Genomic DNA, 288358 nt, shown 5'->3' on the forward strand with positions numbered 1-288358 from the left:
TGATCTGTTGAATGCGGACTACGAAGAACGAATTGTCCACATTGGTTTATGAACAACGACTTCAATAAAATGGAAGATCAACTTCTTGCACAACGGCTCTTATAGTAATTGAGAGTTGCGGCCATGTTGTAAGTCTTCAGTGCTCATGATCGGAAAATTGGAGCGGAGATTCTTTGTGAATAATTTGTCCGAAAAAGAATGTTTGTTTTCAGAATATTGGAGAAAGCGATGATGCAAGATACATATTTACTATGTAACTATATTATCAATTTATATTATTTACAATCAATGTGAGTTCACAGAGTAAATATTATGTAACATGCATCATCGCTTTCTCCAGTATTTTGAAAACATTCTTTTTTAGAAAAATGATTCACAAAGACTTACACAAAGAATCTCCGCTCCAATTTACCGATAATCTATTGCTTGTCAATTGACCTATTACTTTTCAAATTGATGTATTGATATGCCATCGATATTGAATTAGTTATTTGTGCAACTAGTGCGCAAAGTGACAGTTTGCTGCACCGAAAGAAACGTTCACGCACGAGCCATAGGCGAATGTGGAATGGTTTCTTGAGTGCAGCAGAGGAATTTTGCGCACGTATCTCACATTAAATTTTTCCTACAGTTACCATTGAATATGAAAAGTGGGTAATTATCGGTAAAATGATGGCTGAAATCCATCAAATGTTTGTCTGTGTGATGCTGTTATTAATAACAACCTTAATTTATTTTAAAATTAATAATCCAATTGAAGTTGAGAATTCTCAGCCAAAGTTTTCATTTTTATTCATTCAAGAATCAGAAAAAATACAGATAGAAAAAAAATTGCATTAAAAATACACACCAACAGCTGATTGGGATAGCTGCAAGATGGCTGAGCCGACAAGCGCGCGACCTAGCGGGAAGAATCGTACCTAAGTTTGTTTCATCCAGCTAAAAAGTACTAAAACAGGATTCAGAAATTTAGACTTTATTTTGCTCAAATTACCGAGAAAAATGATCAAAGTAAACTGAAGAATATTTATAAAAATAACATAGACAACAGAGAATATTTTTATTGTAGTAAGCTTATTCTTATGTTTTTTATTATTTTTATTTATATGGATATCGAACGGTAATTATTTAACCTCAAAATTCGAATTCTATAATGTATATTTGCTTTTCTCATTGCTTGCAGTTGAAATAATAATCATCAATAGAAAAGAACTATTATTTATTATTAAATGATGATGATGCTTTTTGAAACCTAACAGAATTCATAAGTACTCAAATTTGTCCATCATATAAAAGGGTGTGAGGGAACGAATTCTACTCTTGTTTACGTTAAAAAGTGATTTCAATTTACAGGTTTCTCAAGAGAAACTTTGGAAAATTGATTACTTGAATCAATCTTGATTTCTTTGCATCCAGATTACTCAGAATAACGAGAAATAACTTTGAATCGCAATACAAGTGATCACTTTGAGAAGATCTGTTCCTTGAAAACTCGATTTAAGTTTGTCAAAGTGGCTCTTCAAGAAATTCCATGAAAATGTATTTCTATCCGAGAGAGTCGCACGCTTCTTTGCTGATAGTTAGAAAATTGAATCACGACTCGAGATTTCTAGAGCGAAAAATTCAAGAGGGAAATTTCTGGAAGGAAATTGGCGCAGATAGAAAGGAAATGGAAAACTAGGATTTGGCTGATTTATTCCGCACTTGCAATTTCCGAACACAAATTCCCAATTCCGGAAACAATAATCTATTGCCTGACTGGTATGAATTGATCGATGAAAATCTGCAGTTGAAGTTGATCAACAGTTTCTCACAAAAATTACATTTAATTACACTCTTAATGGGATTTCGGCTTTTGATTTATATTAATTGCTCGGAGGGTTTTAACTCGGGGGTAGGGACTTCCAAAGTGGAATTCAATTATTCAACTGTCAGTATTGGTTAAATGGGAAGCGTTGATGATATTTATAAGGAATGCTGACAGTTTGAAGTAAATCCCACCATTAAGATAATCAATTCTTGAATCAATCTTCTGTTTCTAATGCCTTTATACATTTATGTCTTCATACATCCTATTATATACTATTAAACAAGCAATTTCTGTTTATATGTTTAGATGTTTACTAGCAGGAACCCGTGCTTCGCAAGGATCTATTTTCAAACTTGATAATCTGAAAACTTGACTTAATGAAATCTTGAAGAATTGAAAATAGGCCTATAACCATCCTTGGTTAATTAAGAATCTAGCCTATATGCAAAATTCCAAGTTAATTAGTCCAGTAGTTCAGACGTGATGATGCGTCAAACATAATTTTCCTATCCCGTACGTGTATAAGCCAACTCTTTATTTTATTATAGATATGGTTAACGACTGCAAGAGATAGGAGTGTGGAACAGAATAGTTGTGAAACTATGTTAGCGCCAGAAGTGTCTCAAACACAATAGTAGGTACTACAAGTACTTTTTGAAAGTGATTTGAAAAAAATGTTAAAACAACAGAACTGAAAGTTGTCAACCTTATCATTCTACCTCCATTTAGAGAGGCTTTTGTCTGAGCCGAATGAAAATTAAATTCGATCAGCTGATTGATAAAATTATTTTAAGCTTTCCAATGATTACAAATGTTTGAATATCATGTGTCAATATTATCTCAGTTCCATATGGCATTCACCTTGCCATTTTCATAACCTTAAAAAATAAGATCCTTTTTCATCCTTTGAAACCCTTAAAGGCAAAATATCTCAAAATCCGTTCTTAGTGCGCGTCTAGCATGTTTGAAGAATATTTGTGCAGAGTTTTAAGTCTGTAGGCCAATTAGTTTGAGCTGTAGTGTGATTTTACATGAAAATTTTTCAAAAAATGCCCTCTCCTGGACCCCTCTCTGCTCCTGGTCGGAATTTTTCTGCATAGATCTATTTTTTTTTCGTAGCTGAACAAAAAAGTTCCTTATGACTTTGCTGTGCAATGAGCGGTTGAAAAGTACAGAATTTTTGGGGGGTCCCAGCTCCCTCAGGGGGGCAAATTTCTGAAAATCCTTTCTTAGTGAATGTTTTGAGGCTATCATAAACAATTGTGCAAAATTTCAAGTTTGTAGGCTCAGTAGTTTGGGCTGTGGAGTGATTTCAGTCTGTCGGGGCTTAGCCTTTTATAGATATAGAAGAAGAAGAAGATATATCTGTATGTGACCGGATCTCGAAAACGGCTCTAACGATTCTCACGAAATTTGGAACAAAGTAGGTTTGTGATATGAAAATTCTATTGCACTAGGTCTCAACCCTGGGATAACTCGCTGAAGGACATTAGAAGGATAAATACGCCCTTGGAAAAACAGCTGGGAAATTTGTCGTCTGTCGATACCGTAATGGAAGTGAGTGAGCGAGTGCATGTGTGGGTTATTCCTTAGCTGATCTCACGAGAATAATAATCCAGCAAGAAAAATTTATTTTTGTTTATTTCTCTTTTTTAGAAAACATGTTTACTTCAGAAAGTTCAAAATAGTAGCTAGATGTAGTGTAGAATAGTACATGATATATTAACATATATTATAGCATACATAGTATATAATTCTAAATAGAATTCATAGTATATCTATTTGTAATTGATGATGTGTTTGTTTTTTGAAGTATGAATAAATTGTTACTTTGATGAGTGATAGTAGTTCAATCTAGATTTTGATTTGGACTGTAGTATAAAATTGAAAAGGGACAGTTTTGGGAATAAGCCTGTTGCGCCTCCTCATATAACTGTAAAAATAATTGTACGACTGAAAAAATGAATAAATAAATATAAACTATAAATTCAATCTTTCGTTACAAATTTTCTATGCTGTTACACTTCAGAGCAAAGCTCGGTCCCCCGATATTTTCTTCTAAACCCTCACTCCGGATGAAAAATCTATTAAGTAAGAATGAGTCTTTACAAAGTCTCATTCTCACTATATAGTTTTCAGTCTTTGATAAGAATGAGTCTTTGTAAAAACTCATTCTCATTTTCATGAGTTGCAAGTCTGAGTTTCCCAGACGTGTGCATCGATGATGAGATTGATAACTAACGGAGGCACAGTTTCTTCTGATACACTGTGATGAGTGAGGAAATGACTTTTTAATGAGCATTTCTCGTCAAAAAGCGAGCAGCTGTCACTCATTCAAATGCTGTCACAAATTTCCGTTACTTACCTAGCCTATCACCACGTAGCCAACCACTCTACTCAAACACTTGCTATAACATTGAAATGCTTTCAAATTTCTCAATAACCATGAAAAAATGTTTGTAACCGTCGATCACGAGGTTGAATTCGAAAATGCAAAATATGTAGGGCAACACTCCTGGTTGAATGGAAATAGATGGATCAAATAAAAATGTTATTCCCAATTCTAAAACTACCGGTACATAATAAGATAAAAATTATAATATTATTGAACACAACGAACTGAAATTTTAAATTGAAGAACAAACTTACAGGACAAATAAACATGAAAATCCTAAAACATTTTAGAAACTTCATCTACAGTTTATCAAATGTAAATACATAGTCAAGAACATAGTTAATATTGTGATGAATGAATAATTATATGAATGAAATATACCATCATAATATCTTATTTACAATTCTACAACTATTAAAACTTTATCAACTATCTACTTCCTACTATGCATGAACTTATACTTCCAACAACATACTACTGCATGATACTACAAACTACATACTACAAACCCTCAACTAAATATAAAAAAACTATATGGGAATTAAAACTCAACTACTTACTACTACAAACTTAACTGAAAACTACCAGAAACCCTCAACTGAATATGATAAAAACTACATGGAAATTAAAACATCAACTTAACTACTAACTACTACAAACTTAACTAAAAACTACTACAAACCCTCTACTGAATATAATAGAAGCTACATGGAAATTAGAACATCAACTTAACTACTAACTACAACAAACTTAAGTAAAAAGAACTACAAACCCTCTAATGAATATAATAGAAGCTATATGGAAATTATACCATCTACAAATGAATGTTCACTGTGAACTCAGAAATTTCATCATTGGAATGGAAATATCAATCAATCAATCAATAACTAATGAGTGAAGATAAAAATAATCAAGAATTTGAATTATATAAATTTCTGTCTACTATTACTATTACAAAATTTCTATTAAGAAACACTGATGTAATTTACCTGATGTAATTACTGATTACTGATGTAATATAACTGTAGATGGAATACTTTTCTACTTTCATGATTCCATAGCTGGTCATCTGGACATCGATGAGTTTGCAATTCAGGATTCTTGCTGCATCCACCTATCAAGAGAAAATCATAATTATCAACTCGTTTCATCAAAGAAAGCATTCAAATTCAGTTAAAGGGAGATTCCCACATCTATCAGTATCAGTATCTGCGTCCGGTTCAGAGCAAATATTATTCCCATGAGTTCTAATGGGACTTTTCCCACTCAGCCGTACTGAAAGAGAATGAATAGTCCAATTAGAAATCGTGGGAAGAATATTTTCACTGAACCGGACACGGACTATGATACTGATATCTAGGAACCTGCCTTTTATTCAAGAAAATTTTCAATACGAATAGTGTTTTTTTAGGAGTTTTAATCCTAATGGACTTGGAAAAACGAGAAGTCATAGTAAAAGCAAAACTTTTAGAACAAATGCAAACTCAATCCAATAATTAGTATGAACAAAAATGAGAAATCGAGACTACTTAAAACTGGAGACTATAAATTGGGAGATCGGAGATTGATTGATTGAGTACTTTATTTATGTAGATTACAATATATACTGGCTTATACACTTATATACGATAGCTTACAATACAGCAAAATTGTAGATGAATTTACAAAATATAAACTTAGAAAATAATTATTGAGCTGTATATATGATATGAAAAAAATCAATTTGTAATAACTGAAGATAATATTGTAACATATATAATATATAACATAAATTGGCGGAGCTTTGGAAATATCAATGTCCATTCTTCCGAACGAATATTCGAAGTATCCTTCCCAGAGAGAGAGGGAGAGAGAGAGAGAGGAGAGAGAGAGAGAGAGAGAGAGAGGAGAGAGAGAGAGAGAATAACAGTAGAAAACGATTGATAAACTGAATTATACTAAAGAAGGTCCTTAGAAATAATCGGAGCATGACGCAAGAAAATGGAAACATGATACCCATGGAGAGGAATAAGAGTACTGAATAATTGATAACATTAACTAAAAAATACTAATTCATTCTATTGATAGTATAATCTTCAAATTTTTGTTCATTACTTGTTATTATATTCTTTATTTTTATAAGTTTTGGAATTTTGAATTCTCCATAGGTTTTATTTTTACTTTTTCCATAAGTATTTGAAATCTTTGTATTTTTCATTTTTGAATTAAGTGGTATTTTTTTGTTGTTTGTATTATGCATTATTGCATAAGTTGATTTCATTTTCATTTCTATCAGTACAATTTTTATTGTTAGGGAGACATATTTGGGGAAACCCATTTTCTCCATTTGTGAATAATCATTCTTAAGATAATGTAGACTTGAGTGCGGACTATACAGTGTACAGGAATCAAGGGATTGAAGGAGGTGATTTTGAAAGATGATATACACAGTCGGATTATACAGTTCACTTGTTCTATTGAAAATATAATTTTCAAAAGTGGACGAATCTACAAAGAATAAGTTGGGTACCGATACACAAGGCATTGATTCCAAAATCATAAATATAACAGGTTCGTCGGACTTACACATAGTTGCACGTTACACATTTTATTACGAATCACACGTTTCCTCAATCTAATGACGATAGAATCACCTCTTGTTTTCACGAGTTTTGACTTGTTCATCTGCTGCCTATCATAAATTTAAAACGTTCCCTCACTCTGATGACGATGGAAGCACCTCTTGTTTTTATGAGTTTTGACTTGTTCATCTGCTGCCCACCATAAATTTCTACAGTCCTGGATCCTCAATTAAAGCAGTAAAGATGGATGGCACTATCGACTAAGCAATGAAATAGTTAGCAGGCCGATAACGGACTACCACTCGAATCGGTTATAGGTTATAGTGGAAGTTGAGACAATAAAATGTCGATAACGGTTGAAGAAACGACACCGATAATCATCCATCATTTGGAGCCACTCCATCTGGACGGACGACAGGCCTTCGAATCGATGTGGTTGAGGCAAGGCAAGGCAAGGCATGGCAAGGCAAGGCAAGGCAAGGCAAGGCAAGGCTAGGCAAGGCAAGGCAAGGCAAGGCAAGGCAAGGCAAGACAAGGCAAGGCAAGGCGAGGCAACCGTGGGTTGTGACGAAGACATTTGATGCGATTATTTGCTGAACGAGCAGAGGAAAAGAGGACAGCAAGGAGGAGAATCGGAAGAAAAAGGAAGACGCAAAGAAGGAAGAAAACGAGAAAAGGGAGAAGTAGAAGGGAATGGTGAAGCAGAAGAAGGTGGAAGAAGAAGAAAAAAAGAATAAGGAGGAGGAGGATGAGGATGAGGATGAGGAGAAGGAGGTGGATTAGGAGGAGGAGGAGGAGTAGAAGGAGGAGAAGAAGTAGAAGGAGAAAAAGAAGAAGATGACGAAGAAGAAGAAGAAGAAGAAAAAGAAGAAGAAGAAGTAGACAAATAAAAAGAAGAGGTGGAAAAATAAAAAAATGAGAAGGGGAAACTAGATAGAAAAGACAAGAGGCATGAGAAGGAGGGAAAAGAAAAGTGATACCATGAAGGAAGAACTCAGGGGAAGAAGAAAAAAGTGGAAGGCAGAATAAATGTTAGAAGGTGGAGAAGTGAAGGAGGAAAGAGAAAAATGAACAGGAAGCTACTTATTATGGAGGAGAGAGCAAATTTGGTAGAAAATCAAAGTATAAACAAAGTTGGAAAAGAGAAAATGGTAAAACAAGAGAAGCATGAAGAAGAAGAAAAAGGAGGGAAATAATCATGGTAGAAAATCAAAGTATAAACAAAGTTGAGAAAGAGAAAATGAAAAACAAAAGAAGCGAGAAGAAGAAGAATTATGAATAGTATCAAGAGGGAGCAGAAGCAAAGTAACTGAAATGAATTGAGGAAAACTATTTTAAGACAGAGACAGGAGGTGAGAAGAAAACAGGAAGAGAAAAGAGATGAGTTGAACATGGGAAATACGAATCTATCAAACTTTTGTATGTGAACGGCATGGGAAACTACACTTCCTCCGGATTTTTCTAATACAGAAGTTTTATGAATCCCAGTATGATAATAGTGAAGGATGAAAAAGGGGTGGAAAGAAGAGAAGAAAGAACGAAAACGGGATGGATAGAAAGGAAGAGAGAAACAGGAACTGGAAAAGAGAAAAAAAAGAATAATTTGAGAAGAGAGAGAGAAAATTTAGATCGAATATATAAGAGAAAAAATTATAAACTTGAAAGAAGAAAAAGAGATGAAGAGGAGTAAGCAAATCGAGGATGTAAAGGGGAAGGAAAACTGAAGGGAGAATAGAATAAAATAGAATGACTTTTTTATTTGTTTACGTGGACGATAATGTCCAGTTTACCAATCATCCACTAGGAAGAAGAGAAGAAAATGAATAAAAAGAGAAAAGAAAGAAAGAATTTGGGAGTAGAATAGAGAGATGGGAGAGATTGATGTTTAATTTGAGAGAGACTAATGGCAGAGAACAGAGAGGAAGAGAGACAGGAGAAAGAAGAAAAATGACGGGAGAAAAATAAGATGAAGAAACAAGTGGAGGAAATGGGGAAGAATGAGGAGAAATAGAAGAGGTTAGGGGAAAAGTGAGAGTGAGTGAGATGAAGAAAGCTGTAGAGAAGATAAGAAAGTATACAAAAAATGGAGGAGTTTAAAAGAAAGAATCCCTAAGAGAGCCAAGGAGTTCAGGAGAAAGAAAAAGTAAGGGCTGCGGGTGATGCTAGGAAATTATTCAAGAGAAGAAAGCTGAGAACGAGTAGAATGTCGTAAAAGGGAGCATAGCAGCCCTGTGCTTTGTGCCCTGTCTACCTGGATCGGCTGTTTTTTTGCAGAAAACGATCAGACGTCGTCAGCCGTAAAACAAGGCAACGAATCAGTGAACGAAATAAAGCCTGAGACATCCATTATCACAGTCTGTTCACGAATAAAAAGCCTGGCAACATCTACTTAAATAAAGCACCGCTCGAACAGATCCAAATCAAACTTCATCTATCAAAAATGAACAGTAGATATAATGTGGTGATGAGAGAATGATAATATAGATGTGATCAGGATGAAAAGCTTTAATCCTATACTATAAAACGAGCAACTTCTGTCTATATGTTTAGATGTTTGGATGTCTAGATGTTTATATGTTTGTATTTCACCGGATCTCGAAAACAGCTCTAACGATTCTCACTAAATTCAGAACATAGTAGGTTTATAATATAAAGATTCGATTGCACTTGGTCTCATCCCTGATAAAACTCGCTGAAGGACATTGAGAGGATAATTATTATCCATCCTTGGAAAAACAAATGATAATAATAATTATTTCGTCGTCTGTTGGTGATGGAAGTGAGAGAGCGAGTTCATAATTATGTGTAGGACTGTGTCAAAATTATGACTCAGCTGTTGAACTTTTGTAATCATTCGATCAGGTAGTAAGTGCCGGTTGCAAAAAAACCGGATTATTTTCAATCCTGATTAATTCCAGAAGATCCATCTTTTTGAATGGTCTTTTCTGATTTGGTTCACGTGAAGTTAATCAGGATTAAAATTTGACCGGCTTTTGTGCAACTGGGCCTTTGTGAGGGAAGTTTTTGCATTCTTCTGGGAATTAATTTCAATTTACTGTGATTAGATAGATGGAACATATCTGTATGAATGTTATGAATGTTATTATAATTTCTTCTTTCGTAATAAATTGTTTATGCTTTTGTAGTCCAGAGCGAAGCTCGGTCCCCAATATTATCTTTGATATTATGAGGCACCGCTCAAACCTATTCAAATCAGACTTCACCTATCACAAAATGGACAGTATATAGACTAATGTGCTAATGTAAGAGAAATATAGGTTAGATAAAGTTATTGGTCTATTCAGTTTGAAAAAGCGAACCAACCAAAGAAAAGTTGAACAAACACTGTCGATAAATGGAAATATAAATCTGAGTATCTATTTAAATTATTTGGCCACGACATGTTACAGATACTAATGCCATTTTCAAGTCAGATTTTCATTAAAAAGGGTACTCAGATTTATATTTTTTTTCGCCCCACTTGGATGTAATGAGCTGGTTTTCGTGCGTCATATGGAGGCCGAAAATGATTGTTTTCTGACCAGGCCGGTAAAAGTTTTACGGCCCTAGGGCTGTAAAATAACCTTGAAGTCAGCTGATTCTGATTTGATGTGAACGTGTTTACAAAATGGTTTATGAAACGGAATCAGTTTATGCTTCTAGAATTGAATAAGTATTCTGCAAAAAGATACTATAATTTTATTTGGATGAATAAAATACAGATATTATATATATATTATAAACTATTCAAATTAGATTTTCAGAATAGGATAGAACTTCTAACCTAAACTTCCGAAGTCAACGACAACAAGCATTGTTGACGTTGACATTCAGATTGGCTAAATTTCAAGTGTGCTAAAACAGCTGATCAAAAAACTTTTCATTATTTGTGTTTATAATAAAGTTTATATTCAAGAATCGAAACATTTATAATAATATCATCTTATTGTCATTTGGAAGAATAAAAAGTATAAACTCAACCTCTTACATAATTGAACATAATCTTTTAGGTTATTTAGACAAATCAGAATAAAATATAAAAATACTTGGACAATTTCCTGATATTCGGATTACCTTAGATTTGCTAGAGCTATGACCTTCCCTGTTTTGCTTTCGGAAGTGCCTAATAAACAATTATTCTCATATATATTATATATATTGTTTATTTTTGTGTGTGGCGAAAAATAATGTTCTCACCATGGGCAAAAATGTTTTTCCGGCTCTAGTCCTCGGCCTACGGCCTCGGACTTGAAAACCGATTTCGAGCCGGAAAAGTCTCATTTTCGGCCCTAGGTGCGAAATATACTATTACATTCAATACTAGCCCTAAGGAAAAAATACTTTTTGAACGATTACGTTCAACTGGGTTAAATTCAACGGCAGAAATCAAATTACCATATTAGATTGGGAGTGGAGAATGATATGAATCAAATGCCATTTTTATCACAAGAGTAGATTATTTGGCTCACGTAGGACTCTAACTTCATTTAAATTTCATTACATTGGAGCTTGAGATTCAATTTAAGTTTGGCACATTACTTTTAATTTTGTCACATTACTACTCAATTCTCAACTCCAAAACTGAATAACATCTCAGTTTTCCAATTGGGCTATGAATTCAAGATGTGTAAAAACACTCATTGTATTTAATAGATCTCATTGTAAATGAATTCAAACTTTTTCTCATCTTTTGCAACATTGTAACTTCATGCAGTCAACAAAGTAAGCAGCAGTCAACAGATTAAGAATTGCCATGATGGCATCCAACCTCCGTAATGGAGAAGGTACCTGAAGAAGAACTTTACACTGGATTCTGAACAGTTTTTCTCTATTTCTTCTATACAATCCAATGTTCAATTAGGTTTTGATTATGTATCTACTGTAGTGAACATGAAGAAAATGAATTAGAAAAATATCGTGGACGACTGATTTGCAAACGTTTTGCCAAAGTCAGTAGATTGCCGAATTGTTTAGAACACGATATGAGTTGCACAAATATCGATTCCGCCATAGATATTTGGATATAAACGAGTTGTGGGCGTGTAGCTTATTGATGTTGATGATGAAGTATGTCATTAATTCAGTCTATGTTGATTTTAAAAAAATAAAATACTCAAAAACTATCTAGGTTGGGATATAAAATCAAGTTAGAATCAGAAGCAGAATGGGGAAATAATACAAGTGCATAAATAAATCTGACAGAATAACATAATAATGGTTGAGTACGCGTATATCTATGTATATTCATATTCCTCATCACACCTTTTTTTTTAAGTACATCATTTATTAGTAGTATTTATTGTACATCATTATTGTACTGGTAAAGCATATCAGTATTTATTTAATTAGTTTTTATTCATTATTTCTCATCTTACTGAGCTGGATGTTTTTGTTTTCTTATTTCTTCTGATTGTAAATATTGTGAGTTTGGATGGATAACATTATTTGTTATTCATTATTTCTTATGTTACTGAGCTGGATGTTTTTATTTTCTTATTTCTTCTGATTGTAAATATTGTGAGTTTGAATGGATAACATTATTTGAATTTGTGAGAATAAGTGTAACTTACTGTCTAGAGAATGGACTGAATGATTGAAGGAGGACTGTGAACAAAGTTGATTTGTAAAATGAGATTCTGTCTCACATTGAAATAGTGCCAAATGCCATAAATTCAATAGATTCACTTCTGACTCTGACATAAGTTGAACTAGAAGCTGTTCTCATGCCAAATTTCGCTTTAATCGGCGAGAAAATCGCGAATAACTGACAACTCAAAAACATTAAAATCTTAACTAAAACCAAGTCAAGTGACAAATCATAAGACAATATGTTGCAGCAGTTCTGAAATATGTTTTAGACTGTTTGTATTATGTTAAACTAGCAGGTACCCCGTGCTTCGCAAAGGTCCAATAAAAAACTTGATAAACTGAAAACTTGTGTATGTGTTGACGTACTGAAATCTTGAAGAATTTTAAACAGGCCTATAACCATCCTCGGTAGATTAAGAATCTATATTTATGCAAAATTTCAAGTTAGTGCAATAGTTCAGAAGTGATGATTCCTCATTCGTGAATTTCCTATCCCAAACCAACTCTTTCCTTTATTCTATTATAGAATGATATAGATGAATGGAACAGTGGAAAAACAAATAGTATCACTATAAATTAGCATATTAAAGCTAGTTTTACTCTCTACTTGAACAATGTGTCAATAGCCGACATTGACTGATTAAAATGAGTGGGGAAAGATTGAAAACATTATTATACATCCGAAAAGAAGTACAGTATACATACAATAGTTGCAACTTGTTAGTTCAACTTTAAATGAGATATTATAATTTAAAACATCTTCTATCGTGGATGAATGAGGTTTTCTGTCCAACTGTACTGTAAAATGTACAGTCTACACAAATGCAGGGGTATAGGTAGGCAACCTGCAGAACACGATCTGCTGGTCTTTTAAGCCTGGTTTACATTAGTAGAGTTCCCTGGGCAAGTACTAACTATGTTGTGAATTCTCTCAGTGAATTCTCAACCACTTTCATGGTAGAGTAGAGTCATGGTAGAGTACCAGTTTTTAGTAGAGTAAAGTGGATAGCACCATGATATAGTACTCTACCACTTCACCGCAACGCGCCTTCCCACACCACCGCTTCTCACTCTATTCCACCACTACTATGCTAATGAAAGTCTTGATCTAGTGGAGTAGAATCGTGCAGTAGGCTATCAAGTTTAAGAAGTATTGTTATTTATTAAAAATTGAAATTTATTTGCCAAATAATTTTACAGACATATCTACAGTTACAAAATAATAACAGTAGCCTAATAAAGTTAGCAAAAGTACAAAATCCTAGAAGTATATAGTACAATAAAATTAACAAGATTATGTGATAATATTAAACAAAGTAACAATAAAAATGTTTTATAGTAAAAAAGTATCAATTTATTAAAAAGTGTTAATAAGTTTTTACGTGTTAATTTATTAAAAAGTATTGACATTTTAAGGTTAGTTCTGTTAACTATTTTATAGACAACACACTTTACCTACTATTCTCAAATTTTAGTAAAAACAGTTACTCGACCAAGTAAGGAGAGTAGAGTTAGCTCGGTAGAGTAACTAGTACGGTATGCCAGTTACTTGACCACTAACTCTACTAGTGAAAACCAGGCTATACAGTCAGATTGTGCTCTGCAGGTTGCCTACCTATACCCCTGAATTTGTGTAGGCTGTACACTTTACTGTACAGTTAGTACAGTTGGGCAGAAAACTTCATTCTTCCACCATCAAAGATGTTTTATATCATAATATCTTATTTCAAGTTGAACTAACAAATTGCAACTATTTTATGTATACTGTACTTCTTTCCGGATGTCTAATAATGTTCTCAAACATTCCCCTCATTTTAATCGGTCAATTTCGGCTATTTACTGATTGTTCTACTAGAGAGCAACACTAGCTTCAATATGCTGGTCTTCAGTTATCCTATTTATTCTTCCATCTTTTCCACACATTTTACATAAAACAAACAGTCAAAGACATATTTCAGAAATGTTGAAACTCTTGTCTTCTGATTTGTCACTTGACTTGCTTTCAGTTGAAATTTTTATGTTTGTCAGTTATCTGCAATTCTCTCGCCGATTAAAGCGAAATTTGGCATGAAAGCAAAAGCAACCTCTATGTCGGATTCAGAAATGAATCAATTGAATTAATGGCACCGTCTAATTTAATTAATTAGACCGTAGTTACATTCAGCTATTATCATATTAATAATAATCATCTTCATGTACATATTTTGTACCTCATCTTACTAGATGCACACAACTTAATCTACGACTCATCGAACTTCTTATTCATTAAAAAAAATGATACAAAACTGAGACTAGTTCGATGTCTTTAATGAATGAAAACATTGGTAAAACAACAGTTCTTAACTTTATTCAACTAACAACATTATTATTATTGTTGTTTAATTCATTGCTAGAAAATATTCAATTTTCGACCAGTTCAATTCAAACATTAGTGAATAGCAACTGGGAGATGGCAGCTTTCCAACTGCATTCAACAAATGGTTTTATCTCCTGCCATCTAGTTCCCTGATCACGAGTAAATTGACTGTAAAATTTTTCAACATCCGGCTACAAGCCTGCACTTGCTTCAACACGTAGACTATTCTTGTTTGAATAGATCAAAAGATTTCACGTTCAAATTGCTTTCGACAACTTAAGAATATCAGTTCACCAGTTCGATCATCAAAGTCATTTGAGGTTAACGACAGAGCTGAGTAGAATAATGAGATGCAGTCTGTAATGTCAATAACAATTCGAGTCTACATTTTATCAGTGAATTACGCTATTATTCAAGATTAACAACACATCAGAATAGTGTTGATCAAAAATGCATTCGAAAAAAATACTCTTAAAGGATCTTACTAGGAAGAATCAGAGTATCCAGTCATCGTCATGGACCTAAATTTTAGAAATTCTCTACATTCCTAAATCAATAACTTCCAATCCTTAAAAGATTTCAAGTTTATCAGACTAGAAAAAACATCAGATTGAAAATATGTATTTGTTAATGGCTGTGACAGTGATCAAAAAATGGTGCCATGTAAAAATCAGATTGATGACAGTTTTTAATTTTGTCATGATGACAGTTTTCATTGGATTAGTCATTATGAACTATTAGTCATCAAGAACTATGAGATCATTCAGTCATTAAAGCCTAGTTTACAAATCGCCAATTGGCGAGTCAATTCTCTTTGGACAATTCTATTGTATGTGGACAATTATTGGCGAAACAGTTGTCTTCGGACAATAATTGTCCACATACAATAGAATTGTCCAAAGAGAACTGTCTCGCCATTTGGCGATGTGTAAACTAGGCTTAAGATCTTTATTAATATACGAAGCAAACATGAATCTGGATTATAAAAATGATTTAAGAGTTTGCTGTAATTAAGATATGTATAAGTGTAAGTTTTGGCTCCAAATAAACTCAATTTTTCTCAAGTCTTCAGTTGTTATCAAGTTCAATATTGAAATCGAATTAAGTGTTTCATCCTTCTAAATAACTAGTTTCTTTGCTTTTGGAAAAAAAATTCGCCTTAAATTCTTGTGGGAGAAATGTAACCTATCTTTTGAAAATGTTACGGTTTTTAACAATTTGGAAGAAGAACAGTTTTGGGCTGAGCCTGTTGCTTTCTACTAGTTATTTTTATATTATTTTCAATTGCAATTGTATTATTCTGTAGAGAAGACATGGTAATCTACCAATTTCGGACAATCTAATAGTATAATAATTTCTCTGATTGCCAATGAATTGCAACCAGAGGGTTTATTGACAAACGTATACATAATTATTATATTATACAAATAAAAGTTGCTAATACTAAACTTAGTCCTGATTATGATACCCCACTATAATAATATGTGTCGGAGTATTCAATTGATGACATCACCAGTGCGTTACAATTGCAACCAGAGGGTTTATTGACAAAACATAATATACATAATAATTATATTATACATATAAAAGCTGCTAATACTAATCTTAGTCCTGATTATGATACCCCACTATAATAATGTGTGTCGGAGTATCAAGAGAGTATTCAATTAATGACATCACCAGTGCGTTACAAACAGTGGATCTATTTTTTTTAGACATTTATTAAGAGCAACTCGTGCCCCAAACTTCCCCTGCTTGCGCAGCTTACAAAAGATGACTTGTGCTATTGATGGCGGCTCGGGGGCCCAGAAAAGAGTGCTCTTTTGTAGTGGCTGGGATCAGTGTTGTTCTCACTAACAATGGAAAGCGGCTGCATAGTAAAATAGGCTCACAGCGAGCTGCACTCCTTTGTCTACCTTCGAAACTGAGAAAGCCACTTCTTTGAGTGACTTGCACCAGGAAATATCAATCCACCCTTTCCAATTATGCCAGCATTGCTCCGTCGAATAGGAAATGAAAACCTGAATAAAGATGAGAAAAGCTGGAGTCGATCATGTTTTCAGCTTGCAGTTCACCCACAGAGGAAACCGCAATTCTTTACCAACTTCTTATTAGTTTTTTGTAAAAGAGAATATAGTTTCAACTCCAAATTACGTAATCCATAACGAATTCAGAAAAAATTGGGAAGAGAAAATATGAGTAATATTATCACATTACATACGATAAAAACCATATGTAATGAGAATTTTATGACGATTTGACGGATGTAATGGATACTTCAACGGTGATACAATCACAACAGTCCGTGATCGCATCATACATCGTAATTAACTGTGGATTCAATAAAATGCAAACGCAGCAGTTCATAATGCAAAAATAATATGAATTGGCTCGTTTTCGAAATTGAACGTGAAAATTATTAAAGCTCGTATTCTATGATAAATGCGATAAACTTCACAAAGTTTTGCTTGATTTCTGGATACTGTAATGTCCATCACAGATAGCACATTTAATAGCGTTGATAAACTTGAAATAGAGCTTAATTACTTGATTGAATATTTGGTTCAATTAGAAATCACTGAATCTGAATCCCGTTCATTCGCACTACCAATGATGCTTACTAGACTAGGTTGGCAAAAGCTATTTAGGGACGCAACTATTAAACATGGGCTAAGCTGATTAAACAAGTTCCAGCTCTGAAACGATTGCCAATCCCATTTCGTACCCAACCAGAACTAATCGAATTCGATTCAATTCCACAAACCTTGAATTGAGAAATTTCATGATGATTTTGGAATTTGGCGATTGGATTATTCGCTCACAACTATCCGAAAGTATTCTGGTTTCAGGATGATTGAAATCAATAGGTAGAAAATGTGGGATTGAATCTACCCTTTTTGAGTGCATTATAATAGTTGTACTTTCAAAATTTTTTGTACTTTTGTTAACCTTATTACTGTTTATACTGTAAACTATTATTTTGTGATTGTAGTAATGTCTGTAAAATTATTTGGCAAATAAATTCCAATTTCAGTGCATATATAGTAAGGTGTTTTTGTGATTTCTATCAAGTGTAGAACAGATAGAATAGATGAGAATGAACTCTTTCCTCTGTCGGTCTTTGTTTAGAGTGGGTTTCGAACTCCCTCACTCTATACGGTATTTTGCCCGGCGCCAATCAATTACTATGAATTGATAAAATAATTACTTTACTATAATTTCACTCACTGAACTAATAATAGTAAAGAAGAAAAAGATAAAGAGAGATAGATCAGGGTCGTGTGTAAGGGAATGTACGAAGTGAAAGGCAGAACAAAGGTTAATGATGAATTTATTGTTGAACTTTAAATTTATATGAATTTATAAAAAATTGATCAAAAATATAGTAATGATTATAAATACAAGATGATTAAGTTTTCGAAAATATTACAGTTCAAGTTTAATTTTATACAACAAAATTTAACAAACAGTTCCTATTTTAACAGGTTACTTGAAAAGTAAGTTATTAAATCAATATTGAAGAACTCTAGTTAAAAATATGATTATAGTCGAAAATAAGAGAATTGATAAATTTTAAAGAATGAATATGATTAGGGGAGCCTTGCTTTAAAAAACTATTATTTGTGCTTAGAAGTGAATTTCAACTGTACTACATAAATATGATATCTAGCTTTTCGAGGAAGATTGCCAAGCCATCGAAATATCTCTCATCTATAATGTAAGTTTTTCGAGTGTCTTTCTTCTATCGATATTAGGTACAGTGTTATTCATTTCTAATAAGTTGAAAGTTACCTTATTATTTGTGCTGTACATAAATATATGATGAGTCTGAGAATCAGTACCAGAGTATTAATAGCATTATAGCGGTATTGTATCTTAGTAGCACAGAATGAATACCATAGTATTAAACCATTAACGGCATCATTAATAACAACATTTAAAGTAAAAATCTATCGGTTTTGAATAAATAATATTGGTTAATCAAACTAAACCAAGGACTCATTCTCTGCAAGAACATGAAATCCAATTTTATCAGTATGATTCATTTGCATGACTAGAATTGTTCCAGTGATTATTACAGTTATAGGTGACGGTAAGAGCCTCGTTACCACGGTTAAAATCTCTTAATAACTCGTCAATGAAAGGGGAAAGCTGGCTGATATCATTCGCGCTTTTTCCATGTCATTCTGACACATTCAATCGTTCTCATCCACATTGAAGGTGATTATTGGATTATTGAGAGCGGTATTGCATACAGGATCGTGTTTTACGGCCACAAGCACATTAAAAAAGTGAAGAGGATTTATTGAATGATATTTTGAAAACCTTTACTCATGTATGATGTTGGGATCCTCTGAGAAGCGAACAACCTGCACATGTGATGCTTTCATTTTGAAAACCTGCAAATTTCACGCATGTCGGTTTCTGCAGTGATAATTGAAATTTGAAGACCCAATTTATCACTAACCTGAATTGATTATTTAATCAACTTATATCATCAATGAGCTTGTTACAAACGAGCATTAGGCTACATGTTCTGCTTCCTCCTCACTATTAACAAGAATAACACAATCATAGGCATACTTGTCAGTGTGCAAATAATGGATTTCCCTATTGGAATAGAAGAATCAAGATCAAGTTTTCATGTTTTACCATACACACATTGTGCATGGCCAATCAGAATTTGATGCCAGATAAATTACGATGAGAAAATGATTTGTCAATGAAGAGTGTCACGTTACTTTTGGTGGAGTACGCTTAGCCTCTTGCTTGGCGTCAATCTATTTACTATTATTTATATTTATATAAATAATATTTATAATAATAACATTAAATTATTTTTGTCTGGGTTTTTTGATACGTTTTTTACATGCAAAGTAATTTTTTAAAGGTTATAGATTGATTCTCATATTACAACAATTAGCCACGTGGAACCTTTGGTTCCTCAAGTTGAATACTATTTCGTTACAATAAGTTTCTGCCAAGGTGTTTGGTCAGATTCTACGTTATGCGACTCGGTCGATCATTAGGTCGCCGATCAATAGATGTTTTACGCCTAACCTCAAATTTTCAATATTTTATATAATATTATATAGGTAGCAAAATTATTTTCATTTCTATTCGGCCGTTGTAAATTTAGCGATGATGCCTGATATTAACTAATCTTTAAACATTATCATCTTTGGCAATATTAGCCTATTATTCCACTTAGACCTATAAATTTCTTCAAATAGGAATTTTTATTTATCCTCCGAAAGTCAAACGTTACAAGATATATGAAATATCTTATCCAAGAAAGATTTTATGCTTGAAGTTAGTATGGGGATATTATGCCCTATAGTGAGTGATAAACTCAATGATAAGATAAGTTGGAATATCAATGATAGCTGAGACAAGCTTGATCAGATTAAATGTGGGTTCTTAACAAAAATCTGGTGTGGCGCACTCACACAACTTTCCTTGCCGTTATGAAAATTGATCACCTGACGCTAGTGTTCACGCGCATCTCAAGTCTACTATTCAAAGATCTGAGCCAGCTGGTGATAGCAAAATAGCGCTGGAGACACATGAGCTCTGCTATCTCTTCATAGTCAATCATTCAATAGAATCAACAGTTGCCAACAGTTTGCAATTGAATAATCACATTTTCTCGAATTTCAAGCTTATTTTCAATTTTAGGTGAACATTTTACTGGACATTGATTATAGAGATTTTCATGCTCAATCCAAATTTCCACTTGAAATTTTTTGTTTAAATTGTATCTGAAGCCAGATAGTTTGGAATCTTTTTTGGATTCCACTTTTTTCACTTTGTCCACTTTTTTGGACTCAGGGGACCTTGAAACGTATAGAAATTTGGAAATTGGGGTACGTTAATTTTTTCGGAAAGCAATACTTTCGAAAAAAATTCTAGGAAAACGTTAAAAATTCTAGGACTACGTTATTTTCCCTATATATTAATGTATACATAATATAATGTTATAACATAATGTAATATATTATACTAACAATCATGGGAGGAGCAGTTCCGAGTCAAATCATTGTGGAAATCAGGTTATAATGATTGTAATAAATAGCATAAATTATCAAACGCCCTTTTTTGAACATTTTTAAAACCGTTTTGAAAAACAGTTTCGGGTTGAGTCAAATCATTTCAAATCACTAACGGTTAGTGCTTGTAATAAACAAATAAAAAAATTCTCAAAAACCCTTCTGTTAACAGTTTTTAAAAACCTTTTTAAATATTAATCCTACATTAATCCACCTGATCTGATACAGGTTGGTGGTGAACATGAAGTCATGATGCTAGGAAGCCTCCCAGGGGAGAATAAGTAGCAGTGGATAAGCTTAGCAGGAAGCTAAGACAAATTCCCAGAAGTGAATAATTTATGATGGATTGCTTTGCACTATTCATAGTGAACTGTTATGGAGTAGGAAATCGATAGCGCATGCCTGTCACATTCAAAGGGTGTGAGACTGGAAGAGAGAACTCTGAATGAGAGAGTCAGAGAGAGATAAGGATATGGAGAGAGAGTGGAGCGCGTTCTTTGCTGGGTAGAAATGTTAACGAAGGGCCAGACGTACTTCACGGAATGCGAATAATCCACGGATCTGCAATCCCTCCACTCCACACTCCGCCTGTCTGAAAGCAACTTAACTCACTTATTCCGGTCGCGGTTTTCCTGAAAGCGGAAGTCCCGATGCGCGTACAGCGCACTTCGTCGAAAATTGAAAAAGCTCCAAGTCACGTCTCTGAAAAAAAAGCACTAAGAATGCCGGCTCAAAAGCGAGCTGGGAAAAAATTCTTCGCAAGACGATTTTGAGAGGTTTTTGCTGCCGTAGAAGAGAGATGAAGGAACCAACTCATTCTCAACAATTTAGAATTTATACTTATTTTATCTGAGGAAAGATTGAAATGCATTTTCATCTGTTGTACTGAATTTGAATTTTGACAACTAATATCTGCTTACAGGTTTTGCATTACAGATATTCCATCAAACTTGGTCGAATGTGCTGTTTTATAGTAATAGTACTATCAATAATGGAAGAACAAATTGTGAATTAGAGGTAAAGGGATACATCTTCATTTGGTTTGAAAATCACAAATTGCCCATAATATACTCCTTAATTGTAAACATGAACGATCTTTTATGTGCATAACATGGTGTGTAATTATACATTATACAGAGTGGCACAGAATAACGGGAACTTTTAAAAACGCCATAAAACATTAGTGGGAAGGGCAAAAATGATTTAATTCAAACTAATGTAAAGTTCAAGACTTACCATTTGAGAATTATTAATAACATCTATCACTTTTTGACGATTACTTCTTCAAGATGGCTTCCTCCTGCACGAATACACTCTTGAAATCTGTGTTGAGATTCCTGAACGATTGCTGCAACTTGAACTTGAATTGCGTATAGAATTGAAGCTGAATCCATAGTGATAAAATCAGTAATTGACCGAAGCGAAGCTGAGGTCTTAGTTTCGACTCAATCGGCTTTCGTCTGTTTGTTTGTTGGTACCGCAGTTACAGTCGCAGTTATTGTCCGATTTGGATGAAATTTGGTATGCAAGTTCTTTGAAACAAGGCGCAGAAACGTATGTGTAACGATTTTTGATAAAACCTCTGTTTTTTGTAATATTTAAAAAAACCAAACTAGCCTCAATCCAGAAAGGATGTGTCTTTGAAGATACAGCGATTCATTACCATACTTTTTTCTATTGTTACGAGCACATGGTGGGCGAGTCGATTAGACCGTGGTCTGTTACTCTGTGCGACCCAGGTTAATTCTCGTTCCTGCCAGATAATACTAAATTGTTTTATCTTATTCTAATAATATATCATTATAAAATAAATTATTATGATGAGATAGAATAATTAAATTGAATCATATTATTATTATTATTAAATTGATTTAACAAATTATTTTAAAAAAATCTTTATTGTATTGGAGTCCAATACTGCAGTTGTAGAGAAAAATTTGTATGTAAAGGTATAAAGGTAATTTTTTTCCTATTTGTGTAGTTGAGGAGTTGATATTGTGGTAATTATTAACATTAAATTATAAAGACCAAGAAATTGTCAAAAAAACACAGATTCATTGATACTTAGAAATACCTGTTTCGGTAATTACACCATTGTCAATCTCTGATAAACTCTGATAATGACCGAAACCGGTCTTTCTGAGTATCAATAAATCTGTGGTTTTTTGACAATTTTTTAGTCTTTCTCATTCAAAAAGTTGAAATTTGTATGTATTTGATATAAAGGTACTCCTTGATAAGTCCGGTGTCCCTGGAAACAGTGTCTCTAGCACTTTCAATGGAGAAAATAATCGATGACAATCATGGCTAAATCTTCACAATATACTGTACTTTCTGTACTGGCCCTTCTCATTAGATTGAAAGTTGTATTCATGAGAACTACTAGTATAACTATAGTCTACAACAAGTTCATCCCTTACAACTGATTTACACGATTATAGAGTTATTCCACATTCATTATCCAGTCACTTCTTTTGTATTCACCAATTTATCACGATATCAGCATAAAAATAAACTGGCATTGTAGCGCTTCTGCGATTTGAATTGATCAAAATAAAGTTGTGCCCTGAACAGTGAAACTCTTAAAGCCACGAGAGCTCAATCAATGAATAATTCACAGTGGCGTTTACCCGCTTAATAGGTGCCCTAATTTATACGGATCGATCTATTGGGGTTAACCCAATCGCAGCTCCACGCCAAATCGGGCTACGGCAACAAATAATATCGACATCATTGCCTTGTGTGCTAATTTGATAGCATTGTCATGCAAATAAGCAGGCTTTTACGCAAAAACTTTGAACTGGAAATTACTCAGTGATAGAAAAATGTTTAGCCTACTGTTATAAAATGTTGGCACTAACAATCTCAATCTAATTCACGATTTAAAGAATCTTAGACGACATCCATATTGTACAAAGGGAATATTTCCTCCCCGTTCAAATCTTGTTATAGCAGTTGCTTCATTACACGAATGTGATGTGGGACTGACAAGTTGAACTTCAATCTGTTAAAATCTTTTGTCGATTTGAAATGTACAAAAGGAGTTTTTTTAGAAAAATTTTAGCCCACTATTAAAAACTGTTAGCACTTACTTGTTGAACTTTAACCTAAATCACCTTGACGATTTGAAATATTGAAATCTTATACAAATGGAATATTCCTACAAAAATATCCAGCCTACTGTTTAAAAATGTTAGCACAAATCACTTCAATCTAATTCACGATTTAAAGAATCATAGACGTTACCCATGATGTACAAAGGAAATATTTCCTCCCCGTTCAAATCTAGCATCATTACACGAATGTGATGTGTTATCAAAAAATTGTAACAAACTTGCGAATTACATTAGTAATAATGGGATCCAACACCATCGGGCAATTGAATAAAGAATAAATTATCATCCATAGGCTTGCAAGTTATGGCGCCGAATTCTCTCACATAATATCCGGCATTTGTTTCCCCGTAAATTTCGAACGGCGAGATATCCGGGATTTGTTGCCATTACTGGCGAGAGGAGACTAGAACATGTAAAGTTAGAAACACCCTCAATTTTCATCAAGTCTATGACTTTCCTAATGGTGTTACATGTCTAATGGTCAAGAGCGAACCATATGGGTTGGTCATGTATAATATTCGCTAATGCTAATTTATGATTTCAGTTTATTCAAAACTAGCCGTCAGGCTCGCTTCGCTCGCCATATCCGTCTAGCCAGGGGGCTCCGCCCCCCTGGACCCCCGACTGGATCGACCCAAGGATGAAATCAGCAGGCTCGCTTCGCTCGCCTGCATTTTTCATTTGAGCATTTTAATCATATGTTAGGACAATCCAGTCGGGGGCCAGACTAAACGTCTGGCTAAACGGATATGGCGAGCGAAGCGAGCCTGACGGCTAGTAATATTATAATACTCCCAGGATTGAAGTAGCAGTGCCCAATCAATTTTTCCGCGATAAATGCATTTAAATCTTCAACTTCGTGCCAACCTAACAAAGTCAACTCAACTTAATGCCAACCTGACGAAATTATTAATTTAGTTGCCAGTTAACAACTGTTTCGAAGAGGTACTCTATCTAGATTATAGTTCTATAGTAACATATGATATGGAAATTTCAATTATAATTAAGAGATTGGGAGAAGAATAATATACATGCTAAAAGACGAACTTTAAACCCTTAAAACAACCCTTAGAGTTAAAATATTGCCAAAAGATTTCTTAGTGCGCCTCTAAAGGGCCAACTGAACATACCTACCAAATTTGAACGTTTTTGTTCCGGTAGATTTTTAGTAATGCGAGTGAGTGAGTGAGTGAGTGAGTGAGTGAGTCAGTCAGTGAGTGAGTGCCATTTCGCTTATATATATATATATAGATTTCTGAGCAATATATTAGGCGGAAGTTTATCTTACAATGTTTTGAAGAACCATCTTGTCGTCTTGTTCTTTCAAACTCGAAAGTGGAAAATGTTATCTCCACATTTTTCTATATTTTATTATACTAAGATAAGTAAAACTCATATAATAATTAATTGTACTAGTAAGTATAATTAAATCCATTCGAGGAAGCATTTTTTGTGCTTGTTTCCCTGTTATTACCGAATTGGAACCGTTTTGGGCGTAAGCCTGTGGTACTCTTCCCAAACTAGTGAAATTCTGAAGGGAATAGTGAGAACTTGTCTCTGTGAAACATCCCCATTCTGAATGATTGAAAGAAAATTACCTCTTTATACTGTTGTTTTCTCTTCAATCCTATTTTCACATTCTTCAACTACTTCTCATAATCCAACTCGCGATCATTTTGCACCAGCACTTCTACTCCCTCCAAAATACCTACATCATATTTTTTCTTTATTTTCGCTCTCTTCTTCTCCTTTAACCACTTCCTCCTTTACTTCTACCTCCTCTTTACCTCTTTACCTCCTCTTACCTCTTTACCTCTACCACCTTTAGTGGGGAGGATATTTTTAATATTCTTTCCGAAGAATGGACATTGATATGTCCAAAGGTCCGCCAATTTATGTAGATGCATATCAATATAATTATTATCTATAGTTATTATATTACAAATTGCTTTTTCATATCATATACAGTTCAGTAATTATTTTCTTAGTCTATATTATGTAAATTGATCTATAATTTTGCTGTATTGTAAGCTATTGTAAATAAGTGTATAAGCCAGTATATATTGTAATCTACATAAATAAAGTACTCAATCAATCAATCCTCTTCACCTGTGCTCACTACCCATCGTCATAACGGTCAAGTGTTGATGGGAAGAGTATCCTAGATACCCTTTCCCAAGAATGAACAGCTCAAGGTTCAAACTTCACCGTTACATGTGCAAACAATGCCTCAATTTTCGCATATTACATCATCTTTGTTCCACATTATTGTAAATCTCTTCAGTCTATAGGTCAATATCATTCAACATGTTGTCTTAATTTTGATTATTTTCAACGCTAGAACTCAAGTCTAATTAATTTTTGTTATACACATGGATTAAGAAATCTGGAATCTGAAATCACCACCACCTCCTTCTCAGTCACTTTTTTCTTTCAACACCTCTCATCCCCAATACACCTATCGCATTATTTTAGTTGTTCACATCTAGTACATCCACGGCAACTTGTCTCCTCCACCTCCTTCACCTCATCTAATAATTGCTCCTCCTTTCCCCTTCCCCTATTGCTCATTCTCTCCTTCCTCCTATTGCTCCTTCCTTCCTTCCTTCTCCTTTCTCTCCTGCAATTATCAATCTTTCCTCTCCTCCTTCTGCACATTATCATCCCTTCTTCACCGTCTGAACAAACATAAAAAAGTTGTTTTTTCCTTGTAATTTGACTGCAATTCAACACTTTTGTTAATGAACAGTTCAAATCTAGCTTAAATTAATAGGTTTAAGTTTGACACTACAGGAGTATACGACTCCTTCACAATTGAGCAATGTCCATGCACTGTTACTTTCAGTATCACTCACTAACACTATGCTACATTTACACGAGATCTGTTGGCTTCTTCCTTTCCAGTATCCTGAATGTATAGAGTTGTCAATGAGCTTGAATGTTCTGATGATTATTTAGTTTCTTCATGGTTTCTGGCAGCCTTTGTGATCATGACATCGACTGCTTCCAACTGAAGGTCCCTGAAAAAAGTTTAAATGTCTCTCTCCGATAGCAAAGAAAAATCTCTGACAACACTCATCACATTGCAGTTCGCGAGCACTGTAACATTCCTCAGTAGCCATGAGCGAGAGGTGCTGTATTGTGGACACTCAAACAGCATGTGGTGCACCGATTCTGGACACTGCAGGATACATCATGGAATGCATATTAGTATTTGTATCTGATGATATATATCAAACACTTATAAGACCGGTAGTGACATACGGCTGTGAAACTTTGTGTTTCAACGCTCAAAATATGAACGCATTGAGGATTTTCGAAAGAAAAAAAAAAGAATTCATGGCCTTATATGCAAAAATGGAGAGTGTAGAACAGAAGTCATGCAGAGATAAGTAACATTCTGAGGGGAAAAGATATAGTACGAATCATAAAGTCTAGAAGAATCAGCTGGCTGGGACATGTGCAAAGAATGGAGGATAATAGGATGCAGAGGCAGATGCTTGTTGGAAGAATGGAAGGAAGGAGGAAAACAGGTCGCCCGAGAACACGTTGGCTGCAGGATGTAGAAAAATATCTAGCGTGCCTAGGAGTGAGGAAACGGAAGAGACTGACTAATCAGAGAGATGAATGGAGGCGAATTGTTGAGGAGGCCAAGGTCCACGCAGGGCTGTAGTACTTCTTAAATAAGTATCTGATGATATGAGATCGGAGGTTGAGAAAAATGATCCTTGTAGTTCAACTTTTTTGATCCGAGTTCTTTGACAACACGTAATGACGTACATTTCAATGTTTTGGTGTGTTTCAACCAATGATCTATGTATACTAACTCTATATACTTAATATAATATAAATCATTGATTTCAACAGACAAAATCCTATACTATTAAACGAGCAATTTCTGTTTATATGTTTGTATTTCACCGGATCTCGAAAACGGCTCTAACGATTCTCACGAAATTAAGAACATAATAGGTTTATAATATAAAAATTCGATTGCACTAGGTTTCATACCTGAGAAAATTCGCTGAAGGACATTAAAATAAAATTATTATTCATCCTTGGAAAAACAGCTGATAATAATTATTTTGTCGTCTGTTGATGATGGAAGTGAGTGACGGAGTTCATGTGTGTGGGACTGTGTCAAAATTATGACTCAGCTGTTGAACTTTTGTAATCATTCAATCAGGTACTTAGTTCCGGTTGCAAAAAAGCCGGGTTATTTTCAATCCTGATTAATTCCAGAAGAACCATCTTTTTGAAATGATCTTCTCTGATTTGGTTCACGTAAAATTAATCAGGATTAAAATTTTGAATATTATTATAATTTCTTCTTTCGTAATAAATTTTGTATGTTTTGTACTCCAGAGTTAAGCTCGGTTCCCGATATTACTATCTAATATGTAATCTTTTGTGTATGGTTTCAGGTAGTGCGTCAAACTGGCGCACCAGTTCTGGTTCTCGTATCCGCCGCCGGGCGCGGGCAGCTCGCGGTCGCAGACCGACGAGGAGAAGAAGGAGAAGAAGGAGGCCCAGGAGGCGCAGGAGAAGCACCTGCAGCGACGCGCCGAGCGGGAGTTGCGCGAGAGCCAACTGCTCGAGGCATCCGCTTCCCTCGTCGAGGCGGTCGCTGCCACGCAGGCGCGCGAATGTCGCCACTTCAACACACTGTACGTCTCATTCATTACATTCCACTAATTTCAACCATATCCGTATTGTGATTAACAAGATAATTTAATATCATGGTCATAATAAAAACTGCTTCCTTCATTACTGCAGTTGTCAAGTTACAGTTACGTTCTATGAACGACTTAAGTGAATAGTATTGATCATTGTAAGCCTATATTATAGTATTTTATATATTAATATTAATGTACAAGTGAATAAGATATATTAAGACTCCACGTCGGCGTACCAGTTTTCTTTTGCCGACGTGTAGCACAAAGTTGCTACGTTGCACAAAGTGTATTTTTTGTGCAATAAACGATTTGATTTGAAATAATGCGGAGTTAGTTAGTTGTCAAGAAAACATGGTATAATCTCACATAAATTCATCAACCAACAGAGTTACAGTAACTTCTTTCATTACTAAGTTCTAAAACGATTCGAGTGAAAGAATGTGGAGTCAGAACTCAGAACTCAGTGTCAGAAGTTATCAAGAAATCGTGGCATCATTCATATCATTGTCATATCATTTCATTAACCATCTGTTTCTTTCATCACAACAGTTACTAAGTTACAGTAAAATTGCAGTTACTTCTTTCAACACCTATAAACGAATTATGTACAGGAAATGTGGAGACAGAATGCTATCAAGAAATCATCGGTCACATCATTCCATCAACCGTTTCTTTCATTTCCATTTCTATAAGGCTTAAAGGCTGATTTACACGGTGCAAGTGGCTGGTATGCCAGTTTGGATATTGACTTGAAGGTCACTGGTAAGCGACGACTGGCATGCGGTACTCTGTTTACACGTTGCCAGCTACTGGAACATGTCATATGTTGGTGTAGTTCCACAGCAAGCGTGGTTCATGTGAAACTGAAAGTAGTGCAAATCTTGGTTTTTTAAACAAATTACAGAAACGCCACACAGAGTTGCCGTTTAAACGATTTGGTTATGGTTTTGTGTGAAGAACTTTTGTAAATATGTGCCCACGAGTTACAGCGGAAGGAACGAGAAACGTGGATGGACAACAAGACTTTGGTGGCCTCAGAGACAATAATAAGAGAGCTTCATGCTAATAACCCGCAAGAGTATAAAGCTGTGATGAGGCTGACATGAAGCTGGCGCGCCAGTAAAACAATAGTATATTTAGCACCTAGGGCCGAAAAACATTTTTGCCCATGATGAGAACGTTATTTTTCGCCACACAGGAAAATAAACAATACCGGTATAAATATGAGAATAATTGTTTATTAGGCACTTTCGAAAGCAAAACAGGAAGGTCATAGCTCTAGCAAATCTGAGGTAATCTGAATATTAGGAAATTGTCCAAGTATTTTTATTTTTTATTCTGATTTGTCTAAATAACCTAAAAGATTATGTTCAATTATGTAAGAGGTTGAGTTTATACTTTTTATTCTTCCAAATGACAATAAGATGATATTATTATAAATGTTTTGATTCTTGAATAATAAACACAAATAATGAAGTTTTTTGATCAGCTGTTTTAGCACACTTGAAATTTGGCCAATCTGAATGTCAACGTCAACAATGCTTGTTGTCATTGACCTCGGAAGTTTAGGTTAGAAGTTGTATCCTACTCTGAAAATCGAATTTGAATAGTTTATAATATATATCTTATCTGTATTTTATTCATCCAAATAAAATGATAGTATCTTATTGCAGAATACTTATTCAATTGTAGAAGCATAAACTGATTCCGTTTCATAAACCATTTTGTAAACACGTTCACATCAAATCAGAATCAGCTGACTTCAAGGTTATTTTACAGCCCTAGGGCCGTAAAACTTTTACCGGCCTGGTCAGAAAACAATCATTTTCGGCCTCCATATGACGCACGAAAACCAGCTCATTACATCCAAGTGGGGCGAAAAAATATTTATGTTCTGCTGGAACTGCCAGCTGCTGGCGCGTCCTTGATTGCTGGCTTCTCCAGTTACTGGCGTGAGCCATTTACACAGTGCCAATCGTTGGCATCCAGTGACTGGCAAGCCGACTGGCACCGTGTAAATCAGCCTTTATGCACTGTGAGTATGGAGAAATTTACTGGCGGTCAGTGCTTGTCATCAATTACGTTACTTTCTATCAATTTCCATTTGGGCAGATGTTTGAAGAATGAAAATTATTGGAAAATGGCGTGTAAAAGAGCACTGGCCGTTAGTAACTTGCCATCTCTAATCAACTCAGAACTCGTTCAACAAACACCCATTTTCATTAGGCGTATTACTACTCATTATTTCATTAAACTTGAATTAAACCCTCTGATACAACAGTCTCAAAATGAAGAAAATATTGAGAAAACCAACGTTCATCTAGAAACTGTGAGTCTCAGATTCTCCTCAAGCTCAAGTATTGAATTGTTGAATGAATTCTCTCACCAGTTCTGTAATTATCATGAAATTTATTGGACAAAAATGTCGGGCACATTAATTCAAAGCTGTCTGAAAAGCTATGTTGATTTTCATTATTCAATATTTTCATTTCTTTCAATATTATTAGTATAAAACATTGCATTTTCAATTGTTTTACTTGTATTATGTGTTAAGAGAGCAATTACGGGATATTATCCTTGTGCTCTCATATGTATCTCTCAAATAAATAATTAATAAATTATAAGGCTGAAACATAATTGAAGGACAGAGTAAAACATTTGTACTTTTCAGACAGATATGAATTATTTTATTTAGTTATTTAAGTTATTTGATACGTTGCAGAAACATATGAACCGCTTTCAACAAATCGGAACAACTTCCAATTTATTTGTAAATTGTCTAATAGCTAGAAAAATGATAAGTCTATCTTGTCTGGCGCATATAGAATATCACTGGTTTTGCACAGCTACACTCTATCAAAAACATGGAATTGAACACTTCGACCCCATCAAATTTCTATTTGCATTGTCCGATCAAGTACAAACTGCATCGTACCTCAAAGTCCACTCTCGATAATTTATTGGATTGCGATGCATCATTCATATTTAATAGATGGATGCAAACTCGACAACCCGTGTATTCAGGTCTTATTCCCTTGACATTTCATATGTGTCACTCCATCTAAATTTAGCCCAATGGTTGCTATTGTCTGCTATATTCAATTTCGACATCATATCATATTCATTGCAAACATCCACATTTTATTTGTGCACTTACTAACATCAAGCCTTGTTTATTTCATGATATAACAGAAAAATATGTGCATTTCAAATGCGTACAGACACGTTCTTTATCACTTCACATTTTTGACACTCAACTCAGGTTTGTGTCATCCCTATGACTAATTCATTAGAGATAAAAATGAAACATATTACGCTATAGCTTTTGAAAAGAAAGTTTTGCACCTCAAAAATATATCAATGAGAGTTTTTCATACCCAGATCCTTGCTTCCAGGTTTGTATCATCTATATGACTAATTCATTGAAGATTAAAATGAAAAATATTACGCTATAGCTTTTGAGAAGAAAGTTTTGCACACTCCAAAATATATTAATGAGAGAATTCATACCCAGATCCTTGCTTGATTTGGTTGAAGTTTATTCTATGCAGTTCTTTATCCATTAATTGTCATCTTAAAATAGTTTTTCTTGTGGTATTCGATGTAATTCATCTTGTCTCCTAGTTCATCAGGTCAAAGATCATCTAGTCTCTCTATTAATCAGATCAAAAATGTGAATAGAATGAATATTTAATGAGATAGAATGATGATGTCCTTTGAAAGAAATGACATCTACAAATTCTCACTTCATCAATTTTAAGAGGATACATCACTCCAATATGGTTCCCATTTATTATGTCCATGATTTAATATCCATTAAATTAAATGAAAAAGACTAAGAAATCGTCAAAAACCAACAGATTTATTGATACTTAGAAATACCGGTTTCGGTTATTACACCATTGTCAATCTCTGATAATCTCTGAAATATCTGAGTTTAGAAGAAATTGACAATAGTGTAATTACCGAAACCGGGTTTTCTAAGTATCAATAAATCTGTGTTTTTGACAATTTCTTAGTCTTTTTCATTTAATATGAATAATTACCACAATATCAACTTCTCAACTGCAAAAAAAAATCCATTAAATTATTTTAGTGAATAATAAATATGTCAACAATGCTCCATGTAAACAGGAATATGTTCCTTTTTGCAACTTTTGTTCCTTTTTTCCAACTCAGAAATGATTTTTAGAGGAGTCGATTCAGAATCTTCATCGTATTTTATTATCCAAGTAAAGAAAATGAATTTTTATTAAGTAGCATAATGCAAAATTCAGCTTAAAATATGTTTGCTCAGCATGAAAACAATGTGGCAGCACTTCTACTTTATGAGATGTCATTGAGCTTGGGATTCTTCTAAGTTTCTATCCTTCTCTACCATTCATCTTATTCATCACTATTGTGGCACATGTCATTCTCCTCTTCTTGGCTCTAAGGCTCTAGAATTGTATCAATTCCTACTTGTATCAGGTAAAAGAGGAATGTCATACAAAAGAAAACGTATCTATGAGAATTTCTCTCCAACACCCTCCATACAAGGTCGATGGGATTCCTCACGCAGAATTGAAACGCCTAGTTTACTGAAAGCCATCGTTCATCAACTCAGCTAAATTCGATTGAAAACTTTCCCTAAAAATGCGATGGAAACCTCCCTGGGCGTCCAATAAAAATCTCCCAAAAGCCACCAGCCACCGGAAAACTCTTGTCAAAAGGATTTTCCACATGGCTGACACAGAACACGCTTTCCTCCAATAATGTGTCAGATAACGGGCTGAAAAAGAAAAAGGGTCGAGCCAGAACTATGCTGCAGCAATTTGCTTCCTTTTTTCGACCACTGATCACTGTATTCCAATTTCCGGTCGGCTAAGTCAAACCCCCCCCTTCCACTTCCCATCATTCTTCCCTCACTTTCCAATAATTCTCCCATCTTCTCTCTCACTTTTCGACTTTTCTTCGGAAACTGGAATATCATTAACGCCCTTCTGCGCCCAGCGCGAAGAACGGAAAAAAGTTTTGAAAAATGATGAGACAGATTAATCCAAGTGTAACGGTTCAATGAGTTTGACACAATCGATAGAGACCGACAAGACATCCATTATTAATTTGCAGGCCTGTTCTGTCGGGCTGTATTGGAGCGAGAGCGAGCATGAATTTCGAGTGTCATTATTTTCACGGCGGGCGGTCCCTGTTGTTAATCCACAACGCTGTTTTTATCTATCAAGTTTGATTTACAACATGCTCTATGAAGTCCATGCCCTATAAAGCGATTTCCAACAAATTATCGTTTTTAAAATCAACGCTATTGAATATTCTATTATCATTATTCACTTGTTGGTTTTCGATTGAATGACATCTATTTATTTATGACTTTCATTTTCACACAAAAGAACTGAATGGGAGAGAAAAACTAAAGATACTTACTCCTTGTACTATTTATTATATAATATAATAAAGGAGAGAATCGGCATGAACATGTACGAGATAGGAAATACACGCATCATCACGTATGAACTACTAGACTAATCAACTTAGAACTTTGCATATAGATTCTTAATTTACCGAGGATGGTTATAAGCATACTTTTAAGCGTAGTTTTTCAAGATTTCAGTACGTCAAGTTATCAGTTTGCCTAGATTCAATCTATTTCTGCTTTAAACAGCATGGGTTACCAGCTAGTATAAAATAAATGGTTTGAATAAATTTTATTTCTCACAAAACACAATAAAACTCGAAAGGTAGCAAATTATAAAAATTTTGAACAATTCAAAAGAAAACAGTATAAAATGATGTTGAACAATCCAAATATCATATAATATCTGTGACAAATTAGTCACTTTCAAGTGCTATTTGATTCTATGATTCTCTGATGAAATTTCTAATCACTAAGTTAAGTTATCAGTAATAACTGATACTTATATCACGGAGTAAAAACACTAATGGTTTCCTTATTACGTGCTTATATGTACAAAGTCAAAAAATTAGTTTATCATTGATTACTCGTTTAACGTAACGATATTCGTTTTCAATAAATTGTCTAGTAATACTGTTCAATTTGATTATCAATTACACCGACAAAAACTCTTAGTTACATCTCTTTCCATCCCACCATTACACATATCACTTTAAATATTGTCTAAAGTTAGTAACATAAATCAAACTATTTATTTATGCTAAACTCTTTATAGGAAACTATAGTCTAATAATATATATATAATTATGCCGAACTCTTCAGACGAATCTGGATTTCCATGAATATATGGAGTAGTAATACTAGCCATTCAAGAAATACCACCTCAGATGCTTTTTGAGAGAAGGCAAAATCAACTCAGCACAATTCAATCGAAATAGATTTTGTGAACTTGAAGTATGACTCTCATTGTATCATCCCCTCAACATAAACTGATCCGTACTACACTGCGCAAGATTGTCTCTGTCGGCAAGCAATGACCCTTGCCATTTCAATGGCCATCCATTTGTTGCCTGCGTTCGACTCTCAATTTGCTGTTTCAATTTTCCGGGCCATTCCCTTCTGGAAAAGACGGTCTGCACTCTACTTGTATCGATGGCCATTGCGCGAACGGGTCAACTCAAGAGCACCCCAAATATTCGTCCCGCCTGTAAACTACATACTTTATTCCGACCTCATTCATTTCGCCCAATCTCAATGTTATCTGTAACAGCCTCCACTGAATGGATAAAAGTGGCTCAAGGAATATTTTATCATGGCGTCGAGCGAGCTTATCTCTCCCCCTAGTACTATTCATTCTTGTACGTGTTGTGTGGAGCGTGTAAATAAGATGAATAATATGACAGGGTCGTATTACGTTGCAAATTTTGTACGGTATCTCCATGGTTTGAATACTGTACGTAGTGTAGTAAGAAAGGTTTTTGTCTGTTAAACCTAAACAGAAGCTCGGATGATTTGAATAAATAAATTCATATTCTTTATAGAGCAGGAAGTGTACAGAGTGTGAGAAAGGTTTTTGTCTGTTGAACCTTAACAACAGCTCCGATGATTTTAATAAATTCATTTTCTTTATAAGGGAGATATTCAGGAAGATATTCCTCGCCTCACATTAACAACAAACAGTGAAACAGTAACGGTTAGATAATTATGATACTGATTTTGCCCATGAAAACGTTTCAATGATTCAATAAAAAAGTAAATTCGTATGGCTTTTGCTGGTGGGGAGTCCCTTTCGGGAAGGTCCCACCGCCTGAATATATAATTTGAATATACAATGGGCCTCACGACTGTCATAGTTCAGCCGGGACCGACAATTTAACGTGCCAGTAAAATGATTCAATGATTTTATTTAAGCCAAAGTACATCAGTATATAAGCCAGGTCACATACAACATTCATTATAAATAAAATACAATATACAATGTCACCTTTTTAAAAGTCCAGTGTCTAATTGTCTTTTTGTGATTACTATTTTCACTAAGTCCAACGTATATTAACAATTAATATAATAAGAAATATTACTCATTCTTGGTAATGAAGATTGCAAATTTAACTGAAGAACATTCAGAGGAATATATCTTCTATGTATAGTACTATTTCCAATACTCTAGCCTAAGCTAATAGACTTTGAATTTTCAACTTGAGGCTTTAATTCCCAGATTTTTCAACATCAACCTTTGTTATAGTTGTGTTTTACACCGAACAAATTGACTTCATTTATTCAATTTTTAAATAAAGCTTATCTATCACCAAACGAATAAACTCTATTTAGGAGCAGTAAATACAACCTATTAAGCTAGATGCTTGAAATACAATCATAATAATAGCCACTTATTACTTCCATGATCAAATAGAATAATGAAATCGCATCACATGAAGCTATCCTACAATATCAATACATCATTCAGCCATCAATCAATTTTTACTAAAAAGCTGCAATCATCAAAATCAACGAATCTCCGTTACCGAGAAACTTTCAAACTACAATGGACGGGAATCGAAATGGGAATGAAATATAAAACAACGGATACAAATACAGAATTTCCACAACTAGAAATTCCCTTCAAACCGTTATAATTATGAAAATAATAAAAAAACTTGTCGAATCAGTGTTAGTTGGAGAAATTAATATTCAGTCAAATTTCAATGTTGAAATTATAATTCAGACATAACTTTCTCAAACCTCGTATCAAGTCATTATTGTCTATGATAGTTTTACTCGTAGCAAGACTAAAATTGACTCAAGTATTAATGCATTCATTTTAGTTGAAATTATTCATTAATAATTTTTACTGAAAGCGGTTAGGGTATAGTGTTATCGTTATTTATTCTACTTATTGCTTTGACAAAATTATCAATCATGACAATACGTGGCGAGTCTAATCTCACTAAGCGTGAAATCAGCAACCCAGTATGAACCAATCTCAGAAACACTGATAGGACAAGTTATAATTATTATTGTACGAACTTCAAATAACTGGTTTCGAGAATCCATGATACAGTTGAATACTGATGAAGATGTCTATAGCCGATGTCCAGGACTCTTGTTTTCATTATTCTAGATGAGCAGCTCATGAAAGGGGAGGGGTGAGACGCCTTCTTAATATTCATTACGGTGCTCCAAACAAACTTTCTTTATCAATCATGGAACTTGGTGGGAATTTTGTCAGTCCTGTTTCTCATAACCCATTAATTTCCGATGGAATAATGCTGCCCCCCGTACAATCCCTCTTGTTTGTTCAGGCTGACAAGAGAGTGACAGAGAAAGTGAATGAGTGAGAGATTAAAGTAGAGAAAGAGAGAGTGAGAGAGAGAGAGAGAGCGCGCGCGAGCGAGAGAGAGAGGGGAGAGAGAGAATAGAATGACTGACTGCCTTTATTTATGACCTGGGAGGGCGAAGTTGGGGCGCAGTCGGCCCTCTCTTATACTTCACCCTCAGACAGAGAGAGAGAGAGAGAGAGAGAGAGAGAGAGAGAGAGTGAGAGAGAGGAGAGAGAGAGACGCTGAATGTGTGTTCAGTATCTTGGGATGTTTATGGTACATAAAAGAAAACTTCTCCCTCTACAAATCGTAAAATTTTCCAAAGTTTTCCCCTGAAACTGTAGGAGAACTATGAGTTGCAAAGCACCTATGTTGATGTTTAAGATGCATTTGCATTCATTTGAAATCGAACATTCTTCGAGTTAGGGAAGAGATATTTTCGAAAATTTAGAATTACCAATCTAAGCCACAAACACAACTTCAGCTAACAGATTATTGGACAGCTCTGCTCATATGCAGAAACCAAAGAATAAAGTTGGTAAGCCTCTCAAGTTTGGGCGAAATCTTCAGTGACACTACTTGTAACCATTAATTCGGCTCAAAAAATGAAGTTTTCCAATAATAATAGACGATATTCAAATGAATATATGAATTATATTCCCTCAAGAGTATTACACTAACACTATAGAGCAAAGCTTTCCCACAAACAGAATGACAGCAATATTAAAATTAAATCTGCCAATAAAATTAATAGATTTCACCAATGTAAGCAGTCTATATGAAAATTAAGTTCAACAAAGCTCTTTACTACAATAATAAAAGAATAACTCAATGATTTATTCGATATGGAGGGTTTTGGATGAAATGGTTATGGAATATACTAAAGTATATGCATGATATTTAACAAAGATTTGTATGTTTAATAGAGGAATAACTCAATGATTAGTCCTCTAAGCACTAACTTGTTCCATATTAGAGTGATTTTCAGGGAAATGTATTGTACAATGTACACTTTCTGAAGAATTTGATTTTATAAAATATTGTAGGTATGGTATTTTTTGAATTCCAATCGTACTCTATATAATTTTGTTGAATGCCAAATAGAGCCATGAAGATATCGAGCACCATAGTGCAGTAAAGCTATGGAGTCCCTATTCCAATTGTCGGAGTATTGTCACGAAGCCTTTATGCTATAATAGGTTTAAAGAGAGGAAATTACTCACGCTGCAACCAGTGCTGAGCTGAGTTGATCTGGCGTCATTCTCTGTCACTAATTCACTGGACAAATTCAAAGCGAGCAGGCTGCTCTGTTGTTTCAACAGGTACTCTGAAACAGAAGCAAGTAATATGAGTTTGAGTTCTACATGCCGCTGGACAAACATCATCAAGAGTAAATGAATAACCCTTTTGTTGCACAAATTTACAAATTATTATTCTACATTTTGCATACAAATGTTATTTTTTTCATTCTTGGCAATTCAGCAGCTGCTGAAGTATTCTATTTTTAGGATGAATTGAGTATCCTTCGATCATTCCCTGAAGAGTCATTAAGATTACTGTTCAGAAATACCTGAGTTGATATTATAGAACAATAGTCTACATTCAACATAGCTATGAAATTCTATAAGTCTGTTCTGGAGTCAAGAGTCAATGAAAAGAATACATGTACATATAAAGAGTAATTTATCCATGAGTACATCTCAATATTTTTCACTTAAACAAAGCTGATCAAATTCTCACGTTCAAAGTCTGTTATGGGAGACGAGAGACAATGATAACAATACATGGGCGTATGAAGAGTAAATTCTCCGAAGAGTAATTTATCTAAGAGTAAATTCTAGAGCAGCAAGACCAATTCACAGTGATAATTTCAACATTTGTGTCATAGACTGCTGATAATCACAGTACCTGATTCAATGTCGAAAGAATGAAAGAATGGTGAATACTGTGAAACGAATATTATATTATGTGGAAAAAACTGAAATAACTATGAGACTACATAATGAATTTATCTGATAATAGACTTAGTAAGAGGATTATTTTTAACATAAGAAAGTTATGGACTACTTTTTTCACATAAAAAATATGGACTACTTTTCTCACATAAAAAATTATGCACTATTTTTTCAATGAAAAATTGTGTTCTTATCGAGTTGATTGTAAAAGTATTTCCCGAATGAGTATTCCAACTATTTTTCAACTAGAATATCCATTTCAATACGTTATTGCATTGGGATGTTAGGATAATTTTTACATAAAAATCAACAATTTAACATGCATACGTATATATTTTTCTACATTCCAATGCAATAAAGAATTAATACAGCCTTAGATAATGCAACATCATATTCATGATGACCATATAACATAATTATAATGAAATTAACCCAATTGAAACTTTAAATAGTGATAAATAAACAGTAAATTGGAAAAAATCACACAGTAGGCCAAATAAATTTAGTGAATGGAGAAAAATAAGGTGGGCTAAATTAGAAAAATTTTGGGATCTGGAAAATAGAAATTGGAAAAATGAATCATACCAACATTAATTCAAGTTGAAATTCTTGATATTTTCGCACACCTATATTTTTATTTTGTTCTTATCTGTTATTATTGATTTTTTGGAAGACATCTGTCTAAGTAAGCCATTGTTATGTTATATTTTGTGATGGGAAAATACGGAATTAAGTACATGGGAGGGATGAATTGAAACCTTATAAGAGTGAAAGCATCACATAGGCTTTTTCTGAAGCTGAATAGGATCAATGCATCATTGAACGTTACTTCCTATTCCTACATCTATGAAGCATTCTGATCTACAAAGAATAGCCGATTTATTGAGTGAATAATTAATTATTATTTGTTGGCTTCACTGATAAACTATGAGGAAGATGTAATTAGCTAGAAAATTTAATTGAAAATATTATATGGAATACAAAACAACAATTTTCAAGCAGTCTTGTCATATTATTTATTGTTTATTCTTTATTAACTCATAATAAAAAACGATAGGGAGAGAAAAAATAAGGTTACCTTGTGCTATTCCTCTCCCAAAATTAGATAAGGTTACACATAGTCCGAAATAGGTTGTCTTGTAGTTGTTCTTAATTATTTTCATTAAGTAGATAAATTTCGATGCTTCAAAACCAAACATTGAAGAAAAATGCCATATAATTATCACTTAAATAGGAAATATTCAAATATCATCAAGAGGAAGTAATATCCAATCTTAATGGGATCATTCAACAGGAGTTTGATGAATCTATAATGTTTTTATTGAATTTTGGCTGAATACGGTAGTATTCAACCAAGTACCTCGAACTTGTAATTCATCTAATCTGAGCGATTAGATGCCTTGGCTGCAAACACTTCACTTCACACTGATTCATTCAACTCATTTAACTGCATAGTATTCATATTGTAATTCCATAAAAGTAAAATATTTATTTATTCATAATACACGCACAAAATAGTCCCAAACAGATAGTATACTTTTGGGCTTCATTGTTTCTGAAGGATAATATAATTATTTTTTTAATTTTTTCATGTTTGTAAACTCATGGGACAATGAAGAAGTTCCAAAATCAAAAATTTATAATCATATTGTAAAATATCAAATATCATATTTTCGCGGATTCAAGTTTGTAAAATACGCGCTGTTTGTGATTTTACTGTTGACTATAGACTACTGTATGACATTTCCTCTTAAAATTCCCACGATTAGGTATATGTTGCATGTTAGAATATATTCAAGAAGAATTTTTCAGCCGATTTGTCATTCAGAATGATAATAATTCTACTCTTCTACAACACACATGAATAGAGGGATTTTCAAAGAAAAAACAATTCATATAGCTTTTCGTTCGCGTCCAAGCCTGATACATATATTTATACCCTCAATGAACCTCAAAACTGTTTTATTTCAACCAGGACCTCCAGTTTATCGTGTCCATCCATAGAAAATCGATTGAGAGCTTTCAAAGTGATTGAACACAATAATCATTCCTACATCACCCTCCAGGTAGATAACAGTTTTCAGCTTATATTACAGTATTGGGGCAGTTGCGAACCGGCCACTTAACTAAAGTGCTAGCACCGATAATATGACGTGTAGCTGTCGATCAATTTATTCAATTATGGGTTCATGGTACGGTAAGTGAAGCTGCTTAAACTGGACCGGTCCTGTCCTATATCCTACCATCCGTCCATTTACAGAATCAAATTATCCTCAGCAGGATAGTAATGGCTTTCCATCAATTTGCAGTAACACGCTTCGCAGACAACTTAATCACGCTCCCTGGTCTTCTCTTTCTTTCTAACACAATATCCTTCTTTCTCTCCTTCTCACTTTCTAATGCATTTTTCTTGTAGCGTTGTCAGACATCGAGCTGCAGGTTCATTCAAGGGTGATGGAAAGAAGTGATGATGTGTTTAATTCAAGGTGAACATTATTTCATTAAATACATCATCATAAGTATGAGTTTCTTTTCAAGTTTAAAAATTTCCAATTATTAATACAGTATTTTTCAGTTATAAGTGATATTTAGTTGAGTATTCTTATTTAATTTGGTTTCCAACTTTTCTAAATTCCAAATTCCTAGTTTATAAATATTTTGGACTCAAAATTGGACAAAAATCATGAAGAGTTAACATAACCTATTTTCGGACAATTTCTATCTAAAATTTGGTAAAGGAACAGTTTTGGGCTTTGAGTCTGTTGTTCCTTTCCCAATGATTCATGATTGAGAATGATAGTGTATGTATAAATAAATAAATAGATAATTATATAAATTGATGAAGAGCTAGTAATTTTGAGTCAAGAACACATTTTGGAAAGGATATTAGTCCAAAACAATCACCCATTTTACACAGATTAAAGGCTACAGCATCACAAAAAAAAACACTCTCAGTAAATTGAACAGTCATTTAAAAATGTAGTGGAATTTTAAAAAATTGGACAGAAAACTCGAAAATGGCATTTTTAGTGGTTAATCAGTGTTCATTCACAGTGTTCATATAAATTTGCATATCATCCAAGTTGTAATTGTGGAGTTATCTGTTTGAAATATTTTCACAAATCGTGTCTAAGCTGTGTGAAGAATCAAGTGTTCAAAATACTGTCCTGAATTAAGTTATTACAGATTCCTAATTTTGTTTTTTGTGACGGAATTTTTCAAATTCCATTTTTCCAATAGACATTCAAGAGTATACGTTAAGTATCCTACAAATTAATCCTAACATAACTGATGATCAATAATTGATCAATTGATAAATTGATAAATTAATTATTAATTTAAAGCCTTCATCTAAAGTTCAGTTTTGTTCTGGTGAGTGATTATAGAGCAAATAACCAAAGTGTAGCAATACCTACCAATGTTATCACTTCTCCAAGGCAGGTCGCTTGCTGATAGATTGACACCTATTTTTAGCTCAATTGGAGCTACTTGCTACTTGTAAGATATTGATAGTTGTGGTATGTATGCATTCATTCAATTTTTCATTGACTCCAATATGCTATCGGGAATGACTGTTCCATCATTGTAACAGTTTAAACACATTGTGAAATTCAAGTTCTCCGTACAAAATTTCTGAAAATTTCTCGATTCCAAATAAAGAACTTGATGAATGCACATCTCAGCACTATCAGCATCATCTGATACCATCAGCAGCTACACGCTCAGTTTTTGTCACGACCAACAACAGTATGAGATTTCAGAACGGAATAATCAAATCGACCATGTAAAGTTGATGAAAAGATAGATAAGTGATGACGTTTCTGCGAAGTGGACATGTAGCCAGCAGACTATTCTAATCAACGCGACATACATTGACAAGATTGAGTTAGCTGTTGACGTGTTGAAGTACTGCTCTGTTCTGTAAGAATATATAGATTACCTGTGCATGATTCAACTCATATATAAATGTTACAAGAATATAAATAATTCAAATACATTCTCACACACTAAAACTATTGTCAGCATAATACATTAAGAAATGTATAGTTGAAAGTAATTACTAATTATATCCCTATCCATATCAAAAAATTCCGACAGTGAGTATAGAGGATTTTCTGTCAAGAGAGTTTTCAATCTACGTTTAAACAAAGAAGCAGACATGGTTCTCACTGAAGCAGGAAACTCCATGTCTACAGAGAGATACAAAAACTGCGATTTGTACGAAAAGAGCCGTCGTTATGAATGAGAAAATAATTCTAAACTCGAACTAAGATCCACCGCGAAGGGTAATTTGAGAAAAGGGTAGTAATAGGTCAGAAAAACATGCTAGGAGAGTTTATCAAATCAATCCATAAGGTAGACTGGAAAAGTTTATCATTTGAATATAAATGATCATAGAATTTTGTCCTTGCTCTTTGGAAGCTTCGAATTTTATGGATGATGAATGAACATTTATACGATGTCTCCTATTATAAGAACGCCCTGTTCAATCCAAAAACAATTGCTCTCATCATGGTTTTCACAACGTTTTAATAGATGAAAAAAATTAAAATCATTTTTGAAAAGATAATTTTTAGAAGAGCCTGGAAAACAACAATGTATCTAGAATCTATATTATATTAAAGCTGCAAAGGACAAAAATTCACAGCCAATGCGGTTTATTTTATAAAAATGAATTACACTAGTTTATTAGTAATGTTCTACTAGTCATGAATTATTCGTGAGTCTCCATTAATCCCGAAAATTCAGTCATTTTAACTTTACTAGAAGTTGTAAAATTCTGTATGATACCATAAAAATGAAAATGAATTACTTGTTTACTAGTAATGTCTTACTAGTCATTAATTAATCCTGAGTCTCCATTAATCCCGAAAATTCAGTCATTTTAACATTACTAGAAGTTGTAAAATTCTGTATGATACCATAAAAATGAAAATGAATTACTAGTTTACTAGTAATGTTTTACTAGTCATGAATTAATCCTGAGTCTCCATTAATCCCGAAAATTCAGTCATTTTAACTTTACTAGAAGTTGTGTAATTCTGAATTATACCAGAAAATGAAAATTATTTACTATACATTGTGCTTTATAGATTCCAATTCTATTATAACGTAGGAAACGCTATTCATGTGCCGGGGAAAACATCATCACTACAAGGAGACTTGACCAAAAAATATTTTTTGTAACAGCAAATAATATTAGATCTCACTCACATCCAGCTATGTAAACTAGCATCTTGTTCTGTGGATATGAGTGAGAAAAAAGCTCTTCAGCTTTACTCATAACTGAAAAATAAATCGACTCATTCTCATCTGATATAAACTTTTTCAAATATCTACTCGCATCAATCATTGTTCTTGATAAATGTTCTTGTCAAACAAATCCATCATTATTCAGTGTTTATTCTCAATGTGCAGGAAGAAAGAAGAGAGAAGGAGGAGCTGTTTCACGCCTGTTTCTCTTCCAGGGTAAGAAAATGATAAAAGAATATGCGGAAAACGGAATGTCAGCCCACGCCTTCAATGTTATTGATGTGTTATGCCCTGATGGTTGGTCATTGTGCAGTGCAGCTCCAATATGTCTTGTCATTTTGATTTATTTCAAGTTTCCTGCCTGGAGATGCTATTTCAGTTTATATGAGATCATCTTAGTTCTTATTGTAGAAGATGAATGATGAATGAGTTTGGTCAGATAATACAGCTATGCATTTAACCTCACTACCCCCAATAAGGTCACCAACTATATATGAACAATTACAATTAATTATTGTAGCAAGGATTTCAATTTATAAGAGATTATGTTAGTTCTAATTGCAGAAGATGATGAATTAATGAGTCCTCACTACCCCCAATAAGGTCACGAACTATACATGAACAATTACAATTATTGTAGCAAGGATACTCAAGGATTTCATTTTATAAGAGAATATTTTTGGTTGTTGTAAAAGATGAATTAAGAAAATCGACTAGTCAGAAGACTAAGCAATGCATTTTACTAGGACCAAGTTCACGAACTATACGAACAATACTGTAATTATTGTTGCAATGATGTTCACTGTCTGCTAATGTTGGAAAAAGATTTGAGTTTTGGGAGATAAAAGTAATCATGAATGATTTCCATTTCAATACTTTGGATATCTGCTAACATAATTTAGTGTATTGCTTTCCTGAAACATCTCTGACGAGAATAAAAATGTAAAAATTGCTTTCCCACTACTGTATTTGCAATATTTCATTTGTAATAGAAAAGGATTCAGAATAAAATTAAAATTATAAACAGACTGCAAGTGAATTGAAATATTACCAAAATATCGTAAATTATAATTAATTACGGCATTAATAGTTTATAATAAATGATAGTATAATTAATAATTTTACAAAGTAAAAGTATTATTTCTGTGTGATCAGTTATGTTCTAATAAAGTTCCAGTAGAGATCTGCTTATATGTGTATTTGCATGCTAACAAGCGATATTAGTGTGCTTCTATGGCACTACATAATGTGTACTGATTGTAGTTGATGTAGTCGCTTTAAGATATTGCGCTTTGAGGAATGTTCAATGCTATTATGTTCCAAGAACTTTCATATGTTTGCTACATTGAGAAAATAACGTTTATTAGAATGTAGTGATAATTGTATCAATAGAGTATGAGGATATTATTGTAATACAGTATAATCATAAATTTATACATGTTAAGATGTTATGCCTTATGTGTGTCAAGCTTCTAGTATTTGATGAAACTCCCTGATATGTTGAGGAAGCATTCTGTACTAGTACTGATGAAACTTTGCAAAATAGAAAATGAACAATTTATCAATAATAACACTTTCTACGTACTGTCAACGACATAAAGAGTAGAAAAATTTAGTCAAACTCAGGGGCGCCATTTAGGAGGGCAGGGGGGGCCTAGCCCCCCTCAATGATCAGATAAATAATGAAAATGCGGATCTATCTACACGAATCCTTAGAATCTCATAATGATTTAATACTTTTTTAACAGCAGTAGTATAATTCCTTCCACAGTATCAACAATTTAGCAAAACTGCCTTGAAAGCATGGATATGGGTACGGAGTAATAAAGAATATATTTTTCTCTGTGGTATAGTTTGAATATAGAATGGGTACACTTATTGATCAAGGCACAATAAGTGAGTTATCGCATGAATTTCAATGTGAGAATTAACAAGTTGCAAGATGTCACAGTGAAAGCAAAAGAAAGGGCACAATCAGACAATCAAAAATTTATGTAGAGTAGTTGAGAATTATGGGAACAGCTTGATGTATCTTTAGATTTCTAACTGAAAGTTATTTTCCAATTAGAATATGATCCCCAATGAAATTGTTGAAATTGTCATTGTAAAAGAAAAATTTATCTTTTTCCATGATTTTTAAGAAATCTGTTTCAGTGTATTCCTACTTTATGGTCTCTCTGTAGACCTATATTTCTAATAAATATTTCATGATTCAATAACTAATAATGTGAATGTTTGTATTGATACTTCAACCACATTTGTATAAAACTGGAAAAAATGAAGCATATGATAACATCTTTGAATGTAACATTTATGGAGAAAAACCCAGGTCCCTCTATCCTTTGGGGGTATTCCTCCCCCCACCAATACCTCTTGGTTTTTGCCCCCCCCCTCTAGCAGTTTGGTGAAATGGCGCCACTGCTCAAACTAAACGAATTTGATTTGAGTTATAAAATTATGAATGAAGTATTCAAAAATATCCCTAATATAACGCCTTCTCCAAGCGTTCAATGCATTGGAAAGCAATGAAGATCCGAAAATAGTAGAATATTGAAAATAGTATGTAATATGGAAATAAAGAAATAATATAGGTAGTCAGTATTAGATTTTAAAGTTCCTGTAAGTTCAATGTCATCAGTTCTCTTATGGAGTAGAAATCGAAATTCTTTCTGTAAGTGGATATTCTCATTTAAATTCATGCTGTTGAGACTTGTTGACATGTTGAATTTGACTCTACATGTTTACTCATGTTATGATTGTCCTTATTACCAAGTTGAAGCTCTTTCTGACTCGATTTTGAAATGGGAAAGTAAAGTTATAATTCACTAACAACATTATTAGCTTTCTCTAGATTAATTGAGGGGTGGATGATTCAAGATTCATTCAGAAGTGCTAAATCTAATATTTGCTCACAACATTTCAGCACTGAACTAAAAAACTTCTAAAATCAACAAACCCTGCTCGCTCACCGAATTAACATTCTCTTTGGCTTTTTCAAATGCAGAATTGAATAGGATAGGATTCCGGATTTTTTCGTGCAGAAAGGCAATTTCTGTTGGAGGGATGAATAATGTGTACACTGCAGCGCTCTGTTGGGGACGCCAAATACTAAATTCGTAGTTGCAGTAGCTGGCAAGAGATGTCAGCACAATTCGCTTCTATGGCTTTTCCTGTTCCAATATGAGAAAAGTTTTGAACAAACCGTACCGTACAACAAAGTTTTTATTAAAATAATGTATGTCGTCCGGTTTAGCTTCTGTTTTCTCTATACACTCGGAAAAACTTTGATAATTTAGAGTCCCCAACATTACTACGACAACTATGTGAGTTTACATAGGTACTCAACAACCTACTCATCCTACAAACTGAGTCAATATAAAATACATACACGATTCTGAGTGCCAACGTACTCAACCGACAAACTTAGTCAATAGAGTATCCACACTAATCTCTGAGGATTAATGTACACAGCATTGCTACCACATCTATACTGACAAGTCCAGGCAATGAATGCTCAAAAAAGATATAGAGGGAAAGTTTGGAAAACAATTTTCGACCGCGTAGCTCTGTTGATGATAGTGAGGAGACAGAAGTCCCCATCTCTACTCCCTGTACCAAAGGGGTGGGGTGGCTCAAGAGTATCATTTTTTGGTTTTCGCATGTCGAAATCCTCTTTCATACGAACATGACTATTCTATAAGAAATTGAATATTACAAACTTTCTAACAACATTTACCAAAAAATGTCTCATATCTCTTATAGTTTTCGAGATATCTGCTCTTTAAAGGTGTGACTTAATATTCATAAAAGAAGATGATGAATAAGTGAAAAAAGAGTGAAAGTATGAGAAGAGTAAGAATGAAAACAGAAAGAAAGAGAGATGGCAAACATACTACTGAAACAGAGATAAAAGTAACTCGAAAAGAATGTCCTCGATTCAAATGGATAATGGATAATTCTTACTCTGAAGAGTAAGAATGAAAACAGAAAGAAAGAGAGATGGCAAACATACTACTGAAACAGAGATAAAAGTCACTCAAAAATAATGTCCTCGATTTTACTGGTAATTATCCATTCAATAATTCATTTTTTTAAGCAATGTAACAGAGTTACGATTGATATGCTCGGTAAGGTAATCTGGAATTTTATTGATTATTAGCTACGTAAAAGTATTGTCTAGCAAAACTTTAAGATCCATTCTTATATTTTCAAACCTATTTCTGGAAGGTCGTTAATTGAGGTTTAATTCACGGAATAGAAACAAATCTTTATTATTGTTGAGTGTGAATCAACAATAAATTATTTATAAATGGGAAAAAGAATTTGGAGGGAATGTCTGGAACACAAGTTTTTACTTTGGAGCTTTGTTAGAACTAGTTAGGAGGTGAACTTATCAAATTATGTTGAAAATCACTGCTTCTGTGAAAATGGAAAAATTAAAACAATTATAAAGGACATAACTAATCATTGACTAGAAATTATGAACTTATGAAATCTTATAAACAAAATTTTGAAGGTTTCTCATGAGCATTCACCACTCCTCGTGAGCGGGGTTTCTCATATAAAGTTCACAAAAAAGTCTTATTCCTACAAATGTATTCCTCACTTATTGATGGTGACCCATTTTCTTAATCTGAAAATCTTTTCTGCATATTCATGTGGAGTTCAGTTCAACTTATTACCGAGATCACTAACTTACTTGTTAATTATGTTCTTGTGTATCTTATTGGTTTTGCTAAAAGTTGAGGATTTTTATCGAATTTTCATAGCTTATACCTTGATCCTTCAACTAAAACTCACGGAATGAACTGCGATCTACCGGCTAAAGATAGAACTACGGCAGACTACTGCTACTCTTCAACCAATCACAAGCGATTGCCTACATTGAAGTACACGTTCCTTTTATCTCATTCACCAATGACGAATATTTTCATTCAAAGATGCCATTTTGTGAGATGAAATCCCACAATAGTTTAACCGATGATACCAGTCTAGTATATGAATAGGAGTTATCTTATATAAGAGTAACAGAGCTGTTTTTGTTCTATTTGATATTATTGGGAAAACTTGGAAACAGTATAACAATATTTGAACACATTTATGTAAAATATTGATCGGAGCTCTTTCACATTGGATAATACACAAATCATATGAATGATTGAGAAAGGTTCAACAGGCTCAGCCCAAATCTAGGCTACATAATAATCTATCAATAGTCTAATTATTAGCAGAACTGGTAAACTGGAAAATCCATAATTTTGTTTCATCAATAACATAATGATTCGAGGGAATCATAGCAAGGGAGTTGTTACAAAACCAATAATTCATTTCTCAATTGATTTTTCAATTTAATAGACAGACTCAAATACTGTTCATGAATACTTTCACAATTTTAAAAAATCTCAATTTTAAATTATGAATCACTTTAATTTAGAATTATAAGGAAAATTGATGGCCTAAAAGATAAATTACTGCCATAATTTTTTGTCTCATAACTTTCTCTTACATTATCGTTTTTATGGAAATGTAATAGGTTTTTCAAGATCTAGAATGTCGATAAATAAATTAATCACATGAGAACAACTCCTTAATATCACTTTTCAACACCATTCTCACATTATAGTCCAGTCAACATATACATAAAAAAGGGGTGTGCTTGCAATTTATATTGTAGTTCTGATTTTTTAATACATTATTTGGATACATGAGAGAAGTCCAGAACCAATTTCTTCATGCGAAATTTCCTTGTGCTAGATACATGGTGGCCCAAAAACCTCGTATTTTCGGTTTATTTTCCAGTTTTCAGCTATTTCTGTCAAATCCAGTAATCGAACAGAAAAATTTGCTCTCACATCTTTTTTAGATTATAAAATTCTGAATAAAATGAGATCACTCAAAACTCTCTATCTCTGATGAGTACTGAGTTATGATTTTTCAGAAATGAGTAGAATTTAAAGAAAAAATCAATTCTGATGAATATTAGTTTTTGATCAACCATATCTTCCGATTGTTACCATTTAGATGTATAATTCAAAATCCCTCTGAGCGTATTTTTGTGCTCTACAATCTGAGATTAGGAAGAGCGCTCTATCTCATAGATTTCCAGGTACACCTGACAACAAATTTAAAACAACAAATACACCTGCTAAAATTTTCAAGTTTATTTCAATATTATTGAAACTTTCGGATTGTTTAGTGTTATTTCCGGCTCTTATCAACCCTTCGAAATTCAAAATTCATCAGTCATATCTCGAATACGTATTCTCTGAGTGTTAATCTTTGGTGAAAACAGAAATTTTAAACTTAACCTCACTTTGGACTATTTATGTGCCAAAATCAAGGTATTGAAGAAGTTTTGGGCAATTGCCTGTTTCTCTTTCCAAATATCGTGTTTGTGACTGTTCTAATAAATAAATAAACAATACTCCTTGTATTGCGAAAAACACCTAATTTTCAGCTTCAACCATCATCAACAACTACATTGCCGTCATATTGATAGTTCGCACAATGATATTATGTTCTTTGAGAATCATCATAGATGCAATGCACTTCATTTCAGTATTTACCAGTGGAGAGGCGCTCATAAGGACAGACACCTCAAGGATTAAAATTTCAAACACTTATAGCTTTTGACACAATGCTTTCATCGTACCACACTTCATTCTTCTCGGTTCGTCAATGCGGTCCAAAATCATGCATCATAATTCAAATTTATTGCTGAGTATACTGAAGCTCACACATTTCAATACCCAAAAAATGGCCGATTTCTATATTCAACTGACTGGACTATTACTCTTCATAATCATTACATTATTATTATTTACTTCTCAACACCAAAAGTGATTGAACTTGCAAAAGGAAGAAAAAATGAACGCAATAACAATGTCAAAGTAAAAAAATTGGAACAAAAGCCGGAACAAGAAACAATAAGACAATTGAAAGTACACCGGGGAAGTAGTGCATTCAAGTAGTTTAGTAGTTCATTTCAAGACGCGCTCCTAAGTAGGTTGACATTCATAAGTGGTGAAGAAAAGTAGGTTGTTGGGGGTTGGTTTATGGGTTGAGGAGGGTTTTAGCGGTAGGGGGGAGGGAGGGTTTTTGAGATGCGGCCAGCATCACCGAACTGACCTTGGTAAATAAACAGCGACCGCTGCTTCAGAGTCGAGTGTAACTGGAACAGGAGCTGCCTCAGCGCAGTGCGGTGCAGCCTCCTCCTCCTCCTCCTCCTACTCCTCCTCATTCACCTCCTACTCCTCCTCCTCCTCACAACTCACCACCTCCTCATCCTACTCATCCTCCTCTTCTTCTTCCTATTCCTCTTTCTCTTCCAGCTTCTCCTTCAACTCCTCTATCTCCTCCTACTCCTCCACCTCTCTCACTCACCCACCTACTCCTCAACCTCCTCCTCCTTCCAAAACCTCCTCCTCCACTTCTTCATATTCCTCTTTCTGTCAAATCCAGTAATCGAACAGAAAAATTTGCTCTCACATCTTTTTTAGATTATAAAATTCTGAATAAAATGAGATCACTCAAAACTCTCTATCTCTGATGAGTACTGAGTTATGATTTTTCAGAAATGAGTAGAATTTAAAGAAAAAATCAATTCTGATGAATATTAGTTTTTGATCAACCATATCTTCCGATTGTTACCATTTAGATGTATAATTCAAAATCCCTCTGAGCGTATTTTTGTGCTCTACAATCTGAGATTAGGAAGAGCGCTCTATCTCATAGATTTCCAGGTACACCTGACAACAAATTTAAAACAACAAATACACCTGCTAAAATTTTCAAGTTTATTTCAATATTATTGAAACTTTCGGATTGTTTAGTGTTATTTCCGGCTCTTATCAACCCTTCGAAATTCAAAATTCATCAGTCATATCTCGAATACGTATTCTCTGAGTGTTAATCTTTGGTGAAAACAGAAATTTTAAACTTAACCTCACTTTGGACTATTTATGTGCCAAAATCAAGGTATTGAAGAAGTTTTGGGCAATTGCCTGTTTCTCTTTCCAAATATCGTGTTTGTGACTGTTCTAATAAATAAATAAACAATACTCCTTGTATTGCGAAAAACACCTAATTTTCAGCTTCAACCATCATCAACAACTACATTGCCGTCATATTGATAGTTCGCACAATGATATTATGTTCTTTGAGAATCATCATAGATGCAATGCACTTCATTTCAGTATTTACCAGTGGAGAGGCGCTCATAAGGACAGACACCTCAAGGATTAAAATTTCAAACACTTATAGCTTTTGACACAATGCTTTCATCGTACCACACTTCATTCTTCTCGGTTCGTCAATGCGGTCCAAAATCATGCATCATAATTCAAATTTATTGCTGAGTATACTGAAGCTCACACATTTCAATACCCAAAAAATGGCCGATTTCTATATTCAACTGACTGGACTATTACTCTTCATAATCATTACATTATTATTATTTACTTCTCAACACCAAAAGTGATTGAACTTGCAAAAGGAAGAAAAAATGAACGCAATAACAATGTCAAAGTAAAAAAATTGGAACAAAAGCCGGAACAAGAAACAATAAGACAATTGAAAGTACACCGGGGAAGTAGTGCATTCAAGTAGTTTAGTAGTTCATTTCAAGACGCGCTCCTAAGTAGGTGACATTCATAAGTGGTGAAGAAAAGTAGGTTGTTGGGGGTTGGTTTATGGGTTGAGGAGGGTTTTAGCGGTAGGGGGGTGAGGGAGGGTTTTTGAGATGCGGCCAGCATCACCGAACTGACCTTGGTAAATAAACAGCGACCGCTGCTTCAGAGTCGAGTGTAACTGGAACAGGAGCTGCCTCAGCGCAGTGCGGTGCAGCCTCCTCCTCCTCCTCCTCCTACTCCTCCTCATTCACCTCCTACTCCTCCTCCTCCTCACAACTCACCACCTCCTCATCCTACTCATCCTCCTCTTCTTCTTCCTATTCCTCTTTCTCTTCCAGCTTCTCCTTCAACTCCTCTATCTCCTCCTACTCCTCCACCTCTCTCACTCACCCACCTACTCCTCAACCTCCTCCTCCTTCCAAAACCTCCTCCTCCACTTCTTCATATTCCTCTTTCTCTTCCAGCTTCTCCTTCTACTCCTCTATCTCCTCCTCCTCCACCTTCTCATACTCATCCTGCTTCACCACCTCACCCTCATCATCGTCCGTCTTCATCACCTCTTTCTCCTCACCCACCGCCCCAATCACCCGTCACCGGTGTATTGATCTCTATCCTGTGGGATGGAGCGGAATCCTTTTCTATTCTATTTCTCTATCACTCTTATTTCTAATTATCTTCCTCCAGCCCCTTCTTAATCCTCTTGTTTTTGTAATCTTCTTTACTTCTCAAGCTTCTTCATCTTCTCCTTTATTTGTATTTTCTCCTGCATACTTTCCTTCCATTAACATAGTGTTTTTCCAGTTTTCTTGTGTTGTTCTCTTCTGTTCTTCACTTTTCGATCTGCTTATATTATTCTTCTTTTCCTAATCTCCTTTATTTTCATATTTTTCTTCTTCTTCTCCTTCTTACACTTCCACTTTCCCCCACTTCTTTTTCAATTTTCTTCCTTATATTCTTATATTTCATTTTCGAAATTTTCCTCATTTATCCTCACAATACTTTTCGTTTCCTTCATCACACTTTTCCTGCCTCTATATCTCTTTCTGCGATGTTGTACTAATTCTTCTCTACTCCTGAACTTCATCCATTATTTCTTTTCACAGACCAATAGTCTATGTGGAGAAATATTCATTTCCTAAAAATATTAATTCAATTGTAATGTGAATGTTTTAATAATGTGTTTTTGTTTAATGAATTGAATTGGATTGATAATTGAACAATTCTAACTTCAACCATTTGCTTCTGGGTTTTCCTACTCGTGTTCTTCATAGTCTATCAGCTTCTTTCTCCTTTGCTTCTCCTTGTTTTGCTATTCTTGTCACCTTTGTTCTTCCTTGACCATCCCCCTTTCCTTCAATACAATAATATTGAGCTTTTCATTTTCCCCTCACTGATCCTTTGATGCTTATTCTCTCCCCCTACTATCTATTTCCCTCCTTGACCTTTTCACTTTTCATCCATCCATTCGTCATCAGCTAGTTACTTGTCCTTTTCCTTCCTCTTCCTTCCTTTTTTTCTCCCTCTCACTCTTAACCGTCATTATTATATTTCCTTTTTTGCTATCTTCTTCTTTTCCTTTTCTTTGTCCTTTACCTTCTTCGTCTCATTCATCTTTTTCATGTCTTCTTCTTTCTTCGTCTGCTTCTTCATCTTATTCTTCTTCTCTTTCTTCGTCTGCTTCTTCATCTTATTCTTCTTCTCCTTTATCTTCTTCTTCTTCTTTTTTTTCTTCTTCTTCATCTCTTCTTCTTCTTCTTTCCTCTTCTTTGTATGCTTCTTCATCTTCTTCTTCTCCTTCCTATTCCTTTTCTTCTTCTTCTCCATCCTATTCCTTTTCTTCTTTTTCTTCATCTCCTCTCCTTCTCTTCTCTTCTTCATCTCCTCTCCTCTTCTCTTCTTCATCTCCTCTCCTTCTCTTCTCTTCTTCTTCTTCTCCTTCCTATTCTTCTTCTTCTTCTTTTCTCTTTTCATCTCCTTGTTATGATTTATTTCTTCTTCTTCTTCTTCCTATTCTTCTTTTCTCTTTTCATCTCCTTGTTATGATTTATATATTTTTTCTTCTTCTTCTTCTCCTCTCATTCGTCTTCTCTCTTCTTCATCTCCTCTCCTCCTCTTCTTCTCCTTCTTCTTCTTATCTTCTTCTTCTTCTTCTCCTTCCTATTTTTCTTCATCTTTTCTCTTTTCATCTCCTTGTTATGATTTATATTTCTTCTTCTTCTTCTTCTCCTTCCTATTTTTCTTCATCTTTTCTCTTTTCATCTCCTTGTTATGATTTATATTTCTTCTTCTTCTTCTTCTTCTTCTTCTTCTTCTTCTTCTTCTTCTTCTTCTTCTCTCATTCTTCTTCATGTCATCTTCTTCTCCTTCCTATTCCTCTTCTTTTTCTTCTTCTTCATCTCCTTCCTATTCCTCTTCTTCTTCTTCTTCTTCTTCTTCTTCTTCTTCTTCTTGCTTGCTTGCTTGCTTGCTCACTCACTCTCTCTCACTCCCTCTCTCTCTTCTCTCTATCCTATCACCCACACTTCTGCAAAGCCTCGCTCGATTTCCTTTCAACTTCTATTTCAGACTTGATAGCCTTATTTGCTTATCTGCTCCACTCCCATGACATAACAGCAAACTTAGCTGCCTGCGGAAATGCGCCTTCTCTCTGACAAGCTCGAAAACACAGACTTTCCTCGGCATTTCAAGAAGTTTTCTTACGAGTAGCCTACTCCGTCATTTTTCCATACGAGAGCTATCAGAAATCATCATTGTTTGTATAAAATACGGTTTAAAGCTACATCAAAGAGAAACAATAGCATAAGTAGATATCCCATGGTATAGGGCGTTTATGTCGCAACTTTTACTGTTATCTCAAGCTTATAGTCCACTTAGTTCTTTCCTGTGAAGCTTTATGATGCTGGTAGTCTCTCACATTGTGCCGTTCATACACTCTTACCCCAACAAAACAGTAAAAATCGACAGTAATCGGCTTGAGATAACAGTAAAAGTTGCGACATAAACGCCCTATACCATGGGATATCTACTTACGCTATTGTTCCTCTATGGCTACATCTTCTTGGTAATTCATTCATATTGTTGCACATCCTCACTCTGATATGGGATTCTGTTGCATTTTGATCGTTCTCAATAACAAATCGTAGTTTTTCTGCGGCACTCTCGTATTGTGAATTTCTTTTGCAAAATTTGTTCACTTACATTATTCACAAAATTGAAAAACTCTGATTAAATAGAGGATGAGTTTACAACTCAGCTAATATTATCATCATCATGAAATTGGTGGTTCGGAGCCAACTAAAATTTTAGGTTCGCTAATCACTCATCATCATTCCGTTAATTGGGAGATGAGATATCGTGTACACAGACACACATACACTCATACACACACACACACACACACACACACACACACACACACACACCACACACACACACAACACACACACACACACACACACACACACACACAGACCAATACCCAAAAACCACTTTTTTGGACTCAGGGGACCTTGAAACATATAGAAATTTGGAAATTGGGGTACCTTAATTTTTTTTGGAAAGCAATACTTTCCTTACCTATGGTAATAGGGCAAGGAAAGTAAAGTCAGACTATAAAATTACACAGTGATTACACAGATGTGTGGAGAAGCCAGTCTATTGCTGTATTTCCATAAGGTCTATAGTTCCAATCAGGTACTTGTGGATGAGAATACTGTGTGAGGTCTACTGTTCACAGAACTACTAGTGGTATGTTGCTCACTGGTGGTTGTTGGACATCAGCCATCAGGGGGTTGTTGTTTTCCAAGTCAGGCTCATTCTCGGTCAGTTGCTGGAAAAAATGTCATCGATTAATAATTCCATGAATCATTTGATAATGAATCCATTCTCAATAAATTCCAAGCTACATCTGATACACTGCTGCCCGATTTAGCATAATGCCTTGTATGTACAGATTCGCGAGAACGCCTCTGCATTCACTGTACGTCTTTGTGTACGCGTTCCCATCAAGCTGGGTACAGATTTGAGCGCCAAGAACACGCGCATTACACTATTCATCAACTGATGCTACGCTTATTACGAGGGTGAATCGAATGAAAACCTTAAAAGTGTAAGTTCCGAGAAGTTGTAGGATTGATGCGGTAGTTGGCAGGGATGCTCGTTGGAGCTTACACAATGGCCCATATGAATAAAACCAGAGCAAATGCTCATGAGCAAGAGCATGGAGCATAAGGTTTTGCTCATGAGCAAAAGGTAGAAGCAAAAGCATTTGCTCATTTTTATATGAATAAGCTTTACCTCTTACTCTTACTTTATGCTCCTGAACTCTAGAGCAAATGCTCACGTATTTTAGAGATTTTTCATCAGCTGATTCGCTTTTGTAGCCTTAGTTTGTTTTTATAGCTCACGGAAGCGCTAAATATGCAAATAGGGTGCACCGCTTGTGTTTGCGTCGTCTGCTCTGTTTTCTATTTATGAATAGAGTTTTAGGTTAGTTGAGTTTAAAATTTTGAAATAATAGCGTGAAAAAATGCCATCTCTATAATAATCTTCAGCATATTCTTATAATATCAATAGCCTTCTTATAATCGTCTACACTTTCATCTTCTCAAATACATATTTCCTATTTTGTGATGGCTATCTTTATAACATGTAGCTATATTTTGTATTTATTCTTTTGTAGGGATAATGGTGATATGTATCATGGTTGAATCTAAAAAGAGTTTTATAGTTCTCAACTATTGGTTGTGATCGTATCTGGTATAGCTTCCTCTTCCTCATACGAATTCGTTGAGCCATTTTACTATGAGCAAAAGGTGATAAGCTGCTCTAGAGTAGACTTACCTTTTTTGAAGCATTTGCTTCAAAAGTTGAGCAAATGCTCTAGTTTATTCATACAATTTTGAGCAAAAGCTTTTACTTTTCAGCAAATGCTCAAACTATTTTTTTGATGAGCATGAGCAAAAGGTTTTGCTCATGTTTATTCATAGAGAATGAAGCAAATGCTCCATATTTTAGAAGTATAAGCAAATGCTCAACTTTATTCATATGGCCCAATGAATACCATGTGCGTTAGTGACCCCGCTACACACGATTAACTGTGACTTCAGTTACAATATGGCCGCCCCATTATCAATATGCACCGCGTTAGATCAGCGATCAGTCATTCGTTTTTTGAGCAGTGAAGGTGTCAAACCAATAGAAATTCATCGCAGGATGACAGTACAGTATGGTGATTCATGTTTTTTTTACAATTTATTTATGTATTCATTTGAGTATTACAATAGTGCGATAATATCCCTCTAGCTGTAAGCTATTTGAGGAATATATAAAAATAATCCTTTACATACAATAAAAACAATCAATAACAATAATTATATTTCTTAATTAACCTGATTATATTTCTTCATTTTTGTAACTGATTGTTCTCTTTTGTCTATTGCACCATAAATTAACTTAACTTAAACTGACTTAACTAAACGAAATAAGACTTATAGAAAAAGACTTTACTTGGTAAGCGACAATTAACAAGATAATCACTCTGGGATATTACCTAATGTTACTCACTCTGAACATAAATATTTATTAAATCATAATATATCTTCATTGAAAAACTAAAATTATTCTAAACTCAAAAAATATAATAGATAGTCAATAAAAAAAATCATAAACTCGAATAAACACAACAAACAAAACACAACTCGTTTCCTGAAACTAATCAAACTGATTTATCCTTATAAAGTGCACTTTGAGTTTTGTTTGAATTTCATTTTTACTCTGTAACATTGTCAACTCTAATGGCAATGAATTTAATTTGTCCAGAAACAAACATTACCATCAACCAGAATAAAAAAAAGAATGGCGCCATAGCTCATCGCCAAAATCAAAAAAATACCAAAATCGAAATCAGCGATCAGCAGGAAAACTCTTGCTGACTCTCTTCTGCGATGTGAACGGAGTAATTTTGGAGCCTTAGATTGAGAGGGGAATGACAGTTAACATTAATTCTTATTCAAATCTCTTGAGAATGAACTTCGGCCAACAATCAGGAGTAAACGGCGAGGACTTCTCACTTCAGGTGTGTTGTTACAGTGTGACAACGCCCGACCACATACAGCCCGTCTCTCGGTTCAAACTACAGGGTGAATTTTTAGTCCTGTTACCCAATTTTTGATGTAATTTATAAACGGAAATTTGGGTATTAATAAAAAAATAATATTTGTTATTTACAAAAGAAAATTGATATTTTATTACTCACATTTCTTAGTTACTTAAAATTATTATACCATATGCTCAAAATGTCCACCCATTGAGGTTATACACGATCGGACTCTTTTCACCATATTAGCAGAAACCTTTTTCAGAGTTATATTGGAAATATTCGTGATTAAGTCTGTAATATTGGCTTTCAGTTCATCAATATTGTGAGGATTGTTTTTGAAGGCCTCAGACTTAATGTAGCCCCACAAAAAGTAATCAGGGGATGTGAGGTCTGGAGACCTTGGAGGCCATAAACCCTTGCTTATTATTCGATCACCAAAGAACTCTTGCAGAAAATCCATGGTTTCATGAGATGTGTGACAGGTAGCGCCGTCTTGTTGAAACCAGCAATATCTTTCTTGAGGTTCCAGTAGAGCCACAAATTGACGCACAATATTCCTGTACACTTCACCATTTACAGTATGTTCAAAGAATATGGGTCCGACTATACGCTGACGAGATACAACAAATATGTTGGTGGAAATCCTAACGCTGTTCAGGTAAAATCTTTAAATCCTGCAAAAATTGGTGTGTGGTGTGCGATATCTCGTCAGCGTATAGTCGGACCCATATTCTTTGAACATACTGTAAATGGTGAAGTGTACAGGAACTAACAAATTTATATACACCAACAAATTTATTTTGAAATGCTTCTTTTACACTCGCGTACGATTTCGTAGCAAAATATTGTTCCACAATGAAAACCCGTTGTTCTATGGTAAAAGACATTCTGTTCATAACACGACCGGAATCATCACAAAATGTTACACAGCTTAAGGATAATAAACTCGCACTGCCTTGTGTATATTGAGTGAGTAGGGCTACCAACTTCGTGCAACAAAAAAAAATTTCCCTTTATTAGGGAAAAATTACCATGTATTAAAAATAGGGTACTGTAACAGGACTAAAAAATCACCTGGTATATCTAGAATATCAAATTTGAAAGCCTCATTCTTTCATGCATTTATTCTCCAGACCTCGCCCCTAGTGGCTTTCATGTGTTCGGAAAGCTTAAACATGCAATAGAAGGCAAGCATTTACAAAGTGATGAAGAAGTGGAAACAACGATGCTCGAGTGGCAACAGGCACAACCAAAAGAGTTCTTCAAACGAGGTATCCATGCGCATCCAAAGCGGTCGAATAATTGCATAACACCTCAAGGAGACTATGTCAAAAATGATAAATGTAAGTTTCACTTATTTGTCAAAATAAATAATATATAACACTTTTAAGGTTTTCATTTGATTCACCCTCGTATATCTGTAGCTTACTGTTCCTGTACAAATACATCAGCTGATAAGAAGTGAGATGCGCGTGTTCGTGGCGTTCAAGTCTGTGCCCAGCTATAGGATGCTTTCCCTATACTTGTCTTTATCCCCTTCTTGTTCATATTAATTTTATCTTCACCAACTACAAGTTTCTTCATGAAGGTGCGTACAGACTTGTGCGCAACGAACGCTGATTCTGTGCTAATTATTTATGTTTCTTACGCTGTACAAATAAATATGAAATCGGCTGATGAGGAGCGCGAGGCATGTGTTCGTGGCGCATAAGTCTATAAGCAACTTCATTAAGAAACATACTTGATGAAGATAAATATGAAATGAAATGAAAATACTCTTCATTAGGCGGAGTTAGGACTTAATTTTAATGAACAAGAAGAAAATGGAGATAAACATAGGGCGAGCAGCCTACTACAGCTTTATACTACTAAGTAGTAGCCTTATAACTACGCAATTACTTCATAAATTATCCATAACAATAAATAATAAAATATTATTCCTTCCTGTAAACCCAAACCCAACAAATATATTTTCATATTAACATAAATTTCCATGAATAAGAAAAATCATTCAAAGAGGCAACTCATATTTGTGAATACCCTTTTTATTTCTTTACTAGCTGGCCCGGCAAACTTCGTACCGCCAATTAGTTTAATGCATCTCATGACAAACTTTAGCTGGATGCATCCACAACCTGTGGAGGCGCGATGCGGCATTTTATTTAAATAGATCATTTTCAAACTACAAAATAAATAATTTTCTAAGAATCAATTAATTCTGAACACCGAAGACAGCACAGAACAGTCATTTTTTTCAGTCAGGGCGTTTAGAATTAAATACATGGGCGGTTATGGAGCAGCACACACTCTTGTCTACTATCTACCGACGGCTGTTGTGTGACGCAATGATTATAACAGCTGATTTTTATTTCTGTGTGTGGCCAGCTCACAAATCTTCTCCCATAAGGATTGCATGTAAACTCTGAAGGACCGGAAATAGTCCTGAAGTCGGATTATAAATTTGATAGGTCATAAACCTGGCCCTGAACATAACGAACAAAACTAAAAAAAAATATCAAATTCGGTGTACACATAAAAAAGTTATTGAATGTCAAAATTTGAGGCTTTTATTTATATTGATTTATTCAATATACAGAACACAATTCATTAAAATTATTGTGGAAGGATCAACAGGCACAGCCTACATTCCTTCCCCGTATTTCGATTCATACACTAGTCTTAAAAAGTAGGTTATGTTTCATTCACTTTTTGTAGTTAGTTTTAAAAAATATCAAGATAGAGAACGCGCTTATCAGAATACAGACCTCCATAAGTTCTATTATTGTTAGTGCCGGTTGCACAAAAGCCGGTTGAATTTTAACCGTGATTAATTCCAGGAGAACCAATCAGAAAAGCCGTCTTTTCAAAAAACTCTTCTCTGATTGGTTCTGGTGAAATCAATCACGGTTAAAATTTAACCGGCTTTTGTGTAACCGGGCCTTAGTTGATAGAAATCTTCTGTTGTTGAAGACAATGTACTCAACAAACGAATTGGCAAAGAACTACTACAACTTGAACAGAGTACGGTAGCAACTTTCAAAGCAACGAAATTTCGAAGAGAAGCGGCACAAAGAACAGACTATTTTTGATAAACAAAAATACAAGTCTGAATTCGGCATCGGTATCAAAGGAGAGACTGTTGTTTTGGGCAAAGCTGGTGAAGGCAGAGTGGTGGGGGGGAAACCTTGATGCGTGTGTGTGTTTTACCGCGCCACAGACTGTCAAAGAGATTGTAGAAGCGTTGTTCCTGTTTTAGACCAAAGCACAAACGAGAAGGAAGGCGAGGGGATGGAATAGAAAGAATGGAGATGAAAGAGAGAGAGAGAGTGAGTGAGAGAGAGGAATTTGGCATTGATAGTGAGTAGTGAACAAGCATTGAGCACGCGTTCACAAGTTAGTGCTCTCAGTTGGTGGGTGATTGTAGTCGCCTGATGAAAGGTGACCAGCGAGTTGAAAGCGAGTGAAAACATCGACAACCTGACTGATGACAACATCAAGCTGCACAGCAATCGCGGCGGCCGCTTCTTGATTGATAGAGGTAGGCTTTTAACTAGAATCACTATTGGGGCAATCAGTTCCAATCACTATTGGAGAGTTCATGTATGGCGGGAATTAGCTCCACATGATGGGAGAGTTCATCTAGGGCGGGAATTAGCTCCATGTGATGTTAGGGTTCGCGAAGCAGTAGAGCGTGCAATGTATTGAACCTGTGTAGCCTAATTATTGGAGGATAATGACTGTGAGATACATAGACTCATGAGAATGCAAGTTAGTATTCAATTGATGCTGGTAATTAATCACTGGGTTCGATTCACGCTCAGATAAATACTTTTGTTTAGTAGAATCAAAAAAATATCATTTTAAATATCTTCTATGAAGTCAGTATATGCAATTGCGAACAGTCTTCAGAATATTAAATACAGTAGTATATCTATATCGAATTTTGTTGAACGATCGTTAGCAAGTTCTTACTTTTTAATTACTGAAGGCCAAAATCGTTGTCCGTCTGAAATGAAAATGAAAAAATTCTTTATTAGGCGGAGTTAGGACTTTAGACTAACACCCAAAATGTAAGGCCTGCTTTTGAAAATTCACTTGGACTTCAATAATGTTTTTCGTAGTAACAGTAATCCAGGCAATGAATGCTCAAATAAAAATGTTTAGAGAGAAAAGTTTGTAAGTTACAAAACGTCTGTTTGTATGTTCTACAATAACTTTAGAGAGGAATGATCGATCCGCTTCAAATTTTGAACACGTATCCTTGGAACCTTTTTACAGGTCAAGTTCGTTGGACAACAAAATTGACTCACTCCTCCGTCCTTTTTTAGGATATAAAAATAACATTATTGGAAGTGCATGGGAAAATATTGTTTTGATTTATTAGTTAGTCAGCTGAATAGTTCATTAAAAATGTATAAATTCAGGGCTACTTTCTTGTGTTTATAAAAGTACCATTTAAAATTAATAAAATAATAAAACAAGAATACAAATTTCAGCTAATAGTTCATTGCATGCAATTACAACAATTTTTCCATTCATTCATTCTTAACATCAGCTGAGGCTATTTGGAAGCTATCACACAGACAGTCCTTCATGCGCTGACATATGATCTCAGCTGGTTAATATACAATATAATTTACAACTTTTACATCAACAACCTAATACTGGTTGAATATCAATGTGCAGTTTTCGCCATTCATTTTCTCTTGGAACTCTGTATCGAAATCATGATCATATGACCACCTTCTCATTTAAAAAAATGAATTTGGATTTATAAGAGGGGAGAATTGCTGAAGCGACAGAGTAATTGTTCATTTCAAATAGGATCCCCAATGGAACCTACTGTCAAATTATTCTTGTAAAAGAAAATGATATTTAGCTGTTTCCATAATATTTCCATCAACTCTGTACAATAAAAAGTTGCTGGTTCTAAAGATTACAATACAAAAGTTAATGAGTGAGTTCTCCAACCCAGGGGGTCACTAGTTTATCTATAATCAGCTGTGTACAGAGTTAGGCCCCACAAACGCAGGTCGTACGCTTGTCATCAGCGGATTCTCCAGCTTTAGAGCTGCACACAGCTTTGGAATATTACCATCTCATCTCCTCAGGAAAATTAAGGATGGTCCAGACTTTACTTTTTCATGTGGTCCTCCTAATCATATGTTCAGTTAAAAGCTACAGATTTAGAAAAAGAGACAGATTTACAGGAAAGGTTGAGGAATATAGAAGTCATAATTACCTTAAACTTGACAATGAATATGATATTTATAGAAATTATTAGTTTCACAGTCTACATGCTGAAAAATGCCTACTGATAGCATTTGAATGATGAAATAAGAGGTAAAGTAGGAAGTCACTTCTGAACTGGGCTCTATGTAAAAGTGGGTCTACCTGCTCCGTCACTGGACCTTCTATGTTTATGTTCTAGAACTGTCAAAGACGTTGTAATGTGAGACAAAAACCCACAAATTACAACATGAAACATAATTATGAGTTGTTGTTGATATTCAGTCAAGAACTACCTTGCATTTCTGAAAATTTCCAAAGGTTTTTTTGTTTTCATTTACAGAATAAAATCTTAACTTCAATTGATAAAAACGTGGTAACATATTTTTTTCATGATGACAAATATCTTTGAGATTTCCATCATGGATGAGATATTTTCTTTCTACACATGATTAAGCAGAGATTGTTACCATTTCCAAGTCTATATATTCAAGGAGTCATAAGCTGCGTTTACACCGGAGTTAATAACACAAGTTTTTAACATTTTTGTTATCAACTGATGTTAATTACAAAAGTTAATAACATCATGTTGAGCTGCGTTTACACCGGAGTTTATAAGATGAGTCATTAATAAAAAGTTGTCAACTTGACTGAATCGACAAAAAATTCTCTTGAAAAAAGTTGATAACTCGTGTTTGCAACAGAAAAATCCTTGTTATTATCAAGATTTATGTTATCAATCGAGAGTCGGTAACTTTTGTTCATAACAGGTTACTATCTTCCCCGCAACCCCCTCGCCCAGCATTCCTACCCTACAACTACAGTTGCAGACAAAACACGTGACAAAGTTATTAACTTTTGTTGATAACAAAACTATCAGCGAAAAGAAAATGTTATTAACTTATATGTTGAAATAGTTATTTGTGCAACTAGTGCGCAAAGTGACAGTTTGCTGCACCGAAAGAAACGTTTACGCCCGAGCCGTAGGCGAGGGCGGAATGGCTTCTTGAGTGCAGCAGACGAACTTTGCTCACGTATTTCACATTAAACTTTTCCTACAGTTACCATTGAATATGAGAAGTGGTTTATTAAATGATTATGGGTAAAATGATGGCTGAAATCCATCAAATGTTTGTGTGTGTGATGCTGTTATTAATAACAACCTCAATTCATTTAAAAATTAATAATCCAATTGAAGTTGAAAATTCCCAGCCAAAGTTCTCATTTTTATTCATTCAAGAATCAGAAAAAATACAGATAAAACAAAAAATTCACATTCAAAATACACGCCAACAGCTTGTTGGCTGAACCGAGCTGCAAAATGGCTGAACACAACAAGATGGCTGAACCGACAAGCGCGCGACCTAGCGGGAAGAATCGTACCTAAGTTTGTTTCATCCAATTGTTTGTTTGGTATAATGTATATTTGCTACTTTTCTCATTTCTTGCATTCGAAATAATAATTATCAATAGAAAAGAACTATTATTTATTATTAAATGATGAGAATTCGTAAATAATGATTATTTAATTATGATTTGGATGAACATTATTCTTGTTTTGGATTTCTAGATTAGGATTTTATCATAAATGTAGGGTAGCCATTGTAATGATTCTTATCTAAATCTAACCACAGTCATTGTTACCAACTCAATTTTTGTTTTTGTGCACTAATCCTCCATATAACCCACCAACTATTTTGTGTTGCCATGTTTCAAATCTGGAGTGCAGAAAAATTTTTTCCTACAGTTACGTTGAAAAGTGGCCATTGCTGCACTGATTACAGAACACAAAGAATCACTTTTCCGCTCTAGTGTGCAAAGTATTACTTTGCGTACTCCAGATTTGCAGCATGACAACGCAAAATATTTAGTAGGTTATATGGAGCACCAGTGCAGGAGAATAAAAATGAAGTTGGTAACAGTGACTGGGCTGCTATAGTGAGCAGAGGTGCAACGAAGCACAACGAGCACATTATTAATTATATTATTATAACCAAGGACAACAAGGACTTTAGGATTTTAGGATTGAGGTTTTTATCAATAATAAAATTACATCAATAAGAAAAACATTTGATGGATTTCAGGCAATTTTACCCATAATTACCCACTTTTCATATTCAATGGTAACTGTAGGAAAAATTTAATGTGAAATACGTGCGCAAAGGTCCTCTGCTGCACTCAACAAACCATTCCGCCCTCGCCTACGGCTCGGGCGTAAACGTTTCTTTCGATGCAGCAAACTGTTACTTTGCGCACTAGTTGCACAAATAACTATTCCCGCACTAGAGCGGAAAAGTGAATCTTTGCGTTCTGTAATCAGTGCAGGAAATGTCACTTTTCAAGGTAACTGTAGGAAAACTTTTTTTTTAAACTCTGGTGTAAACGCATTATAATATTTAATTACATTAGACATTTTATTCCGGATGTTATATCATATGAATAGTCTCGTTAAATGAAATCATATGGAAGTCAATTATATTGATAACAAGATCTTGTTAATAACAAGGAATTTTCTGTTAGAAACATGAGTTATTAACTTTTGTCAAGAGAAATTGTTGATTATTCAGTCAAGTTAATAACTTTTTATTAATATAATAATAATAATATCGAGTGACCTGGCTGGCTCAGGTCTGGTGTCAGAGTTTTCAGGTCGCAACTGATCAATTTCAGGGCCTCTGACATGACCTAACGACTGCTTTTTAGGCAGCCGGGACCGACGGCTTAACGTGTCCATCCGAAACACTTTTTATTAATGACTCATGTTATCAACTCCGGTGTAAACGCAGCTATAGGATACACGGTATTTTAATTGATAGGTTTAACATAGAAAGAGCGTGCTTTCCGCTGTAAATTGTAATTTTCTCTCATTTTTTCTGATGACGCTCCAGCCATGGAAAAAATACTTACAGCATTCAATTATATGCCATTTTGAAGCTTTGGAAATATTCTAAAACACTCAAAATAAGTAATATATGTCTACCACAAATGCATATTTACAGGGTGAAAAGTGGAATTTCATCCCCGAAAGATTTATTTTTCAAGCTTTTGAAGATATAAATTATATTAATCATATAAAGAGTACTTAATATAAGATGAATCTCTTAAATATCTTAGTATGGATGATGATAACAATCTGATGGCAGAGTATATTATATCTTCTACTGTCCGTCCCAGCTGAAGTATGACAGTCGTAAGGCCCATTGACAGTGTATATTATATATTCAGAAGAGGTGGGACCTTCCCGCAAGGGACTCCCCACCAACAAAAGCCATACGAATTTACTTTTTATCTTCCACCATGACTAAATAAAACCATTATTTAAAAATTCAGCCAATTAGGGCCCCCATCCTGAATGATGACGAATATTTTTGTTGATTCAATGATCAATATTCCTATCCGGCTTGTTGTAATGAAGAGATTGAAACAATTAGCAAGTCTTCTTCATGAAGTAGTCATGGAAAAATCGATCTTATAATTTTGTAGCTTGTTACCTCATGCGTGGAAAAACTCACCAGAAATCATGCAAGGTTCCTTCTGGAGAGCGCTGGAGAACACATTTATTGACGTACAGCGCGAGGAGGAATATCATTTTAAAGCTAAGAAAACTATCTAAATTTCATAGTTTCAAAATTTTCGTTTATTTCTTGCTCAAGAGTGATGGAAAATCATAACCTATTTTGGACTAATTTCCAATCGAAATTCTGGAATGGAATAAATAGTAAGGGCTATAAACCTGTTTTCCATTTCTAATCAATTTATGATTATTGAATAAATAAAAACATTTAAAAGAAAATGAGAAAAATTTTTAGCGTTTTTGAAAGGTATAATATGGGATCTAGAGGACCTCATATGACAAAAATTGTAGAGGACGGGTTTTCAAAAATATGTTCGAGCAAAAACGGTGGAATATCTTGAACAGTTACATATTGACGAAATACAAGCGATATAACAAAAACCTGTTTTGGTGGTTATTTTGATTTCAAAGTGTTTGCCTTTGATTTCGACTCAATTTTTGAGTTTTTCATTATACTAGTACTAACGAAGAAATTGAGACATCTTTCATGGCTGTTGGACGAAAATTACCACGGAAGTACATTTGCGCAAGGTCTATTATTGGTTGGGTACAGTGATTGGTTGGGTAGTGATTGGTTGGGTAGTGATTGGTTGGGTAGTGATTGGTTAGGTAGTGATTGGTTGGGTAGTGATTGGTTGGGTAGTGATTGGTTGCTGGGTAGTGATTGGTTGCTGGGTAGAGATTGGTTGGGAAGTGATTGGTTGGGTGAACAGGATTGTCAGTATATTTTCTGGAAAACGTATTCGAGAGAGCTATAATTTCCAAAAGGCTCCAAACGAATGAAGCCAGTTAAATGACGAATCTGAGACTGGAATGTCGGAGATATGGAGCAAAGTTATGTGAACTATGCCATGTCAAAACACTAGCGAGGAAAATGAAGAGACGAATCGTGAATCGTGCTTGGCTTTCCGGATTACTCATTTCACAGACAACATTCCTACTACATACAATAACATTACTTTTCATTAATTTCAAGATGTGAATTGATGTAATTGAAAGATGTGTTCCCATCCAGCTTTCTGTTCACTGACCGTTATGGGAAATGTAGAATGATAGTATAGCGATTTCGTTTCAAATCTTTCCCGCCAGTTAATTAATTGTTGTTTCATGTTCAAGTTGGACCTCTCCTTCAAGATATCTCCACATGGACATACACGTTTATGACATGAAATGTGGTAATGCTGTCAAGATATTCCCTGTGCGGCAGTTATCAGTATATCACAATTTTTATAAAATACTCTCACCGATATTGCAAGTTCCACACCATACCAATTAGCCATGATTACTAGATGGTAATGCGTTCACATCAATTGCAAATTTACAAATACCTAATCTACACTGCTGTCAACTGTTACATTCGAAAGTTTCTATTTTTTCAAAATTTCTTCTATCAAGTTTTGATAAATAATAGTGAACTCGCTATAACATAACATAACAGCATTATATAGAATTTTATTGAACTGTCATAGTTTTGGTGTTTTAATAATCCTTTCAACTTATCAACACAATATGATTTTTCTTATGATCACTCTTATAGAGCCAATAAGGGAAAATTGTTGAGAGAAATTTCCAGGATATCTGAATAAGATTCAATATTAATTTGAGAAATGTAGCAAATAGGTATGAAAATAACATCTCATCCAAGGAAAAGTTGTAGAAGAAGTTACGGTTCCATGACCGGAAGTTTGAAGATAGGCCAACATCGGCTCTTCACGTCGAGTCAATTTGTGAGGCAAGTGAGTTTAAGAAAGTGGCTTTTTTGACCTTGGAGGTAAGTCGCCGCGAGTGGTATGATGGGGGGGATGATGGGAAGGAGGTTAGGTCGATAGCCAGCTGACGGGGGGGCACCAGTCCCCCGTTCAGGGTGCGTAGGGTGCCTGGTCGATTTTGGGGCTGCAGTACTCGTGACGGCCGGCGCGGCTGAGGCGCTACTTGTCACGACCCGGCCCGGCTACGGCAGAGCGTCGAGTCCCGGGCTCATTCTCATAGTGCCTCCCTGCTGCGTCTCTCGTGTGTGCTGTGTGTTTAGTGTCTCACTCGTGTCACTTTAGGATAAGTCGATCGTGTTCTTTTCACTCGTCCGTGTGCGTGCGTGTGTGCGTGCGTTGGTGCTTAACACCTCATCAACCTCAAAAAATAACCTCCAACAGTCCCCCCCGTGGACTGTGCCCCCCTCTAACATGAAAACCTAGTACAACCCAATAAACCATCACAACCATCACCACATTTAAATTATACAAAATACACAGGAAACACTATCATCGTAACTATCCAATGCATGAGCATTCGTTTCTATGTTAGTATGCCATAGTTTAACTACTTAGAATTATTAATCTAGATGTCTTATTTGAAGTATGTATCGTAACGCCAACAGTACCCTATCTCTAGTCATTCAAACCCTTATAGTACCTTATCTTGTCAAGTATTAGGTGTCATAGTTATCTATCATTAGACTACCTACTTGAATCTATGTGTGTAGCTTACCTATAGTTTTGTGAGATATTAGAAACATGTTATTGTAGATAGAAACATTTGATTGAGTCAGAGGATTTGTAGGTGTAGGTCGAGTGGAGATTTCTTAATCATTAATTCAATATTCTAGAGAATGACATTTTCTCAAAATGATTCCCTGCAATTTATCACATCGAATAACTGACTTAATTTTTATTCTCTCGCATACTATAATCAAGATAGTCTATTCCAGTACTGAGAAAAAAAGCGCAAGTTCTGCTGCAATCCTGACAGATTTTTCCTTTTTAATTTGCAGAAAAATGTGGGATTGGAGTAAAGTTTATAGTCTTTATTAAAGAAAACAAAAAAGGGAAGATATTGTCGAAACATGTTTCACTTGTCATGTGGAAAATGGCATTGAATATTGACCGCAAAAATTATGTTGCGAATAACACTTCATCATTAAGGGGGAAGAAAATTGGAAAAATTTTCATAGATAAATGATTGTTTTCTATTGATTTGAATACCTTGTATTCCATTACATGCCTAATTAATAATTCATTATTAAATTCATTCATTTTTGTGGTACGCCATCCTGGGAGGTTTTAGATTGTATTGTTGATCTACAGTAGTTGCTTGATTTGAAGATCTTGGATTATCAAGTCTATATTTAACAGAAATAAGTTGATAAAATGTAATAATGGGGATAAATGATATCCATTATTCATTCACCTACAACTTTCATCTATCAACAATCAACTATTTATTTATTAGGTTAGCACAAACAATAAAATTATCGGAACAGAAAAAAACAGGCAATTGCCCAAAAATTCTTTAAAAAAACTTACTAATTTAGTTTCAAATTGTCGAAATATTATTATCAACTATTCACTTAATTTAGATTACATCAGTATAAGTAATAATTTCAACCGAACGCCTAATTTGGGTAATGTAATGTTCATTGAACACTGATCAGTTTGTAAGAAAACTTCACTTGTTAACAGAGGTTCAGCTCTAGAATCTGTATTCAGTCAATAGTTGGATTTCCAAAATAGCCCACACGTTCAAAGATTAATGATATGTGGTCTATTTCCAAATGTATCAGTGATCTGTTGAACACATCTGTGTGGGTTTTGAGAATTTGCCAAAATATCCGGAAGACAGCAGAAAATGAAATCTTTGCATTTGAAAGCTGCTTTTCAAAAAACAAGTACAAGGCACAATCAGTAGGTGTCAGGACTAATCAGTAGGTGATGCTGGAATTATTAAACTGGAAAGGTTCAACAAATTGGATTCCCAGATATAACGCGAGGGGGGGGGTTAAGAGTGATTCTTATATATGAGGAGGTGTCATAAGTCAAAGATTCACAGGAGGGGATGATGAACTAGCAAAACTTTCAATAGAACTGAGATTGAATTAGGAGTCAAGTCATGATTTTGATGAAATTCAATTGAATGTTCTTCAACTCAAGTCATCCTTTCAAGCTATAAAAAATGGTTTGTTGGTAAATTTGAAAGAACATAGACGAATACACGAAGAGTAATGCTTGAAAAAAGTGTAAAATGAAAAGTAAAAATGACATTTATTTCACCTGATCTAAGCTAATACGTTTTCCAAGATCTAGAAGATCTAGGAGTAAAATAAGAGTGATGGACAATTTAAATGTAATCTAGAACTTTAATGGCTGGAGGAGGGGTAACAATGCAAAGATCCACTGGAGGGGATAGTGAATTAGCAAAACTTTCGATAGAGATTTGATAAGAAATCAAGTAACAGGTCATGATATTAATTTGATTCAATTAAATTTCCTTTAACTCAAGTCATCCTTTCAAGCTATAAAATATGGATTGTTGGGAAATTTGAAAGAACATAGAAGAATACACGAAAATTATTACGAAGAGTAATGTTTGGAAAAAATGTAAAATGAAAAGTAAAAATGGCATTTCACCTGATCTGAACTAATAAGTTTTACAAAATCTAGGAGTTCTAGGAGTAAAATAAGAGTGATGGACAATTTAAATGTAATCTAGCACATTGATGGTGGATCTGATCTCACGTCAAATCGAAACTCACCAGTAGCAACAAAGTTATTTTTTAATTGGATCAAGAGATTAATAAATCTGTAGAGTAGAGAGAATAAGTATTAATGATGACATTTTTCAGAGTCCACCGTTTAAAAAAATATGGGCTAGATGTATGTTCATTTGTCAACATCAGAATGTGTGTAATTTCTCTTCTAATATCTAGAACAAATTTTATTTCGTGATCTTCAAGTGTCCAGTAGGCTCATCACAAAGCATCCATGCATAATTGAATGATTAAAGCAATATGAACAATAGGTAGGCCTTCTGATCATCAACTAATTATGATGTTCAGTGGTTCAAACGTGAGGTCTACAAGTCAATCAGGGTTTACCATTCATCATAGTTGGCCATACTAGTAACGTAAACTGAAAAAGAAGTGCCATGCTTCAATGTAATGTTCAAGATTTTTCTTTAGCATTCTTTTATTTGTAAAAGCTGAACTTTTCCACTCAATGAACTTTATTCCTCAATATAATCGAATCCCAGTTTTCTTTTGAATCCAAGTTTTAACCCAGTTTGAATAATTTATATTCCAATAGAGAACATTCTAGTACAAAAATATCACCGCTATCAATTAATGAATTAGCTCCAATATGTATTCAACGATATGCCTATCATAGGTATATTTCTCTTTTTTGCTTAAATTGATCTTTATGATGTGGAAACCCAGATTTTTTGCTGAGAGGGATGACCTTATCAATATTATATGATTAAGTTATCATGTAAAAACCGATCTTTATGATGTGGAAACCCAGACTTTTTTGAACAAAGATGAACAAAGATATTTATGTTGTGGAAACACAGACTTTTTGCTGAGCGGGATGCCCTCATCAAAATTGCATGATTAGGTTATCATGTAAAAACCTAATCTAATAGAATTATTGAGATATTATTTCAGATTGCTATGAATCCCAATGACAAGACTTTTGAGATAATAACTTTAAATTTGGTAACTCTGTTGTGGTTCTGACACTGTGTTACTTGTAACTATTTGAAAAACACTTACTTTTCTTGGAGTATTGAGGAATGCATTTCACTCCTGAGGAGGAGCTTCATCAGCCAACCTTGAGGCTGTTTCGTCATGGAGAGCAACATCAATTTAAATTTGGTCTATTGAATTAACTCTTGAAGCCATATTGAAAGAATGATCATAGAAATGGATTGAACAGTCGAAACTGTTTTGAATGTAAGATCTTAGGAAACTTGAGCTTTGAGTGCAAAAGGCTGAGACCGAATAGCACTCATTAAATACTGAAAAAATGTTACATTAAAAACCATGAAAACAGTGTAACAACACTCCAAGAGTCATGGAAAAAGTAATGATTAAATAAATTTGGATTAAGAATCAATAACTCGATGTACTTATAGTAACGAAATCTACTAAAATGATCAATGAGGTTGGTATCACACAAGTAAGTTGATTACCATTTTTACTTGAACCAAGATGACAGAGAACGATATCGATAAAATAAAGAAGCTGAAATCCATGCTGAACAAGGGTGGAGAGATTATATCTAATTTGTGGAGTGGAAAGTGCTTATACTGAGGATGCCTCTCAGACTAGTGGAGAGGGGCGAAATCTGTCAGCCCCACTAACATGATCAAAGGCGTTAAAAACGCTCAAGCTTCTCTTCGATGGTGATTTGTTTGTATGAGTAAGGGTGGAAGGATAGATAATGAAGGGGTAGGAATTGATGCTCATGAGCAGTTTTCATTAAATACTGCAGGGATGATGGTTTTTCAAGGACTAATTAAGAATCTTTCCGGTATCTTCATGTTTATGCATGATATTATTATCTGAATAGTTATACTTTTGTCGTGTTATTTAATCTTTGAACTGTTTTTGGTAACAAAATTGACCAACCAATTAAATAATGAAAATCACAGGATATTATATCATTTCTCCACAAGATGAATATTCCAATGTCAACCATGAACTGTGGGCCAATAAGGATGTACTATAGCAGTTAGATAATAAAAGTCTACTCAATATCATTTTATTCTATTCTATTTATTTATTGTATAAAATACTATAATCATAATACAATTATGACATTGGAGGAAAAACTAGGCTAAGCCTGTACTATTTCTCTCCAAAAATTTTGATAAAATGTTAATGTTGTCCAAAAGATAAGGTTATATAGTCACACACTGCTTCGTCACTTGATTTTCGGTCCAGAAATGATGATTTAAAATTTTGAATTTTGAAGGTTGATTTTATACTCTAAATGAATCACAATAAATTAAAAACTTTAGAAATATTGCACTTATTTAAAAAATTTGAATACAAAATCAAAAACCTACTCATTATTTGTTATTCACAGCTCTAAAATATATTTAGACTGACCACTAACGGTGTTTGAATATATTTAATATATATATATATATATAACAATAATGAACTGTATATTTGTATACAGATGTATAAAAAACAAAGGAGCTACCAAGTATATTACTGAATTTACTGTTACTTACTAAATGCTTTATTTTCAATGCTGTTCATTATATTATGCATCTTATTTTAGTTTATCGGGTCAGATTACATCGACTATCGAATAAAAATCCTATTCACTCATTATACATTGAAATGGAAGATAAACAACATAGTTTTGAACGTCTTTGAATAGTCAAGTTCAAGTTCAAAAATGGATTATATTTTAAATATATTTTTTGTGCTTGGATAAAATAATATTATGAATCAGAAAAGCCAAGACTATGAAGGTTTAACCAAAATAGATTACTAGACAATCATCACATCAGGGTATACATAATAATGTAGATTTCATTAACTTAATCAGAAATCTCATCGGAGAGATAATGAACAATACTATTGCAGCCTAGACTCGTGAAAATGTTGAATTTGTTTGGAAGCGATCAATACAAAGAAAGCATTATTTCGTAATACTCGGTCTTTTCTCATTTTTCACTGCTCCAAAATTGCACTTGCCTCTCGCCTGATTCCATTTGCAGTCATTTTCCGCGCTGAATAAACTTAATGAGACTCCTTCAATTCCCTCTTGTCCCAAAGCGGCGTTTTGTGCGCCTCTTTAATCCGCCCGGCTTCCTCATTATCATTGTCTTTGTTCTACACTATATTCATCTCAGCCTCACTCAGCTTTTTCTTCCCAACTTGAGTTCCACCTCCAAAAATATCTCATCAGCAAACGAGAGTGATTTTTTTGCAACGCTTCATTTTTATGTTGATGGTGATTTCGTTCATCAATTATTATTACAGCCTTTATTCGCGAAAATACATCATAAAATGGATGACACATCTGGCACAGATTGAATTTGAATCTTGAAATCATGTCTCATAAATTCAGCTTACAAGCAATTTGATATAGTCGTTTATGCGCTTGGATCCATTGGGAGCCGTTGAAATAACTTTGTAGAAGACAACCGTTGAAATAACATTGTAGAAGACAACCGTTGAAATAACATTGTAGAAGACAACCGTTGAAATAACATTGTAGAAGACAACCGTTGAAATAACATTGTAGAAGACAACCGTTGAAATAACATTGTAGAAGACAACCGTTGAAATAACATTGAGGAAGACAACCGTTGAAATAGTATTGTAGAAGACAACCGTTGAAATAACATTGAGGAAGACAACCGTTGAAATAGTATTGTAGAAGACAACAATTTTAGAGGCATTGAGGCAAAGTTAAAAAACTAACAAAATCAATGTCACTGAATAGCATTCTCAGAGCTCAATCACCAGTTTCCTTTGCAGTTTGAAGCCATTTATTTCCTTCATTTTACTATGATAATTTATATTGTATTTTCATAAAGAGCAAAAGCTATTAAATAAAAGTTATTTGTGTTGAGTTGCAGAGGAGTTTACTGTACATATTGATAGATATGCATTACAAGAATACTGTATAAAAAATACGACGAATATTTAGGAAAACTGTCAATAAGCTTCGATTCTCATAGAGTTGAGGCCATATCTTCTGATGGAATATCCTACAATCAGTTGAAAATTATTATAGGTGTTGATAAATGTGGACTATTTAAAGGAGTAGGAATGATGAGTAAATAGTATAAATAGAAATTGAATATTGAAAAAGTTTTGACATTTTGGAGGTGGTTAAATATTACTTATTGATAACCAATGTTTTTAGTCATTATATTTGACAAATTTGATCAATAATATTATATAGTACGGTAGAATAAATATAAACATGATAGAGAAGACTAGGATATCATGATATCCTGACATACTAAGACTAGGATATCATGAATACTCAAATTGTTATCTTCTCATTACAGGCTAATTTTATAGCTTAGCAAATAAATGCTTGGCAGAAATTCAGATTTATTGAAAAAAAATATTACCAAAATATTTAGTATTACCAAATTTTCAAACAAATACCAGTCAATTAAAAACTTGTAATTACTGGAATTTATATTAACAATATAATTCTCTTCTCACACAGGTCAAATTTAATTTCAAGTTTGGGTGTATTTATTTCAATCACATATTATTATACAGACTATTGAATAATTAAAATAGACTATAGACCACTGAGAGACAGCAATTGTTCCGGAAAAAGTCAATTAAAATTGTTAGATTAGATGAAAGACAATAGTGCGTGTCTGTGAGTGCAGAGCAGAGCAGAACTGTTAGAGTTTGTTAAGGTATCAAGGGACCAAAGTAACAGAGACCCGAACCAAAATGTCTCACAAATTGCGTGCCTCAGCTGACTCAAATTTAAATTCGAGTATCAGTGATTCAAATAACAACAGGAATACCGATGACGATGATAATATATTCCCGATACCGACTATATATCGGTAAGTAGTGTAGCAAGTGTGTAATAGATCCAATTATGTAATGCACAACATTCTGTAGAAGACAATGCACCATTATGACTGACTGTATATAAGAGGGACGACTCTAGAACCGTAACTCAAATTATCTGCACGAGAATTGATTATTGTAAAAGAGGTATCAACCCTTTCAAACTAGTGATCTAAACATGAAAATGAGGGAGAAACAAACGTCGAAACAAATCTCAAAATAAAATTTATTTTTAAATCCATCCCACGAATTGATTTTATTATACTCAACTTCATCTAACACCCCATGTTCAAGACCATATTAATATGTACTATTAAAGAGTGGATATGGTGACATATACTTTGCCGTTGTGTTACTGCCCAAGGTGTTGACACAAGCACGAAAAGTCTATGTCAAGAAATCTGCTATTTGATGGCACTCTATTTCCCCCAGTATCAAACCTCATTTATCAAATCAATACACATTTTCAATACTCCTAGAATCAAATATAATAAAACAATTCAAAATACAATTTTTCACAAACCAACCTCACCTTTTTAGTATATTTTTACTAGTCACATTTTATTCACCTAGTTTCATTTATATTACATAGAGTTCACCTATTTAAATTTTTATTATTACATTACCTAGTCACATACAGAATCCACCTATTTTAATTGTATCATATTATTAAAAAAATAATTGATTATCCTACTCTAAATGGAATGACCAATCACAGCATGTTTCACATAATATTTTAAATCAGATCACTTACTTTCGCATTATATTTTTCTCATAGAAAACATGCATGCCCAGAATGTAGTTTTAGGTTCGGATGTTTTCTCATTACTTTTATTCATTCATTGGTTGATTTTCCAATCACTTGAATTTTTTCCTTCAAATTGTAAATAATTATAATAATAAATAGTTCAATAAATTTTGGATAAATTGTTTAGATTAATAAATTTGGGTAACAGTTTTTCTTGAAATTACTGCTTTTCAAGATAAAAACCTCCGAATAAAGCATCTTAATGATGTACCTACGATCTAAAACATCCTTGACTATGACATACTACAGAATTATTAATATTATGACAGTGACATTTGAAAAGGGCAAGATAAGATCCATCAAATTTTGGAACACAACCATCAATATCCCAACAAACATAAAGCCCCCTTTTCAGTGTGATGTAGATATTAATCTGATTACAACTAAGATGATTGTTGTTGAGGTGATTTAACGCCATTAGGTGGTTCATAAAACCTCTGTACGACCACGCGCTTTCATTTGTCTCTCGCTCTCTGGCTTTATACAACCTACTATTCAATTACATGTCCGATATCAATTTTGAAGACAATTATAGTACAATTATATTTGAAATAACAATTAATTTCAACCAAATTTCACAAAATAAAACAAAGATGGAATAAATATTAAAAATCTCCTGACCAAGTTCAAATATATGTGGGAGATGAAAATATTATGTAGGATGTGGGGTCTACTTTAAAAAAATCCTTATTAACAGTAGTGGGACAAAGATAGTATTTATATCCTTCAAGAATAATACATATTGAAATCGAATAAGTTAAGAATCATGCGCCTGCTACGCCCATTGGAAGGGTGACCGCTAGAGCCAACTCCTCTGAATATGATTCATGAGTTGTAAAACCGCTTCCCGGTGGTTCGGAACCCATCTAAAACTGTAAAACCTTCATTACACATTATCATCCACCTCATTAGCCACGCACAAGCCTAGAGCTCATGTGAGCATTACCCTCGGCCCAAAAATTTTCTTGATTGAAAGTCACAATTTCAATTGAAAGTTTCCTGATTGAAAAGACTAAAATGAATAAACAAATAAGAAACAGAATCTCCAAACTGACAGTGTTAGGACAAACATCAACAAACCGATCAATCAGTAATAGAAACTAGGAAACGTTCGAACTACCGGTAGCGGAAATGCTGGGACAAAAATTAACAAACGGAAGTAATGGAGAATAGTAATCAAATGTGTCTAAACATATTCACATAATGTCATACAGCTAGCAAAATGCAATTTTATAGTTCATGGTCATGCCTGCATGTTCAACCTATATTTCTCTTTGAGATGAAACGCACGATAAAAATCACGAGAACCGTGATCAGCGCAATTAATGAATCTGACCAACTAGGTCACATTCTGTCACGAACGCTGAGTAGTAGATAAATAGCAGCGATGAGGAAGGGGAGGGGTGTGAGTGAGTAAGGGAAACCTTGTGAGGTAGAAAGAGAAATGTACCACTGAGAGTTCTTTGTAGCATACGGTGTAGTTGTGACATCAGAGAGAGGCGACTGAACTCATTCAGGAGGAACACACAAGTGATATTCCTAGCGGAGGGTGCAATCGATCTAACAGCTTCCCTTCTCTCTCTTTCTCACACTTGGTTACACATTTCATCCTCCTCTTTTAGTGCTGTGTTTGCCGCAACGCCCCCTATCTCAATTCTTCCAATTTCGTTTTGCTACCGGAATTTCCTCTTCCACGTCAGCGCTGTGCCATCAGTTGCTCCCTTATTACATTGTTACAATATCACATATATTGTTTGACCTCATTACTTTCGTTTTCGTTCATGAGTAGTGCTGCCAGATGAGAGAAAGGCGTGCAAGTGAGAGGAATTGGAGAGAACAAGAAACGATGGAACGGAGCACATCGAGAATGAGGGAACGAGGAAAAGCAATTTGTGAACATACGATTCAGGAGGTCGACCTGATCCCACAAATTACTTCGTCGGCTATGATGATGTAACTCAGCGCTAATTGGAAAGCTATCGTTGTCGTTTTTCATCGCTGCAAATAAACTCATTATTCGGTCTCGAGCTCTAGAAAATTACTTTGCTGCTAAGGTGGAAAATCTTCTCAAATTTGATTTCCAAGAGAAGCTGTAACGTATATTCATTAACGAAAACGGTTGAAACCATCTCACTACTGCAGTGGATGAATACACTAGAGACTATTTGGTAGGTGCGTTTCTATGGAGAGTTCCTGCTATGGAATTTCTAAGCAAAAGTTCCAGTTTCGCATAGCACTCAAGCTTCTAGGTGAAAATGTGGGCCTGAATAGTTTATAACTGAATAAACATACCCATTATGGAGCTACACTAGCTGAAACCGGCTCAAATTGGTGAATCCAGGGACCACTTCCCTTCCTAACGACATCGTATTGATTTTTTCAATGACGTATATTAACTGAAACAATACCTTACCTTATACGTGGGTTTTTACAGACTTATGCGCCACGAACACGTACATTTCACTTTCCGTCAGCTGATGCCATGCTTGCTATATCTGTATTTGTAAAGAAACAGTAATATAATAAGAAAAGAATCAGCTGATGAATAGTGAAATGGGCGTGTTCGTGATGCTCAAGTCGGTACGCAGCTTTAGATTACAACTTATTGAATGAATCTCATTCAAAAATGATGAAAGTAATTTCAAGTATTAAAAGCACAAGATCTAGTCAACCATCACAAATTTTCTTTCGCAAAGGCACTAACATGTTTCAACATACTGAGTCATACTGTGATTTCTGGAACACTGGATTTGACACCATAGGTGTCGGAAATATGTTTTTGTTATTATATCAAATAAAGTTTTTGATGATTGACTACATCTGAAATGAACTGATTACAATGAAACACTACTATTGTGTTTTCATTATGAATAAATCTTACTATGATAAATTCAATCAGTCACTTTTTCAGAAGTAATTTGGAGATAAATTGATTTAATAAAAATCTTGGGTTGGAAGCTTAGTTTTTCATGGGTTTCGTTACAGATACGAGGTAGTTCTACGATTGCTTACGAATAAAAAGTGACAAAAATATTTCTTTCCAAAAGTAAAGTTGGTTCTTCTTCTAGTTGTAAAATTGGTTTTCTTCAATCTCATGAAATTAATTCAACATTTGTTCTATTTCTGGCTACGCATACAGAATTCTCCTGAATAATTTTCAAATGCGATTTTTATTCAGCTATATTATTTCATATGAAGCTGAAATTACAATTATTTATGTAACAGAGTAAGCTGCTTAGTCTATGTAAGTACTAATATTGAATATACAGTACTTCATAGACCTCCTAATAAATTGTATAAGTGGGAATATCCAAATGTAAAAGAAGACTTCTTATGAAAATTTATCAAAATTTTCAATGAAAATCTATCTAAATTACAATAAGTAGTACTATTATGTTATTTTTTGAAATTAAAAAAAAAACATTGAAAAGTAAGCTACCAAGAACTAAAAATGAAACTAAATCAAAATCTACTCAAAAGATTAAATTTTATCTCAAAAGTTCAATTGTTCTGATTCATAAATTTTTCAAATTCACAAGTTGTGCAATACGGAAAAAGGCTCCATAAACTAGAGGTGGACAAAACGGTGAGCTATACGTGCCTGAATCTGAAAGGCTTTTTCCTGAATTGCAAGACTGAACTTCTTCGAAAAAAGAATCTGATATCAAGTATAACACTTATAACCAAATAAATTCTGACATAAAATCATGGAATTATAAATCTAAATCTAAAAGATTAATTCATAAAAAAATATATAATAATGCATGGGAAAGCTTATTCTATCAATAAATTCAATCTGTAGAGATACAAATGAAATGCTTTCATTTTCATAGAGTTCAAGAATGTGCATTTTTCAGGCTTGTAATATTATTCTAAAATTTTCATTACATTGTAAAATAGTTTTACTACTTTATAGCGCTATTCCTATCATTCAATAATCTTTATCTCATCATCTACTCTATACTATGTAGCTGAGTTTTCTCTTTTATTAGCAACCTAGAAAACTAGACAATACTTGAAACTAATTAGAAAACTAGACAATAATTTAAAACTATCTTGAAAACAAGACAATATTAACGGCCTAAAAGAGACAGTACCGAAATAAGCTGAACTGTTTAAAGGAATTAGATTTGGAATGATGTAAAATTGTAAGTGGCAGTGTCTACGAAAAGTTACTGCTAACCAAATAATAGAACAAATTTGGACTTTGAATTTTCCAAAACACAAACAATCATGATATTCAGCAGCGGAGTATCGACTTGTAAACAACAAATGTAAGTCCACACGAGTTTCCGAGTTGAGTAGCTAGATTTTTCAGCCTAGGCTTGGAGTTTTTTCTTTTCCAACTATTCTCAGTAGTCTAGTTTTTTGCTAACGGTAGCCTGAAATTACGATATTTTGCTAACTTAAAATTATTTCTAAAAATGTAGGCTAACTGCTATTTTTTGTTTGTAGGTAGTAAACTAATGTATTTTCAGAGAGTAGAGTAGTGAGTAAATAATATCGCTTATTTTTATCTTGATCAAAGATTATTTCAACAAATAGTTAGTTCAAATTTGTAATAAAGCAAAAGTTTAATCTCTCTAAACCGGGATGCACTAGCCTATTATTTAAGTTGTTTCTGAATTTGGTAGATACAATTTTTTTGTATTTCAATTCAATAAATAATATTGTACAATGGATACAGAAGTGTTCAAACTTTCAATTATTTAGATCACTAACACAATTTAGAATTTTAGAATAGTATCAAAATGAAAATATTATTTTCTTTCTGTAATAATTATTCTTGTTCTTAGATGATTCAGTTTTCTGCTGAATTTATTTTGGAGTTTCCTCTAGACCTGATTTTCTGATCCCATGTAGGTCTTCGATATATTAATCGTAAATTTATTAAAAATAATAATTTGAAGATACAGAGCCCTAAATAGTGTGATGTGAAAAATGATTTTCTATAATATGATTTTCATCTATATTCTAAACAGGCCAAATTAAGTTTGATATCAGAATCAGAAAACTGAAATTCTCAAACCCAGATTCTCCCAATCAATAATGTTTGCGTTGTTTTATTGGAAAGCGAGTGGCTCTGTCAACAAGCTATCTATAAAATTTTGATTTTTTTTTGAAACTTATTTACTGTCCCAATAAGTTCGTATAACATGAAAAATTAACAGAATAATTATATTATCCTTCAGAAACAATAAAGCCCAAATGTATATTATCTGTTTGGGAAAGATGAGTCAACATTCATGCGCCTACTATTCCAGTGGTAAGCGTAACCACTTAAAGAGCCGACTCCTCTGAATATAATTTATAAGTTTAAAAACTGCTTCCAAGTGGTTCGTAATTCACCTTAAGCTTTGGATCGACTCGCCTCTCATCATTATCTGTCTCATAAACCATGCACAAGCCTGGAGCTCATGTAGGCATCACCTTAAAAAATGTTACAGGTATCAGAAAGGTTCTCCAACAATAATTATTTAACAGATGATTAATACATCCAGAGGGCTTACAGCCCATTGAGAATCATCAAACTGGACTCATCTAGAAACCAAAATTACATATATTAAAGTAATCCCTTGTTTAACTATTATTAAAAAGTATAATTACGTTTTGCTTCTGATTTCATAATGCGAATTTCAGTGCCAAATGACAATTTTTTGTTGACCAACAACTCATTTACTGAGAAATCCTTTGATTAAAAACTTGATTAATTGAAGTGGAGAATGGAGACCCCATGTGTAGGTTCAATCAATCACGGAGCGTAAGAGATGTAACACTATAAGACTTTACGCGTAAGATGTAAGAGAAAATGTGAGGCCCATACAAGATATCTAGCATATAAGCAATGTTACAGCTTAGCTGAAGAGTTTGCGAGATATTACATAGTTCCTTCTCTCTTTCTAATAGAACACATCCATCACTGGACACACAGCCCATCAATCCTGACTGTTTTTTTTTCTCTTATCTACTGTCGCAGCACCAATCAATAACAAAAATTTATGGCACTAGACGGTTTTTTATACTGATGCGAATCTACCATCTAGAATGATCTATTCTTTGATGTTGAGGGTTTTCAATCAACGGGAAGATGTGAAGAGTTGAGGAATTGTGTAGAAAGCTTTCAGGTCATGAGTTATTACAATAGACAGGGAGAAACAACAGGCTTCCTGCAGAAAACAACAATATTTCTCTCCCGAATTAAAGAAAGTCAAAATTTATAATATGCCTTCTTTCGAGCTAAACTTATTGAATACGGGGAAACTAATTATTTGAAATATGATATTAAAATGTTTCTTTTTCACTTGGTAAATTTGTGAGTTTTAATAAAATGTAAAGTAATTGTATAGTTAAACTCCAGTTATCTATAGAGAAACTCACTATAAGGGCCGTTTGCACAGTGACTGTTTAAACTAAATTTCATTTTAAACTGGTTTATATCCAAATATAAAGAAAATAAAAATCTCAGTACCCTTTTTTCAAATATTTTATCACAACATCGGTCATTCGGTCAATCTTGAAAATGGCATAAATGACCGAAACATGTTGTGATAAAATATTTAAAAAGAAGGGTACTGAGATTTTTATTTTCTTTATATTTATATTACAAGTACCCCTATACAGGAAAGAGATAAATAAGATGGTTTATATCCGTATAAAGTCTAGTTTGTTATAATGTGTTTCATTTTCAGTTTAAGCCACCAGCTAATTGAATCGAGTTTAAGCTTTGACTGTGCAAACGGCCCTTAGAGGGAAATAAATTAATTTTGGCGGAAAGTTTATTCATTTCACTGTTGATTTCATTTCGTTTTATTTAATTAATTAGAGGCAACACGCTTCCAAGAAGTTGAGTATTGCTAACCAAGCCCATACAAACTCGTGCGATTTTATAAATAATTTCTGGGGATGACTAAAAAGTCCAAAAGAGTTCAATGAAAAAACATCCGACATTTCCTCAAGTCTATTACAATTTTACAAGTATTGCTAAAACGGGAATCGTAGTTGTAGTGGGGAACATGATGAAACATGTATTCAAATGTTTCCCCAATAACCAATTTCATTATTTTGCCTATCAGTTGGCACCGCACTCAGCCAACATTTTTGTCATGTTTGAACAAGCAATCTAGAGACTCCCAATACCACAACCAGCAATTCAAAACTGAATAATAAACGATGATTATTTTGCCAACGGCGTCAACACAGCCACTTCCAATGTACACACAATCGATTCGCTCTTTCATTTTTCATCGTTTCAGTCCAAAGCACAATGTTATTGGAGTCCATATTCAAATATTGGAGAGGAGTGGCTTCCATCGATGATGAGCTTTTGTTTGCATTTGTCACCATGGTAACCGCGTCTATCATGTTGGAGGGCGCGACTTTACTTTCACACTCCAGTGTGTGTTACACAACAGGTTATAACCGCTACATTACTTCCGTGCATGCTATTTTACTAGAAGGTAAGAAGACCATGGGTGGTAAAGATTAATAAAGTAATTGAGGAGATAATACCAGAGCTATGATACTCCATTATTTTGTAAGGGCGTTCATTGTAAAAAATTTAAATAAGAAACGTGTCATTGGTCCAGAAGCCTGGAATATAAGGTACTGGGCGATAGAGATTAGAATATTATACCCACTTACAAAATCTTTGAAAAAATAGATTTATTAACACAATAATAATTTGTGAAAGTACAGTAAAGGCATTTATTATAAAGATTTTAAATAAGAAACGGTTTTTAATCTTATTAATCAGCCCAGAAGCCTAGAATGTAAGACATTGGCTAATAGAGATTAGAATATTATATCCACTTGAAAATGTATTTAAAAAAATCAACATAACACAATCAATAATCATTCGTTATTCAAAAACAATTAATAGCACTTCATTTTTTGTCGAACTACTCAATATAAACATTTTAAATAATAATCGTACTATTGGTTAATAAGTCAAAATGGTGAGAATATAAATCAATGGAATTATGCATTATGCAGGCCTACTGTAAAAATTGTATAATAAGAGGGAAAATAATGATAAACTGATGGTTTGTCTAAACATTTCAATAATAAATATGCTATTGGCTCAGAAACCTAGAGGGTGAGACACTGAGACGTAGTGAATAGGATGATAATGAGTGCAGTTGACAATTTTCTGCCCTTGCATCTGCCTTCTTTACAGAATAGCTGATACCAGTATATCTGTTGTAATATTTATTTAATGGTTTGTCTAGACAAACCATTAAATAATGTTTGTTAGACAGAACAACTATTACAGACTATTTATTACTATTATATTAACTGTTCATTCGTGTTTAATATAATAAATTACATGTTATTCGTCAAGGAAATATATTTTTCAATGATTTAATAATACCATAGAGAAACGATAGCATAGATATCCCATGGTATAGGGCGTTTATGTCACAAGTTTTACTGTTATCCCAAGCCGATAGTTCACATAGTTCTTTTCTATGCAGCTGTGTGACGCTGGTAGTCTCTCAAATTGTGCCGTTCATACACTATCACCCCACCAAAACAGTAAAAATTGACAATAATCGATAGTAATCGGCTTGAGATAACAGTAAAAGTTGCGACATAAATTCCCTATACCATGGGATATCTACTTACGCTATTGTTTCTCTATGATAATAAATTCTCATTTGAGTGGGGAAATCTAGAGTTGGTTGTTTCAAGTATTTTGGGTGATTCGGAGAGCATTGAAACACTCGTATTCTACAATCTATTTAGAATTATTCAATGTTGTTTTCCACCACTCACTGCTTACTATTAGATCACTTTTTCAATTAGTATCACTTTTACTATTAGTATCTTCAATAAATGAATTTATTCACTCACTATGACAACGAGATCTTTCGACAGGTCATAATTGTGACAACCATGAACCTGTACGTAAGATATCGTTGTCACAGTAAGTGAATAAATTCATTTATTGAAGATACTTGACTGCTAGTCGTTATATTTAACAACAAAAAGTAATATTAGGTACCGCAGTTTCAGCAGAACTAGAGTCTACTCAACTCAATAATATTCCTCAACTGAGCTGGCATGAGGCTATTTATCTTACAATTTAATTTAATTCAATCGTTTCGTTTTATCTTCTGAACATTCCTCTAAAAATTATATGCCCTATTCTAGATGTAGACCTACAAGCTATGTATTTACATTTTATTCAAAATGACAAGTATTTTACGCTGTGAATAATGTGATTTTTTAATTCTTAGATATATAAACAGATAAAGGGAATTGTCACAGTAAGTGAATACATTTATTTATTGAACTTAACTGCTAGTCATTCTATTTAAAAACAAAAAAGTAATCTATTTAGGTAGGTACCAGTTTCAACAGAACTAGAATCTACTCAACTCAATAATATTTCTCAACTGAGCTAGCATAACGCTATTTATCTTATAATTCAATTTAATCAATTGTTACGTTTTATCTTCTGAGCAATCCTCTGAAAATTATATATACCCTATTCTAGAGGTAGACCTACAAGCTATGTATTTACCCCGAGGAGTACCAGGATGCGGTTAAGGAGATATTAGGTACAGGGCACGTGCCAAGATATTCCATAGAGAGCGTTTCCCATTTCTTCAAACTGTGAACAATTTTGAATATTCTCAAATTAACAAAATATGTAGAAGAGAGACATTCGATGTACATTATTAGAAGTATTTTACGATGTGAAATAATGTGATTTTTTATTCTTAGATATAATTATGAACAGATAAAGAGAATTGAAATCTTTTTAATCATCAGGTTCAACAGATAATACGATTTCTAATACTTTCAATAAAAAATTTAGTACCTAGTACAAAATAATCGGTGTTCTAATACCCTTAACTCTCCTCATTAGGGCTTCGCCATATACAAATCGATCCAATTATTTCAGTCACTGGTAAAAGGGCAATCCAATTTGCATAATATGCTACCAACAACTTGACTAATGCCGGATGCCGGATAACGTCTAGTCTCATTTGTAGTTCCAAAGTTGTAGGAAACTTCGTGCAACTAGCATTGTACGAATTGAATACAGTTGGTGGAGCAATTTGAATAATCAGCAAATCATGAGGTACGCAAAGCTATTCATTTTTCTTTTGAAAACACTCCTAATAATATTGTCTCAGAGTTCTAAATCTAATGAGATATTAGTGTCTCACACTGATACAATCTTCATGTTAATATAAACTGAACAAAATCATGATTTGATGTCTAATATTTGACATTTGACTTGATTTAAAAATAAGTAAGGAAATTCGTTGTAATGAACGTCTGATATATTCGCCTAAACAAAATAAACAACTATAGAATTACTTGTGAAACAAAATCTATTAGTGTTGTTATGTTTTTATTACAGTACTTCTTTTCAATCGTTGATTGCAAAATTGAACGGATCGTTATTATTTATTATTGGGTGGGATAATAATAACGGAATTGTTAGTACGCTTCAATTGACCATTAATTTATAGGACTATTACCTAATTGGATATTTTTAATAAGGTTCATCTCTCAAACTAGAAAGGCTTTGAACATTCACTTTAAATACTTTCGTCTTTCTATGAACTTTTGCAAGCATAATGTTGGGTTAGAATTAAAGTTTAAGTTACTTTGGAATCATAAAATATATAAATAAATCTTGAAACTATCTACATTTGTTTGTAATAATAATCCCAATTCGTTTGCAAGCGTAATTCCTGAAAGATTTATAGAGAACGCTATAATCATTTCACACTGTTGTAGCTGAGAGCTTACTTAAACGCGGAAAATAGTAGCTCTTTAGCAACATGAAAGATAGATGAAGATAAATTTGATCAAGCTTTTACTGGGTTCCGATTCTTCAACTTTACAACCAGCAGCTCAAGACACATCGTTAAAAAGACACACAATATAGAGAATGCTATTAAGATCACCCCTATATTTTTATTGGATCCATCACAGCTCATTGAATCAACTGCTGAAATGAGACTATTTTTATGAGCCATTCCCAAGTTTATTTTTATAGCAGCTTTAAAAGTTGAGAAAGGACTATTGCCTGAATAATATCGCTGTGGTAGGCATCTGGAGCTTATTGCACTGACTAAGTTACATTCACTAGCTACTATAATCTTAAAGCTGAATTCAATTTCATATTTTTTGCTCATTGGATTATTTTTATTCTGTTCAATACAACTGTTTCATAACAGATTTTCATGATGATGTTCAAAGTACAAATGACGGCTGGGGGGGGGGGATTCTTTATCGAACAGTCAACTTGAAAAACACTTTTAATTATTTGGGATTTTCAATGCTCCACTTAATTACCTACTTCAATGGAAGGACTTTGCGAGGCATCAGACAGATGATAAAAGAAAATATGGACAGACAGAAATAAACACCCTGCTTCCTGAAGAAAAATAAAGAAAAAGTTGAAGGAGTATAATGGAGAAAAGTTGAGGAAATAGGAGGAAAACTTCATTCAACTCTGAAAATTTACCATTAATTGCGTAGAATTTGCTCTGATGAGAACGAGAAAATCGAACCATATTTTTATGATGTTTGTGATAAGGTAGAATATTGGATAAGTAAGTCCCGATGTGGGGAGAACAATTTCTCAACAAATCATTGAATTATGGAAAACACGAATAGGCTATATAGTGAGGTCTATGTTATAATGGCAGTGGAGAAAGACGATAGGAGAAAAACGTTGCCAAACCTCTGTCTTGTCAATGCCTTCTATAGACGGTAGCAGATACAGGTTTATTGATGTAATATCAACTGTTTATTCTCGTTTAAAATAATCAATCATATTTTATTAACCAATAAATTATATATTTATCAATTTCATAATGAATTTACATAATTAAGATGTAATATTTTGTTAATTAATTATTAAATCTACATTGATGAAAGATGATCTAGCAAAAGAGCAAAGCGAGGAAGAGAAATTTTATTCAAATTCAGACTTTGAATAATTATTAAGTTACTGTTCTAGATTTTTTTAATTTTAGACTATAATAGTATCTATTTGATTCAAAATTTGCTCGTTTACCTGAGTATTGAAGAGCGTAAATTGTATTTTGAAAAGTGGAAGTGACATAACCAACATTTTGATTTGGACAGGATACAGTAGTATAAATTGGAAATGGGCATGAGCCTGTTGTGCCTTTCCTCATGTTTAGTAGCTGTACACAATTTATAAATAAATGAATGTATAAATAAATGATAGCAATACCATTGCTAATCAAACACTGCCATTATAACGTGGACCTAACTCAGCTGTACCTATTCAAGGATGGATGACACAAAATTCATAGAACATATTATTGAGCTTTTTCAAATATAAAATTATTTTGAAATAGAAACAAATATTCTCAAGTTTACTCTGTGGGAAGACGACAACGCCGAATTCAATAATTAATTAGCAATATCACAGTCCATAAATTGTTCAAAGTCTATGGAATTTTCTTAACAGTTGTTGATCTCTGAAATAGAAACAAATATTTTCAAGTTTACTCATTAGGAAGACGACGACGACGAATTCAATAATTCGAAGAGTAAGATTACCAATATCACAATCCATATAAATTGTTCAAAGTTTATGGATTTTTCTTAACCATTTTGTTGATCACTGATTGAAATCTGTTCACTGGTGATTTTTTCATTTGAAGAGGTTTGTGTGTTGGTGTTGTCCAGATTCCGAGCGCCGATCGCTTCGCTGGACTGCATGGAGGAGTTCCAGAGCACGAACGATCAGCTGTGCATGCAGCTGCAACAGCAGCCCTGCAGCAAGGAACAGCTGCTGCTGCAAGGCCTGAGCACACCGGCCTCCGTCACTCGGCAGTCGTCCACCGTCACGCCCGGTCTACGCTACCGCAACCTCGGCAAGAGTGGGCTGCGTGTCTCCAATGTCGGACTAGGTCAGTACACACTACCTTACTATGCTTATTACGTCTAATAATATGGAATGACCACTTACAACTCAAAGCGCTGCTATTTATTTAAATCGACCACATTGTTGTCGAATATAAAAGCTATACTCTAACTATACACTCAAAGGGCTACTTTATTTGCTGTGAAATGAAATGAAACTCATCAAGTACCCTTTTGGTTACTTAAATGGTTATTTTAAATGTTGAGGCAGAAAAGTAGGGAAACCAAGTCAAAATCGCTTACCAATTACATACAGGGAAATTTAGAACATTGCATTATGTGCATCAATGAAATATTATAAAAAGGGTAGGAACTTTATGTGTTTTATTATTTTCATATCAAGCTATACTCCAGTTTCTATGGTATAGCGTAGAGAAACAATAGGATAAATAGATATTCCATGCGTTTATGTCGCAGTTTTCAATGTTAACTCAAGCCAATAGTCCACGTAGTTCCTTCCTGTGAAGCTATGTGACGCTGGTAGTCTCTCATATTGTGCCGTTCATACACTCTCACCCCAACAAAACAGTAAAAATCGACAATAATCGGCTTAAGTTAACAGTAAAAGTTGCGACATAAACGCCCTATACCATGGGATATCTACTTACGCTATTGTTTCTCTATGGGTGTACTAATAAAGGACTCGCTAAGAAGCTGAAAAACAGCACTTGAAGGGCACCCAGCCACTGGCCATGTTACAAAGTACTGGTAGGTGGAAAAGAAGAGAAACCAGGTCTAAATCGCTTGCCAAACACTAAGACTACAGGGAAATACAGACTATATTATAAGTGGTAGGTTTAGTTCCGTAATTTTTGTAGTTATGTCAAATAGGAGAAATTATACCAAATATTTTTGAATTTTACTTTAGATTTTTGATCCAATAAATGGAGTGCGAACGCACACACCGGCAAACATACGTATGCAGATAGACGGAAAAAACAAACGTCTGCATGCAGACGTGAGCAGGTATATCAAGACAGACGGACATTAAAGCTCCTGGGGAATTTTCTTCAATCTGGCTGCATACGTCTGTCAACTACTGTGTGCGTTCACTTTCAAAAAAATTCGGACATAAATGAAGCTTTCACATACTATCGGTTGTTTCAAAAACTGTATGCAAACTTTCAACTCCCATGGAAAATGTACGGTATTTACCGTTTCTACAGAATTTCAAATATGTGTGAAAAGCCTGATGGAAACTACATTGGCGATTTCTAAGCAATTCCAGTCATTTCAACTTGAAAATGTTGATCCATTCATCAGTGACTTTATGGATGACTATAATGGAAAAAAGCAATAGTGATCAACGGAAATCAAGGGAAAATCGACACATTTCGTTGGGCTTCAGAACACTGTACCGACAATTCACCATATTGATTATCCATTGTGACTGTGGTGATATATCAAGACAGATGACATATTGAAGTGGCTAAAGGAGCCACAAAATTTGAGAATTCATGGTTACAAAATTTATATCATGGGCTATTCCTGTGAGGAATGACAATGTTTAACATGACTATGCTCAATTGTATAGTTGTTATTCATATGACTGTACTGTATTGAACAATAAAAAAATATTCTATTCTGTTTTGGACAAATAGCCTGGTCCACACGCTCAAAAGCTCGACTTTGGGACCCCCAAGGCGTCTTGAAGGCGCCTAGAGATCGAACTCTATGGTGTCGAGCCACCCTCACACCAATAAGCGCTTAACAGCCTCCAATCACATATCATAAGATGATAGGGGTAGTAAGGTGATGGTCACAGAGCTGAACAGCGTGTCCTCCCCACCCTGTAATCGGCGGGTCTATATAGTCAATTGTTTCCGATTTATAGACCCAGAAACATGGTAGTCTCAATTGAGCCTCCCGCCAAGTGCTATTTTATTAGTGCATATTTTATGAGTGCATAGCTTTATTAGTTTTTGGCAAGCAAAAGGAAATAGTTTAGCAGAAAGCTACCTGAGAATCAGTCAAGATTATGCAGGAAACTATATGATGTGCGTGGCTGACGTCGGGAATTTGAAGACGCCTGCTTCATTGACTTCCAGAGATGTTGTGATCCATGACAACGCCTGACCCCACAGTGGTGTTACAACAAAACAGCTGTAACGAAGATTTTCGATCTCCTGCCATTCAAACCTGACTTGGCCACTATAGTAGCTTTTACCTTTTCCATGAAATACATAGCTTGGAGGGCTACAGGTCTTCAAATCTGATGAGGAGCACCAAGAAAACGGCATCGCCCACTTCAACTCATTTGACAGCAACATTAGGCTAGGCACACGCCAGTTAGTCAAGACAAGACTAGTCACGTTTAGTCACAATACTTCACATTGTTGCTTATGACACAACTCACACTGGTTAGTCATTGCCATTAGACATGTCTCCATAAGCAACTATGTGAAGTATTGTGACTACCTAGCCTAAGGCTGGTCACACACCGATTAGTCAAGACAAGACTAGTCATGTTTAGTCACAATACTTCACATAGTTGCTTATGAAGACATGTCTAATTGCAATGACTTATCAGTGTGAGTTGCGTCATCAGCAACAATGTGAAGTATGACTAAACATGACTAGTCTTGTCTTGACTAATCGGTGTGTGACCAGCCTAACTCATTTAACAGGTCGGGATTTTTGTAGGCTGGTCCACTGGTATGACAAATGTCTCAATCTTTTCGGCAATTTATGTAGATGAATAACAACTATAAGTGGTGTTATTTTATATTTAATCGTATTTCCCATATGCATATACCTATGGGCTTCATTGTTCTGATTGATGATATAGCATTTTGTAAATTGTTCTGCTATGTAAACAATATATTATAGGACAAAATCGCAATCCTACAATTATAGGACAATAAAGAAGTTTCAAAATTAAAACAATCAAAATCATTTATATGATCCTATTGTCAATAGGGGGTTGAGAAAATTACCATCATCTATCTGTAATACAATAAAGGAAAGAATCGTATTATACATGCACAGGATAGGAAATACACGAATGACGAATCATCACTTAACTTGAAATTTTGCATATCGATTCTTAATTTACCGAGGATGGTTATGGGGATATTTTGATTTCTTCAAGTTCTCAGTAGGTCAAGTTTTTAGTTAGTAAATTTTCTAATTAGACCCTTACGGAGCACGGGTTACCTGCTAGTAAATAATAATATTGGAAGATATATTATTCTAATTATAAGCCAGACATTGTCCTATATTCCTCCCAAGTAAATGTAAGTGTAATATGTTTGCTAGAAATATTTTAAAACAATAAAACTATTCTACTAATTTTATATTCCTTCCGCTTTTTGGTACTTTTTTTTACTTTCCTTGCCCTATTACCATAGGTAAGGAAAGTATTGCTTTCCGAAAAAAATTAAGGTACCCCAATTTCTAAATTTCTATACGTTTGAAGGTCCCCTGAGTCCAAAAAAGTGGGTTTTGGGTATTGGTCTGTATGTGTGTGTTTGTGTGTGTGTGTGTGTGTGTGTGTGTGTGTGTGTGTGTGTATGTGCGTCTGTGTACACGATATCTCATCTCCCAATTAACGGAATGAATTGAAATTTGGAACATAAGGTCATTACAATATAAGGACCCGACACGAACAATTTCGATCTGATGCAATTCAAGATGGCGGATAAAATGGTGAAAGTGTTGTCAAAAACAGGGTTTTCGCGATTTTCTCGAAAACGGCTCCAACGATTTTGATCAAATTTACAGCTAAAATAGTCATTGATAAGCTCTATCAGCTGCCACAAGTCCCATATCTGTGAAAATTTCAGGATCTCCGCCCCATCTATGCAAAGTTTGATTTTAGAACCAATTATCAGGCTTTAGATACAATTTAAACAAAAAATTCCAATTGGAAAAGATTGAGCATGAAAATCTCTTCAATTAATGTTCAGTAAGATTTTCACCTGAAATTGAAAATAAGGTCGAAATTCGAGAAAATGTTATTATTTCAATTACAAACTGTTGGCAAATGTTGATTCTATTAGATCATTCACTATGGAGAGATAGCAAACTTCGTGTGTCTCCAGCCTCATTGTCCTGTCACCAGCTGGCTTGGATCTTTGAATAGTGGACTTGAGATGCGCGGGAACACTAGCGTCAGGTGATAAATTTTCATAGCGGCAAGGAAAGTTGTGTGAGTGCGCCACACCAGATTTTTTTAAATTAGTAAACAGCAAATTTCAACTATCCAAATTGTGATAATGAAGTGTAAATACCTGATGTTGGTGTTGCAGGTACATGGGTGACATTCGGCAACAACGTGAGTGAAGAGACGGCTGACTGCGTGGTGCACGCGGCCTACGAGTGCGGCATCAATGTGTTCGATCTTTCCGAGGCGCACTGCGGCGTCAGGGCGGAACTGCAGTTGGGCCACATCCTGCAGCGCAAGGCCTGGAAGCGATCCTCCTACATTGTTACAACCAAGATTTACTGGAATTCAAAGTGAGTCACATAAATAAAAAAAACATTCATTTGTCCAAAGTCAACATGAACTAAACATAACCAGTATAACAAATCACAATGAAGCTTAGAAAAGTGTACAACTTAGGGCCTTATGCTAACACCACGTTTAACGCTAAACCACGTTTACTAGTAGATATTGATCATAATGTGTTTCATACAGGGTTTAAACGAACAGCTGACATTTCTCCGTTTAAACTGATTTTCTGCATACAGGCCTAAGTGACGTTTACACAGTTTAAACCAAAAATCAATTTAAACTGGATTAAATCCGTATTGAGTCTTGTTTGTTATAATGTGCTTCATATTTCGTGTTAAAGCCACCAGCTGAATCGGATGAGTTCAATCTTTCACTGTGCAAATGGCCCTAATGCCCATTTCACACCAAAGCTGGGCCGGGCCGGGCCGAGCCGAGAGGAATCGGCCGAAGGCGGATCGCCGAGCGGAATCTGCCTTCGTTCGCACTGAAGCCGATTCACTCAGTAGGTTTTCTAGCCTTGTAGTGAGAACTCACTACGTGGGAAGATCGAATTAACTGAAAGAAGGCAGAATCCGCTTGGTCGAAAACGCTCGAGTTGAGCGTCAAGCCGACTGCACAAATCCGCTCGGCTCGGCCCGGCGTTGATTTAAATGCTCCCGACTAAATCCTGCATAGTTAGCGCGCACGCGGATTCCGCTCGGCTCGGCTCGGCGCAGCTTTGGTGTGAATCCCTACTAAGATTAGTTGGAAAAATAGGTCTGTCGAATTTGAAACTATTTACTTCTACCTTGAATAATGGCTCACGGTCCATTATCTCAATAGCAGTTAAACCCAAGTTTATCTTACTCCAATATTGAATCAATAAAGTTTATAGTCACAACTATTATAATAGCATTTTATAATATTTGTGACTATAGCTTGATTATAATATTTGTGACTATAGCTTGATTATAAAATTATAATAACATATTATGTTATAATCAAGCTATAGTCACAAATATTATAAAATGCTATTATAATGTGTTACATTACAATGTTAAACCTCCAGCTAAGTCAGTTCCGTTAAAACTTGGAAAAGCATTTTTTCTTTACGTCCTTGTAGAACATTTTGAGCGGTCCCCTGAAATGTACTATATCAAGGTTCCACTGTACTGGAAAATGAAAAAATATACTGTAAAACATTATAAATTGAACCATAGTACAGTATATATAGAAGTGGACGTTAGAAGCATAACATGTACGCGTAGTGGTCTAGTTACGTTCAATCCTTAGAGTCCATGGAGTGGGATGATTATTTCACTCCATAAGGAAAAACTTGGTAACTTTCTCAAATATTATGTTTCAGGAGTAAACTACGACTTTAAATCGAGAAAGGAATGTTCGTTTAGAAAATATAATGAAACTACAGGTGTTTTGTAACTCATTAAAAGTGAGAGATATTATGATTAGAAAAATCTATGTGTTTTATAATAGGTAGTTTTTGAGTGACAACAATCTTTTATCGAACTGTTTTTTGTGTATGAGATGTGTAATTTCTAAATCGATAACTAGATTGTTCAATATAATAGGGGTATCCATTCACTTCAGATTTGAAAGAAAATTAATTGGGTAATTGCTAAACTTGCAACAGTTAACACATGAATGATATAAGCACAAGCTATAATTATGGTGAATTAAAATGTGTGATTTTATTTCAACAGGTCAGATGAACGGGGACTTTCACGAAAGCACATTATAGAATCAGTAAAAGCTTCACTGACTAGATTGCAGCTTAGTTATATAGATATAGTGATTGTCCACCGTGCTGATCCAATGTGCCCTACTGAAGGTAAAATATTAATATCTTGATACAATTCATTTTACAAAACGGATTTTACAAAATCATGAAAGAGAAAATCCATAATATTATGAATAAACCTATTTTTATAACGGTATTAAATAATAGTAAAAAATTAGAAAATAATTAGGTATTCTTCAGCTCAATATGAAAATAATTGACTTTTTGCTTACCATTGATGCTAATAAATTAGTACTGTTGAAATATGTTGGCAATATATAGTATGTATGTTCAAAACATAGAATGCTCAGAGATGCTCAACTGATCAATATAGGCTGCGATTTAAAGATTGAACCAGAATTAGTTGTTGACTGTTGAATTGCATGCCACTAAATGGAAGAAGATTTTATCAATCTTTTGTAATCTGAAAACAAAATAAGATGAATTATGAGTTAGTCTTAGGCTCAACTCACACTTACGCGACTCAGGTCGAGAAGAGACTCGACTCTGGTCGAGAGCATGTGTTTCCAAATCGTGACACTGAGACCAGTCGATTCTAGTCTCCGCGACGTCACCATTTGAAAACACAATCATGCTCTCGACCAGAGTCGAGTTTCTTCTCGACCTGAGTCGCGTAAGTATGAGTTGAGCCTTAGAGAAAATTAAATACAATTATCTACAAGGAATGTCCCTTCTAAATAATGAGTTTTCGTTTTTCAGAGGTTGTACGAGCAATGAACCACGTGATCAGCCAAGGCTGGGTGATGTACTGGGGCACCGCCAAGTGGACGCCAGTCGAGGTGATGGAGGCCTACACCAACTGCCGCCAGTTCAACTGCATCACGCCCATCCTCGAGCAGACCGAGTACCACATGTTCTGTCGCGAGAAGACCGAGCTCTATATGCCAGAGTTGTACAACAAAATTGGTAATTACACATCTTATCCATAACAGTTATTGTAAAATTCACGATTCAGTTAAGGAATAATACATTATAAAACCGTTTATATCATTATGAAAACACAAATTGGAATAGTCAAGCACTTTTATCATTAATCTCTATATATAAAAATGAATGTCTGTTTGTGTGTTAGTTTGTTTGTTCCCTATAGACTCGAAAACTACTTGATAGAACGGCATGAAACTTTGGTTTCTGACCAGAAATTTTAATAGGGGGGGCTAATAATAATTTTATTTTAATCCATTTTAAAAACCTAAGTTTTCGAAATTGTCGGTCGAGCGCCTAACGTAGAACGGGAAGATCATCATGATTCAAAATCATGTTGTGATAATATGTAGCATATGAACTTACCAGCAGTAATAAACACGTCACTCTGTGATAAAATTGTTTATACTGGTATTAAAACGGTAGTTTTTAAGCACATAGAAAGTCCGTATTGAGATGTAAATAAAAATATCGATTGTCAGATAAATTTGATGATTCACCAAATAAAGTCAAGTGTCACATGAGATACATTGACTTTTTGGCGGTACGAAGTTCGCCGGGTAAGCTAGTACTATAATAAAAACAGAACCTGGTTTCGTGGCTATACCAACCACATCTTCAGCTATTTGTTTACAACAAAGTTGTAATAAGAATGAGAGTAAACACGACATAAGTATTCAATACCTTTAGAATGGTTTTTAATAACTTGAACTATACAGGTTTCGAATTGGAATGAGTTTGTTTGGAGACTTAGTAACAGTAATAACAAATTCAAAAACATATGTTGTTATACTACACAAACCACATCCTCAGCTATTTGTTTACAACAAAGTTGTAAACGAACTTTGTTGTACAACACTGTTGTTACAAAGTTGTAAACAAACTTTTTTGTACAATGCTGTTAACAACTTTGTAACAACAGTGTTACCAGCCACATCTTCATCTACAACACTGTTATTACAAAGTTGTAAACAAACTTTTTTGTACAACGCTGTTTACAACTTTGTAACAACAGTTTTGTAGATGAAGATGTGGCTGGTAAAGCCACGAAACCAGGTTCTGTTTATATTATAGTACTATATAATAATATAAGTGGTTGACAATTTCAATTTGTGTTTTCATTAAGGAAAAGTACCACAACATCACACATAACACAACTTTAAGGTTTATATCATTCATGATAGGAGTTATTTCAATGAAAGTAGAATCATTCAGAGTGATCATTCAGCAATGGTATAACTGAGGAGTAATGAAGACTGGAGTGTAGTGGTGTCTGGTGAAGCTCCCATATAGCCTCTCCCAGCACCCCTATATAAGGGTGGCCACTAACGATAGTAAACAAAGCGATCAGCGGCTCAGCGATCAGAAAGGTCTTATACGACGATATAGTTGTGGGCTACATATCCATATAAATATATCTATATCCAGCTGGAGCTCGGAACGTCTGACTGTTTTCTATTTGCACACACCTTTAAATTGAATAAATAAGATTATACTGATAATGATTATGTTTTTGCAGTATAAATTCAATCGTCCGATAGTAGTCCAAGAGATTATTGTAACTTTGAGAGTATTTCCAGAGAAAGCTATTAAATTAAGATTGTTTTATTCTATGGTATTTCACTGCTATCTGTTGACATCGCTCTGTTGTCGAGTTTTGAACATAATTATCTTTCTTGTAGTTTAGACACTGTGCTACATGTGTAAATATTTGAGCCTCAGGCTGATGAAGCTCTTCCTCAGGAGTGAAATGCATACTTCAATAAGCCAAGAAAAGTACTTACCGTAAGTGTTCAAATATAAACAAATATTTACATATATAACACAGTGTCTAAACTACAACAAAGTATTATAGTGTTTCATCAAGGAAATCAGCATCAACATTATTATCATATAAGCCCAATGTTGTTGGTTTAGGTACTATCTGACCTTTTTACTATCATAGAAAAAAAAACATTTAGGCTACCTATATCCACAGCTTTGAGTGTCGGTTGCACAAAAGCTAGTTAAATTTTAATCGTGATTAAATCCCACGAGAACCAGAGGAGTCGTCTCATTAAAAAGGACTTCTCTGATTGGTTCTCGTTGAATTAATCACGGTTAAATATTTACCGGCTTTTGTGCAACCGGGCCTCAAATTCCTTAGCGACGACTCGAGCCGCGCGGCTAGAACACATAACCTATAAATTCATAAGATGCAATTATTCATTCGATTTTTATAGTGTACTAACATTATGGGGACGGATGAATTAAAAATGCTTAAATTTGCATATTAATGGTTTTGTGGATACGGCCAGAGATCAAATTAATATTACTTTTTCTTTCCTCTATGTTATGATACGGTTGTTACCGGTTAACTCGTATAGGTTAGCGCGATAGGCCAAAAATGATAATTCAACTTTTAAAAGTTATTCTTATTCAAATGTAATTGAGTAAATGAGCAATAATAATGAATAATAGTACAAAATAAATGCGGATTTTAATACTTACGCCAACGTTTGAAGTCGTGAGTTGAAAGGCTAGAGACTATTTTAGAAAACCACATAATCCAAAGTTAATATTATAGAAATACATTAATTTATAGGTGTTGATAATTTGAGTGGTATTAGTTGCAATTCAGTTTCAAAGAGGAAATAAATACTGCAAAATTCTGATAAAATATAAAACTTGTGACAACTTGTTCAAACTTGTGCTTGTCAGTAAATAAAAATGAGCTTAGAAGAGGAAGATAGAATGATAGAGTAGCACAGTAAAGTTGATCAAGTACATGAAAGTGGCGCTAGTGTTGCCAGCCGGCAAATTTAAAATGACGCATTCAAAGTTCGCATAGGAATTATATTGATTACTCAGAAATGAGACAATCATTCAATATAATATTGTTCGTTATCAAATAATAATTTTATGAAAAACGTTCTGATATATGTATAGATCCGTTATCAAGTTGTAATTCTATAAGAAAATTATTTTCTACACAATCACAACCTCCTGGTATCAATTGAAAAACTCATTTCAGCTATCCTGAAAACTTGAACGTGAAAACCTAGTTGTACCAGGGCTTCCCATATACTATGTATATTATTTTTTAGGAGATCCTGTTTTTAAAATTCATCATTTCATAGGTTGAAAATCAATCATATAATTAATAATTGGATTCATTTTCCACAGGTGTCGGAATGATGGGATGGTCACCTCTAGCTATGGGCCTTGTATCAGGAAAAATGGAAGATGGAGGACTACCGATTATAGCAAGGTCTTCTTTGAATAAGGTAACATGAAGTTATTAACTGAAGTTATGTCAAGAAAGATTACTTGAATTAAAATAGTGATTCTTACTAATAACTTATCATTTATCTATTACAAGAGTACCATTCAAAAAAAAAAAAAACAATTGGTAACATCCCAGTAACTTGAAGCCAAAGTGGAGATTTTTTTATCTTTGTTTGGTAACTATGGGAAAACTCATATCTATATCAATCCAAGAGGAAGAGAGAGATATAAATCCATTAAGGTATGTGAAGTATTTGAGTTGGAACACATGTAAATAACTATGAATATATTGCTTTAAAAAGAGTTTTCATGCACATTTTCTTTATTGATAACGTTGAGTTTCACTTGTAATATTATTAATTGAGAGTTGTGTAAAAAATTCAAGTTCAATCATAAATTCTGACAATGGAACTTGATTATAGCCTATAGCTTAAGTTTGTTACATTACACACCGTTATGTCTCTTCGAATATAAATAAAAAATATATTATAAATTCTATATCGTAGTCTTGAAGTCATCTTCATAGGTAAGTCAAATGAGGCATTATGGTATGTAGGAGCATTGTATGGTCGAAAAAACTATCAGATTGACAGTAGTACCGTAAAGTAGAATTGAACTTAATGAGCTAACTTATTGGAAGAATAGAGCTTTCCATTACTTGAATGCACATTGTATGCTCTTGGCTTAAGTATCTTCAAGGATAATTTGAAGATTTTTAATTTTCTGCAATAATTGTTTAGTAGTTCCAATTTTGATATTATGACTCACAAGAGTTGAAATATTTATTGGTAAATGGACCAAAATTTTTAATATATAAAACTGCAATAGCCACTCCAATCCATTTTTATTAGAATTGGGTGAATTCTATTGTCAATCGAGCCTTAAAGCCTCTTATCCAATTTGTTATCTCTTAGTATAATATTTTTCAAGGGACTAGTAGTTATTTTATCAGTTCTTTTGAATATAAATATTAATATAAAAAATAATCAGTACACTATATTTTAATTCAAATTTTATCGTTTTTCAACTGAAAAATACTTTTAAAATAATTTACATGATTTCTTGAACTTCAGAATATTGTCTATATTGCTGCTGGTCATTCAATAGTTTATAAAAGCTAATAAATAATAATATTCCAGAAATGTGTGTTCTTTTTGTGTGGAACGTTGAAACAGTGGGAGTGAAATAATATATTGTGGTTGTATCTACTAAATTTCAATTTATCATGTATTCACCGTATTTTTCATCATATTTCAACCTTGATTCAAATTATTAACACTTCAACTAATTCTCTACTGCCTGCATATGAACAAATAATAGATAAATTTCCACTTCATGTCATAAATAGATTACGAAATTCAGTTGAGTCTCAATTCCATACATATTCAATCGAATCATCATATCATAACTGCATTTGTTTTTTGTACTGAAACTTAATACGGTACGTAAAAACCCAAATTTCTATTACGTTTCAACTTGAAGAAAATTGAGTTTCCAGAATCTTCTATCGAATTAATTTTTTCCTTCTTCTTTTTGTGTTAAATAAACAAGCCTTAGTTACTAATTAGGCTATTTTGCTTGGATCAGTACTTATTATCAGCATCATTCATGCCTTAACTTCAAGAGGAATCATTGCTTGGATCAGACAATGATCTTCAGAAAGTGTTTAATTTTGTGTGATAATGTTAAAATTTGTAGTTCCAAGGATATAAAGCTTCAATGTAGTTTATTATGAAGAAACAGAAATTCACAATATGCATATTTGGCTCAAAACATAGCTTCAAACTATCCGATTCGCTCATCATCACATATCTCACATCACCGCTTGAACTAAACAAATTGTGCTAGGCCTACTTGAATTTTGATTAATTTGTGCTAATAGATGTACATAGCTTGTTTTGAAACTCCGTAAATCTTAGTATTATATTACCGAAACTTCTGATTGCAGAATAAGTACAATCAATCGTTTAGTTGGACTGAAGATGAAACACAGTCATCAAATAAAGAAGTAAGTTTAGCTGAAATGATGAGTTTAATTGTACATTTGCATGGGCCTTCAATCGTTTAAAAATTCGGTATTCAAATGACCATGCATGTAAATAGCGAAGATAAAGATCCACATAAAAGAGGTTCTCTTTAGATGCATTTTGCATTCAGATCATGTTTTATTCATTGAATTTCATTCAGTGGAAATATTTCAGGCTCAAAGGTGCATGAAGAAAGATATGATGTGTCGCCAAAGGTTGTGAAATTGAATTGTTGTTTCAATCACTGTGAGATGTTTTCTAATTTTCAATGTTGAAATTTTTAACGAACTTGTTATCATTCAATTGAAAAATATTTTCCACCATCAATCGTAAAGAGCAATGTCACACTTATCCTGAAATTGAATTAGTACAGAAAAAAGTACGTACTCAATAAAGAAGATTGTAGCAATGTGATATTGTACTATTGGAAGATGAAATTAAAAATTGGTTTACCAAAAATAGAGCTTCTTGAGGATCGTAGCTTTATTATAACCTGAACTTCTATGATGGAGATTTTTTTAAAGGTCTTATTGATATGAACATGAGAGATTTAAGCATAAATATATGGCTAGGAAATTGTTAGGCTAGGCACGCACCAGTTAGTCAAGACAAGACTAGTCACGTTTAGTCACAATGCTTCACATTGTAACTTATGACGCAATCTCACACTGATTAAGCTTACCTAGTCATTGCAATTAGACAGGTCTTCATAAGCAACTATGTGACAAGCATTCAAGACAAGACTAGTCACGTTAAATCACAATACTTCACATAGTTGATTATAAATACATGTCTAATTGCAAAGTCTAATCAGCGTGAGTTGCGTCATAAGCAACAGTGTGAAGTATTGTGACTAAACGTGACTAGTCTTGTCTTGACTAGCTGGCGTGTGCCTAGCCTATTGCTCATATAGTATCTTATGCTAATATGCAAGCTGATAATGAAACAAAAGTGAATTATTGAGTTATAAACACAAATGAATTAAGTAGGATAGGCTACAACCCTCTTTATAATTGTAACGGAAGGCAGATCTCTACTTCCACAAACTTAAAAGTAAAGTAGTAAAGTTGTAATAAGTCAAACAGTTCAATATATCTGTCCTTATTAACGATTGTTTATAGAAATTGGTAGTTTCTGATATTTTACTCGACCAAGCAATATTTTTGGAGATGTTCCGACTTGTTTCAGAACTATCATCATTCCTCTAGAAAAACATCTTCAAATGGAAAATTTGTTTTATAGGAGTTTATTTATTTTCCAGATATGTAAGGAATGAATGCAGAGATTTATTTCATGTTCATCATAATGTTCAGACTGAATCAATTCTATGTTATCCCTTTTTCGAATGAGTACTCAGTATAAATAAAAATATAAATCTCAGTACTCTTTTAAATTATTTTGTCACAACATGTTTCGGACACTTCTAATGTCCGAGACTTTTTAAGTCTTGAAAATGAAATTAGTAGAAAATTTTCAAGACTTGAAAATGGCATTAGTGTCCGAAACATTTTGTGACTGAATAATTTAAAAGAGTACTGAAATTTATATTTTTATTTATATTAAAAGTAGCCCTAAAGAAAAAAATACAATAAAATGGAGTACTCAGTATTATATTTATATCTATCACGATGCTAAAGCTGCATCAATTGAAGAATAAAACATTTTTACAATACTAATTTTTCAAAGATAATTTTCTCAAAAAAGAATAAACAAATCTTGTCTAATCTTGAAATGAAATTAAAATAAATGCGACCATATCATAAAGTAGCTAATCGTGGTTCATTGATTAATGTAGATGGTGCATATATGGTCCTTAAATAGTGGTCTTGTATTGTTGGCACTTGATAAACCGCTAATAATAATATCGAGTGACCTGGCTGGCTCAGGTCTGGTGTCACAGTTTTCAGGTCGCAACTGATCAATTGATAAACCGCTGAGTTGAGTCACTACCTCCGTAAACAAAATCCATAGTGCATGACAGGTGGTTGATGGTAACGTCAGCACAGGTAGAGCTCCTTCACCAATAGAAAAAATAGCTGATATAGATCCGCTGAAATCAACAAAATTTTATTGGTGTAGGAGCCCTACCTGTGCTGACGTCACCAGAATGAACTATATGGCTTTGTTTACGGAGGTAGAGGTTGAGTTTGAACGGGGGCCAATCAGCTGATCCCTGATCGTTTAAACACGGAGTGTTCTACCATAGAGAAACAATAGCATAAGTAGATATCCAATGGTATAGGGCGTTTATGTTGCAACTTTTACTGTTATCTCAAGCCTATAGTCCACGTAGTTCTTTCCCGTGAAGCTTTATGACGCTGGTAGTCTCTCATATTGTGCTGCTCATACACTCTTACCCGGTCAAAACAGTAAAAATCGACAATAATCGGCTTGAGATAACAGTAAAAGTTGTGACATAAACGCCCTATAACATAGGATATCTACTTACGCTATTGTTTCTCTATGGTTCTACACATTAGAACAAATGCGATCATATCAACAAGTAATCGTGATTTAGTGTTAAACATAGGTAGATAGTGTATAATGGTTCTTAAATGTTCTAGTAGTCTCAGCACTCGGTAGGCCTACACTGCTAATTCGATGATAATGTTGTTGGGTTTCAGGAGCGGCTGCAGCCAGAGGACAACAGGAGGCAACAGGAGAAGCTGCGCGAAGTGGCTGCAATCGCCGACCGCCTCGGCTGCAGTGTGGTGCAGCTGTCCATCGCCTGGTGCCTCAAGAACGACAGCGTGCAGTGCTTGTTGCTCGGAGCAGCGGATGTCGACCAGCTCTTCCATGCCATTCACAGTCTACAGGTATAGTCCAGTCACTTAAGGCTGGCTGTTCGACACACTTTTTATTATTTAAATTGGATAATTTTCTTCAATATAATTGTTAAGATCATTAAAAGACTGAGAAAAAGTGGCAACTGAAAATTTAAGTGGTCTAATAAGCGAGTTATGGGTTGTTGAAGTGCTAACTTCCCAGATTCCGTTTTCTTTCAAGATCATAAAATGTTTGGACTTTTTAATATCACAATGAACTTTATTCTGAAGTGAAAAGAGTAAATTTAGAGTATTGTGCTGACTATAACCTTAGTGTCCGGTTTCCCATTAGGGAACTTTGGACTATATACGGCGAGGTGGAACTACCCTTGGGTCTCCCCACCATTCAAAGCCATACGCTAATAATAATAATAATAATAATAATAATAATAATAATAATAATAATAATAATAATAATAATAATAATAATAATAATAATAATAATAATAATAATAATTTATATTTATTTCAATTTATTTCAATTTATTTCATTTAAAGTTACATAGTATCATATACATACAGTGTTTTTTTGCTCCTCTAGCTTAGAGCTAATTGAGGAGTATTCAAATTTCATACTACATCATAATAGTTACCGTATACATTCTATAAATACTACAAATGAAAATTTTTGTAAAGTGTTCAATAAACTAAATTGAAAGTCTATTATAGTTTCTATCTGGGATTTGATATTAAAGTTCTAATTTCTACCACTTGAATCGCAACATTAGTCACTCTATATTCTACTAAATCGGTGATCAACCTTGCAGACATTATTGTCTCTTGCATTTAGGTGGCTTTGAACAGCTGACTAGCTGAACCAACATGCACATCAACAATACCACAATACACAGTACACACACAGTCATAGAATGATAGAATACAAAAACATAACCCATCCTCCAAAAAAACATCCATCATACTACAAACTGTAATATACACTCTCTCAATCATTTTCAACCGCTTCTAAAGCACTTTCTTGTTTACAATATTAAAATTATTCTTATTTATTTATTCATCCATAGTTTTTTCCTTTCCATTTCCCACTGCACAGTGCAGTCCATTATTGTCTACTATGTGCAAACTAACCTATTAGAATATTAACAATAATCTTCAACATATCTTTTCATTCAAACAATTCCTATAAAATAATAATAATAATAATAACAATAATAATAATAATAATGATAATGATAATAATAATAATAATAGTAATGTTTCCAGAGACTGAGGGGTTTGTACAGGCGATTCAAGATCAACTGATAGCAACAAATGCTTATAGGAGGCATATAATGGGAGACAGGACCATAAGTGACAAATGCAGGATGTGTGCCAGTGCAGTAGAAAGTATCCAACATATTGTATCCGGCTGCTCAGTGCTAGCCCCAAGAGTATTGGATTAGCTGGAGAAGAGGGCTTATATAATTGATATCGCTGTACCTTCAGATGAGAATGCTCAGAAGACCAGAGGCGAGAAACTCAGAAAATACCAAGAGCATTTGAGCTGAAGTAAATGTATGGGCTGAATACAGTAAGAGTACTTCAAATTGTAATAACAGTCAATGGCCAGATACTCAAGTCGGTTGTGGAAATTTGTCGAAGTATTGACTTGGTGCTGAAGAGAATGCAAAAATCTGTCCTCCTTGACAATGCACGTATTGTGCGCAAGTTCATAAAATAGTCAAACAGTGTTATGAAGATGAAAGGAAAGTTGCATTAAAGTGCCCCTTCTTTGAAAATATTTCCGCAAGAGTGTGCTTATTAAAGGAATAATAATAATAAAAGGTTCTGACTATATTATTAGAACTTCTCTTAAAAATTCAAAAAATGTATCTTTCCAAACTATAACATTTTATTCCCTATATCGTTCATAAATACAAAAGTAACATTTTTACTTTTACATTTACTTTTACATTTTTACTGAAACGGTTCTGACTATATTATTAGAACTTCTCTTAAAAATTCAAAAAATGTGTCTTTCCAAAATAAAACATTTTATTCCCTATATCGTTCATAAATACAAAAGTAACATTTTTTGTAAATTCGATAACTTGTTTATTTTGGCATTAATCGCGAAAAAACGCATATTAGAACAAAGGCAATGATATATTGAATGTATTAAAAAAAACTCCAATGGAAAATTCGAAACCGTTTATGACCTGGAAAGAAAACGGAGTTTAGCACTTCAACAACCCATAACTCACTTATTAGACCTCTTAAAAATTTCAGTTGCCACTTTTTCTCACTCTTATAATGATCTTAGCAATTATATTGGAAAAGATTATCCAATTTAAATAAAAATAAAAAGGTTTACCGAACAGCCTTGATAGTGTCCTACTAAAATTTGTTACAGTCAAAAACCATAGATTCTACATAAAATTTGCAACAACAAACGATCAGTCAAAAAATCTTGTTAAGTTATATTAACCTTAGTTTTCAAGATATATAGATTCTCCGATATTTTTGAAAACAGTCAATAACTAGAAAACTATCAGTCAAAATCGAGTTTTAAAGATATATGATTGGAAAGAGTAAGAAATTTATAATAAGATTAATAGATTTTGTTCCTTTGTTTGACGTTTTTGAATGTTTCATGAGCGTTCAAACTGTTGGAAATTTGACTTTGAACTCGACGAATGTACTCATTTATTAGGGGAGTCTGATGGTAGCAAGCATTCAAAAGGCACATCAGTGTTTAATGTTAAGTCGGGGCTAGGCCAAAAACTCAAGTTCTGACGTAAATTTGTCAAACTCTTTAAATTAGGATGATATATATATATATATATATATATATATATATATATATATATAACAGAAAATACTTTTAAAGTTTTATAATATAAATATAAACAGGATACACACGACAAGGATAGATTAAAAACACTTAAAAACTTACATTTAAACGAGAATTTTCGGGGAGCTGGGCCCCCTTTGTCAATGTATACAATGTATACAATGTATACAAATACCTTTGGATTGTATTGTGGTATTATATATATATATAATATATATATATATATATATATATATAATATATATATATATACTCATTTATTAGTTTTGTACACAGAGAAAGTCCACAATATCTATTCTTATTCAACAAATTCGACGAATGTGCCTTTTTTATTAATATTGAGCGCTCATAAAAAGCCCAAGAACGTCTAACAAAGGAACACATTTTTATGAACGTTTTTTTTTATATTTGACTTTGAACTCCACGAATGTACTCATATATTAGATTTGTACACATGACTAAATAAATGTGGATGTGTCATAAATTAAACTGTATTTTTTCATTTAGGGAGGGATTCCACAATATCTATTCTTATTCAACAAATTTTATCGACGAATGTACTTTTTTAATATTGAGCGCTCATAAAAAGTCAAAGAACGTCCAACAAAGGAACAAATTATGTGGATCTTATCGGAAACCTACTTCTAAAAAAAACACAATTTTTCACAATCTACTTCTAATTTCAACAATATCGGAAGGAATAAGATTTTGGTTTGTGCAGTTGGTTCTCAAGCTGACCACGAGCCTGATACTTTATCAAACTAACACTTCATCCTGAAAAACCCACACTTTATCAAAATCTACTGCTAATCTGATATCTGAACAATATTGAGAGGATCGAATAATGTTTCAGTGTTTCAGTGTGACCAATCTACTTCTAACAAAACCACACATTATCACACTAATCTGAACTTCTAATCTGAAGTTCATCTGAAGTTCTCTATCAAATCTACTTCTAATCTGAACAATATTGAGAGGAATAATGTTTCGGTTTGTGCAGTTGGTTCCCAAGCTAAACACAAACATGATGAACGAGCTGGAGCGAGTGCTGGAGAACAAGCCTTGCCGCCCGCCGATGGTGAGCACCCTGGCGCTCAGATGACAAACAATGTGCCCCCAGGGGGGCTCCAGCCTAGGCGGCGACTCGCCCAAGGAGGAGGAGGCGCAGGAGGAGGCCAAAGAGCAGAAGCTGCCCTTCTGCACCATTCAGTGACAATACCAGGACCCCAGTCCAACGCCCGACCATGTCTAGCATACGGTGTAAGTCTGATTAATCAATATATTATTACATTTCAGTTTTTATTTTCAAAGAAACGACATGTTTCGCCCCATTGATACTATTTCCAGTGACAAAATTAAGAAATAGAATAAATTTTGGGCAATAGCCTCTTTTTTTCGTTTCCGACTATTGTAGTGTTTGCTCTATCCAATGAATGAATGAATACTCAAATTCAAATTATTTATTTGCATTTTCATTCGTTTACAATATTAATTACAAGTTACAACATGTATAGAATTTCTGCTTTGTCAGCATACATATTTCAACATATTATATTCAATTATATAAATCACAAATTAATATAATAGATAATAAGACACTAAACAAGTTTAGTACGGTAAAACTTTTATAAGGCTACAAGTTTTTGAATCCAATCAATTTGTATCTCTATACTCATCGCATATGGCTGATTTGATATACTTCTTGTTTGTGGGATTTTAAAGATGTTGGTTTTTTGATCAATTCCGAAGTGCGGTATTAACACACTATTTTCATGTTTTAAACAACAGCATGCAGTCAACTATTCAATTGTTTATTTAATTATTAAACTGACCGCATATTCTATAGTTTAGAACAGCAAAATAGTGTGTGAAATTTTATATGATTATCATGTTATTTTGGTTTACTACTTTTATTTAGTTTTATTTATGAGTTCAAAGTGTTTTATGATAGTTCAAGCATTACCTCACTTTACTGTATTAGTTTTAGGAGATAAACAACTATTTATTTCTTCTTCATGAATTATACCAATTTATACCAATTCAGTGGTTATTTATACCAATATATTATAGTGGTTAATTTATTTTAGTGGTTATATAATGGGTATTTATACCAATTCAGTTTGTTATAGGATTCAATCATTCCTTCATTTCCTGGGAGTAAGAAATTGAAGAGCGTCTCACACTAAACTCTCAATTGATTTGAAAATAGAAATTAATTTAATTGAAAAAGTTAGGCTCGTATAAGATGAAAATAAAATTAGAATTATTGACATCAAGTAATAATATGTATGTTTCAGGCTTGAGAAATTTGAATTATAATCACTTCTATGTGTGAAATTTACTGTTACATTTAGGTTAACAGTAATTCTCATCGAATTTCCATCTAGCTGTTAACCCTGTTGTCAATGTCTGCAGTAGCAGAAGTCTTCGGGGTGATTTACAGCATCTATTTAGGATTTTCGTTAATCAATAATTATATATTAATTAGCATTTGAATAAATGCATTCTCTATTTAATTCCATCTGTAAACTGGTTGGCCGCTATGGCTTCGTATAAAATGAGCGCTGCTATCCAGAGATTGTCAGTTTGGTGTAAGGGTAAGCATTCCTGACTGGCAATTGGGAGGTACCGGGCTCGATTCCCGGGCTGGCAACTAATTTTTGTATAGTAGTTCTCATCGAATTTCCTTCCATCTAGCTGTTAACCCTGTTGTCAATGTCTGCAGTAGCAGAAGTCTTCGGGGTGATTTACAGCATCTATTTAGGATTTTCGTTAATTAATAACTATTTATTAATTAGCATTTGAATAAATGCATTCTCTATTTAATTCCATCTGTAAACTGATTGAATATTCATGATAATGTTATTAAAAATGTTTTGTTTTGTTGTTCTAGATGGCAGCCGTGGGGTCAGTGGCTTCCCACCCAGACGCAGAGGCTCATCGATGCTCTGGTGGGATTTTACAATTCATGCATGCAAAAGTGATTTACTCCTACAACTGATGCCTGACCACGAGTTGTCTTCTACTGCGTATTATGCCAATCACGATGACATTTTCAAAGTTGGAATGGGTTTCCAGGGAAGTTGAATGAAAAATTTATCTTTAAGGAAAGTTTTGCTGACTGTCAGTTTTCTGGCTGATGCATATAGCACGTTATGTTTCTTTACTGTATTATTTCAAGTGTGTTCACTTTTTAAATCCAGCCTTAAACTTTCCACGATAATGAAAATAAACATGTACATAACTGACTATTGGGATTCTTACAAATAATATGTACAATACAAATAATGCAATAAATTATCGATGGAAGCTATTACCGTACGCAATGTCGAATGATACATTTTGTAGTGTTATGAGTATAACTAGGTACTACATAATCGAAGAGACTTGAGAAATTGTCAAAAAATCCACGTTATTTTAAAACCATTATTTCACAGGAGCATGCTTTCTTGAGTGCTCACACATAATCTACAAGGTATTTCTGTACGGTATTGACTGTAAGTTACACGATTTACATTGTGTAATGACACTATACAATGAATCAATATTATGTTATCATAATAAGCAATATAAATCTGAAGATGCAGCGTAACATTGAGAAACAGTCATTCTTGAGTAGGTACCTTTCTACTTATTTGGTTGGTTATAGTTGTTGTTTTAATGTAATGGTATAACAATCTCAAGTAGTCATATAAACTATAAAGAATATTTCCAAGTTGTATTTCACAAGTCTATTTATCAAATATTATTAGAATGTCTTATTGATGCCAGAGTATGTACCGGTTTTATGTATTGATCAGAGCTGGCGAAAAGATATTTTCTCCTGAGATTCCCATTCATTAAACTGTTGAAAAATCCATCTTGAACTAATACAGTAAAGCCATAAAATGTGCATTATGTAGGGCCGCATCCATCCTGCTCACAAAAAAAGGTTGTTTAGTGTATAAAATAATATAAATAATAAGGACAATACCAAGGTTTTGTTCTAATAACTAGTAGGCTAAGAGAATTTTCATCCATATCTAAACAAATTCATCCTAAATTTTTGACAAAGCGCGGATTTAGCATAAGAATATTATCATATACATATTATTAAACGTATACAGTATTCATTTGTCAATTTATAAACATTTTTCAATGATTTTAATTTGTAAAGAATAAGTAGTGAAGATCTATATTTGATTTAGAAGGAAAGAGGGATCCAGTTATGACAAATTATGCTTAAAATATTTACAGAATATTTCAATTGAATAGCATTTTTTATCTCTTTACTTCTATTTATGATTTTTTTTAGGTTTGGTAAGAGATATTTGGTTACATTTCAATATCCATGATCTACATATTGGAACAGAAACATCAAAAGATGACCATTCTTATGAACTGAAACTTATTTATTCGAATGCATAATTGAATAATTTACAGAAAACTCATTAGTTGATGGACAGTTTGGGAATTTAAAATTCTAAAGCAAAATTGTTTTCTAAAGATTTGAATTTCAGATAAAAAAAGCTTTCAAATAGATTATTTCACTTCCATTTTGTGTAGAAAAATTGATTCGAGCTCATAAAATGTTTTGGAAAATTTACAAGAACAATAGATTTTATTGGAGCCAGGTATAGATTCATTATTGATTTATTGTATTATAGGTACTTCATGTATTTTAAGTAACATAATGTTGTATTTTTACTATTAACATATTAACCAGCATAAATATATTCATTTATCTTGGTATTCATGATAAGCTAAATTTGAATAGTATATTTTCTTCTTGAATAATTATTCTTAGTATTGTCTATTCGGAACTTTTCATCATCTATACTTCATTATTTCCTAGTCATTCCCTGAATGTTTTGTGAGACTATGAATGTGAGTGGCCTGATTCTATTTCAACCTGTACAAAGTGAATTTATTTTTATCGAAATATAGTAGACATTAAGGCAAAGTTCAAAATCAGTCTACAGAACTGTGAATATAAGTTTTAAGGCCTAACATTCAGTGACTAGAAGGTTAATGGTTGTGCTGGATGGCTTCTAGAAATAACTTACATGGAGATATAAACTCTTAATCATATACATATTAAAATCAGTCAATTCAAAGTAGCCAAGTTCTTATTAGTCTTATTTCTTCTTTCATGCCATTTCATGCCTAGTCACTTTCTTTTCTTCATGCCATTTTCAAGAAAAAAAATTATGAAGGATAAAATGTTATAGAAGCAATTTTATCCCTAAATAATTAATTTGATATATATTGAAAAGAAGTATTGAACACATTACTACAATTGATTTCAGAAATCAACAAACATTTCAAATTTAGAATAGTATCCTAAATATGATTCACATAAAAACAGAGCGATTTTAATTCAAATATTCCGATAACTTTAACAACAATTTATTCATAATATTTTCTCATTCCAGTGCTGCTACTTCATTTTTTAAGCTAGTTCTAGAGAATGATCTTAAATCTCAGGTATGGGAGTGTTTTTATCTTTCATCATGCTTAATCTTGTAAAATAGATTATACATAATAAACATTTGTAAACAACATAGCTTTAAAAAATCTTAATTTTCATTTATAAAGGATTTATAATAAAAATTTGGAATAACCAATTCCAAATGAGGTCCTGAAAAGGTTAGGTAATATAGTATTGAAAATCATAGAATATAAGATTGCAATCGTAAGAAATGTAATAAATTTGGGTAAGATATCAAAGAACTTGTAAATTTTGCTGTCATCATCTTATACGCTTGTATATAATTCATTTAGTCAGCAAGTCACTTGACTTGTCTTAATATACATTATCGTTGAGATTTAAAGTTATTTTTGGATAGTAGTTTATAATAATAATATTGTATTTGTTGCGTTGATGAAAGTGAGTGTTTTTATATGAATGAGAAGGGACAAACATTTTAGAGTGATAATGATTGAAAGCTTTTCTTCTCTTTGACTTTCAAAAAGTCTTCATCATCTCTGTATCAGCTCTTGTGAACAGAACCAATTCATATTGGAATGATGTACGATTCTATTGTGAGGAATACTAATATAATTATAAGCGTCTCATAATTCGAATTCTCATACTAACTACTTTTAATGATAGGTGGAACAAGATATGAATAATCAGGCTTTAAAATAAAAACACTCGACTATTTAGGAAAATGCTATTGCATTAAATTTACTTCCATTCAGTCTACTTGGACTTAGAAATAATCTGCTGTAGTTTTATTGGTAAATCTAAAGATTACTGGCAAGAGCATCAACACTTCAGATTTTAATATTTTACATTAAATTGCACTAAACAATACAATTAATTACGGATTCAATATTTAATTCATTATTCGGAATTGAAACATCAAGCGAATAACAGTACAGTGTATAATAATTAAGTGTTGATTTGGCAACCCATGGTTTAATGTATCATGATTTAATCAAAGTATCAAGAGAATTTTAATTAGGCTACTTTAGCGTTGTTAGTGGATATTTATAAAAATAATTTTGAAGCTCTCAAAATGATGAAATATCCGAATTCGTGGGAATATAATTTTCTTCATTTTAGAAGAAATTAAAGATCGAGATAATGACTCAACAGAAATGATTAAACAGCGAAGGTAAATATCAGTCAAAGGAGAAGATTAATCAATGTCACCCAAGTAGTTACCTTAGATCTGATCCTAGCTAGGTCGTTCAAACTTCTAAGAGATTGTGATTTAGTCTAAGAAATTCATCACGAAACAAAAATGACATGCAAATTGAAGACTTTTTACCAATAAGTGAGTTTAGTTAGAACGATGAGCATAAATAATAACCTTAACCAATTGTTATTTCTATTAAAATAATAAATATAATTTCAATATTATTGAACGATTAAGTGCGGTATAAACCTTCCTACTTTAAGCAATGCTAGCGAGTAGCTACTTTAGGTTTTATGATTTATATAAAAATAGGAATTTGCAAATATTGTGATTATAATAATAATTACTGTGTCTTTTATGAATTGTTAGAAATTTGATACATAAGAGAGTTGAAGTTTGTGTTCTTAAATTATAATGAGCAGATTGAGAACAGAAACAAAATACTATTTCAAAAAAATGATAACTAGATTTACGATGAATACGAATGTTGATTCAGAAATATGATAAGATTCACGTGAAAAATGTATTCTTGTTAATAAACTGTTGAATAGAATAATATAAATAATCAGTACATAAGTTATAAGTTACCTAAATTTAGAACAAACATGCATATTATGATTACGTAAATAGTTTAAGAATAGGTACTCAACCTTATTGAATTTAATATTATATTATTGTTTATAGAGAGCAATAAAATGTGAACATGATTGGATCATGAAAGTAATTCATGTTTAGCAATAATCATATAGATATAATGATATTAAAAGTTACCGTAGATAGATTTAAGTGATCTATCCGAGTAGATATGCATTACATAATTATTAATATATTATACTGTGATAATAATAATGATTGTTAATTCGTTTCTTATTTGTTGTAAGACAACACAATTCAAGTTTTTCTTGAAAAAATATGAGGTGATTTTATAGGTTCTATAATAATTATCAACATGAAAAACAGTTTATAAAGCATTAGAGATAAAATTGTGTCTTGACTTACCGTATGAAAATTCTAATGTATTCATAAAGCATAGTCACCAGAAATTAAATATGACATCAATATTCAAACATCATAATCATGTTAGATGGGATGATAAAAAAATATATTTCTTAATGAGACTCTACCTAATTGTTTGAATTTCATATTTTCAATGAAAATTCAAATTCTGCAGATATTTTTTTTACACTGTCGTGTCATTTTGAAGGATATTTCTTTCAATAATCGTGGAATACTCGCGTCTTGATGAGAACTTATCCGCATGCGACAGTTTGCGTTTGTTTACATATGGATTGAGACTACTAAAGAAGATTCAAACAATGAAATTAATTACTAACTTACAGGTATAGTACACAAATAGTAGGCCTATAGTGTATTGTTACATAGTTGGAACTCAAATTAACAGAAAAATTTGAATATTAACAAATAAAAAGCTGATAAATGTTTGAATCACAAAAATATTTTTTCCATTCATTCAATTCCAATGCAGCATCCAATGCAGTGATTATATCTATATGCCAGATATGTGTGTCTTCCTCAAAATCGAAGATAAGATTAATACAATCCACTTTGCAATCAGGTATTTCAGTTTAAAAATTTCACCCCCATATTAAATAATATAATGAAACACTGCCATTTTAATTTTATTATTTTCTGTACTTCATTTAATAGTTATTGATTATAACAATATTGATGTTAATAATATTGATATTGTAAATTATATTGAAGTTTTACTTTCCTTGCCATACCTACTGTACTACCACTGGTAAGGAAAGCATTTGGAATAACTTTACTCTTGAATTTCATGGATTCTATGTATAATACCGTATTATCTAAAATAAAAATCATTTAAATTATGTGGAAATTATTCCAAGTTGAAATGATGTGGTAATCTTCATGCTGAAAGGGTATCTATTATATTGTTCTACTAGTGAATCTTCTGTATCTATCGTTGTAGTGTTGATTATTCTAAATCGCATGAATTTTGAATGTGTAACTTGGATGCAGATGAAATAACGTAACTTCAATGTCATACCAGTGCTTTGAATAGGATAAATTAATTCAATTTCAACTCCAACTTCCATGAATACTTACCAAATTGAAAGCTTTTCTAATAAGGATTGTTATAAATAACTGAAATTGTCATGAGTGAAATTATTTGATTAGGCCTACTATGATGGGCTGGATCGTTTATTAATATTCTGAAACTTACACTTCATCTATTATCATTCATATCATTATAGTTGTAGTAGAAATTCAATAAGCTCTTGTTATTTATAAAGAACTAAACTTATTGTTGACTAATTTTATTAATTACTCTTCTTAACTCATAAGCAAACCTAGAACTATTGTTAAATTGGAAGCTAAAGAATAAAAGATGTTTATTCTCTTGTTATGAATAATATTTTAAACGTAACTTTGAATTATTATTGATGTTCTGTAAAAATTTAAGACAATTTAGAATGCATATCAGTTTTATTTGAAAAATTTATAGTAGGAGAAAGCAAGTAGTTCATTATTAGAGATTCCTTATTCAGTTATTATTCTTCACAGATGAGTGTTATTTTCATAAACGAGGAAATTTAATGTTGAAAAGCACTTGCCAGTTATCAGCTTTTCTATTATACTGATTAATAAAATTTTTCGAATCACTCGTTTCTTAATTTTATAATCCTGATTCCAAGTTCTGTTTAGTAACAATTGAGAAGTTTTGTTGGTAGCGCCATAAATTTGAACAAATGGACTGTAAAGAATTAAAATGATTAAGTATGGAAATAGAATTAATATTATGAAATTTATAGGTTTCTCGCCAGAAAGAACGACATCGAAATATAATAATTTGAATAAAACTCACCAGGAAGTCCAGTCGGAATCTCTTACCAACTGATCTGATTCTATTGGAATTTGGGTAGAATTAGGTAGGATGAGTGCCAGGATTAACAGGTTTCAGTTGATTCCACTACCGGCTGCGCTGCCCCCAAAATTTCGATGCAAACTTCCGAAGAGATACGTTAATATTTTCCCCAATCTGGGATAATTATTTATTGAAATGTCTATTTTCAAACCGATAGCTTAATATTAGGTATGTACTGTACACTCCTGAGATAATATTCCAATAAACACACGTAACTCAACTCCCACACCCAACTATCAAGCGGAAATCTAGCCGGTTGTTAATTAAACAATAATAACTAAATAGTCCCCCAATTGGAGATATTAATTTCGATAATAAGCGCAACGATCGTACTTCAAATAGAGTTGGTTGAATTTAATGAAGCACATTCTAACGGACATCTACAAACACAAAAATACAATGAGAAAATGCGATATACAGCAAAACAATAGCAGTAACAATGATATTAACACATTAAAGACAATATTAATGTGTGCTGGAAGAAAGAGGGGGAAAATATCTTGCCAACTATGGTTTCCCATGTAATAGGCAGTTAAGGTAAAACTGGAAGGGAAGGGTGTGTGATAGGGAAGTGAGAGAAGGTAGTTAGATAGGCAGGGCTGAGGGAAGGGGAGATAGGATGTGAAATAACAATAAAGATAACGGTTACAATAATTTAAAGATTAACTGTCAAAACCTTGAATTCATCAAATATAAGGTCAGTAGGGAAAAATCTGGATTTATTTATTTAAAACTGATTTAATTATTAATTTCTGCATTATGAACACTTCTTCCAAATGGGAATTATAACACCCTCCCCCCATACTGCTATTCCGTATTGAATTATAGACTGTACCATAGCAAAATAAAGCATTTTAAGATGAGTTGGATTCAGAATTTTACTAGTTGCATAAAATTTGCAAGAGAGTTATTTCTTCCTCCTGCAAATGAATTTAATATGGTTATCCCATTTCAGGTTCTCATCTATATAGATACCTAGATATTTACAATTTTTAACTTTACTAATGATAGGACAAGTGCAGGAGTTGGGGTCAAGGTTGCAATTTGCATGGAATAACATTCTGATGATCTGAGTTTTTGCAAATTATTATGATTTAGTGATAGATTCACAGTGTTGACAACCTGGCTTTACACTAAAAATTTTCAATTCTTAATGCCAGTTAAAATTTAATCGTTATCAACTTCACGAGAACCAATCAGATGCTTTTTTGAAAAAAGGCTTCTCTGATTAGTTCTCGTGAAATTAATCACGATTAAAATTTAATCGGGTTATCTACAACCGGGCCTTAGGGTCATTTACACCATCAACGCTAATCTACGATTAAGGCTAGGGCCACACGAGCGCACATAGTGCGTCCGTTGCAACTTACTTTTTGCGGCCGTCGTCAATGACACCACATGAGCGTTGAGTGTGGTGCGCCAACGTCAGTTGGCTTTACGCAATTGAACCAGACGAAGCAATAACTTTTGCATGTCTCGACGTGCGTTGTAGCATTTCTGCGCAGTTCAAAAATCACCGTCCGTTACGACTTCCGTTACTTGGTACGCACGTACCAATTCACTTCTATGTATTTCAACAACGGACGTCAAAAAGTAACTTGCAACGGACGCACTTTGTGCGCTCGTGTGGCCCTAGCCTAAATGGAGGTATAGTTGCGTCTATTATAATGTGTTTCATTCCGGGTTTAAACTAACAGCTGATCTTTCTCAGTTTAAACCAAGGTGGTGCATGTGGGCCTTAGTAGATAATTCCTTCAGAAAAATGACCAACCAAGGGTCAAATCGTTGTGTGATGTTATCTTTAGCTAGGACAACTAACCACCACTTTGATCATAGCTTCTCCAAATCCTGAAACTGTTGTTCTTTATGACAACAGCCATAGACGTGTCTGTTGTGATTTCAAGTATTCGGAAGAACCAATTGTGTAAACCTTGAGTGCATAGTGAAATAGTATGACAAGAAATACGAGGAGTAACAAAAATGAAATACCATTCCCAATAGTTTATTTCAGTAGTTTTACTAAAACAGACGAAATTGAAAACAAACATCAACGTATACAGGAATTAGAAGAACAATAATATTTCATTTGAACTATTACGGAGGAAAAAATCCTATTTTCAAATAAAGGCAAGTAACATTTATTATCGGAAAGGTATGTGATAAATGCTTGAAGAAATCTAATCAAACAGAAGCTGAACACAATGCACGATGATCACGAAAATAATTTACTAATTCCAACTAACAAATAAATATTGAAAACAACAACTTAAACGAACGTCACAATGAAGAAGAAAGTAGGGACCATCGCCTTTTGTACTATGCTTTTGATCTGGAATATTATTATTTTATTTCCACTCAAGATTCTTTCGATTTGTTGTACAGTTCTTTACAAGTAAAAGCGAAACACACAAACAATGAAGTACAAAAATACTTCAACCGATCGATCCTTAATACTAATATGGACAACTCAAAATTTACAAACTTGCCAGTCACATTGTGACTGAAGTTAGAAATAAATATGCGTATCAAACTAGCAATACATTTCAAGTAATGTACAATTATTCTAAAAATAAGAAAGTTCACTTTCAATTTTATTAGTTGATACTGTTCAATTACAGCCATACTTGGTCGAGCAGTCAACATTCTAAGCAGTTTTGTACAATAAGTACGATTGATTTCAATTCGCTATACATCGAGTTTGCCTGAAACAATATTGAGGAGCCGGGACGGCTGGCGGTCCTAAATTGAAATTGCTTTACGTGTGGTGGTGTGGGGGGAGGGGTGAGAGACAGTTTTGATTGTGTAACAGTTCACAATGGAACCGGAGGAGGAGGCAGCTGTGAGATGACGTCAGCAAGTTGCGTTCACTTGCTGTAGTCCTTGATGAGCTTCTCAGTGGAGAAGGACTTTGGTCTCTCGATGGGAAGACCCAGGGCTCTGTCCCAGATCAGCGATGACAGCACTCCAAGTGCACGAGAGATACCGAACAGGACAGTGTAGTAGTTCATTTCCTTCAGTCCATAATACTAAAAACAGAGAAAACATTTTTGAAATTTGAATAGTATAACCTTGATATGCGATACATCTTTAAATTGCAAATACTATAACCTTGATAATATGCAGATAATTATTATAGCCTGATTGAAATAATTTGAAAACTATAAAATCACTTCACTTATATGGGCTACTTTCTTGAAATCAAAAAATTAAATTAAAATGTATTTATCCTTAATGATAGTTACAAAGTTCAAGTATAAAATACATAACATGATAGTTAGATATACAGTGGGTAGTATAATAAGTAATATATAATTTATAAAGAGGGTCCCAGCAAGGTTAAGAAAATCTGAGCGCAGAGGCCGAGTGTTGAATTTTTTTATAAATTAATAGGAAATAAAAAATATTCTTAGATCAAAGATAACTGAAAGATTTTTACAGTATAACAATCAATATTCATTAATAATGTGGTAGTAAGAAAGGAGACAATTATGAAACAATATAAAACTTAAAGTAGGTACCCTTTTAATAAAACATTTCAACAACTAGTTTCGACCTACTTTGGTCATTTTTGAGTTGATACTTGTTCATTTTTACATTTCAACTTGAAAATGGCCAAAGTAGGTAGAAACTAGTCGTTGAAATGTTTTAATAAAAGGGTACAAGTTTTATATTGTTTTTATTAATTTGAAAACGATATACATCACTGTATGTAGAAATCTAATACAGGCATTACACAGAATGTTCATAAATAAAATTAAATTTAGCATGAATGATATAATTGGAAACATTTAGAGCTCGAGTCTGTGGTACTTTTCTGAAAGTCAGATAGCCAAGTTGACAAAGGCGTTGCACCCTTCAGTGTGCGAGTGCTATCTGGTCACAGGTAAAAATCCCGCCGAATCCCATCGAATAAGCATGGACGTTTGATCATCTCACAATTCAGTTTGACGTTTTCTGAATATTTGTAATTGATTTAATTAAATTTAGAAGTATTTTTTTATTTAAAAATGATTTTTATGTTTTTTGAATTGTAAATTGAGTGTGTAAAGAAGAATGTTGAAGTGAAACATAACCTAGCTACATTTGGACTGTTGTATAAATTATAATTGGAACCGTTTTGGGCTTATAAGCCTGTGGTACTTTTCTGTAAGTTGTGTGATTCTGAATGATTGAATCCTCGCACTTCCCATTACCCACGCACAAGCTAAAAGCTCATGTGGGCATCATCCGCAATGAATAAAAAAAGTCAGAATGATTAATTAATTGATAAATTTAGTTTACAATTTTAAAATTAATTAAATTACTGAGAGTCAGGGGGCTAAAAACTTTAAATGTTTGGTTACGGTATCACTGAATATAAATGATTTAATTCAAGAAAAATATTATGAAAAATGAAATAATTTTCGAACAGTATGTAACAGGCGCCTTGATAAAAAAAGAAAGTAGACTGTAAAATACAGTAACCAATAAAAAGTGATTGATCGTATTACCATCAAAAAATTCAGTAGAGTCTTCTTAGGTGACTGGCTGAAAGCAAAAGCGTTCTACTCAACGGGAGAGTTTTGCAATGCGAGGTATCTGATATAGGTTGATGAGAAAATATTGCAATCTTGGTTTGGTACAATGACATATTTCAACTAGACTATAAGTATAATGAACTTGTAAATGTTATGATATTTAAATGATATTAGAGTGAACTGTTTCATTTATGTAACTTACAACAAAGGTTGTATTATAATTATTGTTTTATACATTGTTTCATTGTTTGACGATGCTTATTACTTTTTTGTAAAGTTTTACGGCAAATACAATTCTTGATTCTTGAGTCTTTCTAAGATCAAACCCACAAGATTTAAATAATTCAATTTATATTATAGATAAATACTACTCTCATACCATATTTCTCGAACTAGGATTAAATCCAAGCCACATATAACAATTATAATTAGTTCAATAGATCTTTATCAATCATTCATTAATATAAGATGAGATAAATGAAAAATTTGGCGATTTAGTTTACCTGCAACAAGACACCAGAGTGAGCATCAACGTTGGGCCATGGGTTCTTGACCTTGCCAAGTTCGGTGAGGATGGGTGGAACTGTCTTGAAGATCTGGTTGACAAGCTATTAACACAAAATGAAACACATTCAGTTCAAATGCACTCGTCTAATGAGTCAAACTAATAAGATTCTAAAGCCAAAAAGCATAGAACAACCTTACAATCAATCACGATTAAAAGTAAACGAGTGATATTACTCTGAAAATCTTAAGAGATGCAACGATGGTCTTGAGTGAATCACTTTATCATTAGAAATTTGCACAATCATGAGAAAATTAAGGACAACGTAAGAGGCATCAATGCTTCTAAACTTTTAAAATTAGCAGTTGATTATCCAGTCTTATTTTTCACTAATTTATACAAGTTATAATAGAAATACTTTTGAAAAATATCAACATTCACGTTTCATAGTGGTGGTGTCGCACATTATCAAGCCAAACAGATACTGAAGTTTTAGAAGATTTTGCATTAGAGTAGGTATTTCGGCATCAATGCTTGTTGATAACAAAGCATAAACTTAAGTGCTTCTAAACTTTTTAAATTCGCTGTTGATTATTCGGTCTTCTTTTTCTCTCATTTATACAAGTTATAATAGAAATACTTTTCAAAATATTAACCTTCACGTTTTATAATGGTGACATGTTTTGTGCTGGTGTCGCACATTTTAAAGTCAAACAGAACCTAGAGTTTTTGAAGGTTATGCATGTGGGTAAGTATTTAGTAGGGGTGAGGGTTAGAGGGAGTAAGGCATGGCCATCAATAGTTCTCTATAGTCACACTATAGATTGGCCAATGGTAAGGCGATAAATGTGAGGAGTATTCAAATGAGTTTGTCAAGTAATGTGTTTGAGGAAAAGTTGATTTGGTCACTTAGGATATTGTTCAACTGTTGTTTTGTGAGTTAGTATTTCAAACTGATCCAGTACATCTTATTTCTTGTTTTTGTGTGCAAAGTGTAAAGCACCTTTGCAGAACACATCATCTACACTGACCACACTCTCCCTGTTAATGCAAGCCGGAAAACAGCTGTTTGCAGAACAAATAAACATATGATTCTCATTAAAGCATACTCTAATGTAATGAAATCATATTTTTTATTTTACACTCGACTATGTTTCATAGTTCCGAAATAGGAACAGCAAAACTGCTACAAAAACCGCATTCAGCGCTCCAGGTGGATGTTTTGTAAACTACAATTACAAGATTCCTGATTCGGAATTTGTAAACTGGATTATGTTTATAGAATGCATGTAGTAACTTCAGCACAAGTAGGTAATGTTTTCTTTTTCTCAATTATTCTTATTTAGATTATTATAACAAAAAATAGTGTACGTTATTACTTGGACGTGAATGTCCCTTGCAGGGCTCGAATGAAATTCTTGTCTCGGCTAACGCCTCGATTAGAAACATCATTCTAGCCTGCAAACGGCCCCTTCCTGTCCATGTGACTTAATAGTATATTTCGCACCTAGAGCAGAAAATGAGATTTTTCCAGCTCGAAATCGGTTTTCAAGTCCGAGGCCGTAGGCCGAGGACTAGAAAAGATTGAGAGCTGGAAAAACATTTTTGCCCGTGGTGCGAACGATATTTTTCGCCACACTACAGGTATTGCTGACAAAATAAATAAAGAATACAAAATAAAGAATACTCGTTAAGCTATCGTACCTATCTCTTGATTTTAGTGGTAGAAGATTTGCAGTCAGGATTTCAGATTCTTTTAAAATTTCACTTGGAATACCACAGTCATCTTCAAGCATTTTTGAAATTCGGAATGCACTAATCAACAATAAATAATTGAATAAAACTGGTTGCGAAGCGAATTAGTTTGATTCGAAACTGGAACTGAAATCATGGCAACTTCAGCTGATGATGAAAGTGGACACTCGCCCGATCTAGCGGATGACTTATTAACTACTTCCATGAGCGGCTGGAAAGAGACAACTTTCTGGCCTAGACCGGAAAAGAAACCCTTTTCTGACGTCGTCTGCAAACAAGGTCTTTCAGATCTACGTAGGGACTGGAAAACAGCTGCTTTCTGTGCAGTGTGGCGAAAATAGTATATTTCGCACCTAGGGCCGAAAATGAGATATTTCCGGCTCGAAATCGGTTTTTAAGTCCGAGGCCGTAGGCCGAGGACTAGAAAAGATTGAGAGCCGGAAATACATTTTTGCCCATGGTGCGAACGCTATTTTTCGCCACACCAAAAAAAAACTTCCCAATATTTAAGAAATTAAAAAATAAATAAAATTCAAACAGCCTATTTTGATAGTTTGAATCTTGGTTATGACAACTTTCACTGTCAATTAATTTCAATATTACTAATTAATAATTTACAATAGTGACAATATTTTTATACTATTAATATTTTGAATAATTGTTTGAATTTTTATAGCTCGCGCTTTGCGCCTGGTGCAATATCTCATGGATAGATGGATGAATAGAATTTTCATTACTATTTTGAAATAATGTGATTAAAAAATTAATATAATTGCATATTTCACAGTTTTGTCTCAAAATATATCTAAAAAATTGATTGAAATTTAAATTACGGTAACTAATATAAAAAATAGCTAATAAAAGTCGAAATTCATCGACAAAAAAAATGTCACTGACCGAGGTTCGAACCTAGATCATGTTTGTAATTCACTGAGTTTTGAGCTTTTGAGTACACGCCTTTACACTCTCGGCCATTGCATCTTTTGATCAAATTGGCCTGTAAGTCAGGTAACGTATGTAGGCTACTATAATATAGTGTAGCCTATAGCGGCAAACTTGAAGACGGTTTAAACAAAATATTGCTCTGAAAATAGTTAAATCATAGAGAAAACATTCGAAGATTCAATCTTGAGTGGGCCTAATGTTTTCTCTATATGGTTTGATATTGAAGAAAAATTATCTAAAAGTTTTAATAATGAATTACGGAAAAATTACTAGGAATTTTTTAGTCAAGGCTGAGTTTCACCAGTAGGCTTACCTTAAACTTTAGATCTCTGCTGTATTTTCCTATTATTATTGTTGATTGTATTGCATTAAGAAGTGGAATTCGATAATAAAAAAGAGACAATTATTACTCTACCTCACTTTTAAATATTGATACAATTATTGTACTTTGATTTCAAATTCGATTCTTCACTTTTAAAGACTTGCGATACGTACCTTTCTGACAATGGACAATGTAGCCAACATTATATTGTTGAGGCTATGGAGATATATCATCGTATTCTATTGTTTGATATCAAAAACACAATAATAAATATTAAATTATGAAACAGTAATTTATAAAATATATTATTATAGACATAATACCGCGATTCACGATACATAATTATATAGATTATTACAGTCATTATGAGATTATCTCTCTATGATTTTTGTGAGATCGGACACGATCAGCTGTTATTCAAGGTCATTTTACAGCCCTAGGGCTGTAAAGTTTTACCGGCCTGGTCGGAAAACAATCACTTTCGGCCTCCATATGACGCACGTAAACCAGCTCATTACATCCAAGTGTGGCGAAAACACTATTACAGCTGTTCGGGATCGGCCTTAATGCTTGACTTTAGGTCAGGTCCCCAGAGTATGGATCACAACTTATAATATCAATGAATTAAAGTTTAAGTCTAATTTCTTTTGGAATTTCTTTTTATAAATTTCCAAGATGACCTACACCATAAATAAACACCCCTCGATTATAATAATCTTGAAATTCTCCACTTGAGATTTCAACAAGAAATTAGAAGGCTGGCCTGATTTTCATAAACTTTATTAACTTGACGTACTTTTGTAAGGAACTTGGTTACCTTGAAGAGCGGGTCGTTGGGCAGATGCTTGAGCGCAAACTCGCGCTGACAGGTGTATCGGGGATCGGTCTTCCTGAGCACGGCGTGGCCGTAGCCAGGCACCACCTGACCTCCCTTCAGTGTTTTCCAGATGAACTCCTTGACGTGCTCGTCGGTCGGGTCAGCTCCCAGCTGCTGCTGCAGTTTCGTCAGCCACACTAATACCTAGCCAACACATCGCAATTCAGTTAGTCAACGCACCAGTTCAGATAGTTAATTCAGCTAGCCCAATTTATCAAGAGAATACTCATATATTAATTTAATGACAATGAATGAGACATTATTTTTTGAATTTGTCAATTTTTGGACTTTTGTTCAGTTTTATCACAAGTGAAATAACAAAACACAAAAAAAGTATTCGTTTCTTGACTATAAATGTAGTGTAATAAATACCGGAAATGAATATTTTCTTGAATTTGTAAGTTTATAGATAATAGTGTACTAAATTAAATACCGGAAATGAAGATGCTAAGGGCTTAGATATCTATATCCACCATGTGTGTCCAGACACTTAAGAGCTAGAAGAGGTCTTAGTCTGAATACTTCACTTTATTTAGATATATTTACAACAAAGATCAATATAACAACTTTGAAGAAGATAAAATCGTTGATATAAATTGTTGAATAGAGCTTTATTCCAAATAGAGTACAGAGACTATGATTTTATGAACTTGAACTTGATGTTATCATCGGATTAGATCAACAATTAAACTGATAAACTTCATTCACATTGCATTTCGATATATTAATGCATGAAAATGCAATAAGATTTTTAATATTAATAATATTTTTACTAATGAAGCACTATTATTATCCTCGTATACTTGAAACTTGATAACTGTATTATTTCCGTAAACAATTGAAACATACACAATTTATGACATCAAGTGGATAGTTTAGTCACGAGAATATGGTTGGCTATAGTGAGTTTAATTTTGAATAAGCACTTATACAAAATAACACCGCTTTCAAACAATGCTGAAAGTTTGAAGTGAACCTCACTATAGTAAAAAGGACTTAGGCTGGCGTACACCGGTTAGTCAAGACAAGACTAGTCACGTTTAGTCACAATACTTGACATGCCCAATTGCAATGACTAATCAGTGTGAGTTGCGTCACAAGCAGCTGAGTGAAGTAATGTGACTACACGTGTCTGATCATGTCTTGTCTTGTCTTGACTAACTAGTGTGCGCCTAGCCTGGCTGGCTGCTCTGACGGTTAGTTGAACAAGACAAGATTGCGAAAGAATGAGCAGTATTCCTCCCTCACGCCTTGCACCCAATTCTTGTGACTGAAACAGGATAAGCACTTACTTCTTGGTTGGCGAGACCGTGGAGAGGACCAGCGAGGCCGTTCATGCCGGCGGCGAACGAGAGGTAGGGATCAGACAGCGCCGAGCCGACCAAGTGGGTTGCGTGCGCAGACACGTTGCCACCCTCGTGGTCACTGCAACACACATACTGTTTATTCACAACAACATCAAAAAAATCTACTCATTTCAACTGAAAACATAGCCTAATAAACGATAAAAAGGGGTTTTGCAAATTTTAGTAACATACAAGTGTGGCATCACTTCAAAACTTTATAAATACTTCGGAAAATTTATTACATTACAGAGAAAACTATCTATTCTTTATTGCTTCATACAACAAGTACATAATCAAAAATGATAGGGAGAGAAAAAAGGTAACCTTGTGCTATTTCTCTCCCAAATTTAGATAAGGTTACACATAGTCCGAAATAGGTTAAGTCTTGTAGTTGTTCACTTCACAAAATTTTCAGTTCTTTTTTATATTCACAAAGTAGATTTTTAATTTTATATTGATATAATAAACTTGATTTACACGATTTGTGTGACGCATCATCACTATGGTATCATGGCATCATCATGGTTATGGTACGGTACATATTATGTTATGATTAAGTTATGTCTGTATGTGTATGACTAAGTTATTCTGTTGACTGTAACTATAATTTATTGACTAGCTGATTTGACGTTGTCTTTTACTTTTATCATGTTGAATGACAATAAAATTCTAATATTATTATTACACCTATGAAAATTTTGAATTTTTGTATAACGATCTTGAATATAAAGAGGATGATCATAGACTTCCACAACCATCTTGGCTCACATGCTGGTCTCAGGAATAGTAGAATGAGGTCGGGCCTACATCCCGTCAAGAACTCATGTTAATAATTCAACATAATAATTGTATTGAACATACAAAATATACTAGTAAAACCTAAAAAAAACTATAATGTATTCACCGAAGCGATGAAGTGAAATTTTGTTTTGGTTGCTAAATTTATCATCTGAAAAGATTCGAGTTTGATTCACATTTGTACAATAAATTTATTTATTCAATCATATACAGAACACTACTTCCAGAAAAGTAGCACAGGCTCATGCCCGGTTCCAATTCTAATTTATACTACAGTTCAAGTGTAACTATAGTGAGGTCCACGTTATAATGACAGTGGAGAAAGATAGGAGAACGACGTTGCCGAGCCTCTCTTTGGTCAATGCCTTCTATAGACGGTAGCTGATAATGTTTATTGAAGTAATATTAACTGTTCATTCTCGTTTAAAATAACCAATTATATTTTACTAAGAGATTATATTTTTCAATTATTTCATAATAAATTTTCATAATTAAGATGAAATATTTTGTTAATTAATGATTGATTCTACATTGTTAAAAGACGATCTGGCAACAGAACAAAGCGAGAAAGAGAGAGCGTTAACAGCTTTGTTGAATGATAGACAAGGATAGCAATACCATTGCTAATCAAACAATGTCATTATAATGTGGATCTTCCATAGGTTATGTCACTTAAACATTTTTTAATTACACACTGCAAGTTAAAATCCTATACACTAGAAATAAATAAATTTTGATAAATGATAGCCAAATTGAAAATCAACCTGTTTTACTAGACGTGAGTAGTTATGTAGCTTGTAGCCGATTATAGCCAAAAGCAAACTTTTTGTTTACTTCACTTCGTCGTTTCGCTGAATACACTATAGTTTTGACGGACCAATTTAGAAACCTGTTTTTAGTGTAATTAAATTTTTCAAAATGAAATAAATTTACGGAGATCTAGGGAGTTTAACAAATAATACCATTTTTTCCGAACTACACACTATTCTAGAGTGAACAACACGGTACCTGTGAATGGTCAAGTAGAGGCGCATGAGTTCGGTGAACTCTGGTGTGTTGTTGACGCCGAGCATGTTGACAAAGTTGGCGCTCCAGTCGAGCTTGGGGTCGATGGTGCCCACCGACTTGCCGTCCTTGTACGTGTTGCGGAAGATCAGTGCCGCGATAACCGGCAGCTTGGCGATCAGGTCCATCGAGTCTTCGTAGCAGTGCTGCACAACAACATCACATCCCAAATTATAACCAATTCTAAGATTTATATCAGCCGAAAAATACATACAACAGGTAACATAATAAAAGTGACACAATTCAAGCACAACCATAGAGAAAAGATAGCATAAGAAGATATTAAATGATATATGGCGTTTATGTTTCAAATTTCACTGTTAACTCAAGCCGATAGACCTAGTAATACTTTTTCGTGAAGCTATGTAACGCTGGTAGACTCTCATACTGTGCCGTTTTTACACTCTCAACCGGCAAAAACAGTAATAATAGACAGTAGTCGGCTCGATTTAACAGTAAAATTTGAAAAATAAACGCCCTAAACCATGGGATATCTTCTTATACAACATTTTCTCCATGGCACAACCTAGTGATACTAGTAGCGATTCAAGGCAAGTGATCAAGCAACGCATCAAGTGTCTCTATTGTAACTGCAGTAATATTGTGAGTGTTACTCAGAACAAAACTCAAATTAGGCTAGCTTCACACACATTCGGTTTCAATTCGTACGGTTGTAATAAGGTATTTTCTTCTCAAAACAGCTGTGTTTGGATTTTCACAATAATTCATGCTGGTAATAAAAATATAAAAGCTGGTGTTAAAAATTTGATTTTACTATTTAATAGTAAGATGTGATTTCTTGAACAACAAAATTTTCAAGTTAATTAAAAATTGTGAACTATTTGTATAGTTTATTTTGATTATCTTAATTTTGAACGTTCAGAGTGATTATTTTTTTGAATTGAAAATTTGTTTCAATTTTGACACATGGTACATAACGTTCATCTCTTCTCTCCATTAATGAAATCATGTAATTTTCATGGAATAATGAAATAATAAAAATTCTCCCTGAGTTTTAATTTATCTTCATATTCTTTTAGCAAACTATTGGAAAAAAATGCTCCAGTGAACTAACAGAAATTAATATTGACCATATGATTTTGACATGGAAGATTTTCAAACAGATAATCACGATATCAGGTTAAAATAAAAACAAAAAAGCGAGCGTGTGTAAAAGACTTTGTTTTTATTTCCGGTTTCATAGCAGTGAATTCGAATATGATAAAACCTATTCGTGAACCGAATTCAAACCGAATCACCCTTTCACACGTATAGGAATTTGTCGAAAACGAAACGAACCGAACCGAATGTGTGTGAAAGTAGCCCTTAGCTAGAAACGAGTTTGAAACTGATGGAATTTATTAGTGTCAATTGAGCGTTCGGTTCTATGCGGTTTCTACTCGGTACCGAATTCAAACCAAATTATCGTTTCACACTTATCGGAATTTGCCGAAAACGAAACGAACCGAATGTGTGTGAAACTAGCCTAACAAATGTAAAAAATAATCGACCAAAAAAATAACGTCCAGTAAAATAGGCCGAGTGAGAATTAGAATCAAATCACAAAGAATCAGTCAGTAAGTTGACATAGATAACATAAATGGTGACTTTAATGGCCGTTTTCCGAGCTCGGGATTTAGCTAAGTTCTAAACTTTGAACAGCTAGTCAGAAAAATGACTTTCCAAAATGGGGCGTAGTCGCAGTTTCTATGATAATCTTTATTTTCTCATTTCTATAATTGGAAACGTTTTTCCTTGACGAAATGAATCATTCCTAAAAAATTCAAAATAGCTGAAACTTTACACTATTTTATTATATTTTGTGTTCAATTTTCTAGTTTTTCGAAATTTAATTTAAAAGTCGTTAGTCGTTTTACTGCGACTATGCCCCGTTTCGAAAAGCCAATTTTCCGACTCTAGCTGTTTAATCCTTACCTGCCTATTACATGGGAAACCATAGTTGGCAAGGTATTTTCCCCCTCTTTCTTCCAGCACACATCATTTTAGCAATATTGTCTTTTAATGTGTTAATATCATTGTTATTGTTTTGTTGTATATTTCTTTTACTCATTGTATTTTTGTGTGTTGTGAATAAATTGAAATTGAAAAAAGTCTTGAACTTGGCTAATTCCCGAGTTCGGAGATCGGCCCTAAATGAAAATGAATGACGAATTAAGATTTTATTTCTTTCTTTTGTTCCGGATTGGAAATAGTTATTTGTGCAACTAGTGCGCAAAGTGACAGTTTGCTGCACCGAAAGAAACGTTTACGCACGAGCCTTTGGCGAGGTTTCTTGAGTGCAGCAAACGAACTTTGCGCACGTATTTCATATTAAATTTTTCCTACAGTTACCATTGAATATGAAAAGTGGGTAATTATGGGTAAAATTCCCTGAAATCCATCAAATGTTTTTCTGTGTAATTTTATTAATAAAAACCTTAATCTATTTAAAATTGAATAATAATAATAAAATTATAATGATTAGTAATTCAATTGAAAATTTATCTGACTGCTTGAAGGGGGTTTATCTTATGCAAGCATTGAAATGACTATATCAAGGCACATAATGGCACGGCAACGCCGTTCTCCACTGCCATTATAATGTGCACCTCAATATACCACAGTCAGTGTTACCAACTTAATTTTGATTTTCCTGCACTGGTGTTCCATATAACCTACTAACTATTTTGCGTTGTCATGCTGCAAATCTGGAGTACGCAAAGTAATACTTTGCGCACTAGAGCAGAAAAGTGATTCTATGCGGCCTGTAATCAGTGAAGAAACGGTCACTTTTCAAGGTATCTGTAGGAAAAAGTATTTTTCTACAACTGTGCGTAAAGAAAGAATTTACACACTCAATTCTCCTCGTAAAACAGCTTATTTCTGAGGAGAATCTACTTTTCCGCTCGCTAACCATCCGCGCATGCGCAGTAGATTTACTTTAAGCTCACAAATCATTCGCGCATGCGTAGAAGAGTTCCTTTACGCTCCCTAATCAGCTGATTGTAAGCAGCTCGCCAAAAAGTCAGATTTTAACCTAAAAAGTCGGTAATAGTAACTCCGCCGATATAAGTAATTTAACAGGTTTGGGCAGTTGTAGAAAAAAAATTGTATGTAATTCGCGCGTAATGCTTCTTTATCGCTCTTGCAAAATTATAACTGTTTTGCGCGAGCGAAAAAGTCGCGCATTACGCTCTTAATACATAAATAGCTATTTTGCAATGAACAATTAATTTTTCCTTACAATTTAGTTTCAATTCTTGTAAAGGACTACGGGTACTTTTTTGTGGACAGCCCGTAAGTTCTATATCTTATATAGTCCTAGTTTATCTTTTACATTAGGGAGAAGGAATAATTTCAGACTGTGCCTGTTGTTCCTTCCCTATGGAATAGTTACCTCCCAGTACTTGGCCTTGGGAACTCCGGACGAGTAGGCCTTGGCGAATTTGCTCTCAGTGTTGAGGGCGGTGACTGCGCATGACAGCTGTGACATGGGGTGCAGGTTGCTGGGGAAGTTGTTCAGCAGAGTCACCACGTGTGAGGGCAGAGCAGCGCGTGCGGCCCATTCCTGAGACAGCTTTTGCACCTGCAAACACCAGCCAGTAACTTAGTTACATTCCATTTCAACCTCTAAACTGGGAAAACCAACATGCATTAAAAAAATTAATGAACAATTTAGCATTACTTGAAAAGAATGATATAATACTTTATGGACTAATCTTTAATTGAAAAATTTAATCATCAATTCAACATCACTTGAAAAATTGATAGAATACTGTTGTAAATGTGCTTCAGTAATCAACACTTTATTCATTTAAAGATTACAATATTGTGGACAAGATAAAAATAAAATACATCATCTTTGAACATATCTCATAAAACTCCAACTTGTTATTAACTTGTAAACAGTTCGTTGCTAAAACAGTCACATTGATAACCGTGCTCACATGATAAGCATGATAAGTATCCATGTAGGGTTAGCCCAACGTTAGTGGACAGTCTAACTAACTTTGGGGCTAGCCTACATCAATACTTTTTGGACAAACTCATTAATTTTTGAACACTGTTATCAAAGATGCTGTAGAAAAGTCGTTCCATACTAAAATAAATACACAATATGTTGTATATTTTAGAGAAATATTTCTTTTTTTAAACAAAACTTGAGTACCAATGCTCAAGGCAAAATCATCAGTTGTAGCTTCAGTTGAAACTGTTGAGTTAAATACTACTGATAAGACAATGCATAAGCATTGGAGCTCAAGTTTGGTACCAATAAAACTACCTATTTTAGTGGAATAGACAACCTAGTAGACAATAATAATAGAAAATATCAATATGTTTTTTCATTCCATCATGTATTATTATTCATTCAATTGTTAATAATTCATAATCCAGTAAAAAATTGCTTTGACGTTTTCTTGGACATACAAACTAATAATAGTAGATTGACAAAGAAATTAATGCTTCCAAAATCGGAAATTACTTTTCAATAAAATGCGGAAACTATTGCTAAAATGTACATGCTAAGGGAAGATTCGAGATTGGCCTATTGAAGCAAATATTGGCCTATTGATTCGATCTGTATTGAAAGCAAATATGGTTGAACAATCGGTATGGACTACACATTCAATTTACCAAACTCAATGACAATATCAATTCAATTTTACCAAGAAAGATTAGATGATTATGTCTCATCAAAGTTAAATAATACCATAAAATAATAAGCCCAAAGTTGCATAATACCATAAAATAATAAGCCCAAGTTGCATAATACTATAAAATAATGAGACAATCTCGAATTTTCGAATTCACCCAAAAAACATAATTCAATTAGAGAAATTGTGAATAAAGTTTCTTAGATTGTTCATTCGATTTTCAGGTGAACAAAACAAACGGAAAAATTCAGAACACCAAGAATATTATCAGCTGTTATCAGTTTCGTTCACTTGACACACTAATCCTTGTCATTTGGTCGCATTCGGATGGAGTGGATGCAAAGGCCAACTTTGAATCAAATTCTGTCAAACTGTAACTGTGTCATTGATTTGTTTACTGCTGTTCCCAATCACCCATCATGACAATGACTCAATAATGACTAAGTGAAAATGCAGTTCAAAGTTGACTTTTAAACACCATTACTGTTTTATTCGTTCATCTACTAAAGTAAAACAACTTTGGGACTAAATTATTGATTTGAAGCTTCTTTAGCTTACTCAATATATAGGGACTTCGTCAATTTATATCCATCTACTACTAATAGTGCAGCTCTTGCATTCATACTCTTTACTTAAAAAAAGAAGAGAAATTTCAATCATCAATCCTAGTTTATGATCTACAGAGAAGAGGAAATATTGGTTTTTTCCGTAGGCCTAAATAAGTTTAAAAAAGATAAATCTTTTACAAATGCGTACTCGACTTGCTGATCTAAAACAACAATACTGCGTTAGCTATTAAAATGCAAAGATAACAGCACTCTACTTCAACAAGCTTTCAACCATTCAACTCTGATATAGTCTAATACTCCTCCAAAATTGAGATAAATTCAGATTTCTAGGACACTTATTAAACCTAATAGACCATTAAATCAGTAGATTTAATGGTCCATCTGATTTAATAAGTGTTTTTGAACCGCATCAAATACAATCAGGAATGGGGTTTAATTATGCAACATTTTTCACTTGGTATACTTACAAGTTTATAGTTTTATGGAATCAAATATCATTATTTTTTCAGTTTCACAAGTTTTGTACTAACAAGGAATCAATTTAGATTTTTTGAGATCCATACAATTAACATATAAATAAATAGATTCGATGAGCCACTGAGTCAAGCATATAGATATTTAGTGAGATTAACTTATAAATTATTTTTCTTTGCATTATAAGGTATGGGAGTAATTTCATACTTGACTGAGTCAAGAAGGAATGTATGTAGTGAGATCAACTTATGAATTATTATATTTCTTATCATTATCAAGTATGAGAGTACGTTCATACTTGACTGAGGGCCATATGCTAACACTACGTTTAACGCTAAACCGCGTTTACTTGTAGATATGGTTGCATTTATCTTAATGTGTTTCATACGGGGTTTAAACGAACAGCTGACATTTCTCCGTTAAACCGAGTATCTGCAAACGGGCTAAGAAGAAAGTCAAGTAAAATTATATATAGTGATATCCACTTACGAATGATTTTTAGTTGAATTATCAAGATTGAAATTACTTTGAAGTAGAGTAAATTCAACTTAGTTATCAAGTCCAAGTGAAGACCAAAATAGTAAATACGTTCTAAATACTTTATAAGTGGGAGGAGAGTGTCTAGCTGGGCCAATGGCAAGCGTTCAGGCTCTTGACCAATAGCAGTACTCGCCTCTCCTACTAGAATAAATTCTGCTGCTCTTGTATTAGTTGTAGCAGAGACAAGAAATATAGTATTCCGTTCCTCCTTATGGTAGGAGAACCTCTTGGCCCTCTTAAGAACCTCTTAGAAACCTCTTGGCCCTTATGCTTATCCTTCATCTATGGTTGTAGTTTATCTAAGATTTAATACTTTTAATAAAATCTGTGCTTTGACAATTTCTTACTTACTTACTGCCATCTAAGTAGATATTTAGCCGCACCTACAAAGCCCCTCAACCTCTCTCGATTTTCCGCGTTCTCCTCGGTTGCTCCAATTCTCTCCATATCGGCCTTCACTTGACTCCAACATTTCCGTCGTGGTCTTCCTCTCGGTCGTCGTCCTTCCGGATTTCTTCTCAACACTTGATTGAGATTGCTGTCATCTTTTCTTCTCAAAACATGCCCAGCCCATCTGATCCTTCTACACCTGAACTCGCATACTACATCTGGCTCCCAATAAAGGTCTCCAAGTTCTCTGTTGTGTCTCTTCCTCCACTCTCCTCCCTCATTTATAGGTCCATCTAAGGGCCTTGTTCTCAAATACAATCAATTTTCTTCCCTCCCTTCTATCTAACTTCCATGTCTTAGCACCGTAGAGCAATATTTGTTTTATAGATTTTAATTTTTGTAGCATGTGATAAAAATGTTGAGGACATAAGTTTGTTGCATGCATAGAGACATCTGTTTGCAAGGTTTAGCCTATTCTGTTTATTGTTTTTGAAGAGACGGATTCAAGGATCCAAAGGTTAAAAAAACCACACAAGTCAACCGAAGCTTATTGTGTTCCCAAGTAGTATGTTAGTTAGGCACACCAATACCTATGTACTTTACAAGAACCAGGAGTTTTCCCCTATACTAACATTATATTCATCACCTGGTTGTAATCCTTGTCGCAATCCACTGTGATATGTATGCTTGGCAGTCTCTTCAGACTGATTACTCCTCGTTACCTACCTGACTTCCACTCCTGGCCTGCTTTGTAGAACCTTCCGCCGAGGAAGGGGCGGCCAAGTTGCCTCTAGGGCGCCCGGCCACCCTTGACTCAGCCTCTTGACCCACATTTGTGCTTGGTTTTTCACCCTTCACTGGTCTCTTGGGTTTATTCTTTTTGCCCCTCCGAAACTTCGCAGGGTCAAAAGCCTCACCTCTCCCAGGAATTTTTGCCTAAATGGCCGCCCTTCTTTGGGCAGTGGTGAGTTTTGGCCTCTCCATCCACAAACTCGTGACCTATGTGAGTTCCACTCCTGGCCTTTTTGTAGGTCCTTCCGCTGAGAAAGGGGACGCCAAACTAACTCTTGGGCGCCGGGCGTCCGGCCACCCTCTACTCTTGACCCATATTTGTGCCTAGAGTTTCACCCATCTCTGGTCTCTTGAGTTTTTCTTTTGCCCCTCCGAAACTGCCCTGATGAGGCAGATCCCGTGGGTTTGAAGGCAAGGCAACTTCTGGAGTTGCCTTGAGGTCCTTTTTAGTCGCCTCCTACGACAAGCATGTATACTGTGGGTGAATTGAATTCTGGTTTTCAACACATTCTTGAGTACGATGATCGACTCAAAGCTCCCCCAACCCACAGGGGGCAGCCTATTCTGTTACTTCCGTGTTTTGTTCAGAAATGACAACGCCTAAATACTTAAAAGTGTCTACTTTCTCAAAGTACTGACCGTTCACTTTGACAATTTCTTAGTATTTTCATTTAAGATGCTACTATGTTTATTGTAATTATTTATTCATTTTGAATAAATTTATTCGTGTAATAATTTATTCATAAGATTCTTCTACTTTTAGCATTGAGAATGTAGGCCTACCTGAGCATCGTTGGGGATGTCGCCGGTGAGGAGAAGCCAGAAGAGACCCTCGGGCAGGGGCTCGTTGCCACCCTTGGCCTTGGGGAGCAGCTTCTGGCACTCGGGGATGCTGTAGCCGCGGAACCTGATTCCCTCATCGGGGTCCAGCACTGATGTCTCGCACACCAAACCCTTGATGCCTCGCATACCACCGTACATCTGCAAATTCACCACTCAATCAGTCACTACTCAAATATTATAAATTAATATTATAAATACATCAGTTAAGCTGGGGTTTTGTTTGTGCGTGAATGCCGTCGTCGACCACGACAGGGTGAGGATCTCAGATTGGGTAGATTTCAATTTATCTAAAAAAAATAAAATATTTTGTTCAATTATGTTTTAATGGGGGGTTGAGTTTATACTTTTAAATGGAAATATGTGTATATTATAAGAAATGTTTTGATTCTTGAATAATAAACACAAATAATTGAAAGTTATTTGATCAGATGTTTTAGCACACTTGAAATTTGGACAATATGAATGTCAACGATGATTGTCGTCGACTGCGGAAATTTACGCACAAACAAATTGAACCTTTATATATATGATGAATCTCCTATCTATCTATAATATTGTAAACAAATGAATTGGTTCACCAGAGAAAACCTATAAATTGTTGATTCATATATGATTATTCAAAATAGAGTAGAACTTCAACCACAGATGTTAAGCTACTGAAGCTCTTTTTTCCCGTCATTATACTGTTCTATATAATTGTATTATAATAATATTGTAAACATGTCAGAGTTGTAAATAAATTTCAATTTCAATTGTTTAGTCTATGCCAATACTTATATTGATAGGAAATACACGTTTGACACATCACTCATCAACGAGTAAACTGATTTAATGCAATTTTACATGAAGAATATGAATTTACCGAGGATGGATATAGGCTTATTTTCATTTTCATTGATCAATTAATTTTAATTTAATAATTTAATTAGTCTACATTTTTTTTAGATTTACAACAGACTTTAATCTCCTGAACAAGAATAGTTACACAATAGAATAATAAAGCAATTTATGTACAAAGATTGCTTGGACTTCGATAACTGTTGGCCTACGATGTTTTCATTAGTTTAAATCTTGAAGACTCCAGAACGAAGTGAAAATTTTGATTTTTGAGGATATTGAATATAATTATATTATTTTACTGAATTCGATTTACTCATTCAGACAAGTCCCCTATTATCATACATTTAATACTATGATAGGTACTAACTATTGTTATATTATGTTATACTATGTCTTACAGTAAAAAAGGCCAGTATTGATATAAAAACATAAGTCACATGAATTCAATATACTCAAAAATCCCTTTCCACAATTAAACGAATGTCAGTTTAAATGTGAACACATAAGAGTCGATTTTATGCTTGTAATGTTAAGCTGGGCTGCTCTGGATCAGCTCTAGGCATTTTATTAATCATGGAAGAACTGAGCATAAAAAACATAATTTCTAAATACGGCTATTATGTAGAAGAAGCTGAGCTTCCTTTGCATTGAGCTGTTCAAATATTACTCGGTTGATGCAGCAATAAGAATTGTCTGCAAAGAGTTTCGAGATGATGTTGGCATAGATTAAATTAACATTTTATTTAGTCTATGATGTTGGTTTCAACTTGATTCAAATATATTTACCGCAATTCGTACAGCATTTCGTACAGTGTACTGAGGTAATCGAAAGCAATTTGAATTACTATCAATTCTATAACTTTCTTGATAAGAAATGGTAGAGTTGCTTACCATGTCAACAGTGACCTCTCCGACCACCTTTGATCCATACTCTTTTCTGAACTGCTTGATTTTCTCTATTTCCTTCGGGATTTTGGCGGCGAGCACGCCCTTCAGGTCTGTCGAGGCATCAGAAAGATTTCTGGTGAGGACCGGTAGCACTGGTAGAACCTACAACAACAAAATGACGATTGTTAGAAAACATTATATAAAAGAGATTTAGATGAGCGTGAATGTATAAGCCTACACTTGGAAACAACGAAATGTGACAATTGTTAGAAAATTGAATTGAAGAGATTGTGTTAAACGTGAATGAGTAGGCCTACACTTGGAAACCACAATCATTTAGAACTCATATATCTATGAAATATGGTTAGTTGATCAATCTATTCAATTTCGTTTATCTCATCTATATATATAAAAGCGAAATGGCACTCACTCGCTGACTGACGGACTCACTCACTCACTCGCAGAACTAAAATTCTACCGGACCAAAAACATTCAAATTTGGTAGGTATGTTCAGTTGGCCCTTTAGAGGCGCACTAAGAAATCTTTTGGCAATATTTTAACTCTAAGGGTTGTTTTTAGGGTTTGAAGTTCGTCTTTTAGCATGTATATTCTTCTTATTCTCTTAATTATAATTGAAAAATGTCCATACCATATGTTAATATAGAACTAAAATCTAGAGAGAGTACCTCTTCGAAATGAAACAGTTGTTAACTGGTAACTAAATTAATAATTATTTTGGCAGGTTGGAATTAAGTTGAGTTGACTTTGTTAGGTTGGCACCAAGTTGAAGATTGAAATGCATTTATCGCGGAAAAATTGATTGGGCACTGCCACTTCAATCAGAGCTATTCCTGGGAATATTATATTACTAGCCGTCAGGCTCGCTTCGCTCGCCATATCCGTTTAGCCAGACGTTTAGTCTAAAAAGAGATTTAGTTGAGCGTGAATGTATAAGCCTACACTTGGAAACAACGAAAAGTGACAATTGTTAGAAAATTGAATTGAAGAGATTGTGTTAAACGTGAATGAATAGGCCTACACTTGGAAACCACAATCATTTAGAACTCATTTATCTATGAAATATGGTTAGTTGATCAATCTATTCAATTTCGTTTATCTCATCTATATATATATAAAAGAAGTTTAGTCTGGACCTCCGACTGGATCGTCCTAACATATGATAAAAATGCTCAAATGAAAAATGCGGGCGAGCGAAGCGAGCCCACTGATCTCATTCTTGGACGATCCAGTCGGGGGTCCAGGGGTCGCAGCCCCCTGGCTAGACAGACATGGCGAGCGAAGCGAGCCTGACGGCTAGTTCAATAATATAATAATTTTCTATTTGTTATTGAGATAAGGTACTTCAGCATACGTTTTATTTATTAAAAAATCTGAATTATAAATGAGTATCCGAGGTATAAATCTTACACTATTCTAAAACAGGTATTTCTTTCAAGAATGTTTATTGCTTTTCACATGAAAATCCATTCAAATTGTGATGATAAACCAGAAAGAGGATTGGCCTACTTGAGGAATGAGTAATACGAGAACAAGGTATATACTGTATAAAACAGTTAAAGTTATATAGGGTTTTCCCAGGTTTCTTTCCTCTATAACTTTTACGTTTGGATTAGGAGAAATTGTAAGTTTTAATGAATTTTCATAGTTTTTGCAATGTTTACAGTATTCAGAGAATATGATTAAATGAACCGATGACCACCGTTCTACCTTAATTAAAGGAAGATTCAGATAAGAAGTTGATTCATGTGTGTTTGATAAGTGCTTTGAATGTTCAAGTACTGACTTGAGATCATACTGTACGAATAAAGTTAGTTGAACCATATGAAAAGTGTATTTGGATGGATAAATTAAAAAAAGGAAAAAGGAGTGAAGAAGAAGGTTTTATTTACCAATGATTCAAAGAAATTTTGAAATAGATAGGGCTGATATTAATTGAATTGAAACTGAGAGCACTACTGCAATGCAAGCATATTCTTATTTGCATGCATCATTCCACCATTCTTTATTTTAATTTCTTATTTTCATGTATGAATATCTAATAATTTAGTTAATGGATCTGTATAATTTTTTTTCTCTAATTTCAATCTGTAAATCAAAAATGGTTTGTAAGCTCTATGTTACAATAGCCTTGTAATAAATATCAATAAAATTCTATTCTATTCTTACTGATAGTGAGTATTTTTAGTAATAACTTATTTCAAAAGTTTCAATGTTAAACGGTAGAATATGTGAATCGCTCCAAATATCGTACATGTCATGTCATACTATCTCGAAATGAGAACAATGTACAGAATTGACGGTCAAGGTAACCGAACAATGGGCCAAGGTTATGATGATTATAAAGCTCATGATGATCCTAATGATGACGAAATAATGATGAGGCAGATGGCTTGTTATCAGTTAAAAATTAAGGTTTAAAACTGAAATAAATCTGTCTTATCGACCAATATAATGAGATTTGTTTAATACCACAAAAAATTTACTTTTTGAGGTAGGTATTCGTTTTAGATTAACTTTTTCAAAAATAATATTGGACAAAAATGAGAGTAGTAAAAAATCAAGGTTTAAGACTTTTTTATTCTATAATAAAGTGAGTACTGGCAAAGCATAAGGAAGAGCTATATTATAGAAGCAAATATGCTATGGTATATACAATATATTGTAGTATTGACTCAATTGTATCTACAACTCAACATAAGTTTATGGAATTATATTTCAAAAATTCAGGATAACCAAAATTTTGGAAATTATTGTTAATAAACAGGATATGAGCAAGACAATAATTATACAGTATGCAATGTAATTGTGCCAATGTGGTTTATACTAAAAAGCCAGAAGGTAGTGCAAAAAAAACTTATTCAATTCACAAGAAGGCAAAAAATTATATCACAAATTTTCCTTAGTAATAACAACTTAGAAGTTGAATAATGGATACAATCAAACAGCAAAGTGCAGATTCTAATACTGTAACAGCTAGACTACTACAGCAGAAAATATCATGCAACATATGGTAGAACATTCTTCAATAAATAAAATCATAGAGAAACAATAGCGTGAGTAGATATCCCATGGTATAGGGCGTTTATGTTGCAACTTTTACTGTTATCTCAAGCCGATTACTGTCGATTTTTACTGTTTTGTTGGGGTGATAGTGTATGAACGGCACAGTATGACAAACTACAAGCGTCACACAGCTTCACGGGAAAGAACTACGTGGACTATCGGCTTGAGATAACAGTAAAAGTTGCAACATAAACGTCCTATACCATGGGATATCAACTCACGCTAATGCTTCTCTATGATAAGATTATTCATTGTGGAAAATGAATCATTATTAGTAGCCTATTATTGGTCCTAAAGAGGAAGAAAAATTTACTGTGTTTACTCTTATATGTGTGGTTAAGCTTTGGAATACCCGCCGATTTTTAAAAGATTACAATAAAATAAATGATAGAAAAACGCACAGGTGAGAGAAGAATAGAACTGAATATCAATAGTAGATTAAATACAGTGATACATAAAATCACAAAAAATCACATCAAGTCACCTGAGTATTACGTTTTGGAGTAACAGTTGAGTGCCAAACTCTTTCACAACAACAGCCCTGTACAAAAATTATTATTTTTTTGTAAGAATGATTGGGTTTTAAATTTACAATTATTTTGACAGAAAAAGTTCAGGAAAACAGTTTTCCTGTTTACAATTTAGAATCATTACGCTTTTATAGAAATGGATTGCCCAAATACACCTAACCTAAATGATGTAATATTTTATTTATTGATAGCCACAAAAATGAGAAAAGAAATCATTATTAGATAGGACAAATATGCAATATGTTCAAGCAATTTATATGCAATCATTAATTATTTGTTTATATGCAATTTATTCGAATATCCTATTTTCACATTCTGCTAATTCTCTTCAAAGTGATAATTTACACTTTCAATATTATCTACTGCTACAACAACATTCTTCATTTAATTTAATTACACAAGCACAAATTCTACCCATTTTCTATCATTCTAATCAGTTATTCTCACATTATTAATATTTTTATCATGAAATATGAACTAGAAAACGGCAATGATTCTTGCAGTGACTGATTTACAGGTGTGTTGCAAACTGCTACGTCAGCTAAATTGAAATATGTTGAAGATCAGTTGATATTGTAGAATTTTTCCATAATTGAAAAAATAGATGTGGATGTGACAGAATAAAACTGTGTTTTTTACTTTCCTTGCCCTATTACCATAGGTAAGGAAAGTATTGCTTTCCGAAAAAAATTAAGGTACCCCAATTTCTAAATTTCTATACGTCTTAAGGTCCAACGTTAAAACGGCTCCAACGATTTCGATTAAATTCATACCTAAAATAGTTATTGATAAGCTCTATCAACTGCCATAAGTCCCATATCTGTAAAAATTTCAGGAGCTCCGCCCCATTTATGCAAAGTTTGATTTTAGATTCCCAATTATCAGGCTTCAGATACAATTTAAACGAAAAATTTCGAGTGGAAAAGATTGAGCATGAAAATCTCTACAAATGTTCAGCAACATTTTCACCTAAAATTAAAAATAAGCTCGAAATTCGAGAAAATGAGATTATCCAATTGCAAACTGTTGGCAACTGTTGACTCTATTAATTCATTCACTATGGAGAGATAGCAGACCTAGTATGTCTCCAGCGTTACTGTCCTGTCACCAGCTGGCTCAGATATTTGATTATAAGTAGACTTGAGATGCGCGAGAACACTAGCGTCAGGTGATCAATTCTCATAACGACAAGGAAAGTTGTGTGAGTGCGCCACACCAGATTTTTCAATTATTTAAATTGAAATTGTTCAGAGAATCTTTAGTTATTAGATTCTTGGATGTAGTTATTATGAGATGACTATTCTCACCGTGAAGTTGATCAAGTTATATTGGAAAATTTCTGTTAGCACCGAATTTCAATTCTAATTTTACACCAATAGCAGATATATTTGTACCTGACAGTCGAAAAAATAAATTACTCTACAATGACCTTGGCGGTACGCTTTTTCTCGATTTCATGTTAATTATGACTAATTGACTTTGAACTTGAAAATTATCGCAATGTCACCTAACGATGGTAATCAATCACTTCATTTTTGTGCGATAAAATGAAATAAGTACTACAATAAATATACTACTCCCATCATTACAGTGCCATTGACATTGGAATGAGTTACTCGAATGTCTGGCACAGTAATCAAGAGGCGTTAAAACTGTTGCATATTCATGACAAAATATGGAAAACTATCAATAGACGAGTGAAAAACTGTTTAGTCTTCACATAGTAGATAACGCGATAGTAATATTATATTACAAGGTTTCGCTTTGAAATAGAACTGGAATTTAATAGAATAAGTAAAATTTCAACTGGAAAAGCTCATAGTACATAGTTCTTGCAGTAGAGCATTATCGTGGAGTAATCAAAATAAGTCTACTTAAGTTGATAATATATTATTTTTTATATCGATTTTATTTTGGGTTAACGGAGAAAGTATAGAAAAAGCTGTAGTTGCAAGAGAAGGCTGGAGTAGCAGCTTGGAAGATTCATCATCATCATCATAACCATCAATCATTGACTTATCAAATAGGATTTATTAAACTGATTTTTTATTGATGTTTAGAAGAAAACTGACCATTTACCCATGTTGTTCTGTTTTTTTTTTCACTAACAACACATAAATGGTTCATTTAATTAATTAGTCATGTAAGCAGGATTTACTTCATGTAAATGACCAGGTGACAGTCATTTTGTGAATATTTTTAAAATTTACTAGTTGATTAATAGAATTAATTACTATTGAATATAAACTATAATTCATTTTGACCCACGAATCAGAATTCTAATGGAAGGTCATTCATGCACTTCTCCATTCAGATCTAGCAAGTCGGGAACCAGTTGTCATCAAGGTTACACAAAAATACAAATTTTGATGCTGATTCTGATGCGGATATCCTAACCAAGTCATATATCAATTTTTTACGATATTCTCAATTTTAAACAAGCGGAAATGGATGCTACGAATACTAGAGTTTGATAGACTTGAATACTAGATTAGACTCTCATGTAACGATAAGCAACCCTCGAATTAGTTGTTTAAAGAAGAATAAAACAGTAAATTCTCTCACTTCCTTTTCAAATCATTCGGGGGGAAAATAGCCTAGTTTCTATTCAATTAGCGTGATACAAACAAGTAACTTGCACAGTAAATCAATGTATAGTGACAAAACTAAGTCTTTTATTTGAACAATTGTTAGTCACATTTTTTAATACGTTATTGTTCAGATTCATCTCGCTTCTTAGGAACGATAAGAAAACTAGAACATATCTACATAGACATGTGAATTTCGCGCTCATTTCATTTACTTGGTTGCATGTGGTCTAAAATTTCAAATAACTCATTTGACCTTGAATTCTTTTGTGTGATTATTGAACGATACGAAAGTGTTGTCGACAAGAGGATGAGTGAGTGAGATGGAATTTTTGATCTGTAAATTGATACTCATGTACTGGTTCAAGTAATTTATTCATTATTTGTACAAACACCCTTCATTAAAATGGTTAAGACAGAGGAGAAACAGGGCGAAATCCTCTCCCGAATTCAGATAAATAACAAAGTCTAGAATAAGGCTTCTTACACACCAGTGAAGTGCGGGCCCGGACGGAAAAATCGACGCGGACGGACCCGGAGGGTCCGTTACATTGAAAAAAGACATTACCAACGTTAAACATTATCATTTACATTAAAAAAAAAAACATTACAACGTTACAAAAGACATTACCCCAAGGTAGTGTCTTTCCACATTCCACAATTATAGATAATAGATGAAGATGAAAATCAAAATCATACAAGAGACGTGATTGATGTTTTTATCAAAGTTATAAGCTACCACCAATAAATAACACTACGGCGAATCGAAGTGTAACAGGATGACATTTTGTTGTGTTAGCTTTGAAAAAATCAGTACAATGCAAGGCTGCTAATTGAATCGAGTGAATAGGGGTTATTATAATGTCTGCGTTCAATAAAAATGATAAAATTTTATAACAATGCTCATTGGATATTGATACGCAGAGTACCCTAGACAAAGAAAGAAATACTAGGTGAGAATCGATAAAATCCCATCAATGAACACGATTTTGATTTGACAGTGACATTTTTATAAGAGACTCTGGTAGTTGTTTACAGTGACCGAGAATGTAGAATAATTCGTTGTGTTCCAATTAGTCTCTCAAAGGCGGTGTACTAAATTGAACAGAATTAGAGAAGCCATCTAATAAGAATGGTAGTCGCTGCACTCCAAAATTAGCCCTGTTCACACGCTAACTATCCATTCCAAACTTTCAGCAGTTGTACAAAAAGTACAGGATTCTCATTCTTCAACATTTTGCAGAATTAATTTTTTCTAATTGAATCGCTAAAATCTCATCAATGAACATGATTTTGATTTGACAGTAGCATATTTTTATAAGAGACTCTGGTAGTTGTTTACAGTGACCGGGGAATGTAGAATAATTCGTCGTGTTCCAATTAGTCTCTCAAAGATTGGGTGGAGCAATTACAATTGATATCTTGTGACAACGAGTAAAGGCATATTTTGTCAATTTTAAAATTGTCCATAGAATTTTCTTCAAATAAACATTCGATGGTAACTAACTAAAAATAGTTGGTAGTAATAACAGTTAGTAATCAATATTCTATAAATTTACTTCAATACAGGAATCAAAATCCTGAACAAATAGACAGAAAATTATTTCTTACGCATTTTAAAAATAAATACTGAATGAAATACGGTACAATATATCTGATATTGGTATGTTTAAAAACATATTTCAACAGTTTAACCACCTTTCAAATCGTTATTACTTGAAGCACATATTACATAGAGATTCTAGGACAGTTATTGTAATTTTAGTGAGTTGCAAAGTTAGGATGAGTGCAGTGAGCAAGTGGAATTTATGGCCAATTATATAATTCGCAACAGACGAGACTGGAAGCAGAGCGTGCCACGATCAAAGACCGTCTTTCAACAGCCATTTAGCAGCACAACTAACTTTCATTCAATAATTGTCCGTGCATAGAAATAATAATCGTGAATATTACAAGCTATTGAAATTAACTTTCAGTATCCTGGATTTTGTAGTGAATTGAATTTTTCGATAACTACTTGGAAATAGTCATGAATAGGACATAATTCAAATCCACTTGCAATTAAGAATTTTGTTGTGGATTTCAATAGTTTGAATAACGCCTTATAGGATTCATTCAATAACTCAGCTATTCGTTGATTATCAATTAGGCGTATCAAGAAAAAATTCACTAAATGAGCATCAAAATTATTATTCAAATAACGGAGGGCTGTATTTGAATACTTTCTTAAATATTAACGACTTTCTCATGGCATAGTAAATAGGAAACTCCAATCTACCTGTCAACGAGTATAATAAGATTGTAATGCAACATCTTTCTACAGTGTATAATAAGCTTCATGTAAGCTATTTATATTGAAGAGTCACCCTGCAGGCTGCTCTGAAATATATTATCATATTCAAGGGTGCAATCAAATATTTTCCAAACGATATCAAAATTAATGAATAAACATTTCAAATTTACTTCTTTCAGAGCAAATCTTCTTTCAGTGAAATTAATGAGAATAAATCAATCAATTGAAAATATAATTAAAATAATACCTAACCTTTGAGACTGATTGCTTGAATTTTGGTGGAAAAGTTTTCGACGGAAAAGGTTCTGTTTCTCGCCAACTGTTTGACTATTTTTGTGATTCAACAAGAAATATTTTCATTACAATACAGTGCAGTGTCTATATCTATACAGTACTAGGGATAAATTTGCGACAATTCACAGATCACTGATGCATTATCTAGCATTGGATCAATTGAAACTTGATTCAATAAAAGTTCAGTTACTGTTCCGTGATGGGCGTTTGCCAGACCCAGGCCAACCTAGTAAACTCTGGCTGATTTGTTGGAGAAGGCCTCAAACGGTCAATGGGTCATCCAATCATCAATCGAATTACAGCACAAATTTTATTGAGCTTTGAACTTCTCCAATGGATTGATACTTATCACTTCAATTATGAAATAGGAGAATAGAATCCGAGAATGATCGTCTATTCTTATTCATGACATAATAATTATTACTCAATATAAAATTATAGACCTAATAACTCTTATTTTGTTGTAGCAGAGGGTGAAAATAAATAAACTATTTGGAAACATAACCAATACTTTTTAAATTATGATGATGATGATGATGATGATGATAAAATAAATTATCAGAAATGTTGCATGTTGGTAAAAGGTAATACAATAGTACAAAAAGCTAGTGATATTATAAAGTTGAAAGTTGCAACTATTGTGAGAGTAAAAATTCGAGTCACTGTCCATGTTGTAGAAACGTTCCATAATGAAATAAAAACACACATATAACATCAAATTCTACAGTTTCTGCAAACCATGATCCTTTACCAAATGAAACTGTAGAATTTGACGATTATGTGTGTTTTATTTCATTATAAGCGTACTTATTCAAGTCATGTTATCGTACCAATATTTTTTAGATTGTGCAATGAGTGTAGGCTTACATATAAAATTGGAAATTAAATGAAACAACTTCATTTAATAAGAATACAATTTTTTCGTGGCAGCATTGATTTTCTCCAAAAATCTTAAGTCAACAAACTGTCCCGAAACTGTCAACAAATTCCCGAACCTATTCGGGAATTTTCCCAAAACTGCCACTATCTCAAATCTAAACTCAACATTATAGACTATGGAGGTTGCTTTATTATAGTCAAAAAAGACTGGCGATAGAACAATTTGAAAGCCAAGCTTGGAACGATTCAGTATGTTGCAAACAACTCACGTAGGAGTAGAATGGAAATGTTCTTGTGGAATACTAAAATATGTCAAGCATTCTACCAGAATGAGCTTCTGATACAATACGAATTGAGTTCAAGGTGAGAAGAATTAGAGCAATCATATTTGATTTCCCTGAAATGTGCAAGGTTGAAGATAAACCTACATCAAATACACAGAATGAAGACACCAAATTTAAATAAATATAGTCTTATTTGTCTATTTTAAAATGACTCTATTACCAGTCACTGTGGGGTATAATCACGAAATAAATAATTTTCATCAGTCTATTAAGGGACTCATCCCTTTTATCAGTCATTGAAGGGTTTTTATAAAGGTTGAAAAGATTCATCCCACTGTTGTATTGTTGCAAATCTATTTGTTTTATGATTATTATAGAAATTGCTATAATAATTATGGATTTGAGTGAAATTTTCAATATTTTTGCAACTGTGAAGGAAGATTTTTGTTTGGATCCGTATTTGGAAATTGATCAATCTAATAAATTCAAAATTGAAGTGGATACATTTTTTTGGACTCAAAATTGTTGCGAATTAAGTTATCATTCAAGTTATGTAAGTAACAAAACCTTAAGACTGTGTATTCCTAATTAAGTTTTGAAGCAGTTTTGGGCAAATGCCTGTTGTTTTTACCTGGATTGTATTTGCATATGAATAAATAAATACTAAATTTTTATAGTATTCTCTTTATACATTTTGAAAATATTGAGTTGTAAGCTTAGTAGCATATAAGCCAAACTTGATAGAGGTAGTAACAAGTTTATCTAAATAGCTGAGTGGGTTATTACCCTATTGGGTAATACCCTAGTGGGTTACCCTAGTGGGTATATACCCTATTAAGGTGGGTTTCAATATACAGAGTGGCCCATAAGTCAGTAGACGCTTGCAATTTTTAAGGTCAGCTGTTGTTACAAACCAAATCACTCAATTAACAGCAATCTTATATCTTGAGGATTTAAAAATAATAATATTCTTCACTTATTGGGTTTAATTACCTCAAATACATCATTCCAACTACAATTAATAATAGATATTTATTCCATTTTGTTGTGTATTATTTCGTTAAATGCATAGTTGTAAAATGTGTATAACTTAGCATACAAATGATGTGCATATGTGTTTGTCAAGCTCAGTTTAATCTAATAGAATCTATAAGGACGGAAAAATAAACATTTTGTTGATAACTTTGGTGTAAACGCAGCTTTATGGGCCACTCTGTAGTATATTTTCTTGGAAATGAATTCATAAATAAACTTTTAATTAATTTTATTTAGAGAGAATATTTGATTGTTCATCATTTTCATTCGATTTGTCAAGTTGATGAAATTGGGCCGTTACTGAGATAAGAAATTAAACAAAGTGTGGCAAGACCACATACTATAAAGAATCAAATTTTAATCATCCAGTGAAGGTAGATTCCTCAAAATTGAAAATAACTGACCGAACATTTGAAAGCAACAAGTGAATAGAGTTTGCCAATTTATTAGTTCAACAAGAATGACGAATTACATAGAAAGCCTTGGGAATGCCACAATCGGGACCTTTTACGTTTGTTTAATATGACAACTGCAAAAAAGGTCATTCGCTTGCTGACCTCCAAATGCAATAAAATCACTAATCCTCTTGCAGTTGAAAGATGTTGAAATTTATTCAGGAGAATATATAATATAACCTTGATACAAAGTGAATAAATATTCAATTAGTTCTGAAAGTTATGAAGCATCTAAAATTCTCAAATAGGAAATGGTTTGCAGTCCAGAGATTTAATAGTTGGTTTTACTACTTCCTATCTATTAGACTATTCACTTACTATCCATTATTACCGTATCGTCTATGTCTTTAGTGTTTTCATAACCTATAAAAACTTGTCTCTTTTTCTTGAGCCTACTTTTGAATATAAATGAGAATATATAAATCTAGATACCCGTTTCAAAACTATTAAATTTTAAAAAGGGTATTTAGATTTCTATTTTCACATATAAAAACTCTATAACCTATAAAATTATTTTGTAAGAAAAATTTGAACAGCTCTATAACCTATAGAATTGTTTTGCAAGAAAAATTTGAACTATCAATTTTTATTTGTTATTGCTTCATTTGTTTTCTGAATTTTCACACAATTCATTCATTTTTACTCTTCAATTCCTCTTCAATATTATCATTTTTATTCTTTTTTCTCAGCCTCATTTTTCGCCACAAACTATTTTCATAATTCAATTGGGAGCCATTCTTCTTAGAACTTTCATTAAAATATAAAAAACTTGCGCGACACATTTTATGGTAGAATGAATGGTACATTCATTGGAATAATAGATTATTTTATGTTTACATGATAATTTACTTCTTATTTTGTTAAGCTTAATGATTCATAATGGAATCATTGATGATATTCTTGACCACTATAATATTAATTTATGAATCAGGCCGGTCATGTATTAATAAATTATAGTTTTATTCATTGGTACCGTATCATTCATCACGATTGATCAATGTGACCAACAACGAAGATATTTATTTACGGAGGAATGAAAATAAATAATTTATAATATTACTGTAAAAAAGAGTTGCAAACATGCGACTTGCGAGTCAAAAAATATATAATTCATTAAAAAAATATATGTTTATCCAGGTTCGTATACAGTTTGAAAATATTGGAGGAGAGACGCTTCTGTGAACTAATAAAATTGAAAGCCATCACCGTGGGCTGAAAGTAAAATTCTGATTGAAGACAAAAATAAAGACAACCTTCAGGCAGTGCATCCAGAAATAGTTCCGACTGGGCTGGGTGTACTACAAACTACGTTAGACCAAATCCTGAATAGAAACTGACTTTGTTTTTATAGCTTATTTCATAAACAAAGTTGTACTCTCACAAGTGAACAAATAAAATTCTCATAAACTGTGAGAACACTGATCAATTAAAACGGGCCTGCTTGATATACGGCACTTTACAGCATTTTACAACTGTCAAAAGTGAAGATGAATAAAAATGTATAAATCTAGCTTACTTGAATTGCGGCAACATAAATATGAGCAGTCTTATGTTTCTCTTCACTTCAATTTGTACCCATAATATAAATAGACAAATTGATTGAATTATAGGTACAATTGCAATCATACTAAATATTTCAAACATCAGACCATGAGTTTATAAGGCTAGATTGAAAAAATGACAAGGACCTTCCACTAAATAAGCCAGGCGATGATCATCATTGTAATAGATACACACTATTAAAAAAATTTTTACCTTATGATCAAAATAGTGGGAACCAAGCTGCTCTTCAAAGAATGAGAGATGAATATCATCAAAATTTTATAAAACATTATTTGAAGCTGTTCAACAAAAAAATCGTTCAAATATTTATAATAAGTATTTGAATACTAATAATAGTTTCCAATGTACAATACCTAAAATTACTCCATGGTCAATAATATTAATTAATTTATTACATTTCACAATCACAATATAAAACTAATGATTGGAAGAGAATCAACAGGATAAACCCAAAACTGCCTATCTACCTAATTTTGATAAAAATAGTCCAAATGAAGCTATGTATGAATGAAATCTCATTTATTTTTCAATAATAAACATAGTGAGCCAACCACATGAGTTTATGATTTGTTATCAACCTGAATAATGAATATATAGTACACTTGAATGCTAATCACATAATGATTTCATAATTATGTGGAATTAATAGACCTCTGTATGAAGATTTTATGATATCTAGGCAGTTTTGAGAGGATTTCTATTGGAAGTTATATTAATTCATTAATTATTTTTTAATGTATTTTTGATAACCGAAAACTCTCTGGGTGCCAAAAACAGACAAAAATCAAGTGTTTGCATGCGTCAGAGATGTTAAACATCAAATATAGATATAATAATGATATATGTAGTCTAAGTTGGCACACACAGACAACTGGCTGTGCTTTATCAAAACAGACATTAATCTAAAATCGAACAGGCTGTTTATATTTCAAGGTCGTAGAATTTCAGTCAGTTCGCCAGCAGAGGTTAGTTATAATAAGATAGGGTGAGTGCAACAATGATAATGTATGACACAACTATTGGCAGAACAGCTCTAATTGAACCTTGTATGACCTATCACTCGACCCGCCAACCAAATGCACAAAATGTTCAACATTTCAAATACTTATCATCTTCTACACCGTATGGGAAGAGTTTTCAACAATGTTGATGATAGTATTATAATAGAAGTCATTGGATAAAATAGAGAGATGACAAGGATACAACAGTTGAAGATTATAAATAACAGAAGATTATAAATAAAATTCCACATATATGTCAATAAATTGACACATTTTACTTTTATTTCTCTTTCTGGGTAATTTTTGAATATTGATTTATATTCTTCATTCTATACTTATAGCCTACAACATTTCTTTACATGGGGATGTGATTTTGAGACGATTAGTTTTCATGAGCTATAAAGTGAACATTTCCAGAATAAAGCCTAAATCAATTAGATTAATCAAGGTCAATAAAGTGTGATAAATGATGGTGAGAGTGTGGAAACAGTATCAATTATTAATCTTTGGTGAGTTTGTAATTTTTCTAACTTGAGATTTACAAAGTTTATAATTTATTAATGCATTTTCAAGTATAATACCTTACATTTTTACTCTTCTAATCAACCATGATTGAAACTTTTCAGTATAATATTATATATTTTGACTGTAAATTTCCATGATAAATATAACAAGTGGTAACATTACCTATTCAGACTATATCAAATACAGTATAAAAATTTGGGAGAGGAACTGTTATGGGTATATACTCTCCCAATCATTGATATGACTAAATTTTGATAGTTTTGAATATTGCAATAATGTTTTTAAGAGGACATTATATAAATTCGAAATTGTTTGTTTTATTCTGATTTATAGTTTTAGAATGATGATTTGGTGTAGAAATTGAAATGAACAAAACCTACATAATATTTGGCCGATTTTAGAAAAAATTAGGAAATAGAAGAAGTTTTGGGCAATAGCCTGTTTTTTCTTTTCCGATTATTGAATTGTTTGCTCTATCCAATAAATAAATAAATAAGACTAACTCTCTTAATTTAATGACTCTAATTATTATAACTCTAAGAATTTCTTGTAGCATTCAACTATGCTTTTTAGTTATATAGGAAAGAAAGGGTGCTCACAATATTGTAAACATGTTTCAAAAAAGAGTAGGCTACTCTAATCTCTAATCATGTACATTTTCAAGTACATACATTTTGGTGTGGACAAATCATGGTTTATTTCATTACATTTACTTGACATCTAAAGTGAGTAGTGAGTACTTCTGTGCAAATCCAATACCTAATGCAATCGTATTATGTAAGTGATGAAGAGAAAGTATCGGAAGTGGTAATATTATATTGAATAAATTTGCAAATACTATTTGCTGAGTGAATGTCAGTGAGTCTTTGATTGCGGCAATGACCTGTCCTAGCGGCCTTTGGCAAGACAACAGCAAGGGTGAACTCCTTACTCAATGAATCTCAAGCCAAATTATTCATTAGGCGCTGACACACAGATTCACTCTTGGCTCTACAGAAAAAAAATATTCCCACCTGTCTCTCCAACTGAAAAATTGAATGAGTTTGTCATCTCAAGATCAAATGATCATGACTATCTCAAACAATCATTACTTTGTCGAAAATATTTATTCGCAACAAAATGTTTGAGACAATACTCTAGTGTTACAAATTTGTTTCTTCAATGGTTCCAAATTTTCTTAAATAACTCAATATTATTCGTTACAAGTGGTAATTGAGTGGAATATTTCTAATCAATTTATTGAATCAAGCCATCTAAATTAAAAATTTATAGTTTTCATGTTTATTTTGGACTGAAATTTCATAAAAACTGTACCCTGAAATTCTAACCTTATCTTGGACTTTGTCACCTATAAATTTGGAAGAAAAATAGCACAAGGACTACCTTATTATTTTATTTACCAATTTTATTACATCAGTGTCTATAAAATATGATTATACTACCCTTTAAAATTAATAAAAAACATGTAACTACTAGTTTCGGTGATTACACCATCGTCAGGTTATAAAAATAAATGTTTACTTTTGTAATGTGAGTAAACATTTATTTTTATAACCTGGCGATGGTGTAATCACCGAAACTAGTAGTAACATGTTTTTTATTAATTTTAAAGGGTACTATAATTATATTTTATAAATACAATAAAGTAGCCCTGAATTCATACATTAGTGTCGTTTGCATTGTAAATGAATAAAAAGAATATGGAACCACCTTCCAAAATAAATTATTTTGACTACCCTCAATAACAATTATTATAACTTAGCCAAGAGTATTGATTGACAACGGACATTTATGAATATGGAAGCGATGTGGTCTAAAATTAGATATTAACTGAGAAGGAATGTGAATAACCTACAAATGACACTCATTGGGTAGCTATTCCTGTGATTGAACTTGGTGAATGAAATGATTAGTTTGTTACGAGTATAATTATCCGGAAACTGACTACCGAGCTCACTTTAAATTACTCTATTCGCTCGTTTGGTTGTAAAATTACCAATAAGCACGAGCGAAATGAACACAACTTTGTAGACGAAATATTACATAATGTTTGTCTACATAAAGGCCTACTGTGATTTTAGATTACAAATTACCTCAAACAGCTCACTTTATTATGACTAATTTTAATCGCGTTCCATACATTATTCTGATTCATTAACACATTAGTTGTTGATGCACAGTCATATAACAGTTGAAGCTGGAAGTAAATTGTAGCCACTGACACGAGGTGCATTCACATAACTTTTTAAAATGTATGAATTCAAGGCAACTCTCTTGTATATATAAAAATAATTATAGTACACTTTGAAATTAATAAAATAATAATTATTAAATGTTATAAATTAACATTTAAATTCTTATTCTATTAATTTCAAAGGATACTATAATTCTTTTTTATACTTTACTCATAGCAATGACCAAATTCAACACAGATGCATCTACTTCTCAACATTTACATAATTTGTAGATAAGCTTGAAGGACAACACCTATGTAATACTAAATTAGCATTCGTTATCTTGAAACATAACTTGACATTCATCTACGCAAAATCAATCAATCCTCGCTGTAAAATGCAACTCTAGTGGAAGTTCCTAGAAATCCACGATAATCATACGAGGAAACATTATAAATAGAGTGAGTTTAAATGTAGGTCAGCTATATGATATCAAGGATACCACTGCAATCATGAACTTTCACAGGAATTGGCCAGTAATCTCTCGTTAACCGAGACTTGCATATATTTAATCATGAATATATAATCACTTGATCCAAGATTGGCGAGAAGGACCTACATTCACATGACTGATTCTGTCATCAGAGGTAACACAAATGCGAAATATTGTGGAAACAAATTCAACTTTTCATTTAAATGACAGGGTCTATCATACAAAAATAGCGAAAATTCCCGTTACTCAATTATCTACTTGTCAGTTTAAAAATGTAATGTAGCCGACAACATAGTAATCAACCTATCACAATATTAAAAGAAACTGCGGTTCTGCAAACTTTCAGATTTGCATATCGCATCAATGTCTAGACCAAGAAAGAAATTCCATTCGCCTCTAGCAACTATCAACAAGAAGTTGGAAAATCAAAATGGAAGAGTATATTGGAGAAACTTTACTTTTACCACTAATTTGACCTAGCTGGATACAGTATAAATCTTATTTTCATCAGAAAAAGTTTTGACTGCAACTATGCTAAACAAATATAGAATGCATTGAGATAAACTGAATTATCAAACATTATTCGTCTTCCAAATACAAGTTGGGGTTGAAAACTTTAGTTTCAACAAATAAATTCGTTTTGTTAATTAATTATTAATCAAATCGATTGATTGATGATAAAGAGTTTGTCATAATGATCATAACTAGAGTAATTTCCTAAATCAGTCAAGAGAAATTTACAATTTTTGTATAAACAAGACAATGATGCTCAAATGATTGAAATATAAAAATAATCTTCTCTTCTATCGTCATCAACTTTTTTAAACATCAATACATTTTCATTGATTATCCAGTTTTGAAACTTTGTTCTAATGGATGCGAGAGAATAAAAATGAGAGTATCCATTTGATAGTTGCCGAATGCTTGTCTTATTTTTATGACCTGCAATCTTGACTTCAGGTGTGATAAGATTCGAGCACATTCATTTTGGTGACGAAATTAACCTGATTAAAAAACACTCAAGTCAAAGATATGATATTTTTTACCTTTTTCAAACTCGAATTATCAGTTTAAAATATTTCAACGGAAAGCAATAATGTTAATTGTATGATATATGACTCTGTTCAGAATTTTATTTGAAAATGATGAATGTTTGATAAAAACGATATTATAAATATTAGAGTAATCAAGTCGAAATATTGGAATCTACTACTTTCATTATTAGTTCCAACGTCTATAGTGTTTGCAATATTCAATAGTGTTTGTCAAACCTGTTTTTGACAACATTTTTCCATTTTAGCCGCCATCTTGAATTGCATTTGATCGAAATTGTTCGTGTCGGATCCTTATATTGTAATGACCTTAAGTTCCAAATTGCAAGTCATTCCGTTAATTGGGAGATGAGATATCGTGTACACAGTCGTACACTCATATATGCACACACACACACACATACAGACCAATACCCAAAAACCACTTTTTGGACTCAGGGGACCTTGAAACGTATAGAAATTTAGAAATTGGGGTACCTTAATTTTTTTCGGAAAGCAATACTTTCCTTACCTATGGTAATAGGGCAAGGAAAGTAAAAATGGATTCACAGTACGGGTAACAGTACGGGTACATATAAAAGTATGATTCTCCAACACAAGGAACTGAAAGAATCACATCAAATATATTATGTGAAGGAGAATTGAAGATTTGGATAGTTGAATTATCATTTTAAACATAAAATATTTAAAACAAATAGATTCACAGATAAATAGGTACAAAATTGGCTGTGGATCAAAATTTCTTCGATTATCCAACAACTAATATTTAAATAAGGGGAAATTAGTTCCATTCAAAGAAGAAAGTAATCACAGTAGTTTTTAACTACTGTGAAGAGTTTTTAACTACTAGTTTTCAACTACTTTAAGAGTTCAACTAGTATTTTTTAACTACTTTAGGAGTTTGAAGTAACAACAGTCTTTTCTTCAAACAATAATGCTTGATTGTTTATGCAGGAGAATAGATATACTAAACTGAAGAACTCTATTTTTTATAGAAATAAGGAATACTTCAATCGATGAAATAGAACCTAAAATCAATTTAATGCGATTCAGTAATTCAAACTTTACTGGATTTGAACATGAATCCAAACAATTCAAAGACTTGCAAACCGATATTCATTCAAAGTTGTTGCACTGTTGAAAAATTTAAAATAGGTACACTACACTACATAATGACACCTTTTTCAATAATAAATCATCTGATCTTGGTGGAAAGCCAAGCAATTCAACATTGTAAAGATAAAAATAGAAATTTCGAGTGTCAATCTCACTACAATAAGTTACTAGCCTACAAAAAACATTTAGTTGCAATGATTACGACAGTTCTTGTTTATCAAATGTATTTATTTTATTGAATCTTTTTTACAAAATCAAGAGGATTGGTTGACAACTCTGAATAATTAAAAAAAAATCACTAAACATGATATTTTCAAGAGGATGCACCGGTCAAGTCTCCAACATTAGTTGAAATGCACTCAACATTTCAGGACTGATAATTTATTATTAATTTTCTACATAAATATTAACTTGGATAAGAAAGGAACAACAACTTCTCGACCAAAACAGCTCCCTAAAAGCATTAAAACAATGAATAAATTAAAATACTTCAACTTGGAAATTTGATAAACCCTTTTATTTCAACCAAAACTTCTTCAGAACTGGAAAATTCATCAAAAAACTGATTGAGAATATTGCCTTCATCAATGCAAACAATGATTTTTGTAGACTAGTAATTAGTTGTGGTGAGAAAGAGATCAAAAATCTATAGGTCTATTAATAAATATTTCAATATAAGATTTTTACATCATTAAACGATAGAAATCGATTTTTTTTCTTGAAATGAAATTTTACATAACCTACATAATATTTTTATTTTTTTTTTACAATGCAAATGACACTAATGTAATAACATTGGTAGATAAAATAATAAGGTACGGTAGTCCTTGTGCTATTTTCTCCCAAATTTAAAGGTGACAAAGTACAAGATAAGGTTAGAATTTCACGTGTACAATTTTTTATAAAATTTTAGTGCAGAATAAACATGAAAACTATAAATTTTGAATTGAGATGGCTTGAATTAATAAATTGATTGGAAATATTCCACTCAATTACCACTTGTAACGAATAATATTGGAGCCATTGAAGAAACACAAACTTGTAAACACTGATCTTTATAAATATAAGATCTTTCCTTTAAATATATTCAAAATATTTGGACAATTCAAGACAGAAATTGAAAACGTTTTGAGCAAATAGCCTGTTTTCTTTCCTAATTGTAGCCTATAGTTCGCTATATCCAATAAATAAATAAAACCATTAACTATTTGACATCTGAGAGTGACTTTAAATATCTTACCATATTTTAATAACGCATCAAGTCACTCAACACATAAAGAAAACAAGCACTGTAATATAACGGTTCAAGGGTCATGAACTGAGCCTTCTACAGAGGTGGAAAAACCTGAGATCGGAAAGGGGTAGTAGGTGCAAAGACATCTTCGCGATACGGACACTGTAACCGAACTGGGGACTTGCAAAGTTGGAGAGCGGCTACGGAGCAGGTCAGTTAAGTTCTACTGGAAGGCAAAGAGTAGCGTCGAAACGACCTTCAACCTGACAAGCCGTTTCTAGTAGTATAACGATGTCAAGTCACCTAGCAGTGCATGTAAATAATGGATGAATCCCTCAATTCTTCTTTTTCAATTGATCAAAGCCAGTGTTTATCGGCATGCAATCCCCCCGACTCCTTCCTCTTCTCAGCGCAAAGCAACCTATTGCCCACTTCCTTCCATATTCTGAATGGAAACCAATTGAAGCCGAGTGTAATTTCGGCCAAATTAGAGCAAAATGCTTCCATGTGAAAGGAAATTCTGGATTTCCTACATTTTTTGTTCAAATGGATTATGTAATGGCAAGGTTGGTGTTGTGTGTCAACAACAGAGTTCAAGAGCAATACACTTTATTGTATTTTCAAATAAAAATAATGGATAACGTTGAAATTGTTTCTTCTTTCTATTTCTATTTGCTCAATATTTTCGGAAAGGGTTTTCAATTCCTATTATCTTGAAGCTAAAAAAATTGATACATATACAATACAAATAAGTATTGAGACTTTTTATGATCCGATTCACTCTATACTGATTATATTGACACTAGAAGTGCTAGTACTTTCTAAGGTGACAAGTTACTGAAGTGGATTGTAAACAGATACTAAAATCACTACAACGGCCAGCAACGAGATTGAAGGTTTTAATTTTAATGCATGTGACAGATGAAAACTGATAAAAGGGAAAATAGGACTCCCCCTACTTCAATTCATAGTTTCCACTACTACTACAACAACAACAGATGACAGCAAACACTAAATCAGGCGAATATAGTAGAAATCAGTCTAAAGGTAGGCGCACACAGATCGTCATCGGACGGACGGCACGCATCGGACGATTAGATTTGATGCATTATTTTCAATTGGAGTGCGCATACCTATCCGCATCGTATAGGTATGCGCACTCCGATTGAAAACAATGTATCAAAACAAATCATTCGATCCGTACGATGACGATCTGTGTGCGCCTAACTTTAAAGTGTCTTCTGGCCCTATCTATGAACATTTTTATGATATAACAATTTTCTTTTATGTTAGGTTAGGTTAGGATAGAATCAAGAAGTAAAATGCAAATTATGTAGCCTGTATTGGATTGGATTAACAAAAACACTAAGCTACAAAAATAACTTGTAAATAATCAGAAAATTATGAATGTGCAATAAATAGATTATAAATTTTTGAAAGTGGATTCAAACAGCTTTTAATTCAAAACAATAAGAAAATCTGGTGATAATACTTTCGGTAAGTAGCCTTCTACTTTTGGTAGTGAGGCTACTCTGTGGTTACACTATCATCCGTAAGTTGATAATTACCAAACACTGATCAAGTCATATATTGGCTAAAAGCTTATTTGAATAATTTGTAAGCTGCATACTCGTTTAAAAGAATCAATTATTTCTTATTAAGAAATAAATTATATTTTTCAATAATTTCATAATTAAGTTGAAATATGTTATTAATTAATTATCAATTCTATATTGTTAATAGCCGATCTGGCAACAGAGCAAAGCAAGAGAGATAGCGCTATCCGCTTTTTTTAAATGATAGACAAGGATAGCTAGCAATACCATTGCTAATGAAATACTGCCATTATAACGTGGACCTCAATATAGGATGTTTGAACCTGAGGGGTGACATTCATGAATACAACACGAGAGGCAGAAATCATCTCAACCTGCCCTTTACAAGACTGAGTAGAATGCAGAATAGCCCTAGTAGCCCTGGAGTGAGAGAGAGAGACTCTTCAACAGGCAGCCAGCATCAGCGAGAGCTTTCAAAAAGCGGAAATTCATCACATGTTCATGGGTGTACATTACTTAAAAACCACTCTGTATACAATATCAAAGGTAATTTTTTGACATCCCAGATCATACCAAAAATGTGTTGATAAAAACAATATAACAACTTGTAGTACCATTTATTAAAAACTAAAAAATATTTTAACGACTAGTTTCGACCATAGGTCATTTTCAAGTTGAAATGAATTCAACTTTAAAAAAACTCAAATAAAATTAACTTTATTAAAATGAATTTAATTTCAATTTTAAATTTAATTTTAAGGGTACTACAAGGGTTTTTATTAGTTTGAATAAAGTAACCCATATAAGTGAAGTGATTTGACAAAAATGTGTTCTACACATGAACTTTCTATACCTTCCCCTTATCAACTGCTACCTTTCTGAACTTGTTATTACCTTTCTCTCTTTGTAATATCTAATTTTATTTGAAAGTTACATTGATTTTCGCACCAAGGATTATAATTCTATAAGACTGAATATCTATGAATATCAACTGTACTTTCTTTAAATACTTGAATTTATTCTGACGAACTAATTGCTGTATTAAAAGCATGAAGATTATGAATATAGTATAGATTAAAATTCATCATTAAACATTAAAGCGTCGTTTTATGGGTGTATTTGATTAATAAAGAAGAGGCCTAGAGCTTAATAAGTATCCATTTTAAAAATTTCAGTTTCGGGTTTAATTTATCAATTATAAATTTATTGAGCACTACTGTTATTAAAGCTCAATTAATTAAGCCTGAAATTTATTTAATGAGAGTTTAATTTATCGACCAGCAGCGTTATTGGGGTAGGCCTAAGTGGTTGATAAAAAATAAAATGTCACCAATAACTACTACATTATCCAGTTCACATAATTACTAAATACCTAACAATAAGTTGAAGTTTGTAGCTACATATCTAGTACACATTTATTAAATACCTAGCAATAAATTAAAGTTTGTATCAACTTCAGTTGTTCAAGACTTGACCTATTTCGGACTATGTGTAAATTTGGGAGAGGAATAGCACAATGTTATCTTATTTTTTCTCTTCTTATCATTTTGATGATGTACTTATTGAATGAATAAACTAACAAATTTGTAGTTCTAAAAGGTGGTTGAGGGAGATTCCTATATAAATGTTAAAACACAATAAAAGCTTGGTCAACAGGTCTATCAAATGATATGTGGGAGAGAGAGAGAGAGAGAGCACTACTAGCTTCTACAGTGTGCTACCTGCAACTTTCACCATTCGAGGGACCAGGGGCCACAACTAATTTTGCAGCCTCCACACAATGCCAATTTGAGAGACCCGAAGAAGTAGAAAATATGTTGAGATAGATTGGGAGGGTCGTCTTCTAAGCTTGAACGTCAAAGGTACTAAACTAAGGGATAGTTAGCTAGAGGTAAGCCGAGAACAAAAACATCAGTGAAGGGACAAGGTTGGAATTTATTCTCATTCTGACACAGGAGAAGACAAACAACTCAGCATGATTGCAAGAAGATGAATACAGCATGAAAGTTGACAATATGAAATCAGGACACAATGTACCAGAACATTCTATAGGCTAAGTTGAATGTAATCTGGATTTGGTTAAATTTTATTGGATCTTTATTCTCTTCAGCACTACAATACTTCCAAAGTTTTAAAATTTTTATTCTCATTTGGCTTCAATAACGATTTGTAAGTTAATGAAATTTTGAATACCAGATTTATTACAAACCACTATGAACCATATCTACAATCTATAAATGTGTAAACGTCGATAAAAATTACAAATTGGAAGTATCTTGTCAACAGATAGTTATGGCTCCTTACAGTTTATCGATCTGCACTATAATTAACTTGGCAAAAAAGTCAATAAAGATAACATTGAGTGGCAAATGCGTCAACAATACATTGTAAGGTCAAGATCACAAGGCATATCTAGTGATACATCATTCACTAGGTCAATTCAATGACATTGGCAAATTTCAAAGAAGCATAAATGAAAAAAGGATAAAGGTGATGATTAGAGAAAAACCTAGATGGGCGAAAAGGAAACGGATCTTTACCGGGCAAAAATATGAATGTGGTAGCCTATCCAATTTAATTAAAATGTTAGTAACAACCTCATGGGCCTACTTCGTACGCACCATTTTATATGTCTATTAATGAAAATTATACATGGTATTTACAGGACAAAATCCTTGTTGGTGAATATGAAAAGACGTAAAATATTGAATTATATGCTAGTTTATATCAATTTTATAGAATATTAAAAATGCATTATAAAAACATATTTCAATAATCATCTGAACTTTAATGATGACTCACTTTGCTGCATCTGCAACTCAACAAATTTTTTAATCCCACATTGATTAGAGTTGACTGTTTTTGAGGTTGATTGAAAAAGGCATAAGAGTAAAGATTTACTATCTAATTATTTCATCAGAAATATTGACTTTAACTTCAAATGTTCACCATACTATTCTAAATAGGACCTTCCGATTTAAATATAGCCTATTACACAAATAGAATTTGAAATTAGCCTAATGTTATTTATTAAAAGAGAAAATAATAAAACACTACATTGATAAAGTGGAGGATGCCAATATTGAATATTAGTGGTATTTGAATAAATTAAGGTAACCAATACGGATATTACAAGAAGTTCTTGTATAAATAACAATAATTCAATAGAGTTACATGGGCTAACATTTATGAATCACTTACATAATGTCTAAATTTGAATCGATGCAACTTCTATATCAACTATATTACCTACATATTTCATGTTTTTTACAGGCTCAAGATTTGCTCTTGAGAGTCTTGAGCCCTTCTTTGCAGTTTACAGGCGATTGATTGATTAATTTAATAGAAAATTGCGCAAAATTGGGCAGGTAGTCTAAATGTTATTGAATCATTTAGCCGCTTTGAATCAATAGAAAATATGGGATAGGCAGTTTAGTTCCTTTGATAGCATTGTTTAGATTTCACGCTAAGACTAATGGTTTTGCATAAACAGTTACAATTTAGTTTTAATTCAAAGATGTACGATATGCACACTGTCTTGAATTGCAGACTCACACACTCAATTAAAAAATGTCTTTGGACTGACTTGTTCTAATTTCAATAATTGGAGACTAAAGGCCTATTTACTGGAATTGTTTAATTTCTTGAAGTTTACAAACCAGTGAACATTGAACAGTCAAAACAGAATTAGCAATTAAAATGTTGTAAAATAGTTAAAATTTAGCTTGAAAAGGCGAGAAACATCCACTTAGGATAATATTGTATGGCTGACTTCAGCGTAGGCTACTTAAAACTTTATTAACATATAAAATAAGTCGCACAAAACTAGCATTAGTAGGTTTACACGTGGTGTTCACTAGCATACCGTACCAAAAAATAGGTTTCAGCAAATAATAGCATATTGAATGTGTGAAAAGTCAATATGATTGTATAATGACATAAGATTGAAATAAATACTGTCATTCAATGAAATTTAATAGATTTTCTTAATTAATTTTTGGGCTAGAATAGTATTAGACAAGACAAATAGGTCTCCGATTCAAGGTTGAACTATAAAATAGGAAAGGACAACATTTGAGGTCAAAACTATGCAGAGTTAATGCTAAAATCATTAATATTTCAAAAGTGAATGAAATACATGTTTACTAACAAGATTTCAAAAAGATATACGTTTTTAATAGTAAAAGAGCAGATGACATGGAATTTGGAATAACTTAGCAATTACTGCAAAAATGAACAAAATAAATCTGTAGGTAACTTATTCCAATACAATAACCTCAATGTAGAAACCGGTTACATGCTTTTCAAGGTCCTATAAAAGTTGAAAAGGACGTGCGATTTTGACCTTCAAGGGTTCAAGTACATTTAATCTATTAATAAAACCAGTGTTTTAAGAGTATATTTTGTATAAATTTAGGAAAAAACATAACATTACCTGGTCTATTATTGTGAGTGAGAAACCATAGCAACATACATACATTTTTACTTGGGTCAGTTATATTATTAAAACATGAATTGATTTTGATTACAGATTTGAAAAAAACACTTACCTGGTTAAATTCAAGAAATTTGAAAGATGTAATTCGAAAAAGAGCCATTGTAATACCGGATCTAAACACACTTCAACGAGGCAAACCGTCTTCTCCAAGCGCTACCGCTACTGAAAAAGAAAATGGATTCGTACACAGCAGTTTTGTCACGTGATGAGCTGTCGACGTGTGCCACCATCAGCAGCACTGTACGATATTGGATGGCGGCCATCTTGAAGGATCGAGTTTTGAAAACGTAATCTAATTTGTTTTTGATGGAAGAGTATACTCTTCGGAAAAGATAGTACGGTACGTTGATTTTTGAATATGCATGAATATCATACATTGATCAAATGGTTAAAAGAAGCTCGAAGATCAAAATAAAATACGGTCTCTCGACTGAACAAGGACTTCGAGGCCTTCAGGCCTCGTTAGTCACTACAGTGAATAACGGAATATTGGAAATGTAGAATAAAACATTGAAATTATTCATCTAAACATGATATTTTTTATGATTAAAATTAGTTTTCTCATCAATTATACATTTTGAAACTGATAGTTACAATAGGTAATTTTACATGAGTTATGCATTCAGGCCTTGTTGTTTTGGTACCTACTGGTAATGCCTTTGGAAAAGCTCTTTGGCTTTTCACTGCCTTTGAGATCTCTGTGTCGGTAAATGCTCCTGTTTCCAGGAAAACTCCTTTCCATTCTGCAAATGAGTTTGGATTCAAATCGATATTTACACTAACTAGCCGGTATGTAATCACTTTATTTGATTTTACTAATAGATTAGAATTGATTTTATTCAATCTTGTGAGTAAATGATTCGGATAGTTGAGTAGGAACACATTTATTTTCAAGTTGAGAATTCTTTATTCTTTTCCACTTGTCCTTTCAATCCACCGTACCGTAACCAATGGACTACAATAGTCCTGGAAAAAGAGTTCATAGTAACTAGTTTCTCGCTATTCTGGAGCAGAATAATACCGTACAAACTGACAACCTGAAGAGATTTCAAGCCTAATCCACTTTCTTTCTTCCAACCAATATATTTCCACTGTAGCCTAAAATATTGTACGTTCATTTATGATGAAAATGTAAGAATCAATAATAATAAAATATAATTTAGCAATGACAATATGTGAAATTGCCACCAATAAACGTACAATGAATATAACATTATGAAAACGTAGCTCACTAAAATTAAAATAAAATTAACATCTTTTGTTCTTTATTTGAAAACTGTTAGTATATATAAATATAGTTCCTTTTTTAATTATTTATTCATTTTTGATTTAATATATTTGTATTTAAAAATAACTTATTGAAAATAAGCTACTAGGACCAATAATAATAAGCTTAATAAGGACCAATTTCCAAAATTACCGAGGCCCAAGTTACCGTATTTATAGATAGCAGAAAAATCAATATCAGACAACAGTGCGCTAATGCTGCTATAGTGAAATTCACCTTACACTTTTTACCACTTCCTATAACACCACCTGTAACACCAACAATTCCAATACTATCAAAATGTTGACAGTATCTTACAATCATGGTGAATCTCTAGATATTCATGGTTTACCTAAAAAACTACTCCAGTTTCTGAATAGACAGCCAACAAAATCAAGTCATCATTAATAGCATTTATATATTTTTTCTGTAGACTTGTGTAGGCCTACTGTGGTTATTTTTTATGATTTTCATTTTTTATGTTCACCTATATTGACAAAAAAGATAAATTTCCATAATATTAAATAAAAATAGTATTATTTTCATAATAGCCTAGAATGATAGTTTTGATTCTTGTTTCGATAACCTGCTGCTATATAGGGTAATTTATTCAAAAATTGAATCATTCAATTTAGAAGGGGAAGAGAAAATAGCTTTGGGTTCAATCGAAATGCTGCTGAAAATACACTGCATTAAATTACAATATATTACATTTGACTCACAATCTATTATATATTTGGTTTCCAATTTATTTTCCAGGTTGGAGATAATAATTGAAGACACATAACATCATGAAATCAATCGGATCCAATGTATTTGTTGTTCTACCTCCATCGACTGTACATGGTGCTGTTATTTTTGGTAAGAATTCAGATAGGCCACAAAATGAGGTTCAAGAAGTTATTCACGTTCCTGGAAAATCCTTCAGTTCGGGCGATAAGTTAGAAGTAAGTTCATGATAATATTAGAGTAATAATTGGTGTAGTAATAGTAAAATAGAATATATGCCATTACGATGCTCATTATTACTCTTTTCTCTCAGGAAGTAAATAATTTAAATCATTATTACTCCTTCACAAAGGGAGTAAATTGATAAGCATAAGTTCTTGTTACCGGGCCTACTTCATTATTGTTTAGCATCAAGATGATAATAAATAATTATTTTATTTAGACTTTAGGAACAGTCCAAGAAGACACAATTCAAAATTTGAGCAGTACTATTAATCAATTTTTGTACGGTATGCTATACCACCGTAAATAGTAAATTAAATTGGAAGCTACAATTAAGAATGATTTGACAATAAAATTTATTCAAATTTTTTCCAAAGAAAAATTAAATCAACCACATACCGTACAGTGTTTGATCGGAAAATACTTATTTCGACTATCTTTCTGATTTTATACAGCCAAACAAATGGGGCAAATATGAGGTATCATTATTATTGTGAATAATAATTCAACATTGAGGCTAGCTAGCTACAGAGTCTACATAAAATATCTACAGTTAGTTATCCACGTTAGTTAGAACTAGTGGTTTTACTCTTCACAATCAGGCACAACAAATCTGAATCAAGAAATAGATTAGTCGTGAAGTTTCAAGTACAGTAGTAATATTATTGGAGCAGTAAAGGTAGAAGAGGTAAAAGGAAGTGGAGGTGGAGACATTTGGATACAACATGCATTACTTTCAACACACTTAACTTACCTTTTCTGATACCCTCTCTACCATCGACGCTCTGCTATTTTTTACCCTTATAATAAGTCTTGAATAGACCCAAAAAGTGTAGTCTGGAATCCACTGTTGTGTTCAGCAAAGTGTAGTAGGCATCTTATTTCGTTTCTGCTCCCTCAGTGCACCTACATCGAAGTGCCCCAGGTTGAAGCGACCAAGGCGGTTATTTTGAGTAAACCCTCGTGGATGTGGGGCGCGGAGATGGGAGCCAATGAGGACGGCGTTGTCATCGGCAACCAACCAGTCTCCACTGTTGTCACAGATGAGTCACCAGATGAGGAGAGACTGCTTGGTACGGACCTTGTCAGGCAAGTATACTAAATGAGTTGGAATTCTCATGCTTTACCCTATAGAATAGTAGGATATCAAGTACCTTTTTTATTTCATAAAATCACAATTAGTTCACACAACTTTATTTTCAAGTGTGAATTTGTAGTGGATTTACACTTGAAAATGGCTCTGAGTTGAAACAAGTTGTGATTTAATAAAAAAAGGGTATTTGATAATTTTTATTATGTTTCAATAATTTTAGTAACCCTATAGAGAAAAGTTAGTACCGCAGAATATTATTGATCCCTAATGTATTTACTGTACTAGAAGTGTACAAGTGTACACTACTATCATTGGATAGACATCCTGTTGTATTAACTGTGAATTATCATTGTATTTTATCTAAGTTTTCCCGTTGTATTAACTGTTGACTGTCATTTGGTATTATTGGAGATTCCCTATTGTAAGGTTGCAAGAAATCAAGGCAGAAACACAGTTCAGTAGCATTCAAAGTTTCCAGAATCTGAGTTTCATTATTGAAATATTTTGTTGTTCAAGCTGCTGGCCCTTTTGTGAATATCGATCTGTGGGAAAATTACTCTCATTCGAGTGAATGACTCGCATTTTGACATGCTGTATGATTGTTTTATTTATTCATTAAAATAGCCACAAATCATAAACTACAATAATGATTGAGAGACGACAAAAGGCTGAACATAAAACTGTATCTCTTCCAAATTTTTATAGAAGATGAAATTAGATGTAAGTTAGATCACTTTAGAATAATAATCTAAAAAGAGAACTAATTTATCAAAGGTGTTGCCACTAGTTTTGAAAATGGATTTTTGCATTTAAAGGGAAGTCTTAGAGTTAGCTGAACATGTTTTTTCATAGAATTTAGATTTATGTAAGAGAGGTAAAATGCTCTTACAAAACTAACATATGAAATCGTCAGATAGCTCACCGTACTAATGACACATCATGGTGAGAACACAGATTCAAGCCATGAATCTGACATTAATACATGTCAAGACATTAATCATTAATTAAAAGAATATTCATGTACAATCTGACCTAACTTTTTAGTACATGATAGTAATACTAACATCTCATGAACCAGATCACAATCATGTTTTCTTCGGTCTAGAGGATGGTATAAAGTTGAATCAACGCCTTTGGTACACTTTTTGAGTAGGGTAGTGGACCTTTGGTACTCCACATTTTTTTGTAATGTATGAACACTGTAAGTCTATATTATGCTTGTATGTTTAATATTACTCAACAGATTATGACTTGTTAAATATTACTTAATAGATTGGGACTTGAGCGTTCGAGCTCCGCTAGCGAGGCCGTCAATGTGATCACTTCGTTGTTGGAGGAGTTCGGTCAAGGTGGACCCTGCTCGGACTACCTCAGTCTCAGCTACCATAACTCATTCCTAATTGCCGACGCCAAGGAGGTCTGGGTTCTGGAAACTGGTGGCAGGTTGTGGGCGGCTGAGTGTGTCACAGGTTAGTTGCTTCAATTAGATTCATTTTTATCCACTCAATCTATTGAAAACTTCCGAGAAGTTTAATGACCAATGTCAACTTTCTAATTTTCATTTTAAAACCTTATCCTCTTCAAGTTATGTTGACCTCATTTTTCTTCATTAAATAGTTTTCATTAATAAATTCACAATAATTCCAATTTCAGATCATAAGAAAGAAGGTAGTCCTACTGTTAGTGTTGAACTACCACCTCACACTTTAGCAGTGGAATGTCTTCTTTTTTATAATCCAAACTTGAAATTATTCATACTTTGTAAGATTTGTAGTGTTACTTTTCTATTGCTATTACTCTTCTAATCATACTTTTCTATCGCTTCCAAAATAATTTCATGTTTATGATAACAAATTAAAATTCCGTTTAATTGCCATTTGAAAATCTCATGCAAAAATAAAGCTTCCCAGCATACATTTTACCATTAATTCACTCTAGACTTTTTTAAACAGGTTTTTGTAATTACAAATCAAATAACAAAAATGTTATGGCTTTCTTTTTTGTTGCTTCTAAAATAATTTTATGTTTGTGATAACAAATAAAAAATCAGTTCAATTGTCATCTGGATATCTCATGCGAGAAAATAAAGTTTCCAATCAGATATTTTACCATCAATTTTGATTGATTCATTCCAATCGGTTTTTTATTTTTCAATTGATGATTCCAAATTATTGAAAATTTTAACATTTTTACAGGTGGAACTAGACATATTTCTAATAGACTGAGCATTACGACTAAAATAGATAGGATGTCTGAGAATTTAAAACAATATGCAAAAGATAAGCTGCAATGGGACGAAGGGGTGAGTATTTTATTTACTTTGTCTTCATGTAAAACATATTTTCTATAAATAAAATATATAGAATAACTGTTTGAGTAAATTCCTTTTCTATCCAGACTTTGAAATGGCTTGAAAGAGCTCGTCAATGCTATCTCTCTATAGCTGAATTTTTATTGGATGCGTAAATTAGTAGTAGGAAAGTCATAGATGAGTATAATTATAACTCAAAAATAGGGTAGATTATAGTATACCTCGTCCTCTACCGTTAAACATAATTAATGATTTATATTTAACCATTCATCACTATCATTTTTATGTGATACCCTATCATTAGATTTGTTGTCTTGATTTATGATATGATGCAATATTCAACAAATTGGTTCAATCTCCACTAGCAACTGAACTTATTTCACATTCTCAAAAATATTCTCTCATGAACTAATCAGTTTAATCAATCTTGTTTTCCATACCAGAATACTTATTGGAATGGCATTACAGATTACAAAATGTTTCACTCTATGAAATACACTTTGCAATTTTATTAGAATAAGCATTTTAAATATTGAAATCACAAAATTGCTTGGATTCCAAATAGATTCTATGATATTTGCTTTAAATTTGCAATTTAATTGTAATCTGCCTAATTGCCGTAATATACCTTTATTGTAATCTGCAATCTGCATCTGCAATATGGAGTAATCAATTCAATCAATCAATCTTTATAGACTATAGACTATTTTTCACTCATTACATTGGAGTGATCCGTGGTCTAGTGGATAGAGTGCCTGCGTAGCAGCATAGAGATCCCGGGTTCAAACCCTCTCAATACCAAACGTTTTTTAACCAGATCACTCCCGTGTTATCGGATGGGCACGTTAAACTGTCGGTCCCGGCTGAAGTATGACAGTCGTAAGGCCCATTGACGGCTTAAATTATATATTCAGGCGGTGGGACCTTCCCGCAAGGGACTCCCCACCAACAAAAGCCATACGAATTTACTTTTTACTCATTACAATATGGCTTTATCCTATTTAATCTATATTCTTTTTTCTATTCGATGCTACCTTGTATATATGAATTATTATGTACATTTTACTATTGTGAGATTGGAACCTGAAGTTATGTACGGAATTATTATCAAATTGACTTTTCCGATAGCAATGTTGTGCATTGAAGGAATAAAATTATTCTTATTTTTAATATATTAATTGTATTTATTTTGCAGACAGAACTAAATTTTTCAAAGTTGTTCTCCAATGCAAACGACGAAATGGCATGTCTTAGTCTTGATCACCGAATATTGGAAGATAAAATAGCACAAGTTGAAAAGTTTTCTGCAGAGAATATGTTCGAAATTCTGAGAGATAAGAAATCTTCAATCTGTAAACCTTCTATTGATGGAGATGATTTTGCAACTACTGCCTCTCACGTAAGTCACTGTAGCCTAAATCATTTTTATTTGCACATAACCAATAAATAATCTATTGAAGTTATCATATCCGATTTCATGAGAAATTACCAAATAGCCTCTATGATCTAATAAAATACATGACGTTGTGTAGGCTACTCATTGCATCATATTTTTTCAGGAATTTGTTAATAATTTTAATATGATCTAAATCTGAAAACAGACCCAATTAACTAAAGTAATCCTATATAACCTTAGAAACAAAACTTTTTTATTGCTGTTTTTCAGAATTGTACAGTTTTGATTATTTTTCCAAGAAAATTTGCCTGCTCATGAATAAAAAGGTTCTGAATCTGAAAACACACCCAATTGACTAAAGTAGGTATTCCAATATATTTTACAATTTTTATGGCTGTATTTCAGAATTGTACAGTTTTGATTATTTTTTCAAGAAAAATTTCGCTGTTCATGAATAAAAAAAGGGCGTTGAAATGAAACAGAAAGCTTCTCTATGGAAAGTGGAAATCTTTTAAGTGGAAGTCTCATTTCTCACCCAATCAGTAAATTTATTGAAAGAATTGAATAGATTATGATGAGATATGATGGATAGAAAGAAGAGATTATCAATGTAAGATTTGAATATGTTTCGGTTGAGACTGATGTCTCTCTTCTAATCATGTAATATATTTTCTCAAAATATGATGAAAACATTGGTGATAAAATAGTAATGTAGAAAAGATTAAATTTTTTCTCAGTGCTATGCAATCAAAAAAACCATGCTCTATTTGTATAGAATACAATAACGGAATATTTATCTATTCATTCTTGTGAACACACCAACACAGTTCATCAGCAATTGTGGTGGCCTTTCACGCAGCAAATATGGCAACAGTAGGTTGTTCAAATTCTATCCAATCATTTCTATATTTTATTAAGAAATTACCTCCACTCAATTTTACTCCAATCTAAACTACTACAATGCCTATAAAGTTATCACATTTAGTGTAAACATGATGCTACAATGGGCGATAGCCTAGTAACAATTGTCCATGAAATTCTATTGGAACAAAATTGAAATATCATGTTCCCTTTCATTTTATCACAAAACAACTATTTCCAACTCTTCAAGATCCATTAATTATTATCAATTTTGCACTTAATGATGATGATAATTCCAGTAGCCCTAAAAAAAGTGAGTAGGGTATTCTATTCTATCAGAAAAATAGTGAATAGCATTTCTGGTTCTGTAGATAAATTTGTTGTTGCAGGTATCTGTCATTCTACCAAAAGACAGCGAAAAGCCAAGCTGTCATTGGTTCACGGGGACTCCAGACCCTTCTCTCAGTGTATTCAAGCCATTCATATTCACGCCTAACGTTACTATTTCAAGGCACACCATTAGTCCTACATTTGATGAAGATCCAGCAAAGGTGAGTCTGAACAATTGAATAATTTTTCAACAATTTTTTTCATTAGAAAACCTATAGTTCTTAATTAAATATTTTCTGTATTGAATGAAAACATTATTGAAAGAGTTCTATAATCTTAATTGGGAACATCACGAATTAAGTAACGCCTAGAGGAAGAGGAAGTTTACCTACAATTATTCAATATTATTTAAAATGTTATAACACTCCTATAAAACGGTACATATTATAAATTAATATCCAATAATATTGAACTCATGATCTATTATGCACTCAATAAAATGAGGCTGTTCTGCATACCCTACATTTGATAGAGAAAATTGATATTTCATAGGTTCAGGGGAGAAGTCTGGAAATCAACTATTTGTTAGAGACTAATTGAACAGATAGACCTATTACACACTAAATTTTGTTGATCAAGGTATAGAAACTACTGTTTGATATATGTATTTGTAAATAACTCATACGTAAGTTGAGTTTTGAGCAATTGAGCATTGCACAATTATTTCAAGAATGTAATTACTGTATTATGAGTTCAAGCTTTAGTTTAAGTGTTTTAGCTCAGGTTTATTGAGCATTGAACAATTATTGTAGAAAGCTAATTATTGTATTATAAGTTTAAGTTTTCAAGTAAAAAAATTAAAAGCCTATACACGTTAAGTTCAAATCCATCGAAACTATGATTGATTCCAAGTTTGATAGATGTGCTATTGATTAATTTTCAAATTGAATTAATTTTCCAATTTTTAAAATATGGAAAATACGGCTATGCCAATAGTGACCTCATAACAATCACTTGCTATATTGAACTGAGTATTTTTATTATTCCTTCAATCATCTTCATCCATTCAAACCTATCATATTCTATCAACTAATCACTTCTATTTTATAAGTATAATTTTTTACTACAAAACTTTCAGTACTTCAATTGAAATCATGTTTTGTGCTTCAGGTGAAACCAAGATTCCAGAAAGCTGTCGCTAGAGAGCACAATCTGTACCGACTCCATCGAGCAGCAGTCATCGATAAGATCAACGTCTTGAATCAACTGCAAGAGATGGAAAAAAGCTGCGTGCAAGACGTCGAAAAGTTCCTAGATACATTTCAGCCGGGGCAGAGCCTCAGCGAAGTGGACGACCTACTCAAAGATGTTGTTGAAACCGAAGTCAAGTTCTTGAAGTAATCTATTCTGAGATAAGTCACTTCTCAATATTGGGTCGCCAAAAATTATTTCTTTATTAATACTTGTTAATATTAAATACTGCGCAAAATATTTATACTCTAGTGTGGTGAGCCCTGTTCAACAAGCTTCTATGTGGATTGGGTGGCTTTCCTGGTTAATTACTGCACTAGGTACAATTGTATTTATATACCTGGGTATTATGAATGTTTGTATTTGGTTATTGATACCAATTTATTATATCTGAACGCATGTATCAGCTTTCATGATATATAAAATAAGATATTCTGATACGGAATTCTTTTTTTGAAATTTGTTTTATCTCTAAGTGAACGAACAGTATCATCATTTTTATTGCTCTAAATATAGCATGTAGAACTCATTTGAGATAATGGCCAAACATGAAGGATTTAAATATTTATTTATTATATTGAACAAAAAACTCTAGGAAGCACTGATCTGTATTATACTATATTCCCAGTGTAATGAGTATCATAGTATAGTGAGGGAGTACTATCGTAGACGGAGGAGTATTAACACTATCTCATAAATTATTACTTTCAAAAGTAATAATTTCTTATATTATAATATACAGTAGAATTTAGGTAACGAGTCCTTTTGATATTTGGCTTAGCGTAGCTCTATATGGTGAAATTGATCTTGTGATATTTTTATAATATTATTTTTGTATTTCTAAGTTCAAAACTATTCAATTGCTTTATGATACTCAATTGTGATGATGTTGAGGATTTTCCAAACCTTGGCACTTTGTATAAAAGTTGGCATTAATGTGATTGTTCGCAAAAACTTTTCTGAATATTGTGTCACGATTACAGTAGGTTAGAATCAATAAGAGAACATAATTATTTATTCAAGAACCAAAGGTTTGATAATGTAACAGACAGGCATGGATTTATTTAAAGTAGGATAGATAATCTGTCATAGATTAATTTCAGATAATACCGTGATTAATTTGACTTGGCAATTACTACGTACTATTTATAAGAATTTATAATTCAGTATTTCTCAAGACTTGAGAAAATAACATCAATAAACAATGTTGGAATCAATTTATTCTATTGGTCAACTCCAAGTTAAACATGAATTGTGTTTTCTGCATCAATTTTATGCTTCAGTTTTGACAATTTCATCTGTTTTGAAATCAAAGGGGTGTTGCATCTGCTTTGTATCGGGGGCTGAATATATATTAATAAGATCAAATAATCTGAAATATAATGCCAAATTTTCAATATTCAACAACTCTAGTAATAAAACAGTTCATACTAGAGTTGAATTAAAAAGAATTAAAAACGGTTAACGTTTCAATTTACAATATTTTGATGTTTCATTTTGAAGCTATCTTTTTTAATTCTGAACTTTTACATTAAAATTGTATGGGTTAATGCTCAATTCATATATACAGTAGCCTACTCTGTGATTCTAGAATAATCGGATATTTAATGAAAATGATGTTATTTTATAGATCAGTTATTCATAAGCGAATTTATGTATTATTTATGAAATAAATAACCATGATTTCTTGTTTTTTTTACAACAGTAATGTTGGGAAGAATTTACTAAAGAAACCATGATTTCTTTTCTTGTTCAATCGTAGCAGATTAATGATCATTATTATGATTATGAGACTCTTAAAATAGCATATAAGCTAGCTTTATAAATTTATAATACAGTATATTAAAATCATCTTGATTATGATTTTTATTATTGTTTTAATGAGTAATAATGTTGAAAAATTATCTTTTATTATGCTTTGGACCAAATAAACAGTTTCTGCTGCATTGATTGCTTATTCTTATTGAAGTTTTCACATCTTATTCCAGCCTAATCTTTTATTAGCAATTGGAATGGAAATTATAGGATAGAAATTGGTATCTCATTAACTAGGCTAATACGTTGTAATAAGACAGTAGTGCTTTGCTTGAAGCATCCTTAGGATACTGGTGTGAATTTGAACTTCACTCCTACAGTCGGGGAATCTAATGTCGGCTGCTAGTGAGAGTGATATGACGTCACTCGTGATCACTTCACTGACGTTCACTTTTTTACGTTCAATATGTGAGTAGCCATACACATTCTGAACGCGGGGCGGAATCGGTAGATTCCCCCAACATGCAATGAGAATAACGGAATTGAAAAAATCCCTGCCAAATATAAAACATATAGTCATTTATTTTACAAAGTCACTCATAAGATTTCTCATTATTATATTCCTTAAAATAATAGAATTATTTCTAATCACAATAGAAATAAGTTAATCTAAATGATTATTAAAATGCTGAAGGCTAAGTATTGACAACTACATAGGAAATGTAGTCTAAATTCAATATTGGAGCAAGATAGGTTAGAGAGCAAAACCAAAATAAAAATAAATTCTGGCGAGTGAAATACACACAAGTCCTAGCAGAAATTCGTATTAAAGCTGCTTTTATTTATACAGTGTAAAATTAAAATAGAATTTCATACTTTCCCTGTAATTTGAATAATTTAATTATTCACATTTTCTAAAGACCTTAATTTCTTACAATCAACAATAACAATAAAAATTCAAAACCCTCTTTTCATGTGTTTAATAACCAAATAAACATACTCTTCAAAACAATGATTTCGGATAAAAGCAAATTTCAAGGGTTCTAAATCCATTCAGGAATAGATCCCAGAATTTATCAATGTTACATTGAAATTAAATTGAATAGTTTTCAAAGTTTTCTAATAATGAAGTCACAATAGAAATAAATGTGTCTTTAAAGTATCAAATTGCCTTTGTAATATTTTATAACCAATTGATTGAAACATCAAACATTTTATCAAGTGGTGATAAAAATATGAGGAAAAAATCAAACCATTCAAGTGATAATCATGGAAAATATTACAAGCGAGCTCTCAGTAATGTTTGTCAAGTCTTTGAGACTTGAGAAATTTTGTTGCACCACAATAATTTCATTTTCGCAATAAACAACCAGAAACTACTCAAAGAAATTACTAATAACTTCCTCTTCACAATGAACAATATTTCTCCAGGTATATTAACATTACAATGAAATCTTTCTGAGATCACCCAATTGGAAATGTAGCGATGTCTGACTTTTGAAATTAATCTTCACTAAGACTGAATATTGAAATCTGGAAGTATTCAAAGATCAATTACTTCAACAATTCTATAAGACACAATGTGACAATCTTTAAGACTCATTGAATGATTTATAAGAGATACTTCTGATTCGAATTTTATAAGTAACAAGCATCAGTTACTTATTTCTCAGAGTTTAATCAAACATCTATAGTTCCTCTTCATGAAACGATACTATGACGCACATTGAAAATTCGATGAACTGTGGTAGAGTATCATTCAGCAAAATTTGCCTCAAACATTGTCTGACAGATTACTGATGAATATTAACGACGATAACATTAGTGCCATTCCACTAATACCTTCTAAAATAACACATTAATATTAATTATAATGATTGTTACCTTTCGAGATAAATTGCAATTATCTCCTAAAATAAAAAAATGTCTTTTATTGAAAGGTACAAAATAGTTTTGTTACTATTCATTAAAAATGATGAAAAGTTTGTGTTACCATTGGTAAAGTAGAATGTTAGTAACTAGCACTCACATCCGTTCACCGTCCACACGTCGGCAAGTTCACAACAAAGAACACATTCAATTCTATTAATGAGGCCAGAATAAGAAAACAAAGATACATCAATAAGCAGGCATAGCCAACCTGGAATAAACAAATAAAATAAATTAACAATAATCATTGAATGAAGCAAAAAGTGTAAAGACAACAGGAAAAAATAATGATACAAAACATGAAAAGGTTAAGTACGAGATTCAAACCAAATAAAAAGAGTACTGTTGGTGGAAAAAGAGTTTTGAAAACTCGCAATTGTCACTACCAATACAATATAGAAAATACAGAATTAAAAAAACTTTTCTATTAGTTTCATTTTATTCATAGAAATACAAAACTCTAATTTAATATGTTGAGGTAAGCCAGTGAATGTGTTAAAGATAAAAGCATATTATAAAGGGCCGGTTTCCGAGCTCGGGATTTAAGTTCTAGACTTTAAACAGCTGGAGTCAGAAAATTGGCTTTCCGAAACGGGGCGTAGTCGCAGTCCACGTTTAAATTGAAATTTGAAAAACTAGAAAATTGAACACACAATAAAATAAAGAGAAAATAGTGTAAAGTTTCAGCTATTTTGAACTATTTAGGAATGTTTCATTTCGTCAAGGAAAAACATTTCCAATTATAGAAATGAAAAAATAATGAATTATTTTGCTACGACTATTTACTGCGATTACGCCGCGTTTTGGAAAGCCAATTTTCTGACTCCAGCTGTTTAAAGTCTAGAACTTATCTAAATCCCGAGCTCGGAAACCGGCCCTAAAAGTTGGAGCAGCCATAAAAAACACCGAGCTAAGGGACATAATGAGTAACTGGTCATATTTACATTTTTGCATAATATGTAAGCTTTTCCTATCTGATATTCATAAATTATGGGAGCTCTGCCTCTAAGCTCTAAAATATTTTATGAAAGTAATGATTTAAGTAGAGCGTGTACTAGGTCGGTGGAGCGGTTCGGCGCGGCCCGGAAAATGTTCAACCTGGAATTAGATACATGTGATCAAGTGAACCTCTGTGCATTGGGTCGGGAGTATAGCGCGGCGCGGATCTCGAGAAGTCTCTGGACTTTTATAGAACTCCGCGCCGATCTACCAACCTAGTGCACGGACGGTAGGTCGGATTATTTCCACGTTCGGATAGCTTCGTGAGGGCTCGGCTGTTTCCGAGCTCTGCTTCTTTCCAGCATCACCCATCGATCTATACTAACAGTTAGTATAGATCACCAGGTTGATATCATCAACAGTTGGCATCATTGGGCCAGATCGTTGGCATCACCAGGCCAGTTCAGTAAATAGCTGCTCTGTCGTCTTCCAGTCTAACCTCAAATCGCAATTTACAAGTCTACGTCACGAACAACTATTCCAAAACGGAGCCGCGCCGCGCTCGCAGTACACGTACGGTACCTCCCATTTTCCGCTCTCCTGCGCGCCGCCCCACCGATGCACACTCACCTTTAGCCTCTGAGAACTGTGTATCTGAGATTAGAGATCATGATGGATGGTGGCTGTACTGTATTGGCTGGGAGGTGTCCAAGTAGTTGATCCGATCTCAATGATATGCACGTTAATCGACCCAATTTTAGTAACAGAGTTCAAATCTTTCAAACCTCCATTCCACAGTTTCAACATCAAATTCTTTTTTAGCTTGTAGATTGTTATTTTATTCCTAACCTTCACTGTGATATTGCTGTAAGAAATGATTTTTTTCTCTTATCTGGGAAAGATAAGGAAAATTGCCGGGGACTGGTGCACCGCAGCACATACTAGTTCAGAAAAGATTTGTGAAGGCAAAATCTTATATCATATTTCATTAATATAGCTTTAATAAGTACAATTAAGCTGCACGATATACCGTTATTATTTTTAAAATGACTGTTTTACTGAACTCCCCTACACAAAAATAAAGGCAGTCCTAACATATAAATTTTTATCGTCTACTAATATTAAGAATATAATAATTATCATACAAACATGTATTTCATGAGTTGATCAAATTTCTGGTTGTGGTATTGAATTCAGTTGACTCAATGACAGACACCTCTATTATGCTTTCTCATCTGAGCTTAGACCTTCTAACCTATTACCATGTAAGTTTTTAAAATAGAGATGCTTCCCATGTTATTTAAATGGAGTCACTTTTACTCCCTAGGGAGTTTTTCTGTTTTTTACTACCGAGAGCAAAAAAGTGACACTTTAGTATTATGTTTGAGGGAGTAAAGTAAGTACTTTAGACAGTAGGTGGAGGAAAAATCATATTAAGGGCCGGTTTCCGAGCTCGGGATTTAGCTAGGTTCTAGACTTTAAACAGCTGGAGTCAGAAAATTGGCTTTCCGAAACTGGGCGTAGTCGCAGTCCACGTTTAAATTGAAATTTGAAAAACTAGAAAATTGAACACACAATAAAATAAAGAGAAAATAGTGTAAAGTTTCAGCTATTTTGAACTATTTAGGAATGTTTCATTTCGTCAAGGAAAAACATTTCCAATTATAGAAATGAGAAAATAAAGAATTATTTTGCTACGACTATTTACTGCGACTACGCCGCGTTTTGGAAAGTCAATTTTCTGACTCCAGCTGTTTAAAGTCTAGAACTTATCTAAATCCCGAGCTCGGAAACCGGCCCTAAAAGTTAGAGCAGCCATAAAAAACACCGAGCTAAGGGACATATAAGTAACTGGTCATATTTACATTTTTGCATAATATGTAAGCTTTTCCTATCTGATATTCATAAATTATGGGAGCTCTGCCTCTAAGCTCTAAAATATTTTATGAAAGTAACGATTAAAGTAGAGCGTGTACTAGGTCGGTGGAGCGGCTCGGCGCGGCCCGGAAAATTTTCGACCTGGAATTAAATACATGTGATCAAGTGAACCTCTGTGCATTGGGTCGGGAGTATAGCGCGGCGCGGATCTCGAGAAGTCTCTGGACTTTTATAGAACGCCGCGCCGATCTACCAACCTAGTGCACGGACGGTAGGTCGGATTATTTCCACGTTCGGATAGCTTCGTGAGGGCTCGGCTGTTTCCGAGCTCTGCTTCTTTCCAGCATCACCCATCGATGTATACTAACAGTTAGTATAGATCACCAGGTTGATATCATCAACAGTTGGCATCATTGGGCCAGATCGTTGGTATCACCGGGCCAGTTCAGTAAATAGCTGCTCTGTCGTCTTCCAGTCTAACCTCAAATCGCAATTTACAAGTCTACGTCACGAACAACTATTCCAAAACGGAGCCGCGCCGCGCTCGCAGTACACGTACGGTACCTCCCATTTTCCGCTCTCCTGCGCGCCGCCCCACCGACCTAATGCACACTCACCTTTAGCCTCTGAGAACTGTGGATCTGAGATTAGAGATCATGATGGATGGTGGCTGTACTGTATTGGCTGGGAGGTGTCCAAGTAGTTGATCCGATCTCAATGATATGCACGTTAATCGACCCAATTTTAGTAACAGAGTTCAAATCTTTCAAACCTCCATTCCACAGTTTCAACATCAAATTCTTTTTTAGCTTGTAGATTGTTATTTTATTCCTAACCTTCACTGTGATATTGCTGTAAGAAATGATTTTTTTTCTCTTATCTGGGAAAGATAAGGAAAATTGCCGGGGACTGGTGCACCGCAGCACATACTAGTTCAGAAAAGATTTGTGAAGGCAAAATCTTATATCATATTTCATTAATATAGCTTTAATAAGTACAATTAAGCTGCACGATATACACCGTTATTATTTTTAAAATGACTGTTTTACTGAACTCCCCTACACAAAAATAAAGGCAGTCCTAACATATAAATTTTATTGTGTATCATGTAATTTTTGTAATTATTTATTTTTGGAAATAGAAAGTTTTTGATCTGCCATTTGCCTCCGTAGCCTCAAAGCTCTAGAATAGTTATGAAAGTGATGATTCATCATAAATTATTTTCACTTCTATGACTAAATATAATAAAATTTATATAATATAAGATATATTATATCTTGTTATTCTATTATGTTAAAAAGTATACCAAATACCTTATTCTATGGTGTTAAGTATAGCAAAAAATTAATGTGATTGAATTCATCTTCAAATTAAACTTGATGTGTTACTGCATCAAGTGAAATTTTGTTCAAACAATATGATTAGATGAATGTGTAAAAGTGATTTACTATTTTAGGATCTTTATAAGAAGAAATTGCTTTACTCACTGCTGGCAAAACGCGCTTCACGAACAGTGAGTAATCATTTTTTACTACCATTAACATAATCAACAATCACTTGAACTATCACTTTCATAACTATCATTATTATTCTGAAGGAATGTATCTTCACAACCAGATAGTTGGTATTTAGAGTGTCAAGTAAGCGCACTTTACTATTGAGTTTGTTGACTGTTGAATATGATTCGTATTGTACATGTAACAGTAACATACAGTTGTAATTTGTTGACTATTGACAATATTAATGCATTATTAAAGTTCATATTATACAAGTATTAGTCTCTGTTGTTTGTCCCACTAGTTTTTGACAGTGTTTGTTGGTGTGATGGTGTGGTATAATAGCATAGAGAGACAATAGCGTAAGTAGATATCCCATGGTATAGGACTTTTATGTCGCAACTTTTACTGTTATCTCAAGCCGATAGTCCACGCAGTTCTTTCCCGTGAAGCTGTGTGATGCTTGTAGTCTCTCATACTGTGCCGTTCATGCACTCTCACCCCAACAAAACAGTAGAAGTCTACAATAATCAACAGTAATCGGCTTGAGATAACAGTAAAAGTTGTAACATAAACGTCCTATACCATGGGATATCTACTTACGCTATTGTTTCTCTATGATAATAGTCACTAGTTTTCCTTACTGTAGTTTTTATTATAATTATTCACGCTTCTGCGGATTATACAAATAAGAGGGGAATTTACATGCAACCTCCAATTCGTCTCTATTGTTCTTATCAGCCTAAATTTAAACTACCAGGTACATTGCAGTGTTTGACGTACTATAGGTGCTGCATCTAGTAGAACTGATTCTTGCATTTTCTATACTAGATTGCCTGAAACGTCAATCATTCTGCAGCATTCCACTGTTGTTTTTTTGGTATCAGCCCTCCCACAGTTATAATAATTTTATTTTGACCTTGTGCAAATCATACATATCTTTGAGCTCAAATGCAAGTTCCTGATATTTCCTAAGTTTCTCTCCACGGGTTTTTTTATCATTCTCATCAGCTGGCACCGCGATATCAATTATGATAGCCTCCTTTCTCAGCATGTCCATCAAGAGGATATCAGGCTTGTTATGCAGGACCTGCCTATCAGTGATCATCTGAGCATCCCAATAGATCTTGACATGGTTTATCTCAGCAAATGCAGATGGTGTACTTATAAATAGTATGGTGGAGTTTTATTTATCATACCTTATTATTATTATTATTATTATTATTATTTCTACTATAGTTGCCCAAGCGAAAATGGGACTCTCAAGGTCGAAGTTTTCTCTCGACACCACCACCCGTCTCTACCAGAACTGTTGTAACTTTGTACTAAGGGTGGCTAGTAAGAGAGAAAGTGAATGTGTGAGAGAGTGAAGTATTGTTCTTGTGAGGAGTATTGTTTGTCTTCTCTGTATTGTTGACTATGACGAGGACAATATAGTTCACAGTTTTACAAATGTATTGTAATGTATTGTACATAATGATTATATATTATATATAATACATATAATTTTCAACAGCTGTACTGGTGTTTGAATGAGAATTGATCAAATGAGAATTTATGCAAATTGAAAAATGCAGAGTGAAGTGGACACTACAAGAATATTGAATAAAATAAATAAAATTACATCACTTCACTTCCAATTATTGATTATTATAAAAGTCTTCAATAACCTATATGAAGTAAAAGCTCAGTTTATAAATAGTTGCATTTATAAAGAAAAATCTAATCATGATTATAAAAATGGATTTATTGATGTCATGACTTAAGAAAGAGTTATAAATTATACATAGCAATATTCTTTCCTCCATTTCATGATGTTGAAGAAGATAGGGGAGGAGGGGAGGAGGTAACGGGGGATGTTATTGTTCTAACTTCAAAGAATGACACAATAGAACTTTTGAACCTGACGTGCTCAAAAGAATTTGAGACAGATAGTGACGGAAAAGAGGAAGAGGGAAGGTATGAGAAGGAAAAAGAGATGTTCAGTGTGTAGAAATATAGTCAATGTATAGATAGATAAATGACTTTTATTCACACTTTACAATAAAAGTGATGTGGGCGAAATTGAGGCAATAGAAGCCCCCTCTTCCATTTAACCCACAATATATAGACTGGTCGAGTGAGGGGTGGTAACCAGTGGCAACAGTGGCCTTGAGAGGCCCATTTTCGCTTGGGCTACTATAACAACCTATCTTTAATAGTATATCATACTGCAGTAGAGAAGAATAAATGGATCGACAACATGTTAACAGAAGGCAGCCTACCTTTTTATCCAATTTGAACTTGTTGATGGCAAAGGTTGTGTAGAGCAGCAGTAGTGTGGAGAGGAGGGAGATGGCGCTGTACTCGAGACCCCGTGAGTTGATGCCGACAAAATGGTGGCCAGGGTTGGTGGGCAGGAACGAGGCCTTGATCAGCCAGGGCAACCCGAGGCACAGCAGGATGTCGAACGTGTTTGAGCCCAGCGAATTGCTGATTCCCATTGATCCATGTCCTTAAAACAAAATAATTAAGAATAAGAGTTTTTATTAGCCATTAAATATTACACAAACGTGCAATAGGCTTTGTCAATATAAAAACAATACATTAAAGTGCAAGTTTCTTCAAAAAATATAAAAAATTTAAACTTCAATAAATGTTCAACACAATCAGGTAACAAATTTGTTACCTGAAATGGGATATCCACATAAAATTTATCTGCAATAGAATTAGATACTTTTCTTTCAAATTCTTGAAGCGAAATTCTGAGTCAAAGTCAGCTGAAAATGGTATACTTTGCTATGGTTTAATCTATAATTCAATATGGGATAACCGTGTCCCGGGCTGTTGTAACTCACATTTGGTAGAACTTTTCTTTTGCCAAAAATTGATCATCAAAACTATTCTAAATAAACCTAGACTTTACCCAACCTGTTTGACTTTTCAAGAATTCGATGTTCTCACAATTAAACAATTATATATTTTGAATGTGGTAAAATTTATTATCAAGCATAAAACTGATTTCCCTCCTACAAATAACGCTGCCAACAGCCTATACAACCTAAGGCCTAGAGCAAAATAGATATTTAATTTACAATACAAACATAGAAACCATCAGAAGACAACTTTTATACATAAGCAGTAAAATCATTAATACAATCCCCGAACCCTATATTGAATGTGCGAGAATAACTAAAAAACTTAAACAGGATATCATCAACACCTGGATCAAATTGAATTACTTCTTCTATCTATGAGATGTTTCTCTTCAAAGTTTACTCTTCTGACTTGTGTGCTTGCTTATTCTGCAATCCCTTGTAATTGATCTAGTACTTCAAATCTTTTTTTTAACACATGGTCCTATCGGTTTCTTGGAAAAACTCTTCAATCTTCCATCCTTTTTGTTAATCTCTTTATTGGACTTGTATGTGTGTGTAGAAAGAAATAAATTAAATTGAATTGGAAAATTGAATATTAACATCACAATCCATAAATTCTTTTAAATTGTAAAATGGGTTTTGTCTTAGCCATTTATTAAAAACCAATTTTAATTTTTTACTAGTTACATTCTTATCTCAAGATGAAGTTTATTATATATTACACATCTCTGATACATATGGCTTTTATGAATCTTAGATTATCTTATATAGGGAGTCAAAAGAACAGAGTTCGATCTAGTATTGTAATTGTAATCAAAGCTATTTTGAGCAAAATCGACTAGATTTTTTAACATGAGTTAAATTGTAATAAATGTACAATGAAGGTACAGTAATAATTTCAAACTCTACAAGAATCTCTCGGTTGCAAGTTTGAAATTATCCTTATAGCCTTTTTTTGCAGGATAAGTATCTTTTTGCATTGCTACTGTTCCCTACAACTCCTTAGTTAATAATAGAGTGAAATAGACCAAAGTAAGCCATTATGAGAACTTGTAAGCTTGTGTATACAAAATTTGAGTTTTCTTAATAGATAAATAACTCTGGAAGCTTTCCTGCATGCCATTTCAACTTGCTCTTTCCAGTTTAACTTACTATCTATACATAAGCCTAGTAATTTTACTGCTCTATTTTCACTAACATTATTGGAAAGTGAAAAATATATAAGTTCGGTTCTATCATTATTTATTGCTGCTAAACTATTATATTCGAATCAGGCTGTAGATAATTTAATTCTTTCTGCTAACATTGCAACATCTTCATGTCTTTTTCAAAGCACATTAAGGTCGTGTAATCCGCATACAAAGCAGGTAAACAATTAGATAAATTCAAAATTTATTATGAAAGTAACACGTAACCTAGCTACATTCCGACTGGTCTATAAATATAGAAATTGGGATGAAAAGAAGTTTTGGACTATAGATGTTTCTTTGTCCTTAAGTTGATTGTGAATGATAAATAAATGAATAAATAATAAAGGAAAGAACTGGCTTATACACGTACGATGTTTGACGCATCATCACGTCTGAACTACTGGACTGATTAACTTGAAATTTTGCAAATAGATTCTTAATTAACCGAGGATGGTTAAAGGCCTATTTTCAATCCTTCAAGATTCCACTCGGTCAAGTTTTCAGTTAGTCAATTTTTAAAATATACCCTTGCGGAGCACGGGTCACCTGCTAGTGAATAATAATAATCACTATCAGATCAATTTTCATTCATAAGACAATTTAAAACTAATTAGGAAATTGAAGAAGTTTTAGGCAATAGCCTGTTTTTTCTTTCCGATTCTTGTATTTTTTGCTAACCTTATAAATAAATAAATAATAAATAAATAAATAAATAAATAAATAAATAAATAAATAAAAAATAAATAAATAAATAAATAAATAAATAAATAAATAATAAATAAATAAATAAATAAATAAATAAATAAATAATAAATAAATAAATAAATAAATAAATAATAAATAAATAAATAAATAATAAATAAATAAATAAATAAATAAGTAACTTTTCATTGAACAGAGAGACTCATCTATAGTGAGGTCCACGTTATAATGACAGTATTTGATCAACTTTGGTTTTGCTATCCTAGTCTATCATTCGACAAAGCCGGTGGTACTATCCATTTCTAGGTCCACAACGATGCCAATTATGTTTTTGACAGTATAGAAATATAATTGATTAATGCAGAGAATCGGCATCGCTATTCTTCTATCTTTATCCACTGCCATTATAACGTGGACCTCACTATAGTATTGTTTTGTTGGCAAAACGTTGGATAGTAGTGAGCAAACTGGTTCAAGATTTCAAAAATAAATGTTTGCTAATTTTGAATCCTCTCTAATTTCATCAAATCCTCTCAACCTTGATATAGAATTTCAATAGAGTTGTGATGGTATGATGTTAATGATTTGTGTGGTAGCTAACAGTGTTTGCTCACCTTGCTTGGCCACAATTACACTGGAGACTGCTTCAGGAACACTAGTTCCAGCTGCCAGGAACGTTATTCCCATCACTGAATCTGGTATCTTCAAAGTGTCACCTGTTATAGAAAAGCTGGGTTATTATTACAGACATAATAATATATACCATCAAATGATTAATATAAATAATACATTGTTTTCTCGTAAATGTGGGAATTTATCATTCAACTTTCTCTTTTCCACATTCTAACGGAAATTACTACTAGTCTTTGTAGTAGAGCAATCTACTCATGTGAAAAATATATAAGCACCAAGCTGTGCAGAGTAATCTTCTTACTGCGAGATCTTGCCAATGAGGTATCGAGCTAATATTTAAGAACAGCATATCTCTCATTTTTCCACAGGATAATGTCATACGGTTTGCTATTATAGGGTAATTCAGTACACATAAGCGATATTCTACTTCTGCAAGAGAAGGCCCTTAGAATTATCACTGCCTCTTCATACTTAGAACACTGCAGGCCACTGTTTATAAGTAGCAGAATTTTGACAGTAATTAATATAAATATTCTGTTTCAATAAACGCAAAGAAAAATCTGCACGGGTATGAAATTAGAGAAAATGTTCATTCCTATAGCACTAAACAATAGGCAGATTAATATTCAACATAAGAGACTGTCAAAGTCATTGAACAGCTTTGAGATTGTTGGCCAAAAACGTTTTAATAAGCTGCCACCTGAACTCCGAACTGCGCCTCTCAATATATTCAAGGCAAAGATGTATGATTGGCTGGTACAAAACTCACTTTATAAGCTGGACGAGTTCTTTGATAGAAAAATGAGTGTTTCTTGATTCATCTTCTTGTCGGAGATTAGAGTGTCATGAATATTATAGTATTACGTAACAGTCAGGTACTGTTTATTTATTTACATTCGTTGACGTTGTCTCTTGCCTTCGTGGCCTACTGACAAGAAAATATTATTTTCCTACAGTTACCTTGAAAAGTGACGATTCCTGCACTGATTACAGAACGCAAAGATTCACTTTTCCGCTCTAGTGCGGAAAAAAATTTTCTGCACTCCAGATTTGCAACACAAAATAGTTGGTGGGTTATATGGAGGATTAGTGCACGAAAACAAAAATTAAGTTGGTAAAAATGACTGTGGTTAGGTTTAGATAAGAATCATTTCAATGGCTACCCTACATTTATGATAAAATACCAAACTAGAATTCCAAAATTAGGCCTACTGTTTATTTAGAAAAATCGATATTGGCAAGCCAATTATCCAAATGACTTTTCTGAACCATCCTCGTCCATAGGGGAAACTCAGCACAGACCAAGCTGGAAATTAAAAGGAAACATAGAATGTGAGAATATTGAGAGAATTGAAATAATAAAATAGCTTGATGAATTGAATTTGGATAATTATAATGGTATAACCAATGGATTAGTTATTGATAACATTTTTCACTGATATCTTTTGATCAGTGGAAATATTGAACTATTCTATATGAATAATAGAAGAATATTACGTATAGACCAAAATCACAAGATATGAAATATATGAAAGACAAACTATGGAAGGAAAAATTAATGAATCTTAGACAATTTGAGAAAACATTTGAATAAAGATTAAATTTCGCAGTAGGAGACTTTATTAATATAAACAATTCCTCTTCTCAATAACAAGCCACCATCTCTTAATTCATTACAAAAGAGATTTCTTTTTCATCATTTAAAAACAGAGTTGCAAGTTCTTTGATGCAAATCTTGTGAGTGAAAATACAAGAGCGAATTCCCGTATATTTGAGGATCGTGATTATTCCTTAGCTCTGCATAGAAATGGGCAAATTACGATAACGTCTTTTTTTTGTAAAACTATCCGCATTCAATTGTAAATCTAAATTCAGATGTTTTTGTTGCTTTATTGAATTAGTGTTGGATGAGTTGTCATTGAGTTGAACAATTCAATCACAACGCAGTCCTACTTAACTCAATACAAATCATATCAAAATACGAATCATCTCAACACAATACTGAACAAGACAAATGCTACTGTTCAATTACTCCAAGTAGATAGGATAATAACATGGAGAAACAATAGCATAAGTAGATATGCCATGGTATAGGGCGTTTATGTCGCAACTTTTACTGTTATCTCAAGCTGATTACTGTCGATTATTGTCGATTTTTACTGTTTTGACCGGATAAGAGTGTATGAACGGCACAATATGAGAGACTACCAGCGTCATAAAGCTTCACAGGAAAGAATTACATGAACTAACGGCTTGAGATAACAGTAAAAGTTGCGACATAAACGCCCTATACCATGGGATATCTACTTATGCTATTGTTTCTCTATGATAATAACAACACTTTCTATAAGGATAGAACCTATTTTAAATACTTATTATTAAACAAAAATCCCAATTAAATGTTGTAAATCACCCCGAAGACTTCTGCTACTGCAAATATTGACAACAGAGTAAAAAGCAGATGGGAATCAGTAGACTTTTGCTACTGCAAATATTGACAACAAATCAAATTTATTCACTCGAAAATCATACAAAATATAAAACGACAAGTCAGGGTAAACAGCTAGATGGAAATTCGTATAGTATTTTAAATACTATGCCAAATTGCATTTTTTGATAAGAAACTCACCTCCAGACGATTTCTCGACATTGTTGTCGGGTCGGGCTGGCTTTTCTGCCTTCTCCACCTTCTCGGCCACTTGTACCTCGGTTGACGGGCTCTTGACCACGTTGCCATTCTGTTGCGATGGAATCGTTATGTTGCCCGTCTGCGGATTCATGTGCACGTCAGCAGCCTCTGACAAAAGTTTTCAATTACAATCGCAAGTTCAAAGCAACACTGAATACTATAAAAGTTAACAAAAAATGATTCCCCAAAGCATAAAATACATCAATATTTCATTATCGGTATTCATTATCAGTACTATTCATTATCATGAATTTTGACACAATATTAGAAGATAGTAAGTTGTGGATACAACTCATTACATCAAGAAGTAAAAAATAAAACATCTTGGTACCCTTTTTATGTTTCAAAGCAACACTGAATACTATAAATTTCAACACACAAAGCATAAAATTCATCATTATTATTACAGTATTCACTAGCATGAATTTTCATACAATATCATCAAGAAAAAAATCTAAGTACCCTTTTTAAATTATTTCACTTATTAAATGTATGTGAATGATATTGGGATTGAATAAAGAGGATCAATCAAGTTAAAGTGTTTTATACTCCTCAAAAAACATTAGCAATTTAGGTTGAAGTAATTAGCTTCAGAATAGAATGAGTTGGGAATTACGTTACTGGTATGTTTCATTAGGTATCCGTAGAAGTATATAATGAGGATAAGTATATCACATCTGAAGAATATCATATTGTAACGATGTTATCAAGCAGTCGTGTAGCCTGCTGTATTGGTACCAACTGTTGAAGGTATTGTATATGTTTTTTGGAAATATATTGCTTAACTCTGATGAGCGATTTTTAAATAAAGTGTATGCGGCGGTGTACATGATACAGCGTACAAGAGTGCTCGTAGAAGTATGCTATTATATCTCTTCCGTATGAAAATTGACTCTTTGATAGACCCACTATGTCACTGAGGCTCAAATCAAATCAAATCAGATTTGAGATTCACTCAGATTCCAATAGTCGGTTTACATGAGAAGAGTACACATATTGTTCCTTTCTCAGACCAAGCAAGAAAATTATTGTATATATTATCGAGAGGTAGTAGATCTGAAGTAACTGTGATGGCAGTGTTTAGTCTTAGGCTAGGTGCACACCGGTTAGTCAAGACAAGACAAGACATGATCAGACACATTTAGTCACAATAATTCACATTGTTGCTTATGACGTAGCTCACACTGATTAGTCATTGCAATTAGTCATGTCTTCATAACCAACTATGTGAAGTATTGTGACTGAACGTGTCTGATCATGTCTTGTCTTGGCTAACTGGTGTGCGCCTCGCCTAATTTGTCTACTTTGGATTTTCAAGCAGCAAAGCAGCTTAAGTTGGCACTCAGTGCACTACACACCTATTGTAGGTATTGAGTATTTCTTATTGAATTTAAAGTTGAAATACCTTTCAATTCATAGAATTCAATTTTAGATTTAAAAAATTTCGAATTGAATTGGAATAAAGACATCATCCAGTACACTAAAGAGAATTGCTCTAATGCACTAATAGATAATGAAAGAGTACTATACCACAGAATACATACAGAATGGAAAGTATCAAACGCCTATCCAACGAATGCTTTTTACATGTCGCCAATACTTGTGTGCACAAAGACCACGTCACGTGACTGCGCAATCTTGTTAGAAATTAAAATTACCACTATCCGGGTCTTTTGATTGGCTCAGTAAAGTAATCCGAACCTCCCATCTATACTATTACAAAGCTAAACTTTCTTTCAAGATGGCGGATTTTCGCGTCAGGATATTAGCCGACTTTCCATTCAGTATCGTATTCTGTGACTGTACTGGATAATGCTTCAATTTTATTTTAGGTTTTTTCAATTATGAATTGGAATTTTATAAATTGAAAATTATTTCAACTTTAATTCGAAGTGAAACCTCAGTGTAGTGCCAACCTCTGCAAAACTATTCAGAGCGTGGTTGTCCATGGCAACGTTAAAAATCTGGTGTGGTACACTCACACAACTTTCCTTGCTCATTGAACTATTTAAAATTTTACATCTATTTTCGCTTAAAAACCTTTCCCCTTATTTTGATCAAATATTTCTCTTGTAAAAAAAACATCCACGGAACAAAGTGCCTTTTTTATAACCCTATCTTAAAATTTCCAATATAGTTCGCTAAATAAACCTAAGCCTCAATATCAAACGAGAATAATTTAGAAGAAAAACATAATGACGATTGACGGCAACATATTTGCAACTACGATCAGACTACTGTATATGTGTATATACAATTGTTTTCAGAGTACTTTTTCCTTTATGTAAATATTGTGAAATTCGATGTTTTTTTGAAATTCGTCAAAACATCTGTTCTACAGATGAAATATCTTGACTATGACTGTGTTCTTTTTATAAACTGCTCTACCACGGTATATGGAAGAAGAAAAAGTAAAAACCGTGTTCCTACCTACCTCATGCACGAGAAGGAGGTTACAAAGGCCATTTTTCAAGGATTGGGTGGACCCCCCATTAGTACCCCAGGAAAAAGACTCATGTCAGTTGATAGAGCTAATAAATAACTATACAGGGTATGGATTTGAAAAAAATCGTTAGAGCCGTTTTTGAGAAAATCGTGAAAAACATGGTTTTTTAGTAACTGTCATTTTTCTCAAGAATATTACGGAGCTCCTGCAATTTTCACAGAAATGAGACTCATGCCAGTTGATAGGGCTTATGAATAGCTATCTATGGTATGAATTTGAAGAAAATCGTTGGAGCCGTTTTCGAGAAAACCGTGAAAAACATGGTTTTTTAGTCATTATCCGCCATTTTTCTCAATAATATTACGGAGCTCCTGAAATTTTCCCTGAAATGAGACTCATTTCAGTTGATAGGGCTTATAAATAGCTATCAATTGTATAAATTTGAAGGAAATCGTTAGAGCCATTTTCGAGAAAAACGTGAAAACCATGGTTTTTTAGTAATTATCCGCCATTTTTTCCGCCATCTTGAATTGAATTTTATTGAATTTCTTATTGTCGGATCCTCATGGTATAAGGACCTTAAGTTTAAAATTTCAAGTCAATCGGTTAATTAGGAATGGAGTTATCGTGTTCACAGACATACACACAAACACACACACACACACATACACACACACACACACACATACACACACACAGACCAATACCCAAAAATCATGTTTTTGGACTCAGGGGACCTTGAAACGTATAGAAAACTTGAAATTGGGGTACCTTAATTTTTTTTGGAAAGCAATACTTTCCTTACCTATGGTAGTAGGGCAAGGAAAGTAAAAATAGGAGTATCTTAATTTGATATTAATGGAATTGATTTTCTTAGTACGATACTTGATAGATGTACGGTACTTGTACGGCAACGATTTTTTGGTGATGAAAATGAGCCCCAATTACTGCAAGCAAACATGGCTCTTGTAGATGTGATGAATGACTGAGAAGTAACTCACCAGAAATGGCAGGACTGTCGGTGTGACTGGGCGTGAGGTTGAGGCACTTGTGAGTCCACTTCTGGATGGTCTTGTCCCAGTACATGACGGCGATGTAGACGGTGTAGAGTGCCACCAGAATCAGCGCCTCGTACCACTCTATTCGCTCATCGTGGATTATACAAATAAGTATGGTGACTGTAACACCATATGCTAAGCAGTCTCTTGTAAGTGGCCACCAATGTAGAGGTACTACCTGGAAAACATGTTTCTCTCATTCTTTGCCAAAGCTAACACAATAATTCTAAATTATTTTTTTCTAATTCACTACGTTAGAACCACTAATATAAATATAGATATTACTGTGAGATGATTAACTAATGAATTGAAAATGTGAAATCGATGAAGGATAGATTTGTGTCGGATGGTCACGTTGCCGTCGGTCCCGGCTGCCTAATAATCAGTCATTTAGCCATGCCAGAGGCCCTGAAATTGATCAGTTGCGACCTGAAAACCCTGACACCAGACCTGAGCCAGCCAGGTCACTCGAATTTATTATTATTATTGTCAGATTTGTAGGACAACAGATGTATCATAATATATTATATGAAAAACTATAGATATGAATAATGGAAACATGCATCAATATTAAATAAAGATACTAAGAAGTTTTCAAAACCACAGATTTATTGATACTTAGAAAGACCGGTTTTGGTTGTTACACCATTGTCAATCTCTGATAAACTATCAGAGATTTTTTTTATCAGAGATTGACAATGGTGTAACAACCGAAACCGGTCTTTCTAAGTATCAATAAATCGATGGTTTTGACAATTCCTTAGTATTTTTATTAAATATGAACAAGTACCACAATATCAACTTCTCAACTACACAAAAAATGTATCAATATGACTGATTTTGAATTAAATTGACTTTTAACCAACATTAATAAGAACTTGATAAAATATATTTTAAAATATTTTTCGAGTTCTAAAACAAAAGAGTTAATTTACTAACAGATATTCGTAAAGTTATGAATACATCCTCAGGTGTACTCGACAACTAGTACTAGACAAGTCTCGTAATACTAGACAATTTGACTGGTATCTCAAACAATTTGTCAATTTCACAAATACCGTATCTCATATTAATTATTATTGTATGGCTGCGTACAAATATTTTTAACCAAACAAATATGAATAAAAAAGAATTGATTACGAACATCAATGGAACCTGTTAAAGACCTGTTTCTTCAACCCACTACTGTAATTATAATTAGGTGAATGGCGGCTATTTCCATCAACAAACTCCTGTAAACTACGTGATACTACGTAAACTATTCTCCTCTTAAGCATTCCACGTGTATATACACTTGTAACTACAACATACGATTGAGGCCCAGTACAATAGTGATGATATAGTATTACAAAAACATTGAGTGGTTCCTAGTGGAATGCTTTAGAGGAGTTAGAAGAAAGTGTCAGTTATTTCTGATCATCTATACCTCCCTGCCCACCTCTGTATAAAAGTGAAAACATATACACCCTCACTTGAAAACATTCAGAGCAAGTGGATGTGAAGCATATTATTTATTATGCCGCTTGTTAGAGTTGAATCAAAATTATCAGAGGAAGTGTCAGTTATCTCTGATCATCCATACCTCCCTGTCCATGAAATACTCGAACCTCTGTATACGAGTATAAACAAACATCTCCACTTGAAAATATTCAGAATGTTTGGAGCAAGAGAATGTTGAGCATTGAGCATATTATTTATTGGGGAGTTCGTTAAGGGACGTTTACATAATTCAAGTTTCTACAGATGAAAATTAATGAGGAATTGCAAATGCTAATTGATGAATAATTATTATTAAACGAAAATCCAAATTAAATGCTGTTAATCACCCCGAAGACTTCTGCAAATATCGGAAGCAGAGTTGATAGCTAGATGGAAATACGATGAGAGATACTATCCAAAAATTATTTACCAGCCCAGGAATCAAACCCAGAGTTCGAATGAACTTGAAAAAGTATGATGCAGATGAAGAAGAAACCTTAGCTTGAAACGCAGAGATTAATTAGATTTTCTTACTTCATAATTATATACTTTTGAGATTATTAAATCTTTAATTCATGTAAACTTGACTTCAAATTTTTAAAATCGCCCATTCAACTCAAACTTGACTAATGCCTGACTAATCACCCATTTCACTCAAGTAAACTTGACTAATGTAAACCCTACTGGAGAGTTGAAGCTAAATGATTTATGTGCGTAGCATACCATTCCAGCTCCGATGCCGCAGCAGGCGGCGACGGCGAGTATGTTGAAGACGGCGCTGCCGACAATGGTGCCGACGCCGATGTCGCCCTCAGTGATGAACGTGCCAATCACGTTCACGAACAGCTCCGGCGCAGACGTCGCCGTCGCCATGAACGTCGCTCCCGCCACGTCCTTCGACATATTTAATGCTACAACACACACAATTTATTGTATTTTCATTGTATAATGATATTGTTTTACTGTATTTGTGAAAGAGACCCATAAAGGGTAACCTGTTGTCTCCATAAATAAATTATTAATCTCAATAAAACTGGATAAGATTTGAAATGAAGGAAAGAAAGTGCACTTAAATTCATAAATTTAAAAGCTGACTTAATAGAATCAAGTGAAGATTGATAGGGGTGTGTGCACACAGGCAGCGGTCAGGTGTTCCGAGTTTCACGTTCTGAAGTTGATTATAGAATCAGTGAAAGAAAGATGTTTTCATACCATACACAGTGCGGCAGCGAAACTTTCTTTTTTTAAGTAAATAAAACTCTTTGTATGGATCAGAAAGTTTGTATTCATTTTTTTGTAATGTAGACACATATATAAAGTTTTGTTTCAATTAGCTTTGAGTATCAAATCTGGTAGGTGACGTCCCCTATTCTCCATACACTAAGTAAACCGATTTCTGTCGTTTGTCATGACTCCTGCCAGCATTGCAGGCATTGTGTTAGCAATTTCTTTCCTGATATTGGTATTCAAATCTTGTAGGGTCCTTGGACGGTTCACATAAACAAGGGATTCCAAAAACCCCCATAGAAAAAATCACAAGAATGAAAATGAAGATCATCATGAAAAATTCGTCTCACAGAACGATCGGAGAGTCCAAGAGCAGACGCATGTTTGCGAGCAGAATGCTGTAGTGATCGCAACATTGGAACTCTCACAACCTAAATGTTCTCAGGTGTCTTAATGGGCCGAAAGACTTCAGTTCTTCGTCTTGTCGCACTTGCAGTTTGTCTAAACGTAGTGACCCACGTAACAATTGATTTCCGGTCCGGGGCAGTAGCCAAAGGGGCTGAATTAAATCGATATCGAAATGCGCGCTAGGTTGTGATCACAGAACATCCGCTCGAAAAACAAGTCTCACCGGCAAATGCGCGCTTCTCATTTTTCCAATGCATGATGTCGGGAAGAAAACTTTATAGTCTGACCTCTCTAACGAGACCAAATTCTCTCTACTACGACATCAGCTGACTGGATAGCGTTCACATTAAAAAGGGAGGTTTTGCTGCCGCACCCGGTAAAAAGAAGTCTCTGGCTGCGAACCACACGTTAAACCACACCTCCGAACCTGATATACGCATAAACCATGAGGTGTGGAGCGCCAGCTACTATTCAACGGCACTGTCAAGTCGGTAGGCAAGTATCACAGAGGAGTTAAACCTGCGTTGCAGTGGAACCACCCACAGAAATTTAAGGAACAATAAAGAAGTTTTAAAATCAAATCACTCGTTTTTCAAGGTTTAATAAGCAAGGTTCAAGGGAATATTGCTCTACAATATGATTAATAAGATAGAACAAATGAATCATTATTATTTCATGAAAAGTTTATTACAGCTCATCCGATTATGATGTTATATAATTCATATAGAATTTCCATGCTCACATGAATGAGTACATAGTAATTAAGAATTTGAGATTTAAGGAATATACGAAAATAAGACGATTCGAATGTTTACTAGGTACCGTACCACAGATTTAGCCTGTTACAAGAAAAGCGATAACTATTTATGTTTTACACCAGTATCAATCCCATACAAACACTTCAGTTAGTTCAAACAACAAGTAAAAAGTAATTGATTCATTTATTGAAAAAATATCTATATAAAGCATTCATTTATACAGAATGGCGCAGGAAAACGAGTCATTTTGAATGTGAGAGTTGTGGCAACTAAATAAAAAATAGTTCAAAATTCTGCACAATTGATGTGGACGTATTGAAATTCAGTAATCATTGGTCATTGAACTGGTTTAGAACGAGCAGAAGCAAAAATGGTGAAACTGAAAGAATATTTTGACAGCATTACCACGTTTGAAGCTATGAAAGTATCCTGTGGGGTATCCTGAAGGCGAGGTGTAACATACAACCTACACGCCCAAGCAAGAAATACAGGGAAGCATTTTTTTTCATTATATGATTATGACTTTTAAAAAAATTATAAAATTTAAAACGAAATCTCTGCCATTCCCAAGATTCGCTACACTGACATTCCAGAGTTTCCATAACAGCAACAGGCATAACATGATGGGAACGCTAAATGATAGAAAATATACTTGATAAGATGAGAGGTACTTTTCTAAATTTTATTTGTAGAAACATAAATAGCATACCTACATTGCCATTGTAGAAACATGAATGGCATGATGAATACATGCCATTTCATTATAGTCCAGGCAATGAATGCTCGAAAAAGGGTATAGAGGGAAAAGTTGGGAAGACAATTTTTGAGAAAAATGAAAATTTCACCCCTTACATTGAAGCTGCTATAACAATGAAAGGGAAACTTGGAATGGTGAAATGATACATTATTTCAAAGAGAATTCAATGCTCTACAAACCTACGATAAGCATCAGTTTTTATGATGCATTGTTGGAGAGTTATAAGCCCTGAAAGAGCAAAACATTGGATAAAAACCTGTTATTTTAACAATTATACACCTTCAAGAGCGAATATCTCGGGAACTATTGGGAATATCACAAAATTCCACTGAACAAAACGTGTAGAGAATTTATCAAGCTTCATTTTTGATCTGATATAGTCATGTTGGTTGAACGCATTGTTCTCAAGATATGAGCGTGGAAGCAAAACGCTGAAAAATGCAACTTTTAAACCACCCTCATCCCCTTAGCACATGAGTTAGGAATGGGGACTTTTGATATGTTCTCCTTCCAACTAGTCTCAACAATGCTGCAAAGTCCAAAATTTTGTTCAAAACATTCCCTTTAAATTCCTTTGTCAATTGGTCTATTGTTGCAAAAATGGAGATTTCACACTCAACACTAAAGCTGCTGCAAAAGGTGTAGGGAAATTCGTGAAAGTGTGAAATTATACATCAAATTGAAGAGAATCTAATGCTCTATAAGCTCATAATCACTATGGATTTTTCCCATCGATTTTTAAAAAGTTATAAGAGCAAAAATATAAAAAATTGGTGGCAAACGTGTTTTTTTTCAAAAATGTCACACCTTCAGGGGCGGATATTTCGAAAACTAGAGGAGATATAAAAAAGTTGTGAAATGAATATTGTAGGAAATTATGTAAGCTTTGATTTGTTAAATGACAGTCAAGTACTTAGGATACATAGTTTTTGAGTTTTATGCGAGAAATGGTACCTTTAAACCACCCTCACCCCCTTAGCACAGGGGGGGGACTTTTGATATGTTTATCTCCTTACTACCCTAAACAGAACTGCGGATAGAAGAATTGTCTTCTCAACTTTTCCCTCTATAACCTTTCCTTGACTGGACTATTAGTAATCGACTAATTTTATGAATGTTTTCGTGGAAATTACATTACTTCAGATTTTCTTTATTTCCCTGCGTCACCCTAAATATTTATGATTATTTAGGCTATAATATTTCCCCCACTGTGAGTTATATGACAAAGTAGAACTTGTACGACTACGGGCTTCATTGTTTATGATGACACTGTGAAAGTCTTTTATTCAAGTAGTTTTATCACATGCTATTTAGATGCTACGAAGTTTGAACTGCATAATTATTATGTAATGTTTTGGTGAGGAAATAAATACAAACTAACCTTTGCATATTTTTTCGACGGCTGGAACGAAGTACTTATCGCATACGATGGCAAGTGCCAAAAAAAGATAAAGAGAGAAGATGAAGTGGACAGCTACCGCTCCTTCTCTCCTCTGTTGTTCGGTGAATATATCTCTAGGAAAGTCATCTATTGCTGGAGGTGTACAATTTAAGTTTGAGTAATGTGACGTCAGATCTGCAAACAAAAAAAGAAGAATCTATAGTTTCAAGAGATTTATAAATTCTATAAAAGCATACAATTCAAAACAAACAATACATTTTAATAAACAGAAGTTTATTACCACAAATATATGCTTCAGGAGTTTCCAAAATTTTCAATCTAGGCCAGTGTAATAATACTGGGTACAATGGTGTGTGTCCCCTCCCAATAATTTGATCAGTGCTGAAAGTTTATAAAAAAAATTGTGTTTGCCAGATGCAAACATCCCAAGCTATTTGCCCCCGTGCAATTTTTACTGTGGATTTGTTTTTGAAATCCCGTGTCTATGGTGTGAAAATAAGAGCTAACATAAGAGAAAATACAGGACGTAAATTCAGAGTATTGATGAAGGAGCAGCTTTTGAGCATTTGTGCATACTCAATTGATGAATTTGAAGCACATTACGAGATGAGTTAGGTTGATCAGTATCATTATGTATATATTTTTATGTAATGTTGCTATCTAAAGTAACTGAAATAGGACTAGATTTGAATACATATCCAAATACATGAAAACAAACTTTAAATACATTTTTAAAATAGAATAACACATTTCTGACTCTTACAATGCGTTTTATAACGTTATGAAAAAAAGAAGTTATGATGCCGCACTCTGTACATGGAATATGATAATTTTCAAATGGCCGCCTTGGTGGCAGCGTGATGGGGGAGATCCGAGAAGTCCTTTTTTCCATTAATTTGGCGCTCAAATCAGGCTGAATCTCATTGATGGCTAGAGTAGTGTTGAACTTTTGGAAATCAATGATCCACGGCTTATGGGCATAGACCTGTGACTTGGCAAAGCCCTTCAAGAAAGAGTTTAGCGGAGTCAAATCACACAATCTCTGTGGCCAGTTGACATCGTCTCTTCACGAAATTGCCATGCATGGAAGTATACTTCCATGCATGGAAGTATACATCCAGAATGTCAATATTATTCTGTGTGCTGTCTTGCGCATTCCACACATTCGCACATTGTCCACATTAATATCGTCCAGTTGAAGCCACAAGTAGTCGATAATCGTTAGCTGTATTCGACGTATTAGCAGTATTAGCTGAAGTAGAAGTCAGAGTCAGTAAACATTTTTCTCAGACGTTTGAAAAAAATTTTGGGTGATCCCTAAATTTTAGACTTCTATTCAACTTTATACATGGAAGACCTCAAGAATCCAAGGATGAGTCAACTTTTGCTCAGACAAAAATGTGCTAAAATCACAGCTCATACAAAAATTCACATCAATCAGTTTAGGCCCATACTTGTCAATTTGAAAAATCCCTCCCGCTTGCTAAACGAAGTCTCAATACAACATTTTTACTGGATCCAATGCACAAATTACTCAAATAAATGGCAGATCCCTTATTTGACCTTCCAGAGGTAGGCCGAATTATAAAAAAAATCAGTATTGAAATGGGTGTTTTCACCGACAACAAACAATTGCAGTGGGAGTAATGAGACGTAAACAAACCATCATGCAGTGCACAAGTTTTACGGCAAGCTTTTGAATTTGTCGCCAGTTGGAATTTGTCTCACACTGGGTTTGTCCTCGATTGGGAGAGCAGAGAGCAGCTGAGAGAGCAGCAAGAGCACAAAGGGCCAATTGAGGAGACAATGCGACTGGGTGGAGTCCACTGCTGGGATTGGGAGGTTGCTGCTCTGTCACGCAGGTCCTTTCATCATCATCATCATCATCACTACTCGATTATTATCACTGCTCTTCAGCCACTCACAACTCACTACTCTTCTATCACTCTGTTTATCATTCTCCTCACTATTTAATTATAGTTAATATAAGTATAGTTAATTATATTAATTATCTTTACTTTATTCTACTCTTCACATTATTCAATTTACTTAAACTTTTCACAAGTATGAATAGACATTGCCTAGTTAGTGATTCTCTTCATTTAATTTCATTTCGATCAACTGTTTGATGGATAGGAATAAGTAACATTTTTGATACAACAACCCCAACAGCCATTAGCCGTTTTCACACCGATATCTCGCCGACACGACATATAGACAGGATTTACTCTGATGGACAGTATGGACAGAGGATGCTGTGGCTTATAACTGCAAGAGGTCTACTGTTCACAGAACTACTAGTTGACCGAGCGAAGTGAGGTCTAAAATTCAAGTCGAAGGTTTTTCATTTCTCTTTATGTTTACATGCTTGTATGTCTATATTTATGTTTATATTTATTTATTTATTTACGTTCCGCATTTACGGCGAAACGCGGCAATAGATTTTCATGAAATTTGACAGGTATGTACCTTTTTGAATTACGCGTCGACGTATATATATATATATATATATATTATATATATATGGTTTTTTTGAAATTTTGCATTTTAAGGATAATACAAAAGGAAAAAGAGTCACCTTTGAACGTCAATATTACCTTAAAAAATCAGACTATAGAATTATTCATCATAAATCAGCTGTACCTTTTTGTATGTACCTTTTTGAATTACGCGTCGACGTATATATATATATATATATATATATATATATTATATATATATATATATATATATATATATATATTATATATATATATGGTTTTTTTGAAATTTTGCATTTTAAGGATAATACAAAAGGAAAAAGAGTCACCTTTGAACGTCAATATTACCTTAAAAAATCAGACTATAGAATTATTCATCATAAATCAGCTGTCGAGTGGATTATTAGTGGCATGCAATTAATATCCCAATGTAATTTAGTAAAAAATCAGCTGTCGTGTGGACTATTAATTGCATGCATGACGCATGCAATTAATAACTGACAGTAACATAGTATTTTCTCTCGACCTCCCTCTGCTTACAATCCAGGCTGACCTGTTGCCAGTATGTCTTGAAGGAGATTATAGCTTTTGATGTTAGCATTTTTTATACACCCACCCCAACAGCCATTAGCCGTTTCCACACCGATATCTCGCCGACACAACATACAGATAGTATTTACTCTGATGGACAGTATAAGAGGAGGCTGTGGTTTATAAGTGCACGAAATCTAGTGTTAACAGAACTACTAGTTGACCGAGCAAAGTGAGGTCTAAGATTCATGTCGACGGTTTTTCATTTCTCTTTATGTTGGATGTTTGTATGTTTATATTTATTTATTTATTCACGTTCCGCATTTACGGCGAAACGCGGCAATAGATTTTCATGAAATTTGACAGGTATGTTTCTTTTTGAATTTCGCGTTGACGTATATATAAGTGTGTTTTTGAAAATTCGCATTTTAAGGATAATAAAAAAGGAAAAGGAGTCGCCTTCGAACGCCAATATTACCTTAAAAAATCAGACTATAGAATTATTCATCATAAATCAGCTGTCGAGTGGATTATTAGTTGCATGCAATTAATATCCCAATGTAACTTAGTAAAAAATCAGCTGTCGTGTGGACTATTAATTGCGTGCAATGATGCATGCAATTAATAACTGACAGTAACATAGTATTTTCTCTCGACCTTCCTCTGCTTTCAACCCAGGCTGACCTGTTGCCAGTATGTGATGAAGGAGATTATAACTTACTATTGATGTAAGCATTTTTGATACACCAAACCCAACAGCCATTAACCGTTTTCACACCGATATCTCGCCAACACGACATACAGACAGGATTTACTCTGATGGACAGTATGGACAGAGGAGGCTGTGGCTTATAACTGCGCGAGGTCTACTGTTCACAGAACTACTAGTAAGTAATATATAGGTAAAAGTAATTTTATTGGGTACCTACTGTTAACTTAGGGTATTCTCCTTTTTCCATTATTTCATTTGTTTCAACTGTTAACATAATATGAATTGTACCGGAATTGTGCTTTGTTTAATATTTTACTCTCTACATTGCTTTATTTACTTTATTTTTCCAGCTATTCACATGTTATGAATTTTCATACATATTGCCTAGATAGTTATTCTCTTTAATTAATTTAATTTCGATCAACTATTCAAGTTTAATGGATAGGAATAGGTAATACGTAATAGGCACCCTGTTTACTTGAAAGAGTTCATCACTTTTTTGCTTAATTTCCTCTACTTTCTTCAACTGTTTACATGTTATTATAGAGCCACAACATCTCTTCAAATAGGATAACAGGATATACTCCACTTTCTATGTTTTAACTATACTACAGTGTATCGCTTTAATGGTTTATTATATACTAGCAGGTAACCCGAGCTTCGCAAGTATCTATTTTAAAACTTGACAATCTGAAAAATTGACTTAATGAAATCTTGAATAATTGAAAATAGGCCTATAATCATCCTCATTAAGAATCTATATGAAAAATTTCAAGTTAATCAGTCAAGTAGTTCAGACTTGATGATGCGTCATGCATAATCTATTTATTTATTGGATAGAGTAAACAATACAGTAGTCGGAAAAGAAAAACAGGCTATTGCCCAAAAATTCTTAATTTTCCTATTCCGTGCGTGTAAAGCCAGTTCTTTACTCTATTATAGTATAGATTCCTAGAAGATGGAGAGAATTCATTTGACCAATCACTGGGTGCAAATGGGGCAGTGTATCAGCCAAGTTGACATGGAAAACGCAGTATTTGATTAGCTATTCCTCTAGATCTCTAGATGATACCCTCCAGCGTATCTTAATTGCCAAAAACTGAATTTATCCAAGAGAAGCGAGAGAACAGAGAATTAACTTATGTACAAACTCCAAATTAATGAAAGTTATTGGAGCTTCAATTCTGCATTTGAAAATACAGTATTGAGTACTCAAATTCTGATCAAATTTTGAAGTTATCTTTTCATATGTTGTGTATTAATTGAAATTCTTCAAAAAGTTTATGGAAGGTAAACAGAGAATTCAATAATACCATAGGTCAAATATATTTAAAATAAAATATATTTTATTCCCAGATCCTGACTCCTCTTCACACACAGACATCAGCCTTCGTGGAGGAGTTGCATCATCTTTTTAAAGGAGGAGTTGCATAATCTATTTATCTACGGTGAGATTAGCTTGTTTATAAGTTTATATCTACGGTACTCTATCTATTCAAAAGTAATTGATTATCAATTTCCACCCTCAAATATTTATTTGCCAGTATTTATTTAGATAAATTCATTATTTCTAATATTGAATAAGTTTTCAATTTTTCGGATTGAATTGATAAGGCCAAGTTATAAGTGGAAACGTACTAATGGTTTGAATGATGTAAAAAAATGGATAGGAACCGTTGCAATGATTCAAATCGACAAATGCGTTCTTATTAATGAATCGGAATAAACCTCAAGTTAATTAAACTATAGTAGATTGAAATGATGATTGAGACGTTATTCTATTAAATGTGCAGTGCATATTCCTGTGCCGAAAGATAATGGAAATACTGTTAAGCTATCCATGGATGCAACAGCTAACTATTGAATGAATTGTCCATTCAATTTAAACAGGGACCAAAATATATTTAAAAAATTTAAATCATTCAAGCTTGCATGAAAGTTGAAATTGCATGCACTACCTACGCCTACTAGTCAATACTGGCTTTTTATACTCTGTACAGACTGTAAAATATAATTATGAGGTACTCTAATGAATGTATTATCTTTAGAACTGGAAACTTACTCAAGGAAATTCCTCAAATTTGAATACTTTAGAAATAGAAGACCTTGTCATTAATTTACTGACCTGTGATTTGTGAGTGGAGTATAAAACTTTAACCGGCGGAATTGATCAAACACTCTAGGAGGGCAATAAAACGTAAAACTCTAGTTCCAATCCAAATGCTCGTTAAATGCTAATCACACCAAAATTGGAACAATTTGTTTGGATTAAGCCATGCACATGGAAGCGGGTCATTCATCAAAATTGACATTCTCTTGCAAATTATTACATCAAAAGAAATTGAAGAACTAGATAAGATGTACAAGGCAATTTGCAATTGCACTATGATAGTCCTGAACTCCTGTGTTATAAATCTTTTGGAATAATAATTGATAGAAACACATTTTTTGGCTTCTGTTGAATAGAGTGAATCATTGTAATTAACATGAAAGAAATTAACTACTACAAAGTAATAGAATATAAATGTTTATATATATGATGGTTTCTTGATCCATTCCGAGCTGCGATGTATTAACACACTTTTTTCTATGTATTTCACACGACATGCAGTCAAATATTTAAGTTACTAATCAAATTATTTTGCTTAATGACTATAGTACTTTCGACCGTCTCAGGGCGCGAGGTCTATTGTTCACAGAACTACTAGTAATAAAATATTATTATTATTGGGAGAGAATCAACAGGATAAACCCAAAACTGTTTCTCTCCCTAATTTTGATAAAAATAGTCCAAATGGGGCTATGGAAACTTTTTTATAAAGATCACAAAAATTTACAGTCCAACATTATACTAAAACTTTTATATCTGGGTTGATCAGGAAGATGGAATAAATTATTATTACACTTGTAAAGCAATTAATTTTTATGAATTCATTAATACTAGTTAACCGAGCGAAGTGAGGTCTAAGATTCAAGTCGACGGTTTTGCATTTCTCTTTATGCTTATATGTTGCGCATTTACAGCGAAACGCAGCAAATAGATCTGCATGAAATTTGACAGGTATGTTCCTTTTTGAATTTCGTGTGGACGTATACATAAGGTTTTTTTTTAAATTTTGCATTCTAAGGATAATACAATAGGAAAAGGAGTTCCCTTCGAACACCAATATTACCGTAGAATCAGACTATTAATAGAAGTATTCATTATAAATCAGCTGTCTAGTGGACTATAATACTACCCGTTCAAAAACATCGAACATCTTGAAAATGTATCTTTCCATCAACTTTAGTAGACAGTTGTCTACCAACTTTGTCTTTCCATAAGCTGAGGCAGGACCTCCTAAATACCGTACCTGCGCCTGTGTGAAAATCTAGGTAAAATGGCGCCGATTCTTGGTGAAGTCTCAACTCAGCTGACACTGATATACTGTCATCTCATCAGTTTTTAGTATTTAGTTGTTGTTAAGTGAAGTTTGTTTACAATGTCACGGGCTTTATAATATTTACGTGTTTTATAATTGATCAATTATTATTATTCTACTTGTAGTTCTGTGAACAGTAGACCTCACGCAGTATTCTCATCCACAAGTACCTGATTGAAACTATAGACCTTTTATGGAAATACAGCAATAGACTGGCTTCTCCACACATCTGTGTAATCACTTGTCAGCTGATTTATGATGAATAATTCTATAGTCTGATTTTTACTCTAATATTGGCGTATGAAGGAGGCTCCTTTTTCCTTTTATATTATCCTTGAAATGCAAAATTTCCAAAAACCTTGTATATACGTCAACGCGCAATTAAAAAAAGAGCATATCTGTCAAATTTCATGAAAATCTATTATCGCATTTCGCCGTAAATGCGCAACATACAGTATAAACATTCAAACATTAAGAGAAATATCAAATCGTCGACTTCAATCTTAGACCTCACTTATTTTAATTATTTTGATTATTTAAGATGTAATAGAGATTCAAATTAGATTTTTTTAGTATTCAAAGAGTTTAGTAAGTGTTTAATGAATTCAAATTGTGAATAGTAACGTTTTAAGAATTCAAAATGTATAGTGAGTGTTGAGTATTCGAAGTGTATTCAGTGTTCAAAGTGTTTTAATCAACAATAATTTTATAATATTCAACCGTAGATTATTTTTTTTATCATCCCTGAATCAACATTTAGCTTTATACAACAACATGCTACAATGAGTAGGTCTATGAAAAGTTTTAATTGAAAATGCTTAGAAATTGTTGTGTTCCTGGGTGTAAATCGAACTATATTATAGAAAAATACCCTTAGTGACAATATTTACTTCTCCAAAAGATAAAGAGCTAAGAAAAAAGTGGACAAGGTGTATTCGTAGGAAAGATTATAAAGTCACTGGGTAACAATAATCGGCTGTGTGTATCAATCATTTTAGAGCATCAGACATTATTAAAGAAGATAAGTTCTTGTGTGAAGATGGTTCTTATACTATGTGATGGTGCCTTCCCTACATGTTTTCCAAATCAGCCTTCTTACAACATAATTAAATTGTGTGTAAAGGTATCGGGCAATATATTTCTGAACAATTACTGCATTATGAAGAATAATAGTCAGTTGCCCAAGCAAGCAAAGTCGCAAAAATAGAGAACATTAAATTCTTAAGCTAGAATAAAATAACAATAATTTTATAAGCTATGTGCATGTGAATTCACATGCATGAGAATGCACTTGAATGCTATGTGCATTCGAATAAATAAAGTCCAGTTACCCTATCAAATAATTACTTGTTTAATAAACCTTTATTTAACAAATTATTTAGATTAAATTAATTACACTAAACCTTATTTAAATTCTTAAAAATTATTTTGAACAGTTATGTTATTAGAGAGAGCTGGAACCTAACTGATGGCAGTAAGTTAGTTGGTCCATCTTGTTTGTATGCTCAGGTCCGGTATTTAAGAGGTCCTGGCTGAGGCAATGATTCTAGTTTAGAGTTTGGAGTTATTGAGAAATAATTTTTTTACATTTTTCTTTTTTAATCTGATGATTAAAATTGCAAAAAATTGAAATTGATTTCTAAAGTCATGAAAAGTTAGAAATGAAGTTTGTAGGAAATCAGCATTATGGTAGTTTATTTTGTTAATTTTAACACACCGATTTTTCGCCAACACGACAACACAGAATGTTCTCTGATGGGTTGATTGGATTGGCGTATCGACGGCAGCCAGACCTGATAACAACGCTCACACTCACATTCCCGGACCGGACGACAGGTTCCCATAACGGTACGATAGGACAGAAATGTTTATTTGGGATTTTTTCTAGACATTTTAAATTGATAAATTATTTATTAATTTTTGAGATAACAACAACACTCAGGTCAATGTAACTAACTGAGCGCGAGGTCTACTGTTCACAGAGCTACTAGTTCATTTGAGGAAATAAGATTCTTAAAGAATATCTGCAGTTTGACTTACGTTTATGAAAAACAATAATGTTAACGGACGAGCCTCAGCTTCATACACTGCGATTGCAATGTAGCCGATTATTTGCTAAAATTGCCATAATCCGAGACGATCTACTTCAGATGAGCGGGATCGGCACTCCGCTGTTTTGTGACAACTTTTTACATTAAGATTACGTGGTTTTACATGGTCTCGCGGAAATTTTTATTTCAATTTCAATTTCAATTTATTTTCCTTTACACACATACATAAAATACAAGTAATATTAAATTACAACAAGAACAAACAAATAGCAAAATTAGTACAAAAAAAAACAAAAAACAAAAATGTCCGTACAAGATGCTAATTCAGAATTTGGTGTAAAGGGGTAGGATTGAAGCTCTTCCAACTATGGTTACCCATGTACTAGGAAGGCTTTCAATTAAACCCAAAGGAATTATAGATCTCGCAGGTCAAGGAATTTCCCCATAATAAATAAGTTGACTATTCAACTCATAATCGATAATTTCAATCATTATTCCAATATCAGTTTGTAGTTTATAGTTTTACAAACTACAAAAGTCTGAATGAATGTATAAGAGACCGATTACAGACAGGTAACAGAGCATTCTTTGCAAATGCTGCTATGTTCAAAAGCAGGTTCCTCTCCAAAGCATGTTAGCTCAGGCACTATAGTTAGGTCCACGTTATGATTATTTGCTAAAAAAATTACTTTTATTTGCTTAAAAAAAGTTAATGCATTGAAATTAACTTTGATGTTGCTATACTTGTCTATCATTCGACAAAGCAGGTAGTACTATCCTTTTCTAGCTCCGTAACGATGCCAAATCTGTTTTTGACAATGTAGAAATATATTAATTGAGGCTGAGAATAGGCAACGCTGTTCTTCTATCTTTATCCACTGCCATTATAACGTGGACTCCACTATAATGAGACACATAATTGTTTATGGCTGTGAAGCCTGGGCAATGACCGATGAAGATGAGAAAGCACTCAGAACTTTTGAAAGAAGAATTCTGCTAAGAATATAAAATGGTCCGAGATGTTAAAATGGTGTCAATTAATTAGAATAAAATATAATTCTGAGTTGGATGCGCTCATACAGGGACAGGATATACTAAGATTTGTGAAGTCTCAGAGGTTAAGATGGCTGAGAAATGTTCAGCAAATGGAAGAGGACCAATTTCCTCTTAGAATATTGAGAAGCTGGACAACCGCAGGAGAAAAGGAAGGCCACAAAATTACTGGATGGATTGTGTCAGATTGGAGGTGAGAGGATGGCAGTCCAAGACTGCTGACAGGGAAGAGTGGAGGAGAATGGTAGGAAATGCCAAAGTTCACGCCGAGCTGTAGAGCAGACAAGAGAAAGAGAGAGATTTCAATATATCAACTCTTCACTAACTTCACCTTATTTTTTACTATACAATTACACAATCAAACAGAAAATTGCTTGGATAGTTCTTGAAGTATTGCCAAGAGGGAAGGCTCAGAGAAAAAATAGCAAGAACTACCTTAGATAAAGCTTGTACTATCTTTCCTCTAGATCGGAGGCAGTGAGGAGAGTTGGAGGTTTGTAATGAAAAACCTCTGCATTCTAGGCTTTATTGATCAGTAATGTATTCATAACAGATTCAAAATTAGAATAAATAGTTCAACATCTGATAACAGAAACATAAGAAGAAAACACTAGTCATATGATGATTCAATATCATCACAAGGTTCAAAGACCTTACTTGCATTTTTCAACATGGATATCCCTTCCACTACCAAGCGGGGTAATTGGACTACCCCAACCCACATTTCCCCCATTTTTTTGTAGATAATGTTGTTGTATTTCATTGAAACCTTGAGTACTTGTTAAAAACATATCACTTTAGTTGTTTTTTCTCATAAAATCATTTCATTCCTCTTATTTTCTCAATTATTAGCAGATTTATCCTCGGGGTAACTCTATTACCCCGCTTGGTATTCCATGTCATGCAATTTTTTGGTATATTCCATCCATTATCGGAATGCATAAGATATAAATTTAATGTCCAATTATCATTTTTTCGCCAAACCTGATTCATAATGATCACTTGAAATCTAAATTTGAAAAAATTGCTTCTCTATAGCCATAATTTAATTATTTGACAACATTTCCCCTACATCTATTTGATAGAATGCTCAATTTTTTTGTCCTGTCAGTTTTTGATTGAAAACATATTTTTCAACAAAATAAATTTATTTTTAATTACATTAAAAGCTTTTATAATGCATTTCATACATGAATTAATGGAAAAAATATAGAATAAAGAAATAAAACAGAAATCTTGTTGGGGTGACCCAGTTACCCCAGTTGGTATTCCGTGTATGTGAAGAAGGCTGGTAGTCCAAGGGATATGAACAACATCTTAATGATATTATTTTTTATATTAGGCAAGTCAAGTTGCATATTTTAAGGAGCTTATTCTACCAATAAATTATTTTTCACCTCAAAAAGTCGAGTGTTCAATTGTAAAAGATTTATTTCTTGTAACAGAATTTTATATTAGGACTCTTCGTTTGAAACAATCTACAAACTAAAGTGTCCATTTTATTTCTCATGTAAAACAAAAAAATTACCAGTAGTCTACTTGTTGATTAAAACATAAAACTTATCTATTAAACTCAGTACCACTATGCCTTTTTGAAAAAAAAATTAATAATAAAAATCAAGTTTGCAATTACACCGATGCTATTCTACTCCGAATGAATACCATTGAGAGTCTTTGAATGGAATCCAAACCAACATCAAAAGCAAAGCAGGCCAAGTAAAATATGGATGGCCAATGTTGGAAAAGAGATGGAATGCAGATGTTTGCGAGCGAATAACTAGAGAGTGGAGATAAGGAGCAATGACAGAGGGGATGCAAAAAGCGACTCTAAGTTGCAAAACTTGCAGAAAAAAGTTTGTAACTTAATCTAATCAAGAGAATCATGCTTGATACAATAATTATGAAGAAACTGTTGCTTACCTATAATTTTACCTCAACCCTTTTCAAAAAGAATCGGGTTATAACATAATATATGTCTACAAGTCTTTCTGGGTTTTGGATACGATGTACACAAATTTGAAATATTCTATAAAATGAGGACATTTTAAAGTTATAATAGTACATTTTAAAGTTATCATAGCTCTATAATAATAAATTATTCAAATTCAAGTAGCATTGTTGTATCACTACTCACTGTGAATATTATGCATAAATAAATTGAATCTTGAAAGTAAAACTTGAGACGAAGAAAAAAAAGAAAATAGTATTAACGTATCTTTTGGAAAATAGAGAAGAACTTGATAACAAGTAAAATGAATTGAAATTAACTACCACCTATTTTCCTTAAATCAACACAAGATAAACATTAATTTTATAAACCAAAATTAATACAAAGACAAGCCAATGACAATTTGAGAACTAACCTCAATCCTCTATTCAAAACTACTTCAGTTCAAAAACACAAGGAGAGATCACTGCCTCATGTATAACCTGCTCTTATTGAATTATTGAATACTCTGTTTTGTCATAAATTTGAGAAAAAAGTAATAAATTGTATGAGATTCTACTTGAAATGTCTTAGAGTCATTGTAATTTATTATTATCATGAAGTTAGAACAAAAAATAATAGAAACATGAAAGGGCTGTTTTAGCTGCTATCAGTTGGCAACAGCAGTACTTTTATGAGTTTAACCGCCAAGATTTGATTAGACGGAGACTTCTTTAATGTGGGACACGGTCACGTTCGTTGAATGTTACATTATTACTGTATTTCACTACTATAAAATGAGTATTTTATGAATCTATTGTAATTCAATTTCAGTGTGTGCTTCATAAACATAAAATTGCAGATCACTAATTTTGAATTTCATCTTTGGTTCCGCAAACATTATGCTACAGGCTGATCAGTGTTGCGAGTGGTTTTCCTGCTCAGGAATTTAAAATGCAGTGTTCCTGTATCCTATCTTGAGGTCTGCTATTCTTGTTTTTTCCAGAGCACAATATTTTGTATGGCTCACACTTTGAAGTGGAGCCACGGATGTGTCACGAGCCCTGTTCATTCAAAAGATGGCCCTGGGGATATTTTTTGGTACTAGGAGGCTTGTCCACAACTATTGTATCCTCTTCCTCTTCTCTGAGAGAGAAGATCCTCACAGTCCTTTCCCTTTATATAATTATTTCACACTCTTTGCAACACATTCAAATTGGGGGAGCTTTTAACTAATCAGAGAATCGATCCATATGATACCTGAATACCTGAAGGGTACCGTACTGGATGAACCCCTATGGTTACACAGGACTTGATCAGGCTTAGCCCATCTAACTGTCAGACTGAACATTAAGCTAACAGTAGCAGCTAGGAATCTACCAGGAGAATTTCGGAGGGCCTTAAAAAGCTTATTGTTGTATGAGTCTTTGTAATCACTATGAGTTTTTCATGTTGAAGAGCAGTTTGGTATGCTCTTATTCTCTATTTTATTGTATTTTTGTTACGCCTTCTCGATTGAATCCATCTCCACTATTTTTCCACCAGCAGTATTTTTTGTTTTGTGTTTCCTTGACTTATCCCTGGGGTTTTAATACTCATCTTATGGACTCACCATAAAATAACTAACTAGACTATATTCTCATCCAAAGATTTTGTTTGCAGTACAATTTTAAAAACGTCAGTAAAACACAGTAAAAAATTATCTCACTAAAACCAACACCAGGTGAATATTGCAAAACAGTGAAAATTTCCTGAAGAATGAGAAGCAGATAGAAAAAGTTCAATTATTTTTATCAATCAATAAAAGTAAGAAATCAGAAATTCAACTATAAAACCCCTATTGGCTTCCCATTATGAACTGCAAACTTCTTTGTCATAAAATTATAAATACGGTAAAACTGCCTCAATCTGCCTCTATTACTATAATTCTGCCTCAATCTTCATGAAACACTTCAATTCAAATAATTAACGAGAACAATGTAGTCTCTAATACCAATCAAACCATTCAACCATTGATAATGGTACAAAAATCTTCACATAATTATTCAATATCCACACAATCATTAGATATATCATGGAATAATGTGTGTCTTTCTTTTAAATAATTAATTCTGGATATGGTAGAAATCCTATTATATTAAGCGAGCAATTTCTGTATTTATATATTTTTATATCTGGTTATTTATGTTCAACGGATCTCGAAAACGGCTCTAACGATTTTCACGAAATTTGGATCATAGTAGGTTTATGATATAAAAATTCGATTGCTCTAGGTCTCATCCTTGGGAAAACTCGCTGAACGACATTAAAAAGATTATTCATCCTTGGCTGAAACAGCTGTGGATAGTGAAAAAGTGAGTATGTGAAAAATCAAAATATCACATCCCCGAAATTCATAAGATGACATAGAGCAAGCTGTAAAATATAAACACGATCATTTTAGAGAATAATTTTTGTTTATCAATACATAAAAATAACGAGCGAAGCTCGTTGCCCCAATATTCACATCTAAACAATCTCCAATACCATGGAGAAATTGAAAAATAATAAGAATTTTAAGGTTAGACACATTTAGGCCCAGATGTATTTGGTTGATAAAGTGATGATATTAATGGTAGTCGTTCAGATTACACAAGGGGAACTGTATCCCTCTTCCCTCAAATAAACTCTTGTCCCCCCTCCCTGCTCCTAAGACTCCCAACACTCTTAAACGGAGAAGGCTCAAGAGAGGCATGTGCTCTTTGAATCCCTCATTTAATTTTATTGCAATCACTGCCCCCACCAAGAATTATTGTTTAAGACTGCTATTTTGTTAGTTTGTTTTCTATGATGCAAGGACGATTGAATACAAGCAAGAATATTTCATTCGATCTGTAATAATAGCATTCAATATAAATGCATTTTTTTGTTTTTAACAGGGAAGGGTATTGAAATTCATTTAGTTTTTAAAAGACTAACCGATGTATTGATGCATTTTTGCGAATGGATCAAATACAATAATAGACATTCATTGGAAATTTTCTCATCTTCATGTTATCGAAGGAAAGGTTATTGTTGAATGTTATCATTCTAATGTAGAGTTTAGCATTGTAAATGTTATAGGATATGCACATTATTTTATTGCATTTATACATTTATTTTATAGTCTATTATCTCTATATAAGTTAAATGATAAGGATACGATACCTTAAAATTTACACTTTTACCAGAGATATTGTGGAATTTCTCCATATTAAGGAGAAATAAAAAACTGAACTGACAATATTGCTTTTATCATACCTTAATACGATACCTTAGTTAGATAATATCATAGACTAGATTTTTCTGGTAAATAATAACAAGATGATTGTACACTATTATGCTTTTCTAGTTGGTTGTAGGATGTTGGCATGGTAGAGAAGTTCTCTCTTAGAACTGATTTTCACCATGTTAATTGAATCTTTAGATCCCAAGTATGATTAATCTCTACCAATCTAGTTTCCCAAATAATAACAATTTATCATTTATTCCTATCATTTTATCGAATAAAATTGAAAAATTCTTTCAATAGAAACATAAGACAATCACAATACAGTACGATACAATACAATCAATATTAAAACAATTTGTGTAAAGAATTATCTCAATAAATCTCACGATAGAATTGATACACTTTATGACATGATTGCTTAATTTGTAGCTAGTGATAAATCGGCATTGATTCTATTAAATAAAAAAAAAATTTATAGTATATATAGTGAGCTACATAGTTTGAAATTTCTTGGCTGTGAAGATAATGTCAGGCTATTATTATTCTAAATTTATTGATTGATTACTTTTTGAGAGATTTGCAGCGTGAAATTATTGACCTAGATTGCCTGAAACAATGTTCTGACCTGTGACTCTAATTGTCAATCAATCATTCAATGATCCATGACTTTCATCTGAGATCCGATAATATATTATTCTATAAAAATCAACGTTATTTCTATGTACGGTATTACATTGATTATTGTACTCATTGATCATTAATTATATGCACCTGCATTGCTAATAATTGTTTGTAAACAGTATGCACTGCATTGCAAAGACATCGGTAAACAAATAGATGATGTATTATTCCTCATCGTTCACTGGAAAATTAAATGAATTTTCAGACATCAATATGAACCGGTACTATAAGATCAATACTTATATTAAGGAGGAAAGGCTACTTTTGCAGGAAAAGCAACTGGTAGATTGATTTTTAACAATTGAAAGTATTCTGGCAAAGAAATTTGGAGGATGAAAATGTGTCAAATTTTCATATCAGCCCCTAAAAAAGCACTTTCTCGATTCAATAGAAGCAATTTTTTGCTATTGCCAGCAATAATGGTTCTATTACATAGTCTACCACAGATTTTTAGTTATATTAATGATTTTTCAAGGAAAAGGAGGGGTGTATAGGAATGAAGCAATCCCTTCTCTATACCGTACAGAATAAAATATTTTCACTAATTTTCATTCAAGATACTTGATGGTGATAATTAATGAAACATGGAGTAGGCTACCCTTTCTATTTGAAACGTTTTAAAACTTTTTATTTTTGATAATGATAATATAAACATTCTTTATTATGTACAGGAGTACTGGAGCGTTGGAGCCTAGATTTGCTTGGAGATACAGAAGAAGCGATAATTGATCGAATCAAAATAGCAGTAAGTGAAATAAGTACAATAATAAAATGATTGTGGGTTGCATCATTCTAAAAAATCATATCGGATGAGTCGGTTGACACAAAACCAGCTACCTGTTCCATAACAAATTTGCCCTAAAAATATTCTCCAACTAGCTAGACTCACTTTTGAAACTATCATATAGCTCACTGTTCGATCCACCTCTCCAAAGTCCTCTAAGTGAGCATGAAATAAATAGGCCTCTGAATGGAAGTTGGTCTCAGTTGGTGTAATGAATCACTTCCATTTTTGTCTATAAATTAATAATTTGTGAATCATGTGAATTCTCTTATATTGTAGGTTTTTGAATTTTTATGAAACAGACACTGGTCAAAATGATTTTAGTCAGTGTCATGCAGCATTACTGGAACGCTATTATGGTTTTCAAGGGTAGACTATTAGTGCCAATGATTACTTAATGCACTTATTCCAACTTGTGAATTTTCTGTCATTTTGATATTCTTCTCCAAAAGGATTTGTAAGAGAACAACATGGGTTTCGTACTGGACTAGAATTAAAATTGTTGAACAGGGATGTGGATGCGGATGAGGATTTTTTTTATTTTTTCATCAAATTTCAGTTATGATACATGATTTTGAACCGCCTTGACGAGCTGAGAAGAATGAGCTGTAGTACGAGGAGACCTGATCATTCTGTCAAAAGTTATAAGTTATAAGTGTTTAAAGCTTTCATCTTTGACGTATCCTTATGACGTACCACCCCCCCCCCACAACTAGGAAATACTAAAATTGAAATTAAATGTTTCTAACGGGTGATTCTCATAGAAAATAACCCTCGTTAGATGATTTCAGCCGAAATATGTATTTTTTTGTTAGAAAGGCCTTGAAAAGTTATTATAATGGAAAATTTGTATTTTGGCTGTAGGACATGATTTTCTATTTTTGGGTGTATTCCCCCTCCCACCACTACTAGACTCGAAAATCCCTAAGGAATCCTGTTCGTAATGAATTGTTCTTTCACGTGATGTGTGGTTTTTATCTATACTAGAAAAATATCCAAGTTGTATAGGGTAGAAGTGGTAGGTTTGCATAATTTTGAAAACCCCTTAAAAAATACCCCTTCTTTGAAAATTCGTAGCTCCGGAACCAAAAATGGTAGAATCCTGCGCGACCACTCAATATATTGGAAATTTTATTCTATTTAATTTTGTCGGGAATGATTTTTCTTGAGAAACTCTAGGTTTACGATATAAAATGGGAAAAATGAAAAAAGTCCGAAATTTTGGGGGTTTTTGGAGTGAGCCGCCCTCTTGCGTGTCAGTAAATTTCAGATTCGAATTCAGCACACAAGTTAGAATAGAATAGAATAGAAATAATGCTTTAATCTTCAAATTTGCAACATACAATGAATGAGAAAACACACATTTATACGGCTTGATTAAACAATCGTCAGCCGGAAAGTCGGTAAACCCAATAATACTATTATTACATAAATCAAAGCTATGCAGAATGTTCTTTTAAATAGTGAAACAAAAACAGAAAAAACAACCTTAGAAACAAAATAAATCAGTAATGTTGAATTCAATAAAGTGAATATTCCATAAATTAGTTTTAATAGTACCTACATTCTAAACAAAATCCATTAATTTCATAAAAAGAAAGCTATACTTTTTATATTATGATAATAACTGTCAGCAGTTGGGAAATCATAACATAGAATTAATATTCCCTTTCATTTCGTCTTCCTATGATGTCCTCCTGAGAATATTCGAATAACCTATATTGTATTGTATAACACGATACTTCTACCCAACTCAGATTCAATAAATAAGTTTCAATTTATTATACTAAGTTACCAGTTGAACTCCTGTGTAAGTAATCGCCTATAACGCCAGGCATCTCTACAGTTTTTAGGAGGCCAACCCTACCCAATCTCTTCCATTCATAAAAGAAACGAAATCATCCCTTGATAGCTCCCCAATTCCAAACCATTTTCTTCTCCATTCTCTTAAACAAGGACATCGAGCTATGAAATGATAAATATCCTCAATTTCTTTCAGATTACACATGGAGCAAACATAATTCCCATCAGCAACCCATGGCTTGTAGTTTAAATGGATCAGTTCACCCCTTGCTTTAAGTATCCACCTCATGACCCACATTTCATAATTATAATTTTTGTCACCCAGTTCCAAATTGAGAGTTTTGTACCATGTGGAAACGCCCATCTTGAGCATCCCGCAAAAAAATTTCCCTATGCATCTTGTTCAAACCTGTGATTATTCTTTTAAATGAGTCATCCCATTAACTTCGTACTCATAATTTATACAATTTTTTATTACTTAATTTCTTCCACTCTTTGAACCAGAAACATTTCTTTTGAATAACTTGTTGAGCCAGGAATTTAGGGAGCCTTTCATCTTTCATTTTCATAACTCTTAGAATATATTGTAATGGAGTCTAAGGCAATATTCGAATAGAGGTGTTAGTTGAGTTTCAATAAACAACATATAATTCGGTGTATTTATTGGAAGTGCAAAATCTTCTTGATGAAAAGGCGCTGCAACTTTTCTACACTATCATATTGTCTAAAACCCCACACCTGTGCTCCGTAACACAAGACGCCCTTGCACAAGCTTTGAACCCTTACATTTGGCTGAAAATCTACACTACTACTATTTTAAAAACCTTTCCATGCCACATTCAATGCTAATTTTGCCTTGTCTAATTTATCACTCACTTGAGCTTAAAAATTCAAGGTTGGAGTTAGAACTACCCCCAGATATTTATACCTGTTGAACACTCTATCTGCTCATTTTTATATGTCCATTTCTCGCTCCTAGCATTTTCCCCCGTTCCTAAAACCATTACTTTTGACTTATCTAAATTAGCTCTTAAATTCACCTTCCACAGTAACGCTCTAAATTGTTTATCATGTACTGGAGTCCCACTGGCGAGTCCAAATCAAAGCTATGTCATCGGCATACAATAAAACCCTAATCCTCTTACCACCTATTATAATCCTCCCCTAATCCATCATGTAAGTCATTCATAAATAGGGAAAAAAGCAACGGGCTCAACAAACAACCTTGCCTCAAGCCTGACTTCGTTTCAAAACGTTGGGAGAGACCCCCATTTGCAGTACACCATACACTAGAAGTTGTGCCTTCATTCAATGCCCTCAATATTCAATGTCCTTGTTGAGAGACCTAAGAGACTAAGCTTATAAAATAGTGCATTCCTATCAATTGAGTCGAACGCGGCAGAGTAATCCACAAAAAAGCAATATTTACACCCCTTTTTTCAGCCAGCCGCAGACTAATGATGGATGTTAGGGCGAATATATTATCAATGGTCGAGTACCCCTTACGAAAGCCAGCCTGAAACTCGTTCAAGATTTTCTTCCTCCATCCAGCAGTTGAGTCTATTAAGAATTAACCCTGCAATATTTTGAAAAATGTTGATAAAAACTAATGCCTCTGAAATTAGCTACTACATCGCACTCACCCTTCTTGAAAAGGGGAAAAATATTGACGACTTAAAGCTATGTGGGACTCTACCTGATGTAAATATAGAATTGTAGACATTCAGCAATTTGTTTAGAAAGTTATCAGGTGCATTTTTATAATACTCGAATGGGATCTGATCTTCACCAGCCGCTTTATTATTTTTACTAATTTTAAAACTACTCAGCTCTTCCCTACTAAAATCTCTATCTAATCTGTTGTCAACTATGTAAGGTTCAGCATAGAAATGAGGTAAAGCTAACATTTCGGGATTCAAGAGGTGTTGGAAATAGTTTACCCAGTCTTGAGGAGTTATGGCGTTATTTACAATATTATTCCTTAATTTAAATTTATTCAGAGCTTGCCAAAAGTCCCTAGAGTTGTGTGCGGCAGAAATAGAATTTATTAGAGTCTTCTCATAGCTTTTACGTTTCTCGTAACATATTTTTTTAAATTTATTTCTCTCATATAAGTACAATTTTCTAGTGCAATCATTATTGATACGGTGATACAAATTTAAAAGAGATAAAACCTTGCTTCTGACTTTCCAACACTCATTATCAAACCAAGCTTGCTTTCGTTCAAAACTAATTGAACTTTGACCGTTTCCTAGAGCAAGACCCACTTCTCGAATACATTCTGTGAGAGTTTGGCTTGCCTGATCGACATCATCACTTAATACTACATTATTAACTCTACTAGCTATCTTATCTTTATATTTTTCTCCGATATCTTTATTCCAAGCCAATTTCGGCAGTAACGGTAAACATTGATACTTATCAACTGTTTTCTTACCTACATTCAATACAAATTCGATAGGCAAATGGTCAGAAAAAGCCTGAGGAACTACCCCGTCAGCGGGGTGGAAGGGTTGTAGGTAACCAGGTCACTTGCCGCCCCTTCAGGGAAGGTGTTTTTCAAAAAAATGTGAAACTAGGTATGAAGGTATGAAGAACTCGTCAAAAATATGATACAGTACCAAGTTCTGAAAAGCTAAATATCATTGAATAATCATTTTTTAAGAAAAATAAAATGAAAACTTGAAATCAGTTTAATGTCCAGGTCAGAAGGTTGGATATTATTCAATTCTGATTATGATCTAACATAAAATTGGTGAAATTCTTATGACTATGTTAGTTTTGAATAGATTGATTTGAAACTCCATGGGTGTGTTAATTGTATGAAGGGAAACGTTCATGATTTTTGTAGAATTTCCCTACGTTCCCTCTCCGTCCCAAACCAAAAAAACATGGTAGTTCTGATGCTACATGCGAGAAAATTCAAAAGTCGCGCTATTCTGAGCTTCCTCTTTGCTTCGCGGCAAGGAACAGGATTGGATTAAATCGCCGCGGAACAACACTATTGGTCTACTCAGAAGCGCGACTTTTGAATCCTCTCTCATATACCATCAGAACTACCATAATATGTTTTCGGTTTAGGAGTGAGGATGGGACGTAGGAAAATTCTACAAAAAATCATGAACGATTCCCTTCATACTATTAACACACACATGAAGTTTCAAATCAATCTTTCAAAACTAACAAAGTCATAAGAACTTCTCCAATTTGTTGTTAGTTTATAATCAAAATTGAATAATAACCAACTTTTCGACCTGGACATTTAACTAATTTTTGAGTTCTCATTTCATTTATGTTGAAAAAGAACATTATAATTTTATGATGTTAACTCATAGGGCCTATAGCAGACTGGGGTTACATCATGTCACGTCGCGTGTCGTCGCAATATGTGACCAGCCTAGAAGTTAGGTTTCAAATCTTGGGTTTTTATAAAGTTTATAAATTGATAAGTGTATAACTTTAACCAGGTTTCAGAAATCTACAACCCCTCTTTCTATAGGTGCGTACAGACTTACGCGCCACAAACACGCGTATTTCGCTTTTCATCAGCTCTATATCTTCTGCATTTGTACAGAAACAGTAAAATACAGATATAATAGGCATAATATTAGCTTATGAAAAGAGAAATACGCGTGTTCGTGGCGCATAAGCCTGTACGCACCTTCACAATGAACAGTTCTCACTCTTGAATGTTCCCCTGTCAAGAATAACTTATGCTGCATACCTGAGATTAACTGATATATGTATGATGTAGCTCACCTTAATATAATATAGCCATGAATTATAAAATCTGATTCACAAATAAGGTCCATATTGTTCTTACGTGACTGTGTTTTTGATATAAATTGTATTTGGTGAATACCAACCTATGTAGGTAATCATTAGCCTAATTATTGAATATTTAATATTTCACTTCTGGCCCCTCCCACAGCAATACATAAATCCTGGCTATGTCTTCAACCCTCAACTGACAATAAGAGTAAAGAAAAAGAAAAATAGAATTGAATCGTTTTCAACTGTTGCAATTATTTCACAGAAACTTGAATTTATATTGTTTTATTTTTTCCAATAAAAAAATTTTATTTTTATGTTACAAAGACTGAAAGCTCAGAAGCTTAGGCGTGGATAATATCGTACAGGACGACTGTTCTGGAGACTTTTTTTAATATACGATTTTTCTGGCGATTTGAGCCCTGAATAATTTGTACTGCAAACTAAAATATTATAATTGATATTATTGATTCACAGCCAAGTATAGATATTCAGTTGTAATAAACCAGTGTGTACGGTTAGTGGTTTTGGGTACGAATTAAAATGGCTGGTGCATTGAAAAAGGAGCTTAATGTGGATTATTCATGATATTAGATTATGGTGATGAGTACAGTAGTAAACGTTTTATTTGTTCTTATTACCATTTTTCATAATGGTGGTTATTCATAATAATAGTTTGATTATCTGTTTCCCAAAACTGTCTAGTCCTCAGTGAACCTATACACAGTACTACTAAATTTCAAAATGTTCTGCTCATTGATTTTCGAAAAAAGCTTAGAAAACGTAGAAATAGTGACAATCACTGAACACTAATGAATGATCAGTTTTCAGGAATAACCATTTTCAACTACAATATGGGAGAAAATATTTTGATGGGAATTCCCCTACATAATCCAGATGCATTGGAATCCTGGTGATAGTTGTTCATAATATACTGAAAATATGTATTGATCTCTAATGAATTTTCTACAAGCTCAGTTTTTACCAAATAAATTTTTCAAATTGAAGATCTAGTAAAGTTAATACAATCAGAATCCCGTGAAAACTGTGCTATACAAAATTCATAGTTTATAATAACATTTTTCCAAATTTTGGACGCATTTTTGAATGCGTTTTATTGAAAAGACTATGCTTGTACAAAGTTGAAGCTTCACAACATATTCTGACAACGTGAAGTTTGAAGTTTCTTTTCAATTTTTCTAAAATATTTCGACACCTGTGCACTACAAGTTCACAGAGCGTTAGGAAGCCTGTACCTTTGGTGTTATTTTGTAGCATCAATATATTCAATATGAAGCATAATAATATCATTCTAGAATGATGTTTAAAAATGCATATAGAACATTGATAAACAGAAAATAGACGATAAATAAATGAATGAATTTATTTCTAGTTAAAAAATATCATTACATCCAGTAGAAATTAATTCATTAAGAAAGATATAGTAATAGTAATTCTATAATATTATAAAGTATAGAATTGGCTTACACACATATGGGATGGGAAATTCGGGAATGAGGCATTCGCGTGAGAACTACTCAACTGATTCACTTGAAATTTTGTACGATGATTCTTGATTTACTGAGGAAGATTATATTTTATGCCTACCTACATCATGTTTGTTAATTAATGAGTAATAAAAACAAATTTATTTATTCTGTGATACAAAGAGGATGAAAGAGCCAATCGAATCGTTTTATTATTGATTGTCAATATTTACAATTGAATATGTTCAATATCAAAACCTAGATTCAATCTGAAACACTATTTAGTGCTTTAAAAATACCCTTGCGGAGTATGGTTTAACTGCTGGTATTATTTATATTTATGATTATAATTATTCTATGAGTCTAGTTCAAGCAGCATAATTATTCAAGGTTTATTGGTGATAATAAACTGGGCTTCTGTATATGGCACAAAAAAACTGAAATCCATTCGAAGACAAAAATTTAGATTCTATCATTTTAGATTATTTTGGATTATATTTATTATGTATTCCAACGCTGGTGAACAGTGAGTAAATAAAATAACTGTTGTAGCTTATAATATTAGTTACTTATTATTAAATAGTATAATAATATATAAAATAATATTGTTTAATTATTATTCTAGAAGAATCGCAAAGCGTAGATTTGTAGAGAGAAGAATAAAAAGAATTTGATTTATGTAGGTACTGAAATTCCAATTTCCAATACAGTTTATCAATATAGATGTAATAACGACATGATAGTCATTATTCAATAACATTCCTAATTAGCCAGATATAATCGATTATATCTGTATAATCAGTATTTACTCACTGTTCACCAGCGTTGGAACACATAATAAATATAAGCTCTTGTTCTATAATGAAAGTTGTTCTATAATATCAGCCCCTAAAAAAGCACTTTCTCGATTCAATAGAAGCAATTTTTTGCTATTGCCAGCAATAATGGTTCTATTACATAGTCTACCACAGATTTTTAGTTATATTAATGATTTTTCAAGGAAAAGGAGGGGTGTATAGGAATGAAGCAATCCCTTCTCTATACCGTACAGAATAAAATATTTTCACTAATTTTCATTCAAGATACTTGATGGTGATAATTAATGAAACATGGAGTAGGCTACCCTTTTTATTTGAAACGTTTTAAAACTTTTTTATTTTTGATAATGATAATATAAACATTCTTTATTATGTACAGGAGTACTGGAGCGTTGGAGCCTAGATTTGCTTGGAGATACAGAAGAAGCGATAATTGATCGAATCAAAATAGCAGTAAGTGAAATAAGTACAATAATAAAATGATTGTGGGTTGCATCATTCTAAAAAATCATATCGGATGAGTCGGTTGACACAAAACCAGCTACCTGTTCCATAACAAATTTGCCCTAAAAATATTCTCCAACTAGCTAGACTCACTTTTGAAACTATCATATAGCTCACTGTTCGATCCACCTCTCCAAAGTCCTCTAAGTGAGCATGAAATAAACAGGCCTCTGAATGGAAGTTGGTCTCAGTTGGTGTAATGAATCACTTCCATTTTTGTCTATAAATTAATAATTTGTGAATCATGTGAATTCTCTTATATTGTAGGTTTTTGAATTTTTATGAAACAGACACTGGTCAAAATGATTTTAGTCAGTGTCATGCAGCATTACTGGAACGCTATTATGGTTTTCAAGGGTAGACTATTAGTGCCAATGATTACTTAATGCACTTATTCCAACTTGTGAATTTTCTGTCATTTTGATATTCTTCTCCAAAAGGATTTGTAAGAGAACAACATGGGTTTCGTACTGGACTAGAATTAAAATTGTTGAACAGGGATGTGGATGCGGATGAGGATTTTTTTATTTTTTCATCAAATTTCAGTTATGATACATGATTTTGAACCGCCTTGACGAGCTGAGAAGAATGAGCTGTAGTACGAGGAGACCTGATCATTCTGTCAAAAGTTATAAGTGTTTAAAGCTTTCATCTTTGACGTATCCTTATGACGTACCCCCCCCCCCACAACTAGGAAATACTAAAATTGAAATTAAATGTTTCTAACGGGTGATTCTCATAGAAAATAACCCTCGTTAGATGATTTCAGCCGAAATATGTATTTTTTTTTTGTTAGAAAGGCCTTGAAAAGTTATTATAATGGAAAATTTGTATTTTGGCTGTAGGACATGATTTTCTATTTTTGGGTGTATTCCCCCTCCCACCACTACTAGACTTGAAAATTCCTAAGGAATCCTGTTCATAATGAATTGTTCTTTCACGTGATGTATGGTTTTTTATCTATACTAGAAAAATATCCAAGTTGTATAGGGTAGAAGTGGTAGGTTTGCATAATTTTGAAAACCCCTTAAAAAATACCCCTTCTTTGAAAATTCGTAGCTCCGGAACCAAAAATGGTAGAATCCTGCGCGACCACTCAATATATTGGAAATTTTATTCTATTTAATTTTGTCGGGAATGATTTTTCTTGAGAAACTCTAGGTTTACGATATAAAATGGGAAAATTGAAAAAAGTCCGAAATTTTGGGGGTTTTTGGAGTGAGCCGCCCTCTTGCGTGTCAGTAAATTTCAGATTCGAATTCAGCGCCCCAAAATACATATAGAACCGTCGAGAAAGATTCTTTCGGGGCTGTTTCCTGAAAAACGACCATTTGACTGGACTAATATCAAATATTGAAAGATTAAATAGCATCTGCTGCCCTGCTATTCACAGGTAGCCAGGAAGCTTGGTAAAAATATTATTTGTTGGACGAGTGTGCAGTTACTATCGTCATTATCTATCTAAACATAAAATTATAATATCCATGCCTGCATAATATTATTATTGTTGTTGTTTGTTTTAAGTTGGGTTTACACCAAAGTTATTAAGAAAATGTTTATTTTTCCGTCCTTTCAGATTCTATTAGATTTAACGGAGCTTGACAAATACATATGCTCATCATGTGTATGATAAGTTATGTTCAATCTAATAGAATCTATGAGGACGGAGGAATAAACATTTTGTTAATAACTTTGGTGTAAAAAAATTCATCAATATTTGGTGTAAACGCGGCTTTAGATTAATTATTTCAAGGATTCAGATTGGAATTCTATTTGTTCGATAGGTATGTTCTATGTTCATTTCATCTATTTATCACATTCCACAATCAAAAAATAGAATTAATGATTAGGAGGGAATCAACAGGATAAACCCAAAACTGTTTGATAAAAATAATTTTGATAAAAATAGTCCAAATGAGGCTATGACAACTTTTTTATAAAGATCACAAAAATGTACAGTACAAATACATATTATACTAAAACTTTTGTATCTGGGTTGATCAGGAAGATGGAATAAATCCTATTATATTAAGCGAGCAATTTCTGTATTTACCGTATATATCTGGCTATTTTTATATCTGGTTATTTTTATATCTGGCTATTTTTATATCTGGTAATTATGTTTAACGGATCTAGAAAACGGCTCTAACGATTTTCACGAAATTTGGAACACAGTAGGTTTATGATATAAAGAATTGATTGATCTAGGTTTCATCCTTGGGAAAACTTGCTGAATAACATTAAAAGTATAATTCATCCTTGGCTGAAACAGCTGTGGATAGTGAAAAAGTGAGTACCGTATGTGAAAAATCAAAATATCGCATCCCCGAAATTCATAAGATGACGTATAGTCAGCTGTAAAATACAAACACGATCATTTTAGAGAATTGAGTTCTGTTTATCAATAAATGAAAATAACGAGAGAAGCTCGGTGCCCCGACACTTGAAAAGGCAATAATTTTGATGTATCAATATTAATACTAGTGAGCCCCTGGCTGCAGAACTTGCTTTAAATGCCTCTAATATTCTGTCAGCTGTTCTATTGAAAGCAGTGGGAAGTCGAGAAAAGCTGCTTATTGAGTGATTGCATGCAATTGATAATCCAGCTGACAGCTCATTTGCGATTTGTAATAATTCGTCTTATGCACTTTCAATGTTATGCTGTTATTCATGTATGCTGACTGAGCGCTGTGCTGTGATTTGAGCGAAAACGGGTCATTCCGTGCAGCGCGCTTCATCAGCTGGTCAGAGTCAGATTCGATTCAGTACTTGGCTCCTATGAATGAGATGAATAACGACCAACTTCCTGCAGACGATGGCGGCTCTAGACCTTCAAGAACGACCCAACTCATCCACCGAATCTGATAAGCTCTTCTATGCTCAGTAGATACACTTTAAAATGTCAAATGAGCCGAATCAGTTGGTTCATTTCGTTTCAAAAATCAAATGTCAATAACTGATTTTTGATTCACTAGCAATGCAAACTTGTCATTGTTGAGGTTCAACCACTCTATAATATTGTAAAATATATCAAAATAATTATGAATTTTGAAAAGTCTATTTAATTCGTTGTTGGCTATCCATCTTGTTTCCACTAGAATTATTACTATTGATTCTTAATAGAATCTATTCAATTGAAAATCTACAAAAGCAGTACCGGTAAGACAAAATTCGATTCACCAGCATAGATTGCTCCCAGATTAAAACAAATCAATCATTTCTATTTTCATGTCTCATCTTTCCATCTCTTTATCTGCTTTTTTCTCATATTCTTTCAGGAGGCCTGGAAGCTTCGAAAAGCCCATTTCAAATTGAGTAGTAGAATTGAATTTTTAATGATTTGGGGAATGGAAGATACTAAATTGGATTAAACTAGTATTATTCATTCTTACTTTCTTTATTATTGTTTATTTTTTGAGGGCATTATTTATCATACTATGTATCTATCAGTATAATAGTGTCTATTCATAGTTTATTAGTTATTTTCATTCTTATTCGAAGATATTTTAATTTCAGTTCTTGTTCTCCCCATTTTTGTATGTAGCGTATTTGATAAATCCAGCCAAACTGACTCATGATTTTCCCGAAATTTCAGGAATTATCAAAATGGGTAGGCTATTATATTTATGTTGCCATACTGTGTTTTCATATACTATAATCTATAATAAGTATTGAAGACTAATAAAAAGAAATCTATCAAAAAGACAGCCACCTCCATCGAAACCTGAAGAGTTTGAGTCTAAATGATTATGAAATAGTTTTTCCAAGATATGAAAATAAGCTCATAAATTCAATTTTGTAATGACTTTTTTAATTGTGTTGATAAAGCTATCGTAGAATGAACATCCTTTTAAAAAATAATGAAATAAAACTGTTACATATATAATTACACACTCGCGTGTTCATATTGAGTTTCTTTTCATGTTTCACTGTGAATACTTGAAGAAATAAAAAATATTTGAATTTGAAACCTAATAACTATCACTACATTCCAGAGGAATGTCTATCAGCTTTCAATACATTCTATGAAATGATAAATAAATAATTAGCCATTTCTAGAAATAGGCTACTATAAAATACCGGTACCGGTACCTTAAAATATTTTGTCTATATGTAGACCTCTAGGCTTAATCCAATATCAAGCATTCTAGAGTAAATTAAATTATTTAAACAATAATTTTAATAATCTATTTCCCAATAACCTTCCTGATATTCTAAATGTACCATTAATGTTTTTTGATTAAGCCAATTGCTGCAGATGGAAATTACTGAGATATTACAATTATTCAAATGCTAATGAATTTCCATCTAGCTGTTTACCCTGCTGTCAATATTTGCAGTAGCAGAAGTCTTCGGGGTGAATGACAGCATTTAATTTGAATTTTTGTTTAATAATAATAATAAGCTAATTGCCTCCCGAAACAAATTCCTTAAGGCTACATCACTGGATGATGATAATTCTATGTGAATTGTTATATTGTTTTATTCAGGTTTATGACCCAGTAAACAACAATGACACTGAAGTATCATTACAAAATTTAAGATGGAATAATTGAATTTTTATGGTTCCAGAGTCTGGACCTCTCCATGTGGGTGGATTTATGAATCATAATAACAACTCACCGTTACTGGTTTAATGTCCACAGTTTTCTAAGGGTCAATCAAGTCTGCTCGTTCCAAGTATTTAAAAGGTTACGGTGCTTGATCTTTAGTAATTGATCATTGAATGATGTTCCATTGTGAGGCATTGCCGTGTGCTTTCTGATAGAATAGGCGCTTGAGTATGTCATTATTACTACAAGATGTCTTTGAAGAGATTCTGATCTACACTCCACTTCATATAATATTATTGGAATAAATCATCGTTCACTATTAATGCAGAACTACAGAGTTAGTGTGAGAATTTACCAAATATTTTTCTATGTAGCCTGATGTCTAAATACTAAAGTACGGTAGGCTACTACTAAAGTAGGCCTTAATAGTAATGGAGTAGCCTACATATACAATACTGATGAAAATGATAAACAATAATTTTATGTTATTTGTTAGATCTATAAAAATCTTTTGAATTCTTAACCCAGAATGAGCTAATGAAATTCCATCTATAGCTGTTTACCCTGTTGTCAATATTTGTAGGGTAGCAGAAGTCTTCAGGGTATTTACAGCATTTAATTGGTATTTTCGTTCAATAATAATTATTCATTAATTAGCATTTGAACAAATGGAACTTCCAATTTATTTCCATCTGTATATAATAAAATATAAGCTAAATAATAAAATATTTGGGTAACTTCAATGTTCACTTTCTTGAAAATGACTTGAAAGTTTGAAACATGTGTGAAAATGGGAGAAATTGTTGAGAGGCTATTGTTATTTTCAAATGTTATGTACTATGTAACTGTTTTTCAGTACCGGAAAAGGTAAAAGTGATCTTAAGTTTTCACATTTGAGAGTGAAAGTAGACCTATATATAAACATTTTTATTGGGTTTCATCAATCAGTAATATTATTACAACATACTATTGTTACTTTCTTCGATTAGAATTATTAGAAATACAAGTTTCTGTAAAGGAACAGTTTGTTGTGAATGTTTTATTGTTTAAAGTTATGGGTACTTAAGTATTAGATACTTCTAATCAGAGAATCCTATTTTATATTCCACATCTTATTTTACCACTTATTTATCTGTTTGAAAACAATACTGCCACAGTTACAAGTTGTATCTGATAAGACCAGATACAGATTGTCCATGTCGCCTAACTTACCAGGAACCTAAACACAAACAACCTCAATCAACCAACCCTCAAAGCAAAAATCTCTCCTACTAATTGTCAGGTACCGTGTACCGTAGTCCTTTAATGTCGCTGTAACTTTTGAATGTATAAATAAATCTCCCAACTCCCAAATGAAATAAACAATTGATTAAAATAATAGAGTCTTTCAATATCTTGACAGTTGAAATATCATTCTACAATATTTTCTTTTGCATTGATGAGCTTCATGCTTTCTTACTGAGAAAGGATTAATTAAGATAAGAATAATCAAGTTGGTTTTTATGTAAAATCAAATAATTGGACATGGAAATGGAAGATAAGTATTGCAAGTGCTGTTTAATGCAATCATGCACCAATGTCCATGCAAAGATGCACTAATTATTTGAAGGGCTGTATAGTGGGAAAGCTGTCGAATTCCTCAGCTGGAAACATAAAACATGTGGCTAGAATTTCATTCTTGAATGAAAATAGATTGATTGTTAATGTTATTCTATTCAATTTTATATAGATCCGTGATCAGTCTTTATACTGGATAGATTTCGTCATAAGATTAAAAACACAAAAGTTCATACTAGCCTATTTACATAACTACCTTGATAACTCAGATAGATCAAGTCACGTCAGTCATCTTTCATACAGTCTATGTAGCCTAGGTAGGTACTGCATTTTCTCAATTGCTTTTCAAAATCTTGGGACTATCTTAATCTTAGGACTCAAGGAGAGAGAGAGAGAAATGATTAGTCACCTACATTGCTCTATGGATAGTGGAAAAGAGACTGATACTCTATAAACTGGTCCGTAAAAGCTTCTTTTCATTGACATTTTTTGGGCGCGTTATGAAGTTTAAATCACTTATTTTCATTCACAAACACTGCTAATCTCAAGAACTTCAGTACGAACCGTATATTTTCAAATTCAATTAAATCATAAATTAAAGAACGGAATAAAAACAAAGTATGATTATTTCTAATACGAAGTAATGGATATTTTCATACAATTTTTAAAATAGTTCTAATAATAATCAGAGATTATCCTACCACATCTTATTTTACCACTTATTGGATAGAACTCACTCATTCAGTGAACTTTGTGACAGGAACTCACTCATATTTCAAAGAATTTCTGGATGCATCAAACATGAGTTGACCAGCTACCTGCACTTTCTTATAGCTTCTTACCTAGGTACCTTCTTATTAATATTCAGCTCAACTGACTTTTAAGTGCAAAGTGTCTTTACTCTATTTTTGTCAACGTTTCTTACCAGCAAAGCTGTTGTTGACAAAAATCACTGACAATCAAAACACCACTATTATCCGCGTTGCTGTCATCTCCATTTTATCAAGTTTATCATGAATCTGATAAGCCTATCAATAAAGAACTTAATTTTCTGAGTGTATTTCTTTCATAACAGCATGAGGATTCATTTATTTGGCGTTTGTTAGACACTTTGTGTCCCATGGCAATAAAGGATCATGGATTGATTGATGGGTTCAGCAAATCCTCAGCTGTTTCAGAACAGTTCACTAATTTTTCACGAATTCACTGAACAAAAACACGGAACTAACTTATTGTTGTGAGAACATGAAAGCTTTTGATTCTGCAAATAGAGCGAGTTTTAGGGATAGGATATCACTATCGACGACACACATTAGTGAGGTTATTGTTTTGTGGTTGTAGGAGGGTGGGGTGTGAGGTTAGGTGGTCATCTTACCTGGCTCTAAATCCATTTCTGGTGATTTCTGGGACGCGAATCGGATCGTGGGGCCGAGCAGCCGCTCTCCATGCGGCAGATTGCTGCGTTTCACACGACCAGCTGCGTTTTTTCAACAGCTAACAACAACCATCGACAGTCATCTACTTCACAGCCACTCATCCCGGCACAACTGACGACTGACGACTGACGCTTCTCACTCCACTACCCTTCTTCTCTTCTACTCATCCACGTTTATCACAGTAGTCGTTCATTATCTCTATTATCGCCCATCAGCATCACTGCTGCTACTCCCCTCCTCCCCCTCACCCTCCTCCACCACCACCCCTCCTGGATGACCCTGTGACCCCTCCCTGCTGCCAAAAGCCAAAAACTGCCGGCGGTGACCTGTCGTCGTCTTGTCTCTATCTACTCTCTCTGTCACAGCGTCAGCAGAGGTAAACATCACCGTACCATCATCATCATCATTATCATTATTATCATCATCAGCATCATCATCAGCATCATCATCATCGTTATTGGGTTTGATGATTGCATCCACGTTGACACTTCCTCATCGATTGTTGATCGAGACTTCAACAATGGTGATGTACCGTACGCCTGTTTACTGGCGAAATTGGGCGTAGATTTTGTAAAAATGAAGTTCAAGTCAAAATAAACGACGCAGAATGCCTGTGTTTACATTACAGCTATTTTAAGCATATGGGCTAAATAATTTAAGTACGGTATTCCTAATTTCAGTGTATATAGGCATAGAGAAACAATAGCTTGAGTAGATATATCATGGTATAGGGCGTTTATGTCGCTACTTTTACTGTTATCTCAATCCGATTACTGTCGATTTTCACTGTTTTGTTGGGGTGAGAATGTATGAACGGCACAATATGAGAGACTACCAGTGTCACACAACTTCAAGGGAAAGAATTACGTGGACTATCGGCTTGAGATAACAGTTAAAGTTGCGACATAAACGCTCTATACCATGGGATATCTACTCAAGCTATTGTTTCTCTATGATATAGGCTACTTGCAGAGAGCTTGCAAATTCTACTTGTAGATAATATGTAGTTATTATTTATCATGCGATCCTTCGTGTAATCGTATAATTTTCCATATATAAATCTAATGAGTATGTACTCGCAGTCAAGTATAATAAGCTGTTTCTAATAATTAGAATCATTTTTTATAATTAATGCAATTATTGCATGGATTAGATGAGCGCCGTGCTGTCGTTTCACCTGTTGGAAAGAAGAATGCTTGAGGCCAACTCTGCTGGTGCAACATACCGTACAGCATTCCAGTTATGAGCATTTTAAAATCACTCCCTATGAACTGATACCTAGTTCACAATCCTCCTAGATAAATCACTCTCATCTAAATCACCCATATACTACTATAATGTTCTCTCATATTGTGAAAATGCAGGGGTTGCCAAAGGAGGGGGGTGGTTGCGAAATAATATCAGTACTGTTCAAAAATTCCGACCTTGTTTTGCGACAAGGATAGTATATACCTAGGATAGTTATACTATTCTTGGTTTTGCGAGGGTGCATATTCGTAGTGGGGCTGGTATTGAATTTGGGATATTTAGGGGTGTTACGTCACTGGACTTAAAAAGGGGGGGGGCTGGTTATCCCTGATAAACGGTTATTCCGATTATGTTTGATTCACATCTAAATCCTGGATATGAATTCTACTAATAGATTTGTAGAGACTGCTTAATACGAATCAAGATCAGGTATACAACTGTTGAAATACAATCAATGTATACAAAAATGCTCATTGATAAAAACAATATAAAAACCTTGTAGTATCCTTTATTATTAAACACTTTAAAATATTTCAACGACTATAGTTTCGACCCTAACTTACGTCATTTTCATTATTGTTTTTATTGATTTGTACAAAAGTAGCCCATTCAAGTGAAGTAAAATGTTTTTAAAAAATGCTCATTTATTGGGCTTACATGAATATTTTGTAGACTATGGTCATGTTTTAACTTTCAATTAAATTCTCGTGATTTGGAGGTTTTCCCATAGCCTCCAGTGTGTTGTCTAACTGATATTTCGAGGTGGGTTCTCCGAGACAATCAGCCGTATTGGCTGTGATTTTTTGTCATTTGCAGCTTTAATATAATAGGATTTTACACATTTTTGTAATATAGAATTGAGTAAAATTGAGATTATTTTTGAAAAGACAGATCATGCTATACCCGACCGTAAGATTGAATATAGTTTGTTGAAGAGATGAATTATTAAATGCTGATACACAAATACACATTTGATATGAATGTGTAATTATATTATTGATAATAGTTCTATCATCTTTATTTATACTTTTGAATCTATATCTTATCTCTACAATCTATACCTTTTGACTCTCTTCCTGTGTGTTTCCTATCATGGAGTGGTGGAAAAACAGTACTTAATTTTCAACATAATTTAATTGTTCAAAGATCTCACTAACCCTCGTATCACTTGACTTTAACTGTTTTTTCCAGAGATGAAAAAAGAAATGCAGTTTGATCGAAACACAATATTTATTTTCACAAGAATTAACCGGAAAAAACTAGACTCATTACGGTTTACGGTATCCCTTTAATGTCTTATCAAACTGTGGAAATATTTATTTATAGTATCTTATTACTAAAAATAGCATGTACTGTTTTGAAATTGAAAGAGTGGTCAATCATCCGTAATTATGATTCATTTGAACCGTAGAGTGTAATCGTTCCACGACGCACGTCTGATGCGTAATTCATAACAATTATTAACAGTTTTTCTTGATAAGAACATAATCATTGCTCCACGTTATAATGGCAGTGGATAAAGATAGAAGAACAATATTGCCAAGTAGTTATAATTCTACATCGTTAAAGACAGATTTGGCAGCATTGCAGAGCAAGAAAGGGATAGCGCTATCTGCTTCGTGGAATGATAGACAAGGATAGCAATACCAATGTTAATCAAATACTGCCATTATAACGTGGACCTCACTATAGCAAGTTGTTAGCAAGATTTGGATTTTAAGCAACTTGATCTATTATTATTTAGTGACTCAAAAATGTTTTCTGTCTCAAAAAATTAAAATCAAATAGAATATCTTCTTTATCCCACAACTAGCAGGTAACCCGTGCTCCGCAAGGGTCTAATTGAAAACTTGAACTACTGAAATCTCGAATAATTTAAAATAGGTCTATAACCATCCTCGGTAAATTAGGAATCTATATGCAAAATTTCAAGTTAATCAGTCAAATGTGATGATGCCGCATTCGCGAATACCGTAGGCCTACGTGCCAATTTTATTCTTTCCTTTATTATATTATAAATCAATAAAGGTACATTTGCAGTGATAGAATATAATGTAAAATTTACAATGTGGAGCTGTCAATGTTATTGAATTTTGCTATGTTTTTGAGAAAATGAATCAATAAATTTCATTTCATTTTATTTTTCACTCTATTTATGGTCAAGAATCATTGAATAGAAGAGTTATTGTATTAATGAATAAATCAAAAATACATTTAGGTATAATATTATTCAATCAGAATATGAATGAAATTCCACATATAGAAGCAAATAAGGTGATAAGATCGTTTCGGACAATTCTGGAATATTTTGGTATTATTTGTTTGTTAGCCGGAGAGACATGAATGATTAGATAGTACTTACTGTATTATTGTTTCTGAGACCCAATTAACAAATAAAACTTGTTCCGGTGTTTATTTATTTTTATTCAACATTTATAACAACTTTCATAATATTAGTTCATCTAGATCTACACGTGAATATACCACATAAATAATAGAGGCTTCTATAAGTATATTCAATACAACAATAATAAATTATAACGTACAATCTTCCACCCTTCATCTGGTTCTTCATTAAATGAGGTTCGTGGATACTCTAACTAGCGTACGAGTTCTTACTTCAATTAATATATACTATAAACTAGAATATTATTGTTGATCTTTATATAAATTTAAAAATCATTACAGATTCATATAGGCATAGGCTACTCAAAACTCAATAGAGAATAGACATTCAACGAACAATTCTGTTGGAAAGCACTGCTAATCTATTAAAAAGAGTACGGTAATTGATAGCTATGGATACGGAACAAAATCTGCTCATTTCATAAAACTTTTCATTCACGTCTGTGACTATTTGTGTACTTCATGATTATTCCAAAAATTCATTAAATAGTTTCCCGTACGCTACTGGGATTTATGTGTAACAAAACTTTGACTATAAAAAAGCAAATATTTGTATATTATGTAATGATGTTCAAAATAAATGGAAAAATATATTTTGGCAAATACGAGAATGAAACTAGAATTCTATTAAAGCTCGAAAATATCTGGTTTCATCCACACAAAACGGGTGTGATTCGAGATTCAAGGCGGAATCTTAAGATTAAATTCTCTGCCAGGGAATTAATCTATTCATTCAGATTCTGTATTGTTATGTAATCGAGCTTTGAAAATCAAGTTAAGCTTTTCTCAGATGCCTCTAGAGGAAGAAAAATGGTAAAGAAAATATAAACACTAAAAATAGAATCATTACCTACATCAATCTCAATAATATTGTCTAGGGTGATTAAGATTTTCTTCATTCGCTGTTCATCCAAACAGCGTAAAAAAGAACAATAAAGTGAATAATTCATTGTGATAACATTATATAATTATTCCCTACTATCACTAGCTGGTTAAAAGAATAATTTTATAACCAATTAATCTTTTTTGTGAACAATTTAAACTTGTACAATGACTTTTAAAGCCTTCACCTAATTACCAATAAGCATCCAAAAATGTCCATTCTGTAATGATGAATAATAACTATCCCATTAGCCTACTGAATGATAATGAATTGATGTGATGGTATAAATTTAAGCAGTATTTTATTCAAATACACAATACAAATATTTGTGTTTGCTCTTGTGCCGGGCACTGTCTTTAATTCAGGCCTTTTCCCAAGTTATAATAGTAAATTTAATACGCAATAGACTAGAGCCATTATTGTAAGTGAGTTAGCGAAATAAATTATTTTCTCTCTCTATTATGAACGGCCATGACTTCGAGTTTCCCATGATAGATATTTAAAAATTGTGGCTCCGAGTCGTCGAGGAATGTAGATTATGGAATTATCTCTAAAACTTAGCCTTCTTGTCGCGACATAAAATGCGATAAGTTGGAAAACAGCAAGCATTGAAATTATAACAAACTACCGATTTTGCAGTTACTATTTGGTACAAAGGCTGTAGAAGCCACGCGACGATTGGTCAAATTGATTCCATTCGCCCAATAGGAGACCTGTTTCTAAATACAGTAGTGGGGATTCCCCAGTCGAGAGACCAGATTACGTTCCGGAGGACACTTTGCTAGGAGCACTACGAGAGTAAAGATGTAGTCACTATGTTTCCCCCTTTTTGGGCAGGTTTATAAGTTTATTTCTGTAGTTAATGTAGGAGCTAGTTTTATTTTTATTAATGTTTAAATTTACTAGTCGTGCCATGTCCTGAAAGGTTTAATTGTGTTTCTTCATCATGTACGAATAATTGTTTCTTCAAATAACCGCTAAGGTACGTAAAATAAGGTTAAATAATTTAATTGATTGAAACTTCCATAAGAGTATTGAATTAATTAAGCCTGTTATTTTTCAAGTTAATAATATTGAGTGAGAATAATCCTTTTGATTTTATTAGTGATGGAAGATAATTATAAATTTTTTTTCTACAGAAGTATAGAAAGTTTTCAGTTACGTTACATTTGAGTTATTGTTTCTGGAGATATATTATCGTAGAGTATTGCTGCAAGTCAGGAAGATAGACTTTAAATTGGAATGAAACTTCTAAGAATTGTTCATATTGAGTTTATGACATTTTTTAATTTATATTTTTCAGACTCTGTTTTCTTATGTCATTAAGGCTTTTGAATGATTTAGTAAATTTTTATGATAGAAATCTTAATAGATGAAGAAGAAAGTTTTTCTTCTCCAGGAAATTAATATTAATGAATGTTCAAATTTTAATATTTTTTTCTTTTATTGTGTTATAAAGTGTCTTGTTTTATTAGGTGATAAATTCATAATTTCAGTTGATACTAGTTTTTGGACTTGTATTTGTAGGTAAATCAAATCATAAACTCTGGAATGTTCATTTTTAATTAAGGTTCTGAGCAGTTTTGGGCAAATGCCCGTTATTTACACTTGGATTGCGTCCTAAAGTTCATAATTAATAAATAAAATAAATGTTGGCTAGCGCACAAGTTTCCAACAATACTAGCCGAGCTACTATATGAAAAATTGTATTTGATTTCGCAAACCAAACGAAAAATATCATATAAGTTAACATCATAATTAATGAAGTATTCATTTTCTAAACACATTATATTAATTTATTACGGATGTTTTCATAAAGGTTGCATTGTATTTCAATGACACTCTGGCAAGTAAATTTGTTTTAAATCTGTTAAATTTTGAGAATGAAATCAGAACGTCAAGATAAAATCTAAATTAAATAACAGAATAAACTCCTGTTTTAGCTTTTGATGAATTGCAGGAAAGTTTAGAAATTAATGCTGTAATACATTTATTTACAGCGGTTCATGTGTGTCCCCAAACCAACTTCTTGTACTACCACCCCTTTGGTTCCGCAACTTTATGTAAAACCGCTTCAAGACACCCGTTCAGACGACAGGTCTAGGGACGTAAGAGGACGTCGCCGTCAAGCCAAATTCAACCGGTAAAAGCTCACCGCCAAAAACAAGGTACTGTAACCCCGACGATAAAGCAACGTACAAACCAACGAAAGTGCAGTGTAGTGAAACAAAGGTTCATTCGAGAATGTCAATAAAAAGTGGGGATTCAAAATTATTATGAAATGGGTTATATGGGTTACTATCGACGAAATTTGGGTTCAACGGGTTTTTTTCTTCTTGAGTAATTTCATGTTGAAATTGATTGGTTATTTTATGACTGATCTTGTTTGGTTTTGTGACGTATTGCTATCTAAACGGGGATAGTAATGCGCCCCCGAATCAGATGAAGAATGTCAACAAAGTAACATGATATTGTTGTTTCTGTTGTTCGATTTTAGCTGCCAATGTTTATTGAAACTGTTTGTATTTTTCTATTATTTCAAATTGTAGTGTTATTCTATAGTATAAACCTATTAAATCAGGCATGGCAAGATTAATTGAAGTTTTCTTGACTCTAGCCCGTTCACCTGCATGAATTAGGTATAGACTCAGGTATTTTCTAGATGTGCCGGCCTATTTCTAAATTCTAAATTTTATTCAAAATTATCTTTTTTATCTTCTTAGGCACACTCTAAAATTTGAAGCCGAGAGTATTAAGAAAGAATATAATTATATGTAATGTAATTAATTGTCTTAATTTATTTTTGTTTTAATGTTAATTTGATGATATTTGTTCTCAAAATATTGCACTATCTCTCACAAATAATATTTTCAGCAATCATGTCCAAACGAAATAAAAAATGTATCCCAGGCATATAGTGAGGTCCACGTTATAATGACAGTGAAGAAAGATAGGAAAACAACGTTGCCAGTCCTCAGTCTTGTCAATGCCTTCTATAGACGGTAGCTGATACAGGTTTATTGATGTAATATTAACTGTTAATTCTCGTTTAGAATAATATATTATATTTTATTAAGCAATGAATAATATTTTCCATAATCAATTTTCATAATTAAGATAAAATATTTTGTTAATTATTAATTCTACATTGTTAAAAGACGTTCTGGCAACATAGTGAAGCGAGAAAGAGATAGCGCTATCCGCTTTGTTGAATGATAGACAAGGATAGCAATACCATTGCTAATCAAACACTGTCATTATAACGTGGATCTCACTATAGGCCTAGAAATCCGATTTCACAGTTTGTTGTAATTGAAAGTCAATGAAATACTCTTCATTGATTTGAAGACTCGTCAGCTTAGTCCATACTAAAAGGTATAATATATTATAGTATCTGTAATATGTAACTTACAAATTTAATAGAGATTGTTAGCTTTACAGTTGTAATCGATATCATCCTGTCACATTTAATTATGAACAGTATTTGAATTACGAATAATAGGCTTTGCAATACATTTTATATTCTACACAGAAATGCAAAGGTAATGGGTGATTAAAAATTACTTTAGATTAATCTGAATTGAAGTTGTTTTTCTATATCTATGATAGAGATACAGTGGTTCAACGTATCAATAAAAACTCTAGCCATAATTCAAGTTATAAGTCGAAGTACACGGTTGAAAAAAAGTTGAGGTTGAATGTGAGTGCTAGAGATAGTGTCAACTGAAAGTTCAGAAGTTTTTCTGGAATATTAACGTTGCCAATTGTGGTTAGCAACTTGATAGTATCAGTGAAACATGTTGCATGCTGGACGATCAACAGGTGGTGTCCTTGAATTTCAACAACTTGAGCGATTCTCAAGTCGTGGCAATTCTTGTGGTTTTCATAATAAAACAAAGTTGTCCTGGCTTGATCTCGTGATTTCCACCATTTCACATTCAGCTCTCAAGCTAAAAAGTTGAACTCACTACACTATGCAAATAGTATTTTTACATGTGATCTGCGAGTGAACTTTGCGAGTATTTACTATGGAGAGTAGGTAGTGTGAGAGAGTAAGTAAAGTATGAATAAGAGTCTAAAAATATAGGCTGAGATTTTTAATTTCCATACTTTTATTCAAATACCGTAGGCTAGTATAGAGTTAAATGTGCAAGATAGGTGAATTGAAGAACCTAAGTGACGAGGAACATTCTTGCAATAAAATATCTCAAGGTAATCTCTATACACTCAAGAACGATTGTTTCACTGAGTGAATAAAACAAAATTAAATGAATATCTACGATAATAATTATACTATATATAAATCATACAATTGGATCACTTAACTATCGTAATATATTATAGTTGTTGTTAAAATTAATCTGCAAATTCAGTGTTAAATTTTGATTTCAACGAGCCGCATAATTTACGATAAGATCATAATATATTTTCGAAGTTTTTCTGCTTACGCGATTAGTACATAATTATAATATAGGACCATGAACAGGGTTTTATAAGGGAAATATCGTTTGTATTAAAAAACGGATCCTATGACTTTTCATACGTTTTACTAATACACTATTCTCTAATTACGTTTCCTTACTTTTACAGTGATGTAGTTATTTGATAACTCTCATCTATTTTATTTTTGATGACAAACTGCTAGTTAATAACTTTTTTCTAATTGTTTTTGTTTTTTTACGACACTACAGTTTAGGACGACACATACAATATTGCAGTGTCGTTAAAATAATTCAAGAATAATTATTGATAACTCTCCATAATATCTTGAAGTAGGTTTGATTGCTAATTTGAAAAAATATATATTTTTCGAAATGGGTTGAAGTGTTGAATCGTTTTCAAATAAAATGGGGTGTATGGGTAGAATTACCGGTACATTATGTGCCATCTACCAATCGAATACGTATGCAAAACAAGCCGGTTTTGAGAGCAAACTTTTCAGGTTTTGAGAGTTTCGGAGCTCAACGCCGACTTTGGTATAAACTATATATATATATCCCATCACGTGCTCAAATTATTTCTCTAATCCTGGAGTTCACCACAATTGAACTCATTGTTCAAAACAATTCAGTTATCTATCTTATTTAAAACTATTATCGAACCATTCCGGTGCGGTGTATAGTACGATACGTTTGAAGAAGCTACGAGTAATTTTGCGCGTCGAAATAAATATTATTTGCGTCACAAGTATCATTAACAGGAAATCTAATACAATTACTCCATTGACCAAATTTCCAAAGTCAATGTTTTTCTTCTGTTTACATCATTGTATTCAATTGAATTGGTAGAGAGAGGATGAATATATATCACACTCTATCAGGTCATTGCTTTTGTCCGTGACCTTCAGAACGAATCTGTGGTGGAAATACAGATATATTGATACTGTATTGTGGAAATACACCGTATAACCGACCGGAGAAGATAGCACGCTCCCAAAGAGTGACACAGGACTCAAGTTTTGCATACTGGTATTATGTAACTTTATTCGCGAAATATCATTGGTGGATGTGCAGTTCCATCAAGTTTTTTTGGTGGTCCAATCAAAATGCGTCATGCGTCACTCATATTTCTGTACCTATAATATAATATAATTGCAATTGCATTTTTTTAGTTGCATCTAGCGTAGAATGCAACTGTAACATATTAACTCATTAGTGTTTGAGTTCTGTAAACTTCTTCGTTTTTTCAGTTGCATAACCTCTTTTACAGGATTGAAATGGAAATCTGAAGCCAAGAGGGAGCCAATGCTGAGTGCTGAATGTAAATGTGCTTAAAGTGTGTTGGAAGTCTTATATCTTCAGTCAGCTTCTCTCGTATGGTGAGTTCAATATGTTTCTTTATAAGTTTCGTCCAATCGTTCTTACATTTTCGTCAATATTTCATAGATTTAATTATTGTAAGATAGCCTATAATTCAAATTACGGTGTTTTCCTGGCTCCTCTTGATTCTTTATAGCCGGTTCCAATGTACGGTCATTACACTTACTAACTTACTATACCTACCACACCTTTTTCTCACTCTCTCTCATTCTATCACCTTTTATCCGTAGCTGTGGTCTATTTTTCTCTGTCAAATCCCACTCCTTGTATACTTTTTTTAAAATGTTATTGATACTTTGCTAAGTCTATATTGAAAATAAATTTATGACGTTTTATCTAGAACGTAACTTTATCACTTTCTCAAGTATTATTGAAATAGGTATTTCAAGATTTTTTTCCATCGGAAAATAAATGAAATATGTTGAAAGAAGCCAATTTGGGCCCAAATTCTCAATCGAATAATGAAAATATTTCATAGCATAACTTAATAAGCACATATTTATTCTCCAAACACTTGCAGGCTCTGTAGAAGACTCCATTCTTATAGAGAACATTTATAGACTCCTTGAAAATCTCCCACACGATTACCAGAGTGGTAGCGGTTACCAGAGAGAGTCTCTGATGGTTCACTGTAGCCTACTTACAGTAAATCTAGCCTATAAATACATTTTTTTTAATTTTCCAAATTCGATATTTTCATGAATCCTCTTGCATGCCGTATTTGTTACTTTGTCCAATCACATTATTAAAATAAAACCACTTGAATACCTCAATAGCTTAATACCATAATTATCACGAATTAGAAAAGAATGGAACCAAAATTAGCATGTCATAATTATTTCAACGTGGAATAGAGTACCGTACTTGAATCCGTAGTCTTTTTTCTTTAGGACTACTCTTAAATATACTACTCTTAAATAAAAATTAGAAATCTAAGTAGCCTACCTTTTTGAAATTGTTCAACCACGACATGTTTCAGCTATATAATGCAATTATCTTGATGGCAGATAATGGCTATCTTGATAATGACATTATAAAGCCGAAACATGTCGTGAATGAACAATTTCAAAAAGGTAGGCTACTTATATTTCGAATTTTTATTTAAATCCGTAGTTATGGATAGATGAATGAACTAAAATTGATTCAAAATGCATTATGAAAATAGAAAGGATCCTAGAATTTGTAAGCTAAAAATAAGTTTACAGTACGGTATTATTCTATTATAAATTACATATTCAATACAGTAAGTATTGATAAATCAATTATTTTAAAAACATTATTGGATAGCTTACTTGAAAAGATCGCTTATAGAGAAGTCTCGAATTGAAACATTCATCTGCCTGCAATACAATATTGCAGTAAGTGGTCCAGATTAAATGATTTAGTAGCTCTTCGTTTGTTATCAGGATGACATTCCTGATTATGATTAGAATTCGATAAAAACTGTTACAAGAACAATTATTGCATTGATTACAGCAGCAACAATAATAGTTATTATTAAACGAAAATCCAAAGAATTAACTCGAGATTGTATGGATAGACGGCGCTTTGATTATCAGTTTGAACTTTGCACTCCGAATAGCTCTGTAGCGTAGACCGAAAACGGGAATCCTCGATCTATTTGGAGTTAATTCATAGCTGGTGCTCCAACCAGAAGGTATCACTGATTAGTGCTCTCCTATGATCTGTTAATTATTGTTATAAACCGTCAACTGCTTGTGCATGGTGAGTAGGCTACTATGTTTCATAGTTTCTAACTCTAAAAACACTTCATTCACATGGGCTACTTTTTAAATTAATAAAACAATATAAAAAATATTAAAATTAAAGGGTGCTTCAAGATTTTTTATATTGTTTTATTTCTAACTCTATTATAATTTAAATTGAAATATACCCATAATTATACACATTTTGATAAATTAATTAGATCTATACCCTAAGAATTTCAAAGTTCTTTGAATTTTTTTTCCAGTTTTAGCAGAAAACCCTGGGCGTTGTGACAATATTATGTAATAGGTTAGAATTATAAACCATTGAATAAATTATATTCATACATGATTCGAATAAAATAAATTATGTAACTTTTTTAACAATATTATGTAACAATAATATTAGATTATTTATTGTTTTGTTGACCAATGGACATAAATAATATTGATTCTAATAATTCAACAAGTTTCATTTATTTATTTTAGTTTATTAGGAAACTGTTATTTAATACTTTGCAGGTCTTTAAAATAATATTCAAACCCATGAATCATTTAAAGATAAAATAAAAAATTATATAAAGATTTTCTACAGTGAGTCATATAAATTAATCAAATAGTGTGTACAACAATATCCAGTAAATAAAGTTGGTAGGTAGATAGGTACAGTTTTTGTCTTCCTTTTAAAAAATACAATTTTCAAAATATATCAAGAAATTTTGGAATATGAGGCCACCTACGTACCTACTATTTTCAAAGCTATCAAGTAAATTACAAACCAATTTAAATTCAAACCTATAACTTCTTATAATTTTTGAAAGACAGCATTTTTCATGAATAAGAAATAATGATTAACATTTTTTGTAGATCAAATAAATTAATTATTATTCATTAAATATAGCAATCACCGTATGTTACAATATTTTATTGATTAAATGATATAAAAATTGAATTGAATTATATCAACTATTTATTTCACAAACATACAATGCAGAGATAATTTATTTTGATGTCAACTTATAATTATCTGTTTGTAATTAGGTGTACAGTATTCATAGTAAGATATGGTTCAGCTCTATTTATACTAAAATAAAAAAGGTACGTGCATGAGAGAGTTTAGTCTAACAATATTGAGCAACTTATCTTGAGTTGTCATTTTGTTAGATGGAAATCGTTGAAAAAAAAAATGCAAATGAAATTTAAGTTTTAATTTGTTTATGATTGTGTATCCAAGACTTTAGCATTGATAAAGGAGCAACTTAATTCAATTGACAAATTCAGCTTGTATTTCATTTAGGCCTATTCATAGTTGGGAGGTCGTGAAAAGGTGCACGATTGAGAAATCAAAATTTTCATGCCAGAAAACTAGTTAAAATGTCGGAAATAGTTTGAAGCCGTAAATAATATAATGGAAACGCACAACTTTTTGTGTGATAACCTTTCAATTGTCTGTGATCCAAGAACGCCAGGCGATAAAACCTGACACACATTAGTATTGTCGGTACTTATCATAATGCAGATGCAGCTCACACATAAGCATGGTTTGGTTATTTCGGAAAATGAAAAATGCAGTAGGCCTACATTAATTATAATTAGGTAGTGCAATAGGCTGATAACAATAGTTGATTTTTATAGTAATTCACGTGGATTTTTATCATTTTTTAAATAAACTTTTCGGTTTCACGTTACTCAACTATTAGGTACCGTACTGTATCCTTTTAACTATTTCAGAATTTTTTTAATTTTCTATTCAGATTGAATTTTTTATTATGCACAATAATTATGTCGCTGAATGAGAAAGTGTCGATGAAAGAACTGTTAAAACAAGACAAACTCATATCATCAAAAGATCAAGAAACAGCATTTTTTTAGAAATAATTGGCAGTATTAATCAATAATGTAGTCGAAACTCAATTCTCTACTTGTAGTTGAAAATATGTAAAATATTTTGAATGATGAATATTTTATTTATAAATTCTCATGATATTTCAGAAATTGAAGTGCGATGCTGGAATGGAAAAAGAGAGAAGATTCTTGTTCAAAATTTCGGATGACTGCCTCAAAATTGATCCTCATACCAATCGCTTTCTTAATCATCAACACTGTCTCACAATTTTGGAATATTCATACATCAAGGAGGGAATTACATGATGACCATTTCTCGGCAGGTGAGTTTCAAATAATTATCATTATTTTGCAATACAAATATTGTAATAAATCTATTATCTTGAACTATTACAATAACAATTCAAGTGATTTTGTTAAAAATTTGAATAGACTATGGGAAAAGTCGGGTTCACTTCATAATTCTATTAAAAACATGCATGATTGATTCCGTTGCAATTTGTATATTAAAATCTTCAACTAAGTTTTTCACACAAATTTTGATTTATCATTGACTGTCAAATTAATGTTCTTTAAGACATTCTGATTGATGAATTAGTCCAAACTGATCAGCAGTTGTATAAAAAAATTGGATACAATAGAAATCTCCAGGCTAGTATAAATGAGTAATATGTGGATGAAAAGACCCAAAGCCAAATAACGTACAATAATTCCAATGTTATTTCAGTTCACAATGTGCTTTTTCTTTTGTCACTCTCTCACAAAATATGAAATTGTATAGTTTTTCATAAAGTATTTCATTATCGGGCTACTTGATTAATAAAAAATAATTCTATAGTACCATTTTATTTTGAAACGTTTGTGTCTATTGTGTGTAATATTTTTATATTGTGTGTTCTATTGCTGTTGTGTATTATATGGAAAAGAATTAAAAACAGGAGGGTTTTGAGTATTTTTTTATTTATTGGAATTATATAGATTTTTGAAAACTACGGTTTTCCTTGTAGAACACTCTCTAGTAAGCATAATCAATTCTATATTTGCTTTCAACTCAGTTTTTTTCATACTGCACCTTTGAACTTTGATCATTATTGTAACTATATATAGGCCTACTGTGTTGAGAAATCTACATCCTCCTGAATAGCTCACATCTACTTCTGAAATATATACTGTCTACTTCTACATATTATAAGATGTACAAATATTCTAATAATTTACCTGCTCTCTTTTTTATTATTTTGTCAAGCTAGAAAATAGAAATTGCTTTTAACAACTTTTCAAACCACCTTTGGACAGTTTGCTTATGATACAACAAATAGCATGATCTAAGAACTATTTATGAATATTAGGCAATTTTATGAACCAGATAGGCGTTATATGGATACAGTAAACTGAACTGGATCAGCAGTACATTATCCATCTACAATATTCTTAATTACTGTAGACTAGTAGACAATCAAATTCGCATCAAATGGAATAACAGTTCAAACTCTTCTCAAAATGTGCTCAATCTGGCCTCGTATTGATCTGTTTTCACAATTCATTTCACTTCCATATGAATAACCCACTACAACAGTTCTTGAACCAGGTGGAATTGATATAATTATTAAAGAAAACTGGACTGGGTTAATATTTAATAATCATAGTTTAATAGTTTACTACACAATAAAATTCGCATCAAATGGAACAGTTCAAACACTTCTCCAAATGTGTTCAATCTGGTCTCATATTGACATATTTTCACAACTTACTCTACTTCTATGAATAACCAACTACAATAGTTCATGATGGTGGAAGAAAACTAGACTGGGTTGATAGTGGATAGTAGATGGGCAGATTAATTATTCATCCATTAAAAATTATCTACAATTTTTTGTACCCAACACAATCTCACATCAAATGAAAAACTTCAAACTTACATTTGAGTTTACATATCTAGGTACAGTTTTAACTTTTCTCAAAATGAGCTCAATCTGGATTTTACAAAAAATGAATTGTGATTAATGAGCCAAATTGAACGTTGTTTATGAAGACGAAACTCGATACAGAGAAAAGCAGTGCAGCGTGTGTGTGATGCAGGAACAGTTGCGGGTTGAAAAGTGGAGCAACAAAGTCAAAAGGCAGCAGCCGATGAGTGGGTGGGGTAAGGGGGGTTGAGGTGGAAGGGGGGTGCTGCTGGCAATTCAGCTCACGTTTAACTGGTTCCTCGGCAATCAAATAATTAAGATGTCTATAATACAGAAGGAAGGCCAGAGGCCTTGTCCAGCAGTGCACTACTGTCCGTCCATGTCACACTAGTGCTGCCACTATATGCTACACACTATTCTTCTTCCTTTCCTTTCACATCAGCCGCCTTATCTCTTTTCTCCCTCACATCGTTATCTTCCATTCTCACATTCCTCCCCGCCACTACTACCGTTTCTACACACCTTAATCAATAAGAATAAGATCCTGCAACGACCCGAGAAACTATTTGCGGCATTAGGATGCATTTATTCTGGAAATATGATACTTTTGTAGTATTAGGAATAAATATACTAAATAAATAACTTCCACATCGAATTATTGTGTAGTCACCAATTTGAAATATTGTTTGTAAATAGCTCAGCAGTAGCTGCAGTTATATCATTTGTCACTTATAATAGAAATAATAAAATTGAGTGTGAAGAAATAGGTACTTCATATTGTGAAGAAAAAACTAACTCATTTAAGAAACTTGACAATGTTGTATTTGAAATATTGTATGTAAAATAGTTCGGTAGCTGCAGTTATATCCTTTGTCACTTATAATAATAAGATTGAGTATGAAGAAATACTTTATATTGTGAAGAAAAAAAACTACGGTAATTAATTTATTAAGAAACTTGACAATTTTGTATTAACTCCTCCTCTGCCAAAAACGGACTTGTTCCATTTAGAGGAGTTATTTCAAAGGGAATGTATTTGTAAAATGGACACTTTCTGAAAATAAAATGTATTTGAATTTAAAAACCTATTGATACTTTATCACTGATAATTGAGTCTACACAATAGCTTTCTATATAAGGCTAGGGACATTGAGACGTGACGTGACCTGAGTCTGCTAGATTTGTTAATATCATACAATCATAATATAATGTTTACACGTGCTAGCTTCCAAAGTGCTAGTTTACACGTGTTTTCTCTTCGTAGCTTCGTCTCAATTCGAAAAATATATACCTGCCTTTTGGTCTCGGGTCACGTCGTATCACGTCGCGTTGTGACGAGCTATTAAAGTCTACTCGTTTTTATCAATGATTTATCGAGGAGAAGCCTGAATACTGAGCGATGGTAACTTAGAATATCATTGGAGACATTAGAAAGAGGATATTCATCATCGATCATTGTAAAGACACGTGGCTTTTTTCATTCGAAATACATCAAACATTTGCCTTGATCAATATTCTGAAATTGATAATTATTATAATCATCATCAGGGTCATTGATGTCTCAGAAAGTCTCCATCCACTATGATGAGTAGGAGTATACAGTAGGAACGAATTACTACGAGAAATTCAATGAATGATATTGTGAAGACATTATTACCATTGATTTACTGCAGAGCACTTAATTGGAATTTCGTAGATGCTCAGTCCGTTCTATGCACTCTCCTCTGTCTCCCAAAATGTAGGCCTAATTCAATTGAGAAAATCGATTAAACTTGTTGACAATGTAACTAAGAGCCTCCCAGGTCACTGATGAATGACCTTTTAAACTGATGAAGAGGGGATGAGTTATGAGGTCTTAGTATAGATTTATGATAATTTCACATTCCATTCACTTTGGTGAATGAAAACTATTATCAATACTGTCAGTTAGAAATGAAGGGCTCTCTTAATTATCAGTAAGCCAGAGAATTAGAGTTTGATATAAGGTACTATCATAGAGAAACAATAGCATAAGTAGATATCACATGGTATAGGGCGTTTATGTCGTAACTTTTCTGTTATCTCAAGCCGATTACTGTTGACTATTGTCGATTGTTACTGTTTTGTTGGTAGAGAGTGGGGTGAGAGTGTATGAACGGCACAATATGAGAGACTACCAGTGTCACACAGCATCACGGGAAAGAATTACATGAATCATCGGCTTGAGATAACAGTAAAAGTTGCGACATAATCGCCCTATACCATGGCATATCTACTTAAACTATTGTTTCTCTATGGTACTATTCAGTGATTGAAAAGCCTCCTTTGCAATTATTAAAGGTGCTAAATTCACTACAAGCAGCATAGTTGAATAGATTATGAATGCTTACATGGTTATGAGAGTTTATTTCTGCTAAACGATTGTGCATCCCTGAGAGTTAAGATATGTAAATTGTTTCAAAACGTATAGATTCGAATCAAATAAAATTTATTTCCTCAAAAAATAAAGGTGCAATAAAATTGAAGGTGCTAAATTCACTACAAGTAGCAATAGTTGAATAGATTATGAATGCGCTTACAAGGTTATGAAAGTTTACTTCTGCTAAACGATTGTGCATCCCTGAGAGTTATAAGAGATTTATGTAAATAGCTTTAAAACGTATAGATTCGAATCAAATTTATTTCCTTAAAAATACAACTAAAATATCAGCATTTAAAACAAGACTCAACATGTACTAAACAAGAATATTAAATATCAAACTATATAAGCAACACAATCGACATGTTATTGAGCCTAATAATGTCTATCATCAAAGCTCATAACATAGGTACCGGAACATTATAAAATTGAGTGTGTTTTGATATATGAATTCTAAAACATCATTATTATTATTATTCAATACCTGTTTACTATTTTCCAGTTTATGGCGTGCACAAACACCCATATTATTATTTACATATCTACTTTCTAGTAGCTTTAGGCTACCTATACAAACAAGCAATATGTTAATAATGATAACAATATCAATAAGGAGTAATATACATGTTATTTGTAGTTTATTTGGATGACGTAAATATTGTTCATAAATTTGTAGTTTCCACAGCTATCTCTCTTTGCTTGTTGTTACATCATTTTTATGATACGCTGAGTTTGTTTATATAGTTGAGATTAATTTTTGTTCTTCTTTGTGTTTCTTCCTATATAAGCTAAACTTCTTGTTCATTTAAAAAAATAGATATGACCTATCAAATATTGTCAGGATACTACTTGAATCTCAAAATGATCTTGTTAACTTGATTAAGTAGTTTCTCAGTTATCTTGGAATTTTTTTCAAAGATACTGTACAGTACTCTATAATTATAATATTCCATCTACTTTGCAGGAAGACGGTCAATTCTTTCAACAGAAGATGATGAAGGGGATAATTGTACTAAGCCCACGATCATGGATTTTCCACAAATCAAGTTTCCAGGAGGAGAGAATGGAAGGCTGATATTCCCTCTTCTAATTTCAATCTACATTTATTTCCTGCTAGCGAAAATCTGCGATGATTACTTTATTGGGTGCATAAAAGTCATATGCTCAAGTAAGTTGATGAGCATTATTGATTTTGTAATAATTATTAGTTTTCAATTTTCAATTTGTATTTTTCAATTGTTAGTTTTCAATTTCCAATTTTCAGTTTTCAATTTTCAATTCTCAGTTTTCAGTTTTCAATTTTCAATTTTTAATTTTCAGTTTTCAGTTTTCAGTTTTCAATTTTCAGTTTTCAGTTTTCAGTTTTCAGTTTTTAGTTTTCAATATTCAATTTTCAATTTTCTCAATTTTCTATTTTCTATAATCAATTTCCATATTTCTTTTCTATCTATTCTCGATTCTCAATATAAGATTACAATTCTCAATTATTGCAACTTCAAATAAATATTTATTCCAATTTTCTATCTTATAATTTCAAAATCAATTTTCGTTGTATTATTTTCAATTCTCAATCTTCCCTTTTTCTGCAATTGTTATGTTTCTAATTTGCACTTTGCAATGTTATCATATAAATCACTTCGCAATGTTATCATATAAATCACTTTGCAATGTTTGTGCGTGCTCATAGAGATCGGATTCAGCGGCGACGTGGCGGGCGCGACCCTGATGGCAGCCGCCACCTCCTCCCCGGAGCTGTTCATCCACCTGGTGGGCACTTTCGTCACCCACACCAACCTCGGCATCGGAACCATAGTCGGCAGTGTCGTCATCAATGTGCTCGGCGTCCCTGGCCTCTGCGGCGTCTTCTCACCCGACACTAAAGTCAGTTATCTACTAATTTCAAAATATTCATTCCAATTTTCTATCTTCTATTTTCAAAAGCGATTTTCCAATCTCCAGGCCGCAGTCTCCGAGCTCGGAATTTAGCAAAGTTCTAGAGTTTAAACAGCTGGAGTCAGAAAATTGGCTTTCCGAAACGGGGCGTGGTACAAATGGTAAATAATAATTCCTGTAGAAGTATAAAGTAAAATGACTATTAAGTCAGATTCACATTAAGCTGGATCCCCACGTATCAGACTGATATCAGAGATAAAAGGGAATATAATTTATATTATAAGTACTCCGTTCTCACAATTTTTTCATGTATTTCACACGACATGCAGTCAAATATTTGAGTAAATAATCAAATTCGTTTACTTACTGACTGGAGTACTTGTAACTGTTGAGAATTATCGCTACGGTAGCCGGTCTAAAGCAAAATCTCTAGAAGTGGTCTGCGAGGAGCCCGAGGGAAGGAAAATTGAAGTTTTAAGCTTTATTAGTGTTTTTATTGGTATTATGAGGGTATTTGAGAGAGGAATTGTAAGGAGGTTTGGTGCGGTAAGGGTAGCAGCGGATACATGGAGGAGAAGGAGCAATGCAGAGGTGGAGGAAGCACTGCAGGGTGAGAATATTGTTGGATTTGTCAAGGCCCAGAGAATAAGATGGCTTGGCCATGTGTGGAAAATGGATAATGAGAGGCTTCCAAGAGCGACACTGAATGGAAAAATAGATGTACCTTGGTCGTCCAAGAAAGAGATGGTTAGATGGTGTGGAGGAGGACCTTAGAGTGATGGAAGTGGGAAACTGGAGAGAGTTGTGTCAGGATCGACCGAGATGGAGGAGAATCGTGGCGGAGACCAAGGCCCACAGAGGGCTGTAGCGCCATAGGGTAGTGTTTTTATAATTATCTTTATTGGTCTATATTAAAGTATAGGTAATCAATTTCCCTTCGAAAATGTTATACCAAATTCATCGTAAGTTCAAAATATGTTTCCAAATGGTGAAATAAATGAAAAGTTACAAATTTCCAATGCAATAAGATATGATTATAAAGTTTGTTTGGAATCTTAATGGCGGATTTGTACCACGTGATCGAGCTAGCCAATCAAAAGCGTGACAGTCAATGGCCATACTACTGTGGTTCTATAGCTACTGTAGCCAGGCTACAGTTTGTTATAACTCAGCCTACATGGAAATGAAATAAATAAACAAATGGAAACTTTTATGGATTTAAAAAGTAGGCTACCTACGCATCTTTATTGGTTGAGTATGAATCGTTCAACAAGAGAAAAAATATAGAAAGTCCTACTGTAGCCTTCAGTAAATCAAAAGTGAAAACTCGTTAATGCTAGTTCAATAAGCTGTTGCCGTACGGTAGGCCTACAGTTGATTAAGTTAGTATCAATTATTTTTCTGAATTATTATAAGTGCTACTGGGAGAATATAGTGTACTAGAGTACCTAATCAATATACTATTACACATTGCTATCTTGAAACTCTTTATTCTCTATTAGTTTTTGCAAATACTTGAAATTTTCCTTAAAATTGTTGCAGGTGATGCTACTGGATGTATGGCCTCTTGTCAGAGATGGTGTCATGTACTGTTTTTCGCTTACAACTATCACATTTTTCCTGAGAGATAAAGTCATTTACTGGTACGAAGCCGGTTCAATGGTTCTAATCTATTTACTTTATCTTCTTGGTAGGTTTCAATTATTATTGTTGCAACTAAATCATTTAATTTAAAAAGCAAATAGTCTATGCAATAATGAAATAAAGTGCTCTGCTAGGAGTAACTTATAGCCTAGTTTTTATTCCAATATATTGCACAATGCACCCTTGAAGATAGTCCACTGAATGATTTGAATAAAAAGCTTGTGACTGCACCCAAAGTCGAATAAATATTATTTTAAAGTAACTGTTCAGTTCAATAATGCACAAAAATTAATCAAATCTTGGAAATTGTTGGGTGTTTACTCATAGATACGTATTAGATATAAAATATAGGCTAGCATGATTTTGTACCTGAAAATTAGATCCAATTTCAGTATAATAGTTTAAGAACACATAATATTATATGAGCGATATGTTCATAATATTATATGAATAGGCTGCATAATAATACTATACATATGCTATATTTATAATCTGATTATGGATATAGACTACTACAGTACACAATTATTAAGAATAGGTAATTATAGTTATTAAGACATTAAGACTATTTTTCTCTCAATCTATATCTTCAAACCTTTTCTATAAGATGTATAGACTATAAAAAATCAAGATATAGGTAGCTTTTTAGGTACTGTCACATAATTAATATGTAGCAGATTATAGAAGATTTCTCTGGTACTGTACTGTATTCAAATATGATGAAATAAAAATTTTCAAGTATCGTTTCAATTTTCATGTAATTATTTATCAATCATTTGAGTAGCCCTATATAAAGAAAAGTGCCTACTTAATTCTATAATGCGTATTTTTTCACAGTGATGAGCAAGAACAATATTCTGAGGACCAAATTTGACACATTTATTTGTCGATTCAAATCAACTCCTAATCCTTGGGAGAGCAACGTGACCTGGCCTCTACTGCACAACAAGGATGGGGTAGAAGGCCCAGTGGGTATGTATAATGTGAATAAAAACAATATAAAAAATCTTGAAGTACCCTTTATTTTAAATTTTTTAAAAATAAAGGGTACTTCAAGATGTTTTATATTGTTTTTATTTATCTTTTAAAGAGTAGCCCATGTGAGTGAAGTGTTTTTATGTATAATGTGATATGCAATATTTTTCTCAAGTTGTTAACTTCAATTCAAACACATTTAGTAACAAGCTATAATCAATACTAATTTGAAAATCTGAAAAATGATAATATTATATCAGCCTACAACTATGAATAGAAGTAAAATCATAATATTTGACTTTTCAGATAAGGTAACTTTTTTCTTCAGGTAGGACTACCTAATGATAATTTCAAGAAAATTATTCCTTTGTTGAGATTTAGACAATGTGTTACATTTGTAAATATTTGATGAATATCATGATGACATATCATCATGATGATGAAGCTCCTCCTCAGGAGTAAAATGCATACCTCATTTCGCCAACAAAAGTAAGTGTTTTTTCAAATATTTACAAATGTAACACAACTGTGTCCAAACTACAACAAAGCTATTATATAGTGTTTCGTCATGGAAAGCAACATCAAAACTATTCCCATCTATCTAACTCACCCTGATGTATCTTCTTTGATACTAATGATATTATCTTTTTGCAGGGAACGGCCATAAAGTGCATCTTGAAGACTTCGGCGATGAAACCGAAGTTGAAGAAGGTAAATGATTTTCACGATTTAGTTATCAATACGCATATTTTAATCTTTGACACTCAGTGCCGGTTTCACAACAGCCGGTTGAATTTAAACCGTGATTAATTCCACGAGATCAAATATATCAGAGAAGCTGTCTTTTCAAAAACGCCTTCTCTGATTGGTTCTCGTGAAATTAATCACGGTTAAAATTTAACCGGCTGTTGTGCAACTGGGCCTGAGTCTCAGTTCCTGCAATTGCCTGTCATCTTATTCTCTTCTCATCTTGGTTTGAGTCCCAGGGGTGATGCAGGATGCTGTTCTGTCCAAAAACTATTAGTTCTGTGATAAAACTATTCAATGAAATACTTGACAAGAAACTTGAGAATTCGGTTATTATTTAAAATCTATAGAATCACTTTAATATTTTTAAATCTATATTTTATGTTTTTGTATGCATATTTGTATGATGAAATAAAACACACATATATCGTCAAATTCGACAGTTTTATTTGGTACAGGACCATGGTTTCGTGACCACACGAAATTTTTATTTTGAAAATGTGACCTGTGTGGTGATGAATTAATGGTTATCGTGTACCAAATAAAACTGTCGAATTTGACAATATATGTGTGTTTTTATTTCATTATGGAACGGTTCTACAACATCGACAGTGACTCAGTCATATTCGTATGATTTGAGGTAGAATTGTTTCAAGAATTTAAATGATAATTTTCAATGATGAGAAGGATTATTAGGGTACACAAGATTAGTTCTTTTGGTCTTTTTCACTTTTTTACTTTTTCGAATTTATCCATTTTCTGTTTTCTGATATTATTTTTTTTCCAGAGCATTTGTGCTGTTGGCCATCCGGTGCCGGTTTTTGGAGCAAGATAGGCTGGCTGCTGACATTGCCCATAAACACTGCGCTGAAGTTCACCATTCCCAATTGTCATCGGACTGAGCATGCGCGGAAGTTCTACGTGCTCACATTTATCATGTGCATGTGCTGGATAGCCGTGTCTTGCTATACTATTGCATGGATGATCACTATTACAGGTGAGTTGAGTAATCAGGATTTAATTGAAAACGTATTAAGAAATAGCAGAGAAACAGGAAATTTTATCAAGTTTTTGTTTCTGGACTTTTTTCTAGATGAAATTTTAAAAGAATAACAACAAATGAAATCCTTCTTGGTTAAGCTGCGTTTACACCACAGTGTTAATACGAGTTGGTTATTAAAGAAAATAAAGTTATTAACTTGACTGAATCGTCAAAAATTAATCTTAACACACATGTTGATAACACGTGTATTTAACAGAAAATTCCTTGTTATTTAAGAAAATGTTATTAACATGGTAATGACATTTGCTATTAACATCAGTTAATAACAAAAATGTTAAAAATTTTGTTATTAACTCTGTTGTAAACCCAGACTCTTTCAATGTTAATGACAGATATCCTCATCTAACTTCCACTAATAATATTAATGATTTAATCAACTAATTTAATACATTTTACTGATGGAGATAATTGAGAAATTGGATTTGTTGAAACGCTAATGTATGATTAATTATTGTTGAAAGCAAATCCAAAGTTGCTGAATGATGTAAACCACCCTGAAGACCTCCTCTACTGCAAATATATTGACAACAGGGTGAACAGCTGGAAGGAAATTCGATGAGTGCTATTATCTAAAAATCGTTTGTGAGCCCGGGAATCGAATCCATGAGCCGAAAGATGAGCACACCTGACTAGGAATTGGAAGTAACGTACCAGGTTCGATTCCCGGGCTGATAAATAATTTTTGGATAGTAGCGCTCATCTAATTTCCTTCTAGCTGTTCCTCCTCCTGTTGCCAATATTTGCAGTAGCAGACGTCTTCGGGGGGCAGGTCTGTAGGTCTGTATACTGAACAGTACCACACAGCGCGATCTCTTGCGGCAACTTACCACTACAGAGATTCTTTGCACTCACACATTCTCACCCAATTCAATATCCTAGACAAAGAATGTCCTATACAGAGTGTCCTAAAGAATGTCCCATACAGAGTGTCCCACGAAAGGGTGTGACAGCTGAAGACCATAGATTCTACATTAAAAATGCAACAAACAATGACCAGTAAAATTCTCTTATATCAACCATAGATTTCGAGATATATCGATTTTTCGATACTTAAAAAAACATTAATAGCTAGAAAACTATCAGTCAAAATCCAATTCTACGGATATGACATATATCCTTAAGATATATTTTATATATCCTTATCCTTACGGCATAATTAAATTTAGAGAGATAGGAAGAAATTGCCATAAATTAGATTCATATAATCTGTTATTATTTATTTGTTTGACGTTTTTGAGATATATATATGTTCTAAAGTGATGCATTTTCAAAAACCCAGTTTTTTCCATTCTCCGCTCTTTCAATTCTTATAACGTTCCAACAATTGATGGAAAAAGAATGTGCCTACTACGAGATTGTAGAGCATTAAATTATCATTCATTTCATGTATAATTCGACTATTTCATGCATTCCCATAATTATGACTGTTCCAGCAGTTTTAGGTTTGGGAGTCAAATAACTTATCAAGATTTGCAACAAGTGACTTTTTTCGAATATCACACTATTCTGTGATCATAAATTGGAGTGTGCTTCAGTATGAACATCCATATTGAGTACCTGAAACTTATTGGTACCAGACGTATTGGAACGTCTGCGGAACTGAACACAGGGGGTGTTTCTAAACTTCCTACCAAACAAGACATTCAAAACTAAAACTACTGCAACAGTCGTATAGGAATGCTCGGAATAGTCGAATTATACATGAAATGGAAGATGATTTGATGCTCTAAAATCTCGTAATTAGCACATTCTTTTTCATCAATTGTTGAGAAGTTAAAAGACTTGAAAGAGCGAAAAATGGAAGAAAAACTGGGTTTTTGAGAATGAATCACTTTAGAACATATATATCTCGAAAAGTTGATATCATATTTATTGAAAACCTCTACAAAACGAAACTTGTAGGAAATTCATTGAGCTTCATTTTTATGTGGATGATTATGTCAATAGAACTCATTGTTTCCAAGATATAAGCATGTAAGTAAAAGTGGAGAATGCAACTTTCAAAACACCCTCATCCCTTTAGCACATGATGTAGGGGTTGGGATTTTTGATATGCTCACCTCCAAACTAGTGTCAACAGAGCTGCAAAGTCTAAAATTGAGTTCCAAACATTCCCTTCAAATTTCATTGTAAACTGATCTATTGTTGCTGAACAGAAAATTTCACTCTCAACACTAAAACTGCTGCAACAGTCGTAGGGAAATGCGTAAAATAATGAAAATATACATCAAATTGAAGATTATTAGATGCTCCGTCAGCTTATAATCAGCACGGATTTTTTTCATCAATCGTTCAAAAATTATAAGGCCGAAAAGATGAAAAAATTGGAGGCAGAAGTGTTTTTTCAAAAAATGTCACCTTCAAGAGCGGATATCTCAGAAACTATGAGATATATGAAGAAAATGTAAAGAACAAAACTTGTTGGTAATTTTGTGAGCTTCAATTTTGTACAGTGTACAAATGTTCATAAGATGCATAGTTTCCGAGATATATGATAAAAATGAAAAAATGGTACTTTCAAACCACCTCCACTCCTTAAGCACATGAGGTAGGGGTGAGGACTTTTGATATGTTAATCCTCTTACTATCCTTAAAAGAGATGTGGAGTTGAAAATTGTGTTCCAAACTTTTCATTCTATAATCTTTAATTGACTGGACTAGAACAGTACGGTAACACAAAATATCTGATTAAACTATTTTTATGTTCGGAACAGATACGGTACACAATAAGAAAACATAATTAAGACGGTAGTTCCAAATCAAGAGACTGCAACAGAGTATTGGGCCTATTTAACTTGCTAAGTAATAAAAACTACAATTGCTACAGCACGAGTTTGTTCAACACACCTGTTCAATTAAGTAGAACTCGTCTGACCTTTGCATAGAAAAATTCCTTCTCCAGTTCTTCAAGATCTAGGGACTGAGCTATTTTATGTTCGCTAGACCACTCAGACGTTCCTCGGACATTGTTGATCTTAGATATATGTCTTCATTAGCTTGAGTTTGGAAAAGCTTCTTATAAAATTTTACTATTCACATTGAATTTATTATTTATTTGCATTTAACAATATTCCGTTCCTTAAAATTTGCCGCCCCCAAAAATCTGCCGCCCTGTGCAGCCGCCCGGTCCGCCCACCCCTGGGGCCGGGCCTGCATAGGTGTAACAGCTGAAGATCATCGATTCTACATTAAAAATGCAACAAACAATGACCAGTAAAATTCTCTTATATCAACCATAGATTTCGAGATATATCGATTTTTCGATACTTAAAAAAACATTAATAGCTAGAAAACTATCAGTCAAAATCCAATTCTACGGATATGACATATATCCTTAAGATATATTTTATATATCCTTATCCTTACGGCATAATTAAATTTAGAGAGATAGGAAGAAATTGCCATAAATTAGATTCATATAATCTGTTATTATTTATTTGTTTGACGTTTTTGAAATTTTTATGAACGCTCAAATTTGAAAGAGTACAATCGTCAAGTTCAAAGCCGAATTTCAACCAGTTTGAATGTTCATTAAAAGTTTAAAAACATCAAACAAAGGAAACAGATTATATGAATCCAATTAGGAATTTCTTCCTCTCTCCAACCATATATGACATATCCTTAGAATTAGATTCTGACTGATAGTTTCGTTCATAGCTGTTGTTTTTTGAAAAATATTGTAATATCGATATATCTCGAAATCCAAAGCTTTCTCGATAGAACAAAATGTTACTAGTTTTTTTTTGTTGCAAATTATTAGAATTTATATAGTCTTCAGCTGTTACTCCTTTCGTGGGACACTCTGTATAAAAAATAGAACCCACCCACTAAAAAGACAGTGGCCCCTCTTTTGAAAACAAGCTTATTTTTTCATCTATTCAATTCAATTCAATTCGTTTATTCAGTTATTATATTCGTTTAATTTAATTATCATACTAATATGATATAGCCTAATGAAACAACTAGGCATTTTCCCATTGATTATGAAAATAAGCATATTTTTACTCTACTATAATATAGCCTAATGAAATAATTAGACATTTTCTCCCACTGACGATGGGAACTAATAATGCCATACCAGTAAATTCATTTGATTCTTAATTTTTTCAATTATTTACCAAATCACTATAACTGAATTTATAATAATCAATGATACTATTCCATTTCCTACAGGTTTTGTATTGAAAGTACCAGACTCTGTGATGGGGTTGACATTCATAGCGGCTGGAATGAGTATTCCAGAAACTATTTCCAGTATTATTGTGGCGAAGCAAGGTGAGATATTTAAAATTTTAAACATTTTCAAATCAATATACAGTGGACTACATACCAATCAATAGATTAAATTATTTCAGAAATCGTATGATAAATAGATTCATTCAGTGTTGGTAAAAATAATAGAAGTGCATATGACCCAGCAATCTTAATGCAGATATTATTTCTATTAAAACATTTCACTCACATGGGCTACTTTTTAACAAATTATTAATACAATATACAAATCTTAAAGTACCCTTTATTTTTTAAAAACTTTCAACAATTAGTTTCGACCCTAACTTGGGTCATTTTCAACTTGAATGTTAATAGGGTCGAAACTAGTTGTTGAACTATTTTAAAGTTTTTAAAAAATGAAGGGTACTTCAAGATTTGTATATTGTTTTTATTAATTATTTCTATGTTTATTCGTTTTGAAAATGTCTTGCATGATCAAGCAAAGTGGAGTATAAAGGTTGTAAAGTATTGGGATCAATCAATATAATCATTAATGGTATTATTTCTTGTTTCAAGTTTTGGGTTGTTATATTGTATAAAATATTCCTGAAGGAGCAGCATATATACTATTGGGCTGATGTATATCACCATACAATAAGCGTTTTGCAAAATGTAAATCATATAAATAAATACAGTACCCTATCAAAAGTCCCAATATTTCTATATACGGTAGCCTACCATACCAATGTATTAATTTGATGCACTGAAGTACAAAGCTATTGTTTTTATTAAGGTGAAATAAATACGATATTGTCAGTTCCACATGATTTATTTGAGCCAAACTTGAGTTTCAATGCACTATAAGGCATCATCTTTAGTGGTGCCTTTAGTGCGTTGAAACTTGAGTTTGGCTCAAATAAATTATATGGAACTGACAATGAAGTTTTTATTTCACTTTAATATGGACAAATTCTTCAATATCATTATTCTATTCATTCTATTATTTTTATTCTGTGAATTCTCACTGATATATTTTCTATAAATCTTCTTAACACAGCATTTAATGATAAGTGTGTCTTCTCTACTCTATATAAACGGATTTCACAAAAATTGATCTTTAATCTATTCTGTAGGTCAGGGATCAATGGCAATAGCGAATTTGCTGGGATCGAATATATTCAACATGCTCTTCTGCTTCGGTCTGCCCTGGTTTATCAAGTCGGCATTCTTCATGGACGTGCCCGGTTATTTCATACATGTCAACTGTCAAGGATTGAACTATTACATTTCTGCACTGTTCATTGCCATTGCTGTCCTATTGTCAACATTGGCAGCGAATAAATTTGTCCTCAATAAATTGGTAAGCATTTTGACTGATTGGTTATCAACTGTTCTTATATGATAATTATCTGTTTCACTTTCCATGTTGAACTGCCAGTTAATAATAATTTAATTATTAACTATTATCTAATTATTTGATTTTGAACTATTTGACGACACTTTACACAGTCTATTTTTTATGAATAGTTAGGTGAAAACTAATACTCACGTGGAGAGCGCTTTAGAATTTTTAAATCCATTTTCAACACAGTGTTCTCGGATTTTCAAATGTATTTCCAACACATTGTTGAAAATGGATTTGGAAATTCAAAGCATGTGAGAAATAGTTTAAAAATTGGCAGAAATATAAAATTACAACATCTTAGAAAATATACAATAAAAGCAATACAAATTTTACAAAATGAGTAAATACTATTACAAAATAAAATGCAATGCCAATTGAGTATTTGCATCTCGAGGTACTAAACCTGTTTGAGATGGTGATATAAAATTGATTACAAAACTATAGCGCTGAAATGTAGTTACTGAGGCCGACAGTCGCATATGAAGTGACACATATTACATAACAGTATCGATGATTATCATTTTTAGCTTCGAAGTATATTGTACAATATTATTATATACAAGTCTACATGAGAATTCTAAAAAAAGTATCTATATTCTCACATTCCATTACAAATCTCTTGACATCTCTCAAAAACCTTGATCTTATCTTGCAAAACATAGTTGAAAAACATTTGTTCTTATGAATTCATTTAGAATTGATAGAAGCTTTCAAATGGTTGATTTCATCCACATTCCAATAAATTTGTGATGATGTTATTGATTTCATAAATCTTAAGACTTGTGAGGACGGGTGGGGTGCTCACAGGGGAGGGGAGGGGGGAGCGAAGACGCAGACTGTGTCTGAAATTATTTCGGGAGGGATCCCATTACCCTATTTATGAGGATCAGATTATTATGAGCTATTTTATCACATTGGATTCATAATTACCTATTTCGGACTATGTGTTATCTACATTTTTTACTAGCAGAAAAAAAATTCAAAATAACTTGATTCAATTTAATAAAACTAACTTGCTTGTATTTTTTACTAGAAGAAAATATATTCAAATTTTATTTTTTTAAATGCAGTTTAACTCTACATATAGAGTTAAATCTACTTAGAGTCTGAATTTGTGAGAGGAATAGCACAAGGTTACCTTATTTTTCCTCTCCCTATCATTTTGATAATGCACTTATTGTATAAATGAATGAATAAATATAAGATTTTTAGCTGACCTCCACAATGATGGTATAGATACCAGTCCTATAACAACTATAAATAAATTCTTCTTAACCTAGATATGAGAAAACTTGAATTATTATGGTGTAACTGATTAATTGGTATCATCAAGTTGAAAAACTTATCCTGAATATTACTTTTGACTTTTTTCTTCATTTATTTCTTACTGTTCTTTGAATTTCTACATAATATATAATAACATCAACCACTTGAAAAGTTTCTAGTACATATAGGTCATAACATAATTATGTTATATGTTATTATGTTACATACATAATTATGTAATATAAATATAAAGAAAATAAAAATCTCAGTACCCTTTTTTGAAATATTTTATCACAACATGTTTCGGACATTTATGCCATTTTCAAGTGATATCACTTGTTGAAAATGGCATTAATGTCCGAAACATGTTCTGATAAAATATTTCAAAAAAAGGGTACTGAGATTTTTATTTTCTTTATATTTATATTACAAGTAGCCCTATACAGAAAAGAGATAAATTATGTAAATATGTCTTTCTTTAACAAGTTGAACTTTTATTTCCAGGTTGGATACATCTGCATCACAGTGTACATACTGTTCATAGTCTGCTTGGTTTTTCTTGAACTGTTCTATCTGGATGATGAGGGTCCGCCTATGTGTTCAACAGACTAACAGAGGATTACTGGGATGAGTGATGATTTTATAAACTGACTATTTTAAGCCGTGTTAGAATAATGCACAGTAGGGTAAGGTACAATAATATTATAGAGAAAAACGTCTGGTTTGCTCAATAGTTATGTAGATGGGACACAATCACATAATTGGTTATTTTTGTAACAAGAAAGTGGGTAAATTGTTTTTTTATAGATAAACAAGGTACCTAATTTGATGGTGTGTCCCTGAGGAAGTTGTGTGTTGAAGAAAAGAGAAGAACAATCTACCTGTATTATTCTTTGTAGAATAATAAGGCGAGGTTGGTACATGGTTCACCATGGCTGTGATGATCGATTAAGTGTCAATCTGTGATGTTAGTAGCCGGTTTATTCGTGGAGTGACTTTTTTGAAACTAGTTTTATAACAATTTTTGTTGTTTGTATTCGCGAATTTAATTATTTTCAATAGTTCAGTTCAATTACAAACAGTGTAGCAGAAAAACAGGATATCATCTCAGAATAAAACCTTTCATTTACTCTCTACAAGAGTGGACTATTCTTACAAATAGGCCTACATTATTTTGAATTACTTCTAAGCAGAGCTTAGGCTTATTGTAGCCTACAAACTTGATACTTATAGAAATTATTGGAATAGTATTGCGAGCACAAGAAAATTTTATTACAATATCAAATCCATTAGCTTTAAAAACTTCAAGCATAATGTCAATTTAATTTTTTATATGAAAGAAATTCTGAATTTTCTGTTTTGCCGCTACACTTGATTTTAGAAGTTTGGATTAGTATTTTAGTGATTGTTAGTAGATTATTTAGTTTTTGAAAATTTTTATAATTATTTAGTTTATAATAAAAAAAAAACAATTCAACAAAACTATAATTTACTATTATTATCCTGATGCTTTATAGTAGCCTATGTTATTAAAATAATTCAACAGTTTAATTATAATTCACAATCACTTCAATGGATGGGGTTACGCATTATAATAATAACAAACCAGTATTAAAGCACAATAAATTTAATATCACAACATTCTCAAAATGGAGTTATTGCAAGTTACCAGCATATAATATCTCACAAACACATCGTACACAATATTATTATGCTTACGCCTACTCAATTCTGCCATTATATCATATATAATAAATCACAGATGTTATCTTATAGATTTTACGAGTATTATAACAATAATGATTACTCTTAGTCAACTATTGAATATTCTTAATCTAAACAACTTTCTACACATAAAACAATAATAAAAATAAAAATGTTGAAATTATTTCAACTGTGAAGTGTTATTGGAATAGGCCTAATAGAGTAATAGAGTATCGAGATACTATTCAAAAAATAGTTTTCAATAGAAAATGTTAAAATGGAAGAAAAATGTTTTTCATCACTCCTGGAATAATCAGGATAAACTAACTTCGTTTATTAATTTTGGCTGCCATACGGTACCTCGCTCATGCTTCAGTGTAACTTTATCAAGACTTCAGCTACTTCTACATTCAAAAACTATCTTATACAGTAACTGTAGTAGTTGAGACTAATTATTATCTTATAAAAATATTCAACTCGAATAATAATGGAAATAATCATATAATATAAATCATCATTCGTCATTATGTAAAATGATCCTTTACAAATGTAGTTTTAATCAATTAATTTGATTAGTCCATATAGCAGATGCAAACTCATTCATAACAAGATAACTTAACTTACAACTTTCATCATTACCGGTACTCTTATTGGTATGGCATCGGTACAGTATTTCATGATAGTATATCCAAAAAAGTCTGGAAAATCTCAATTTGGATTAGAAAGTATACCAAAAGTCAGATAAAAATAATAATGATTCAAATTGAATAGTTTATAGACGTGTATTGAGGAGTCGAAGTTGATTATTATAAATTATACATTATAAAAATGTCAATGTAATTGTGTGATAGGTCTACTCAAAGGAACATATAAATGGCATCAGTCTTCAAAAAAGACTGAAAGACATCAGTAATTCAAAAAAGTTTTAAGTCACTTATTATTTAATACGACAATTTGGTATGGTTAAAGCATGAGAAACTTTGTATTATTTTTTATTTAGCTGTTCCAATACAAATTTTTATAAATAAATTCTATTCAGTAAGCATCTTGATTCAAAATTATAGGCCCATATAGTTATGCAGGCCCACTATCCAACAGGAATCTCTATGACAGTATTTTACAGTCAATGACTATAAAATAAATTTAATCATTATATTTCAATTTTCACTGCTCTCATAGTGTCAGGTCTACTTGGGTCATCAATGAACTGAAGTTCTAGCTTTTCTTAGCGTAAATTTTTAGTGAAATGAAAATATATTGATGATTAGTCTCTGAGACTAGTTTCAATTACAATCATCATAAAAATGTATACGGTACCATATAAAATCTATCAATAAATCTATATAAAATTCATCTTATATAGGTATTATAAAATAGATTTGATACGAAATTTCAAATCCAGAACCTCTATTTCACTAATCAGCCTACGTTCTTGAAAAAGTATTTCAAGTGATGTTATTTTCTAAGGACATTTTTGTCATAATGTAAAACTGGATCATATCATTTTTGTACTAATCAAAAATACACATCATAGAATATTATTGCCTAAATATTTAACACTCTCCTTAGTATAAAGGCACTATTATCACTTTCAAAATTTTCATATACATCTCAGTTTTGTGACCATTCAGTTTCTAAATGAACCAAAAATGAGTTGATCTAAATCACCTATTTTTCTCACATATGGAGGTCAGTACAAAATATTTGTTTTAGATAATGTTTAGCTGTCGATGGTCGATGGAAACTGATGAATGGTTCTATATACATTTATGAACAATTAATGAACTAATCTGACTAGTGTACAACTCCTTGTAGGGAAAGTACTTTATAAGTTTACATTTTTCACCTCATCAATGTCACGAAGGACATTCCTGGTTGACTGGAAGTAACTTGAAAACGTTCAGCTCGTTCAATATGATGAACACTATGAATAGTGTATACATGATGACACACACAAAACCGAGTGTCCTGTTCAGCTTGTAGCGATTAGATGCAGCCGATAGGTACAACACCATCACACAGAGTATTTGCAGGGCGTTGTTGTAGACGAGACCGGGGGAGTCGATGGTGATTGGCCCACCGTGCATTCTGGCCGGCAGCAGGGTTTTTATCAGCCAGGGCATTCCCAGGCAGAGCAGAATGTCGAGTGTGTTGGCTCCCAGTGCGTTGCTGATGCTCATTGAACCAATTCCTACAAGAAGACGAAAAAAATATTAGTAGTGATACAAGTTTTCGGATATATTATAGTTCTCATATCAGTAGTGAGATTTATTTAAAACTCTCAGCATACCTTATTTAATTTCATTTTATTAATTTGATTCATTCACACAAGAAAAAAATTAAATAATTGATTGGGAAAAAATCAACAGGACAACCCCTGATTCTAAAATTGATAGATAGCATAAAAATATCCCCCATCTATAATGCTGACAGTGAATTTGCTATAGTGAGGTCCACGTTATAATGGCAGTGCAACAACGTTGCCGATCCTCTGTCTTGTCAATGCCCTCTATAGACGGTAGCTGACAACTTATAGATTTATTGATGTAATATTAACTGTTCATTCTCGTTTAAAATGATCAATTATATTTTATTAAGCAAGAGATTTTTCAATAATTTCATAATGAATTTTCATAGCCTAATTAAGATTGAATATTTTTTCTAATTAATTATTAATTCTACGTTGTTAAAAGACGATCTGACCACAGAGCAAAGCGAGAAACAGATAGCGCTATCCGCTTTGTTGAATGATAGACAAGGATAGCAATACCATTGCTATAATCAAACCCTGTCATTATAACGTGGACCTCACTATAGAGTGTATGACTTCCCCTGTTATTCAATTTAATGCCTAGGTAGTCCAGTCGCTGGCCCAACCTAATAATGCCTAGTCCACATCTAAGCCAGCGCTGGCAAACCACCATCCACACACTGGTGCTGGTCGTCATTGGCCTTCATTGGGCCAACATGTGGATGCAGCATAAGTCACTGTCTAATCTTCAACAATCAGGCTGCCACAGAGCTGTTATGGGATGAATAGAATGGTGAATTCAATGGAATGTAATGACAATTTATATTAATATATGTAATGTTTATGTATTAATGTAATAATAACTCCAAAGTAGTAAAATAATAACGTAGGTGTTCAATAATTGAAATTCTACTTCGTCAGTACAGAATAATTAACATTTTTGACATGTGTTTGCTACATATGTATTTAAATACATAAAGATTAGTTTGAGATGTAAGAATAATGTCTTCATACGCCTGAAGCCTTGTTCAGAATTTCTTAAGGGATTAAACATTGAATCCATTTGGTAATTGTCGATTTCGTGTGCTTACTAGAGATATATAGGAGTGATAATATATTAGAAAAAGAAAAACTAGAGTTATAAATATAGAATTCAATTAATAGGTAGATTTTTTTCAGTTTCTGATAGGCCTATTGAAAACATCAATTATAATATCCCACATAAGACACACAAAAAGCAATAATCTATTTTATGATTTGATTGGCTCGTCTAATAGTAGGCCTACATTTCGATTAGTCCGTTGACTATAACTAATCATTTTAAGTGATGCTCTTTTGTTGAAATACATTTATTCAACTTTGATGATCCCAAAAAGTCTTCCAAAGCCGGCAAAAATTGCAACAGAAGATACGAAAAGGTAATATGAATTGCAATAGAAAAACTTTTTCTCTTAATCAAGCAGTCTTAATAAGTGGAGTGACGTTACCTTTTCTAGCATTGATTACACTGGAGCAGGCCTCTGGCATACTTCCTCCAATTGCGAGCAGGGTGATTCCCATCACAGCGTCACTAACTTTGAATGTTTCACCTGTCAAAAATTTGGTTTTTACTTATAGAAAGGTGCCATCTATATTATCAATTATAGAATATTGTTTATGATTTATAATGGAAGCAATGTGCTCACTCTTTCCAGCAATGTAATACAAATGCAAGCACTTGCTACTACGGAAATTTTGAGAATGATGCCTGTTTTAAGATATTAGTTTGAAAGAGTAAATTCAGTTTTTGAACCTACTCAGCTATTAGCCTATACAATATTATTTATATGTACCATACTTCATGTTTTCAATTTCTCAGTACATCAAGTTTTCAGATTGTTTTTGTGGTGTGGCGAAAAATATCGTTCGCAATCCGGGAAAAAATGTTTTGCCGGCTCTCAAACGCTTCAAGTTCTCCACTTCGTCTCGAACATAAAAACTGCGATCTCGAGACGGCAAACATACTACATTTTCCGCCCTAGGTGCTAAATATGCTATCAATCTGATGTGCTTTTATATTGTATAATCTGCAAGTACTTATCACTGGAAATCCATGATGACATAGGTAATTCTTGAATGTCTTGGACAAATACTTTTTTATTTACAAGTTTGTGTTTCCTCAATGGTTCCAAATTTTTTTAAAAATAACTCGAAAGTATTAGTTTCAAGTGATAATTGAGAAGAATATTATTTATAAATTTAATAATTCAAGTGATCTAAATTCAAAATTTATAGTTTTCATGTTTATTTTGGACTAAAATTTTATAAAAATTGTACACGTAAAATTCTAACCTTATCTTGGACTTTGTCACCTATAAATTTGGAAGAAAAATAGCACAAGGACTACCTTATTTTTTTTTCTTCTATAATGTTATTGCATTAGTGTCATTTGCATTGTAAATAAATTTCACTTAATACTAGATGGAGATCCTCTCACCCGTTTAAGGTTTTGATTCTCCATCTTTTATTGTTTATACATTTATAAATTTTAATATTTTACTTAGCATACAGCAATTGATAACACGGTATAATTACCACAAATAGTCATCATCCAGGAAACAACATAGGAGCAGATGCCTATCCAGACGACACACATGCAGAATGTGATCGGGTAGAGCTTCCTGTAGAGCCGGCAGTCGGGAATGGTCAGCCACAGAATGGACGAGACAGGCCTCGTGAAGAGCCACCACCAGAACACCAGTCCACAGTCGGGCGGCTTGCACACTGGGTCTATCCTCACTTTCTCTTCTGCGAATCAATCAATCAATCAACTTTCAACTCAGTAGGCATGTGAATATTTGGAACATTCATGAGACAAAATAATTGAGAGATAGAAGAAGTTTTGAGAAATGCATGTTTGTTCTTCTCTAAATAGTATATTGTAAGTTAATTTATTTATTCATTCATTGATACAATATAAGTGCATCATTAAAATGATGAGGAGAGAAAAAAATCTGGTGTGGTACACTCACACAACTTTCCTTGCTCATTGAACTGGGAGCCTCATTCTTAAACGATAATAATTTAGAGAAATAACATAATGACGATTGGCTGCAACATAATTATTTGAAACTACGATCGGACTACTGTATATGTGTGTATATAATTATTGTTTTCAGAGTACTTTTTCCTTTGTGTAAATTGTGAAATCCGATGATTTTTTAAAAGTCGTCAAAACAGCTGTTCTACAGATGAAATATCTCGACTATGTGTTATTTTTATAGACTGCTCTACCTACCTACCTCATGCACGAGAAGGAGGTTACAAAGTACATTTCTCAAGGATGGGGTGAACCCCCCATTAGTTTCCCAGAGAGGAGACTCATGCCAGTTGATGGGGCTGATAAATAACTATACGGAGTATGAATTTGAAATAAATCAGTCGAGTAATTTTTGAGAAAATCGTGAAAAACATGGTTTTTCAGTAATTATCCGCCATTTTTCTCGAGAATATTACGCAGCTCCTGCAATTTTCCTAGAAATAAGACTCATGTCAGTTGATAGGGCTTATAAATAGCTATCCATGGTATAAATTTGAAGAAAATCTTTAGAGCCGTTTTCGAGAAAATTGTGAAAAACATGGTTTTTTAGTAATTATCCGCCATATTTCTCGAGAATATTACGCAGCTCCTGCAATTTTCCCAGAAATGAGACCCATGTCAGTTGATAGGGCTTATAAATAGCTATCCATGGTATAAATTTAAAGAAAATCGTTAGAGCCGTTTTTGAGAAAATCGTGAAAAACATGGTTTTTTAGTAATTATCCGCCATTTTTTCCGCCATCTTGAATTGAATTTTATTGAATTTCTTATTGTCGGGTCCTCATGGTATAAGGACCTTAAGTTTGAAATTTCAAGTCAATCGGTTAATTAGGAATGGAGTTATCGTGTTCACAGACATACACACATACACACATACACACACACACACATACACCCACACACACACACACACACAGACCAACACCCAAAAATCATGTTTTTGGACTCAGGGGACCTTGAAACGTATAGAAAACTTGAAATTGGGGTACCTTAATTTTTTTTGGAAAGCAATACTTTCCTTACCTATGGTAGTAGGGCAAGGAAAGTAAAAATAAGGTAACCTTGTGCTATTCGTTTCCCAAATTTAGACTCTACGTAGATTTAACTCTACGTAGAGTTAAACTGATTTAAAAAAAAAATAAAATTTCAATTTATTTTCCTCTAGTAAAAAATACAACCAAGTTTTATTAAATTGAACTAAGTTATTTTGAATTTATTTTCTGCTAGTAAAAAATAACCAAGTTTTATTAAATTGAACCAAGCTATTTTGAATTCATTTTCTGCTAGTAAAAAATAAACCAAGTTTTATTAAATAGAACCAAGTTATTTTGAATATATTTTCTGCTAGTAAAAAACCCATTTATCTCGGCATTTATGATTATTAATTTGGACCATTCATGAGACAAAATTAAGAAATAGAAGAAGTTTTGAGAAATGCTTGTTTCTTCTTCTCCAAATAATGTTGTATTTTGATTTCATCTTCTGCAAGTGAAAAATGATCCAAGTACTAGTATTAATCAGTATCTCGTCATAAAAACTTGGGATTATTTTTCATGAAACAGAATTGAGAGATAGAAAAGAGTTGGAAAACATGTTGGGATATGCCCGTTTTCTCTGCTTTGAATAACATTGTATTTGTTTGCTTGATTGAATAAATGGAAAAGATTATATCTTTATTGATGTAGATCAAAATAACAACACAGAAACAAAATTGTTCAAGCTCATGGAATCAAGTACCGGTATTAGTTTTGGTATTCTATTATTCTATGGAATAGCCTAATTCCTTTTTTCAATATGAAAAATCATTAATTGGATGATTGGCAGACAAACGACAAGCAGTGGTTGAACTAAGTGAATAGTAACATCCTAAGCATAAAATAGTAGGTAACCTTTAATCACTTATAAATTATTATTTAAAATTAGAAATTGGTGAATAATCATTATTATTCTTTTCAGTTAGTATCTAATCGATTCTGATGGATAATGCGTATTCTCATGGATTCTCACAATAAACATCGTTGGAGAAATATTACAAAAAATATCGAGTGACCAGATCTTCATTGGAAATTGATCAATTCAAATGTTTGTGGAACCCTTGACCGTCATCTCCAAATATTATTATGGTATCTTGCTGTATTCAATAATTGATATTATTATGGTGTCTCAATCACGGTACCGTACTAATGTTTATTCTCGAATACTGAAATTATTTTTCTTTGAACTACAATAGCAAAACAATTGATCTGCTTGAAATTATTCTGAGAATATTGATATCTGGGTATTCCAATTTTAAAAAATGTTCTTTCGTGATGTATCATGGTTTTATCATATTCTAAAATATTCTTTTTGATGGAATTTATCTACCTCTTGTCATTAAAATATAAACATTTAAATGGTATTCTATTCCATTATACTCATAATAATCGAAGGAAACTGCAATAGAGAATAAGAACCTAGTATTTAATTAGGTACCTTGCTGAGGTGGATACTGGTGTATTGTGTCGGTTGGTTTTTGTTTTTCCAAATCTTGCTTTTTTTGCTGCAAGTCTCCGTCAATTGTCGGTATGACCGAATCACATGTTCCGTACCTCGGCGTGTATGTGCCATAAACCAAAGTACTGTCTTTCTCATTGAAAGTTCCAATTTCTGAAAAATGTCATAATGGTGATTAAACATCAGATAATCCTATTTCAATTTTAGATTAATCTCCAATCAGTACCTATAGCAATTTTTCAATACATTTTCTCATTTATAGTAGCCTACAGTATTGATTGATGAACATACAAATAGAAGGGTGCTATTTGATTTATTTTGGACAATAGTATTAATGAATAATGGAATTATCTCCTTTAATCAGTATTTCATGTTTTATTATTTCCATGATCAATGTTCAAAAGCACAAACACATGACTTTGAAAGAGCATAAAAGGAAAGGTAGTAGCCCAATAACATTATGCAATCACATAATTCTAAATATAGAGTTTATTGAAAATAGATTCCAAGATTTTGTTAAAATGCAGTTGAATATTGAATTAACTACTTGCAATCATCATTTCAAATGCAAATAAAAATTTATTTAGTCCGCGAAAACGCCTCCAGATTGTTATAGTAGAACTTTCATAATTCAATAATTCTTCTTTAGTGCAAAACTTAAGCAGAAAAGACACTTCAAATCAACACTCATAATAAATACTCATAAGCAAAAAATATCAAGCCCCAAAACTTAATTAAAAACCAAGCAATTCAACAAAAATATGATATCAAAAAATACAATTTAACTCTCCAGAGATATGAGCGAACATGAATGATTTCTCACGCTGAATCGTCATTCCTTTAAACTATGAACTGTGCAGAAGGAAGAGAGATCCATCGTGAGAAATAGGATTGCTTCTCTCAGGAAAAATATTGCTTCTCCACAGAAAAACACATGACTATGACAAAAAATCAAGCCCCAGAAAATGCTCAAACTCCCACAATATCATATTGTTATACCTGCGGTTTCAAGGTGTAGAGATTCACATGAAGAGGAAACGCCTATAAACAGAACTATTTTTCAGAAAATATTCAGAGAATGCCTGTTAAAATTAAATGCTCAATGGTTATCTTCATCTGTTTTCATAGCGTTTCTATTACGGTATTGAAAAACTTTAACTCTATTCTCATACTCATCCTTCCGTTATAAAAAAATGTTAATCCATCAACATCATCATAATCCACTTCATTAACTTTTTGGTAAGGGAAAAATGACCAATTTCCCCTTTGCAACTGATGCTAACAGGTTGAAGTGAATCTTGCCATTGAGGTAAATTCTTATTAATAAGGAAATAAAAAATATCTGAGTAACCTTTTTTGAAAACTTTTATTCTCAACATCTTAATGTCATTTTGAAGTCGATGAAAATGGCATTAATATGTTGAAATCGTTTTTTTTCTTCATCCTACTTGAATTGTTATTGATATTAATTTCAATTTTTTCCACTTATTTATTTCGAGAAACGATTCGTCATCAAGTTTATAGCACAACAGTAGGCCTACTGCCGATATGTCAGTTACATTGCCTTCTCGTGTATTTCAAATTTTAATTTTCTCTAGGTGGGTCTATAAGTCAATAGATCTGATATCTGTGTAGTCTATAATGCTCATAACGTCATGCTTTTGTCTTCAGATACTAACAGAATCTATAGTAAATTGATTGATGGGTAAATGCCTAATATACAAAGAGGTCGAAAAGTTTTATATACACTTTGACAGTAAATAACTTGGTAACAGCAAGTTACCATGGGCTCGTGCAGCCCTTCGCTCTAAGATAAATAGTGACACTCGACCACAGCTCAAAGTGTGATCAAATATAAAAATTCCATGAGAAAACATATTTTGGTCTGGACTGTTCATAGCTTGCGTATTTATATGTTGGTATACGTGCTACATTGCCTGAAGACAATAGATGATTGAATAATTCTCACTTCAAGATAATTTTTCTTTTCTAATAACATTATTGTTATTCTGATAGGCCTAGCCCTGATAAATTATCATCAGACAGGTTATTTTTGGAACAATAAATTCAGAGATATCTATAATAGTAAATAATACATTCAAACCAGAATTCATGTTTGTTCAAAATAATGTTGTGTTGACTTTTGTCTCAAATGGTCTTGGATCATGTTGACCAGAATTACTGTTATTATTATTGGATAATATTATCAGTATACATTTTGTTCACTTATTGATCAAAGTCTATATATGATAAAATAATTTTCCTCTTGATGAAAACACAAGGTTTGAATTGTCATTATGTCCAAACAGATCTCCTTGCCATCAATTTGACGTTTTTGTAATAAATTTCACATTTTCACTTAATAGCCTATTTATTTTATTGCTGAGAATAAGACCCTCATGAGAAATACATCACAATACTCTAAAGGTTTCATCCTTAGCACTGAAATATTATATATTGAGTGGAAATTTGATTGTTTTATACTTTGAAAATAGCATTCTCAACTTGTGATATAATCTGATTCATTCTTCCAAATATGGGAAAGTAAATGTGGTTTATTGAGATGCAATTTTTTCTTTGTGGGTGGTGGTGGGGTTTTGTTGGGGATTGACTTATTATCCTCAGAAATCCACATATGAGTCTGGCTGAGACATACTGTACCAATTTGAGGAAAAATATGAATAGAATATCAGAATCTACAAACTGATGAAATTCATAATTTTATAATTTAATCATAAATAAATAGGTAAATAAACAATTTTCTTACCAGTTTTTCTCAATGTGGACGTCTTTGTCAGAGGAAAAACCTTTTTTAGTACTGCAATTATTCGCTTTTCACTGAACATGAAAATGAAATAGAGGACATAGAGAATAAGAAGAATCATAGCTTCGTACCAGAACACTTTATCATCCCAAAGTATTCCCGTTAATAAGGTTACGACTGTGATGTAGATTACGCAGTCCCTCGCCAAAGGGTACACTTCCAGGGGGATCGCCTGAAATCAAATAAAATATAAATTAAAATAAGATGATTCCAGTGCTCAGAATGGGATTTGAACAACCTGGAACCTAAGAAAAAACTATGTAGATTCTGGAAAAAATTTGATCACTGATTTTTGAGAAAAAATTCTGGATGTCTATATATGAGTATTATTATCTTCTTCAGCTTTGTCACTACCCGGTTTTTCGGAACCCACCTAAAACTTCTTTCATGAAATTCATCTCTCATCATCTAAAAGCAAAAGCTCATAAAAATCATCCTTTAAAAAATATTTGGCTATACTAAATATCCTATTTGTAGCAGTATATGTGCAATTGTGTGTCATATTTAGCCTATTATAGATATATAGATTTTTTCGCGATAATTTAGCAGACACTGATCTCCTCTCAAAGAGGTATATGCAGACTTGTCAAACATTCAAATTACTGTATGTAACTTAAATTTTGTATTTAGGCCTATAAGACTGATTGTTAAATATAGGTACTCTCGAAATATCGTATTGTAGTGTAATTCGTGTAATTCACCAATTGGAGATTAATCTAGTATATTCCAACTCAACAGATCTTAATTTATTGAAGATTACCGTATAATACAACAACACATAACAATAGAATACACAGGCGTGCCCCCCTCACGGAAAACAATCGTCAGTGGTCATTTTAAATACTGATACCATTTCTTGGGAACATCCCCCCCAAGCTTTGATTTTGAGACCCCCCCCCTTTGAGCACCTCTGGAATACAACACAATTGAAATATATTTGCAGAAAACGATGATTTTGATTTATTAAAACTAATAAGTTTTGGGCTTTAAGCCTGTTGTTCCTTTCCCAATCATGCATAGTTTATATTGCAAGTATTAATGTATGAAGAAATAAATAAATTATATTAGTGTTTATTGAAAGACAATAGAATATAAATTAAGAAAATCTCACACTTGTAAAGTTACACTTGAAGATGGCTCTTGAAGAGTTGAACGTAGTTGTGTTGTGATAAAATGATAGGCTACTTGATATATTTACTGTGTTTCAATACTTTCATTAGCCCTTGAAATAGGAGAGAGTAGTTGTAGTGTTCATGTTCATGCTGTCTATTCAATTACCGAACACAGAATGTTTCATTTACCAAAAGTCAATAAATCAATTTTCGAGCAATCGTTCCAATATGTAGCTCCAAAATACTTCAATCAATTACCATACGAAATCAAATCATCTGAACATTATTAAGTCTTTTTTAAAACTTTTAAGAGCTTGGCTAATGTCTTTCCAAGAATTAATTTTTCTTGATACAACACTGACATAAGTATGAATATGTTTATAAAAAAGCAGGTTCTAAAAATATACAGATTAAACATTATATACATTTTTTCTCTTTTCGATAATTAGAATCGTGAGAAATATATCGTAGAGTAGTGATGGTTTTTTAATATATTCATATAAAATAATAATGATAGACTATATTTTTTGAATATTCAAGATAAATTGTACTGGTTGTATATTTTTGTTCAGATTGGTTTGCAGACGTCACGGAGTGCAAGAGATTTTTAATTAATGCTGGACTCAAAAATCAATGGATTTTAGGTATAATTCTAAACCAAGTTATAATCATTATGTAATTTTTTAGTACCCAATGATGATTATTTTTATTTTTTTGTAAGTTGACCACTGGTTAGAGTGGTCAACTTAGTTCCTACTTTTTTAAATTGTAATTTTTTAAATGTTTTTGTGAAAAGGAATCAATAAATTTCAAATTTCATTTTCAAATTATTAATGAGAAACTGTATCATTGAGAAACTGTACATCTAGAAATGTGTAAGTTAATTATGCATTTATAAAGTGAATAAAATTTGGATATACAAATATACAATAAACTGGAATAAAAGTAAATACAAATCAAACTATCTCACCCTTGAATAATAACAAATCTCTTGAGCCCAAGGTTGAAAGGATGGCTTCAATAAGATTAAGTAGAGTTAAGCACATGCCTTAGTACTTGGTAGATGGCATAGAAGGTAGAGAATAAGCTTGGCATAGAAGGTGCTTGAGTGATGGTCGCGTATGTCTTATTGAATATACGTACTAATTACTTCAAGTGACAGAGTCAATGTCTCCAGCCGTCATCTGCAAGGTGGACTAGCTAACAGTTTATTGTGCACAAGTCATCGTTAGAACTTTTTTTCCAGCATTAAGAGCTATACAACAAGCTTTCTGATTGAATAATCTACCTCTGATAATGAACTATCAGTAGAGGAGACAAGCTTCTATTTTGTTATTGACTAGCAGGTACCCCGTGATCCACAAGGGTCTAATTAAAATTAAAACTTGACAAACTGAAAACTTCAACTACTGAAATCTTGAAGAATTTGAAATAGGCCTACAACCATTCTCGGTAAATTGCAATATGCAAAATTTCAAATTAATAAAAACAATATAAAAATCTTGAAGTACCTAGTACCCTTTATTTTTTTTAAATCTTTAAAATAGTTCAACTTTAAAGTTTTTAAAAAATAAAGGGTACTTCAAGATTTTTATATTTGTTAAAAATTAGCCCATGTGAGTGAAGTTTTTTTATGAAATGGCTAATCAACCCTATATTGCAAAATTTCAAGTTTACCAGACGAGTAGTTTAGACGTGATGATGCGTCATACGTGAATTTCCTATCCCGTATGTGTAAGCTAATATTCTTTCCTTTATTATATTGTAGATAACGAGTAAAACTATTCAACTTTCCATCAATTACCATAGTATGTGAGATGGAATAATTATTACTGGTGAGAGCTTATACCTATTATTTTTGTACCTAATTAATATTGTTACCGTATACACTGTTGTGATTTGTAGCAGAATATTCAATTGATATGACAGTACATGATGCCTTGAAGTATCGGTATTGATGTGTTGAAATACTGACAGTTGTTGTACCTTGAAAGAACATGATGCCTTGAAATACTGATGTGTATATTGATCCATCTTATTGTATTATATTACTGTGCTCCACCTTCTCTAGCTAATACATAGTAGTAGGACAACAGTACGGTAGCCTAATATTGTTTTTATTGATTCGGTTCTATTTCAGATAAATTTCCTAATAATATAGAATGTAGGCCTATTGAATGATTATATACGGTAATCATTTCTGTAATTCTAAAATCCTTATGACAAGAATCTTCTATTCAATATATATTCTACAATTATTATGAATTTGGATTGCAAGAATGAATGGATTGCTTCTCTTGGGCGTAAAAATAAACCTGGAAGTGCATATAGTGTTCAAACTCCTGGATGTAAATTAACAAGCATATATACGGTACTTCATTACATGAGTACATATTCAAAAGTATGTGATAATAAATTAGCCCATTCATACAAGTCAACAAATCATTTACCTAAGTGTTAAAAATTCCAAAGACGATAAATATTGTATAATCGCAGTGGAAGGTGGTTCAAGCTATACGGTAGTATTTGAAAATTAATTTGTTTCCTATTTTTACTTATTCGATTTCCAAGAACTGATTATTTCCAGCTTATCTACTCTACATTTTTATTTAAACGGCTTGGCATAGGGCCGACAGTCAAGCAAATTCCAGAGGCTATGCTAAAAAAACAATATTCATAATATTGAATACTTTCATTCTGCAAGACCTTGAATTAATTAGAAGGTTACGTTTTGTTCGATTTCTTCCGAATGCTGATTGGTGATTGTTTGTTTTGGAGCTGCTGCTTGAATTCATTCTTGGAATTTCGAGAATAGTATTGTAATTTGAATTTTTTTTTAATTCCATTTCCTATACCGGTACCGTACTAAATTTTAAGGGAGTTAGAACTATATGAATTTCTTTTATAACAAACTAATTGGAATATGACATTCATTTGGCAATTTATGAATTTACCGAATATGCAAGCTATGCAAAAGAGTGACTATAGATCAAATATCAAAACAGATAATGAGAAAAATACAGTATTGATTAGGTCTTTAAATTGGTTAATTTTAGAATTTTCATATCAGTTTCAAACAAACAAGAGTACGAATTTATTGTACAACCAAATACCTATAAATTTTATTTGTGAATAGATTGGAGAGTGAAATCAGACCTATATGTTTCTTCAACAATTGAAGTTCAAATACAACTCTAAGCTATTCATCTGCATACGGTCAGTATCCACATTATTATTATTGGTGCTTGGTGCTATATTGTTTTCAAATAACTCATTTATTAGTCGAGAATGAAAACTATATGTTTTCAACGCTAAAAATATGGTACTATTGATTTTTCCATAAATAAGTCTATCCTGCCTACTATAATAAAGAAAAGAACTGGCTTACCGTATTGGATAGGAAAATAATGTTTGACGCATCATCACGTCTGAACTAGGTACTGAACTGATAAACTTGAAATTTTGCATAATATAGATTCTTAATTAACCGAGGATGGTTATAGACCTATTTTCACTTTCTCAAGATTTCATTACGTCAATGTGTTCAGTTTGTCAAGTTTTAAAATGGACCCTTGCGGAGCACGGGTTACCTGCTAGTTACGACTATATAATGGGGAAAGCTTCATTCACATTCTAGAAGAATTCAATTGAATTTGTAAGGTATGAGGGAATGTTTCTTATGAAATCTCCAAACTAAAGTAGTAGGTACCAGAGACAAGAAATATAGCTCCTATTATCTTAGTATCTTAGCTTCTATTATCTCCTATTATCTTAATTATTATAGCTCCTCTTATGCTCCTTTATCTATGGTAGTACCTACATGGTGTGGTACATGAATGTTATATTTTCAAATTATTAACTGCTTGTTCGATGAAGGAGTTCGATAAATTATTGAATGATATAAGTTATTTTTTAGTACTCACAGTACTCGCTGCCAATCCCCCACACGCTGCCACCCCGAGAGTGTTGAACACAGCACTTCCGACCACTGTTCCGACTCCGAGATCGGACTCTGTCAGAAAAGTTCCGATCACATTCACGAACAGCTCTGGCGCCGATGTGGCGATTGACATGAACGTCGCGCCAGCCACATCCTCTGTCAAATTCAAGTCTGTTGACAGAAAAATCTCAAATTGATCAGTTGCCCCGGCTATGATCAGCTTCGATTGCAAATTTGTTGTTTCAACAAGAATTGTGCGGTGAAAATTGTCTGTCAAATTCAAGTCTGTTGACAGAAAAATATCAAATTGATTAGTTTCTACTGCTTTGATTAGCTTCGATTGCAAATTTGATCAAAAAAAATATTGCGCAGTGAAAAATGACAAATTGGTTAATTGTTAGCGCTGCTGCTGCTGCTGCTATAAGATCAGCTTTGATTCCGTTCTTTGAAGAGTCTGTAAAAATTATGAAGGATAGTTGAGCTGGAGTCCAAATATTACTGTCAAAACTCGAAGAGAGGACGCCATTCTTATTATTTCCATCCATTTCTACTACGATTCATGCTTTTTTCAAAAAATGAATGAATTCTGTACATATTTTTCTCATATTTATGAATGGATTCTGTACATGCTTTTTTTCAAAATATGAATGATTCCTGTACATATATAGGTTCGATAAGATATATATATATATATGTTATATATATAAAATAAATAATATATATTATATATTTATTAATATATAATATATTTTAGTTCATACCACAAGTTAGTAATTTATTGTTGCAGCATAACGTTTACAATAGGTAACTGTAATTAGTAGTTTTGAAAAAATCACGAAGACAAAAACTTCTTGATACTACTACGACAATAACCCAATTCATACAAATTAGGCCTATATGATTCTATTTCAATTATAAACTACTATTCTGATTCAACCAAGTTATCATGGCAATGATTGAAAGAAGTAACTGGCCCTTATTTCTCTCAAACTCTCACTTGAGCTCTAGTGATAAATTTCCAGCAATCCAACTAATATGAAAATCTCCTAATTTATTTTTATTTTTCCTTCATCTTCAAATTATCACATTGCAATTCTCATTTTTTCACATTCTGAATAGAAATGTGTCAATTCTTAATGAAGAATCATCAAGGTGATGTCTCAAAACCCTGTACTCCATAGCTAACCCTGCCTTCAAACATATTTCAAATCCATTTAAACATGTTTCTTCTTCAGTAGTAAATGAAGAAGACCCTACATCTCTGTCATGTCTGAGTGAAATGCTTTCTTGATATTCCAACACAATTTTCAATGGTGGAGAAGATCCTTCCCCATCACTAGGCCTATACTATGAATGATTACGTCTCTGTGATGATACGTTATTTCAATATTCCAATGCTCTTTTGTAAATCCATAAATATGTATTCCATTCATTAATGTAATTCATCACTACCAACCTTTGCAAATGCATTCAACTGAAGGCAGGAAATAGTCATTGCATACGATCGCAATGATAATGAAGCAGTAGAGTGCGACCAATATGTGGAAAAGGATCGCTCCATGTTTTCTCTGGTAGTCTGTGAATATATCGTCTGGAAATTCCGAGTTGGACGACTCTTTCTTCACAGAACAGTTGAGCTCTCTTATCTCTACTGAAGATGAAGACAAAAAAGAATCTGCAAAAGAAGAAATCAATCACAATATTGAATTTATAACTCAAATCATATTTCATTGATATAGGCTACAATTAGTGGAAGAGAAAACTATCACTATCATAAATTTTATACGGTAAGTATTCAATCCAATAGAATCAATAAGAACGACAAAAAATTGTACGTTCAAAAATCGATGTGTGCATAATTATTAGACTTATACAGACCAAATTCATTGGCCAATGAAATTTACTCACTACTTTTAGGGTTACAACAGGATAACATTGAAAGTAGTGCAAAGATCCTGAATATGAAGTGACTTATCATCCAGCTGAATTCTCATTTGTTTTAAGAGTTATACTTTATGTCCTTCATCGAACAACAGGTGATGTTTACCCATAGGGTATGGGAGTTGGAGAAAGAGGTATTCCACATGCAATTGGGAGTTAGTCTCAGAAATGTTATGAAGTATACAGGCACAACCCAGTAATTGGTGCTACCTACAGACAGAATTTGAGAACTACACTAGTAGGCGATCCAATCCACCAATCAGAAAAGAGTATGGGGAGCTTGGAGGCGTGGCTTGCTGCCATTGGTTCGTTATTCTATCATTCCCTTTCTCTTCTACATACAAACTCACTCTCTCTCTAGAGTGCTAATGGGAAAGATATTCTTGAGTATCATTTTAAAGAATAAACACATTACCAACAATACAGAGTAGCAGAGTATACAGAATAGAATATTCTATTGATTCACATAATATTATTACAAGTTACGGATTCCAAAATCAGATCTGTAGATCATGAGTGAGTTCTCCGACGTTCATAATCATTGCAAGTATAAAGGACGTTAAGCCTTATCTCTTATTCTAATAATGGAATTCTGTCAATTCGTAACATTATTTTGGGAATGGAGCGCTTTTCCCGTTTTTTGTCAGAAGATAGAAGAAGCTTAGGACTACATATTCATTTTGACTTCAATAAATTTCTTCACATTATCTGTAATATGTCATACAGCACTACCTGCTACTTTCGACTTGAGTACCAAACAATTTTGAGATGTTTTATTATTTATTTTCCTTAAAAATCGAATGTTGCCAACTATAGAATATTTATTTTCGCCCTTCAGTCTGATGAGTTCAAATATCAATAAAATAAGAGATCCCGTTTCTTCCTAGTAAAAATAATTTTTGTGTATTATCCAATTCATCGACTCATTGATATTATTAATTTGTTCTACTAGCATCTTATAAGCATCCCAGAATGACATTTTATGAGATATATGTACCATATTTTAGGCAGCTATTATTTCAAGTTAGAATCAAACTAAATAATTATAAGTAGGCCAACTCGAACTTGTACTGTCTCTGGTAAATTTTCAACACAATTATTTTAATACTCATAGTTGTTAGTTCGCTGTTAACTTACAAGCTGATAAAATGCGAGTGACAGCTCTTCATTACAACTTTGTCAAAGAACTTTATTGAGGAAGTGTTATATAATTGAGTCTTATCATTCCCAAGTATTAGGAAGCAGTGTTTAGCAATTGAAAGGCAGAAATTTCTTCGTTAGGAAAAAATCTCATTCTCATTCAACATTTATCGTGCACAGTTTTTCAGTAAAGTGGGAAATTATTCTTGACCAAGGCCCTCACGGAAAATCGTTTCAATTTGGAATATTTTGTGTTTGAAAGTTCTGAGGGACGGACCTTTTTTGAACTGATTTTCAATCAGAATTCGAGAATGGCTATATGCCTGTTTTTTTCATTTCGAATCATTATATATGATTATGTTTTTTGTCTCTGTTGAATCAATAAATAAATAAAAACTAATTATAAAAGTTTTTTCTGTTGAGATGATCACGATTCTATTCTAGGGCTGGAATGTATTGCTCTGATCCAAAATTGATATGATCAATATAAAAAATAACACAAGAGTCAATACCATCTCATTTCGAGCTTTGCAAATTAAGTGACTCTCTCACTCCCTCTCACTCATTCTCTCTCTCCGTCTCACAGTATTTCTCTTGATAATCCTCTCCCTCTTTCTCTCTCACTCTCTTTCTTTCTCTTTGGAAACTATATGGGAGATCATTAACAATTTAAGGTCAACCAATGAATTCTTCCAGGGACATTGGGTTTCACCTGATCAATCTGTGCTGTTCAACCTGAATATTGGACTCAAACTCTATTCTGATTCTCCAACAAAGATATCAAAATAGTAGACAGATAATAGTCAAACTAGACAACTTTTCGTTTTACGAGGCTTTTCGTTTTTATAGCGTGATGCAATTCCTTATAAACCAGATTTGTAATTTGTTTACCGTTGGCTCAAATTTCCAAGTTTTTCTATTCTAGATAAGTTTTATCACATTTGAATATTGGAGTTGTGAAGGTTATTGAGCCTCCTAAGAGAAGTATTATTTTGGGTGATATTTTGCTTCAATTTTAATTTGGGCTCAAATAGAGAATAATTGGGTACTTTGTTTTCTTAAAATATTATCAC

At 33.1% G+C, this 288358-nt stretch overlaps 6 protein-coding genes and 1 long non-coding RNA gene across 23 annotated transcripts in view; 3 read left to right on the top strand and 4 right to left on the bottom strand.

The window, feature by feature from the left end:
* The first annotated feature begins 28418 nt into the window (after positions 1-28418).
* LOC111052455 (voltage-gated potassium channel subunit beta-2) lies at positions 28419-116520 on the top strand. Of its 11 annotated transcripts, none has more exons than XM_039425000.1 (11): positions 69952-70317; positions 77000-77357; positions 90863-91086; positions 95350-95557; positions 97256-97383; positions 98053-98259; positions 101443-101543; positions 103493-103552; positions 106196-106387; positions 110188-110447; positions 112081-116520. In XM_039425000.1, the coding sequence occupies exons 2-10, from the start codon at positions 77239-77241 to the stop codon at positions 110287-110289; spliced, it is 1341 nt and encodes a 446-aa protein (XP_039280934.1). In that variant the 5' UTR covers positions 69952-70317; positions 77000-77238; the 3' UTR covers positions 110290-110447; positions 112081-116520. The 11 variants fall into 11 exon arrangements, with proteins under 11 accessions (XP_039280943.1, XP_039280942.1, XP_039280934.1 ...); XM_039425002.1 differs by having other exon boundaries at positions 77077-77357; XM_039425001.1 differs by having other exon boundaries at positions 69952-70284.
* LOC120350631 lies at positions 85815-119765 on the bottom strand. 2 transcript variants are annotated; one of them, XR_005570956.1, is made up of 4 exons: positions 118665-119765; positions 97566-97756; positions 95332-95545; positions 85815-87788 (listed from the first exon to the last, which is right to left on the bottom strand). It is a non-coding gene; the product is annotated as an uncharacterized LOC120350631 (long non-coding RNA). The 2 variants fall into 2 exon arrangements; XR_005570955.1 differs by lacking the exon at positions 118665-119765 and adding an exon at positions 100768-100847.
* A 945-nt stretch (positions 119766-120710) lies between these two features.
* Positions 120711-167715, bottom strand: LOC111052457 (probable citrate synthase 2, mitochondrial). Of its 2 annotated transcripts, none has more exons than XM_022339140.2 (9): positions 167553-167715; positions 140849-141007; positions 139058-139255; positions 134252-134440; positions 130798-131000; positions 128938-129070; positions 127586-127789; positions 123745-123849; positions 120711-121750 (listed from the first exon to the last, which is right to left on the bottom strand). In XM_022339140.2, exons 1-9 carry the CDS (start codon positions 167598-167600, stop codon positions 121589-121591), a joined length of 1401 nt encoding a protein of 466 aa, XP_022194832.1. In that variant the 5' UTR covers positions 167601-167715; the 3' UTR covers positions 120711-121588. The 2 variants fall into 2 exon arrangements, with proteins under 2 accessions (XP_022194832.1, XP_039280933.1); XM_039424999.1 differs by lacking the exon at positions 167553-167715 and adding an exon at positions 161453-161628.
* Positions 167716-178906, top strand: LOC111052459 (secernin-1). Of its 2 annotated transcripts, none has more exons than XM_039425013.1 (8): positions 167716-167840; positions 169527-169714; positions 170620-170807; positions 172084-172280; positions 173007-173113; positions 174318-174521; positions 175769-175930; positions 176880-178906. In XM_039425013.1, the coding sequence occupies exons 2-8, from the start codon at positions 169559-169561 to the stop codon at positions 177108-177110; spliced, it is 1245 nt and encodes a 414-aa protein (XP_039280947.1). In that variant the 5' UTR covers positions 167716-167840; positions 169527-169558; the 3' UTR covers positions 177111-178906. The 2 variants fall into 2 exon arrangements, with proteins under 2 accessions (XP_039280947.1, XP_039280946.1); XM_039425012.1 differs by lacking the exon at positions 167716-167840 and adding an exon at positions 168140-168289.
* Positions 178907-179277: 371 nt separating this feature from the next.
* On the bottom strand, positions 179278-235578 carry LOC111052458 (sodium/potassium/calcium exchanger 4). Its single transcript, XM_039422955.1, has 9 exons — positions 235324-235578; positions 202544-202738; positions 198736-198923; positions 196477-196711; positions 192970-193137; positions 191553-191646; positions 190322-190437; positions 187222-187451; positions 179278-180855 (listed from the first exon to the last, which is right to left on the bottom strand). The coding sequence occupies exons 1-9, from the start codon at positions 235337-235339 to the stop codon at positions 180751-180753; spliced, it is 1347 nt and encodes a 448-aa protein (XP_039278889.1). The 5' UTR covers positions 235340-235578; the 3' UTR covers positions 179278-180750.
* Positions 235579-243710: 8132 nt separating this feature from the next.
* Positions 243711-269206, top strand: LOC111052461 (sodium/potassium/calcium exchanger 3). 3 transcript variants are annotated; one of them, XM_022339146.2, is made up of 12 exons: positions 243711-243973; positions 245631-245739; positions 249439-249614; positions 254561-254764; positions 255284-255477; positions 257032-257179; positions 257971-258105; positions 258763-258819; positions 259643-259852; positions 264092-264193; positions 265264-265490; positions 267306-269206. In XM_022339146.2, exons 3-12 carry the CDS (start codon positions 249452-249454, stop codon positions 267411-267413), a joined length of 1548 nt encoding a protein of 515 aa, XP_022194838.2. In that variant the 5' UTR covers positions 243711-243973; positions 245631-245739; positions 249439-249451; the 3' UTR covers positions 267414-269206. The 3 variants fall into 3 exon arrangements, with proteins under 3 accessions (XP_022194838.2, XP_022194839.2, XP_022194840.2); XM_022339147.2 differs by lacking the exon at positions 243711-243973 and having other exon boundaries at positions 245440-245739; positions 267306-268282; XM_022339148.2 differs by lacking the exons at positions 243711-243973; positions 245631-245739 and adding an exon at positions 247328-247465.
* LOC111052460 (sodium/potassium/calcium exchanger 4) overlaps positions 268413-288358 on the bottom strand; it is a 39746-nt gene continuing 19800 nt past the window's right edge. The window contains exons 2-9 of one of the 2 annotated variants that reach the window (XM_039424996.1): positions 285661-285879; positions 284188-284375; positions 279096-279324; positions 277328-277369; positions 276308-276481; positions 273331-273543; positions 272244-272345; positions 268413-270696 (exon numbers count right to left, since the gene is read on the bottom strand). In XM_039424996.1, coding sequence (XP_039280930.1) covers positions 270362-270696; positions 272244-272345; positions 273331-273543; positions 276308-276481; positions 277328-277369; positions 279096-279324; positions 284188-284375; positions 285661-285879 — 1502 coding nt within the window. In that variant the 3' untranslated portion in view covers positions 268413-270361. The remainder of the gene's footprint in view (positions 270697-272243; positions 272346-273330; positions 273544-276307; positions 276482-277327; positions 277370-279095; positions 279325-284187; positions 284376-285660; positions 285880-288358) is intronic. The other variant, XM_039424997.1, reaches the window with a different exon arrangement.

Source organism: Nilaparvata lugens, chromosome 3 (assembly GCF_014356525.2).
Source record: "Nilaparvata lugens isolate BPH chromosome 3, ASM1435652v1, whole genome shotgun sequence".
Lineage (NCBI taxonomy): Eukaryota > Metazoa > Arthropoda > Insecta > Hemiptera > Delphacidae > Nilaparvata > Nilaparvata lugens.

Bases quoted from the DNA above. Each gene is read 5' to 3' on its own strand.
- LOC111052455 (XM_039425000.1), top strand. From the start codon at position 77,239: ATGTCTCACAAATTGCGTGCCTCAGCTGACTCAAATTTAAATTCGAGT. The intron at 97,384-98,052 runs GTAAAATATTAA...TTCGTTTTTCAG, and splicing joins TCCAATGTGCCCTACTGAAG to AGGTTGTACGAGCAATGAAC. The intron at 101,544-103,492 runs GTAACATGAAGT...TTCTGATTGCAG, and splicing joins CAAGGTCTTCTTTGAATAAG to AATAAGTACAATCAATCGTT.
- LOC111052457 (XM_022339140.2), bottom strand. From the start codon at position 167,600: ATGGCTCTTTTTCGAATTACATCTTTCAAATTTCTTGAATTTAACCAG. The intron at 139,256-140,848 runs GTAAGCAACTCT...GTGAATTTGCAG, and splicing joins GAGAGGTCACTGTTGACATG to ATGTACGGTGGTATGCGAGG. The intron at 131,001-134,251 runs GTAACTATTCCA...GTTGTTGTGCAG, and splicing joins CCAAGGCCAAGTACTGGGAG to CACTGCTACGAAGACTCGAT.
- LOC111052459 (XM_039425013.1), top strand. From the start codon at position 169,559: ATGAAATCAATCGGATCCAATGTATTTGTTGTTCTACCTCCATCGACT. The intron at 170,808-172,083 runs GCAAGTATACTA...ATTACTTAATAG, and splicing joins CTTGGTACGGACCTTGTCAG to ATTGGGACTTGAGCGTTCGA. The intron at 174,522-175,768 runs GTAAGTCACTGT...TTGTTGTTGCAG, and splicing joins TTGCAACTACTGCCTCTCAC to GTATCTGTCATTCTACCAAA.
- LOC111052458 (XM_039422955.1), bottom strand. The intron at 193,138-196,476 runs GTGAGTTACTTC...AACTTTTGTCAG, and splicing joins CGACAGTCCTGCCATTTCTG to AGGCTGCTGACGTGCACATG. The intron at 190,438-191,552 runs GTAGGCCTAATT...ATAATAACCCAG, and splicing joins TCGATTTTTCTAAATAAACA to CTTTTCTATAACAGGTGACA.
- LOC111052461 (XM_022339146.2), top strand. From the start codon at position 249,452: ATGCTGGAATGGAAAAAGAGAGAAGATTCTTGTTCAAAATTTCGGATG. The intron at 249,615-254,560 runs GTGAGTTTCAAA...TCTACTTTGCAG, and splicing joins TGATGACCATTTCTCGGCAG to GAAGACGGTCAATTCTTTCA. The intron at 259,853-264,091 runs GTGAGTTGAGTA...CATTTCCTACAG, and splicing joins ATGGATGATCACTATTACAG to GTTTTGTATTGAAAGTACCA.